This window comes from Anomaloglossus baeobatrachus, chromosome 2, assembly GCF_048569485.1.
Source record: "Anomaloglossus baeobatrachus isolate aAnoBae1 chromosome 2, aAnoBae1.hap1, whole genome shotgun sequence".
NCBI classification, from domain to species: domain Eukaryota; kingdom Metazoa; phylum Chordata; class Amphibia; order Anura; family Aromobatidae; genus Anomaloglossus; species Anomaloglossus baeobatrachus.
In genome coordinates, this window is record NC_134354.1 from 181,557,654 (window position 1) to 181,801,446 (window position 243,793).

Genomic DNA, 243,793 nt, shown 5'->3' on the forward strand with positions numbered 1-243,793 from the left:
AACAATGCCATTGTGACTTTTGGTAAAACAGACACCACAATTCTGCTTGTCAGTAAGATGTGTTGGGATGATAATTGTAGTTATAACCTTGTCATTCATATCTGTTACTTCTAGAAGAGCAGTTCTCATTCTAGGTAATTACAGACTTGTTTCCTGAGCGCACATCCTGCTTCATGTGCCACATCATGCTCCTGTCTCTGTGTTATATGCTCCTGTCTTTTAGCTTTTTGGATATTCTTGCACATTTTTCTCTCACCAATTACTTTTAGTAAACACTAGGATTTTGTTTTTGTTTTCTGGATTTTAATGAATATTTCATTATACGCACATTAAATCAGAGCATTTCATTCTATTCAGGGCCTAATCTGCTAATCTAGTGAATGACCTAACCATATAAACTATGTACTTATTGGAATGGTGAAAGGCAGTATATAAACACTAAGGGGAGTGGGAGATAGTGTACTGGGGGACCAGTTTTGACGTGTATATGCTCGAATTACATCTCTAGGGCTACGTGCACACGTTGAGTATTTGGTGAGGGTTTTTGTACCTCAGTATTTGTAGCCAAAACCAAGAGTAGGCAAAAAAAATCAGAAGTGGTTTCCGTGTTTCTTTTATACTTTTCCTCTGATTGTTCCACTCCTGGTTTTAGCTTACAAATACTGAGGTAAAAACTCAAAAAATACTCCATGTGCATGTGGCCTTACAGTTCCACTACATAATGTCATGCACAGCAATTTAAAATACCCATGACCAGTGGCATAACCTAAAGCTCATGGGCCCCTTGATTATTAAGTCTTTAATTGTATTGGTCTGATCATGTAAGCTATAGGGACTTTTTGGGCCCCTTATTCTTCAGGAGCCTGGGTAAGATTGCAACCCCTGCACTTATTGTAGTTACACCATTGCCGATGACTAAAATCGCAGTGTATACTGTATATTTATTGCCATTGACTAGTAGCTGCAGATAGATTTACAACTTTGAAATTTTCTTGCTATTAAAAATCCTTTCCTTTCACAAGACGGGAGGGGTTACCGGCTGTTGCTGTGGAGTGTCCGCATTATGTGGTGTGATAGGCAAAGGAGCACCACACGCCGAATAGACCTTGTATAGGCGCTGAATGATCAGCCAGAGTCACCAAATCCATGACAGCATTCCATGATATCACAGAAATCATCCCCTGGCACCTCTAGCATGGGCTACCCATACCCCAGGTGTAGCTGTCTGGCAACTGCAGGTCCTTGTACAAAATTTAAAGGACCAGTTGTCAGGTCATTAACATGCTGCTCTCTATCAACCATATTTTCTCAGGCCTTAAAAATGGCCATCACAGCACTATTATGATGCCATTACATGCACTGGCCCTACAGGAAAACCATCAACTTTTGTTCCTGTCAATCCCCCTGATCACACCCGCAGCATTCTTACCCGCTGTATCTATCACACCCTGGCATGAAACATCCTTAAGGGCCCGTTACACGTGTCGATTTATCGTGCGATCGCATGTGCGATCGCACCCGCCCCCATCGTTTGTGCGGCACGGGCAATTTGTTGCCCGTGTCGCACAAAGTCGATCACCCCTGTCACACGTACTTACCTCCCGAACGACCTCGCTGTGGGCGGCGAACATCCTCTTGCTGAAGGGGGAGGGACGTTCGGCGTCACAGCGACGTCACACAGCGGCCGACCAATAGAAGCGGAGGGACGGAGATGAGTGGGACGTATCATCCCGCCCACCTCCTTCCTTCCTCATTGCCGGCGGGATGCAGATAAGCTGTGTTCGTCGTTCCCGGGATGTCACACGGTGCGATGTGTGCTGCAACGGGAACGACGAACAACCTGCATCCAGTAATGTGACCGATATTTTGAAAATGAACGATGTGTCAACGAGCAATGATAAGGTGAGTATTTTTGCTCGTTAACAGTCGCTCGTAGCTGTCACACGCTACGATATGTCAAACGATGCCGGATGTGCGTCACGAAATCCGTGACCCTGACGACATATCGCCTGATATATCGTAGCGTGTAACAGGGCCTTTAGTCTCAAGTGTAGCTGACATTACTATCTCAGGTCCCTGCAGATGCTACCCACACTCTCCATCTGTCACTTAATGCTATTCAGTTCACTTTTTCCTTTCCGCAAAAAAATTCTAATTGCTACATTAACAATTTGGTAATATCTTGACCGACTTTTACGTGTTTTTGCCAACAGAGAAACATTTTTTTTATTAGAAATAAAATGAAAAAAACATTTGGAGACTCAATCTTTTTTTATAAAAAAAATCCTTAGTCCGACATAATCCACAGGGACAGCCATGTCAACTCTGCTTCATCACTTTGTACAGACAGTCTATACACAGCGAGAAGCAGAGAGTATTGTGAGCTCTGCTACATCGCACTGTACAGAGCAGAGCTGACAGTGAGGGTATGACTCCTGCAGTCTCGCACTGGCATCACCCCGCAAGGCTTGACAATCTCCGGACAGGAGCGCCTCAGCTGCATGAAAGTATATACAGCTGACCCACTCCTGTGGGGAGATTGTGCGATGTGATGCGACACTCGCACAGTGGCTGTCAAAGTTCAGCTAAAAGGACCTTTGGTGACATCATAGTCATGTGACCAGTCTGTAAGCCAATGTCTGTACAACTTTCACACCAGACTTGTCACATGGCTATGACGTCATTGAAAGTTCTGTAAGTCAGTGCTGCTTACCGGTGGCACAGCAATGATCGGACACGGAAGCAGGCGCAACCGGGAGACAGAGTCTGCAGGACACGTTGCGGGACCTGTAAGCATAATGATAATGTTTATTATTAACTATATTCTTTATTTTACAGCCCCCCCTCCCCATCCCATAACTGTAAAGCCTAAGATCGGTGATCGGACGCAAGATCGTCTTATCTCGATCCCGATCTCGATCTTTACAAAATGATCGGGCAAGGTTTCCCGATCCCGACCATCGTGGGGATCGCCCATCACTAGACTTGGCATCACTTTTAAGGCCAACTCAGACAGCTATGTGCTTAATGAACTCCAAACACTGCAAACAGGAATAGATCCCATACGTATTGTTCCTCTAACCACGGTAATTGCTTAGCATGAAATAGAGTAGTAATACCTACCACAAACATATATTCTACGTCAGATAATACAGGATAGAGAACTAAATAATGTGAAAAAGTATAAATTAACATTAGTTGACATTTATTCAAATAGACAAAAGGTAAAAACAGAGGTTACAGAACAGAAAGTGCGACAGAGCAAGCAGGAGACAATACAATGTAAGTCCAAAATAAATACCGGTATGTATGGAAATGTATACTATTAAACCACTAAATTGCTAGAAAAGTGCCATACACAAGTTGTAGAAACCATCAGCCCATAGAAAGTAGAACGAAATGGTAATCTAGAAGATACAGCTGAAATCAGATATTTCCATCTACTATCTAAAAAACAAACATTTGCATGTAATCAGAATAAACCTTTTCCGTTTTAGGTCAATTAGGAACCAAAATTATTTATATTTGCCAAATGTCAGAATAATGAGAGAGAGAGAATATATTAAGGCAGCATTTTTATTAGTTTCTGCAAAGTTAAAAGTTTACATACGGTACATTTCATTATTATTTGATACCATTGCCCTTAAACTTTATGACTTGAGTCAAACGTTTTGGATCTCCTTCTCAGGCTTCTCACAATACTTGGTAGGAATTTGGGCCCATTCCTCCTGACAGAATTGGTGTATCTGAGCCATGTTTGAAAGTCACCTTGCTCACACCTGTCTTTTCGGCTTTGCCAATAAATTTTAAATAGGATTGAGCTCAGGGCCTTGTGATGGCCACTCCAAAACATTGACTTTATTATCCTTAAGCCACTTTGTAACCAGTTTCTCAGTTCGCTTCAGGTCATTGTCCATTTGGAAGACCCACTTCTGCCAAAGCTCTAAGTTCCTGGCTGATGTCTTGAGATGTTGCTTCAGTTTTGCCACATAATCTTTTTTCCTTATCATGCCATCTATTTTGTGAAGTGCACCCATCCTTCCTGCAGCAAAACAACCCCATAACATGATGCTGCCACCCCTGTGTTTAACAGTTGGGATGGTGTTCTTAGGCTTCAAGGTTTCCCCCATTTTCCTACAAACGTAACCATGGTCATTTTGGACAAATAGTTAAATTTTAATTTCATCAGACCACAGGACATGTCTCCAAAAATTAAGGTCTTTGTTCCTGTGTGCATTTGCAAATATAAATCTGGCTTTTTCCTGGCAGAGCGGCTTTCAGCCCATGTTGATACGTTGATACAGTACTCGTTTCACTGTGGATAATGACACAATCTTACCAGCTTCCGCCAGCATCATCATAAGGTCTTTTGTTTTTGGGTTGATATGCACATGTCTGACCAAAGCACGTTCACCTCTGGTACACAGAACTCATCTCCTTCCTGAGCGGTATGATGGCTGGACATTCCCATCCTTTTTGTACTTGAATATAATTATTTGTACAGATGAATGAGGCACCTTCAGATAACTGGAAATTGCAAAAGAACCAGACTTGTGCAAGTCCACAATTTACTTCCTGAGATCTTGGCCGATTTGTTTTCACTTTCCTATGATGCTACACAAAGAAGCAGTGTGTTTCAAGTGTGCATTAAAATACACCACAGGTGTGTCTCTAATTAACTAAGATGTTGCCAATAAACCTGTCAGAAGCTTCCAAAAACATGACATCATCATATGTACTGTCACATATTGTTTAAAGGCATAGTGCTCTTTGTGTATGTAAACTTTTGAATTAAAAAAAAAAACCAAGACAGCCAGCTAAACTCAAAATGGCATGTATTATAAGATGTGCACTGCACTAAAAATTCCAAACTGTACTATTATAAATTTAAGATTTGTGGCAAAAAAATTGCAATTTCCTGAGCTACCCCGCCACGTCACGGCAAATCTCTTTGGGGCAGTCCTACTCTAAAATATTTTTATATAAAATGTGCCTTACGGCCTCACATATGAAAAAGTAGAACTGTTTATAGCAGCGCTTAACTGGTGCTTTTCAATCCCGTACCCATGACTGAATCATGGCTGTGGACATGACATGCCCAAGCAAATACTGCATGAAATAAATAGCATGTGGACAGGGTTTGATGGCTGAATGTGAACAGCCACCAATTGCTAAAATTAAGACATGTGGAAAAACAAACCAAATTGAGGTACACGGCAAGGTGGGGGTCAGCCACTGACCAATTTCAAATCTCCACTGTTCGCCATCCTCCTGCCACTGTTCGTTATCCTCCTTTCTTGATTGATGTGATGACGCCTCAGTCATCATCTTTGTTGCAATTTCAAATCTCGTGCCTGTGCAGTTATGTTGGCTCGCGCAGGTGCAATTCGCTCTGCCATATCGCGGGCAGAGCAGAAAACTGCCCTCACGTGCGCCGGTGAGCTAAATGCGCATTCGCGAGATTATGGTCGGGTACGAGGATGACGCTGGTGAGGTCATGCACAGCGCCGACCATAATCTCACACCTGTGCATTTAGCTCTCCGGCGCGCACGAGGGCAGCTATGTTTTCTGCTCTGCCCGCGATATGGCAGAGCGAACTGTGCCTGCGCGAGCCGACATAACTGCACAGGCACAAGATTTGAAAATGCAACAAAGATGATGATGGAGGCATCATCACATCAATCAAGAAAGGAGGATGGCGAACAGTGGCAGGAGGGGGGACAGGAGCAGAAAATAAGCACGCCCATCTGAGCCCCACAGGTAATTAGCATACGGAACGGTCATGTTTTATAAATTTATTTTTGGGGTCTGCAAGGGGAGTGGGGGAGCAAGGTACACCTTCATAGAATGCAGCCCAGGAGCTGCAGGAGGTAAGACTTAGTTTAATAATGAAAAATCTGGTGACAGGTTCCCTTTAAGTGTTATGCATTGTCCTTGATCATGATGCTTGTGACAATCTGACGCTAGAACATACAAAGTGGGATAATACATAAACATAGTGATTAATTATTGTAAATCTCTGAATATTTAAAAATTATGTCGCTAGAAAGAATTTTCTTGTGTCTGGCATGACTCCAACCTAAACATCCTCTGAAAACTATGTCTGTGCACAGACCTGGAGGAAATAACCCCCCTGACGTTCATCAATGCAACCATTAAGAAATATATCCCTGCCGACACGACAAATCGCTTGCATTTCATAACTATGTTCGTCCATAGTAGGTAGAAGGGGCTTCATTCAGCTCATTGGCTTGACTTTGATCAAAGCAAAACTTAAGGAATAGCTCTGGCAAAGGAGTCTTATAGTACATTTGTGTAGGGAATCTGCTGTGTCCAATAAGGGATTGCTGTACTCCCCCCTTTTTCCTGGCTGACTTTCAGTTCTCCAAGGAAAAAAAAACTTGCGGTATCTTGCTTCTTGCCTGAAGCTTAAAAACTGTAGAATTCTTTCCCCTCTGTCTGTGTCTTTCTGCTTCCTTTCCCACTTAATCTGCGTCTTCAGGAGGACTTGTTGTTAAAGCCATGGGGACCTCTTTGTACATACTTTGGCTGTTCACTCTGAATTTGTACCTGGCAAGCGGATATGAAGGTAGGGCTACCGGGAAGTTGTGTACTTTATTGCTTCTTGGGGTGATTTCTAAATACTGGACAGAGTTTGCTATATCTACTGATAGACCTTTTACCTTTGTTAACCTGTAGGGTTTTTTATCTTTTTCACAAACTTGATCATACTGCTGTTCCTGATCCCACCATTCTCGTTAGGTTTGCTTAGTAGTCGTCCTGTTTGTTTTGTGTCTATGTGTAATGGTCAGGCATTCCTTCATTGCTGTGTTAGCGACTAATATGTTGATTTTTGACAGTTAACTCATCTAACCGCAGTCTAAGACGTGTTCTGACTCTTCAGTTTCGGAGCTGGTAGGGGTAAATTATTCTACCAGATACTAATGGCATGCTGGGAGTTGTAGTTGAGTTTTACATGTAAGACATCAACATAGATATTGCAAGTCATGCAATTTTGCTCTTAAACTGCAAAGAGAACAAAAAGTAAACCATAATTGATCCAGAAAAAGACAATATTGTTCTTCTGTTATCGGAGTTTTTCCCAGGACTGCAGGTAAGAGGCAGCTTCCAGTCATGGCACTGCATGGTAATGCTATTTCCAGAGTTGCCTCGAATTACTATACTTTCTACGGATTTATACAAGAAACAATCCAGTTTAATGTCCCCCTTAAACTGTGCCTCATTTGTGTATGTCATATGGTATACAAATGGAACTACACAAGAAACTAAAGCCATATGCTTTATAGCCGACTCCAGGGAAAAAAGCCATAATTGCATTATAGTATCTGTCAATCCTCAGAGTTTATTAGGGAAGATACAATTACATAAAGAAAATAATTGATTCTTCCCATAAAGTGACTTTACAAGGAAAAAAAATCTTACATCTTTTCTGGTATTAATAGTGAAAGTTTAGACACTTTTACAATGTATTACAGTAAGCTCGTCAATGCAGTAATTTCACTATTGAATTTCCAGTAACCATATATTTCAATGGGAGAGATCATTTATCTGGTAGTGAAGAAAGTGCCTCGGATCTGTCAGGTTGAACGTGCATTTTGATCAGCCAAGAGCAAGATATAGAGCAGGAGGAGCGGAGCAGATTGATATATAGGATTGTGGAGCAAGATTCAGCATCACCTGTATTTTATGTATGAATATCCCTGCTTATTCTGGGCTTAGTAGTCCAGTGGGCGGTGGTTGACAGCTATCTCTATCGGAACATTTATGCAGAGGTATCTGTTCATCATCGGTTAAGACCACCCACTAGAGACCTAGGGTGAGCCCAAAATCAGAAGGGATATACATACAGAAAGAATAATGTATACTGAATCTCTTCCCACAATCCTATATTTATATGATTTATTATGTTTGCTTATGTAGCACCAAAATATTCCACATATTTTACACTCACTGTCTTTACTGAGGTTCACAATCTAAACTCGATATCAATATGTATTTAGACTGTGGGAAGAATCTAGAATACCCAAAGGAGAGCAAATATGGGGAAAACATACAACCTCCATGCAGATGTTGTCCCTGCTCAGATTTCCGCAGAATACCAGCAGACAGAATTTTCATGGTGACTGAATATTTTTAAAGAGTCTTTTCCATCACTGAATGCTGTGACATATTACTAGGACATTTCATAATATTCTAATGAGTGTCGTTAATTTACATTATACTCTCTTTGCCATTTACCTCCACTTCAAGCACAATTATTTTTATACACACCCGCTAAATGCAACCAATGTCTTTCTGTAATAATGCTTTGGGTGTCTATGTAAGAACAATGATGGGAAAAGGAAATTAAGCCAGGATTTCAGATTCTGATTAGAAGCAAAAATTATTCCATTACCTTACAGCATACAATCCCTGACAGATGTTCTGTCGCTTACCCATGATATGTAAATAAAAGCTTATAACTTGACTTTAAATTCATCCATTGGTTTTATAAATTACTCTTTTGAAAGCTGAAACACTCCCAAATTTGGTTTAGGTTATGAAAATAAAGTTGCTGCAAAGCTGAAATATTGATCATTTAATGAACACAGAAAGGTCAGATTTTGGCAAGACAAAAGTTCTGTTGACTTGTCATATAATGCACCCAAACCTAGTTTACATCCTTCCTCACCTGTGCTCACTAAATGATCGGTTAATTAGTGGGTGTGTATAAAAAGAAACCCAGGACCCCAGACTTTCACTTGAACTGCAACTTGTCCTCTGACAACATGCCAAAAATCCACCCTGCGACCAAAGCCTTGATTATCAAGAGGCTGAAGACAAGATCCACTGCAGAGGTGGCTGGTAACTTTAATGTGTCTCAGCGTCAACTACAAAGAATTAAAAAAAGATATGAAGAGACTGGAGATGTTTTTGACTAGCCCAGGTCTGGCAGACCTCGCAAGACAACTGCTCAGGAGGAACGTTTGTTGGTTAGAAAAGCCAGCCCCTCTTCCACTGCAGCAGAGCTCCAAAAGGCCTGGTCACCTCAAGTCAATGTGTCAACTAGAACAGTTAATAGGATTCTGTCTCGAAATGGCCTCCGTGGTTGAATCAGTGCCCAGAAACCAGCACTAAACAAAAGGCACTTAAAAGTCTCACAGCCTGCTATACAGATGGATGCTGGAAAAGTGGTAGAAGGTGGATTTCTCTGATGAATCTTCAGTTGAATTACATACACCACAGCCACTGCAAATACTGCAGGGGACATACTGGAGCCCATGTGGATCCAAAATACACCCAGAAAACAGTTAAGTTTGGTGGTGGAAAGTTCATGGGCTGGGGTTACATTCAGTATGGGGGTGTGGAAAACATTTGCAAGGTGGAAGGCAATATCAATAGCCTAAAATATCAAGAGGTATTAGCTACCTCTTACATTCCCAATCATAAAAGGGGTCAAATTCTGCAGCAGGATGGTGCTCCATCTCATACATCCATCTCTACAACAAAGTTCCTCCTGGCAAACAAGATCAAGGTGCTCAAGGACTGGCCAGCCCAGTCACCAGACATGAACATTATTGAGCATGTTTGGGGTAGGATGAAAGAGGAAGCTTGGAAGACAAAGCCAAAGAATCTAGATGAACTCTGGGAGGCATGTAAGACTGCATTCTTTGCTATTCCTGATGACTTCATCAATAAATTGTATGAATCATTGTTGAACCGCATGGATGCAGTCCTTCAAGCTCATGGAAGTCACACAAAATATTAAATATGGCTCTAATAGCACCACAACTTCATTCACCAATGTTATGCAACATATCTTTGTATTAGAAGTTAGTTATTTGTTTGAATTTCACATTACTTTCTGTGGGCAACAAAACTTTTGGCTGGCTAAAATCTGACCTTTCTGTGTTAATTAAATGATCAATATTTCAGCTTTGCAGCAACTTTATTTTCATAACCTAAACCAAATTTGGGAGGGTTTCAGCTTTCAAAAGATTAATTTATAAAACCAATGGATGACTTTAAAGTCAGGGTATAAGCTTTTATTTACATAACATGGATAAGCGACAGAATTTCTGTCAGGGACTGCAAGATGATGGATGAAAATTGTGAAAAAATGTTTATCTGCATATTTTAAAAATATAAATCTTAAAATTTGATGTGCATTTGTATTCAGTCCCCCACGCCCCCGAGTCAATACTTTGTAGGACCCCCTTTTGCTACAACTACTGCTGTGAATCTCTTGGGGTATGTATCTACCAAATTTGCACATATAGAGACTAACATTTTTGCCCATTCGTCTTTGCAAAATGTCTCTAGCTCCGTGAGATTGGATGTAGAGCATCTAGGAACAGCAACTTTCCGTCTTACCACAGATTCTCAATAGGATTTAGGTCTGGATTGTGACTGGACAATTCACACATGAATATACTTTGATCTAAACCATTCCATTGTAGCTCTGGCAGTATGTTAAGGGTCGTCCTTCAGGAAGGTTAACCTTTGCCTCAGTCTCAAGCCTTTTGCAGTGTCCTGATTTTCTTCCAGGATTGCCCTATATTATATATATACAGTGCTGTGCAAATTAATTGGGACAAAGCAAAAAACACATATTTTTGAATATTTAATAATAAAATGTTATAACGCAATGTTACATACCAATTTTAGTACGAAATATGTCCTCCTTTAGCAGATATGATATTTTCAATGTACCATCAGCTGTAAAAGAGCCCCAAAACATCTGTATTTGAGGGTGTTTTACAGTTTGTTGAATATGATCAGCTCGCAATGGTTCATTTTTGCTTCTAACAATACTTGCTCTGTACTTTTGAATGAAAAGATGGGTTTCATTAATGAAAATTACCTTTTTCCACTGGCTAGTTATCCAAGATTTATATTTTTTGCCCATGCAAGTCGTTTTGCCTTCAATGGGGATGTCAGAAGTTTTTTCTTTACTGGCTTTGTTGCCCTCCGACCAACTTCCAGAAGCCTGCGCTGTACAGTTGAATCGCTAATATCAATACCTGCAGAGACCAAGTCTCTTTGGAGGTCTTTTACTTGTTTTTCTTGCATTAATTTTACTATTTCCGATAAGTGTTTTATCAGCTCTTTGTGTTGTTTTCCTTTTTCTTCCATATTTCCCTTTTCGTTTTGGAGAAAACGATCCAGTCTCATTTGTGTGTGAATTATTCTTGAAACGGTAGATTTTCCAATACCAATAGTGGAAGCGATTTCTCTTACAGTCAGACTTGTATGTTCATTAAGAGTAATAATTGTAGACCTCTTCCGTGGAGTAACATGCATTTTTACAGGCACGAATCACACTGGGAGAAAAACTACACTAAACCACTCGTCAAAGAAAAAAGCTCTCAACTGAAGCTGAGGGGGCAGCTAGCTATTATTTTCTGACTAAAACCAGTCAAACCACATTTTGTTACTCAAGGTTGTACACTCACATCTGTTCAAAGCAGTTAAAACTGCTTTGAATCACTGACTAGTAACCAACTTACAATTTTACTTAAAAAATGCTTTGTCCCAATTAATTTGCACAGTACTGTATGGATATATATACAGTTAGGTCCAGAAATATTTGGACAGTGACACAATTTTCGCGAGTTGGGCTCTGCATGCCACCACATTGGATTTGAAATTAAATCTCTACAACAGAATTCAAGTGCAGATTGTAACGTTTAATTTGAAGGTTTGAACAAAAATATCTGATAGAAATTGTAGGAATCGTACACATTTCTTTACAAACACTCCACATTTTAGGAGGTCAAAAGTAATTGGACAAATAAACCAAACCCAAACAAAATATTTTTATTTTCAATATTTTGTTGCGAATCCTTTGGAGGCAATCACTGCCTTAAGTCTGGAACCCATAGACATCACCAAACGCTGGGTTTCCTCCTTAATGCTTTGCCAGGCCTTTACAGCCGCAGCCTTTAGGTCTTGCTTGTTTGTGGGTCTTTCCGTCTTAAGTCTGGATTTGAGCAAGTGAAATGCATGCTCAATTGGGTTAAGATCTGGTGATTGACTTGGCCATTGCAGAATGTTCCACTTTTTTGCTCTCATGAACTCCTGGGTAGCTTTGGCTGTATGCTTGGGGTCATTGTCCATCTGTACTATGAAGCGCCGTCCGATCAACTTTGCGGCATTTGGCTGAATCTGGGCTGAAAGTATATCCCGGTACACTTCAGAATTCATCCGGCTACTCTTGTCTGCTGTTATGTCATCAATAAACACAAGTGACCCAGTGCCATTGAAAGCCATGCATGCCCATGCCATCACGTTGCCTCCACAATGTTTTACAGAGGATGTGGTGTGCCTTGGATCATGTGCCGTTCCCTTTCTTCTCCAAACTTTTTTCTTCCCATCATTCTGGTACAGGTTGATCTTTGTCTCATCTGTCCATAGAATACTTTTCCAGAACTGAGCTGGCTTCATGAGGTGTTTTTCAGCAAATTTAACTCTGGCCTGTCTATTTTTGGAATTGATGAATGGTTTGCATCTAGATGTGAACCCTTTGTATTTACTTTCATGGAGTCTTCTCTTTACTGTTGACTTAGAGACAGATACACCTACTTCACTGAGAGTGTTCTGGACTTCAGTTGATGTTGTGAACGGGTTCTTCTTCACCAAAGAAAGTATGCGGCGATCATCCACCACTGTTGTCATCCGTGGACGCCCAGGCCTTTTTGAGTTCCCAAGCTCACCAGTCAATTCCTTTTTTCTCAGAATGTACCCGACTGTTGATTTTGCTACTCCAAGCATGTCTGCTATCTCTCTGATGGATTTTTTCTTTTTTTTCAGCCTCAGGATGTTCTGCTTCACCTCAATTGAGAGTTCCTTAGACCGCATGTTGTCTGGTCACAGCAACAGCTTCCAAATGCAAAACTACACACCTGTAATCAACCCCAGACCTTTTAACTACTTCATTGATTACAGGTTAACGAGGGAGATGCCTTCAGAGTTAATTGTAGCCCTTAGAGTGCCTTGTCCAATTACTTTTGGTCCCTTGAAAAAGAGGAGGCTATGCATTACAGAGCTATGATTCCTAAACCCTTTCTCCGATTTGGATGTGAAAACTCTCATATTGCAGCTGGGAGTGTGCACTTTCAGCCCATATTATATTATAATTGTATTTCTGAACATGTTTTTGTAAACAGCTAAAATAACAAAACTTGTGTCACTGTCCAAATATTTCTGGACCTAACTGTATATATATATATATATATATATATATATATATATATATATATATATATATCTCAATCTTCCCATCAACTTGAACCAGCTTTCCTGTCACCACAATGTTTAACAGTAGGGATGGTGTTTTCAGAATGATGTGCAGTGTTAGCTTTCTGCCACACATAGCATTTTGCCTTTAGCTCAAAAAGTTCTACTTTAGTCTCATCTGACGAGAACACTTTCTTCCCATGACAGCATTGTCCTCCATATGGCTTTTTGCAAACTGCAAACAAGACTTATGGCTTTCTTTTAAAAATATCTTTCTTGTTGGCACTCTTTTATGAAGGCCAGATTTGTAGAGTATGCGACTAATAGTTGTCCTGTGGACAGATTCTCACACCTGAGCTGTGAATCTATGTAGCTTCTCCTGAGTGACCATGGGCCATTTGGCTGCTTCTCTAATTAGTGCTCTCCTTGCTTGTGATGACAGGTTAAGTGGACAGCCATGTCTTGGTTGGTTTGCAGTTGTGCCATATACCTTATATTTGTGGATGATTCATTCAACAGTGCTCTGTGAGATGTTCAAAGCTTGGGCTATTTTCTATAACCTAACCCTGGTTTACTCTTCTGCATAACTTTATCAGTGACCTGTCTGGTGTATTCCTTGGTTTTCATGATACTTTTTGATGTCTAATGTTATCAAACAAACCTCTGAGGCCTTCACAGAACAAGTATAATTATACTGAAAATAAATTACACAGATGAATTTACAAATTAGGGGACTTTTGGAAGCCATTAGTCACTCACTGTTTTATTTAGGGTATCAGACTATAGGGGGGCTTAATACAAATTCTTGTCACAATTTTCAAATTTACATTTTAATTTTTTTAGAAAACCATGTATCATTTCCTTTACACTTCACAAATACTTGCTACTAGTGTTAGCATATCACACAAAATCCTAATAAAATACATTTAAGTGGGTGTAACGTGAAAAAATTGGAAAAGTTCACAAGGTATAAATGCTTACTTTTTCAAAGCACTGTATGTTACGGGGGGACTGGCAGATTAGGATAAAGGTGGTGAATATCCGAATCGCCAGTCGGGGTCCACCATGCTCCAAGATGGTAAAGGAGCTGCTGGCAACCCATAGGTCAGGCGGATAATACAGAGCTGGGTGGCTCCGAAATAATATGAGCCTGATCCAAGTTAAACTTCACTTGGACCAGGACTATTGTGAACCCTGTTAACGCCACAGGGTCCACACCCCTAAACCAGGAACTGCCCTGTTAGCACCACAGGGGTCCTGGGGTACACTGTCCGTGTGCGTAGGGGGCACACCAGGACAGTTGGTGCAGCAACCCAGTTAACTCCACTGGGCTGCTGCAACAGGACTGGAGTGATAGGAGGGGAAGCACGGCGCCTGACCCTAACGTACCGAGTCACAACTCTTGGCATGACAGGCACCGGACGCCTAACCCTACCTACCGCTTCCAGAACTAGTGGTTGATGCCGCAATGTGTAACTATCATGTTCATAAGAGCAAGTGCATATGTGTATCTGAAGACTGTGCACCATGGTGTGGTCTCCAGGCCCTTTTAACACCTAGGGTCCGCCCCAAACCCGGTGTCAGCCACAATGGCGCCATCAGGGGCCAATAGCGGAGTGCCACATCATCAGTGACCTCCCCAGTGGCCTATCCGGCCACCCCCTTGTCACTAATGACACAATTGCAGCATCGTCCCAAACACCCTATCAGTCATCAATACAAGATTCATTAAGCACATAAATAGCTCAATAATGTCGAGGGTCTCATCAAAATGAGAAGAACCCCTCCATTTTTTCTGGTATGAACCACTCAGAACAATACTTAAAAACAAAATATGGTCTAGAGCAAAAAACAGATAAAAAATCCAAACATATTAATAAAAATATCAAAAATGTTTATTGAGACATAAAATGACATAAAAGAAAAACAATTACATTAATTAGAGGTCAAGGAGGAGTAAAAAGTAAAAAACTCCTGAGGGCGGGAGCAGGATAAACACTAGGTAATTATATGTAAATTACCGGCCACAAGTAAAACAATGGGCATATAACAATTAGCCTATCTGTATAAATAGTTTCCACCCCATCAACAACGTAGGTGGGTACAAGGGTAACAAAGAGGTAGGGTCCAATCAGATAGTGAAGTCCTAACCCCTGTCATGCCCCATGCAGATACTTCCGCCCTTACAAGGGCAGCATCCAAGTAATGCAAGCTATCCTGGATAAAAAAAGGGACCCACCCAACGCGTTTCCCTCTCAGGTTTTAAATAGAGAGTTCATCAGGAGAGATAAATTAAATCAACAGCCTGTAGTGGCAAGTATAAATCACCTCAAGGGTGACTAAAGAAATACAGCCTGCAGTGGCAGGTATGTAAAATTGCACACCACAGTGGTCAGATGTGGTCAGATGTGCTGTGCTGTGGTCAGATGGTCAGCGAGAGGGAAACACGTTGGGAGGGTCCCCTTTTTCTATCCTGGGTAGCTTGCATTACTTGGGTGCTGCCCTTGTAAGGGTGGAAGTATCTGCATGGGGCTCGACAGGGGTTTAGGACTTCACTATCTGATTGGACCCTTCCTCTGTGTTACCCTCGTATCCGCCTGCATCATCTTTTGCTGGCGATTGGTCTACCCGATGTGAAGATTTGTGTGAGATCTATCCTTTTTATATTATATTATATTATTCTCGTGTTTTTCTATACGTTATTCTCGTGATTTCTGCACTGTTTTTTGCACTGCACTTTATATACTGATTTTAAAGTGTTCAATTAAAGGTTATATTTTAGTCCTTGCTTTGGTAGGATTACATATAGTGATATCCATCATGAACAAAGGCATGATACCTTATTCTGAAAAGCCACCTGAAAGGACAGGTTTTCTTTAAGCATTTAGTCTTTTTAAAATGCTATGATTAATAAATAAGATTCATGTATATAGAGGTATGTGATGCCCTGGCAAAACCAGGTAGTCACAAATAGGCCCCCGCATAACACCTTCCCTCACTAGGAAACACACAGCCAACCGGAATCCCTAGTCACCCCCACCTTAGGGAAAGATAGACAAACCAGTGGGCATGACCAGGCGGTTGGGACACGCCCACCCGGGGGTCCAGACAGCCCGGGCCAGGAAAAACAGTAGTTGAGTTTTGGAGTTCAAGTTGGAGAGCAGTGTGGGCTGGAGCTAAGTGTAGCTCCAGCAGCAGAGTTCAAGTTGAACGGTACCAGGGTAGGAGCCCTGGTGCCACTGACTAGGAGGCAGATGGTGGTCTCCGTCAGCAGGAGACAGGAAGATGGCTCAGCAGAACCGAGGTGGATCGGGACAGGGTTGTAGCCCGCCGGTACCGACACGAGGAACCGACCCGGAAACCGTAGCACAAAGGGGGGTACTCGGACCCTGAAGCCAGAACCGGAAATAAGCGGACTGGTTAATTCACCGATTGAGGCCAGGACTAGAGGGTCTGTCCCACCCAAAGTCCCTCAGAGAAGACAACAGCCCACCGATAGGGATAAGAGGTCACCGCCAGGGCCCATAGATCCCACGGGCCAGCGTCTGCGGGCACGGCTCCTTAGGCCACATCCAGGCGGGAGCGGACTACTGAGTTTCACGCTAGGAAGTCCACCTTACACAAAACAGTGCAGAGAAAAGGATAGAGACCACCAGCCAGGTGGGGGACCCGAATGCAACCGGCCGCGACACCGGCCACCATCACCTTGGTTTACCAGAGACTTGTGTGGTTTATTAACTGTGAGTACATCAACACTCCCTGCGGTCGCTATTCCCTACACAGAGACACCGGGTCCTGGGTGGCGTCACGGACTTACTAAGGCCTAGCCCGTACATCTACGTCCCCCCATTTATTCGGCGTGTTCGCGAGACCCCCGGGTCTGGAGACCCTCGAGCCACCACCCCAGAAGGCTCGGACCCGAGCAGCGCCGGCTGCTGGAACGGGGGCGGCACAGGTACAAAGCCATATACAAAGAAATGTTATGCATTTTGTGCTGCCATTTCCTATACATAGCTCCATTTTCAGAAATATGCGAATGAGCTTTCACATATATTTCATGTATAACATTTGTTCTGGAAAAACTCAAAGCGATCTATCATATCATGAGTTCCAGTTTATATGCGCTGTGATCAGAATGGTTTCAATTTTCTTTTGGCACATGGAGCACATTAACACAATATTATTATATGTCATCCTAAATGTAAATTTGGCAGTCCATTTCACTATGGAATTTTACTTTTGGATCACTTATTATTTATTTATACCCTTCCAAAATGTTTTGTGGAATACTGAGAATGTGGACGGGAAAAAATTCACTGTTGCTAACTTGGGGGCATCTAAGGAATAGCTGCACAATTACTGGCAAAATAATCTACAGTATACTGTATAGGACAGTCATCTATTGCAAAGGGGTGAGGGGCAAAGAGGGAATTACCTAACTTTACTAGTGCATCACGTACTTTGTATTATAACAGTAATTTGCTCTATTTGTGTAGTACAGAGAAGATCATCTATAACACTGACTAAAAGTAATCGGTCAGGCTTTTCATCCAGACCAAACGTGGGCAGCATGAGTGGCAGCAAGACTTACAGTTATATTATTGACTGGCACCAGGGAAGATACAGTATAATTTAATGATCTGACCGGGGAGCATAGCTGGAGACCTGATTAGTCCAGCACGGCCACTGGCTGGATCTTATGGACATCTTCATAGATATTAATGGAGAGGGTAGACTGATATTACCATTTAAATTAATTTCCTACATACCCTATATGGATAAGGTATTGGGACCCACTTCTTCAATGAATTCAGATTTTTCATTCAGTCCCATAGCCAGGTGTATAAATTCCGGCCCCAGCCACACAGTCTGCTTTACAAATGTGTGGGAAATGGTGGGTTGTTCTAAAGACCTCACAGAATTCGAGGGTAGTACAGTATGAGGATAACACCATTGTAACAAATCATTTTGTGAAATGTCTTCCCTTTTTAAATCTTTCACCTTCATCTGTGAGTGATATTTTTAAAAAGTTTAAATGTTTAGGAATCGCAGCTTCTCAGTCATGAACTTGCAGGTAGTCACGTAGAGTTAGAGAGCAGCATCACTGGGAGAATAGGCACATAGTGCGTAAAAGACGCCAATGCTCTATTCACTCAATAACTGCGGAGCTCCAAACTTCCATCGGCATTAACATCTGCATAAAAACTGTACGCTGGGAGCTTAATGGCATGGTTCTCTAGCTGTATACAAGCCTTACATCACTAAGCATTGTATCTGGTGGAGAAAAGAACACAACCACTGGACTGTGGAGCCAATAAAATATGTTCTGTGAAGTGATGAATCACTCTTCTGTGGCTGGCAGTATGATGTAAGAGTTTTGGTTTGGCAAAGTTTGGTGGAGGAGGGATTTGGTTTATTTTTTCAAGGGTTGGTCTATGTACCTTACTTTCAGTGAAATTAAATCTTAAAGGTTTACCATACAAAGATATTTTGGACAATTGTATGCTTCTACTTTTGTGTGAACAGTTTGGGGAAGGTCTTTGAATGTGAACTAACATGTCGAGAAAAAGGATCAAAATGTTTTGAACTTTTGACTTTCAGGCACCATATCTCACCATCCAGTACAGCTTTGAATGTAAGGGGTACTTTGCACACTATGACATTGCAAGCCGATGGTAGCGATGCCGAGCGCGATAGTCCCTCCCCCCGTCGCAGCTGCGATATCTTGTGATAGCTGCCGTAGCGAACATTATCGCTGCAGCAGCTTCACATGCACTTACCTGCCCTGCAACGTCGCTCTGGCCGGCGAACCGCCTCCTTCCTAAGGGGGCGGGTCGTGCGGCATCACAGCGACGTCACACAGCAGACGACCAATAGAAGCAGGGGGGCGGAGATAAGCGGGACATAAACATCCCGCCTACCTTCTTCCTTCCTCATTGCAGCCGGGACGCAGGTAAGGCGATGTTCCTCGCTCCTGCGGCTTCACACACAGCGATGTGTGCTGCCGCAGGAATGAGGAACAACATCGTAACATCGGTCCTTTCGAAATTATGGAAATGACCGATGCTACACTGATCATATGATTTCAACGCTTTTGCGCTCATTAATCGTAGTAGAAAGGATGCACATACGCCGGATGTGCGTCACTTTCGATTTAACCCCACCGACATCGCACCTGCGATGTCGTAGTGTGCAAAGTACCCCTAAGACTATGGTATAGACAATGATCTTGGCTATCTCATACATAAATTTGACTTGCAACTATTTAGCATATGATTAGTTATTCAGATTATTGTCCCATCACTGTATTGTTACTGTTTTGCTACTGGTGGTGAATTTTTTTTTTCTTTCAAAAAGTGTTGGCACACTTGAAGTTGCAAAAAGGGACCATTTTTGGAATTGTGTGAAATTACATTGAGAGTTAAAACGGTAATAATGTGTTGAGCTTTTGACTTTCAGGTTCCATATCTCATCATACACTACAACTTTGAGCATGAGACTTAACTTCATTTTATAGATAATCATCTTGGCTATCTCATACATAAAATTGACTTGCAACTATTTAGCATATGATTAGTTACGCAGATTCTTGTCATTTCACTGCATTGTAACTGTTTTGCTTTTAAAATTCTAAATTGACATTTTTATTATTTGCTGGTATTTTGTAACACTGCTTGAATCCTTCTAGGCATGCTCAAAATCTGATCGCAGGCCTCTTCACATTCCCAATGTTGGTGCATACGGGTCGACTCACTGTATATAATATGTATATAGCTTTTTCTCAACTCCCGCACTGTAAGGGAATGTCTAGGGTGTGACAGGATGGCATGGGTAATAGGGGGAGGACAGTCCCAGGCACAGGAGAATATAGGTTAGGGAAATTTCTGTTTCATGCACAAAAGGAAGTTTTGACAAGTAGTGAAAGGACCAATAGAGTCAGATGCAGCGGAGTGGAGTAGTGTGGTGTGGAGGAGTCAGGCAGAGAGAAGAGACAGGGGAGAAAGAGTCAAGGAGACTGAAGTGAAGTGATAGCTCCAGAGTTACAGAAAGTAAAGCCAGAGGGAAAAGAGGAGAGCCTCCCTTTTTAGGCCAGCAGCCTACGGGGTCACTGGCACAGCGGGAATAAAGACTAATAAATAATAATAATAAATGCCCCGTGTCTGTAGCGTGCAGTTTTAACAGTAATATCTAAAAAAACAACCTAATAAATATGGTCTTGGAAAAAAATGAAGGTACCCCTAGAAAAGTTTGAAAATCATTTGACTATAGGAACGCTAAGGTGTGTCCTGTAATGAGCATCACAGTTGTCTACAAATTTAAAGGGTGAAAAGTAGTCACTGTGCTGTTCGGTATCATGGTGTGTACCACATTAAAGATGGACCAAAGAAATCTAAGGGGAGTTGTCTGTAATCCAATCTTTAAATGACAAGTCACTGATGAGATTTCAAACAGAGGAGGCAAGTTATTCACAGACCTGAGGCAGGCAGATGGGCTGGGGAATTACAGAAAGGGAGAAAACCCATTGAACAGATCAGCCCCTGTGCACCAAAATCTAATTCACCAGAGGTATCAATTTAAGCAGTATTAAAGCAAGATAAAAGATTCTTATATTGAAAATTACTTTTGTCAGGTTCAATCTGTTTAATTGACGATTATGTGTTTTTCTTACTTTAACAGAAGGGTACCAACAATTTTGTCTATGTGTGTTCTCCTTCACATGTTCGTATAAAAAAAACATGCGTGCAAAAAACTGAACCGGTGTCATCAGTATTTTCAATCTTATAAAGACTAATAAAAATAAAAAAACTTTAGTTGGAAATATGATGCACACCTGGCCATAAGGTTGATGGTGCTCACTAAAGTAGGGTCAATCGGGCTCAGCTACTATGCGTCTAATGATGAATTCATCCCCAGCTACTGTCCATTGCTCTTCTCCTAGAACAGAACAGGAAAAGGTAAGGGTTTAGAAGTTTTGTGAACACAGCCTTAGGCCCCCTTCACATGCACGTGTCTCTGGTACGTGTTTGGCAGTTTTCTCACGTACCGGAGACACGTAAACACGTAGACCTATGTATTCCTATGGTTTTGGACGCACGTAAGTATTTGCGCACAGAACGTGTGTCCGTTCCGTACTTACATGTGTCCTTATGTTTCTCATGCCGACATGTCCGTTTTCTCTCCGGCATCACGGGTGTCACACGGAACGCAAACGTGTCACACGTAACACACACGGACCACTCGTATGTGTTCCATGTAACACGCACCGGAGAGAAGACATGTGTCTGTGAGAAAAAAAACAAAACATTACTCACCTTCTCCAGCCCTGCTGTTTCTGCCGCTGCTGTCACTTGCTGCCGACCGCCGCTCATTATGCTAATTGAATATTCACTTCACTGCAGCTGGAAGCTGCAGCAGCGGGGAGTCGGCAGGACCGGAGACCAAAGTTCAGCACCACAGACAGCGACGCCAGGGACAGGTGAGTAGAAAGTTCCCGTTCTCTGTGTGTTATCACAGATAACACACGGAGAACACACATAGCCCATAAACATGGGTCAGGCAGGGCAAAACGCACCTTTGACACGTCCGTGAAAAACGTGCATGGTTTTTAACGGATGTGTGAAAGAGGCCTTAGAGATTGGCCATCACTTTCTTACATTTTCCTTATGTGGCTAGGGAAGATTGAAATGGTATAACATGGGGACACGGCCAATGGGCATGACCCAAGGCTTGCAGAGGCGCACTGAGGACATCCCATGGTGTGTCTTTGTTTCTCTTTAATAGAAGTTTGGAGGTATGTCATTGTGGTCATATAATCCACCCTTGGTTGTCTATCATTAAGGCTGGTAACCAATTATTTACTGAACAGTATATTGTTTATCTATTTATTTCAATTAGGCATTCATTTGATAAAACAATGGACATAACTTAATACCACTCCATTACTAGGTATCAACCAATTGCTTGTAGACTGGGTCTTTATCTGTAGACTTGAGTTTTCATCTCTGAAGACCCAAACATCACACCACCCAAATAATAAACTCCAAAAGAATGAGAAACGTACCAACAGAAAACTGCTATGGGATACTTGGCCCTCATTCATGCAGAGGACGGTATTGGTTGGCTTGATGCCATACACATATACAGAGGTGTATGTGCCTCATGTCTGTGGAGGATTCTGTGGTTTGTCTAATATGAACTACTGTAGCTTCCTACAGGAGAGTTAAGGTCCATATTCTTTCCCATGTAACGTTGCCCTTAAACATGTCTCCATACACTGCTAAATGTATTTACTGAAAGCAAAAATCTAGCCTGTGCGTTCTTGAAATAAAGATTTTCAGAACATTCCAGTGAATAATAAGAAGAAACTCTAGGATACAACAGCTTGTGGACTGTAAATGTTGGAGGTTTTCTAGTCTAGTCATCCAAAAATACTCAGAGAATAATAAATGATAGTGATAAATAAGGGGGTCGAGCAATACAGTATATTACTCATGGATACACTGTGTGTCCATCAGCTGAAAACAGACATCTGTATTTGATTACATTTATTAAGCACATTGTAACTATTCATAGACGAACTCTGAATTTTTACTTCTGGGACTATTGGTTAAATAATGGTGCCGTGAACAATTATATATAGTATATTAAAATATGTTGGTTTTGCACAATTTCTACTTATCACTGTAATTACTAAGTATTCATTAATTCCCAAAAAGATCACTGTGGCTTCCATCACAACGCTTAGAATGATTCAATTAAAATCTGGAGCAAATAGCTAAGCACAGTAGTAATAGCTTGCCAAGTTGTTTTATTTGTTTTGGCTGCTGAGAAAACCCCTCGCGGTAATTTTTGGCTTGAGGTTATGTTGGAAGATGTCGTTAAAGTGAAAGAAGGAATTTCCAATTTGTTACTCAGTAGCAGACTATATACACATGCTAAGAACCATTAATTATATCCGTGCATGCTAAGCATCGCAAAGTATAAACACTGAGATAATGATCTAATCACTGCTTATTGCATGACTGCTATAGGAGTATATACCGTAGTATGTGTAAAATATGTACTGTATGTTAATGAGATATTCCATTTTCTTCAAGTAAAAAGGTGTAAAAAGCATTAAACCTAGATTTTCCCAGTACCATTATCATTTTGAAATGGAAACAGCGGGTCAAATTGCTACACAGGGCATCAGTATATAGTAATATAGTATAGAGGGGAACAACAATAAAAAAAAGAGAAGTTGTTGTTCTACAAATTACCTATTTTTGTATACAGTGATACTCGTAACCAGAAAGTAATAGCTGTAAAAAATGAAAATTTACAGTGAATAATGCAAAGCATGGGTAAGCTCATAAGTAGGTTCTCAGATCATGGGTAATAGATAACTAGCAGAAGCGTAATGATCAGTCACAAAGGTCACAATTTTGACCAGGCCTGGGGGGTACAGGGGCACTTTGACCCCAGTGTGTGCTTCAACTGAATGTGCATTTGGGGATGCACATAAAGCTAAAATGCATTGCAGCACAGAGACCTGTCGGGTCCCTGTGCTGCAATACAAGCAGTATATACCAACAAGGGTGCCCAGGATAAGGACATATGTACCAGGATGGAGTCAGTATGGAGACATACATACCAGGATGGGGACATATATACCAGGAAGGGCCAAGAATGGGGACATACTGTATATACCAGGATGGGCCAAAAATGGGAACATATATACAAGGATGGGTACTAGAATGAGAGCATATATACCGGGATGGGGAAATATATACTAGGATATGGACATATATACCAAGAACTAACAGAGTTAAATAGATGGGTAGAGTGCTCATAAAGGGACTAACATGTAATCTCAACCCTATTTTAAAATGTGCAATTTTTATTAATATTCATTAAAATGTATCCACAAACAGACACACAAACATATAAATGAGAATGGATCACGTTATCCTTGTAAATAACCAAGGAGTTTTATATACACACTCACTTTAGGAAAGGGAAGGGAAACTAATATAGCCCTATAAGGGTAGTGTATCCCTACCTAACAACGGAGGGTATGACACCATAAGTTACCGGGCGCCCCCGTTCCACGTCGGCTCTCCCTCTCCCTGACCCTGATATAAGGATGGGATGGAAAGCCCTATAGTGGTGCTTGCACAGTACAATATATATGAGTTCCCAAATGGTAATACTCTTCCCTATATTGTTTTCCTTAGATCAAGAAGGTATCAATTTACTGATCTATAACCAGGAATTCCTATTCATGATACTAGCACTGTACAAGACGTATAGACTTCTATTCCTAATAAATTATCTTTATGCAAGGTAGTGATCCATAAGAGTTATTTACAACCACATATGTTACAGGGTGGCATACCCCACAAGTATATTACAGTCACCTAGAGTCATATCACAAGGGGCTCAGATAATTACTTCCCTGCCAGGCCTGGATTCCTGCTTCTCAGGGAAGTAATTCATCTTTTCTCCCTGTTATACTATATTATATAGAATATGATTGGAGCAACCTTTTCTATTTTGCAGTAATTTGCAGGGGTGTCTGTATCCCATTTTTCTTTCAGCTCCTGGGGTATAATGGGGAAATTATCTGAGCCCCTTGTGATATGGCTCTAGGTGACTGTAATATACTTTTGGGGTATACCACCCTGTAACATATGTGGTTGTAAATAAGTCTTATGGATCACTACCTTGCATAAAGATAATCTATTAGGAATAGAAGTCTATACGTCTTGTACAGTGCTAGTATCATGAATAGGAATTCCTGGTTATAGATCAGTAAATTGATACCTTCTTGATCTAAGAAAAACAATACAGGGAAGAGTATTACCATTTGGGAACTCATATATATTGTACTGTGCAAGCACCACTATAGGGCTTTCCATCCCATCCCTATATCAGGGTCAGGGAGAGGGAGAGCCGACGTGGAACGGGGGCGCCCGGTAACTTATGGTGTCATACCCTCCGTTGTTAGGTAGGGATACACTACCCTTATAGGGCTATATTAGTTTCCCTTCCCTTTCCTAAGGTGAGTGTGTATATAAAACTCCTTGGTTATTTACAAGGATAATGTGATCCATTCTCATTTATATGTTTGTGTGTCTGTTTGTGGGTACATTTTAATGAATATTAATAAAAATTGCACATTTTAAAATAGGGTTGAGATTACATGTTAGTCACATATATAGCAAGGCAGGGACATTTATACAAGGATGGGGACCACAATTAGGATATATACCAGGATTGGCCCAGAAGAGGGACATATAAACCAGGATGGGCCCAGGATGGGGACATATTGTTACAATGGTTTCCCATCATTAGGAGACTTGTGACAGATTTGGTGTCTCACTTTGCCTTGTGAGACTCTCAAATTTTATTTTTAATTAATTTATTTTGGTGCACCAAGGGGTAGTTACAGTTTTCCTTAGTAGCAGCCTCTGACTACTTTTCCCCATGTGCATCTGATTTGTGACCACACCCATCACCTTTATGTAATCACATGTTTCATTACATGGTTATAGAGAATTCACACTCTGATACTTGCCACTGAGGAGGAAGTTTGTTGCTGCTGGAGACCTTGCTTTTTGTGTAGTCCTGCTCATGGAAGCAGTGCTGGCTGCCACCATGAAGTTCCTGTTGTATTCCCTGTTTGTGTACCTTCCCTTGTGTTTTATTATTGCAGCAGTGGGACTATCGCTCTTGCCGGCCATCTCACTAGTCAGGATGAAGATAGGTCTAGCAAGGGACTAAGTTTCCTACTCAGCAACGGGGTGAATGAACCCATATAGGTACATTAGGGAGCTTCGGGTACAGCCTCAGGTGAGTGCAGTAGGTGTCCCATCTCCCTTCTCCTTAGTGTCAACACAATGGGAGTGGGCAGCCCCTCCAAGACCTACTGGGAAAGACATTCACCATGAAAATGACCTACCCGCAGGTTGATATTTGGAACCATATGGGTGAACTCCCTATAACTGAGTGGAGTGGAATCAATAGCCTGAATGGGGATGGATCTAGTTAATGCACTGCGAGTTAGCCTCCAAGACTGGGCAAAGCCAGAATCCACTAAATTAGCATCTGCTCTGCTGTCCACCAGAACAGAGATCCTCTCAGTCTTTCCACCAAAAACCATCTTAGCTGTAATGGTGAACTGAGACGTGTAGATGGAAGAAATATACACTGCCTGGTTGCTTCCCTCCATGCAACTAGGAGCACGTGGCTTATTATCAGACGGCCCCTGCTTAGTGGACAGGCCCCGATGTAATGACTAGTCCTTACAGTAGAAACAAGCCCCAGACATATAAGTTCACCAGCTTGCACCAGTGGGAACTCCTCCCTCGGGAGAACAATGGTGGACAGGGTCCTAGAGGGTCTCTCCTTAAAGCATCTGATCACTCTGATAGCAAGGGCCATAGCGGTCTCCAGCGTCTCCGGAGCGGCATATTGAACCAAGGAGTCCCTAAGCCTACCTGACAGAAATGACTCTTAAATGCAGGGAACCAGAAGAAGTCTCATTAAGAGTTACAGGAATCGTTTGATTGCAGTGATTGCCTCAAAAGGTTGTACAGCAAAATATTAAGTTAAGGATGAGGGTGCCATCATTTCTGTCCATTGGGACCCCAACGTAGAGAAATACTTTGGCGTAGTGTTGGGGCTCTATTGCATTGATCAATTCAATAGCTAGATTTCTGTTTATTCATATGTTCATGGCAGTAATGCAGGTTCCATTTTTCACATTTTCACTCTTACATATAGCTATTGGATTTTTCATATCAGTATTCACACAGCAGTTTCTGCTATTACATGTATTCCCCTTGCATAGTCACTGGTGTGCATACCTTTTCTCCATATAGTGATTTTTTTTAGGTTTTTGCACCCAGTTCAGACTTAGAATGGTGTTCCAAACGTTATTCCTTATTTTTTATCATTTCTGTCCAGACCTATTTCATGAGTTTTATTTTTTTTTAATTCTGTGTAAGCAGAAAAGCAATGTCTGACTTTCATTTGTTCATTTTCATAGATTTTTATTTATTTATTATTACTTTTGTCAGATTCAAGTTATTTCTGTGACCATTGTGGGTTTTTCTTTCATTAAACGAGGAGTACCAACAATTTTGACCACGAGTCATGTTGTTTAGTATTGTAGGGCACCTCATATAACACTTCTAGACAATAATATGGTCCAATATACAGTATAGTCTACATATATTGTATAACAATAAAGCAGTATATATTTTTCTATGAAAATACATTACATGGTAGCTACATCTCATCAATCCCAGAGAACTAAAACAACTGACTGACTCATTATACAACCATTTGCAGTGCACATATTTCTCCATTTCTACTATAGATACTTTTGTGCACTTGGATTTATGGTGGGTTCAGACTAGCGTAAAAAAAATGGAAAGATTTGTATCCAGAAAAATCAGATGGCTTTCATTCGTATTGTCATCCATATGGCCATTTTCTACATCCATGTGACAAAGTGTACTTAAAATAGGATTTTATACAGATGAGCTATATGGGATATGATTAATTTTGCGCACCTATAGACTTGTATAGGCGAGTCTGATCCAAAATATGGAAGAAAACAGTGAATGTTGCTATTTTTTTCACCTGCACACCCTGTCTATGTAAAAAAAGTCTTCTGAACAGCCCTATCCAATAACATTGGTCCGTGTGCTGCCTACCCCATTTAAATTCGGACTCTCGTCGAAATGAGGCCTAGGGCCATGTGCACATGTTGAGTATTTGGTGAGGTTTTTTTTTTTACCTCAGTGTTTGTAAGACAAAACCAGGAGTAAAAGAATCAGAGGAAAAGTGCAATAGAAAGATGGGCACCACTTCTGTATTTATTACCCACTCCTGGTTTTGGCTACAAATACTGAGGTAAAAAATTCACCAAATACTCAACGTGTGCACGTGACCTTAGGCCCTGTGCACACTAGAAAATGGAATTTTCTTAAGAAAATTCCACAGGGTCTGAAAGATTACCGCACCTGCGGGAACAAAACGCAAAAAATCCGCACCGAAATCCGCATGCGGTATGTTGCGTATTGTTGCGGATTCGGTGTGGATTTGGTGCGGAACTGCCGCAGGTTGTTCCCTGCAGGATTTCACAGTTCTCCCCGCTCCTGCTGTCCGTGGTACTAAAGTCTCCGGGCCGTGCATTTGTCCCGCGCGGCTGCCTCCGGCGCTCTGCTGTTTGCGGATCAGCTGTGCACTGCATAACTGCATATGCATGAGCTGGCCTGGAAGCAGGAGAGCAGTGTCCGGAGGCAGCCTCGCAGGAGAAGGTGACTTCAGTCAGCTGATGTGCAGTGACCGCTGGAGTCCTCCACCTGGAGTCCTCCACCTGTCACTGCAAAGCACATCAGTGAAGTCACCGCTGATCCCGGCGGCTGACTTCACTTGCGTCCTGACCCTCACAGTGAGCAGTCATGGTCTATGGCGCTCACTGTGAGTGCCAGGTGTAGCAGAGCTGGAAGCGTCGTGGGACATCTTGTGGATTACGTCGGACCTGGAGGGCTGTTATTAGGGCTTAATAAAGTGGTGAAAGAGGGGGCTTTTTTGTCTTTTATTTCAAATAAAGGATTTTTGGGGTGTTTGTGCTTATTTACTTTCACTTGCAGTTTAGTGATGAGGGGGTGTCATACAGTCAGGGCCAGAAATATTTGGACAGTGACACAAGTTTTGTTATTTTAGCTGTTTACAAAAACATGTTCAGAAATACAATTATATATATAATATGGGCTGAAAGTGCACACTCCCAGCTGCAATATGAGAGTTTTCACATCCAAATCGGAGAAAGGGTTTAGGAATCATAGCTCTGTAATGCATAGCCTCCTCTTTTTCAAGGGACCAAAAGTAATTGGACAAGGGACTCTAAGGGCTGCAATTAACTCTGAAGGCGTCTCCCTCGTTAACCTGTAATCAATGAAGTAGTTAAAAGGTCTGGGGTTGATTACAGGTGTGTGGTTTTGCATTTGGAAGCTGTTGCTGTGACCAGACAACATGCGGTCTAAGGAACTCTCAATTGAGGTGAAGCAGAACATCCTGAGGCTGAAAAAAAAGAAATAATCCATCAGAGAGATAGCAGACATGCTTGGAGTAGCAAAATCAACAGTCGGGTACATTCTGAGAAAAAAGGAATTGACTGGTGAGCTTGGGAACTCAAAAAGGCCTGGGCATCCACGGATGACAACAGTGGTGAATGATCGCCGTATACTTTCTTTGGTGAAGAAGAACCCGTTCACAACATCAACTGAAGTCCAGAACACTCTCAGTGAAGTAGGTGTATCTGTCTCTAAGTCAACAGTAAAGAGAAGACTCCATGAAAGTAAATACAAAGGGTTCACATCTAGATGCAAACCATTCATCAATTCCAAAAATAGACAGGCCAGAGTTAAATTTGCTGAAAAACACCTCATGAAGCCAGCTCAGTTCTGGAAAAGTATTCTATGGACAGATGAGACAAAGATCAACCTGTACCAGAATGATGGGAAGAAAAAAGTTTGGAGAAGAAAGGGAACGGCACATGATCCAAGGCACACCACATCCTCTGTAAAACATTGTGGAGGCAACGTGATGGCATGGGCATGCATGGCTTTCAATGGCACTGGGTCACTTGTGTTTATTGATGACATAACAGCAGACAAGAGTAGCCGGATGAATTCTGATCTGAAGTGTACAGGGATATACTTTCAGCCCAGATTCAGCCAAATGCCGCAAAGTTGATCGGACGGCGCTTCATAGTACAGATGGACAATGACCCCAAGCATACAGCCAAAGCTACCCAGGAGTTTATGAGTGCAAAAAAGTGGAACATTCTGCAATGGCCAAGTCAATCACCAGATCTTAACCCAATTGAGCATGCATTTCACTTGCTCAAATCCAGACTTAAGACGGAAAGACCCACAAACAAGCAAGACCTGAAGGCTGCGGCTGTAAAGGCCTGGCAAAGCATTAAGAAGGAGGAAACCCAGAGTTTGGTGATGTCCATGGGTTCCAGACTTAAGGCAGTGATTGCCACCAAAGGATTCGCAACAAAATATTGAAAATAAAAATATTTTGTTTGGGTTTGGTTTATTTGTCCAATTACTTTTGACCTCCTAAAATGTGGAGTGTTTGTAAAGAAATGTGTACAATTCCTACAATTTCTATCAGATATTTTTGTTCAAACCTTCAAATTAAACGTTACAATCTGCACTTGAATTCTGTTGTAGAGGTTTCATTTCAAATCCAATCTGGTGGCATGCAGAGCCCAACTCGCGAAAATTGTGTCACTGTCCAAATATTTCTGGACCTAACTGTATAGACGCCTGCCATCACTAAACTAGGATTTAGTGGCAGCTATGGGCTGCTGCCATTAACTCCTTCATTACCCTGATTGCCCCCGCATCACGGCAACGGAAGAGCCGGGAAAAGTCCAGGACTGACACATCTAATGGATGCGGCAATTCCGGGCGGCTGCTGGCTGATATTTTTAGGCTGTGAGTCTTTATCCTGGCTGGTTATCAAAATTGGGGGGGAAGCGCACGCCGTTTTTTTAAATTATTTATTTATTTATTTTACAGTACGCTATAGACCTGCCCACCGGCGGCTGTGATTGGTTGCACTGAGACAGCTGTCACTCAGTGTGGGGGTGTATCTGCCTGCAACTAATCATAGGCGCCGATGAGCGGGGAAGGAGTGAATACGAGATTGAATAATGAGCCGGCTCTGGAAGATGAAAGAGCCGCCGCGGGAGCAGTATGATAGCCGCCCGGTCATCGGTGAGTATGAAGCGCTTGCTCCTACCCCTTTGGGCCAGATTCTGTTCCCCATAAACTTTATATGGGGAGCAGCATCTGGCCAGATACCGGGGATCAATCCTCCGCCAACCCAGAGTCAACGGGTGATTGATCTGCCAGCCCTCGAAACCACAGGGACCTACGGAAAAGAAGTGACATGCAATTGTTTTTGCTGCGGGAAACCCGCAGCAAAACATGCAGCTGTCAAAATCCGCGTAGGACAGCATTTTTTCTCCCCATAGGATTTCCTGGTGAATCACTGCAGAGATGTTCTGAACATTTTCTGCAGCGAAACATGCAGCAAATCCGCAGGAAATCTGCGGCAAAAACCGGCAAGTGCGCACAGGGCCTTATGCGGGCGTCACACGAGACGATCCATCGTGCGATATGTCGTTGGGGTCACGGTTTTCGTGACGCACATCCGGCTTCGTTGGTGACGTCGTCCCGTTGGACATCTATGAGCGACTCCGAACGATCGCAAATTGGTTACAAATCGTGTATCGTGTACTCGTCGTTTATTTTTAAAAAATCGTTTATTCTTCCCTGCGCCGGTTGTTCATCGTACCCGGGGTAGCACACATCGCTCCGTATGACACCCCGGGAAAGATGAACTGTAGCTTACCTGTGGCCGCCGGCAATGCAGAAGGAAGAAGGTGGGCGGGATGCTTATGTCCCGCTCATCTCCGCCCCTCCGCTTCTATTGGCCGGTGGCTGTGTGACGTCGCTGTGATGCCGAACGTCCCACCCCCTTCAGGAAGTGGATGTTCGCCGCCCACAGCGACGTCGCTCAGCAGGTAAGTACGTGTGACGGTGGTTTAACGACTTTGTGTGCCACGGGCAGCGATTTGCCCATGATGCACATGTGGCGCCCTGGACTAGCCAGGTCGTCACAGGTAACACACACACACCCCCACCCCCACTAGACAGCAACATTATCCAAACACAAAACCCTTGTTGCCTCCCTCCAGGGTCTGATGTCCACCCCAGGTGGGATGAAGCCGGGTGGTTGGCCCCACCCACCGATGAGTTCACAGGCCTGGAGGTGGGAAAAGTGACAGATTTGTCCTGGAGGTTGAAGTGAGAGGAGTAAAGTGGAGAGTGTCTGGGTTTGTGGCCCAGACACTGACAACAAGGTTGGCAGACGGTGGTGGCCGTCTGCAGGAGTGGTGGATCGACGTGGAACCGTAGGCCGGGGTCGGGCGGTGGCCCGCCGGTACCGACCGGGGAGCGAAGTGAAGCCAGCACACACAGGTATGGCCATCGGACCCCGACTAGGCTTGGAGTCACCATCAACAGTCAAATCCGAGTGTGACAGGAACCCCAGGGGTTTCCTAACAACCAAAGACCCGTTAGAAGGCAACCGTCCGCACCATGAGGGTATACAGCTATCGCCTAAGGCTAGAGACCAAAGGGCCAGCGCCTGCGGCCTCCTCCGGCATCCATACACCGGGGAGCGGACTACCGTTGGGGACCCATCGTAGTCAAACAGTACACAAAGGTGCAGGGAAAGACAGCCGCTATCACCTGTCCGGGAAGAGTCACTGCAGCCGACTGCGGGACCCGTCCATCCAGCCATTTGGTTTACCGAGGACTTTGTGCATCTCTTACTGAGTGAGTACACCCGTGCCATCCGGCACCGCGCCACGCTGTCCCTGCAACCCTGCACCTCACCAACCCTGTCTCCCCGTCACACCACCGGGCCCCGGGACCACCGACCCTTACCCACGGAGGGGGAAAACAACATCCCAGCTGCTCCCTACCATCGCTCCCGGGATCCCCGTCACCAGCAGCGGTGGTTTCCATCTTCACCACAACCCGTGGGTGGTATCACGGACTAAATCCCCCAAAACCAACCACCCTTTTCACTCACGGGCGAGGAGCGCCGCTCGAGTCCCCGGATCCGGACCACCGCTCGAGTCACCGAGCAGCAGCCGCAGCAGCGCCGGACCTGAGCGTTAGCGAGCGTAGCGGCGGCGTCCTCCCCGCCCGCGACAAACTTGGTGTCACGAACAGGATTGAACCCATCTACTTACCAGTAGAAGTGTGCCTTGTGATCTCTGCCGGCAGCGTCCGGCCGAAAATTTTGATGCGCCGCCATCTTGGGCGCGCAAATCTCCCGCTCGAGCGTCTTCCCTGAGCAGGGAAGGCGCAAAAAGCGAAGCCCCGCCCCCAAAGCGGAAGTGCTGAAGAGAACCAAGGGGGGGCGGGTGTGTGTCTGCCTAATGTAGCCGAAGCTACAAAACTAACCAAACTAACAGGGTACGATCGCTCGTGCGATTGCACGATAGATCGTATCGTGTGACGCCCACATTAGACTAGAAGTGTGGCCAAGCTTTGGTCAATCAAGGGAAACATTCAGTGTTTATATCCTTTTTTTAGAAAAGGCTGAGCGGTGTATTTGACACCCACACTGGCCCTCAGCATCGGGGACACCTGCTTCAGAACAATTTCTAATGATATCTAAAATTGTACACCCTTCCCATCTGCAATGTACCCTAGGCACACTTCCACTCCGTCTCATCACCTGTATATAGCATGTGCCGGTATACAGCACTTACAGGCAGTACTCTTCCTTCAGTAGAAGAGCTATGCACAACACATTCAGCGCTTTCAGTATGTAAGTTGGCCCTTTTCCCATACATAACTAAAATATACATTCCTTTTTTCGGAAGCGTCCTGTAAGTACTGAGTAATCTATTGTGCTAATTATGCAGCATGGAACTTTGTAGATGTGAATTATATGTGTAAATCTCAGTAAATGAAATAGCCAGCGGGGAGTTCTTCAGAGAATTAATTCCATTTTATAGGATTGAAGTATAATTAAATATCTGCAACATTTGGTTACTTTGTGCCGTTACTGGCGGTTTTCTATAAGTGTTTAGTAAATTTTAAATGTATTACATATTTAAACTGGCATTCAAACAAATGGCAATTGTCCTATAATGATCTAATAATTAAAACAACCACCTAAATAACATAAATATGTGTAATCTTCAGTATGTCTGTGCATTTTTTCTTCATTTTTTTAGCAGCCAAACTTTGTTCCATAGAAATCCACATTTTTTTTAATGTAAGTTAACATTATAAGATCTATGGGCCAATCACATTTTTCCTGAGAATATGCCTCTTAAATGAAAGGAGGCGTTACCAGTGTGAGACATGTAAAGACTAACACCATGCTCTCATAATCACACACAGCTCTGCTGTGATATCAGTACTAAGGCCTGTTTCACATATCCGGCATTTTGCCGGATTGCCGAATTTGGCACATTCCAGTACAGTGTAATACAGTACAATGGCATCGTGGCAACCTCCGGTCACATGCTGTCATGTGACCGTAGCTTGCCACGATGCTATTATATAGTATTACACTGTACTGGAGTGTGCCGAATCTGGCAATCTGGTGAAATGCCGGATGTGTGAAAGGGGCCTAAGGCTATGTGCGCACTTTGCGTCGAGGTAGTTGCAGTTCAAAAAGCATCCTCTGGCAGAAATGACAATGCTTTTGGCTTCAAAAATGCATGTAAAATGCAAAGAAAGTAGCCTATGCGCACCTTGTGGTTTTCATGAGTTTTTAGTGCTTTTCCGGTGCTTTTAGAAATGCTGCACTTTTGTATTAAATTGAATGGATGGGAAATGCAGCCAAAATGGCAAAAACAATTCCCGTGTTGCTTCTTTAAACGCTGAGTTTTGGCCCAAATTTATGCAAATTAAACGCAGCGTTTTGAACAGCAAAGTGCGCACAAGAAAGCTCAATGTCCCATTGACTTTGCTTGAAAAGCATAACGCAAGTATTTTGGCATGAAAATGCTGCAGTTGAAAAAGCAGGTAAAAAAGCAAAGTGCACACATAGCCTAACTGTACAGCAGAAGTGAACTTTTCACTAGCACTTGTCCTCTCACAGTGCTGTCAGCTCTGATGCAGAGCTGTGCCTGACTATAACTAACACAGTACACCAGTGTTGAATTTTGTGTCATTACAAACATAACAGGTACATTTGAAGTTGTCTCCTCACAGAGCTGTTAGCTCTGCTGTACTGCCAATCCCCATACTGTCTGACTTAGAAGGTGCAGAACCATGAGACGAGTACAGCTGCAGATGTGCTTGTCATGAAACAAACATCACTTCCGCTGTAACTATGTTAGCTCTGCTGTACTGTGTTAGTTCTGATTTTTTTTTCTGATTTTTGCACATAAGAAAAACGTGGATTTCTCTGGTCGCAGATAACAAGGTATCATTATATTCACAACTTTCTATGACCCACATGGCTATTTATTCTGCCTCCAGGCTAAATATATCAGCTTGCAGTAGCCCAGAATTGCTACATCCATTAGATGGTCGTGTACGATTACAGCAATACCACATTTATATATTTTTCTTTATGTCTTGATGCTTTTACACAACAGAAACAATTTTATAGAAAGATTATTTTATTTTTTCATCGTATTCTGAGAACTATAGGTTTTTTATTTTTCTACTGATTGAGCTGTATGGCAGCTTGTTTTTGGTGAGAAAAGATGACCTTTTTAGCTGTACAATTTTATTTACATTTGTCTTTTTGATCGCATCTTGTACCACTTTTATTTCTGAGCTAACATGAAAAAGCATTGTTTGTTTTGTTACGGTGTTCACTTTATGGGTTAAATAGTGTGACAGTTTGATAGATCAGGTGGCTCAGGACGAGGCGATACCCAATATGTGTGCTTTACTAGTTTATTTTGGTGTTTATATAAATATTCTTATTTTTATGATAGAGTTGGAAGGGACCTCCAGGGTCATCCGGTCCAACCCCCAGCTCACAGCAGGAGTCACTATATCATCCCACACAGATATTAGTCCAGTCTCTTTTTGAAGACTTCCTTTGAAGGGGAATTCACTACCTCTTTTGGGAGCCTGTTTCACTCGCTGATCACTCTCACTGTTAAAAAGGTTTGTTTTTTTATAAATTCTAATGTGTCTCCTTCCAATCAGTTTCATTCCATTGCTTTTAGGAGTACTTTGCACACTACGACATCGCAGCTGCGATGTCAGTGGGATCAAATCGAAAGTGACGCACATCCGGCATCGTTGTCGACATCGGAGTATGTGAATCCTTTTTAATTTGATTAACGAGCACAAAAGTGTCGAAATTGTATGATCTGTGTTGTCTCAGGCATTTCCATAATGTCGCTGCAGCGACAGGTACGATGTTGTTCCTCGTTCCTGCGGCAGCACACATCGCTGTGTATGAAGCTGCAAGAGCGAGGAACATCGCCTTACCTGCGTCCCGGCTGCAATGAGGAAGGAAGGAGGTGGGCGGGATGTTTACGTCCCGCTCATCTCCGCCCCTCTGCTTCTATTGGCCGCCTGCTGCGTGACGTTGCTGTGACGCCGCACGACCCACCCCCTTAGGAAGGAGGCGGTTCGCCGGCCAGAGCGACGTCGCAGGGCAGGTGAGTCCATGTGAAGCTGCTGTAGCGATAATGTTCGCTACGGCAGCTATCACAAGATATCGCAGGTGCGACTGGGGCGGGGACTATCGCGCTCGGCATCGCTACCATCGGCTTGCGATGTCGTAGTGTGCAAAGTACCCCTTAGTCTTTCCTTGTGGTAATGACAATAGTGCTTGTTGGTCTACAGTGTGACAACCCTTGAAATATTTCAGCTATTAAGTCTCCACTCAGTTTTATTTTTGCAAGCTAAACAGTTCCAGATCCTGTAACCGTTCCTCATAGGACATGTTTGCAGACCAGTCACCATTCTGGTCGCTCTTCTCTGAACTTTCTCCAGGTTGTTGATGTCTTTTTTAAAATGTGGGGCCCACAACTGGACACAGTATTCCAGATAAGTTATTTGTGTAATATTTTTTGTTCTTTGTATGTGTTTTTTTAATCTTCTAATAATTTTTACAAATTTTTTTTCTTAACTTTTTTACTTAGTCCATCTATCGGACTTTAAGTTTTATTCTGCTGATCATTGCTTTCATGCATTGCAATAGACATGTATTAAAATGCATCAGAACTGTCATCTTACACTGAGAGAACGCCTGTTAGATCCTGCCTATGGCTGGGTCTAACAGGCCACCATACCTGGCATACCAGGAGGTCATTGTTTGACTTCTGGGCATTTCATTTCATCTAGTGCTTCCCATGGCTGTTTGTCCAGTTGGGACCCAGCCACTCTCTGCCCTTATTCAGATAGATGTCTGTTGACACTTGGGGAGGTTTTAATATTAGAGAGTGTAGGTACTGTCCCGATTGGGTACAGCTTGTCGCGGTGGGATGGCTGTACTCTTTTTTCATCAAAAATAGTGTTTAGTATGTATCCTATGTTCATTTATATGCATTATGCTTTTATTTAATTACAGCAGGGTATATGTTCATATTATATTCTTCTTTGTTTTTTTATGTCTTATCACAAGTGTGCATCAGAACTGTCACATTACACTGAGAGAACGCCTGATAGACCCTTCCTATGGCTGGGTCTAACAGGCCACTATACCTGGCATACCATTGTTTGATTTCATCACTAGGGTGCCGATGGGGGGCAGGGAGAGGGCTCCCTCTCACAACCTTTTAAATGCCGTGTTTGATAATTATCGCGGCATCGGGAGAGTTAATCAGCCAGGGGTGGTGCATACACTGGCCCTGACTATTACTGCAGGAGCTCAGAATTCAGTCAAGCCAAGAACCTGAGGTGATCATGATATTTCAGCACCTCCCGCAGATCACATGCTGTGATCGGTCAGTCAGGATGTAATTGGTCATCACATTTCTTTCAGTGCTGGTCAGCTGTCGGAAACTGGAGCTATCATTGCGTGTTTTCACACAGTGACAGTTTAAAGACATGATGGACATAACACATCATGATGTGGAAACTGACATCTGCTCATAACGTGCTATGTCCGTCATAGCGTGTTGAGTGGTTAATCTGAGCGCATCATAATATAGGGCACAAGAGCCTGATTCCAGAGATGTGTCACTTATTATGCTATGTGCTATGGTTTCAATGCAATAATCATTTTCCTAAAAGGAGATTAACTAGATAGGATTACAGCTACTGGCAGTCAGCCTAATCTGTTTAAAGCACCACTCCAATTTTTTTTTATTGCACCTCTGGAGTGGTGCTTTAAATGTAAGTACCCTGACCCAGGGCCGGACTGGGACTAAAATTCAGCCCTGGCATTTGGGGGTACACAGGCCCACGTTTCGCGTGTTGAATGTGTAATATATTTCTGCACTTGTATATGTGAGTACTGTATGACATTATGTGAGCACTGTATGGAACTATGTGACACTGTATGGCACTATGTGAGTACTGTATGGCACTATGTGACACTGTATGGCACTATGTGAGTACTGTATGGCACTAAGTGAGCACTGTATGGCATTATGTCACACTGTATGGCATTATGTGAGTACTGTATGTGTGGCGCCCCTGACCTGGTCAGGCACCACAGAGTACTGCACCCATGCTGGGACAGTGCTTCCAGGTAATTCCAAAACGCCAGAATGAGGTGTGTACACACAAACACATAGCAACCAGGTCTCCCACACCTTGAGAGGGGACCCCTGGGTAGCCTCTGAAGAGGTTAGCTTTCAATTCTCAGCAAGGGGTGTAGTGGAGAGGCTGGAAGCTAGATGCAGTGGCAGACAGGAAAAGGAGGAGGAGCAAGCCAGTCTGGAGCAGTGTACAGAAGTTGCTGAAGGAAGCAGAGGTACAGCCACGCTAGCCAGACCCTGCAGTTGTGGTTGCTGTTAGCAGGGAAGTACAGAGACCAGAAAGTCAGCCTGAAAGACACCTGAAGAGAGGCAGTCGAGTACGGGGATTGCTGGTGACTACGCACGCACAGGGAACAGGTCCCTAGAGCCAGGTATCGATCTACGGATCTGCTAAACCTGCCGGTGAGGGGTCTCGAGGTTCCTCACCAAAGACACAGAGCTCGAGCCTCAGCAGCAACAGGGGGACCTATAAGGAGATAGGGCCAGAAGCCATCTCACCTGGTCCACGCTGCTGGCAAACAGGCCAGAAAGGGAAGGAGAGGCAGTAGCAACTTTCCCTGGATGAATCCCACGATACTGCAAGTCAGGGTTATCCAAAACAAAAGAAGTGCAATGAAGGCGAGTTAATAGCTACCCTCAGAACGGCCTGCAGGAATTCCTGGGTCCACCTGGTATAGTCTCAGCATCGCCTGGGTTTCTCACCAACCATCCAAAAGTGAGTAAACAAGTTGAAAGACAATCTGGACTGTGTTTGAGTTACTCTGCGACCTGTGGTTCCACACACATATACCCGAGCCCCTGGTCTCGGGAGGCCATAACACCAGACTGCAGACACCATCAGCTCCAGACGCTCGTTAAACTGCAGTGGCGGTCCCCCCATCCCCCTGACCGCAAAACCGAGAGTAGCGTCACGACTCCTATGAACGTGAACCTGACATACCTGTTGCCAGAAGGGTCCCTACAGAGAAGTCCCCGCAGTGTCCCGCAGGCGACCGCTGCAGCGCTGTGGTGGGCGACTGATTCGGCATTATGTGAGTACTGTATGGCATTATGTGAGTACTGTATGGCATTATGTGACACTGTATGGCACTATGTGAGTACTATATGGCATTATGTGAGTACTGTATGGCACTAAATGAGCACTGTATGGCATTATGTGACACTGTATGTCACTATGTGAGTACTGTATGGCATTATGTGAGTACTGTATGGCATTATGTGACACTGTATGGCACTATGAGTACTGTATGGCATTATGTGAGAACTGTATGGCACTATGAGTACTGTATGGCATTATGTCAGTACTGTATGGCACTAAGTGAGCACTGTATGGCATTATGTGACAATGTATGGCACTATGTGAGTACTGTATGGCCTTATGTGAGTACTGTATTGCACTAAGTGAGCACTGTATGGCATTATGTGAGTACTGTATGGCATTATGTGAGTACTGTATGGCACTATGTGAGTACCGTATGGCATTATGTGAGTACTGTATGGCATTATGTGAGTACTGTATGGCACTAAGTGAGCACTGTATGGCATTATGTGAGTACTGTATGGCATTATGTGAGTACTGTATGGCACTATGTGAGTACCGTATGTCATTATGTAAGTACTATATGGCATTATGTGAGTACTGTATGGCACTATGTGAGTACCGTATGGCATTATGTGAGTACTATATGGCATTATGTGAGTACTGTATGGCACTATGTGAGTACTGTATGGCATTATGTGAGTACTGTATGGCATTATGTGAGTACTGTATGGCACTATGTGAGGTCTGTATGGCATTATGTGAGTACTGTATGGCACTATGTGAGGTCTGTATGGCATTATGTGAGTACTGTATGGCATTATGTGAGTACTGTATGGCACTATGTGAGGTCTGTATGGCATTATGTGAGTACTGTATGGCATTATGTGAGTACTGTATGGCATTATGTGAGTACTGTATGGCATTATGTGAGTACTGTATGGCACTATGTGAGTACTGTATGGCATTACGTGAGTACTGTATGGCACTACGTGAGTACTGTATGGCACTATGTGACACATTTTTGCAGTGTGTAGCAGACCTTGATGTATTTTCTGCTCTTTGGTTCCCTGATTTGTGGATTGTTCCGCCACATACCTGTGTCCTAATCACTCTTCAAGCGCTGCATTCACCACAGGGGATTGTACCTGTGCTTACAGGTCCAGGACTAATATCACACTAATTAGTCTTCGATTAATGACTCCGCGCTCTTCCCCACACACACACACAATACAATGCACCCCCATTACCCCTCCACACATACACACACACACACATACAAAATACAATGCACCCCCATTACCACTCCCCATACACCCACATACAATACAATGCAACCCCATTACCCACACACACACACACACACACACACACACACTACAATGCATCCCCATTACCCCTCCCCACACACAATACAATGCACCCCCCATTAACCTCACACACACACACACACACACACACAATACAATGCATGCTCCATTACCCCTCCCCCCACACACAATACAATACACCCCCCATCACCCTCTACACACACACACACACACACAATACAATGCACCCCCATTACCCCTCCCCCCACACACAATACAATGCACCCTCCATTACCCCCTCCCCAGACATAATAAAATGCACCCCCCATCACCTCCTACACATACAAAATACACTACCCCATCACTACACACTCCTGCCTCCCCCCTCCTTTGGAATACAGTACTCCCCCTCTGCCTGCCACAAAGCTGTGTTCCTTCACAAATGTTCCCCGTTATGTGTCCTCTGCCCCTCCCCACTCATCCCCATTAATTAAACCTGCCATCTTCGGCTCCTCCATGGAGTGCTTACCGCTTCCTGGTGTATCCTGTGTGGCGCCTGCAGCACTGTGATGACGTCAGCAAGGTGCTGATCTCATCACGTTGCTGCACGTCGGGGGCGGGGCCCAGTCCTGGTGGGTCACCGCCACTGCCGCGCTCCTCAGCAGTGTATGCATGCCAGACACACAGCACACAGCAGGGCCGGCACAGCGCAGCGCTGCCTCCTGGTCCTGCTGCAGTTAGTCTGCCCGGCGTGCACACACTGCTGAGGAGCACAGCGGTGACTGCAGATAGAGCGGCCCACTACAGGCACCGGCCCACTAATGGGACCGGCCCATCTGGCATTTGCCAGAATTGCCCTATGGTCAGTCCGGGCCTGCCCTGACTCCTGTGTTATACTCACCTGCTACTGTCTTCATCTGTTTCCTAGTCACTCCAATCAGTCTCCTGTGATTTGTAACCTGTCAATAACTCCAGTTTTTCATGGCGCGCACCAGAGACCGCAGCTCAATGTAACTCTGTGTGAGCCTCATTCTGACCTCGTTCTGCCTCTCATAGAGTTACACTGAGAGCATATGACATAACTTCTGACTTTTAGCCAGTCAGAAATTCTGGGCATAAGATGGCCCCGATGACCGATGCGGCGCCAAAAAAACGTGAGGTCAAAGGACAAGTGAGTATATGACAGGGGAAAACTTAGATTTAAAGCGAGACTCCAGAACTGGAAAAAAAACACTGGAGTGGTGCTTTAACTCTAAGGCTATGTGCACACGCTGCGTTTTTTTGACGCTGCGTTTTTGTGCGTTTTTGGCCGCGAAAAACGCACAAAAACGCACCTGCGTCGAAAAAACGCGGCAAAAAACGCACGCGTTTTGCCGCGATTTGGTGCGTTTTTTTGCTGCGTTTTGCTGCGTTTTTGCTCCCTGCGTCTTTATGCGTTTTTTATCAGTGAACAAAAAAAAAAAAGGTCTGATGTCATTTCCTTCTTCAATGTGTTCTTCATTCTCCACTAGTGTATGCAGAAGAGCAGACAGCTGCAGAACTACAAGTCTCAGCATCCTTGATCCAATAGTGTATGCAGGAGAGCAGACAGCAGCTGTCGAACTACAAGGCTCAGCATATGCAGAAGAGCAGACAGCTGCAGAACTACAAGTCTCAGCATCCTCGATCCAATAGTGTATGTAGGAGAGCAGACAGCAGCTGTCGAACTACAAGGCTCAGCATCCTCCATCCAATAGTGTATGCAGGAGAGCAGACAGCAGCTGTCGAACTACAAGGCTCAGCATCCTCCTTCCAGGACTGTATGCAGGATTTCTTTGCCCCCCCCCAAAAAAAATATGACATGGGCTTCGCCATATTTTTGTATGCTAGCCGGGTACAGCAGGCAGGTACGGGCTGCCCCCAACCCCCAGCTGCCTATTTGTACCCAGCTGGGAACCAAAAATATAGGGAAGCCCTTTTTTTTTAAATTATTTCATGAATTTCATGAAATAATTTAAAAAAAAAATGACATGGGCTTCGCCCAATTTTTGAGTCCAGCCGGGTACAACTAGGCAGCTGGGGATTGGAATCCACAGTGCAGGGTGCCCATGCTTTCTGGGCACCCCCGCTGTGAATTGCAGTCCCGCAGCCACCCCAGAAAATGGCGCTTTCATAGAAGCGCCATCTTCTGGCGCTGTATCCAACTCTTCCGGCTGCCCTGGTGACGGGTGGCTAGCCGGGTAATAATGGAGTTAGGGTTAGCTGTATATTATCAGCTAGCCCTAAGCCCGAAATTCATGGTGTCACGCCAATATTAGACATGGCCACCATGAATTTCTAGTAAAGATAAAAAAAAAAACACAACACACAGAAAAATATTTTTATTAGAAATAAAACACAACACAATTAGTGACTCCATCTTTATTGAAATAAAGAAGCCCCCCTCCGCAGTAATCCTGTGTCAGGGTCCCGCGCCGTCCAATCTGGATCCAATATCATCTGATCGGTTTGCTGGAAGGCAAAGCGATCAGATGATGTGTCAGGATCAAGTGCCTGAATCACATGACACAGCAGCTGATTGTATAAACGACTTTTATACAATCAGCTGATGCATCAGCGCAAAAAAAAAAAAAAAAATAATAATACTCACTTATGTGCTGAATACCGGCAGCTCCTGCAGCGATGGGGCGGGAGTCTGATCCTGTCCGATCGCTGCAGCAGCTGCCGGTTATCAGGGATGAAGTCTCCTGACGCATCCGCTGATACCGGCCGGGCGCCCGCGTCATCGCGATACTTACGATCACCTGATGTGTCAGGTGACTGCATCAGGTGATCCATCGCCAGGTCCTGCATCCATCGGAGGTTTCCCGGCCGTCTGCACACAGCCGGAGCGGGGGTGGCGATACCGTGAGAGGAGCTGGGAGCGGGCATGGCACCGGGAGTCTGCAGACAGGTGAGTATAACTTTTTTTTTTTTTTCTACTGTTAACTTTTGTTTTCGCAGCCGCTTCCATCTCCTGCCTGTACATGGCGCCGCACGGCAGCTGACATGCACAGGACGGGAGGTGGAAGCGACGGTGACGGTACCGGGAGGACTCACGCTTCTGTCTATACTGACAGAAGGAATCCTCTTCCTGTACACGTCACTTTACTACCCACCTCCTGCGTTTATAGCTGCGTTTTTGGTCTTAGAAACGCACCAAAACGCACCAAAACGCAGCTATTTGCGTTTCTCATTGCGTCTTTCAACATCCCATTGAACTCAATGGATGAAAAGCGCAGTGAAAAACGCGGGAATAATTGACATGCTGCGTTTTTGTGGTCACCACAAAAACGCAGCTGAAAAAAAACGCTGTGTGGGGACAGCAAAAATGAAAACTCATAGACTTTGCTGGGGAAGCAAAGTCATGCAGTTTTGAGGCCAAAAACGCACCCGAAAAACGCGCAAAAACGCCGCGAAAAACGCACCGTGTGCACATAGCCTAAAACCACCACTGATTATCAGTTTGCTCACAATGCAGTGTACACAGATAGCTGCCTGTCAGGGGTCTGGGCCGGGTTATTCAGAGAACAGGAGACTTAGCTCTGCTACTTCTACATCATACAAACAAATAAAATATGAAAACTTCACCAAGCAGCCCAGTAAGTGATATATCCCTGGAATCAGGCTTTCTTGCTCAATATTAAGCTGCTTTCACGTTTGATAATAAAAACCTGCTAACAGATTCCATTTAATGTAAATCTGACACATTGCAAGTTTAAAGATGTTTGCATAAGGTACTTGCCAAAATACCTCCAAGTGGAATAAAAACTAATTAATCCTTGAATGTTATTTAAGGTGAGCAATTTATACTCGAACCCCCTTGGCAAGCTGTTATTTTTCATATTCTGTAACATTTATTTAATTTTCTCATTTGGCTATGTATTAGAGCCAACTGGTTGTTTTGTTAAATAGTGTTACTTCATTTTTTTTCTAAAAAAATATTTTTTCTAAATATAAAGTTGACACACCCAACTCCTGGGCCGGGGGGTACTCATTACCTGACTAGTCCAGTGATGTCACGGCGGCGTGGCCCGGTTCCGTAACCCTGGCAGTGTCTTTCTTCATGATGATTGTGATGATGGGAGTTGTAGCTAAGAGTATACGTTTGTGACGCCACCTGTGGTACTGTTTTAAAGGGAACCTGCCATGAAAAATACACTATTAACTTGCAGGTATGGGGTTAATCTGCAGGTTAATAGCGTTCTGAAGCCACACAGCAACCACACTTGAGAGCCCCAGTACCGGGAGAGAATTATCTTTTATTTTTATTTTTTTATTTATCTTATTTGCCCTGGCAACCTCAGGCTTTCAGTCATAGGGGCGCAACAGTTTCAGTCAGCGCTCTGTGCACAGTGAGCGGCGGCTATAACCGGACTACATCACTCACAGCCGACTCAGCTTTGTATCAGTACAGAGTCGGCTGTCTGTCAGTGAATGATGACTGAAGCTGTGTCCCATGTCTTTGTGCAGCCCCCGTGGAAGCAGCTGCTCTGATCTGGATTCTCAGTGGCTCGAGGGTCTTTACAAGGGATTATAGAGTTCGTGACGCCACCCGTGGTGCGCGGTAACTGGGGTGAATACCGCCGCTGCCGTTGGGGAGTACCCGGGGTGATGACAGAGAGCAGTCAGGTGTTGTGACCCTCCATGGGTAGGGGGAATGCCCCGGGACTAGGTGTGGGGATACGGCCGTGGGCTGCAGGGATCACTCTTGTACTCACTCAGTCCATGATGTGTACCGCCCCGCGGCCTCGGCTGTGGCCACCGAGCTGCTCGGATCCGTGCTCGCGTTCTACAGGTAGTGGCTCGAGCCTCTCACGTCGCTCTGCAAGGGGGTTGGCGTTACACACGGGGGATGCGGGTATTTGGTTTTGGGATGATTGTTCGTGACGCCACCCATGGGTTGTGGTGATGGTGGACACCACCGCTGCGGTGAAGGTACGGGGACTCCCGGGAGCGGTGTAGTGGCGCAGCTAGATGTTGACCCCTCCGTAGGTAGGGGATGTTGGTCCCGGGTCCTGGTCGGGCTGTGGGCAGGGGTGCAGGGCGCATTGTTGCGGTGCAGCGCGGTGTGGTGCCTGATGGCACTGTTGTACTCACGATTAAACCACACAGAGTCACTGGTAAACCAAACGGAGGAATGAACGGGGCCCGCAGCCGGCTGCAGCTTTATAGTCAGGTTGGCAATGTCCGCCTTTCTCCTGCACCTGTGTTTGTAGTGTGACCACTGTGCCTGGCCACTGGTAGTCCGCTCCCCAGTGTGTATGTGTCGTAGGTGCCCCTGTTGCTCGCAGACGCTGGCCCTTGGATCTCTGGCCTCTGGCAGTGGCTACTATCTGGACGGGTTGGGCTGTTGCCTTCAATCGGGACTTTGGTGGGAATGAACCCCTGAGGTCCAGACCGCAATCAGTTAATCTGACTATGGTGGTGGCATATAGCCTAGTCGGGGTCTGAGTACCCTGCCTGGTGCTCCGGTATCCAGTTAGCTCCCCGGTTTGCTTCCGGCGGGCCACTACCCTGTCCCGGTCCCTTACGGTTCCGCTGGTCGTATTCCCGGTCTCCTGCAGGCGGCCACTGCCGTCTGCCTGCCTGACTGTTGCACTCCACTACTCTGTACTGCACTCGACTGTTTGACTGTCTGTCTCTGTCTTCTGCCTCAGGCCAGCGGACTCCTTGGGGGGGCGTGTCTTTACGCCTGACTCCACCCACCTGGTGTGCCTGTCTAACACTGAGAGAGGCAATCAGGTCTTTGTGGTTGACTGATGGTACCTTTTTAGTGTGGGGGTGTATGTGGTGAGTGTTGTGACCTGTGACCCCTGGGGTCCAGGGCGTCACATAAGCAGACACCGACAAGTGGGTAAACCAAATTTCTGGACACCGCTGAGGGGAGCTAGTTCAGGTCTGTCCCCAATGGTGCAGCCTGGTGATCTGTGACCTTCCTCCTGGCACTAAATTTATTTCTCTGGTGGTCCCAGTAGTGTAAAACTTGCCGGGTCCCGCTCCCCACTGTGGCTAAGTGTGGGAGCTTGCTCTCAGGGCTCACGCTTGGGATTTTCTGGACAGTTTTGGGTGGAAAGTCCTATCCCCCTCGTTGCACTAGTGCCCCGATTTTGGAGCGGTTGGGAATGAATCTTGAAGGCTTCGTTCTCCACGGGTAAATTATCGGGTTGCATGCAGCTACTCCCCGACTTAGTGTCCACGTACCCCGTCGTGCCTCGGTCCCGGACCGGTGATGGTGCAAGGCCGCCGGCTGTCCTGCTCGACAGATCCGAGCCCCTTGTCATGATCCCCTATGATGGGGGTCCGACTCCTCTAGTCCCAGACCACCGTCTGCAACCTAGACAGTTTTCTTATGGGAGTAACCGCTCCCGACCTCATCAGAGCTCCTCACAGCTCGAGGGCTACTCTCTCACTACCACTCACTACTTCACTCCTACTACTCACTAACTGACTGACTACACTCCTCACCTCCCCTCCCTGACCCCCCAGGTGGGCGACTCTATTCCACTCAAGCCGTCCACTGGTGTGTCTGGTGGGTGTGGTGCAGGGTGTATCTAGGATTTGATTTGCTGCTGTAGGCAACACCATTTGGTTAGGGACCCATAACGAAGAGGGAGGTGGATACTGGACGGGAGGGCAGATTGTGCAATAGCCTGTGACGACCTGATAGTCCAGGGGCGTCACATCTTCCTATGAATGAAAGCTTGAGGCTGCCGGGAGGAATATATCCTCCCGGAAGCTGGGCTCTCATTGCGGCAACTGCATGGCATCAAAACACTATTAACCTGCAGATTAACCAGAAATCTAAAGGGTAATAGTGTTTTTTGTACATGACAGGTTCCTTTAAATTTTCACCTAGTTGAATCTCATTTTTCCATTGTCAGAAATGCCGAAAGGAATTATTCAGATGATCTAAAGTTACTTACGCTATCCGCACCTCTTTCATGTTTCACATATCCTGTGGGAGAGCCATCTATTAAACATTCAGATAGCCTCCTTTCTATTACGATGTCCATTAAAACTTGCATTCAAATAGAAATAGCATGTGAGCCTATAAATAGGAGCATTTACTTGCTAAGTAGTTCATGTATCCAGACGGACGCTCCCTAGATAGAAGCCAATGTGGATTTATAGAAAAGACGTGTGTATGTTCAATTGCCACTGTTGCTAAAATACATTGGTATTGACATATTAGTTCAAGAGGTCAATTATACTTTAATTTTTTTTTAGTTCTGTATTAAGTATGTTAGGGTAAATATATTACATTGTTTTTATTGGTTTTATCAATATTGATTTTTTATATTCCTTTGTTAAGCTTCGTGTGATGGGATCATCTCATCTACTTAGCGCATTATAATTCATATTCTGGAGCTATGGAATTATAGGGAACGTTCCCTTTGTACTATTGGGCAATTTTTTTGGTATACTGATTGATTTGTTTCTATTGTTTTTATGTAACCTATACATTTTTATGTAGCCTATACATTTAAGTTTGCAATTAAATATTTGTTCGTTTAGCAAAACTAAATAAGTTTTGGTGCAAAAAGGTTGCAATTTTGTGGCTTTCGCATGTACGTGCTATAGGCCCCTAACACATTGCGTTTTTGTCTACGTCCACAGGTCCCGTCGGGGCATCTGTCCGGATCGCCCCTCCCCCACTCTGCAAAGCGTGCTCCGGACGCATGCGCCCAACTGGGCCATTCACTGTTATGGAGCGCACTGCGTTAGCGTGTGCTCTGTTTTGTGCCATTTTGTGCACATATACGTTTCTTCAGACGGACACCCGAACGTAGACCACCTACGTTTGGGTGTCCGTCTGCAGAAACGTATATGTGCACAAAATGGCACAAAACAGAGCACACGCTAACGCAGTGCGCTCCATAACAGTGAATGGCCCAGTCGGGCGCATGCGTCCGGAGCACGCTTTGCAGAGTGGGGGAGGGGCGGTCCGGACGGATGCCCCGACGGGACCTGTGGACGTAGACAAAAACGCAATGTGTAAGGGGCCTTAAAGAAGATGTTCTAGTACCAACTATGAATATGGTTCATCTGGGATTAAAGAAGTTGTCCAGTTACCAAAACTGATTTTTTTTTTTTCTGATAAATCTTGCTAATATGTGCCCCTCAACACATCTATTATGTTTTTTCAGCAAAATTACCTTTCATTGTGCACTAGCAGCACACGGTCATTGCTGGCTCCAGCTCTGATGGGGTTAATCTCTCCTCTGACTTCCTGTGTTCAGTTCCTACAAGTCCCAGAATTCTTTGTGGCTCTAGGGCGGTGTCTGGCTTATCTAACACACCCACTGTGTCTAATACACCCACTCTGCTCCCACCCAAACCCTCCTCCCTGCCTCTTCCCAGTGGATGCACTGAGATCAATTACACAGAGACAGCAGCAGCTCTACACAGCCAGGGGAAGAAAGTGTGTGTGCGCGTATATACAGTGTGTGTATATACCGTGTGTGTGCGTATATACAGTGTGTGTGTGTATATACAGTGTGTGTGTGAGTGTGTATGTGTGTGTGTGTGTATGTCATACTCACCTGTCTGCAGGGTCCAGGTGCCATGCCTGCTTCCAGCCCCTGTCTCGGTACCGCTGCTTCGGCTGTGTGCAGTCTCCCCGGGGCACGTACGAAGCTTGCAGGACCTGGCGGTGGATCACCTGATGCAGTCACCTGACACATCAGCTGATCGTAGTCTCGCCGGCTTTTTCGCGCCCGGCCGGCTATCAGCTGATCCTGCCGTCAGGGGACTTCATCAGCTGATTACCGGCAGCTCCTGCAGTGATGGGCCAGGATCAGACTCCGCTCCAGGAGCTGCCGGTAATCAGCACAGACGTGAGTATTTATTTATTTATTTATTTTTTTTGCAGTGATGCTTCAGCTGATAGTATAATCGGCTTTTATACAATCAGCTGCTGTGTGATGTGATTCACATCCTTTAACCTGACACATCATCTGATCGGTATGCCTTCCAGCAAATCGATCAGATGATATTGGATCCGGATTGGACGGCGCGGGACCCTGACCCAGGATTACTGCGGAGGGGGGTTTATTTCAATAAAGATGGAGTCACTAATTGTGTTGTGTTTTATTTCTAATAAAAATATTTTTCTGTGTGTTGTGTTTTTTTTTTATCATTACTAGAAATTCATGGTGGCCATGTCTAATATTGGCGTGACACCATGAATTTCGGGCTTAGGGCTAGCTGATAATATACAGCTAGCCCTAACTCCATTATTACCCGGCTAGCCACCCGGCATCAGGGCAGCTGGAAGAGTTGGATACAGCACCAGAAGATGGCGCTTCTATGAAAGCGCCATTTTCTGGGGTGGCTGCGGACTGCAATTCGCAGTGGGGGTGCCCAGAAAGCTTGGGCACCCTTCACTGTGGATTCCAATCCCCAGCTGCCTAGTTGTACCCGGCTGGACACCAAAATTAGGCGAAGCTCACGTCATTTTTTTTTTTAAATTATTTCATGAAATTCATGAAATAATTAAAAAAAAAAAGGGCTTCTCTATATTTTTGATTCCCAGCCGGGTACAAATAGGCAGCTGGGGGTTGGGGGCAGCCCGTACCTGCCTGCTGTACCCGGCTAGCATACAAAAATATGGCGAAGCCCATGTCATATTTTTTTCTTTTTGGTTAAAAAACTGCATACAGTCCTGGATGGAGGATGCTGAGCCTTGTAGTTCTGCAGCTTCTGTCTGCTCTCCTGCATACACTAGTGAATGGAGGATGCTGAGCCTTGTAGTCCTGCAGCTGCTGTCTGCTCTCCTGCATACACTAGTGAATGGAGGATGCTGAGCCTTGTAGTCCTGCAGCTGCTGTCTGCTCTCCTGCATACACTAGTGAATGGAGGATGCTGAGCCTTGTAGTCCTGCAGCTGCTGTCTGCTCTCCTGCATACACTAGTGAATGGAGGATGCTGAGCCTTGTAGTTCTGCAGCTGCTGTCTGCTCTCCTGCATACACTAGTGAATGGAGGATGCTGAGCCTTGTAGTTCTGCAGCTGCTGTCTGCCCTCCTCCATTCACTAGTGTATGCAGGAGAGCAGACAGCAGCTGCAGAACTACAAGGCGCAGCATCCTCCATTCACTAGTGTAAGCAGGAGAGAAGACAGCAGCTGCAGAACTACAAGGCTCAGCATACTCCATCCCGGACTGTATGCAGTTTTTTGTCAAAAAAGAAAAAAAAAAAATGACGTGGGCTTCGCCATATTTTTGTATGCTAGCCGGGTACGGCAGACAGGTACGGGCTGCCCCCAACCCCCAGCTGCCTATTTGTACCCGGCTGGGAACCAAAAATATAGAGAAGCCCTTTTTTTTTTTATTTCATGAATTTCATGAAATAATTAAAAAAAAAAATGACGTGAGCTTCGCCTAATTTTTGTGTCCAGCCGGGCACAACTAGGCAGCTTGGGATTGGAATCCACAGTGAAGGGTGCCCAAGCTTTCTGGGCACCCCCACTGCGAATTGCAGTCCGCAGCCACCCCAGAAAATGGCGCTTTCATAGAAGCGCCATCTTCTGGTGCTGTATCCAACTCTTCCAGCTGCCCTGATGCCGGGTGGCTAGCCGGGTAATAATGGAGTTAGGGCTAGCTGTATATTATCAGCTAGCCCTAAGCCCGAAATTCATGGTGTCACGCCAATATTAGACATGGCCACCATGAATTTCTAGTAATGATAAAGATAAAAAAAAAACACACAGAAAAATATTTTTATTAGAAATAAAACACAACACAATTAGTGACTCCATCTTTATTGAAATAAACCCCCCTCCGCAGTAATCCTGGGTTAGGGTCCCGCGCCGTCCAATCCGGATCCAATATCATCTGATCGGTTTGCTGGAAGGCAAAGCGATCAGATGATGTGTCAGGTTAAACTACGTGAATCACATGACACATCAGCTGATTGTATAATCGGCTTTTATACAATCAGCTGATGCATCAGTCGAAAGAAAAAATAAATAAATACATACTCAGTTATGTGCTGATTACCGGCAGCTCCTGCAGCGATCGATTGGACAGGAGTATGATCCTGTCCCATCGCTGCAGGAGCTGCCGGTAATCAGCTGATGAAGTCCCCTGACGGCAGGAGCAGCTGATAGCCGGCCGTACGCAAAAAAGCCGGCAACACCGCGAGAATCGATGAGCTGATCCACCGCCAGGTCCTGCAAGCTTTGTACGTGCCCCGGGGAGACTGCACACAGCCAGAGAGGCGGTACCGAGACAGGGGCTGGGAGCGGACATGGCACCGTGACCCTGCAGACAGGTGAGTATGACATTTTTTTTTCTACTGTTCACTTTGGTTTTCGCCGCTGCCTCCACCTCCCGCCCAGACATAGCGCCGCACGGAGCTGACATGCACAGGACGGGAGGTGGACGCAGCGGTGACGGTACCGGGAGGATTCATCCTTCTGTGTTTACCAACAGAAGGAATCCTCTTCCTGTACACGTCACTGTAGTACCCACCCCTTGCGTTTATAGCTGCGTTTTTAGTCATAGAAACGCAGCTATATGCGTTTTTCATTGCGTTGTTGAACATCTCATTGAACTCAATGGGTGAAAAACGCAGTGAAAAACGCAGAAATAATTGACATGCTGCATTTTTGTGGTCAACACAAAAACGCAGCTACAAAAAAAACGCTGTCTGCGGACAGCACTTCTGAAAACCCATAGACATTGCTGGGGAAGCAATGTCACTGCGTTTTCAGCACAAAAATGTGGTAAAAAACGCCGCAAAAAACGCAGCAAAAACGCCTAGTGCGCACAATGGCATAGACTTTACTCGGGAAGCAAAGTCATGCAGTTTTCTGAGTAAAAACGCACCAGAAAAACGCGGAAAAACGCCACGAAAAACGTACTGTGTGAACTTACCCTTAGTTGGTGACATGCAGCATCGCAGGTGACAGAGCAGAGCAAGTTGGTGACATGCTCTGCTCTGACACATAGTGTGCTGCATGTCACTGTATCCACTCTGGGACTTGTTGTGCAGGTGACCGGATGCTACATGTCACTAACTGTCTCCACTGTGGTACTTGTTCTGCAGGTGAGAGTGTATACAGTTGGTACTATGCAGCAGAAATCACAGAGTGGAGACAGATAGTGACATGTAGCATCCGGTCACCTGCACAACAAGTCCCAGAATGGAGACAGTGACATGCAGCACACTGTGTCAGAGCAGAGCATGTCACTGTCTCCACTGTGGTACTTGTTGTGCAGGTGACAGAGTGGAGCAGATTGGTCCCATGCAGCGTCCGGTCACCTGTGCTGCTGGTGGGAGTATATGATCACACTGCCGACACCGCCCGCTCTCCTGACAGCTGAGCACAGCGGGCGGGTGGACAGTGTGATCACATACTTGCGTGACAGGGGGGATTTCAGTGGAGGAAAACCCCCCTGTACTCCACACTGGAGCCCATACCTCCCACAGCTGAATGCTGGTAAGCACGCGCTCTGCCTTCACCGCTCCACACACTGGCGTCCTCCGGATCCTCCCCTCGATGCTGGGCTGTGACGTCAGGTAGTCACCGCCCACAGCCCAGTCAATCACTGTGAGTGGCGCCGGCATCCTCTGACGTACCCGTCCAGTTTGAGAGCCCGGAAATGCCGGGACGTCAGAGGATGCTGGCGGCCACAGCTCCAGGGGGTCATGTGACCGGCACTGAGCGTGCAGGATTGCGCCGCTCAGTGCCAGAAATGGAAATAGAGGCTATTGAAGAAGATGCATACAATGGTAAGTGAGAATCATTGGGGAAAAAAAAAAAATGGGTGAACCACCCCTTTAAATTTCACTATTTCTGTGAATAGAAATCTGTCAGTAAAATTATATTTTGAAAAAAATATTTGTTATTTTCCCCTCAATGGTCAGACTACCTATGTGACGCACTGGCCTATCAGGTCGTCACAGGGTATTGTGCACTCTGCTCTTCTGCACGGTATCCACCCTCCTTGGTTACGGATCCTGGTCCTTTGGTGTTGCTAATAGCATAGCCAATCAAAATCCTAGGAACACTGCCCACTTTAACCTACCAGACACACCTTTGGGGGGCCTGAAGGGAATTGGGCTGCCCACATGGGGCGTTGGTGAGGGGAAAGTGAGGAAAGTGACAGTTGAGTTGAGACAGTGGAGTTGAGAGGAGGAGAGGTGACTCTCTGAGAGGGAGAGGCCACAGAGGAAAGCTCATGTGTACTAGGTGGCAGACGTTGGTCTGGGCCTGGTAGGAGCTGGAACCCCGGTTGCAGGGGACAGTGTCAAGGGGTACGGACTGCCGAGGAGGGCGGCCGGCTGCCTTGAGCTATCACCGGGCAGGGGCCAAGGCACGACAAGTTACGTGGACCATAGGTTGGAAAGTAGCTTAACGCGTTCCGGTAATTTACCCGACGGGGGTGAAGACTTCAAGTGTCATCCCCAACCCGCTCCAAAATCGGGGTACTAGTGCTCCGAAGGCATAGGACTTTCCCACTACAGTCCAAAAAAATCCTACGCGTGAACCCTGAGAGCAAGCTCACTCCGTTAGCTATACGGGTGAGCGGGACTCGAAGAGTTTTATACCCACTGGGCCAACAGAGACGAAGGTGCCAAGGACAGAGCCACAGGCTAACAGCAACACCAAGGGCACAGATCCAGGCGTGCTCCCTACAGGCTACAGTGGCGCTCAGAATTCTGGTTTACAAGCTGTCGGTGTAGTTATTCCGAGACTGAGTGAGTACATTAAAAACCCCTATTCCTATCTCCAGCGGCACCCAAACACCATCCAATCATCAACGGGTCCCGGGACACAAACCCCCTACCCACGGAGGGGTTAACATCAGGCTGCCGCACCATCGTCACCAGGCTCCCCAACGGCAGTGGTGGTCCCTCACATTACCGCGAACCGTGGGTGGCATCGCAAACTTTCCAAAAAATCCCCTGTACATATCCCCCCTTTTTAATCGAGTGTCCGTGCGGACCCCCCGGATCTGGAGACCCTTCGAGCCACCGTGGATCCGGATCCGAGCAGCGGCCCGGCTGCTGGCACGAGGGCGGTACACCTACATCTCTCTATCATTCACTTCTCTTCACTCATATAATCCAAACCTATCTAACAGAAAACTAAATACACCCGCTATGCCAAACCTTATGGAAGACATGATGTATGGTTTTGGACTAGTAGATGCTGATTCAGTTCTGTGGTATTTTTAGCTTTTAGTCTTGTGGTGTTTAGTAATTATTCTATCATGGATCTGTCTATCCTTGTGAATTATGAGTTTTGACTCATCATGAGTACTGTTACTTTTTTCTTTGTATACTTCTTGCATGTTCCCATAATATGATTCTGTAATCAAGTTTTATATACAAGATTTTTGAAGTGGTTTCACCTTTTAAGTTAGAATGTGAACAACAATATAAATATAGCTTTTTTGACATCTGCGTTTTTGGTTGCTCGGTTCATATCCTCTAAAGGGGGCTTTACACGCTACGATATCGTTAATGTTTTATCGTCGGGGTCACGTTGTTAGTGACGCACATCCGGTGTCATTAACGATATCGCAGCATGCGACACGTACCTGCGACCTTAAGCGGCCTCAAAAATGGTGAAAATCGTTCACCATGGAGAGGTCGTCCCAAACTCAAAAATCGGTAATGGTTGTTTTTCATTGTGGTTCGTCGCTCCTGCGGCAGCACACATCGCTGTGTGTGACACCGCAGGAGCGAGGAACGTCTCCTTACCTGCCGCCGGCCACAATGCGGAAGGAAGAGGTGGGCGGGATGTTTACATCACGCTCAGCTCCGCCCCTGCGCTTTGATTGGCCGGCTGCTTAGTGATGTCGCGGTGACGTCGCTGTGATACCGAACGCCCCTCCCCCTTGAGGGAGGGATTGTTCGGCAGTCACAGCGATGCCGCCAACCAGGTAAGTGCGCGTGACGCTGCCGTAGCGATAATGTTCGCCACCTTTGCAGAATTGGCCGAAAATATTGGGCAAGACAGCACAGCATGTCCATTAAAATGCTGGGCAGCATTACTGAAACTCAATGGACTTCATTAAAGTCAGATGGGGTCTTCTCGTTCTTTGGCTCCACCCCATCAATTTAATTGTTTTATCTCCTATAACAAAACAGAACAATAGAATAAAATAAGGATGAAGTGACAAAATAAGTAAAAAAGTAATTTCCTGTCACAAACCCGCCCAGTCGCTGCACACATGACTGGAATGTAAATGTAAAGGGGACTCTGTTTCTCAGCTTCCTTCTTATACATCAGAGACCAAAATTGTACACAGTAAAATCTACAATGCACATTGTGTCACCTGAATCCGACAATTGGTGTTTCTGAGTGAGATATTATATAAGATCTCATCCAGATCCTTCATCCCTCCCATGGGTCACGTGAGAAGAGGATGGCTAAGTGTAGGATATAATGCTCCTTTACACTGACGAGCAAGTGGGAACCAATATTTTGAGCTTCCGAATTTCAGACTTCATATCTCACCATCCACTACAGCTTTGAGTGTGAGACTACCTTCATTTTATAGACAATCATCTTGGCTATCTGATACACAAAATTTGACTTGCAACTATTTAGCATGTGATTAGTTATGCGGATTCTTGTCATGTCACTGCATTGATACTGTTTTGGTCTGTCTTGTAATCCGGTGGTGTCTTACCAGAGGGGGCAGCAACAGTTGTGGAGAGGGCTGTGCTGGTGCGGAGGCTGAGGCTGCGGCAGAGGCTGAGGCGGAAGCTGAGGCTCTGGCGGAGACTGGGGCTGCGGCGGAGGCTGGGGCTGCGGCGGAGGCTGGGGCTGCGGCGGCTGCTGCGGCGGAGGCTGGGGCTCGAGCTGCGACGGAGGCTGGTGCTGCTGTGGAGCCCCATTACCTTCGGGTCACCTCAGGGTCTCCTGGGACTTCACTTGCTGGTAATCTTCTGGCCACAGGTAGGTCAGGTTAACTTCATTGGGAATCGTGATGCCACTCTCGGTAATTGCAGTCAGGGGGTGACCGCCACTGCAGTTGAGGGAGCGCCTGGGGCTGATAGTAGATGCAGTCAGTTGTTGTGGCCTCCCGAGAGTGAGGCTGGCCCAAGGGCCCAGTGTAAGTGTGTAGTACCACAGGTCGCAGAAGAACTCACACACAGGTAGCAATGTCTTTCAGGGATTTTCCTCACTTTTCTGGTGGTAACGTGAGACCACCCGGGCGATGCTATGATGAACCAGGTGGAACTAGGTATCCCTCCGGCTGATATAGGGGTGACTGCTGACTCGCCTTCCTAGCCCTTCTTGTTTGGGGTGACTCATTACTTGTAGTACTGCGGGAATCACCCAAGGATGTCACAACTGCCGTTCTCCCCTTTCTGGCCCGTTTGCTGACAGCGTGGACCAAGTAATGCTGGCTGCTTGCCTTCTTTTACTTATGGGTCCCCTCATTGCTGTTGATGCTGCGGACTCTGTGTGGTTCGCTGAGGTACATCCAGCACCCTTACCAGCAGGTTTAGCAGGCCGAGTAAATGGGTTCCTGCTCTGGGGACCTGTTTCCCCGTGCGGGCTTGGTCTACCGGTAGTCTCCTTACTCAGCCACCTCTTCACTAGGTGGTTTAAGGCAGCACCACTGGGTAGCCGCTCTCCCCCACCAGCAGCCACTACAGGTGCAGGGTCTGACAGTATCCTGCTCTTCTGCTCTACACCTCAGACGCGGCTGCTCCACTCCTACTCCTCTGACTGCCACTGCACAACTCTCCGTCTCCAGTCCCACTACCCACCACTAGCTGGGATGCGAGGGCCACGCCCCCTCCCTGGGCCTGCCCAGGGGTCCCCTCTAAGCTGTGTGTGTGTCCTGTTACTAAGTGTCTGTGTGTCCACACCTTAGTCAGCCTTTGGGATTACCTGTTTTGTACTCACTCAGCCTGAGTGCAGTACTCAGTGGTGCCTGACCAGGTCAGGGGTGCCACATTCCACCTTAGTTATCATCAGCAGGTCCTCGGGCTGTAAAGACAAGAACATTTTAAAGTGCAAACTTGTAAAACATTTAAAACAGTATAAAACATCATAAAAACTTCAAACCAGGTACCATACATCACCACCCTCCACCCACAAGTCCTTAACCCACCCAAAACCCTCTTATCTTCTTTCTTGAGGTTGCTGGTTAAAGGGTAAGCCCCCTTCACAGTTGAGCTGCATCTTCGGCCACTTCTGGCAGGAATGTAGAGGCAGCGTTCTTGGTCAGGGTCACTTCAGACAGGGTACCCACTTCTTTGTGGTAGAGAGCCAGGCTCCATAAACAGGCATACTCCCTTGTCGTAGGCGAGCCAGGCCCCATAAACAGGTGTGCTCTTGGCTTTTGGATAGCAGGTGCCATCACAGGTGTGCTTCCAGGTGGTGCAGAGCCAGGCCCCATAAACAGGCGTGCTCTGTGTTGGTACCTCTGGGGTAACTACATACACTGCGAGAGTTTGTGGCTATAGCCAGTTCATAGCTTATGGTCCTTTAAAAAAATGCACAAAACCAGGTGCAGAACAGGTGGATTCTCACAATAGTTCTTGTGGGCACATCATCTTGAACTTGAAACGTTGCTTAACTGGTAACTGTAACTTCCTTACTTTGCTTTACTTTTCTTTTCACAGACTTTCTCCTCTCACAACCAGGGCTCTTGCTTGCAGGGCTCTGACAACTGGAAATTTCTGCGTCGTCATCTGTAGCTGTGTCTTTAGCTTGCTGAGCTTGTTGTGGTTCTTTCTGAGCTTGTTGTGGTTCTTCCTGAGCTTGTTGTGGTTCTTCCTGAGCTTGTTGTGGTTCTTCCTCTGATGGTGGTGACCTTGAGGACTGAGTGGGAGTGGCAAGGCTGTAGCTGGAGCTCTTCGGGCGTTGCACCACATCTAGAGCATACTAGCCCCTTTCACCTTTGTGCCTGGTGAACTCCACTATGTCTCCCATAAACAGGTCACGACCAGGGTGTCCTCTGGGCCGGTGGGACCGGACATCCCTTTGGGATACAAAGATGTCCTCCTTGACACCAGCCTACACAATAAAGCCATAACCAGTAATTAGGTTAAATTCTTCAACCATTCCGCGGTGGATAGGACCTCGGGTCTGGAACCCGGTCTGCTGCAGGAACTTCTTTTCTGCTAGATCCCTGGCCTCCACTCTTTCTCTTTCTGGGGAAGGCTGCACAGGGGGGTGTCTTGCCCTCATGCGGTGCTGTCCTCTGCGGGCTGGTCTTCTCATTACCGCCACCTCACTGCCTGCGGGCTCCCAGGTGACACTCATACTGGGCATGAAGATGGTCAGCTCTTCGTCAGCAGAGGGTGTCACAACTTCTTCCCAGCGGGAGTAGGGCAACAGCGTGACCTCCGGACCTCCCTTACTTCCTAAGGGTGCTGCGTCCTCCTCCGGCTGTTCGGGGATTGTCACTTCAGCCTCCAGGCCTCTCCTCCTCCCCCTTAGTGGTGTTGAGCACTCCTCCGGTTGCTCCGGCAGCAGCGCTGGGGATAGGCGTTCATCAGAGGGCCAGGGTGGTGGGCTCTTCTTAGCTGCAGAAGTTGCTGGGACCGCTCCGGGTCCAGGTGACCACCTGGGGACTATGTACCTGTCCACCAGGTCTTTGGGGAAGCATGCACTCAGCTCCTCTTTAAGCCGCAGGAATATTGGGTCTTCTCCCGGCGGGGACGCAGGACCCAGTTCCTCAGTCGGCGGCTGGGGCGCGGTGGCTGCTTCTGCTTTGCAGGCAGGGGTAGATGTAGAAGGCGTGGTTGCGGCCTGGTCTGGTCTGTCCGGACGGGACGTTGCTGCGGCCTGGTCTGGTCTGGCCGGACGGGGCATTGCTGCAGCCTGGTCTGGTCGGGTGCGGCGTTGTTGCGGCTTGGTCTGGTCTGGCCGGACGGGACGTTTCTGCACCAGACATCGCAGCAGGGACTTCAGTCGGGATTGCCTCCAGTATCGCAGTAGGGATCGCATCCCACCACATAGCGGACATCGCAGTGGCCTCCGGTTGCAGCGACGGCGAGGTCAGCGTACCCGAGCAGCGTGGGACTCACCCAATGGCATCAGAAAGGGGGTTTGGGTGGTCACCTCCTGGTGTGGCACTTGTCTCGCTGTCCACTTCTCGTAGACCCGAACCGCCACAGCCAGCTCCCGCAGCTCTGAGCGCCCTCCCATCACCTGCTGGAGGATCCGTGCTTGCAGCCGGTGACAAAACTAGACAAGCTCCCAGTCCCACCAGGCAGCGGAGCCTGGTTCTGGGTTACTGCGTGTGGACGCCATTCTCTCTGCATCGTCGCTGCTCACCAGGTTCTCTCTGCACCCTCTGTTTTTTTTTTCTTACAGCAGACTCATAACTTCCCGCCGTTTCGGGACAGATCCGCCCCCATCACTCGCGAGATCAGAGCGCTCCAGGGGTTCTCTGGGTAGCCACACCTCTTCTTGGGCGGTTACTTCTTCTTGCGCGGGCTGCTGTTGTTTCTTGGCGCCCTTTCTTCAGTGGCAATATGGCGGTGCTTCTAATTTTTCAAGCGGACCGCCAAGGCGCACGGTCACCTGTCCTAACAGGTATAGTCCTGATCCTGTTTGTGACGCCAGATGTGAAACCCCATTACTTTTGGGTCGCCTCAGGGTCTCCTGGGACTTCATGTGCTGGTGATTTTCTGGCCACAGGTAGGTCAGGTTAACTTCAATGGGAATCGTGACGCCACTCTCGGTAATTGCGGTCAGGGGGTGACCGCCACTGCAGTTTAGGGAGCGCCTGGAGTTAATGGTAGATGCAGTCAGTTGTTGTGGCCTCCCAAGAGTGAGGCTGGCCCCAGGGCCCAGTGTAAGTGTGTAGTGCCACAGGTCGCAGAAGAACTCACACACAGGCAGCAATGTTTTTCAGGGTTTTTACTCACTTTTCTGGTGGTAATGTGAGACAACCCGAGCGATGCTATGATGAACCAGGTGGAACTAGGTGTCCCTCCGGCTGATATAGGGGTGACTGCTGACTCGTCTTCCTAGCCCTTCTTGTTTGGGGTGACTCCTTACTTGTAGTACTTCGGGAATCACCCAAGGGAAGTCGCAACTGCCATTCTCCCCTTTCTGGCCCGTTTGCTTACAGCGTGGACCAAGTAATGCTGGCTACTTGCCTTCTTTTTCTTATGGGACCCCTCGTTGCTGTTGATGCTGCGGACTCTGTGTGTGTGGTTCAGTGAGGTACATCCAGCACCCTCACCAGCAGGTTTAGCAGACCGAGTAATGGGTTCCTGCTCTGGGGACCTGTTTCCCCGTGCGGGCTTGGTCTACCGATAGTATCCTTACTCAGCCAGCTCTTCACTAGGTAGTTTTCAGGCAGCACCACTGGGTAGCCGCTCTCCCCCACCAGCAGCCACTACAGGTGCAGGGTCTGACAATGTCCTGCTCTTCTGCTCTACACCTCAGACACGGTTGCTCCACTCCTGCTCCTCTGACTGCCACTGCACAACTCTCTGTCTCCAGTCCCACTACCCACCACTAGCTGGGATGCGAGGGCCACACCCCCTCCCTGGGTCTGCCCAGGGGTCTCCTCTAAGCTGTGTGTGTGTCCTGGTTACTAAGTGTCTTTGTGTCCACACCCTAGTCAGCCTTTGGGATTACCTGTTTTGTACTCACTCAGCCTGAGTGCAGTACTCAGTGGTGCCTGACCAGGTCAGGGGCACCACACTGCCGTGCTGGGGCAGCTGTGCTGAGGCTCGGGCTGCGGCGGCTGCTGCTGCGGACGATGAGGGCTTCAAAAAAGTGGTACCCAGAGTCAGCGCAGATTGAGCTCTAGGCTCAATGGCAAGCTGAGATCTCATCTGCGCAAGTGCCCCCTCTGGGATCCATTTTCCTTAAGTCCGCTGGAGGGAGATCAATGGGCCGGAGGCGGCACCTGCGCAGATGAGACCTTGAGCCGAGAGCTCCAACTGCGCACGCACCAACTCCGGGGGGACATTATTTGAAGTCCTCACCGCCCGACCCACAGCACCAGTAAAGCTGCCGGAGACCCCCCACAGCAGCCCCAACAATAGCCACCGGAGACCACGCACAGACTCTGCACAGCCGCTGCAGCATCCGGAGACCCCACACAGCAGTTGCTGACACTGCACAGCTGCCCCAGCACCAGCCTCCGTAGACCCCGCACCAGCCCAGCCACCGCAGCCTCTGCACAGCTGCCATCTCGGTAAGCTACATTGAGATTATCAGACGCACCCCTCACTTTCCTCCCAAATTTTTGGAAGGAAAAGTGTGTCTTATAATCCGAAAAATACGGTATATAACTTTTATTTTAACTGTACCCGCAAGTTTTTGACTCGGTTGAGGTCTGGGGACTGTGGGGGCCAATCCAGCACCTCTACTTCATTATCATTGAACAATTTCTCTCTGAGTCGTTGTCCTGCTGGAACAGTATGTCGTCCTTTTCATACCTAAAGTACTCAAGTGTAAAAAGTAACTTGTCTTGTAGGATACACACATATAGATTAGCATTTAGACCACCATCAATCCTGGTCAGGTATCTGTGGTGCCCCTGACCTGGTCAGGCACCACTGAGTACTGCACCCATGCTGGGGCAGTACTTCCAGGTAATCCTGAAGGATGGAATAGGGTGTGTACGCACAGACACATAGCAACCAGGTCTCCCACACCTTGAGAGGGGACCCTTGGGCAGACCCAAGAGGGGGCTTGCCTCTACATCTCATCAAGGTGTGTAGGGGAGGGGCTGGGAGCTAAGGTTGCAGCGGCTGTCAGGAAAGTAGGAGGAGAGCCAGTCTGATAGCAGTGAGCGTGGTTGCTAGAAGAGGCAGCAGGCGCGCGGACTCGCTAGTCAGACCCTGCATGTGAAGTAGCCGTAAGCGGGGGAGAACGGTCACCAGCGGGTTAGTGAGAAAGACGCTGAGGGAGTCAGTCGGTCGAGTATGGGGACTCCTGGTGACTAGGCACGCACGGGGAACAGGTCCCTAGAGTAGACGTCAATTTATTGATCTGCTAAACCTGCCGGTGAGGGGAACTACAAGTCCCTCACCAATCATCTAGTTTCCAAGCCTCAGCAGCAACGAGGGAGCCCATAAGGAGGATCGAGCCTGGAGCCATCTTCCTTGGTCCACGCTGACGGCAAATGGGCCAAAAAGGGGAGAAAAGGCAGTAGCGACTTCCCTGGATGAATCCCACGGTACTTCAAGTCAGGGGTTATCCGAAACAAGAAGTGCTAGGAAGGCGAGTTAACGGTTACCCTTAGACCGGCCTAAAGGATACCTGGTTTCTCCTGGCTTAATCTCAGCATCGCCAGGGTTCCTCACAAAAAACATCTGTAAGTGAGTAAACAAGTTGAAAGACCTTCTGGACTGAGACTGAGACTGGGACCTGTTGTTCTACACACCCGAGCCCCTGGGGCCAGCCTCACTCACGGGAGGCCACACCATCCGACTGCAGACTCCATCAGCCCCAGACGCTCGTTAAACCTGCAGTGGCGGTCACCCATAACCCTGACTGCAGACCGTGAGTGGCGTCACGACTCCTATATATATAAAACCGACATACCTGTTGCCAGAAATAACCAAGTGAAGACCCTGTGGCATCCCTGAGGTGGCTGCTACAGGTGGGCGACACATTCCCAACGCCTTTGGCTGTGAAACAACCACATTTCATCAGGCTTCCTCCACCGAACTTGGCAGCTCCTTCAATTTTTCAATCCCTTAGATCCCTTGTTTCTTGCAGACCCATTTGCACCCATCAGAGCCTAGTCTATTGACTTTTGTCTCATGTTTCCAAATCAGTCATTTCCAAACTTCTACTGTCCACTTTCATCCTTTTTTGCAAATTTGAATTAACACTTCTTATGACGATATTGAAGTCGAGACTTCTTCACTTTTTATTTTTCTGGTAACCGTTCCAGACGTGTCTGATGTGCATCGCACGGTTATTACATGGACATCTGTGATTTCACTATTTCAAAGCATACAAGCCACCTCCACTGCTGTGTTTGTCATGCCAGAATTATTAGACCTTGTGATGAGACGATTTGTTGATAATTTACCTGGACGTCTACTTCTTGGCTTTTAAATGGATGGACAGACTTCATCTCATATTCTTCCAACTATCATGGCACTTACATGATGCAGTTTAGCAAATTCTCTTGGCCAAGAGACCACTATCAATTAGCTGAATGATGCTGTTTCTCTTGGATGGTGAAATAAGGAGCCTGAAAGTTCAAAGTTCAAAACATTGTTACCCTTTTGCTCTTCAGTGTATGTCATATTTTCATACAGAAATCTCGTAGTGTAATAATATAAATGTCAAGTTTATATTACCGCCATGTATTTTTACCATCCTAGATATACCAAACATGACTATGATATATCAATAATTCAGGATAATATTGTTCATGTTTACGATATGTGTGGTCTCCATTTTCACTTGTACTGGAGACATGTTCACATACATACTAAGTAAAATCTGTGGAGATCTTCACACCTCCATGTTTTCACATGGACCATATGACCATGTGAACCACGTGTGTGTCCCTGTGACTCATAAGGAGACATTTCCTTTTTTCTGGCAGCACGGATGAAATACATACAGCACATGGATGGCATCCCTATTACATCTGTGTGACAAGTGCCAGAAAAAAAGGATAACACTGAAATTAATTGTTTTTTACGTGTTAAAGATCTTGAAAGATAGACAGACAGAGAGACAGACAGACACAGATGGATAGATAGATAGATAGATAGATAGATAGATACATTAATACATACATAGCCTGTAGAGCATTGTAGAAAAATAAATAAGGAAATGAGAACAATAACGTTTGGTTTCCCCTATTTTTCATAACCAGCACAGGTAAAGCAGACAACTGCAAGCTGCAACCCTCAGCTGTCTGTTGTACCTTAGATAGGTAGATATATACCTACATAGCTTGTACAGCTATTTATTCAAATAAATAAGTAATTAAATAAAAAAAATGGCATGGGGTTTCCAGGGGCTGTAGCTCTCAGCTGACTGCTGTACCTTGGCTGGTTATCAAAAATAGAGGGGATTCAAAGCCATTCTTTTTACAGTATTTAAATAAATAATTTTTAAAAACAGCATGGGCTTCTCCCCATATTTGATTACCAGCTAAGGTAAAGCTGACAGCTAGAGGCTAGTAATATTAGGGTGGAAAGGCCCATTTTTTGGCCCTGCCCAGCCTAAAAATAGCAGCCCGCAGCTGCCCCAGAAATGGCACATTGATTAGATGCAACAATTCTGGCGCTTTGCGTATTTCTTCCCTAGTGCCCTGGTGTGGTGGCAATCAGAGTACTACTTTTATAGTTGATGTCTGCTGTGAATTTTCAGCTGGCATCAAGCCCAGGGGTTAGTAATTAGTAGTGGTTTATCAGACACCCCCATTACTAACCCAGTAGATGTATAGAGAAAAAAAACACAAAAGAAAATTTTAATTTAAAAAACACCTCCATCTCTAGACCTCGTTCACCAATTTATTAAAAGAAAGCCCAAAAAAGCCATGAAGATCCAATGTTATCCAACAAATTTGAAGTATTCACAAAAGCGGACCTGAAAGTCATAAAAAGAAAGAATTAAAGAAATAAAGACAAGATACAGTCCCGCGTTCATTAATTTATTTCCAAAAAACTCCCACGCAGCTCAGACATTGTCCACATGGAGGTACGACGACGTTCTCCTATTCAGTTGCCCAGGGTAAGAACGAAGCCCCGTAGGCTTCGCGAAAGTCGGGAAGTGTGCTGAGCGGTGACATCATAAGGCTATGATAGTTCTTAGCATCCGGATCACAGAGAGGGTAGCACAAGAGTCAGCGGTAATAACTAGCGGTAGCGTTATAAGGTTACCTCAGTACACAGTGGCTGTCTCTCGCGCTACCTTCTATGCGACACCAAATTTATTTGGATAAAAATACGCCAAAAACGCAGGTGTGTCTTTTACCTGTGGATTTTCCACATCTAATGCAAGTCTATGGGGAAAATCCAAGCAGAAAACTGCAAATTCTTGCAAGAGAAATTGACATCCTGTGGCTTGGAAAAATGCACTGCAGGTCAGTTTATGCAGTGTAAAAAAGAAGCACAGTGGACATGAGATTACTATTAATCCCATCCACTGTACTTGCTGCGTTTTGGACTCTGGTACAATAAAGCTGCGTCCAGAATGCAAGTAATACATATTGTGCGAATGTACCCTTATACTTTTCCCCTAATTGTTCCACTCCTGGTTTTGGTTTGCAAATACTGAGGTATAAAGCTCACCAAATACAGTACTCACAATGTGCACAATAAAGTCTTGAATAAAAATTCTGCCCCTGTGCCTCGTTGATGAGACAAAGCATTGTTTTATTTAATTAATTCCAGAACTGAAAATTTTATGATCTCTAGAGGAGCCACAAACGATTTTACGACTGGATATAATTACAGTACAGATGACTTAACTTTGTAGTTAATTTGCTCTGCTTTTGCTAAAACAGAAAAAAGCCTTTTATTCTACTAGTAAAATTATAAAACAACAAAATTGAAAGAAGATACAGCAAAAATGTAAAAAACCTAAGAACAAGAGTGTATTGTTTTTGTCTACAATGTATGTTGGCATAATGAAATATTTGGTGTGCAGTGAGTTATAGGGGAGTCACAGTGAGTGGGGAGAAAGCAGGGGACAGGGGGCTCCTAAACTGGTCCTCAGGCTAGGGGACCGCTAGCTATCCCTGATCTCAGAGTTACCAACAGAAATAGACAAACTGGGGAAACCAAAACTCTATCTTTCGGCACACACACAGAGGTATAAGACAATAAGAGCTTAGGAGGAAAATAAGAGCAGGGAGGAAACAACAAGACAAATGGAAGAACTCTACAACAATTACAAGCACAAAGCAATACAATCAGGAGGAAATGTTTATCCAGAGCTCTGAGCTCTAGGTTTATCGGTCATATACAGTAGCAGTCGTTACTAACCCTAAAGCTTTTCAGCTGGAGCTATCCTCATTACTGAATGTTCATAACGTTTTCCACAGGTCATCACTCAGGAGATATGTCGTGTCTCAAGAGCCTACTTTTTTACAGTCGCCTTCAGTTTGCATTCACGGTAACATCGAAGGTCAGAAGACAATGGAAGTGAACACCAGTGTTGGTGCGTTATTTCTGTAGGTCTTAGCTGGAGAGGTCCAGTCTTGAGGATTCTGAAGCCCCTCGTAGAAAGGGTGGTCCTGTCACAAGGCTCTCCTGTCTTTGATAAACTTGTGACAGGTTTGAGATCTGAGTCTCACATTGCCTTATGAGACTCTGGGTTATAAACGTAGTTGCTTTCTTTTGGTGCAGCAAGGGTTAATGACTAAAGTGGGCTTTACACGCTACAATATATCTTACGATGTGTCGGCGGGGTCACGTCGTAAGTGACGCACATTCGGCATCGTAAGTTTTATTGTAGCGTGTGACAGCTACGTGCGATTGCGATTGAACGTTAAAACGTTCATCGCATGCACATCGTTCAATTGCTAAAAATTGAATGTGAGGTTGTTCAATGTTCCCGAGGTAGCACACATCGCAGTGTGTGACACCCCGGGAACGATGAACAGATCTTACCTGCGTCCCGTGGCTCCCGCCGGCAATGCAGAGGGAAGGAGGTGGGCGGGATGTTTATGTCCCGCTCATCTCCGCCCCTGCGCTTCTATTGGCTGGCTGCCGTCGATGTGACGCTGAACATCCCTCCCACTCCAGGAAGTGGACATTCGCCGCCCACATCGAGGTCGTATGGAAGGGTAAGTACGTGTGACAGCAAATAATCGTTTGTGCAACACGTTCAACAAATTGAACGTGCCGCACATACGATGGGGGCGCTTACGATCGCATACGATATCGTATGCTTAATCGTAACGTGTAAAGCTGGCTTAAGGATGATCGAATACCTCAAATATTCGGCTTCGCGAATATATGCCGAATAGGTCGCCGCTATTCGACTATTCGCGAATATTCGTTACGCAATGTAAGTCTATGTGAAACCCGAATAACAATTATTCGGAACTATTCGGGCTTCCCATAGACTTACATTGCGCATCGAATATTTGCATAGCGGCGACCTATTCGTCGAATATTCGCGAAGCCGAATATTTGAAGTATTCGATCATCCCTATTAATGACCTTTTTCTTGCAGGTAGTTCCTGGTTAGTGTCATTTTAGGTGCAGCTGGTTGTGACCACTCCCTTCCGCTTTAAATATTTGCATGTTCCATTACATGATGCCAGGTATATAAATCATTCTGAGCTGACCACCGTGGAGAGAGGAAGCCTCTGGAAGTTGCAGAGGTCATGCTGCTTCCAGCTCTGGTGCTTGGAGGGAGAGTGGAGGAACAGCTAAGGGCTAGGCACGTGAGGGCGGTGGGGGGATCCGCCTAGGGACATCAGGGAGCTCAGGGAAATGGCCCGTCTCCACTCTGCCTACTGTGTCTTCCTACCTCCTTTCCATCTCCATTGTAACCGCATTGCTGCCTGTTCGCCTGGTATCTCTTTGCCCTAGCATGACATGGGGGCTCACGATCTACGTTCCCAATCAGTATGTCTTGGAGTGGGTAGAAAACCCACAAAAACACAGGAAGAACAAAACCTCATAGCTGTTGTCCTTGGTGGGATTGAAACCCAAGACCACAGCACCGCAAAGCAACAGTGCTAGCTAGTGATAGTGACTGACAGGTGATGTTCTATCTAATGGCGTCATACACTTTTCCTGTCTTTTTTTCCATCTAGCCCAGACCGCCATGATAACTTCTTTCAGCGACGACTCATCTGTAGAGTTTACAACAAAGACACATTTGAATTCTCACATTTCCAGCACCATCCCCATCTATACTCAACCTGCTCAAACTCCTCATTCTGCCATCATCCCAATGCTGAGTTTTCTGCTGCTTTATGTGTCGTTATCACTGCACCTGCTGTGTGGCACAAAAATAGTGCTTTCCATAGTGCACCATAAAATAATGTCCCGCGCCCTCACTTTGCAGTAAATATGTCCCCTGAGACCCCCATGAACAATAATATTATCCCCTGATCTTTCCCATTTACTGCTTCCCTATGCACAGACACCAAATATACAAAGTGTGATGACCCCACTGCTCCCCTATGCAAAGTATAATGGGCACACAGCTCCCCCATATACAATATGATGTCTACACAGCTCCCCTATAACACTATTGTCTTCCACCTTCCCTATGTATAATGACCTCCACAGCAGTCCTCCAAACTATATGATGGCTCCCACAGTAACCCTAAAGTGGGCTTTACACGCTACGACATCGCTAATGCGAAGTCGTTGGGGTCACGGAATTTGTGACGCACATCTGGCCGCATTAGCGATGCCATTGCGTGTGACACCTATGAGCGATTTTGCATCGTTGCAAAAACGTGCAAAATCGCTCATCGGTGACATGGGGTCCATTCTCAAATATTGTTACTGCAGCAGTAACGAAGTTGTTCCTCATTCCTGCGGCAGCACACATCGCTCCGTGTGACACCGCAGGAACGAGGAAGCTCTCCTTACCTGTGTCCCGGCCACAATGCGGAAGGAAGGAGGTGGGCGGGATTTTACGTCCCGCTCATCTCCGCCCCTCCGCTTCTATTGGGCGGCGGTTCAGTGACGCTGCTGTGACGTCGCTGTGACGCTGAGTGAACCGCCCCCTTAGAAAGGAGGCGGTTCGCCAGTCACAGTGACGTCGCTAGGCAGGTAAGTATGTGTGACAGATCTGGGCGATGTTGTGCGACACGGGCAGCGATTTGCCCGTGTCGCACAACCGATGGGGGCGGGAACGCACGCTAGCGGCCTTTACACTATATAATGTTCCCATAGTAGTTCCTACACTGTATAATGGCCTCCACAGTGGTTCAGACACTGTATGACGGCCCCCACAGTAGTCCCTACACTGTATGATGGACCCCACACTGTATGATGGCCTTCACAGTAGTCCATACACTATATGGTGACCCCCACAGTAAGCCCCACACTGTATGATTGCCCCCCTAGTAGCCACTATACTGTATGATGGCCTCTACAGTAGCCCCACACTGTATGATTGCCTCTACAGTAGCCACCATACTGTATGATGGCCTCTACAGTAGCCCCACACTGTATGATTGCCTCCACAGTAGTCCCACAATGAATGATGGCTCCCACAATAGTTACCACACTATATGATGGCCTCCACCTTGTATGATGCCTCTGTTGGGATGGCTAACGGGGGTCAGTGTAGTCATCAGAGGCTCTCTGGCCGCGGCGTGGCCTGTCATTAACTCCTCGCACCCCAGTCTCCACTCCAGTGCAAAACAGCAACAAAAGTCCATTCAGCTGCTAACACAGTAACTCAGAAACCGGTACGGTTTTTTTAGTCACCGGAACTTTATGTGATAGTTGCGCACATACATCTTCATCACGCAATATTCAGGCACAGTCTGTAACCCTGACGGCGTTTCCCATAGCAAAAGTCACAATATTCAATTTACAGGCCGACCGCTTCCCTGGCACTTGAGTCTCTGAGAAGACCTTTAAGCCCCTCATCTCCTCTAAGGACATCACATTACATAGCAGGTTCCACCTCTGCTCTCAGTTTCGGTTCCCACCCTGTCTTTAGATTCACACTAACCGTGGGTCTCTTGATGGAGTTCTTTGGGTGATTCCTCCAGGGAAACGGACGCTACTCAGACCGCACAAACTAAACGCTCTTCTGGGGACGCAGTTAGGGCGGCTTTGCACGTTGCGACATTGCACGTGTGATGTCGATGGGGTCAAATCGAAAGTGACGCACATCCGGCGTCGCAGTCGATATCGCAACGTGCAAATCCTTTTTGATACGATGAACGAGCGCAAAAGCGTCGTTATCGTATCATCGCTGCAGCCTCCGACATTTCCATAATGCCGGTGCAGCGACAGGTGCGATGTTGTTCCTCGTTCCTGCGGCAGCACACATCGCTGTGTGTAAAGCCGCAGGAGCGAGGAACTTTACCTTACCTGCCGCCGGCTGCAATGAGAAGGACGGAGGTGGGCGGGATGTTTACATCCTGCTCATCTCCGCCCCTCCACTTCAATTGGCCGCCTGCCGTGTGACGTCGCTGTGACGCCGCACGACCCGCCCCCTTAGGAAGGAGGCGGGTCGCCGGCCAGAGGGACGTCGCATGGCAGGTATGTGCGTGTGAAACTGCCGTAGCGATAATAATCGCTACGGCAGCTTTCACTAGTTATTGCACGTGCGACGGGGGCGGGACTATTGCTGCAGCATCGGTAACACATTGTTACCGATGTCGCAGCGTGCAAAGCCCGCCTTACACTCAGTCCTTCCTCGCACAGGATCCTGCGTGTTCGGTGTCCAAGTCTGACCCCGAAGGTCTTGCCAAATCTCTTCAAACGTTCTTCTGGTCTATTAGGCCTACTTCAGCAGCTACTCTTCACTTTTCTCCTCACTGGGGACTCTCTTGTCCTCTTCCTATTACTTGCCCTTTTTATCAACTACAATCCTCCCAGCAGTTAACCCTTTTCCTACCCAGAGCATGCCAGGGAAGTGATCACTACAACATTGTTATCTAGTGGCCGCACCAAACATTGTACAATTCTTTATTAAACATATACACAATGCTTTCACCTCTGCAGAGCCTTAAGGCCCCGTTACACACAACGACGTATCTAACGATATATCGCCGGGTTCACGGATTCCGTGACGCATAACCCGGCATCGTTAGTGACGTCGTTGCGTGTGACAGCAAGGAGCGACTGTTAATGATGGAAAATACTCACCTTATTGTCCATCGTTGACACGTCGTTCCTTTTCAACAATCGTTGATTGTTGAGGACGCAGGTTGTTCGTCATTCCCGAGGCAGAACACATCGCTACATGTGACAACTCGGGAATGTCGAACTGCAGCTTACCTACGGCCGCCGGCAATGCGGAAGGAAGGAGGTGGGCGGCATGTTCGGCCCACTCATCTCCGCCCCTCCGCTTCTATTGTTCGGCCGATTAGTGACGCCGCTGTGACACCGCACGAACCGCCCCCTTAGAAAGGAGGCGGTTCGCCGGCAACAGCGACGTTGCTAGGCAGCTAAGTCCGTGTGACACACAACCGACGGGGGCGGGTGTTTTCACCAGTGATATCGCTAGCGATATCGCTGCGTGTAACACCACCTTTAGACTCCCTTACACCCCTACAAGTATTGACTATTAAAATTGAAAAAAAAAACCTTACCTAACTCCAGATCTAGGTGAGTCTGCGGAAGATAGTGGCAAGTTGAGGGTAGACCAACGTGGTGAATCCTGCCATGGCACACATAGGACATGAGAGTCCCATTGCGTGATGTCATCATGTTGCTGCACCCAGGACTTGTACAGTGTGCCACCAAGCCATTCTGCAAGTCACTAGTCTAAAATGACCTGCGGCCTACAGAACGGACAGCGGTAGTGTAAGGAGACCATGTCTCCCTGCTCTACCATACAGGTAAATCTATGCTTTGGGTGGGCCCCTCCGAGTAGCTACGTTAGAGGTGTTGTCAACACCATGCATGCTGAATGTGGACAGATTGATCACTAATACCAACGGATCTACCAGCAATATTGTGCTTTTAAAAAATGGATAGTCAACTTTTATATAGTTGATTGTAGCCTGTTGTAGGCTATTTCCTAATTATAAGATAATGTCCAAACTTTGTTTGAGGACTTATTTCTTATGCTGTCAAAGTTCCTATATTTTCATGTGAAATTTGTATTAAAAAAATTCTATATGTAAATTAAATAGAAATTTACCCTTCTGCAAGCAATTTACATAAGTCTATTTTCAGTATGTACTTTAAGGAATGTCACATAAACCAAATACTGGTGACGCCCTGTACAAGTGTTTTCTCGCTGAAGATGATGGCTCTTAGGACACATCTTCAAATAGCCCGGTTCTATTGTTGTACGTGTCTGAATTACTATCCTCCCAATGTAATCTGTAATCTCTAGCCTCTTGCTTCCTTTTGCATCTGAAACTCTGCAGACGCTGTAATTCTGTGGTTTGTGCAGTCTGGATTTGGAGGCATAAATTAACCTTTTATTTAAAAAAAAAAACAAAAAACTTTTCAATATTCATTTTATGAAATGATAGAGATAGAGAATAGTAAGGTCTAGTTGGATAAAATTCTTATTTAATTTTGAGGATGAATTTTACAGCCATTCTGACATGATAAGTACACCAGCCTCATCAGATCTAAGAGATCTATTTAATCATGTATGCAGTTTCTAATGTGAAATCCCATGATAGATTTAATTTATGCATTTGACATTTTTTTTTCATCATCATATTCCAAAACTATACCATTTTTATTTTTTAATCTACTAGCAATATTAGGGCTTTATCTTTATGGCATGAGTTATGTTTTTAGTTGTGCTATTTTTGGGGTACATAAAGTTATAATACTTTTTTTTTTGGGGGGGTGATGCAAATGATAACAGCAATTCTGCCATTTTTGTGTTCATTTTTTATTTTATTTTTACAGCATTCACCACACTGTATAGATGACATGCTAGATAGATTTATTAGATATTTTATAACTTTTGAAAAATCGGAACATTTTCTGAGAGCTATAACTTATTATTTTTCCATGGGTGAAGCTGTGGAAGGGCTTGATTTTTGCAGGAAATCATTTTTATCAGTACTATTTTCTGATTATACTATTTTTCTTTATCTATTTTTGTGAGATGGGATTAACACACAAAAATAAATTCTACCATTGTTATTTTTTTTTTATGGGGTTTACTATATAACTAGCATAATAAATGTATAGCTTATGTCATTAGTGACACTGCGATACCAGTTGTGTCCCTTTTTCTTACATTTTTATGTCTGGTTGCTTAAATACCACTGTCACTATCGACATTAAAGGGTAAGGGGTTAAAGGTAGCTTTGATCCCAGCTATGGCTATGAGTTACAGCCCTGCTCCTGCCTCTGATCTCTTGGGTGAACTGTGAGCTACCATGAGATCAGCCTGACTAAGGCTGGTTTCACACTACGTCTTTTTAACATCCGTCCATAACGTTTTTTTAGCGGAAGTACGGATCCTTCTTTTACAGCAAATAACGTATGCAAACGCATCTGTTATTTTGCAGGATCCTGCACTGGATGTTTAGGGGCGGGCATTGGAGTCATGTGATCGGGAGTGAGGGGAACTAGACTGGGAGGAGGCTTCTGACAGCTGCAGACGCTGGTAACCAAGGTAAACATCGGCCTTGGATACCCGATATTTATCTTGGTTACGAGTGTCTGCAGCTGCTAGGAGCAGGGCTGCCTGCACGCGTAACCAACGTAAACATCGGGTAACTAAGAGAAGTGGTTACCCGATATTTACCTTGGTTACGAGTGTCCGCAGCTCTCAGGTGGGAGAGAGAGGAAGGGGAGGAAGGGGGAAAGACATATATAGAGAGAGAGAGGGTGAGGGAGGGAGTAGAGAGATAGACAGATCACGCGAGACTGGTTCTGGGCATGCTCAGTACTTTCTGGGCATGCTTAGTACAAAAGCAGGATCCTGTCTATCAGCACGCCAGCGTTCACCTGCGTTTGCGTGCTGTTTAGTCAGGATCCGGTGACTTGCAGTATTTTGACGCAGCTCAAAAACGCTACAAGTAGCGTTTTTGAAACATGTTAAAAAACTGCAAGTCACCGGATCCGCACTATAACGCAGGCAAACGCAGGTGAACGGATGTTAACGCGAGTCCATTGCAAATGCATTGAAATGAAAACGCATTTGCACTGGATCCGTACTTCCGCTAAAATAACGTTTTCAACGGATGTTAAAAAGACGTAGTGTGAAACCAGCCTAAAATGTACATCATGGTGCGGGGACCAACATCTGACCCTGACATTTCTTTCTCATCATAGGTAAGGAACAGGTAAAGAAATGCTATGAATTTGTACTAGGCCTAATTTTGACTACAAATTTCAGCCTGATCATAAATCTAATTATGTAAGCCAAAAACCTTGTAAGACCGGAGTTCCACTTGCGTATGACTCATGCGAGTCTCGCATCACATCACTCGGCGCAGCCGCACACTCTCCTGACAGAAGTGCCTGAGCTGCATAGAAATACATGCAGCCGACCCACTCCTGTCAGGAGAGTGTGTCGCCTTGCCCATTATAACTTACGGGGCTGCCCGCATATCTGTGTTTTTACAAAGACCGCATCTCCATGCAAAACACATGGGGACGTGTCCAGTTTTATGACAAAAGCCATTACAAGTCTATGGGTCCATGAAGAACACGTACAGCACACGAATGATATCCAGGTGCCATCTGTGTGCTGTCAGTGTATGTAGAGTTTCGAGGGGCTGTAGTCATCATGGGCAAGGGATTGACTCCAGATGCCCTGGCATGCTACATGAAATGACTGGTCCTGGCTGACTGTGGGGACTTTTTTCATGTGGTCTGTGAACTCGTGCAGGCCACATATTACATCAGTTGTCCTCTGGCCAGGACCAAAAGATGAGCCGTATTTTTGAGATTCTTAAGTAGAGTTGAGCGCGGTTCGTGGTTCTCCAGTTCTAGGCTCGAGTGATTTTGGGGCCTGTTCTAGATCGAACTAGAACTCGAGCTTTTTGCAAAAGCTCGATAGTTCTAGAAACGTTCGAGAACGGTTCTAGCAGCAAAAAACCAGCTAAATCATAGCTTGGTTTCTGCTGTAATAGTGTAAGTCACTCTGTGAATCACACTATTATCACATTTCAGTGTATAGTGTGCGTGAACAGCGCCTTCAGATCACTGCTGTTTCTATAATGGCGATCGCCATTTATTTTTTTTTTTTTCTTGTCTTCCTTCCCTAAGCGCGCGCGTCTTGTGGGGCGGGCCAGCATGTCAGCCAATCCCAGACACACACACAGCTAAGTGGACTTTGAGCCAGAGAAGCAACGGCATGTGTGATAGGATGTCCATGTCACATGTCCCTGCATTATAAAACCGGACATTTTCTTCCAGGACGCCATTATCTGCCTTCTGCGTCTTTGGTGTCAGACATCACTATCGCAGCTCCGTCCTCCTCCTGAGTCCTATCGCCGATACAGCTGTATGCGCTGCATACACAGCGTTAGACAGCTTAGGGAGAGCACTTTATAGCAGTCCTTTTAAGGGCTCAAACCGGCAGGGTCAGAGTTAAGGTGACAGGTCCTGAAAACAGCAACAGCGTCTGTGTAGCCAAGGTCAGGGATTTCCTCCCTGCATTTCCCTATTAGGAGGGATAGAAAGGCAGGCTTCCATTCCTCTACCCATACCCACAATCCTGCCACTGTACCCTCCTGTCCTCTGCACACTCCAACTCATTATAACTAAGCCATTATACTAGCAAACACTCAGTGTACCTAGTGGCATCCTAAACGTGGCTATTGGACTTTGCTATAGTCCCACTAGTGCAAAGACATTTGCAGAGCGCGTCTGCCTGCATTGCACACTCCAACTCATTCTAACTAAGCCATTATACTAGCAAACACTCAGTGTACCTAGTGGCATGCTATACGTGGCTATTGGACTTTGCTATAGTCCCACTAGTGCAAAGACATTTGCAGAGCGCGTCTGCCTGCGTTGCACACTCCAACTCATTATAACTAAGCCATTACACTAGCAAACACTCAGTGTACCTAGTGGCATCCTATACGTGGCTATTGGACTTTGCTATAGTCCCACTAGTGCAAAGACATTTGCAGAGCGCGTCTGCCTGCATTGCACACTCCAACTCATTATAACTAAGCCATTAGACTAGCAAACACTCAGTGTACCTAGTGGCATCCTATCTGTGGCTATTGGACTTTGCTATAGTCCCACTAGTGCAAAGACATTTGCAGAGCACGTCTGCCTGCATTGCACACTCCAACTCATTATAACTAAGCCATTATACTAGCAAACACTCAGTGTACCTAGTGGCATCCTATACGTGGCTATTGGACTTTGCTATAGTCCCACTAGTGCAAAGACATTTGCAGAGCGCGTCTGCCTGCGTTGCACACTCCAACTCATTATCACTAAGCCATTACACTAGCAAACACTCAGTGTACCTAGTGGCATCCTATACGTGGCTATTGGACTTTGCTATAGTCCCACTAGTGCAAAGACATTTGCAGAGCGCGTCTGCCTGCGTTGCACACTCCAACTCATTATAACTAAGCCATTACACTAGCAAACACTCAGTGTACCTAGTGGCATCCTATACGTGGCTATTGGACTTTGCTATAGTCCCACTAGTGCAAAGACATTTGCAGAGCGCGTCTGCCTGCATTGCACACTCCAACTCATTATAACTAAGCCATTATACTAGCAAACACTCAGTGTACCTAGTGGCATCCTATACGTGGCTATTGGACTTTGCTATAGTCCCACTAGTGCAAAGACATTTGCAGAGCACGTCTACCTGCATTGCACACTCCAACTCATTATAACTAAGCCATTATACTAGCAAACACTCAGTGTACCTAGTGGCATCCTATACGTGGCTATTGGACTTTGCTATAGTCCCACTAGTGCAAAGACATTTGCAGAGCGCGTCTGCCTGCGTTGCACACTCCAACTCATTATCACTAAGCCATTACACTAGCAAACACTCAGTGTACCTAGTGGCATCCTATACGTGGCTATTGGACTTTGCTATAGTCCCACTAGTGCAAAGACATTTGCAGAGCGCGTCTGCCTGCATTGCACACTCCAACTCATTATAACTAAGCCATTATACTAGCAAACACTCAGTGTACCTAGTGGCATCCTATACGTGGCTATTGGACTTTGCTATAGTCCCACTAGTGCAAAGACATTTGCAGAGCACGTCTGCCTGCATTGCACACTCCAACTCATTATAACTAAGCCATTATACTAGCAAACACTCAGTGTACCTAGTGGCATCCTATACGTGGCTATTGGACTTTGCTATAGTCCCACTAGTGCAAAGACATTTGCAGAGCGCGTCTGCCTGCGTTGCACACTCCAACTCATTATCACTAAGCCATTACACTAGCAAACACTCAGTGTACCTAGTGGCATCCTATACGTGGCTATTGGACTTTGCTATAGTCCCACTAGTGCAAAGACATTTGCAGAGCGCGTCTGCCTGCATTGCACACTCCAACTCATTATAACTAAGCCATTAGACTAGCAAACACTCAGTGTACCTAGTGGCATCCTATCTGTGGCTATTGGACTTTGCTATAGTCCCACTAGTGCAAAGACATTTGCAGAGCGTGTCTTAAGGCCTGTAGTTGCATTGTCAGGGATATTTATTCTTTATTATTCTGCTGTTAATAAAGCTAGACCACCACTGCAATCTACACCACCTCTCAATTTTTACTACCACATTTTCAGTCCACAATCTTGTCGCAATCAACATGAGTGGCAAAATGACAGATGCTGGTGGAAAGGGGAAGAGGCGTGGTGTAAAAGGCAAAAAAGGTTTTGTCCGTGGGGAAGGTGGCAAAGCTCCATTATCATCTGCTGAAGATAGACCCTCTACCAGCAAAAGTAAGATGTCTACTACTTACCATGGACAATCCGATGTGCTCCCTTTTTTACGGACACGAACAACAGGAAGAAAGGTAGATGATGGGCAAAAAAGGAAAATGCTTGAATGGATCTCAAGTGGTCCAACAAGTGCCCTCTCAGCCACTTCAAGTACCGCATCCAAAAAACACCAGTCCTCTGAGTTGTCATCCCAATCACACTTGATTTCTCCCAGCTCTGAAGTCTCCATCAGCCCTGCACAGTATGGTGGAACTGAGATGGCTGAGTCTGCAGAGCTGTTCAGTCATACTATAGCCTGGGAATCAGAGGTCTGCTCCCAAGCTACAGTGAGTACAGAACAGGAAATGGTCTGCAGTGATGCCCAGAACCTTTGTGACTCTGATTCAGGCCGTGAGGAACAAGTTTCTGAGCATAATGTTGACCCTTTGTAACAAACTGTAACACCTGTGGTTATAGACAATGAGGAACATTCTGATGAAGATGAGACGCAGATACCCGATTGGGATGACAACTTAAATATTCGGTCAGGGCAAGAAGAGGCTCGGTCAGAGGGGGAGGGGAGTGCAAACACAACAATTGATGATGAAGTTCTAGATCCCACCTACTGTCAACCCCCAGTCAGGCACTCGAGGAGGTCAACAGAGGCGGTGGAGGAGGATGCAACCGACGACGAAGTTACCTTGCGCCTTCCTGGACAGAGTCGGAGCACTGGTAGCACGTCTACAACTGCATCCTCAGCCACCACTCTGCCTCTGAGCATTATTCGGGGTGGATCAACAGGTCGCATGGCCTCTAAGCCTTGCCTAGCTTGGTCCTTTTTTGACATAGAAAAAGATCGCCCAAATTATGTGATATGTAAAATTTGTCATGGTCGTCTTAGTAGATGTCAAAACCTCAGCAGTTTGACAACTTCTTCCATGAATCGTCACATGAATAAATATCATATGGCCCGGTGGGAAGCTCACCGTGCTGCAATGCGGCCTAGCGGAGCAAACCATCCACCGCCTGCCCCTTCCAGTGCATCCGCGCGCTCGTCATCTTCTAGGACTGTTGGGACAGCTGTCACACCTGTTTTTCCACCCACAACTTCCACCACTGTAACCGCAACAGGCAGTTTGCTTGGTAGGTCGTCAGTTGTTTTGGAAGGGGAAACAAGTGAGTGTGTACAGCTCTCTCAGACATCGATAGCACCAACTTTGGATGAAGGCAACATCATGTCTCCGCCTGCACTTTCCTCACAAAGCTGCATTTTTCCAGGGACACCCTACTCAACACCGTCTACACACAGCAGCCAGATCTCTGTCCCTCAGATGTGGTCAAATAAAAGGCCACTTCCTGCGACCCATGACAAAGCGAAGAGGTTGATTCTATCCCTCTGTAAGCTGTTGGCTACCGAAATGCTGCCTTTCCGCCTAGTGGACACACAGGATTTTAGAGACCTTATGTCTGTCGCTGTGCCCCAGTACCAGATGCCTAGTCGCCACTACTTCTCTAAGAAAGGTGTGCCCGCGCTACACCAGCATGTCGCACACAACATCACCGCTTCCTTGAGAAACTCTGTGTGTGAACGGGTGCATTTCACCACCGATACTTGGACCAGTAAGCATGGACAGGGACGTTACATGTCGCTGACTGGGCACTGGGTAACTACGGTGATAGATGGTGAAGGGTCTGCTGCACAAGTCTTGCCGTCCCCACGACTTGTGTGTCAATCCTCTGTCTGTCCAAGTTCCGCCACTGCTTCTGCATCCTCCACCTCATCTGGGTCCTCCACCTCCGCCCCAAGCCTGCCTGGTCAGGCCACCAGCGTTCTCACTGCGCAGAAGGAATCACGCACGCCTCATTACTATGCTGGCAGCAGAGCGCAACGGCATCAGGCGGTCTTTAGCTTGACATGTCTTGGGAATAAGAGTCACACAGCTGAGGAGTTGTGGTCAGCTCTGCGGTCCGAGTTTAATAAATGGTTGTCTCCACTCAACCTGCAGCCTGGTAAGGCCGTGTGCGACAATGCTGCAAACCTGGGTGCGGCCCTTCGCCTGGGCAAGGTGACACACGTACCTTGTATGGCTCACGTGTTGAACCTTGTCGTCCAGCAATTTTTAACACACTATCCCGGCCTAGATGGCCTTCTGAACAGGGCACGAAAACTGTCTGCTCACTTCCGCCGTTCAAGCGCCGCAGCAGAGCGACTTGCATCGTTCCAGAAGTCTTTCGGCCTGCCGGTTCATCGCCTGAAATGCGATGTGGCGACACGCTGGAATTCAACTCTCCACATGTTACAGCGACTGTGGCAGCACCGCAGAGCCCTGGTGCAATACGTCATGACGTATAGCCTGGGCCAACGAGATGCAGAGGTGGGGCAGATCACCCTGATGGAGTGGTCTCAGATCAAGGACCTATGCACCCTTCTGCACAGTTTCGACATGGCAACGAATATGTTTAGCGCTGACAATGCCATTATCAGCATGACGATTCCAGTCATTTACATGCTGGAGCACACGCTAAACACTATTCTGAGTCAGGGGGTGGGACAACATGAAGGTGAGGAACTACAGGAGGATTCATGTGCGCAAGGGACAACAACATCACCAAGGTCCAGACGTTCATCATCACCAACGCAGCAGGCATGGGACCATGGGGGACAGGGATCGACAAGGCCGCATAGTAGCAGGCGAAATGTTGAGCAAGGTGCAGGAGAACATGAAGAAATGGAGGACGAACTGTCCATGGACATGGAAGACTCAGCGGATGAGGGAGACCTTGGTCAAATTTCAGTTGAAAGAGGTTGGGGGGAGATGTCAGAGGAAGAAAGAACGGTTAGCACCTCTATGCCACAAACACAGCGTGGACTTGGTCCGCATGGCTGCGCAAGACACATGAGTGCCTTTTTGTTGCACTACCTCCAACATGACAGTCGTATTGTCAAAATTAGAAGTGATGATGACTACTGGATTGCCACACTATTAGATCCCCGGTACAAGTCCAAATTTTGTGACATAATTCCAGCCATAGAAAGGGACGCACGTATGCAGGACTATCAGCAGAAGCTGTTACTCGATCTTAGCTCGGCTTTTCCACCAAACAACCGTGCAGGTGCAGGGAGGGAATCTCCCAGTTGTAACTTGACAAACATGGGACGGTCTCGTCATCTTCAACAGTCTACCCGTACCAGTAGGACCGTATCTGGTGCTGGTAACAGCAATTTTATGGAATCTTTTCATAATTTTTTTAGACCCTCTTTTGCAAGGCCACCAGAGACAACAAGTCTGACACATAGTCAACGGCTGGAGAGGATGATACAGGAGTATCTCCAAATGAACATCGATGCCATGACTGTGCAATTGGAGCCTTGCTCCTTTTGGGCTTTAAACCTAGAAAAATGGCCAGAGCTCGCAACTTACGCCTTGGAGATTTTGTCGTGTCCAGCTGCCAGCGTTGTCTCTGAACGTGTCTTCAGTGCTGCTGGGTGTGTGCTGACAGATAAGCGCACGCGTCTGTCCAGTGACAATGTGGACAGACTGACGTTCATCAAAATGAACAAGTCATGGATCCAGAAGGAATTTACAACCCCTGTGTCATCCTGGGGAGAGTAAATGCTTGTGGATTTGGAATGTGCTTGATGCAAATCTAGCTGTGAAGTGTACAACTAGGGCACAAGTGCTGCCACTGAATGGGTGGGTGTGTGTGGGGCACAATTTTTGGAAAAAAGGGAGACTCCGCTTGGAGTAACCCTTGCTTACATTGTTTTTAAAAGAAGCCAAGATGAACAGAGCTGGGATTAGGAAAGACTTTGCTACCTACCCCGGTGTCATCCTGGGGACGGTTAATTATGGCGTATTTTTGAATGTGCTTGATGCAAATCTAGCTGTGAAGTGTACAACTAGGGCCCAAGTGCTGCCACTGATTGGGTGGGTGTCTGTGTGGCCCAATTTTTGGAAAAAAGGGAGACTCCGCTTGGAGTAACCCTTGCTTACATTGTTTTTAAAAGAAGCCAAGATGAACAGAGCTGGGATCAGGAAAGACTTTGCTACCTACCCCGGTGTCATCCTGGGGACGGATAAGAATGGCGTATTTTTGAATGTGCTTGATGCAAATCTAGCTGTGAAGTGTACAACTAGGGCACAAGTGCTGCCACTGAAGGGGTGGGTGTGTGTGGGGCCCAATTTTTGGAAAAAAGGGAGACTCCGCTTGGAGTAACCCTTGCTTACATTGTTTTTAAAAGAAGCCAAGATGAACAGAGCTGGGATCAGGAAAGACTTTGCTACCTACCCCGGTGTCATCCTGGGGACGGTTAATTAAGGCGTATTTTTGAATGTGCTTGATGCAAATCTAGCTGTGAAGTGTAGAACTAGGGCACAAGTGCTGCCACTGAACGGGTGGGTGTGTGTGGGGCACAATTTTTGGAAAAAAGGGAGACTCCGCTTGGAGTAACCCTTGCTTACATTGTTTTTAAAAGAAGCCAAGATGAACAGAGCTGGGATCAGGAAAGACTTTGCTACCTACCCCGGTGTCATCCTGGGGACGGTTAATTATGGCGTATTTTTGAATGTGCTTGATGCAAATCTAGCTGTGAAGTGTACAACTAGGGCCCAAGTGCTGCCACTGATTGGGTGGGTGTCTGTGTGGCCCAATTTTTGGAAAAAAGGGAGACTCCGCTTGGAGTAACCCTTGCTTACATTGTTTTTAAAAGAAACCAAGATGAACAGAGCTGGGATCAGGAAAGACTTTGCTACCTACCCCGGTGTCATCCTGGGGACGGATAAGAATGGCGTATTTTTGAATGTGCTTGATGCAAATCTAGCTGTGAAGTGTACAACTGGGGCACAAGTGCTGCCACTGAAGGGGTGGGTGTGTGTGGGGCCCAATTTTTGGAAAAAAGGGAGACTCCGCTTGGAGTAACCCTTGCTTACATTGTTTTTAAAAGAAGCCAAGATGAACAGAGCTGGGATCAGGAAAGACTTTGCTACCTACCCCGGTGTCATCCTGGGGACGGTTAATTAAGGCGTATTTTTGAATGTGCTTGATGCAAATCTAGCTGTGAAGTGTAGAACTAGGGCACAAGTGCTGCCACTGAACGGGTGGGTGTGTGTGGGGCACAATTTTTGGAAAAAAGGGAGACTCCGCTTGGAGTAACCCTTGCTTACATTGTTTTTAAAAGAAGCCAAGATGAACAAGTCATGGGTCAGCAAAGACTTTATCTACCTACCCCGGTGTCATCCTGGGGACGGTTAATTATGGTGTATTTTTGAATGTGCTTGATGCAAATCAAAACATCCTGTTTGCAACTAGGGCCCAAGTGCTGCCACTGATGGGGTGGGTGTCTGTGTGGCCCAATTTTTGGAAAAAATGGAGACTCCGCTTGGAGTAACCCTTGCTTGCTGTGTTTTTAAAAGAAGCCAAGATGAACAGTGCTGGGATCAGGAAAGACTTTGCTACCTACCCCGGTGTCATCCTGGGGACGGATAAGAATGGCGTATTTTTGAATGTGCTTGATGCAAATCTAGCTGTGAAGTGTACAACTGGGGCACAAGTGCTGCCACTGAAGGGGTGGGTGTGTGTGGGGCACAATTTTTGGAAAAAAGGGAGACTCCGCTTGGAGTAACCCTTGCTTACATTGTTTTTAAAAGAAGCCAAGATGAACAGAGCTGGGATCAGGAAAGACTTTGCTACCTACCCCGGTGTCATCCTGGGGACGGTTAATTATGGTGTATTTTTGAATGTGCTTGATGCAAATCAAAACATCCTGTTTGCAACTAGGGCCCAAGTGCTGCCACTGATGGGGTGGGTGTCTGTGTGGCCCAATTTTTGGAAAAAAGGGAGACTCCGCTTGGAGTAACCCTTGCTTACATTGTTTTTAAAAGAAGCCAAGATGAACAGAGCTGGGATCAGGAAAGACTTTGCTACCTACCCCGGTGTCATCCTGGGGACGGTTAATTATGGCGTATTTTTGAATGTGCTTGATGCAAATCTAGCTGTGAAGTGTACAACTAGGGCACAAGTGCTGCCACTGAACGGGTGGGTGTGTGTGGGGCACAATTTTTGGAAAAAAGGGAGACTCCGCTTGGAGCAACCCTTGGTTACATTGTTTTTAAAAGAAGCCAAGATGAACAAGTCATGGGTCAGCAAAGACTTTATCTACCTACCCCGGTGTCATGCTGGGTACGGTTAATTATGACATATTTTTGAATGTGCTTGATGCAAATCTAGCTGTGAAGTGTACAACTGGGGCACAAGTGCTGCCACTGAAGGGGTGGGTGTGTGTGGGGCCCAATTTTTGGAAAAAAGGGAGACTCCGCTTGGAGTAACCCTTGCTTGATGTGTTTTTAAAAGAAGCCAAGATGAACAGAGCTGGGATCAGGAAAGACTTTGCTACCTACCCCGGTGTCATCCTGGGGACGGTTAATTATGGTGTATTTTTGAATGTGCTTGATGCAAATCAAAACATCCTGTTTGCAACTAGGGCCCAAGTGCTGCCACTGATGGGGTGGGTGTGTGTGTGGCCCAATTTTTGGAAAAAAGGGAGACTCCGCTTGGAGTAACCCTTGCTTACATTGTTTTTAAAAGAAGCCAAGATGAACAGAGCTGGGATCAGGAAAGACTTTGCTACCTACCCCGGTGTCATCCTGGGGACGGTTAATTATGGCGTATTTTTGAATGTGCTTGATGCAAATCTAGCTGTGAAGTGTACAACTAGGGCACAAGTGCTGCCACTGAACGGGTGGGTGTGTGTGGGGCCCAATTTTTGGAAAAAAGGGAGACTCCGCTTGGAGTAACCCTTGCTTGATGTGTTTTTAAAAGAAGCCAAGATGAACAGAGCTGGGATCAGGAAAGACTTTGCTACCTACCCCGGTGTCATCCTGGGGACGGTTAATTATGGTGTATTTTTGAATGTGCTTGATGCAAATCAAAACATCCTGTTTGCAACTAGGGCCCAAGTGCTGCCACTGATGGGGTGGGTGTCTGTGTGGCCCAATTTTTGGAAAAAAGGGAGACTCCGCTTGGAGTAACCCTTGCTTAAATTGTTTTTAAAAGAAGCCAAGATGAACAGAGCTGGGATCAGGAAAGACTTTGCTACCTACCCCGGTGTCATCCTGGGGACGGTTAATTATGGCGTATTTTTGAATGTGCTTGATGCAAATCTAGCTGTGAAGTGTACAACTAGGGCACAAGTGCTGCCACTGAACGGGTGGGTGTGTGTGGGGCACAATTTTTGGAAAAAAGGGAGACTCCGCTTGGAGTAACCCTTGGTTACATTGTTTTTAAAAGAAGCCAAGATGAACAAGTCATGGGTCAGCAAAGACTTTATCTATCTACCCCGGTGTCATGCTGGGTACGGTTAATTATGGCATATTTTTGAATGTGCTTGATGCAAATCTAGCTGTGAAGTGTACAACTGGGGCACAAGTGCTGCCACTGAAGGGGTGGGTGTGTGTGGGGCCCAATTTTTGGAAAAAAAGGAGACTCCGCTTGGAGTAACCCTTGCTTACATTGTTTTTAAAAGAAGCCAAGATGAACAGAGCTGGGATCAGGAAAGACTTTGCTACCTACCCCGGTGTCATCCTGGGGACGGATAAGAATCGCGTATTTTTGAATGTGCTTGATGCAAATCTAGCTGTGAAGTGTACAACTGGGGCACAAGTGCTGCCACTGAAGGGGTGGGTGTGTGTGGGGCCCAATTTTTGGAAAAAAGGGAGACTCCGCTTGGAGTAACCCTTGCTTACATTGTTTTTAAAAGAAGCCAAGATGAACAGAGCTGGGATCAGGAAAGACTTTGCTACCTACCCCGGTGTCATCCTGGGGACGGTTAATTATGGTGTATTTTTGAATGTGCTTGATGCAAATCAAAACATCCTGTTTGCAACTAGGGCCCAAGCGCTGCCACTGATGGGGTGGGTGTCTGTGTGGCCCAATTTTTGGAAAAAAGGGAGACTCCGCTTGGAGTAACCCTTGCTTACATTGTTTTTAAAAGAAGCCAAGATGAACAGAGCTGGGATCAGGAAAGACTTTGCTACCTACCCCGGTGTCATCCTGGGGACGGTTAATTATGGCGTATTTTTGAATGTGCTTGATGCAAATCTAGCTGTGAAGTGTACAACTAGGGCACAAGTGCTGCCACTGAACGGGTGGGTGTGTGTGGGGCACAATTTTTGGAAAAAAGGGAGACTCCGCTTGGAGTAACCCTTGCTTACATTGTTTTTAAAAGAAGCCAAGATGAACAGAGCTGGGATTAGGAAAGACTTTGCTACCTACCCCGGTGTCATCCTGGGGACGGTTAATTATGGCGTATTTTTGAATGTGCTTGATGCAAATCTAGCTGTGAAGTGTACAACTAGGGCCCAAGTGCTGCCACTGATTGGGTGGGTGTCTGTGTGGCCCAATTTTTGGAAAAAAGGGAGACTCCGCTTGGAGTAACCCTTGCTTACATTGTTTTTAAAAGAAGCCAAGATGAACAGAGCTGGGATCAGGAAAGACTTTGCTACCTACCCCGGTGTCATCCTGGGGACGGATAAGAATGGCGTATTTTTGAATGTGCTTGATGCAAATCTAGCTGTGAAGTGTACAACTAGGGCACAAGTGCTGCCACTGAAGGGGTGGGTGTGTGTGGGGCCCAATTTTTGGAAAAAAGGGAGACTCCGCTTGGAGTAACCCTTGCTTACATTGTTTTTAAAAGAAGCCAAGATGAACAGAGCTGGGATCAGGAAAGACTTTGCTACCTACCCCGGTGTCATCCTGGGGACGGTTAATTAAGGCGTATTTTTGAATGTGCTTGATGCAAATCTAGCTGTGAAGTGTAGAACTAGGGCACAAGTGCTGCCACTGAACGGGTGGGTGTGTGTGGGGCACAATTTTTGGAAAAAAGGGAGACTCCGCTTGGAGTAACCCTTGCTTACATTGTTTTTAAAAGAAGCCAAGATGAACAGAGCTGGGATCAGGAAAGACTTTGCTACCTACCCCGGTGTCATCCTGGGGACGGTTAATTATGGCGTATTTTTGAATGTGCTTGATGCAAATCTAGCTGTGAAGTGTACAACTAGGGCCCAAGTGCTGCCACTGATTGGGTGGGTGTCTGTGTGGCCCAATTTTTGGAAAAAAGGGAGACTCCGCTTGGAGTAACCCTTGCTTACATTGTTTTTAAAAGAAACCAAGATGAACAGAGCTGGGATCAGGAAAGACTTTGCTACCTACCCCGGTGTCATCCTGGGGACGGATAAGAATGGCGTATTTTTGAATGTGCTTGATGCAAATCTAGCTGTGAAGTGTACAACTGGGGCACAAGTGCTGCCACTGAAGGGGTGGGTGTGTGTGGGGCCCAATTTTTGGAAAAAAGGGAGACTCCGCTTGGAGTAACCCTTGCTTACATTGTTTTTAAAAGAAGCCAAGATGAACAGAGCTGGGATCAGGAAAGACTTTGCTACCTACCCCGGTGTCATCCTGGGGACGGTTAATTAAGGCGTATTTTTGAATGTGCTTGATGCAAATCTAGCTGTGAAGTGTAGAACTAGGGCACAAGTGCTGCCACTGAACGGGTGGGTGTGTGTGGGGCACAATTTTTGGAAAAAAGGGAGACTCCGCTTGGAGTAACCCTTGCTTACATTGTTTTTAAAAGAAGCCAAGATGAACAAGTCATGGGTCAGCAAAGACTTTATCTACCTACCCCGGTGTCATCCTGGGGACGGTTAATTATGGTGTATTTTTGAATGTGCTTGATGCAAATCAAAACATCCTGTTTGCAACTAGGGCCCAAGTGCTGCCACTGATGGGGTGGGTGTCTGTGTGGCCCAATTTTTGGAAAAAATGGAGACTCCGCTTGGAGTAACCCTTGCTTGCTGTGTTTTTAAAAGAAGCCAAGATGAACAGTGCTGGGATCAGGAAAGACTTTGCTACCTACCCCGGTGTCATCCTGGGGACGGATAAGAATGGCGTATTTTTGAATGTGCTTGATGCAAATCTAGCTGTGAAGTGTACAACTGGGGCACAAGTGCTGCCACTGAAGGGGTGGGTGTGTGTGGGGCACAATTTTTGGAAAAAAGGGAGACTCCGCTTGGAGTAACCCTTGCTTACATTGTTTTTAAAAGAAGCCAAGATGAACAGAGCTGGGATCAGGAAAGACTTTGCTACCTACCCCGGTGTCATCCTGGGGACGGTTAATTATGGTGTATTTTTGAATGTGCTTGATGCAAATCAAAACATCCTGTTTGCAACTAGGGCCCAAGTGCTGCCACTGATGGGGTGGGTGTCTGTGTGGCCCAATTTTTGGAAAAAAGGGAGACTCCGCTTGGAGTAACCCTTGCTTACATTGTTTTTAAAAGAAGCCAAGATGAACAGAGCTGGGATCAGGAAAGACTTTGCTACCTACCCCGGTGTCATCCTGGGGACGGTTAATTATGGCGTATTTTTGAATGTGCTTGATGCAAATCTAGCTGTGAAGTGTACAACTAGGGCACAAGTGCTGCCACTGAACGGGTGGGTGTGTGTGGGGCACAATTTTTGGAAAAAAGGGAGACTCCGCTTGGAGCAACCCTTGGTTACATTGTTTTTAAAAGAAGCCAAGATGAACAAGTCATGGGTCAGCAAAGACTTTATCTACCTACCCCGGTGTCATGCTGGGTACGGTTAATTATGACATATTTTTGAATGTGCTTGATGCAAATCTAGCTGTGAAGTGTACAACTGGGGCACAAGTGCTGCCACTGAAGGGGTGGGTGTGTGTGGGGCCCAATTTTTGGAAAAAAGGGAGACTCCGCTTGGAGTAACCCTTGCTTGATGTGTTTTTAAAAGAAGCCAAGATGAACAGAGCTGGGATCAGGAAAGACTTTGCTACCTACCCCGGTGTCATCCTGGGGACGGTTAATTATGGTGTATTTTTGAATGTGCTTGATGCAAATCAAAACATCCTGTTTGCAACTAGGGCCCAAGTGCTGCCACTGATGGGGTGGGTGTGTGTGTGGCCCAATTTTTGGAAAAAAGGGAGACTCCGCTTGGAGTAACCCTTGCTTACATTGTTTTTAAAAGAAGCCAAGATGAACAGAGCTGGGATCAGGAAAGACTTTGCTACCTACCCCGGTGTCATCCTGGGGACGGTTAATTATGGCGTATTTTTGAATGTGCTTGATGCAAATCTAGCTGTGAAGTGTACAACTAGGGCACAAGTGCTGCCACTGAACGGGTGGGTGTGTGTGGGGCCCAATTTTTGGAAAAAAGGGAGACTCCGCTTGGAGTAACCCTTGCTTAAATTGTTTTTAAAAGAAGCCAAGATGAACAGAGCTGGGATCAGGAAAGACTTTGCTACCTACCCCGGTGTCATCCTGGGGACGGTTAATTATGGCGTATTTTTGAATGTGCTTGATGCAAATCTAGCTGTGAAGTGTACAACTAGGGCACAAGTGCTGCCACTGAACGGGTGGGTGTGTGTGGGGCACAATTTTTGGAAAAAAGGGAGACTCCGCTTGGAGTAACCCTTGGTTACATTGTTTTTAAAAGAAGCCAAGATGAACAAGTCATGGGTCAGCAAAGACTTTATCTATCTACCCCGGTGTCATGCTGGGTACGGTTAATTATGGCATATTTTTGAATGTGCTTGATGCAAATCTAGCTGTGAAGTGTACAACTGGGGCACAAGTGCTGCCACTGAAGGGGTGGGTGTGTGTGGGGCCCAATTTTTGGAAAAAAGGGAGACTCCGCTTGGAGTAACCCTTGCTTACATTGTTTTTAAAAGAAGACAAGATGAACAGAGCTGGGATCAGGAAAGACTTTGCTACCTACCCCGGTGTCATCCTGGGGACGGTTAATTATGGTGTATTTTTGAATGTGCTTGATGCAAATCAAAACATCCTGTTTGCAACTAGGGCCCAAGCGCTGCCACTGATGGGGTGGGTGTCTGTGTGGCCCAATTTTTGGAAAAAAGGGAGACTCCGCTTGGAGTAACCCTTGCTTACATTGTTTTTAAAAGAAGCCAAGATGAACAGAGCTGGGATCAGGAAAGACTTTGCTACCTACCCCGGTGTCATCCTGGGGACGGTTAATTATGGCGTATTTTTGAATGTGCTTGATGCAAATCTAGCTGTGAAGTGTACAACTAGGGCACAAGTGCTGCCACTGAACGGGTGGGTGTGTGTGGGGCACAATTTTTGGAAAAAAGGGAGACTCCGCTTGGAGTAACCCTTGCTTGATGTGTTTTTAAAAGAAGCCAAGATGAACAGAGCTGGGATCAGGAAAGACTTTGCTACCTACCCCGGTGTCATCCTGGGGACGGTTAATTATGGTGTATTTTTGAATGTGCTTGATGCAAATCAAAACATCCTGTTTGCAACTAGGGCCCAAGTGCTGCCACTGATGGGGTGGGTGTCTGTGTGGCCCAATTTTTGGAAAAAAGGGAGACTCCGCTTGGAGTAACCCTTGCTTACATTGTTTTTAAAAGAAGCCAAGATGAACAGAGCTGGGATCAGGAAAGACTTTGCTACCTACCCCGGTGTCATCCTGGGGACGGTTAATTATGGCGTATTTTTGAATGTGCTTGATGCAAATCTAGCTGTGAAGTGTACAACTAGGGCACAAGTGCTGCCACTGAACGGGTGGGTGTGTGTGGGGCACAATTTTTGGAAAAAAGGGAGACTCCGCTTGGAGTAACCCTTGGTTACATTGTTTTTAAAAGAAGCCAAGATGAACAAGTCATGGGTCAGCAAAGACTTTATCTATCTACCCCGGTGTCATGCTGGGTACGGTTAATTATGGCATATTTTTGAATGTGCTTGATGCAAATCTAGCTGTGAAGTGTACAACTGGGGCACAAGTGCTGCCACTGAAGGGGTGGGTGTGTGTGGGGCCCAATTTTTGGAAAAAAAGGAGACTCCGCTTGGAGTAACCCTTGCTTACATTGTTTTTAAAAGAAGCCAAGATGAACAGAGCTGGGATCAGGAAAGACTTTGCTACCTACCCCGGTGTCATCCTGGGGACGGATAAGAATCGCGTATTTTTGAATGTGCTTGATGCAAATCTAGCTGTGAAGTGTACAACTGGGGCACAAGTGCTGCCACTGAAGGGGTGGGTGTGTGTGGGGCCCAATTTTTGGAAAAAAGGGAGACTCCGCTTGGAGTAACCCTTGCTTACATTGTTTTTAAAAGAAGCCAAGATGAACAGAGCTGGGATCAGGAAAGACTTTGCTACCTACCCCGGTGTCATCCTGGGGACGGTTAATTATGGTGTATTTTTGAATGTGCTTGATGCAAATCAAAACATCCTGTTTGCAACTAGGGCCCAAGCGCTGCCACTGATGGGGTGGGTGTCTGTGTGGCCCAATTTTTGGAAAAAAGGGAGACTCCGCTTGGAGTAACCCTTGCTTACATTGTTTTTAAAAGAAGCCAAGATGAACAGAGCTGGGATCAGGAAAGACTTTGCTACCTACCCCGGTGTCATCCTGGGGACGGTTAATTATGGTGTATTTTTGAATGTGCTTGATGCAAATCTAGCTGTGAAGTGTACAACTAGGGCACAAGTGCTGCCACTGAACGGGTGGGTGTGTGTGGGGCACAATTTTTGGAAAAAAGGGAGACTCCGCTTGGAGTAACCCTTGCTTACATTGTTTTTAAAAGAAGCCAAGATGAACAAGTCATGGGTCAGCAAAGACTTTATCTACCTACCCCGGTGTCATGCTGGGTACGGTTAATTATGGCATATTTTTGAATGTGCTTGATGCAAATCTAGCTGTGAAGTGTACAACTGGGGCACAAGTGCTGCCACTGAAGGGGTGGGTGTGTGTGGGGCCCAATTTTTGGAAAAAAGGGAGACTCCGCTTGGAGTAACCCTTGCTTGATGTGTTTTTAAAAGAAGCCAAGATGAACAGAGCTGGGATCAGGAAAGACTTTGCTACCTACCCCGGTGTCATCCTGGGGACGGATAAGAATGGCGTATTTTTGAATGTGCTTGATGCAAATCTAGCTGTGAAGTGTACAACTGGGGCACAACTGCTGCCACTGAAGGGGTGGGTGTGTGTGGGGCCCAATTTTTGGAAAAAAGGGAGACTCCGCTTGGAGTCACCTTGCGGTGTTTTACATGACTTTAGAAGGGCGTGCCATGCCTATATCTGTGTGTCCTCCTCTTTTTCCTTGTCCAGCTGTTTTGTTTTCGCATGAGTATATGTCCTTGTCACTTTCCCATGTGTTTGAGTTGTTTGTCACCTTTTGGACACCTTTGAGGGTGTTTTCTAGGTGTTTTTCTGTGTTTGTGATTGCCTGCCATTGTTTCCTATGCAGTTCGAGTTCGGTTCGTCGAACGTTCGACGAGCCGAACTCGAACGGGACCTCCGTTCGGCGAACCGACCTCGAGCCGAACCGGGACCGGTTCGCTCATCTCTATTCTTAAGAGACATTGGGGGGTTCTTCTGGCGGACCCGGACATTAATAAGTTTATCCCCCAGATGCCCAGTATAACCTATAGGACGGGTCTTTCACTTAGGGACCATCTTGTACACAGCTTTTATAGGAAACCAATACCAACAGGGACGTGGTTAGACAGGAAGGTGTGTGGATTTTTTCGCTGTGGGGATTGCTCATATTGTGGGTATATGAAACCATCTAAGTCTATCAAGAGTGCAAGAAACGGAAAGGAGTTCTTCATTAGGGACTTTGCCAACTGCAAAACAACGGGTGTCGTCTATGTGGTAACCTGCACCTGCCCCCTGGACTACGTGGGGAAAACGAGGAGAGAGTTCAGGAGGCGATTGGGGGAACATTTGGGCGACATCCGCAATAAGCGGGATACCTCTCTGGCCAGACACGTGAATGAGAAACATGGGGGAAATCCACACCAGGTGTCTTTCTGTGTCATGGAAGTTGTCAAGCCTAATCCTAGAGGGGGTGATTTTGCTAGGTGTATACTACAGAAAGAAAGCCAATGGACCTTTAGACTGGATTCCCTAACCCCCAAGGGAATTAATGAACAGTTATCCTACACGTGTTTCTAGTAACAACAGAGTGACACTAGAGATGGTCTCAAGATAGAAAGTCTGGCATTAGCTGTCCTGTACTTAGGATAGCAATACATTATTCATCTATTTATCAATTCAGGTGTCCTCCAAGACCCAGAGTGGAATAAAGGGGTATCATTATAATGTGGTATATCTCTAATATGCCCTCAACACAATAAGTCCACCCAGTTTAAAACTCTCCAAACCCCCCCTCCCCTCCTCCTGTTAAGGGATCCGGTTGGAGTATTATACGTTCTTTAGCCTAATAAATATATTTATAATATGAGTAACTATGGTACTTCTAGTCCTGCTTTACACTGCTATATATCGCTATGTGTACGGGGTATTTATGTGGAATCCGGTTAAATAATCAATGTACTGAAATCTACAATCCGGAAGTGTCACAGGCATGCGTTCAACTGTGGAACGCGGAAGTAATGAGGCTACAATACTGTCCGGCCGGCTTGGTATGCGCTTTGGACCCACCTTGTTTAGGGGAGGAGTCGGTGACGCTGCACCTGTGTGCGTTCTGGGGTACGCCCCTCGGAGCACGCGCAGTGGCACGGCCCTACGTGTATGGGGGCGGGACGCGCTTGCGTTCCACTGTGGAACGTGGAAGTGAACGCGGGCATCATTGTGGGACATGCGGAGGAGTAGTGATGGATCACATTGTGACAGCAAATAAGGTAATTGAAAATCACCATGCTGATTGGCTAGAACCTGGGCTTGGAGGACACCTGAGGGGTTATAAGGTAAATTGATCACCTGGTGGCCCCCTTAGCATCATGTGAATCTGGCAGCACTCTGGCTGTCACGGGTATATCGGACCACAACGGATGAATATCGGCCTCCTGATGAACAATGAAATGAGGAAACGCGTTGAGGCAGCATAAGCTAAGTTCCATGTCCCTGCTATAATTGAGTTTCTCATTGAGAAAGGATTGCGGTCTCTTGTATTTTGAGGTTGATTGTGAGCTCCCTACTGGCACAGTATCACTTTATGTTTATGCACTGCACTTTATATATGCGCACTGCACCTTATCTTTTTGGCTAGGGGCTCATAGGGTCATAGCAGGGACAGTCGTCGAGGAGTGGGGGCGCCACTACGTATCTTTAGGGTTCCAACCTCCACGGCTAGGTAGAGCACAGGAGGGAGTGGACATTGTAGGGATTTATTTTCCCTCTCTCCTCTGTGCACTAAATCACTTTATTCACATGAATTGTGGTATTTTAACTTTTAGAAATAATTTAATAATAAATGTTAAGTTTTAGATAGGGTTTTATGGAATTTGCACGTATACCCTTTAACTAGTGAATTTTGTCCAAAAGATGACTCGTACTCACAATGAGACCAACATTTCTTTTCAATCAACACTTTACTTGACAGTTCATTCTTTGCAACAACTTCACACTCTAGATAGCAGGCACATATCTTCCAGAACATTACAGTTTTGAAAAACATGTTCAGACACAGGCTAAGTTCCCACTGAGTTGCTTCAGATCTTACTGGTCCCGTGAGTCCCAGCGCAACTCAATACAGTGTTACAGTACATTTTGTGACGGTCGTCTTCCCTTCCCACAGTGCCACGCCCAGTCTCCTTAAGGGTCCCAACATGACCGGAGTAAAGCTTAGCACTCCTGGACATCTCAAAGGAAACTACTCAGGTCATCGACTATGTTCATAGGCCAATTAAGATTAACTCGGTACCTATATGGTTAAAGCCTGCTTTCCACGTTGCAATTTCGCATACGATATCGTATGCGATTTGCAACGCCCCCATCGTATGTGTGGCACGTTCAATTTGTTGAACGTGCCGCACAAACGATTAACCCGTCACACGTACTTACCCGTCCATACGACCTCAATGTGGGCGGCGAACGTCCACTTCCTGGAGTGGGAGGGACGTTTGGCGTCACAACGACGTCACGCGGCAGCCAGCCAATAGAAGCGGAGGGGCGGAGATGAGCGGGACGTAAACATCCCGCCCACCTCCTTCCTTCTGCATTCTGGGCCGGGAGCCGCAGGACGCTGGTAAGATCTGTTCATCGTTCCCGGGGTGTCACACTTACGACATGACCCCGCCGACACATTGTAAGATACATTGCAGCGTGTAAAGCGGGCTTAAGAGACCTGGCCAATAGAGTTCTGTCCTCCACCTCCTATAGTTAGGAACTACTCCGTTCGAGGATCAGTTTCTCGTTTCAATGCTGTTCACACTCTGTGTCTCTGTCAACATTCAATGTTCACGCTCGCTCAACTTCAGTCTTTTCTCCTCTTCCTTTGTTGCCAGAAACGACCCACTGTATGTGACCTTCACTGCTGACTAAAGCGGGCTTTACACGCTACAATAAATCTAACGATGTGTCGGCGGGGTCACGTCGTAAGTGACGCACATCCGGCATCGTTAGTGTTGTTGTAGCGTGTGAAACCTACGCACGATTGTAATTGTACGAAAACACGTTGATCATATACATGTTGTTCAAATCTAAAAATTGAACGTCCGGTTGTTCAATGTTCCCGAAGCAGCACACATCGCTGTGTGTGACACCCCGGGAACGATGAACACATCTTACCTGCGTCCCGCCTGCAATGCGGAAGGAAGGAGGTGGGCGGGATGTTTACGTCCCGCTCATCTTCGCCCCTCCGTTTCTATTGGCCGGCGGCCGTGACGTTGCTGTGACGCCGAACGTCCCTCCCACTACAGGAAGAGGATGTTCGCCGCCCACAGCGAGGTCGTATGGAAGGTAAGTACGTGTGACGGGATTTTATCGTTTGTGCGACACGGGCAACAAATTGAACGTGCCGCACATACGAAGGGGGCGTGTGCGATCGCATGTGTAATTGTAACGTGTAAAGCAGGCTTAACTATACGTTGATGACTTTTGCTCACTAGGTCTTCACTGACTCCTGAATAAATGGTTACTTTCCCTTTCTCTTGACCCCTCCCATGGTGGCCTTGTCCCAATGTTTAACTGTTGCTTATCCAACAGTCTGACAACTTCCGAAACAAGTGCTTATGTAACCCATTACCACATGCATCACTTACTATACACTATACCTTACATTATACATTACAAAGTTAACACTACATATCACAGGTTACATTGTACATCAGATGGGAACACATTGCAATACATTACCATCTACATAATGCAATATTTACAAAAGATCAAAGACATTGTTCACAATACATGACAATAGTGCGATTAGTGCCTTCAGGATAGGAACACAACAACCATTTATTTAGTTATTGATCAATCTGTGAAAAACACTGTTGACACCCTGACGGTAAAAACGGACACATGTATGACACACTGATCCAAAACACGGACACTGGTACAATTTTTACACTGACCTAGTTTCCTTGCAAAACACATGGAGATATATCCATTTTTTGGGGTAGCATGGATGACAGGGGCCAATAAAAGTCTATGGGACTGTGAAGGACACAAACAGCACTTGGATGAAATCCATGTGTCATCCGTGTACGGTGTGTGTGTAAGATTGCAAAGTGTAGGAGAAGTGTAATTCATTTAATTAATGATCCATCAGTGAAAAACACTAATGACACACTGATGGTAAAAACGGACACATGGATTACACACTCATCCAAAACACTATGTTTAAACATGGACGGATGAAGGAGGCATAAGACACACCCGGGGGCCCATAGCGGGAGCTGTTTGTCACCACTTTTCTCTTTTCCTGGCTGCATAGTGCTCAATGAGCCCTGCCGAGCCAATGCTTCTATATCATCTTGCGATTTCTGGTCATATGCTGGTATAGCACAGGTGCTTTGTTCTAGTAGACTCAGATCAGTAGTGCAAGTGGTGCTTGGCATGGAAGGGGGCTATTTCTCCCTATAACTTGGGCTCTGATGAATGCCCTACTTACAGTGTGAAAAAATGATCAATTAAAGAAAAAAAAAAGTTACCCAGAGATGGTTTATAATCTTTTGAGGGACAAATTATGTAAAAATAGAGGTACTGCACCTCAGCCAGAGGTGTGGTATTCCATCCTCGGTAAGGAAGAGGTCACAACTGGTTCACGCAAAGCACAACACCCTCACTCAGCAACACCTCATCAGACATAGCAAGGGCGTGATTATACCCGAAGCCAGGCTGGGGGGGTGGAGTCTTATGAGTGGGAACATTCAGTCAGTGTGGAATGTGGAGGGAGAAGAAAAGGAGAGGAGCAGTGGAGGAGCAAAGACCCGCGGCCTGGAGCTGGTACTGCTCGGCCCGGGCACAGACAGAAGGGGTCATAGAGACTACGGGAGTTAACCTTCTGTAGCCTTGTTCCACATATAATCAACAGGTGGAAGGACTTGGCTGCAACATGGGGACTGATCCCTAGGCTAGAGGAGAAGAACCTACGTACTCCACTAGCAAGACTAGTGGCTGAGGCGACTTCAAGCACCGAAGCCACATCCGCACACGAAATTGCTGGAAGGTAACCCAAAAGGACCAAGAGATAGAGCTTCACGTCACCCAACAGGGTCCACAGACACTGGCACAGACACTGGCACAGGGTTCAGTGAGTGAGGGTGCAAGGCAGGAGGGCGAAGCAAGCGCAGGAAGATGACCAGGGAACGTACACTTAAGAAAGGTGCACCGAAGCCACATCCGCACACGAAATTGCTGGAAGGTAACCCAAAAGGACCAAGAGATAGAGCTTCACGTCACCCAACAGGGTCCACAGACACTGGCACAGACACTGGCACAGGGTTCAGTGAGTGAGGGTGCAAGGCAGGAGGGCGAAGCAAGCGCAGGAAGATGACCAGGGAAGGTACACTTAAGAAAGGTGCACCGGACTCGACCTCCGAACTACCCGGGATCACAGTGAAACCCCAGCAGCCAGCACTCCAAAGGCGGTCACTGGCATGTTGTGTTACCTTGGAACCTGCTACAGTGAGTAAAAACCTTGAGACTGCATCCGTGTGTCGCTCCGTTATTCTCCTGCGCCTCCAAACCAGCAACCCCCGCCTTCGCATACTACTACTACACAGATCCGCCCTGGGCCCCAGCTCTATCTGTGGAGAGCTGCACCATCTAAGCTGCGTCACCATCTGCCCCAGAGGTCTCCATCCCGCAGTGGCGGCACTCCGAACTTGCCGCATACCACAGGTGGTGTCACAAATAAACTGTCATCATCCCCTTCCTATTCCCTAAACAACACCGCTGGGGTCACGGAACTGGGCCTAGCCACAGCGGCGCCCCAGGAGCAGAACCGCTGCCCGATAACAAGTCACCCCAGGCCCCGGTGCGGGCGTGTCAGAAGTGTAATTAATTTAGTTAATGATCCATCAGTGAAAAACAGTAATGATACACTGATGGTAAAAACAGACACATGGATGACACACTAATCCAAAACACTATGTTTAAACACGGACGGGTAAAGGAGGCATAATACACACCCGGGGGCTCATAGCGGAAGCTGTTTGTCACCACTTTTCTCTTTTCCTGGCTTCATAGTGCTCAATGAGCCCTGCCGAGCCAATGCTTCTATATCATCTTGCGATTTTTGGTCATATGCTGGTATAGCACAGGCATTGTGCCCCAGTAGACTCTGGTGCTCGGCACGGCAGGGGGGCAGTTTTCACCTTTAATTTGGGCTCTGATGAATGCCCTACTTACAGTGTGAAAAAATGATCAATTAAAGAAAAAAAGAAAGTTACCCAGAGATGGTTTACAATCGTTTGAGGGACAAATTATGTAAAAATATAAATATACATAAAATATCTGGAAGAAATAATAAAAAAAAAATATAAAAAATGAAAATCCCCCACAACAAAAAAAAAAAAAAGGAACTCCCTACTTTTTTTTTCTTTTTTAACAACTTCTAAAATTCATTCAACAGGTTATTTTGTGTAAAGCATGAACAGTAAAAAAATGAATAAAAAAACTAAGCAAAAAAAATGTATTTTGCTATATTTATGACACAAAGAATAATTATATGTAATTTCCACAACATTTTTAGATGTACCCAAAACAGCATTAAAAAAAATATTATCATTTGACCCATAGAATACGAAGTCTCATATAGCCATGTAACAGAGGATAGGCAAAAGTGGAGACTCTATTTCTGCCGGGTCATGTGACACTGTTGTTTTATGTGGCTTGTGATGCCCTGATTGACTGATTCGTGGACGTCCACTCTTACAAAATAGTAAGGGGTACTTTGCACGCTGCGACATCGCTAGCCGATGATAGCGATGCCGAGCGCGATAGTACCCGCCCCCGTCGCACATGCGATATCTTGTGATAGCTGCCGTAGCGAACATTATCGCTATGGCAGCTTCACACGCACTTACCTGCCCTCCTTCCTAAGGAGGCGGGTCATGCGGCGTCACAGCAACGTCACACGGCAGGCGGCCAATAGAAGCGGAGGGGTGGAGATGAGCGGGACGTAAACATCTTGCCCACCTCTTTCCTTCCGCATAGGCGGTGGAGACAGGTAAGGGGATGTTCCTCGCTCCTGAGGCTTCACACACAGCGATGTGTGGAGCCACAGGAACAAGGAACAACATCGTATCTCCTATTGGTGCGACATTATGAAAATGTCCGACGCTACACAGATCACCGATTTACGACGCTTTTGCGATCGTTTATCGGTGCATCTAGGCTTTAGACGTTGCGATGTCGTTACTGGCGCCGGATGTGCGTCACTTTCGAATTGCCCCCGACGACATCGTAGTAGTGATGTCGCAACGTGCAAAGTACCCCCTAAAGGGTAAAGCCAACCAGTGACTGCTGATTGGCTGCAGCAGACCCAACGTCATGAGACCGCCTGGGAATAGCGACGGCGGCATTGCTGGAACAGCTTTGTTGCAGGAGGTGAATAACTACTATTTTTACTCCAAATGGGGTCCGGAAGTGATTACGCTGGAGTTTATAGTAATGGAAAATCCCTCTAAATATTGTTTACCTGCAACAACTTGTGTGAACGGTACCAGTGATGCCTGACTATCTCCTAACCACCAGGAAAAGGTTAATCCGCAGTATGCTGTGTAATGTAAAAAGCTTTTAATGCTGCAACAATTGTACTAAATATAATACACTAAACCGTTTTGTTTCTTTTGAGTAAAGTGGAATCGTGTTCTCAGCTATTTCTAATAAATAATTACTATTGTTATTGCTCCTACTGCGAGCTGAGGCGACCTGGAGAGAGCGGCCATACACAATTAGTCACAGATCATTATAATTAGATTGTAAGGCCAGGTTCACACATACAGTGCTCTCTGCTGACACTGCGTCAGAATCCTGATAGGGCAGCATGAATCAGCTGACAGGTCCGCTGTAAATTAGGGCACACTCGCTTGCACATATAGGCCCGAGAACTGAGAAGCTTAAATGACTTTTTGTCTAATTTGTATCATTTTATATTCCAGGGTTTTGAACGGTGATTTGGGTAATAAAGTTAAAAAATGCACAGTATGATTCTGGACTAAAATTTGTTAATCAAAAGGGAGATTTATTTATTATAATTATTAATAATAATAATAATAATAATAATAACAAATCTTTATTTCTATAGCGCCAACATATTCCGCAGCGCTTTACAATTCAGTAGGTTTATATACAAACAAGTGACAGTTATAGAAAATACAATAATTAGAGCAAAAAAGACAACCCTGCTCGTGAGAGCTTACAATCTACAATGAGGTGGGGGGGGCAAGGTACAAGTGCTTATTTACAATGACAATCTAGCCATTACAAGGAAATGGGGGATAGATAAAGGATGCCTTCACCAGTCAGCCAAAGCTTTGAGATGCATTTGGGTGCGGTGGAGTTTGACGTGGAGGTATGTTCTGAGAGGTCGTGGAGGGACTATGAATTTAATTATTTTAGGGAGTGTCTGAAGCTGAGTAAGTTGTGATTCATCCTACCTTCTTGGGGTAGAGCGTTCCAGAGGATTGGTGCAGCTCGGAAGAAGTCTTGGATCCGAAAGTGGGAGGTTCGGATTAGTGTGGATGGTATTTGAAAGTCGTTTGCAGAGCGTAGAGACTGGGTAGGGTGATAGACAGAGATAAGGGTGGAGATGTAGGGGGTCCCACTCTGTGGAGAGATTTGTGGGTGAGCAATTTGAATTGGATCCTGTGATATATGGGCAGCCAGTGCACAGAGCAGAAGCATCCGAGTAACTAACAACCAGATAGGTGACCATGGCTGCTGAATTAAGGATGGACTGTAGAGGATAGAGTCTAGCTAGAAGGAAACTAATTAATTGAGAGTTACAGTAGTCAAGGCAGGAGTGGATCAGGGCCACGGTGAGGGTTTTTGTCGTTTCCATTATGAGAAAGAGGCGGATCTTTCCCAGCGTTTACTTTGAGCTGAGATTTGATCTTTCCTTTAAACCAAAACAATCTTACAGTACAGGGAAGTAAATCTTATAACTGTGACATGTAAGTGGACTAATTGTGTCCGAAAAACAAACCGGTCATTCCGATCAGTGCACGTTTTGTAATTACAAGAGTAGTACTTTATGAAAAAACAGCTAGTCCTTCTGTGCACTGTATACAGAAAATGAAGCTAAAAGTGAGTGAAAACAGATATGGTGTTAGTTTTCAGGTTAATAGCTTATGGATCCTGCCAAGCGTCAGTACACTGATTATTCCTTCCAGCAGCGTTGCGGTGTCAGTCATGGGGGTGGCATTGGCGGCTTCAGTCACAGTTCTGTATATGGAGAGTGTTGTCTATGGCCAACCCCCCTGCAGTGACTGACAGCTTCCTCTAATGCTGAGCAGTTATCAGCCAGTGTGGTGGACGGTTACAGCCACCGCTCTCCATCCACATTGCGATGACTGCACCAACGCCAATGCCACTCCTGTGAGTGACTCCAGAACACTGCCACAAAAATTAAAGTTCTTTTCTACCGGCAGTGGGGTTCAATGTGTGGGCACCAGGCAGGTTTCAAATACTATTAACTTTCAGGTTAACCCCATATTTACAGGTTAATAGCATTTTTACAGTTGACAGGTTCCCTTTAAATATTCTTTAATTACTGGTCCATTGATAAAGCTTTTAAAAAGCCTCTCCAATATAAATTACATTTTAATTAAATCTGTGTATATGTGTTTGTATTAGTGTGAATGTATTAACATCTTCACCTACGGCCGCTATCTCTGGGTTCCGGGACCGTTCTGCTCCACTTCCCAATGCTGCTTTAGCTGCTTTGCTCTTCAGCTGCTCCGAGCCACACTGCACTCTGCATCACCCGGAAGTGTCTTTTACTATGCAAGTCCATGAAGCATCTGAATGAGGCTCCATAGACCTACACATGATAAGAAATTTCCGGGTCATGCACAGAGCAAAGAACTAGTCTTAATTTAGGTGATGTCACTGAGAAAAGGAGTGGAACATAATGGGCTTCTTGGTGCAGTTTTCCATGTTTTCCTGTGTAGATGTATCAGTAGTCAGAATGCTAAACTGTGTATAATCCCATCCACACCCTTGATTGGCAGCTTCCTTTGCACACTGTACATTGTCAGCAAGCTGACAATCAGTGGTGGGGGTGGGGCTACACAGATTAGCCTGACAGCCTGGCACCTGAGACAGACAGTGATAAACTTCACTGAGTGTATTGAAACTAAAGCACACATCCTAATAAGTGACATTATGCTGCTCTCGGATTAAATATAAAAAACCTGCTTACAGACTCCCTTTAACCTATGATTGCATTGAGGTTCTCTAGGTATATCAGATAGGTCACCACTTTTATATCATGTACAATCAAATGTAGAAAAAAGACAATGAAAATATGTTGTTTTCTTCTGTTGCCCATTCCTGCTGTTGAGCATTGGTTATTTTGCTGTAAAAATGAATTGCCAGTCAATAATTTAGAAACATTGATGAATTGAAGGCTAGATCTCGCACCTTTTCTAGGCCTATAACTGTCACTGCAACTATGGGGGGGTCATGCCTTTCTATAATCCGCCTCATGTCACAGATGAATGCCATCGACGAAGGGAATAAGGACACACACAACCGCAACTCTAGCTATAAGAACAATTCTTTTTACTTGGAGGACGTACTGGGTTTTTATATGTTCCCACTTTTGGGAGTAACAAAGAGATAATATACAAAATATAAGCATCTTATTGGTTACATTAGCATTTTACCAATGATTGGTTGTATTTCAATTTTCTACATGATTGGATATTAATTTCTACTAGTATTTGAATAGAGAAAGAGGGGAGCCAGCACGATCTGAAAATGGCATGCATCATATAAAAAGTGCAAATTCACAGATTTATTCCAACTGTACTGTAATATAAATGAGATTTTTAGCAAATAATTGATCAATTCTTTGAGCCACCCCTGCCAACGTCACGGCAAATCTCAATAGGGGGGTCCTACACTATATTCTGTATTTCATGTGCCATGCGGCCTCCTAGATAAAGTTAAAAGCAGAACCATAATGGAGCACACATACCTGTAACCTGTATATATAACCGCTTCTATGTTGCAAAAAAGGCAATTGTGGATAGAGGCCAGCCCAGGTCCCAGCATGTGGAGCAAGCTCTACACAAACCAGGACTATATCAGAACTGACCCTCCCAGTGCCAGACTGCAACCATTGATAAATGCGGACCAGATCCAAGTATGGTGCTTAATTAGCAATGCCTGTGGAAAGGGTGAGGCAACTGAATGTGAACAGCTACCAACAGGAGGAATATATTGCAAACCAAGATCAGGCGTGCATAGCATGGTGGTGACCAGCCACCAGACATTTGTAGCATAACTACAACCAAACAGGCACATGAAATACGTAATATAGGTTAGGACCCCCCTATTGAGATTTGCCGTGACGTTGGCAGGGGTGGCTCAAAGAATTGATCAATTATTTGCTAAAAATCTCATTTTTTTTTTTTATTATAGTACAGTTGGAATAAATCTGTGAATTTTCACTTTTTATATGATGCATGCCAATTTCAGATCATGCTGGTTCCTTTTTCTCTAGTATTTGAATAGGTAGTGCGGTCATACTGCCATGAGAGGGGGGTGTATGTGTGTGCACATCTCTTATCTATATATACGGTATAAATAAAAAATTATGAGCAAAAATGAATGAGCTTTGTTTTGCTTTTCAAGAGAAAATTTAATGAGCTCTGCATTCCTTCTCAATGAAAAATATAATTGTTATCTCGAAGGTCAGTGCATGTTGGAAATGTATCTTCTTAAAAATTTGAACAGAAACTCTTTGTGTGGTCGATACGCCAAAAGGAAAATTATTTGTGTACTTGAAAACACCATGGACGCCGGTGCCATATTCCAAAATTGACATCCTAACAATCTGATTAACATACAGTACAGACCAAAAGTTTGGACACACCTACTCATTCAAAGAGTTTTCTTTATTTTCATGACTCTGAAAATTATAGATTCACATTGAAGGCATCAAAACTATGAATTAACACATATGGAATGAAATACTTAACAAAAATGTGAAACAACTGAAAATATGTCTTATATTCTAGGTTCTTCAAAGTAGCCACCTTTTGCTTTGATTACTGCTTTGCACACTCTTGGCATTCTCTTGATGAGCTGCAAGAGGTAGTCACCGGAAATGGTTCTCACTTCACAGGCGTGCCCTGTCAGGTTTAAAAAGTGGGATTTTTTTGCCTTATAAATGGGGTTGGGACCATCAGTTGTGTTGTGCAGAAGTCTGGTGGATACACAGCTCATAGTCCTAATGAATAGACTGTTAAAATTTGTATTATGGCAAGAAAAAAGCAGCTAAGTAAAGAAAAACGAGTGGCCATCATTACTTTAAGAAATGAAGGTCAGCTGCTGGAAAACCACTTCTAAGGACAGGCAACAAGCAGAAGAGACTTGTTTGGGCTAAAGAACACAAGGAATGGACATTAGACCAGTGGAAATCTGTGCTTTTGTCTGATGAGTCCAAATCTGAGATCTTTGGATCCAACCACTGTGTCTGTAGAAAAGGTGAACGGATGGACTCTACTTACCTGGTTCCAATCGTGAAGCATGGAGGAGGAGGTGTGATGGTGTAGGTGTGCTTTGCTGGTGACACTGTTGGGGATTTATTCAAAATTGAAGGCATACAAAACCAGCATGGCTACCACAGCATCTTGCAGCGGCGTGCTATTCCATCCGGTTTGCGTTTAGTTGGACCATCATTTATTTTTTAACAGGGCAATGACCCCAAACACACCTCCAGGCTGTGTAAGGGCTATTTGACTAAGAAGGAGAGTGATGGGGTGCTATGCCAGATGACCTGGCCTGCACAGTCACCAGACCTGAACCCAATCGAAATGGTTTGGGGTGAGCTGGACCGCAGAGTGAAGGCAAAAGGGCCAACAAGTGCTAAGCATCTCTGGGAACTCCTTCAAGACTGTTGGAAGACCATTTCCGGTGACTACCTCTTGAAACTCATCAAGAGAATGCCAAGAGTGTGCAACGCAGTAATCAAAAAGGTGGCTGCTTTGAAGAACCTAGAATATAAGACATATTTTCAGTTGTTTCACACTTTTTTGTTAAGTATTTCATTCCAAATGTGTTAATTCATAGTTTTGATGTCTTCAATGTGAATCTACAATTTTCAGAGTCATGAAAATAAAGAAAACGCTCTGAATGAGAAGGTGTATCCAAACGTTTGGTCTGTACTGTATCTATATACTTTATATGTAATTTGTTGGTGATTTTGATCTGCACAATGTTTGTGAAAATAAGCATTTCTGAACTAAGCTGAGAACGACCTCATTCCTTTATTATACTTGCACTGACATCAGCGCTAATAAATCCTGGACAAGGATGCTTACACCATTAATATTACTTGCTGACTCCCTAATATCAGTTGTGCTTGGCTTTTCTATTTTCAATGTTTATTTTTTATTTTAGGGTCGGGATATTCACCACTAGAAGATGATGAGGATGCTGCTTATGCTCGCTCTAGATATCGCTATGGAGGTGACTGCTTTGCTTATACTGCTTGCTAAAATAAAACTACTTAATGCTTCACTAAGAAATGCTCACAAAATTGCTTTACATGACGATTACCGTATTTACAACTATTCATCCCCCATCTTTCTTAGGATGTGTTCTTTATGTCATTTTATTTTTCAAATCTTTTTTTGAAGGTTTTTCTTTGGGCTTTAGTAATGAAAATTAGAATGAAAAGTAGAGATTTATCCGTGTGTTAATAAGGGTTATGTTCCAGAAGAGTTATTCATTTTAATGTTTTCCATAATTATTGGCTAAATACACTGAAGAAAATGTACCCTTAAAAAGAAATGAATCAGGCATTTGACTTACTCTGTTCAGTTAAAGGGGTATTCTTAAAGGGAACCTGTCACCGAATGTTCATAATACCTAATGGTCGGTGCGGTGCAGACTGGTCGGATGGGTGTCTCCGTTCTCCGGGTCCCCCACCTCCTGAGCAGAGCAGATCAAAGTGCGCCTGCGCAGGACCTCACTGTTGACTAGTATAGATGAAGTAGAACACGTCATCCACACTAGCTTCAGAAGGAGGAAAAAGATGGCCGAAAGAGGAGGCGCGGGACCTGGAGAACAGAGATGCCCATCCGGCCAGTCTGCTCCGCACCGACTGTTAGGCAAGTATTATAAACATCCTGTGACAGGTTCCCTTTAAGTTAAGGGATAACTTCTCGATCACTGAGGGTCCAACTGCTGAGATCCCAATGATCCCGAGAACTGGGGCTCTTCGTCAATTATGCGCACTGCTTCTCCATTCATTTTTATGGACGTGCCAAAGACCACCAAGCACAAGGCTTGGCTATCTCTTATGGTTGCATTATGAAGGGAGTGGCCATACTGTGGGGCTACCAGTAGTAGGATCCCCACTGATCAGAACGTTATCCCCTATCCATTGAATTAGAAGCAAATTCTAAGCTTGAGTATTTTAAATTCTCAGGGAGTCGGGGGTATACTCGTAACTTGAAGATTGTGTCCCCAACTATCACCAGTCTTTAATAGTACTGATCTTCTCTCATGGCCTGAAGGCCCTTTTGGGATCCTGTAGACTACAGCTCCTGGTTGTGACTGCAACCCCTGCACCTATAGTCTCAACTCTTATTTCATACATTTACATGAAAAGGCTATAGGCACCTCTTCTATATGCAGATGTGATAGAGGTCATATGGGGACTAAGTCCTAGAGCATATTACCTATCCTATTATGCAAATTCCTCTTTACAGCGACTTCAATCCTGACGGAAACATGAACAACCCATGATGCATACTTTACATATTGCTGTTTGCACTGCCTTTAGCTATAATCATGTTTAGATAATTATATGATATTTGGAACTGATCGAGATGGAAGAAAATTGTTAAGTGAACAAGAAAATGGCTTATATACCCTAGCCAAGAAATGAGCACCTTCTCTGCACAGATAACACGCTCTACCTGCTGTGACATTTAGATTTAGTTCGGATTTCTATCCCTTGTTTCTTAATTTTCAGATTATTATTAGAAAGACTGTATCATGACCAATTTGTGCTACAAATGTATCCTCTGCAGACATTAATGTCTAATAGGGGCTTTACCCCGAAATTTGGCATAGAGAGAAAAGCTGCATAGATTTCTATGTCTCTTGCCAGACGTACGGAATAATAAAAGAACTTTAACCTTTTCCTATCCAATAAAATTTCCTGTTCTGCCCATTGAAATCCTATTATAATTGGGAAAAAACGTCAAAACAGAATTTTGCAATATGAATGAATTTTGTAAAATAAATCAACAGGAAATCAATTTATTCACATGTGAATGATAAACAAGGCAGTGCCCGACAAAGGAGCGTAATGGAATTTTTGGAATGTCCCCCCCGGGGGGACTCAGGATAGGAAAAAGTTAAGATTGATGGAATGATTGGTAAATAGAATAATTGATGGATAGACAAGCAAAACAATAATGCATTTTAATCATTGAAGCATGCATAGTTAAATTGTACTGTATTCTTCTCTAAATGTGTACATCCATTCAGCTATCTCTATGAACAAGGGATCTGCAACGAGGCAGATAATCTTATCACTTGGGACTAATATTAATAGTTTATCAACCCTAAGAAATATTGTGGATTAATGGTAACTACGTGCCTATATGTTATTTTTATTCATAATTCATAAACTCCTCATTATAATATAAAAACAAAGACTATTAAGAATAAATGATCCTATAAATACAGTAGTGTGGAAGATGGTAGTGCTATAAGTAGATTGCTCTAGTTCAGTCATGGCGAACCTTTTACAGGCCGAGTGCCCAAACTGTAGCCCTAAACCCATTTTTTTTTCCGAAGTGCCAACCAATCCTATTATGTAAATAATTGATTTGAACCTTACCTTTGCAGTCTTCTCTTCTGTTCAGCAGGGGGCATCACGCTCATGCATGCTTACCACACATTGAAGCTGAGCCCCTGCCCTTTCCAGACACAGCAGTTGGATTGATCTTACTGGAAAAAAATTGCAGCATATTAGACAGAGATTTTAGCCTGGAATGCAATCAGATGTCACCCTGTAATCCACATCTACATTTCAAAGTCTGAACATCTTGAAATCCCATAAAGATGTACGAGTTGCTCCCCTCCCCTTTCATTGTGTAGTTCTGTCCCCCTTCCTGGCCACTTCCTGGTAAACATGTCACCCATCCTGATATGTATTTCCTACATTCTGGTATATTTGTCCACATCATGGCCCTATCCTGGTAAATGTACCCCATCCTGGTAAATGTACCCCATCCTGGTAAATGTATCCCATCCTGGCATGCTCCCCCATGCTGTTAAATGACCCCATCCTGGTAAATGTACCTCATCCAGGCATGTTCCCTTATGGTAAATGTCCCCTTTCCTGGTAAATGTACCCCATCCTGATAAATGTCACCCTTCCTGCTAAATGTTCCTCATCCTGGCATTTTTCCTCATCCTGGAATGTTCATGTACCCCCATCCTGGCATGTTTCCCACCATCCTTTCATGTTTCCCCCCCATTCTGGTAAATGTACCCCTTCCTGGCATGTTTCCCTTCCTGCTAAATGTAGCCCATCCTGGCATGTTTTCCCCCATCGTTGCATGTTTCCCCCATCCTTGCAGTCATGTTTCCCCCATCCTTGCAGTCATGTTTACCCCCATCCTTGCAGTCATGTTTACCCCTATCCTTGCAGCTATGTTTCCCCCATTCTTGCATGTTTCCCCCATCCTTGCAGCCATGTTTCCCCCATTCTTGCATGTTTCCCCATCCTTGCAGCCATGTTTCCCCCATTCTTGCATGTTTCCCCCATCTTTGCATGCTTCTCTCCCTCTTTGCACGTTTCCCCCATCTTTGCACGTTTCTCTCCATCTTTGAAGGTTTCCCCCATCCTTGCAGCCATGTTTGCCCCGTGCTCTGTATGCCCCGTGCTCTGTATGCCCCGTGCTCCGATGTTTGCCCGTGCTCCCATGTTTGCCCCGTGCTCTATATGCCCCGTGCTCTGTTTGTATATGCCCCGTGCTCCCATGTTTACCCCGTGCTGTTTGCCCCGTGCTCTGTTTGCCCCGTGCTCTGTTTGTATATGCCCCGTGCTCTGTTTGTATATGCCCCGTGCTCCCATGTTTGCCCCGTGCTGGCTCTGTCCCCCCTCACCTTGGTACAGCCGCACAGAGCTTAAAAATAAAAATAAAAATAACTCACCTTCTAACCCCCACTCCTCCGCTGCTGCATCCTCAGTCACTTTAGTTCCCGCGTGGCCACAAGACGCCGGCGCCGCCTACTGACGGTCCTCCGTCTCCTAGGCAACAGGCCTGCAGCCCAGGAGAGGAGGCGTGTCAGAGGGAGGAGAAATGTCTCCTCTGCTAAACACCACTTTGAACTGCTGGCGCGATCACACCGGCAGTTCAAAGTGGCGCAGTGTGGCGACAGCGCGCGTGCCAGCAAAAAGGGCGGCTCTGCGTGCCCTGTCTGGCATGCGTGCCATAGGTTCGCCATCACTGCTCTAGTTGGTCTCATCAGTGCTGCCATTTAGAACTGGTCTCAATGAATGAGCTCAACTGAAATTATCATAACAGACATATCGAAAAATGGCTTTTAACTTGAAGTTAGAGGGCATCTGCCAACAGGTTTTTGCTATCTATTCTGAAAGCAGCATAATGTAGGGGCAGAGACTCTAATTCAAGCAATGTGTCACTTACTGGACTACTATCAATAGTTTTGGTAAAATCCCTGTTTTATCAGCAGGAGATTATCACCAAAGGACTAGTAAACTTGCTGCCATGTAGTTCTTTGAACTTTGTATAAATCCACCCACACCACAGATTTGTAGTTTTCTGCCTATGCACAATGTACAGAACATAGAAATCTGCCAATGAGTGGTGTGTTCAACATTATATAGAGCTCAGCATTCAGAAACCTGCTAGATCTGCAACAGAGAAAACAGTGATTTTATAAAAACTGAAGCAACAAGCAAATGACATATCTCAGGAATTAGGGTCTTTCCCCCTATATCTTGCTGCTGTCAGGTGGGATAACAAAAACCTTCTGAAAGATACCCTTTAAATTTCAAATTAATATATATGCTGGGTTTTCTTCAATTTTCTGATTTTACCAAGGTGAGTGGGCACAAAAGCTTTTGTTATTACATTACAATCCACAAACAGTATAAGGCTCCATGCGCACGCTGCTTTTTTTCCTGCTTTTTTGCTGCTTTTTTGGCTGCAGTTTTGTCAGTAGAACTTTCTGACATTTGACTTCCCAGCAAAGTCTATGAGAAGTCAGATTTTCTATGCGCACATTGCAGTTTATTTGTCAGCGTTTTTTTTTGTCAAAAGTTTGTGACAAAAAAAATGCAGCGTGTTCATTCTTCCTGCGTTTTTGTCAACATTTGTTACCCATTGAAATCAATGAGGGCATCAAAAACGCAGGAAAAATGCATGCTATCAAAAGTGGTGCATTTTACCTGCCTTTTACCTGCGTTTTTGGTACCAAAAACGCAGGTGATTTGTCAGGAAGTGAGGTCAGGCAAGTGGTCCCGTCCCGTCCTCCATGTGTTCCCCGAAGTACCACTGTCCCCAGGGGAGATGATGTGGAGGACGGAGACTATCAGCAGCGGCGGCAGCGAGAGTGAAAAATCAATGTTTTCAGCTGCCAATGTCCATCCCCCTCTCGCTGCCGCCGCCGCCGCTGATAGTCCCGTCCTCCACGTGTTCCCCGAAGTACCGCTGTCCCCAGCATGCATGCACAGGGGAGATGATGTGGAGGACGGGACTATCAGCGGCGGCGGCAGCGAGAGGGGGATGGACATTGGCAGCTGAAAACATTGATTTTTCCCTCTCGCTGCCGCCGCCGCTGATAGTCCCGTCCTTCACGTGTTCCCCGAAGTACCGCTGTCCCCAGCATGCATGCACAGGGGAGATGATGTGGAGGACGGGACTATCAGCGGCGGCGGCGGCAGCTAGAGGGAAAAATCAATGTTTTCAGCTGCCAATGTCCATCCCCCTCTCGCTGCCGCCACTGATAGTCCCGTCCTCCACGTGTTCCCCGAAGTACCGCTCTCCCCAGCATGCACGTACAGGGGAGATGATGGACCCCTCTCACTGCCACCGCCGCCGCTGATAGTCCCGTCCTCCACGCTCCTGTCAGCTCCACGCAATAGCGCGATCAGCTGAGCTGTCACTGAGGTTACTCGCGGCCACCGCTGGATTCAGCGGTGGCCGCGGGTAACCTCAGTGACAGCTCAGCTGATCGCGCGGCTCTCTTCAGTTGCTGTGTGGAGCTGACCGGAGCGGCGGTGTCTGCTGCTTCTCCGGTCACCTCCATGCAGCAGAGCTGGAAGCGACACTGGACCATCCTGAATTACGCCGGACATGGAAGGCTTTGTCGGGGTTAATAAATTGTTAATGAGGGAATTTGTTAGTGTTTTTTATTTCTAATAAAGGATTTTTCGGGTGTGTGTGTTTATTTACTGTAACTTACAGATTAATCCTGGAAGGTATCTCGGGGAGGCGCCTGACATGATTAATCTAGGACTTATTGGCAGCTATGGGCTGCCAATAACTCCTTATTACCCCGATTTGCCAATGCACCAGGGCAAATCGGGAAGAGCCGGGTACTGTCCCAGAACAGCCGCATCTAATGGATGCGGCCATTCTGGGCGGCTGCTGGCTGATATTGTTAGGCTGGGGGGCTCCCCATAACGTGGAGTTCCCCATCCTGAGAATACCAGCCTTCAGCCATATGGCTTTATCTGGCTGGCATTAAAATTGGGGGGGACCGCACGCCGGTTTTTTTAATTATTTATTTATTTCTAATTTTTTTTTTTCAATTCAACAAGCTTTATGGGCTTGTTTGAACTGAAAAATACATGAAACAATTGTTGACAAAACTGCAGCCAAAAACGCACCAAAAAAGCAGCAAAAACACACCCAAAAAGCACCTACATTTTTTGTGACATTTCCAGGCTCTCTCTGAAAAGGTGCAGTTTTGGCTGCAGTTTTGGCTGCAGTTTGTGAACACGAAAAAGAAGCAGCGTGCGCATGTAGCCTAATGAGTATCCCACATAAGCCACGGCAGCAGATTGCCTCTAAGAGAAGAATCACAACAAGGCCCTATAACTCGAAAAAGGATCACAACGCAATGCCCGGACTGGCCATTGGCTCTCCCAAACTGAGCATGACAGCTGCATAGAAATGTAGCGCCCCTGAATACATCAGGGTGCTACAGGGAACTGCATCCTTACCCAGAGTGCAGAGCCTACCCCCCCATGCTTCCAGGTACCCAGGAAACCGGTGTCACTCCCATCTGCACCACAAAACCCAATCACCTCACATGAGTCCCTGCCAGACACACCAGGGGGGTTGTACAAGCTGGGAAATGGGACAGCCACTTGGGAACTGGGCAGACTGAAAGGGGGTAGTGAGAGTGAGCTCCAGAGAGGGAGGAGCTGGGGGAGTTAGCTCCTGGGTAGATATGAAAAACTGATTGGGTCGCAAGTAGTGATCCGGGTCCAGAGGAGTCGGAGACCGGTTGCAGGGACGTTGGACAGGGGTGTGACGAATGTAGTCTTGGAGGGACTGTCATCAACAGAAGGGCCCAACAGAACTGACCGGTACCGAGCACGACGGGGTACAGGACCCTAGGTCAGAAGCCGATTCAACGTCCTGACAATTCACCTGAGAGAAGATCTTCAAGGACTTCCCTAAACGCTCAGAGACTAAGGGCATCACCACAATGAGGGGGACAGGGTTTTTCTAGACACAGCAACCCACTGAGGTACCAAGTGCCAGCCCTTAGGAGCACGGCTACACTACACATAGTGAGCAGGGCCCCCAATAGCTTCATGCCACGGGGACCATCAATGGACAACAAATTGTGCATGGAGGTAGGTTCCAAATCACTAAGTGACACCGGTGGGACCGGGCACTTGGACGGGCTCTCGGCAGCGGCAGCTGTACTCAGAGACTTTGGTTTACCTCAGTGTATGTGTCTCCTTCTCCACCTCATCCAACACTACGACTACCCGCCGTGAGTACCCTGGTCCCTGCACCCTGTCCTCCCAAAGCTACCAATCCCCTGAGCCCGGGGCCTTCCGTACCTGCGGAGGGACTGACACCTTGCTGCTTCACACCATCTGCCCGGTCCTCCCTCTAGCAGCGGCAGTACTCCCATTACCACAACTCACAGGTGGCGTCACAAACTTTTCCACTGTAAATAACCCCTTTTATGGATTAGAGTGTCCGCCAAGCCGGGTCTGGACCCCTCGAGCCACGACGATCTCGGATCCGAGCAGCCCGATTAACACCGGGGCGGCACAGCTATATATGCTGTCATACTCGGATCTGAAGAGCCGACAGTCAGCTTGAGTGTAACATGCCAGAAGCTGTAGCCGTGAGTGAGGTACTCATCTCCTATGCCCCACCACACTACATTTGCACTGTGGGTCCTCGCTGGGTGTGTTTAACTTTGTGGTGCTCTGTACTTGAGCAATACACCTCCGCAGACTGCTCAGTGCCATTGGATACGGCAGGCCAGGACTAGATAATTCACAGTGAATTGAGAGAGACCAATGTCCAAAAATATGATTTTTTCTGAAGTTTAACTTTGTAGCAACTATACACAACACATAGTAGGCACAGTTCTTCTTGTACAATTCTCTTGCTTTATACTACTTCTTAGTTACATCTCTCAACAGCTTTTTTTTTTTTTTTAAAACCTCCCATTCACTTGTAACCAACTACATTTCCGTTAACAATTCTGATGAATCTCGTCTTCCCCTGTGAGGCTCCACTAGAAAGGTTACGTTGATACGACTCTTCACCATCTTATACAAAGTCCTTTCTCTGAGGGTTGTGTACCGCCCTGAGAGGGGTCCGGCCGCTTCCTCCGCTTGCTCGGGCCGAGCCGCTCGAGGTCCGGGCTCGGGTTGTCGGTGGTACGAGCGCCTCCGGACCGGGGGCCGCGTCACTCTTGTTAAAGGGGTAGGCGGTGGGAGGATGGTGGTCGTGTAACGGGTCTTGACGCCACCCACGGGTCGTGGTGACGGGAGAAGCACCACCGCTGCGGCTGAAGTGATGGCGGGCTTGTCCGGGATCGGTGTTGCGGCCGCATCCCAGATGCTAGCCCCTCCGTGGGTAGGGGCGGCGTGTCCCGGGGCCCGGTGGAGGATGGGGGCGACTGTAAGGGTTGGTTGTCGGTGTTGTTTCTGGTGCAGGGCGCCGTGCCGTGGTGTAGTGTGTCATGCCCGGATGGCACTGGTGTACTCACGATTAATTCACACTGAGTCACTGGTAAACCAAAGTTCGGGTCTGGTCGGTTCCCGCGGCTGGCTGCTGATGTCCCCCTGCGGGGTTGATGGTGGCCCCTTTTCCCATGCACCTCTAGATGTTTGTGTTTCGGCTCCCCCCTGCCTGAACAGTGGTAGCCCGCCCCCACGGCGTTGAGCTGCCGGAGGAGCCCTCGGTTGCCCGCAGGCGCTGGCCCGTCGGGTGTTTGGCCCTTGGCGGTGACGCTCACCCGGTCTCGGGGCTTTTGCCTTCTTTCGGGACTTTGGTTGTGGATGAATCCGTGAGGTACGGCCAGCAATCAGTCAATTTGCCTATACTCAGTGGCTTCTAAGCTAGGATGGGGTCTGAGTACCCTCCATTTGGTGCTCCGGTACACGTTTGACTCCCCGGTTCGGGACCAGCGGGCCACAACCCAGGCCCGGTCCATACGGTTCCGCCGGTTGCTGTACCGGTACTCCTGCAGACGGCCACCACCATAAGGGGCCCAGGCTCCTACCCAGGTCCCTGACAGCTGCTCCACTACCACTCACTGTCACTGTACAAACTAATCTGCTTGAACTTCCTGCCCCAGGACAGTAGTCTCCTCGGTGGGCGTGTCTTTCCGCCTGACTCCGCCCACCTGGTGTGCTCTACTTGCCCTGGGGGAGGCATCAGGTCTCCCTTTCGGGTGACATGTGTGTGACCTCACAGGGGGTGGGGGTGTGTGTGTGTATGTGGCTGATGTATTTACCTGTGACCCCTGGGGTCCAGGGCGTCACAGTTGCAGACTCTAGGCTGTTGTGCGCGCTCAATCACCCTTATAAAAATTTGTCTGCCAATATGGCGACCATTATTCACTTCAGTGTTCACAATTAGGAAGTATAGTGTCACTCACGGCCCTCTCATAAAACTCATGTTCTTCATCTGTTTCTCTCCCCAAAGGTCTCTGAATTCACCTGGAACTCTCTCTGCACTCTTTTACACGGCCTCCCTGGCCTAGATTCCGGTCTATCAGTCTTTTCTCATTTACCTCAAACTCAGCAGCCTACTAACACTCGGACCTTAGGTCCACTAAACATGAGCTCTGACTACTCCTCTCTTTCTGTGAAGCAACCCTCTAGTCTTACCATTTATCTCCTCAACAGTCTGAGTCAGCTTTATACATTAACACCACTATTGCCGAACTACATACAAGTGTAACTGGTTCTTTTTACTCACTGCAAGCTGGTAACTGGTCACCCGAGGCTGGATGGTCTTAACCGCAGGTCCCCTTAGTCCCAGTGCCGGTTTAGTGACCTGGTGGCTTTTTCCCCTGCACCTGTCTTTTGGTTGGTGGGTTTCCGTGGCGTAGAGCAGCTGGGGGTCCCCTCCTGGTTGTCTTCTTTAGCAGTCCATATGACGGTAGCATGAACCCTGTGGAGTTGGAGTGTCTAATCCTGTCCCCAGTTCTCCCTTTGCTACTCAGTCCCGAACTTCAAGGTCAGTGAGGTCCTTGATGGTCCCCTCACTGTGCAGATTTTATTAGGTCTGCCTGGAGCTTTTGCCTGACCTAGGATTCTGTACCCCATTGATGCGTAGTTTGGGAGCACTCCATTGTACTCCACTGGCAACTAACCGCCTGGGCCCTCAGGTCACTGTTCACTGTCAGTCCGTCTGCATACTTGTACTGTCACTGCTCAACTAACTACTGTCTCTCTGTCAACTGTCTGCCCCTCCCACCTGGTCGTCTAGTGGACTGGATTGGCTCCACCTCTAGGCGGCCATCCATTGGTCCGACCCTAGCCTGTTACCATTCTATGGGGGGATGTTGGGGAAGAACAGGGATTACCTGGAGTGTTTGTGTGTTACCGGCACTGGTCTTCTGGGTCCCTAGGGGGTAAGCCCTGCATCCTTGTGGGGATGCAGTACCTTGTAGCTCCCTGATGGCCTCAGGGGCGCTACACATACAATGCATGATCCTCAAAGCAATGGCTGCCAGCAAACTTATGGGCGAGTTCTCCAGTTTTGCAGAACTCCCAGTAGAGAAGCTAATTACAAATATCAAGTTACTGATTAGTGATTTTAGTAGTCTTGTTTGTTCTTTTTAGTCTTAGTCTTTTGTCTTCTTGCCAAGCACATTGCGTTTCTGTTAATATACCACGTATCCCCTAAAATCCAGATGTGCATCACAACTGATTTACTGTTTTCCTATAAAGATGAGACAATTTGGCAAGCACTCAAATTACTGAGCCTCTTTGATCACTGGCTCATCTCTGCATGATCAAATACAATACCTACAGGAATAATTCAAGTAATAGCATTCACAAACACGAGTTCATAAATTGAAGGCGTTTTCAAACTAAAAAAGTTAATTTTAATCAATAATAAATACCCAAATTAAGTGTGATTTATAAAAAATGCTCCTGTGCTGAGATAATCTTATATATGTGTCGCTACTATCTACTGTGTAATGTCTGTGTCTGTCCGTACAAGGACATGGTCTGATCATATCACAACTAGAGTTGAGCGCGGTTCGTGGTTCGTGGTTCTCCAGTTCGCGGCTCGAGTGATTTTGGGGCATGTTCTAGATCGAACTAGAACTCGAGCTTTTTGCAAAAGCTCGATAGTTCTAGATACGTTCGAGAACGGTTCTAGCAGCAAAAAGCAGGGCTTTTTACAGCTACAGTGTGCAGGAGCCATCGCTGGCAGCCTGCCACAAGCTGGTAACCAAGATAAACATCGGGTATCCAAGCAAAGCGCTTTGGTTAGTAACCCGATGTTTATCTTAGTTACGTGCAGGAAGCCCACACTTTCCCGCTCAGCTCGCTCCGCCCCCTCCTGCCCGCGGCATGTACACATACATACACAAACACACACACACACACACATCCCCCCCCCCCATCCCCCCCCATCCCCCCCCATCCCCCCCCGCCCGCCCGCTCGCTCGCTCGCTCGCTCGCTCGGCTTACCTGCGGTGATGAAGTCCCGCCATCCCGACCTCAGCGCTGTCACTGTCCTCCATGGCCGCCGCTTGTCACATCACCTATCGCTTCCGACCCGAGACTGACTAGCGGTGACGTCACGGACCTCTCGCGATACTTGCTGTGAAGGCGCCGGTCATTGACCTCAGTGACAGGGGCTGTCAGTGTGCTGGAGATCAGCGCAGGTAATGTACCTCGCTGACAGCAGCACTTGTCACCCCCCTGCAGTGACCTGGGCTGACCCATTGATGTTAGCTCAGGTCACTGCACTGCTCTCCCAGCCAATGGGGAACATCCTGCTCTTCATTGACTGGGACAGTGTGGATCGTCATGGCAACCCCTTGGATTACACCAGACCTGGATTTGTTTTTCAATCTAATAAATTGGTTAAAGAGGGAATGTTTTGGGGAGTGTTTTTTCAAATAAAAATGTGTTTGTCGTCTATTTTTTTTTATTACTGACTGGGTTGGTGATGTCGGGTATCTGATAGACGCCTGACCTCACCAACCCCAGGGCTTGATGCCAGGTGACATTACACATCTGGTATTAACCCCAAATATTACCCCGTTTGCCACCGCACCAGGGCGCGGGATGAGCTGGGGCGAAGCACCAGGATTGGCGCATCTAATGGATGCGCCACTTCTGGGGCGGCTGCGGCCTGCTATTTTTAGGCTGGGGAGATTCCAATAACCATGGACCTCCCTAGTCTGAGAATATCAGGCCCCAGCTGTCTGCTTTACCTTGGCTGGTGATCCAATTTTGGGGGACCCCTACGTGTTTTTTTTTTTAATTATTTATTTAATTTAAAATAACAGCGTGGGGTGCCCTCAGTTTTGGATTACCAGCCAAGGTGAGGTTGCCAGCTGTGGTCTGCAGGCTGCAGCCGTCTGCTTTACCCTAGCTGGCTACAAAACTAGGGGGAACCCTATGTCATTTTTTTTTCATTTTTTTGGCTAAATACAAAGCTAAGCACCCCTTAGTGCCACATGAAAGGTACCAAAGGGTGTTCCACTTTTTCTCCATTTTTTTCTCCACTTTCTCTCCACTTTTTCTCCACTTTTTCTCCATTTTTTTCTCCACTTTTTCTCCACTTTTTCTCCACTTTTTCTCCACTTTTTCTCCACTTTTTCTCCTCTTAATCTCCACTTTTTCTCCTCTTATGCTCCACTTTTTCTCCACTTTTTCTCCACTTTTTCTCCACTTTTTTCTCCACTTTTTCTCCTCTTATGCTCCACTTTTTCTCCACTTTTTCTCCACTTTTTCTCCTCTTATGCTCCACTTTTTCTCCACTTTTTCTTCACTTTTTTCTCCACTTTTTCTCCTCTTATGCTCCACTTTTTCTCCACTTTTTCTCCACTTTTTCTCCACTTTTTCTCCACTTTTTCTCCTCTTAATCTCCACTTTTTCTCCTCTTATGCTCCACTTTTTCTCCACTTTTTTCTCCACTTTTTCTCCACTTTTTCTCCTCTTATGCTCCACTTTTTCTCCACTTTTTTCTCCACTTTTTCTCCTCTTAATCTCCACTTTTTCTCCACTTTTTCTCCACTTTTTCTCCACTTTTTTGTCCACTTTTTCTCCACTTTTTCTCCTCTTAATCTCCACTTTTTCTCCTCTTATGCTCCACTTTTTCTCCACTTTTTTCTCCACTTTTTCTCCACTTTTTCTCCTCTTATGCTCCACTTTTTCTCCACTTTTTCTCCACTTTTTCTCCTCTTATGCTCCACTTTTTCTCCACTTTTTTCTCCACTTTTTTCTCCACTTTTTCTCCTCTTAATCTCTACTTTTTCTCCACTTTTTCTCCACTTTTTCTCCACTTTTTCTCCACTTTTTTCTCCACTTTTTCTCCACTTTTTCTCCTCTTATGTTCCACTTATTCTCCACTTTTTCTCCACTTTTTCTCCACTTTTTCTCCACTTTTTCTCCTCTTATGCTCCACTTTTTCTCCACTTTTTCTCCACTTTTTCTCCACTTTTTCTCCACTTTTTCTCCTCTTATGCTCCACTTTTTCTCCACTTTTTCTTCACTTTTTTCTCCACTTTTTCTCCTCTTATGCTCCACTTTTTCTCCACTTTTTCTCCACTTTTTCTCCACTTTTTCTCCTCTTATGCTCCACTTTTCTCCACTTTTTCTCCACTTTTTCTCCACTTTTTCTCCACTTTTTCTCCTCTTATGCTCCACTTTTTCTCCACTTTTTCTTCACTTTTTTCTCCACTTTTTCTCCTCTTATGCTCCACTTTTTCTCCACTTTTTCTCCACTTTTTCTCCACTTTTTCTCCACTTTTTCTCCTCTTATGCTCCACTTTTTCTCCACTTTTTCTTCACTTTTTTCTCCACTTTTTCTCCTCTTATGCTCCACTTTTTCTCCACTTTTTCTCCACTTTTTCTCCACTTTTTCTCCTCTTATGCTCCACTTTTCTCCACTTTTTCTCCACTTTTTCTCCACTTTTTCTCCACTTTTTCTCCTCTTATGCTCCACTTTTTCTCCACTTTTTCTTCACTTTTTTCTCCACTTTTTCTCCTCTTATGCTCCACTTTTTCTCCACTTTTTCTCCACTTTTTCTCCTCTTAATCTCCACTTTTTCTCCTCTTATGCTCCACTTTTTCTCCACTTTTTTCTCCACTTTTTCTCCACTTTTTCTCCTCTTATGCTCCACTTTTTCTCCACTTTTTTCTCCACTTTTTTCTCCACTTTTTCTCTTCTTAATCTCCACTTTTTCTCCACTTTTTCTCCACTTTTTCTCCACTTTTCTTCACTTTTTTCTCCACTTTTTCTCCTCTTATGCTCCACTTTTTCTCCACTTTTTCTCCACTTTTTCTCCACTTTTTCTCCTCTTAATCTCCACTTTTTCTCCTCTTATGCTCCACTTTTTCTCCACTTTTTTCTCCACTTTTTCTCCACTTTTTCTCCTCTTATGCTCCACTTTTTCTCCACTTTTTTCTCCACTTTTTTCTCCACTTTTTCTCCTCTTAATCTCCACTTTTTCTCCACTTTTTCTCCACTTTTTCTCCACTTTTTCTCCACTTTTTTCTCCACTTTTTCTCCACTTTTTCTCCTCTTATGTTCCACTTATTCTCCACTTTTTCTCCACTTTTTCTCTACTTTTTCTATGGTCGGTCTACCCATTAGCTCTGCCATGCATAGTGTAGCTCTACACCTACTGCACATGTTACTTTATGATTGACATCTCTTTCGTAACCAGAGCTGTCTAAGTCTACTCTGACCCCATATTTGTCATTACTATATTGTCCTTGTACTGTATTATGACATTTGTATCATGTGTTTCATTTCTTGCTGTGTTGCAATTTTTTTGCTGCATCCCAATTGTACCTCTACATTGTTCGAGTTTATGTTATTGTTCTCTCACTCTTATGTGATACTGATTATTGTCATTTTTCATGATTACATGCAGATAAGTCCAATCTGACGAAGGCTCAGGCCGAAACGTCATTTGTAACTTGTTTTGGACAAAAACATATATGCTTATGAAAAAAAAATTTTCTTAATACGGACCAATAAAGAGTGATTTTGCATTACTATCCATTGTGACTTACTGACTTAGTCTGGGAGATATAGAGTGCCGAGGTTACTCACTAATTTTATCTATTATTTACCTCTGAGCACCTATATACCAAGTGAGCAGAGCTTCCTCCTACAGTAGTTCTCCTGATTAGGCATGCCCTTACCTCATGAGCAGGGCATTTGCAGCTTTGGTAGACAACCATTACGAACATGGACTCTGCTGCTGTGGACCCCGGGGAGAGTGAGTGCAGATTCATTGCACCCACACTCCTCACATGAAGGGTCCGCACTCCTAGAAAATGGGGGATACGTTCCCTGAGTGTCTCCCCCCCCCATATTCTAGACGGTCCAGAGTCGTCGTGGGGACCCCTTTATTTTTTTTCTTACAAAAAATTGGTGAAAGAGGAAATGTTTTGGGGACTGTTTTTTTCAATAAATTTCTTTTGTCGATTTTTTGTTTTTGTTAGTACTGACAGTTTATGATGTTGGGTATCTAATAGACGCCATGACATCACAAACTGCTGGGCTTGATCTCAGGTGACTTTACAGCTAGTATCAACCCGATTTATTACCCCGTTTGCCACTGCACCAGGGCACGGGATGAGCTGGGGTGAAGCGCCAGGATTGGCGCATCTAGTGGATGCGCCACGTCTGGGGTGCCTGCGGCCTGCTATTTTTTAGGCTTGTGAAGGCCCAATAACTATGGGACCTTCCCACCCTGAGAAATACCAGACCACAGCTGTCCGCTTTAACCTTGGCTGGTGATCCAATTTGGGGGGTCCCCTACTTTTATTGTGTAATTATTAATATTTATAAAATAATTATAAAAAAGAGCCTGAGGGGACCTCCACATTGGATCCCCAACCACGGTAAAGCTGCCAGCTGTGGTTTTTCAGGCTACAGCCGTCTGCTTTACCCTAGCTGGCTATCAAAAATGGGGGGACCCAACGTAATTTTTTTTTTTTAACTATTTTTTAAATAGAAAAAATTAATGGGCTTCCCTGTATTTTGATTGCCAACCAAGGTAACGGCAGGCAGATGGGGGTGGCACCCATAGCTGTCTGCTTTAATCTGCGCTGAGAATCAAAAATACCGCGGAGCGCTACGTCATTTTTTTAAAGATTTATTTTTACAGCACTGTGATGTCCAGCAATCAAAATACAGGGAAGCCCATTTTATTTTTAGTTATTTAAATAAATAATTAAAAAAAATATATGTTAGCTCCCACTGCATTTTTTGTATTGCTAGCTAAGGTAATCCAAGCAGCTACTGGCTGCTAACCCCCACTGCTTGGTGTTACCTTCACTGGCAATGGAAAATCCAGGGAAGCATTTTTTTTTTTTTTTTTGCCAAAAAGCTACAAAAAAAGGACGTGAGCTTCGCCCATATTTTTGTATGCTAGCCAGGTATAGCAGGCAGGTGCTGGAAGAGTTGGATACAGCGCCAGAAGATGGCGCTTCTATGAAAATTGCCATTTTCTGAGGTGGCTGCAGACTGCAATTCGCAGCAGTGGGGCCCAGAAAGCTCAGGCCAACCGGTGGTGCGGATTCCAATCCCCAGCTGCCTAGTTGTACCTGGCTGGACACAAAAATGGGGCAAAGCCTACGTCATTTGTTTTCTAATTATTTCATGAAATTCATGAAATAATAAAAAAAAGGGCTTCCCTTTATTTTTGGTTCCCAGCCGGGTACAAATAGGCAACTGGGGGTTGGGGGCAGCCGTACCTGCCTGCTGTACCTGGCTAGCATACAAAAATATGGCGAAGCCACATAATTTTTTCAGGGGGCAAAAAACTTCTGCATACAGTCCTGGATGGAGTATGCTGAGCCTTATAGTTCTGCAGCTGCTGTCTGTCTGTATGGAGAAGAGCAGACAGCAGCTGCAGAACTACAAGGCTCAGCATACTCCATCCAGGACTGTATGCAGAAGTTTTTTGCCCACCAAAAAAATGACGTGGGCTTCGCCATATTTTTGTATGCTAGCCAGGTACAGCTGGCAGCCACGGGCTGCCTCCAACCCCCAGTTGCCTATTTGTACCCGGCTGGGAACCAAAAATATAGGGAAGCCCGGTTTTTTTTTAATTATTTCACTTATTTCATGAAATAATTAAAAAACAAATGACGTGGGGCTTCGCCCTATTTTGTGTCCAGCCGGGTACAACTAGGCAGCTGGGGATTGGAATCCGCAGCACAGGTTAGCCCGAGGTTTGTGGGCGCCTCTGCTGCGGATTTCAGTCCGCAGCCGTCCCAGAAAATGGCGCTCTCATAGAAGCGCCATCATCTGGCGCTGTATCCAACTCTTCCAACAGCCCTGGAGCCGGGTGGCTTGTTGGGTAATCATGAGTTAATACTGGCTTTGTTTTACCAGCCAGTATTAAGCCAGAGATTCTTAATGTCAGGCACGTTTGACCCGGCCATTAAGAATCTCCAATAAAGGGTTAAAAAAAGACACCACACAGAGAAAAAATACTTTAATAGAAATAAATACACAGACACATTAGAGACTCCATCTTTATTACCCCTGTCAGCCCTCCACGATTCCTGCTCTTCTGTCTTCTTTCTTTCTAGTGTAGTAGTAGTGACGATTGTAGTGAGGAAGGATGAGATTCACCAGCTCATCACTTGGGGCTGGGGAACCTCCATCCTAACTACAATGCTCACTACAATCGGGAAGCAGCGTGCAGCCTTCACTCCGTGAGTGATCACTGCTGGCTGCTAGCGGTAACGCTGACAGACGCGTTACCATAGCAACGGTGCTCTCGGAGCCGCGGTTAGCGGTGACGTCACCGCTAACTGCGTTGCTATGGCAACGGTGATCTCCGTTAATGACCGGCTGTGTCAGCCGGTCCCTAACGGAACGGGGAGTCGACCGTGTGCTAGAGCATGTCGTCGGTACACGGCGATACACATATGTGCACCGTGTACCGGAGAGATGCACTCGCAGGTCCTACATGACGTGTCATAGTCATGTGACACAGTCTGTAGCCAATGAGATAATAGCCACGTGACTGGTCACATGGCTATTTTGACGTCACGATAGGTCCTGCTCTCTGCTGGCAGTGCAGGTCACCGGGAGGATTCAGCGATCATCGGATGGAATAGCGGCAGGAGACAGAGTGCAGAAGGGATCGCGAGGACCGGTAAGTGTTATGGCAATGTTTATTAACTGTTTGTGTACATTTATAATGCATTTTTATATGTTTGTGATTGCCTCCCATTATAGCCTATACGTTCGAGTTCGGTTCGTCGAACGTTCGACGAACCGAACTCGAACGGGAGCTCCGTTCGGCCGAACCGACCTCGAGCCGAACCGCGACCGGTTCGCTCATCTCTAATCACAACTCCTGGGCGGGGGGGGGGGGGGTGAAAGTAAAAAAGTATACAGAGATTACAGCATGAGATTACAAATTAAAACTTTCTTTGAGGTAAAACATTTTTGAAAAACGGTGATTTACCTCACAAAAAGAATCAGCTGTGCTCCCTTGCCATAATGTCTTTATACTCTTTTGCAAGCTCCCTGGCCCTGGAGATGTGGTGTGATCAGACCATGTCCCTGTATGGGCCAGACACGGCCATTACACAGCACATACCAGGGACACATATATAAGATTATCTCAGCACAGAAACATTTTTTTAAATACATCCAATTGTGGAGAATATCATTATTCCAAGATCTATTGATTAAAATCATATTTACATGACCTTTATTAGTAGGAATTAGGAAAACTCTTTTAAGCGTTAAGTTGATTGGCTGTAACATTTACATGTCTTTATACAATTACTAAGATCTGTTATCTTTAGAAGTTACAATGAAAGAAGCCATTACATTTCAGTAGAAAATTATTGCATATATCTAAATCGTACACTTTATTAAGGAATTGCATTCACCATAATTTTCTAAAGGTTGTAAGTATATATTAACAAATAATTTTCCCCAAATTGTGACAGTATATGCATTGTGTTTATACAGGTTAGATTTAGAAGATATAGTGAAGTGAGATACTAATAACTATGATCTCCGACTTCAGTTCAGGCCTTAAAGGGAACCTGTCATGTTGAAAACGGTGTCTGATCCATAAGCAAAATATTGTAGACCAGGAGATAATCAGATTGATATTCATTTTTTGTGGGAAAAGTATCAGTAAATCTTATATTTAACTAGTTGCAGTACCCGGGCGTTGCCCGGGATAGTAACTGTCTCTCTGTCTCTCTCCCAGTCTCTGTCTGTTTCTGTTTGTCTCTCCCAGTCTCTGTCTGTTTCTGTTTGTCTCTCCCAGTCTCTGTTTGTCTCTCCCAGTCTGTCTGTCTCCCCGTCTGTCTCTGTCTGTGTGTCTCTGTCTATCTCTGCGTGTATGTCTCTGTGTGTCTGTCTCTTTCCGTGTCTGTCTGTGTGTCTGTCTCTATCCATGTCTGTCTGTGTCTATCTCTCTGCTGTCTGTGTCTATCTCTCTGTCTGTCTCTGTATCAGTCTCTGTCTGTCTCTATCTCTGTGTCTGTCTCTCTCTCTATGTCTGTGTCTGTCTCCTATCTGTTTCTCTCTATCTCTGTATCTGTCTCTCTATATCTCTATGTCTGTCAATCTCTTTCCCAGCCTGTCTCTTTCCACGTCTGTCTCTTTCCCGTCTGTCTCTTTTCCCATCTGTCTCTTTCCCCGTCTGTGTCTTTCCCCGTCTGTGTCTTTCCCCGTTTCTTTTTCCCAATCTGTCTCTTTCCCCGTCTGTCTTTTTCCCTGTCTGTCTCTTTCCCCGTCTGTCTCTTTCACCGTCACTGTCTCTTTCCCCATCTGTCTCTTTCCTTGTCTTTGTCTCTTTCCCTGTCTGTCTGTGTCTGTCTGCCTCTGTCTGTCTCTTTCACTGTCTGTCTCTTTCTCTGTCTCTTTCCCTGTCTGTCTCTGTCTATTTCCCTGCCTCTTACTCTGTCTGTGCCTATGTCTGTCTGTCTCTCTCTATCCGTCTCCCCACGACATCTTATTACCTCACATATAAGCTTCTTATACTAACAGTTTATTTTGTTCCTATAGCAACCACTCACAGCTCCTATTAATAACCTTTAGCTCGCAGCTCTATTGACTTTAATTGAGGTTTTATGGAGAATAACTGTAAAGCGCGGGGTTAAATTTTCCTGAAAAAAATATAGTCTATAACGTTCCCTGAGTCACATGGAGTGTCTGTACAAAATTTCGTGATTGTAAATGCGACTGTGCGGATTCCTTTAGCGGACATACACACACACATACATACACTCAGCTTTATATATTAGATTTATCAAAATCCCTGTTTTTTGTATGCATTGGAGTCCATTAGGCGGTCTAACTCAGTGATTATGAATTCCCTATATAACTGTGCATGTAAAGATAGTCGTTTATCAGTAGTAGAACCGCCCACTTGACTCATATATGTATAAAAACACCAGGAATTTTAATGCAAAAATACAAGTTACATCTTGTCCAACAAACCTATATATAATTCTGCTGAGCTTCTCCTCTACTCCATGCTGTACACAGATTACACTGTATACAAGGTGACAGGTTCCCTTAGTACATGTAGAGATGGTTTCCTTTCCTTCCATATCTTACATCAATGATGCTCGACAGCCATATACACATAGGGATGGATGACTCCTGCTATTTTGGATACATGGTTACTCAGAGAAGGAAACATAATCTGGGATTAGTATTCGGAATAATATACAAATACTTCTCTGTACTAGGAATATACTTTGGCGTCATTGGTAACACCTCTGTATATATTGTTGCTATTATATGTATGTGACCTTTGTATAATAATTTTGATGTGAACTGATTAGTCTGGAAGAAAAGTGCCGACCAATGCTGAAGAAAGCAGCAGAGAAATAATCTATCAAAGGATAGTCACAATGATAGAGGATATACTGTATATCAGCATTAGGAGGCTTTTTTGCATACTGTATATAATTGATATAAATTGTGTATTTTTTGTCTTTCTGGCAGATTCCCCATGGTGCTCACCTATAAAAGTTAAGAGTGGACATGCCACCTGCACCAGTCCTTCCCGCTCATATTACAAAACTGTGAAAGGGACAAGGTGCAACATCTACTGTCAGAAAGGCTATGAGATAAGTGGAGCCTCTCAGGTTATTTGTCAATCAGATAAACGCTGGTCTGGCAAATCGATATGTAAGCGTAAGTATCAGGGATTAACGTTTTTTTAGTCTCATGCCCAAAAGCAACTTTACGTTATCAGACAACCGCTGTCTAGGGAAACACTTTGTTTAAAGAAAAATATAAAAAAAATGCTTTACTCACTCTCCTCAGGTCCAGCACTGAGTTTCCGCTGCAACTCCCAGAGCCTGGGGTTATCTTCAGCTTTGATATCACTTCTACAGTGCTGCAGCCAATCAGGCTTCAGTGGCTTTGATCAGACCATGTCGTCTACCAAGGCAGAATTGTTGACCTCATCAGTTGGCTGCAGCGGTATCAATATGATGTTAGAATTGCAGGAGCAGCGACAGAGGCTCAGCGCTGGACCAAGAGGGGAAGACAGAGATGCAATTAGCATTAGTTTTCTCATCCTTTGAATTACTGCTCATGTATACATGAACCAATGATTGCCAAGTGTACAAGAGAATTGCAAGACCATTGACTGTGAATTCAGGTTGTGATAACACAGGCTTTGCTCGATGTATCATTCCATGAAGATACAATGATCTTTAAAATTGAGCCACAGAAAAATGAGATGTTTGAATATTTGTAAATAAGATTTTTTGTGCTAATGTGCTTAATTACTTTTAATTAGATTTCAATATTAAGGTCTGCAAAGATCTGCATATCCTTTCACAATCAGTTGATACAGCAGTAGTATGGTAAAGTGTTTGTGTTTGTAATCTGTATAATATCTTATCAGAATGGAAGATTAAAAGTGTGGTTCACCCATATTTTTTATTGTCTAGATCGATATTATATTGAGAAACAATGTTTCTCTCAAATACCTTATGTTGGAAATAGTGCCTGTAAGCGGCACTATTGCAAACTGGTGTTCCCCGCTCCGTGACCCCCAGGCTCCGTGATCTCAAGGATTCGGTGACGTCAAGTCAAGTTCCAGACACGTCACATCCCTGCGGCTGGCCCCAGCCTTCCTGACTCATTGGGCTGTGGGCGGTGTTTCACCGCTTGTCACAGCTCAGCGTGTCTCCTGCTTGCAGCGCTCTGCTGTGAGGGAGGAGGGAGGAGGGAGCTGATGGGCTGTGACAAGTGGTGAAATACCGCCTACAGCACATCACTCACGGACACTGCGGCCGGCCACGGTGTCAGGAACTTGACGTGACGTCACCAGAGCCACAAGGTCACGGAGCCCGGGGGTCATGGAGCGGGAACAGCGGTCTGTAATAGCGCCTCTCACAGGCACTATTGCCAACATAAGGTAATTGAGAGAAACATTGTTTCTCAATATAATATCGATCTAGACATTAAAAAATATGGGTGAACCACCCCTTTAAGTATGAATACAGTACATATTAAACTACATTGTATATAAATACATTTGGTACTCTGTAATAGAGATTTGAGAACTCAAATTTATATTTCTAGACATATATTTATCATATTTATTTATGAGGTGTGTATTGCTTGACAACAGGGTAAGATGGAGTTAATGTTTGGAATTAGCACAGAGTGGGAGGAGCTAGACTGAATGGACAGTGACAGTTTCCTGTCAGGAGTTTAGATAGTGCCAGCGTGCAGTAGTGATGTTACTAAGGTTTGACTAGTGAGCAATGCCGCATGATGTGGGTGTCCCTGATGTGAGAGGAGACCGAAGTGGAAGATAGCATGTTCCAGCGTATTGAGAGAGAGATTTGACTGAAATGTAATGTGAGCATCTGGAGACAAGTCCTGGAATAGGACACCTAGCGAGATGGCCCCAAGTTGACAACTCAGATAGGTGATGGGCCAGGATGGACCAGAGAATGTGAGATACGATACGATATGATACACTTTATTGATCCCTTGGGAAATGATGGTATCACAGCAGCACAATTTAAATAATAACATGAATTACTTAATTGACAAGACAGTAGAGTTGACAGAAGAACATTATAAATTAGAGTAGGTCATACACAGTGGGTAAACTGAAAAGTAGAAGAAATTATGAAATTTGAATATGAATTAGAAATTATAAAGAGATTATGTGCGTGCCCCAGGTAGGAGCTCCTTAAGAGTCAGCAAGCTAGAAGCTAAGTTCAGCTGTGGTGCCCTGGACAAGCCAGGGGCCACAGAGAACAACACCAACACACCCCACACTCCCGGTCAGGCACATCAAAGTCAGACACAAACCCTTGTTGCCTCCCTCCAGGGGCTGATGTTCACACCAGGGGGTGGGACAGGCGGTTGGCCTCGCCCACCGAGGAGTTCACAGTCCTGGAGGCGGGAAAAGTAGACAGTTTAGTTTAGTTGTGGAGTGTGAAGTTGGATGAAGAAAAGTGTGGTAGAGGAGCAACTATCTGACAGCGTCCGGGTGTGTGGCCCGGGCGGTACAGCAAGTTTGGCAGACGGTGGTGACCATCTGCAGGAGTGGCCTATCGGAGTCTACCGTAAGGACCGTGGACGGGCGGTGGCCCGGCGGTACCGGACCGGTACGCCAAGAGAAGCCAGCACCATCTGACAGGGGCTTACGGACCCCGGCAAGGCTAGGAGTCGCCGTGAATTTGCCAAATCCGTCAGCGAAGGGAACCTCCTGGGTTTCCCAGCAGCCAAGTCCCGACAGAAGGCAACAGTCCAGCCGTGAGAGGGAAACACAGTCACCGCCAAGGCTAAAGTTCCCAGGGCCAGAGCCTGCGTGCAAAAGGGGCTCCTTCAGCCCATATCCAAGCTGGGGAGCGGGTTACCGGTGGGAACCCATCGGAACCGTTTACAGTACACAGGTGCAGGGAAAGGCAGTCACCATCAACCTGCTGGGAGAAACAACACCGCAGCCGTCTGTGGGACCCGTCCATCCAGCCGTGTGTTTTACCGAGAACTGTGTCCTCATCATTGGCTGAGTGAGTACCACTGTGCCGTGCGGCACAGCGCTGCCCCCGCAACCCTGCACCTCACCAGGCCTTGTAACCCGCCTGTCATCCATCCCTACCCCATCACCGGGCCCCGGGACAACCAACCCCCTACCCACGGAGGGGAGAACTAACATCAAAGCTGCTCCCTGTCACCGCTCCCGGGATCCCCGTCTAGAGCAGCGGTGGTGTCACCAATATCACCACAACCGTGGGTGGCGTCACGGACAATATCCAATCCCCACAATCAAACACCCTTTTCACTCACGGGCGAGGAGCGCCGATCGAGTCCCCTGGATCCGGCCCACCGCTCGAGCCACCACCGGGCAGTCGCAGCCGATGCAGCAGCAGTAGCCGGACCCGAGCAGTGGGAGAGCGCAGCGTCCCCTCCTCCGCCTGCGACAACTTGGCGTCACGAACAGGATCCTACCGTTCTACCAACTGGTGGAAGTGCGCCTTGTGTGACCGCCGGAGGTGTCCGGCCGAAAAATTTGTGAAGCCACCATCTTGGGCGCGAAGAATTCCCGCTCGAGCGTCTCCTCGAGTAGTGGAGGCGCGAAGGCCAAAACCCCGCCCCTGTAGAGGAGGAGCCGGAAAGAGACTAAGGGGGACTGATGGCGTCTGGCCGCATGTAGCCCGCGGCTTTAAAAGCAGGGACGCCAGGACCCTGCGGCCATCTTGTTCCTGGAAGAGGCCGCCAGAAAGATGTACATATCGTGCCGTAGCACCGTAGCCCCCGCGCCTGGAACCGCGGCGTGGGTGGAGATCCGGACCGCGCAGCTCCAACAACGGCTGTAGGTCAAGATGCAGCTCTCCTTGGAGGAGTGGGAGGCTGACATGGCGGAGGTTATAGTGACCGTGCGGAGACGCGAAGAGGAGGCAGCTTCGGAAGGGACGGTGAGTGACCCACGCCTCGGTACCCCTAGTGGGTCGGTCATCGTGGCTGCGGGACCTGGTCTGAACCCGCTCGCCCTGCTACCTCCCTCGCTACCCGTATCGGTTGCCGTGACCCCGCCACTAGGCCCGCTACCCCCGCAACCGGTAGCGGTACCCTGCATGTTCGCCCAGGCGGATCGACCTGTAACCGGAGCCCATGACCGACCGGAAGTGCTGCCCTGGAAAGTACAGAAGCCCGAGCCGGAGGCATTACAGAGACTTCCCCCGAGCCGGAGCCGACAGACCGCTCCGTGCTGAAGGCCCAGCGGAGGAAGGCCCCTGTGCCCATCCCCCACACCTCGGCTGAGGTTGCGCCGGGTTGCCGCTGCAAAGCAGCACCCCAGGCCAAGTCACCGCGGGACCTTCCACCCAGATCACCAGTGGTGGGCAGTGTCCGTAAGGTCTCGCGGGGCCCGACCCGTGCGCCGGAGCTCGCAGCAGCACCGTACTGGGATAGGGAGCCGACACCGCTGGGCCCAGAGATCGCGGAAAGGGAAAGGAAGAAGGCGGAGTTGGTGGCCCGTACGATCCGGGAGAAAGAGAGCCTCCGCCAAGCGACCTTCCGTGTCCGAGGCCCCCTGTATGAAGGGCAGGTGAGGCGGTTTGATGTCCGCCGGGGCTATGGCTTTATATATGAGCCGGGCCTGGAGGCCGAGGTCTTTATAGCCCGGCGGGATGTTAATGCCCACCTGCCGGAGGAGCACCCAGGCCGCAACCTGATGCCAGGAGACCTGGTGCAATACACCCGGCACTGCGGGGAGAGGAAGTGGTTTGCGTTGGACGCAAAGCTGAGGGGCAGCCAAGAGGCCCGAGTGTGTACCGCACTCCCTCCCCCGACCGACGCCGAAGAATCCGAGTGATGGCAGCGGAGTACCGTTGCAATTGTCCCCCATTGGGACCACCAGAGTACTGTTTAAAGTTTCTTCAAATGATCAACCGAGAAGATTCACCAGATTGTCAGCTTGATTAGAACCGGTCGTTGCCGGCACCGTTGTCCCCGTGGGGACTCTCTACAAGTTTTGCATAAGGGACTCCTTATGGACAAGCCTGAGAACTAGCAGGGCAACCACAAACTTGTGGCATGTAAATAAAAATGTTTTGTGGCTATACCGTTACCGCCTCCAGAGAGGCAGATTGGAGGAAGGGCCCGCAGTGGAGCAGGCTGGGGCCCAGCCACCACCGGAACCGGTGGTGATCCTCTGGGGGTTTCAGGGGCTCCCCATGGACGTGCTTGGGTGGGGAGAGAGCGGAAGCCGTTACCGTTTGCAACGTTAAAGTAAGAGTACCTCCCGATGTGGGAAGATGTTATTATACTTGTAATCCCTGTTTTACCGTTTATTTTTCAGTTTGTGAAAATAAAACCGGTGATGGACGGGCAGCCCGCGGACGGTCTGCATTTTACTAAGGGGGAATGTGGCACCCTGGACAAGCCAGGGGCCACAGAGAACAACACCAACACACCCCACACTCCCGGTCAGGCACATCAAAGTCAGACACAAACCCTTGTTGCCTCCCTCCAGGGGCTGATGTTCACACCAGGGGGTGGGACAGGCGGTTGGCCCCACCCACCGAGGAGTTCACAGTCCTGGAGGCGGGAAAAGTAGACAGTTTAGTTTAGTTGTGGAGTGTGAAGTTGGAGGAAGAAAAGTGTGGTAGAGGAGCAACTATCTGACAGTGTCCGGGTGTGTGGCCCGGGCGGTACAGCAAGGTTGGCAGACGGTGGTGACCGTCTGCAGGAGTGGCCTATCGGAGTCTACCATAAGGACCGTGGACGGGCGGTGGCCCGGCGGTACCGGACCGGTACGCCAAGAGAAGCCAGCACCATCTGGCAGGGGCTTACGGACCCCGGCAAGGCTAGGAGTCGCTGTGAATTTGCCAAATCCGTCAGCGAAGGGAACCTCCTGGGTTTCCCAGCAGCCAAGTCCCGACAGAAGGCAACAGTCCAGCCGTGAGAGGGAAACACAGTCACCGCCAAGGCTAAAGTTCCCAGGGCCAGAGCCTGCGTGCAAAAGGGGCTCCTCCAGCCCATATCCAAGCTGGGGAGCGGGTTACCGGTGGGAACTCATTGGAACCGTTTACAGTACACAGGTGCAGGGAAAGGCAGTCACCATCAACCTGCTGGGAGAAACAACACCGCAGCCGTCTGTGGGACCCGTCCATCCAGCCGTGTGTTTTACCGAGAACTGTGTCCTCATCATTGGCTGAGTGAGTACCACCGTGCCGTGCGGCACAGCGCTGCCCCCGCGACCCTGCACCTCACCAGGCCCTGTAACCCGCCTGTCATCCATCCCTACCCCATCACCGGGCCCCGGGACAACCAACCCCCTACCCACGGAGGGGAGAACTAACATCAAAGCTGCTCCCTGTCACCGCTCCCGGGATCCCCGTCTAGAGCAGCGGTGGTGTCACCAATATCACCACAACCGTGGGTGGCGTCACGGACAATATCCAATCCCCACAATCAAACACCCTTTTTACTCACGGGCGAGGAGCGCCGCTCGAGTCCCCGGGATCCAACCCACCGCTCGAGCCACCACCGAGCAGCCGCAGCCGATGCAGCAGCAATAGCCGGATCCAAGCAGTGGGAGAGCGCAGCGTCCCCTCCTCCGCCCACGACACAGCCATATTGGCAAATCAGTTCCTTTGAGAGGAAGATAGGACTCGGAGCTGCGGGTTGAAGATAAGGCTAACTGTACTGTTGTATTAATCTGGGTTGTGGTGAAGAAAGCGAGTTTGGTGGAGGCAAGACTAAGGCGGGCTTTGCACGCTGCGACATCGGTAACAATGTGTTACCGATGCTGCAGCGATAGTCCCGCCCCCGTCGCACGTGCAATATCTAGTGAAAGCTGCCGTAGCGATTATTATCGCTACGGCAGCTTTACACGCACATACCTGCCGTGCGACGTCCCTCTGGCCGGCAACCCGCCTCCTTCCTAAGGAGGCGGGTCGTGCGGCGTCACAGCGACGTCACACAGCAGGCGGCCAATTGAAGTGGAGGGGCGGAGATGAGCAGGATGTAAACATCCCGCCCACCTCCGTCCTTCTCATTGCAGCCGGCGGCAGGTAAGGTGAGGTTCCTCGCTCCAGCGGCTTCATACACAGCGATGTGTGCTGCCGCAGGAGCGAGGAACAACATCGCACCTGTCGCTGCACCGGCATTATGGAAATGTCGGAGGCTGCAGCGATGATATGATAACGACGCTTTTGCGCTCGTTCATCGTATCAAAAAGGATTTGCACGTTGCGATATCGACTGCGACGCCGGATGTGCGTCACTTTCGATTTGACCCCATCGACATTGCACGTGCAATGTCGCAACGTGCAAAGCCGCCCTAAGTGAACTTGGGGAAGCAAGTAGGCTGTGTATGAAAATGCTCTGTGTGAAAGAGGAACCGTACGAAAAGTTATGGATCCGCTAACTACTGTACATAGTTGTAGTAAAGTGGTTGTTCTTCAAAACACTGTTGGTCTTCCTCACTGAGTCGTACAACATCTGGTCATGGCCAGCCAAAGCTATTGGGATCATGAGGCCTGCAAGGATGTAATGCCTCTGTAGTACAAGTCCACACACCCAGCCAAGACCCTCATCTTCATGTAATATGCCGTGTTGTATGAGATAGATACCTTGCCCACAGCTACCGCTTTACGCCACAATACAATGTATTCCATATACTGCACACAGACATTTTACAGTAGCACTAAATTATGTTTCTGTGAATCCAACAATGAAGATAGGAGAAAGGAGCACAATCTGTCTATCTCTCTACCTGTGTCTTGTTGGTATTTGAGTGCTTCTCACTCCTCCTCACCCCTCCAATAGGCATAGAGTTTTATAAGAGCTGTAACTTGATATTTTTTGCAAATTCGCAGCTTTCTGCAGAATGACAACCACTCAGAAATTATAGGAGAATAAACTATTTGATTTTGGACTTACATCAAACATTATCTGCTTCATGACAACATTAAGGATTATTATAACGAGTCAAAACAAGCTTCAGAGGTCATACAGTAAAGACTAGAAAACAGGAGAATTTACAGTCTGCTAAAGATAGAACCTTTACGGTATAAGCCTGCAATTATATACTCCAACATGCAGTTTTATGCATATAAGTACTCCAAAATGGGTAAAGAAGTAATATAGGCAATCTCACTGCAGCCACACCTTCAACCCGCTGGTTCCTATACAGACCAGTATCCTTAGATGCACAAGACCCTAATGGTTCTTGCACATACTGGAATATCCCTGGCTACACAGCTCGAAACCCATAACTCAGACCTGTGTGCCTGAAAGGCCACTGAGTTGTTTCTTGTACCTACTGAGGAATCAGAGGGAAGGTTACTAACACTACAAATTAAGATAGGGTAAGCGTGTAAAGAGAGACAAAGACCCAAGGTGTTGAAACATAAAGGTAGAGACCATCCGCATTTGGACAGTGACTGACCAGGCTTTGGCTCAGCAGGAAATGAAATTGACCACACAGCACAAGGTCACTGGATCGAGTCCAGACACCCAAATTCTTGATCAGTCCAAAACATCTCTCGCTACAGTCAGTGCCTAGTTCCTCTGATTTTCAGTTTTCTTTTTGATTACACTTCTATTTTGTTTCTGAAGAAGTCCTAACACATTCCTTCTAAAGAGGTTACACTCTTATTTATGCTTCTTGCTCTCTTCTTCTTCTTCTTTATTTGTTAAAACGCCACTCTAGTATTTTTTTTTTAATTTCACCAATGGAGTGGTGCTTTAAATTTCAGTTAGCTGCCCCTAGTCTTAGGGCGGCTTTGCACGTTGCGACATTGCACGTGCGATGTCGATGGGGTCAAATCGAAAGTGACGCACATCCGGCGTCGCAGTCGATATTGCAACGTGCAAATCCTTTTTGATACGATGAACGAGCGCAAAAGCGTTTGTTATCGTATCATCGCTGCAGCCTCCGACATTTCCATAATGCCGGTGCAGCGACAGGTGCGATGTTGTTCCTCGCTCCTGCGGCAGCACACATCGCTGTGTGTAAAGCCGCAGGAGCGAGGAACATCTCCTTACCTGCCGCCGGCTGCAATGAGAAGGACGGAGGTGGGCGGGATGTTTACATCCTGCTCATCTCTGCCCCTCCACTTCAATTGGCCGCCTGCCGTGTGACGTCGCTGAGACGCCGCACGACCCGCCCCCCTTAGGAAGGAGGCGGGTTGCCGGCTAGAGGGACGTCGCACGGCAGGTATGTGCGAGTGAAACTGCAGTAGCGATAATAATCGCTACGGCAGCTTTCACTAGATATTGCACGTGCGACGGGGGCGGGACTATCGCTGCAGCATCGGTAACACATTGTTACCGATGTCGCAGCGTGCAAAGCCCGCCTTATACTAACCCTTTGGCATCAGAATGTTAAACCAAGAATCTAACATTCAGGTATATAAATTTTTGCCTAGTAGCATTAGATCAAAGTATGATTTTTGGATGTGCAGTTCATGTCTTTTTTCCCAACACTTTGGCGTCTTCGGCATCTTCATCTGTTTTTAGCATCGCTCCTGTCCATTTTTGGCAGTTTCTGATCTCACAGCTACTGCAGAGTTTAATGGAGCAAGCAGGATCTCACCCTTAAACACAAGTCTATGTTTTGGCTAACATAGACTTGTATCGAGAGCTTGTGACAGAATGTCTGTCTTCTGACCAGTCAGTTGTTATGATCACAAGATGCCACTTTGGAACTGGACCGATGCTAAAAAAGGATGAAAATGTCAGAGAGCAAATACAGTATGTGCTCCAGCATATTATTATTTTTATTATTATTATTTATTTATAGAGCACCATTAATTCCATGGTGCTGTACATGAGAAGGGGTTACATACAGAATACATACACAAGTTACAGTAGACAGACTAGTACAAAGGGAAGAGGGCCCTACCCTTGCGGGCTTACAATCTATAGGATTTTGGGGAGGAGACAGTAGGTGGGGTGTAGATTGGTTGGACAGCAGCTCCGCACGGTGGTCAGGCGGCGGCTCCGCACGATAGTGAAGCAGTGAGGTCATTGTAGATTATAGGCAATTCTGAACAGATGGGTTTTCAGGTTCCGTTTGAAGCTTGCAAGGGTGGCAGATAGTCTGACGTGTTGAGGCAGTGAGTTCCAGAAGATAGTCTTTTCTTTGCCGAGAATCACATTTGTGATTAATCAGATGGCCACTGTAGGATCTGAGCTAATGTCCATTTTTATTCTCTACTATGTATGTGTATGCATGTTTCTTTCTTGTACACATGCGATGAGAACCCCTAGAAGAATCATTGTATCGGTCTTTCAGGAGAATCATCAGAATTCAGACATTGTGGCAGAATAAACTGTTTTACTTTGGACTTCATTAGCATCATCAGAACATGGAGAATTAGATCTCGCTCACATTACTGATTAAATTGGATTGCATTACACTTGGACCAATTAGTCAATGAGGCAGTGCAGATCTGCAATTTTTTCCTCAGGCTGATTCAGCATTAGCAAAACATCACAGCATGCTGTGATTGGCAATGTATCTCGGCTCACTTGCACCCTATGGGTGCGAGTAAAACATCAGACTGCGGGGGTGTGGCTTGCCGATGGCAGAGTGAGACACACATCTCCTTAGCTCTGTGCCCAGGCCGCCCTTTCAGCCTCTTACAGGTAGTGCAGCTGAGCCCAAACCTCACATGGGCAGACCCAGACGTTCCCTAAAGCAAGCAGCAGATCCGGAGACCGGGACAAGCATTGATAGATCGCTTCCTGGCCTCCAGCACCCCCACTCAAACACGAGCTGCTCAGGCCAAGATAGCGACAGCAGGGAAACAACAACACTCCTCACTGAAGCATGTCTCAAAGGTAGGGGATTCCCCAGTCACTGCTTCTCAGGATTCCAGTGAGAATGAATTAGACTCTGAGGAGGTGAATCTCCGTGACATTTGTAAATACATTAAAATTCATACCTCCCAACCGTCCCGGATACAGCGGGACTCTCACGCTTTTGAGCCTTTGATGCCGAGTCCCGCCCGTGGGCCTGAGTATCCCGTGGCTCCACCCACCCACTGTAGCCCCGCCTCGCTGTTTCTCCCTTCTATTCATTACAGAGTCGAGCGCGCACCTTGAAACTCCTGTGACTGCTGCTGAGGTATGAATCACCCCCTGCAGCAGAGCGGACATCCCCAGCCCCGGAGCGGATCCCCTGCACCAGAGCCGACCCCCCCCTCCCCCAGAGCAGACATCTCCAGCCCCAGAGCGGATCCCCTGCACCAGAGCTGACCCCCCCTCCCCCAGAGCGGACATCCCCAGCCCCGGAGCCTGCGCTTCCCTGCAGCTGTTCTCTCTGACTCCCCGTATGTGGCTTCTCACTGCTACAGATACACGGGGAATCAGGAAGCTGAGGAGAAAGTGCAATCAGCACTTCTCTCTCCTGCAAATAGCACTGACAATAGCAATAACCTTTGCAGAGTTACATCTGCAGACTTCTATTAGCTTACCGATCAGTGGTCTCCTGCCTGTGGAGCTGCTGGGTCCTAGCTGTCCAACAGCTTCAGCTCTGCTTTATCCTGGCTCCCCTACCAGTTAAAGGGAACCTGTCAGCAGAAATTTAGCAAAAAAATAAAAGATTCCCCTCTGCAGCTCCTGGGCTGCATTCTAGAAAAGTTCCTGTTGCTATTGTGCCCCCTTTGAGACCTAAAAAAATACTTTATAAAGCCTTACCTTTTTGTATGCAAATGTTTTTTTATGGTCACGGGGGCGGGCTGTCTGGCGTCCGTTATTCCACCTCCTGCCGCTTTACGCAGTCCCCCATTGCTCATTTTTATACATGAGGACGCCTTCCTCATGTAACTGTCCTCCCGAAGTTTTGCGCATGCCCAGTGGCACTCTCGCGGGACTGAGCACTGTGCAAAGTGTGAACGCTTTTGAGGTGATTGCGCAGGCGCGAGATTATGGGCGGCGCTGTGATTGTCATCAGCAGCGTTATCCAAGTACCCGCCCATAATCTCGTGCCCGCACTTTTCCCTCTTACTCCACTGTTATGCGCAAGCGCTGGCCATATGAACCATGTTACCTATTACCGCTTGCACGAGATTATGGGCAGGTACTTGGATGACTTTGCTGATGACAATCACAGAGCCGCCCATAATCTCGTGCCCACGGTAATAGGTAACATGGTTCATATGGCCAGTGCTTGCGCATAACGGTGGAGGCAGAGTGAGAAGCGCGGGCACGAGATTATGGGCAGGTACTTGGATGACGCTGCTGATGACAATCACTGCGCCACCCATAATCTCGCGCCTGCGCAATCACCTCAAAAGCGTTCACACTTTGAACAGTGCTCAGTCCCGCGGGAGTGGCACTGGGCATGCGCATACTGTCTATGCCCCCAGCCCCTCCTGTGCTGAATATACTGTAGCCCCCAGCCCCTCCTGTGCTGTATATACTGTAGCCCCCAGCCCCTCCTGTGCTGTATATAATGTAGCCCCCAGCCCCTCCTGTGCTGTATATACTGTAGCCCCCAGCCCCTCCTGTGCTCTATATACTGTATATATACATGCAGTATATACTGTATATACTGTATAATGTATATACATACTGTATATACTGTATATATATATATACATACAGTGTATATATATATATATATATATATATATATATATATGCTATGTATGTATCACAAGAGAGGATGGGGGTTTTATATATTAGTATATAAACCCCCATCCTCCCTTGTGATACATACACTGTGCATGTCTAGGTCTGTTAAAGTGATGCCAAGTGATCACATGCGAGGAGGAGCTGGACAGAGACAAGCGGGGTAGGTGAGTGCGGCTGCTGCTGGCTTCCCCATATTATTACCTCCAATGTGTGTATATGTATGATGTATATATCCATGTATGTCAGTGCAGATGACTATGTATAGATTTGTCTGTTTATATGTATATTATGGAATTTGTCTTCAAATATGTACCGTATATGTGCCTATGCCTGTGCCCACAATCAGGACTCACTGTGTCCTGGAGGCAGCGGGTCCTGACCTGCGGGGCTGCACGTCTCCTCCGCAGGAGACCACAGCTGCCTGTGCCCACAATCAGGGCTCGCTATGTCCTGGAGGCAGCGGGTCCTGACCTGCGGGGCTGCACGTCTCCTCCGCAGGAGACCACAGCTGCTTGTGCCCACAATCAGGACTCGCTGTGTCCTGGAGGCAGCGGGTCCTGACCTGCGGGGCTGCACGTCTCCTCCGCAGGAGACCACAGCTGCCTGTGCCCACAATCAGGACTCACTGTGTCCTGGAGGCAGCAGGTCCTGACCTGCGGGGCTGCATGTCTCGTCCGCAGGAGAACACAGCTGCCTGTGCCCACGATCAGGATTCAGTGCACTGCGGTCTCCTGCTGTGTTCTCCCTACAGAGGACGCATGCAACTGCAGCAAACAATTGATATGCTGCAGTCTGGAAAGACGCTCCGCAGGTCAGTGTTTGCTGCAGAAAAAACAAGCACAGTGGGCACGAGATTTCTAGAAACCCTCCACTGTGCTTGTACTTTCCAATGCAGCGTTTTAGACACAGCAAAAACACGCTACATCCAAAATGCTGCAAATACTGATCGTGGGCACGCAGCCTTAAACAATGTGATCAGCAGTGCTGAAAAGGATTGGATGTGGGTGTGACAGATTGCATAATGGGTGTGGTTAGGGGGCGTGGCTTAAATTTGCCTACGCGCGCCGCATACTTTGTCCCTCTTTCTCATCTTTAAATGTTGGGAGGTATGCATAAAATCTCTCCCCACCAAACATGATTTGGAAAAGCTTGTGTGCAGGCTGGAGAAGACCTACAAGCAAGAGATACATGCCCTGCAGAGGGAGTTTACAGAGAGAGTGAAGGGGGTGGAGAGATCACAGGATGCAGCTCTATCAGAGTTAATGCAGCACCGTGAAATAATTAACCATCACTCTGCCAGGCTGGAGGAGCCTGAGGCAGGCCTGGAAGACCAAGAAAACCGCAATAGGCGAAATAATATCCGCATACGTGGACTCCAGGAATCAGTGCCATCATCCAATTTAGATGCCGCAGCACAGCAGATATTCATGCAGATCTTGGGGGACAATCAGGTAACCACTGTTGAATTAGATCGCATTCATAGAGCTTTGGGGCCCAAACCACCCAACAATGCACGGCCCAGAGATGTGATATGTCGGGTGCACTTGTATAAAACCAAGGAACGCATTATGGCAGCAGCCAGATCCAAAGGCCCAATTGCTTTCCAGGATTCTCAGGTTACGCTGCTCCCTGACCTAGCCAGGCGCACCCTCATGCTGAGGAGGGACCCCCTGCTGGATCAACTCCAGGACAAAAATATAATATACAGATGGGGCTACCCCTTTCAACTGGTGGCTACAAAGGAGGGCAAGTCGGCGATATTTCGGTCCCTTGGGGACCTTCCTAAGTTCCTTGGAACATTTGAGTTACCAATGACAGATCTACCTGACTGGCCGAAAAGCCTACACCTGCCGGTGATACCACCCAATTGGCAAGAGGCCTCAGGATCGAGGAACAGACAGAAAAACCCCAAACAGACCCCAATGGAGCAGCAGAGGTCCCCTTCTTGATCTCCTTTGACATTTAAAAGTTTCAGGATCACCATCCACAAGTGGTTAGAAGACAGACCCATTGGGTCTCATTACATCCCTTTCGCTGGTCCTAAAAACAGGGATGACATGATTTCTCCTCCTTCTAACCATTAACAATGTGACATGGAGATTCGTGAGCTGTTTGTAACTTTTTTGGGAAGTCAGAATAACATTAGTCTGTGACTTTGCTCTCTCTTCCTGCACAAAAAAAAACAACCCCAAACCTCTTCCTTCTCCCTTCCTCTCCCTCCCCCCTTCTCCCCCTTACCCCCTTTTCGCCTCCTCCCCCTCTCCCTCCCCCCCTCTCCCACCCTCTTCCCCCCCCCTCCCTCTCCCACCTCTCCCCCCCTCTTCCCCTTCCTCCTCTTTTCTCTCCCCTCTGCCCCCCCTTTCTTCCATTACTTCCCCCTCACTGACCAGTTCACTTTCTCCAATCCCCCACTTCACCCTCCCCTCATACTCGCCTTCGCAGTCCGCTGTACGATCTCTGCTAATGTTTAAGGTTTAAAATTAAGTTACTGTTAAAGTAGATGTTGATGGCTTCATTGCCATAATGGTTCAAGTTGCACTACCCCAATACCCCAATGTTATTATATTATGTATGAATGGCTGGGAGGGTCGGTGAGGGAGCGAGCACTGTTTTCGGCTTCTTCTCCCCCTTCACAGTGCGCAGAACAGACATTACTGCTCTCCTTAGGCACATTCAGGTCGAGACAAGCGCTTTTGTGCAAGCTCTACTATTAATGTTTTTTATCTTACATCTTCTACCTTTGTCTATGCTTTCTCACTTTTTCCCTCTCTTTCTCGTCTGGGCAGTCGTGGCAGTCCCAAATATCAGTTTGTTTGCCCTACTCAGACACAATGAATAGTCTCAAGTTTTGCTCTCTGAACGTAAAGGGGCTTAACATCCCTCACAAAAGAAGTCAAATAAGTTATAATAACCATAAACAGCGTGTCTCCATATTACTACTCCAAGAGACACACTTTAGGCAAGATTCAGTGCCTCGGTGCTTATCTAAATTCTATCCAGTCTGGTATCACAGCACTTGCCCAGACTCCAAGTCCCGCGGGACGTCCATAGCCTTCCACAAGTCTTTCACTCCTGAGGTTTTAGGCTCGCTCATCGACCCATTGGGCAGATACGTCTTTCTAAGAGTTTCTTGGGCCTCCCACAATTTTGTGATGGCTAATGTGTACTTTCCCACCAAGGACCAGCAGGGGTTCGGAGCCAGATGTCGGACATTACTGGAGGACTTCGCAGGTCCCCTTCCTGTGATACTCGGTGGCGACTTCAATTTGCCAATGGATCCGTCCATGGATGTCTCCTCGGGTAAGTCCTCATATCCTCACTCCTCTATACATACTCTATAAAGTTAAAAGACAGCTGCAGGGCCTGAAGCTGGTGGACGCCTGGAGGGTTCTTCACCCAGACACGAGAGACTACACCTACTACTCCATGCCACACCGACTTTACAGGATTGACTATTTCTTCATATCCCAGACGCTCTTAGATTTCCACTTAAACACAAAGATAAGCTCCATCCTTTGGTCCGACCACGCCCCTATATATCTTTCCATACAACTTGGCAAAGCAGAAAGGCCAGGATTCACATGGCGCCTCAATGAGAACGTATTGCAGGATACGTTATGTTTGGCAGACGTGACCCAGACAATCTCAAACTTCACACTGGATCACATGGCTGACCAATCTGCCCCATCCATGAAGTGGGAGGCATTAAAATGTGTCTTGAGAGGAGTCCTCATAAAACATGGCAGTCGGCTTAAAAAAAGGAAAGAATGGAGGAGATCAAAACGCTTTCTTCCCAGATCTCTGACCTAGAATCTGCCCACAAACGCACAAATGCGCAGGACATATTTGGTCAATTATCTACAGCCAGGCAGAAACTACTGTCCATCTTAGACCAGAGAACATGATGCTGGAGGGAAAGACTTAAGGGCAGGTTCTACCAGTATGGGAATAGGAGCGGCAGGTTTCTGTCCAGAGAACTACAGTCATGGCCAAAAGTTTTGAGAATGACACCAAAATTATATTTTCACATGATCTGTTGCCCTCTGGTTTTTAATTGTGTTTGTCTGATGTTTACATCACATACAGAAATATAATTGCAATCATATTATGAGTACCAAAAGGTTATATTGACAATTAGAATGAGTTAATGCAGCAAGTCAATATTTGCAGTGTTGACCCTTCTTCTTCAGGACCTCTGCAATTCTCCCTGGCATGCTCTCAATCAACTTCTGGACCAAATCCTGACTGATAACTGTCCATTCTTGCATAAGCAATGCTTGCATTTCGCCAGAATTTGTTGGTTTTTGTTTGTCCACCCGTCTCTTGATGATTGCCCATAAGTTCTCAATGGGATTAAGATCTGGGGAGTTTCCAGGCCATGGACCCAAAATCTCTATGTTTTGTTCCATGAGCCATTTAGTGATCACCTTTGCTTTATGGCAAGGTGCTCCATCATGCTGGAAAAGGCATTGTTGGGCGCCAAACTGCTCTTGGACAGTTGGGAGAAGTTGCTCTTGGAGGACATTATGGTACCATCCTTTATTCATGGCTGTGTTTTTAGGCAAGACTGTGAGTGAGCCGATTCCCTTGGCTGAGAAGCAACCCCACACATGAATCGTTTCAGGATGTTTAACAGTTGGCATGAGACAAGACTGGTGGTAGCGCTCACCTCTTCTTCTCCTAATAAGCTGTTTTCCAGATGTCCCAAACAATCGAAAAGAGGATTCATCTGAGAAAATGACTTTACCCCAGTCCTCAGCAGTCCACTCCCTGTACCTTTTGCAGAGTATTAGTCGATCCCATGTTTTTTCTGGAGAGAAGTGGCTTCTTTGCTGCCCTCCTTGAAACCAGGCCTTGCTCACGCAGTCTCCGCCTCACAGTGCATGCAGAAGCACTCACACCAGCCTGCTGCCATTGCTGAGCTAGCTCGGCACTGCTGGTAGTCCTCCGATCCCGCAGCTGAAACAGTTTTAAGGTACGGTCCTGGCGTTTGGAGCCTTTTTGGCAAGAATGGAAGCTCTCTCCTTGAAGTTCTTGATGATGCGATAGATTGTTGACTGAGGTGCAATCTTTGTAGCTGCGATACTCTTCCCTGTTAGGCCATTTTTGTGCAGAGCAATGACGGCTGCACGTGTTTCTTTAGAGATAACCATGGTTAACTGAAGAGAAACAATGATACCAAGCACCAGCCTCCTTTTAAAGTGTCCAGTGGTGTCATTCTTACTTAATCATGACTGATTGATCGCCAGCCCTGTCCTCATCAACACCCACACCTGTGTTAATGGAACAATCACTAAAACAATGTTAGCTGCTCCTTTTAAGGCAGGAATGCAATGATGTTGAAATGTGTTTTGGGGGTTGAAGTTCATTTTCTTAGCCAATATTGACTTTGCAAGTAATTGCTGTTAAGCTGATCACTCTTTATGACATTCTGGAGTATATGCAAATTGCCATTAGAAAAACTTAAGCAGTAGACTTTGTAAAAATTAATATTTGTAGCATTCTCAAAACTTTTGGCCATGACTGTACACCCACGCAACTTGGCTACTCACGTACCATTCATAAATGATAAACAGGGGAAAAAATACAGAACATAAAGGGGATATTACAATGCTTTAGGGAATATTATCAAAATTTATACAATATTAAGGGTCATTTTTCTGACCTCCCTAAACAACAATTAGTAGAGAAAATAAAAACGTATATTCGCTCTACCAAATTACCAGAGCTGGACCCAATAATAACCACAGGCCTAGAGGAGGATTTCTCATTAGAGGAGGTAACAGACGTCATTAAAGATTTAAAGATTGGGAAAAGCCCAGGGCCTGATGGGTTTACAGCGGGTTTCTATAAGCGCTTTATTGACCAATTGAGCCCCCAATTTTTGTCCACTTGTAATTACGTATCCAATGGCGGATCCTTCCCGAAACAGGCACTGGCAGCCCACATAATTGTCCTCCCCAAGCCAGGTAAAGACCCCTCACAGTGCGGGAGCTATAGACCAATATCATTGATCAATATAGATATTAAAATGTATGCCAAGCTCATTTCAAATAGACTGCAGCCGCTTCTTCCCTGTCTGATTAGCACTGATCAAGTAGGATTTGTTAGAGGACGAGAATCAAGAGATAACACAATACGTGCAATATCCCTGATTGATAGAGTGCAGAGGACTGGATTACTCACGTGCATCCTGTCGGTGGACGCAGAAAAGGCCTTTGACAGGGTGCACTGGGAGTTCATGTTCCAGGTCCTTGAGGCGGCAGGTCTATAGCAAACAATGCTACATAGGATCTTGGCTTTATATACGAACCTCTCTGCTCAGATTAAGGTTAATGGGGGTATTTCCCATTCCTTTGACATCAAGAACGGAACGCGGCAGGGGTGCCCGTTGTCCCCCCTGCTCTATGTTCTCACAATGGAACACTTGGCTGTGGCAATAAGGTCCAACCAATCAATTTAAGGGGTCCCGTCTCCGCGCAGGGAGGATAAACTAGCTCCCTTCACCGACGACTTGATGCTGTTCATAACAAATCCAGTGACGAGCCTACCGAACATTATGTTGGAACTTCACAGATTTGGCTCTCTGAGCAATTTTAAAATGAACATGCACAAGTCGGAGGCGCTTAATATTTCCCTTACGCACCAGGTGATCGATCAGCTTCGAGCGTCGTTCCCCTTTAGATGGCAAGGGAAATCATTGTCATATCTTGGCATTGACTTGACTGCTGATGTCTCGTCCTTGAACGGAGCTAATATCCTTAAAGTTTTGGGGAAGATAGAGGCGGAGCTCCTGAAATGGAATAAGCTGCCAATATCCTGGTTAGGCAGGATAAATGCCATAAAGATGGATATTCTGCCTCGCCTGTTATATTTTTTCCAGGCAATTCCCATACCCTTGCCAGCTTCCCTTTTTTCACGATTAAAAACGGCCATAACCAGATTCGTCTGGGCACACAGACACCCTCGGCTGGCCTATAGAGTCCTGAACAAACCTAGACTTGCGGGGGGGGGGGGGGGGGGGGGCAGGCCTTCCAGACCTCAAAAAATATCACCTTGCTTCATTGAGAACATGTCTTCTGGATCTCTACCATAACAAAACCTCTAAGCGCTGGGTGGAGGTGGAGATATCTCAGACAGACTGCGCCCCTCTCGTAGCGTTGTGGTCGCCAGCCCCTTCACGCCAGGCTGTTCCTCGTAAAGAGCTTGTCCTCATTTCTCAGGAGTTCGAACGCACTCCTGGGCATTTCCACTATACCTGGACCACTGACACCTTTACATAATAATTCTCTACTCCCGACAGATTTAACAGGCAACATATTTCTTCACATGTCCAGAGGCATCGTGTCCATAATGAGAGATCTAGTGTCCAATGTGGGTATGAGGCCCCTTCATTCTTTCTTTCCTGACAACCGCACTCCCGCAGGAGCTTGGTTTGGTTATGAGCAATTGAAGAGTTTTATTAACTCCCTTTCACCACAAACTAACTTTTATAGGCCCTTGACGCCCTTTGAGTCTCTGTGTCTGGGGAGAGAGCCTCTGGAACACACCATTGCCCTGCTATACAAAATGTTCCAGATTGAGTTGTCTGGACAGGAGGATGATGCCCCTTTCTTCTTGAAATCGGAGGTGGAATTGGGGAGACCCCTCACGCGTGAGGAACGCTCAAAAATATTACTCTTTACCCACAAGTCGTCTCTGGATGTAGCGTCACAGGAAAGGGGCTACAAAATAGTTTCTAGGTGGTATCACTGCCCCTTCAGAATTCATTCCATGTTCCCATCTGTCTCTGAAGAATGCTGGAGATGCTCAAACGATAGAGGCTCATACATCCACATGTGGTGGTCTTGTCCTCTCATACAATATTTTTGGCTAGACGTGTTTGCCCTTCTGAATAAAGTGTCACCCACTAGGTTTGAGCCGACGCCGGAACTGGCTCTTCTATCCTTAAGCAATATCTCGATCGCCAACTTCAAGAGAAGCCTGTTAAGGCATTTTTTGACGCGGGCAAGGAGATTAATCCCAAGGTACTGGAGGCAGACTAAAGTGCCCTCGCGTGCTGAACTGGTGGCCTAGATGAACCAGATCTATAGGATGGAGGAGCTGGTCGGCCAGGCGTCTGAGTCTGACTCGGGGGAGCGAGTGTTCAGGCTGTGGGCGCCGTGGATTATGTATAGAGAGACACCAGACCTTGTACTATGGCTTCAAGCTTCAGTTGGGGGCGTGAGACCTCTGTGATTGTCCATTCCACATAACAAAAGTGCCGGGGGCTGCACACGACCCAGACGAGACATCTTCTTCGTCCTTCTTTTCTTTTCCCTCTCCCCCTACATTTCCTCTTTTCTCATCTTTCTTTCCTCTTGTACATTTTATGTTATGTTTACATTGTTAGAAAGGATTGTCATCTCAGGGACTTTGTGCATCTACGTTGCCTCCCGTTTGTAAACGAGGCTGCATAAATTATTATATGGGGGTCGGATTGTTGGTCACCCAGTGGGCATCATCTCCAAAGCAAAGCTATTACATGGGTGATGATGGTCTGACCTGAAGTGTGTAATGAAAGGAATTATTATGCAAGTAGAAAAGTGTTGTATTACTTATTACCGCCAAGATTTGAGTTATTCTACTGTATATCATATGTTGCCTATCCTATAATTTGTAAACATGTTCTTTATTCGAATAAAATCTGATTTACACAAAAAAAAACATCAGACTGCACTCAGATGTCGTCCGAGTGCAATCCCATATCATATACGAAGAGAGAGGCAATGGAGAAAATTATTCTCTTCATGTTCTACTCACCAGTGATCCGATCCTCTCATGCAAGAGAATTGGAGCACAGTAGAATGACACTTGGCTCACACTCACAGCACAGTTTGACCTAAGTGTCAGCATATCTCATCTGATGTGCTCTTATTGAATGCTATACACATGTGTGACCCCAGCCTTATAGGAAGAAAAAAAAAATAAATAGAGGGAGATTAAAAAATATAGTCTAGATCACAGCAGTATCCGCTGTCTTGCTAAAGATCGTTCCTCCAGCATAACCTTGCTGTTGTGATGATGCAGATGATGGTTCTTAATGGTATGTGAACAGAGCTTTACCTTGTCTTTCAAACTTTGCAAAATCAGCAGTTTAAGGCCTTGTTCACATGTAACTGCTGAATATTCTGCAGTGATTTGACAGCACATGTGCGCTTCAAATCGCTGCAGAAATGCATAATGGATACAGGGTTTTTTTGTAGAAAAAAGCCGATTTCATGTGCTATGGCTGCTGCCCCCACCATAGACAGAGTGGGAGCTGCATCCAAAGCGCACGGAATAATTGACATGCTCATTTTATGAACGTACGGATTTGGGTAAAAATTTTAGCATCCAAATCGCTGCGTTCAAAAAAGCAACATACGCATGTATCATGCACAATCTACATAGATTGTGCTGGGGATGCAGGACGCATGAATTTATGCTGCAGTGCTAAACGCAGCATAAATGCATGTAATTATGCAACGTGCGCATGAGCCCTTATTCATACTGTACCAGTCAGGCATAATAGGTGGGAGTGTAAAACAACCTCAGAAGTGATTCTACCTCTACTAATATTTTCAATTACATTTATTTATGTATAGAGAAAAGATGCCCTACTCTCACGATGCCAATAAATGGAGGATTCAAATGCACAGATGGTGCATACTTCAACTCCAGATGTGAATATTATTGCTCACCTGGATACCAGCTAAAAGGAGACAGAATTGCTACGTGCATGGATAGCAAATCCTGGAGCGGAAGACCAGCAACTTGTGTGGGTAAGATAATTTATGTTACGGGAAAAACAGAAATATGAATTTAGTTTACATTGATTAGTCTTGCCATCTGCCACCGACATCTTTAACAAGGCACTATACAATATGTCATTTGTAAATGTTGATCTTAAAGGGAATCTGTCAGCAGGTTTTTGCTACCTCATCTAAGGGCAACATGATGTAGGCAAAGAAACCCTGAATCCAATGAGTTATCACTTATTTTACTGGGTGTAGCAGTTCTGTCACAATCAGAGTTTTTAGATTTAGCAATGCAGCAGACCTGAAAAAGCTAAACACACCCACACAGGCTTTGTGTTCTGCCTTCTTTCACGTAATGCTGTGAATCTCCGGCATACAGCTAAACCCTCGTTCACATTTCAAATAAACATACTTGAATTCAGTAGCCTTGATTTATTAGCTGTTAACGTGAACTTGATTGCAGTATACGTGGAATATACAGTGAATATGGCAATATCCAAGGTACAGGTGAATATGGTATACGGAATATGGTATATCCAAGATACAGTTGAATACGGGTAAAAACTATAACAAGAAAATGATTACAATCAGTACAGTGTTAATACAGAGTTAACATAGCATAACAGTACATGAGATACAGTTCTTATGAGAATGTAGGTGAAAGGTCACTGACATGGCTTATCAGGAGAACTATACTACATTTCTAATTGGAGGTGTTTGCTATTATTATCAGTATTGTACCTACTACATATTGGGATAGGATTTTGGAGATAGGAATACCCCTTTTGGCCTCATGTACATATTTGGGATGGGATACATGGAATGTATAGTAGGGAAAATAACTATTTTGATACGTTGCTGTTTTTGCAAGTTTTCCCACCTACAAAGAATGGAAAGGTCTGTAATTTTTAGCATAGATACACCTCAGCTGTGACAGAATTAAAAAAATCCAGAAAATCACAGTGAATGATTTTTAAACAATTAATTTATATTTTATTGCATGAAATAGTATTTGATACAATAGAAAAAAACCCCTAATATTTGGTACAGAAACCTTTGCTTGTAATTAGAGGTCAGATGTGTCCTGTAGTTCTTGACCAAGTTTGCACACTGCAGCAGGGATTTTGGCCCACTCCTCCATACAGATCTTCTTTAGATCTTTCAGGTTTCGGGGCTGTCACTGTGCAACATTGAGTTTCAGCTCTCTCCAAAGATTTTCTATTGGGCTCAGGTCTGGAGACTGGCTTGTCCACTCCATGACCTTGAAATGTTTCTTATGGAGCCACTCCTTAGTTGCCCTGGTTATGTGTTTCGGGTCATTGTCATGCTGAAAGACCCAGCCATGATCCATCTTCAATGCTCTTACTGAGAGACAGAGTTTATTGGCAAAAATATTACAATACAAGTCCCCATCCATCCTCCTTTCAATATATTGTCCCCTCTACAGAAGAGCACTCCCAAAGTATGATATTTCCACCCCTAAACTTCATGGTTGGGACTGTGTTCTTGAGGTTGTATTCATCCTTTTTCCTCCAAACACGGCGAGTGGAGTTCATACCAAAAAGCTCTATTTTGGTCTCATCTGACCACATGACCCTATCCCATGCCTCCCCTAAATCGTCCACATGGTCAATGGTGAACTTCAAATGGGCGTGGACATGTGCTGGCGTGAGCAAGGGGACCTTCAGTGCCCTGCAGGATTTGAATCCTTGACAGCGTAGTATGTTACTGTGTTGCCCTGGGCAAGCCAGGGGTCACAGGTCACAACACCACCACACCCCACATCCCAGGTAGGCACACCTAAGCTGAACCAAAAATCCTTGTTGCCTTCCTCCAGAGGCTGATGATTCACACCAGGGGGTGGGCCAGGCGGTTGGCTCCGCCCACCAAGGAGATCACAGCTCTGGAGGCGGGAAGGATCAGGCAGTCTAGTCAGGGAGGAGGAAGTGGAAGGAGTGAGGAGTAGCCCAGGCAGGGCTAGAGTAAACAGCAAAGAAGTGAAAGTGGAGGAAAGAAAAGTGGAAAAGGAGGAAAGTAAGAAGTGGTGACAGAGCAGAGAGTGTGCCAAGCCTGAGAGCCCAGCTTTGTGTAGGGCCAGAACAGCAAGGTCAGCGACGGCGGTGACTGTCCGGAGGGGGACCGTTTGGAAGTTCCTGGAAGGACCCCGTTGGCTGTGTGCCCGGTGGTCTGGAGCAGTGTTCCGAAGGACAGTCAGCACCAGGGCAGGGGCCTCTCGGACCCCGGCAAGGCTAGGAGTCGCCAAATTTGCCGAATCCGTCAGTGAAGGGGACGTAGATCCCCCAGCAACCAAGTCCCGATTGAAGGCAACAGCCCAACCTGGAGCAGAGAGACGCCGCCACCGCCAGGGCACCAGTTTCTCAGGGCCAGCGCCTGCGGGCAAAGTGTAGAGCTCCTCCGGCCCAGCTTGAAGCCGGGGAGCGGGTTACCGGTGGGGACCCATCGCAACCAACCGTACATACAGGTGCAAGGAAGAGGGACATCACCGTCACCTATCGGGAAAGCAAAGCAGCCGTCTGTGGGACCGTCCTACCAGCCGTTTGGTTTACTGTACAAACTGTGTCCACATCTCAGGCTGAGTGAGTACCACAGTGCTGCAAGGCACAGCGCTGTCCCCCGCGTCCCTGCGCCCACCAAGCCCTGCACCTCCCAAGCCATCACCGGGCCCCGGGATCACCAACCCCTACCCACGGAGGGGCAACACAACACCTGGCTGCTCCCCATCACCATCCCCGGGAGCAGCGGTGGTGCTACACATCACCACAACCGTGGGTGGCGTCACGGACATTATCCCAACATCCCAAAACCCCCTTTCACTCACGGGCGAGGAGTGCCGCTCGAGAAAAACCCCCGGGATCCGGCCTACGTCTCGAGCCACCACTGAGCAGCCGGACCCGAGCAGAAGGGGTGAGCGCGGTGTGCTGACACCCTCCTCCCCGCCCGCGACAACTTGGCGTCACGAACAGTATCTTACCGCTCTGCCGTCTGGTAGAGGTGCGCCTTGTTACCGCCGGAGGTATCCGGCAGAAAAATTGCAGAAGCCGCCATCTTTGGCGTGAAAAGTTCCCGCTCGAGCGTCTTCTCGAGCAGTAGAGGCGCGAAGGCCAAAACCCCGCCCCGAGAGAGGAGGGGCCGGAAAGAGCTAAGGGGGACGGAAACAAGATGTCTGCGCCCGACGGAGCCGCTGGAGGAGCGGTGGTCGCAGCCGCAGCGGCACCCGCGGATGGGAATGGGCCTGCCCAGGTCCCGGCCGTACCGGCGGGAGGTGCCGCGGCCCCCGCGCTCGCTCAGGTCATGCCGTTTTCCTTGCCCTATGCGCCCGGAGCTGCCTGGCTACCGCAGTATGACGGGAAACCGGATGCCCTACAGGCCTTCCGGAAAAAGCTTAACCCGTTGCTAGAGCTGTACCCCCTGACTGATAAGCAACGTGCAGCGATAGTGCTAGGCCAGTTAACCGGTGCGGCGGAGCAGGAAGCGGAGACCTGGGCCGAGTGGACCGGCTCTCTGTAGCCACCATCTTTGAGAAGCTACAGACTGCCTTTGAGACCCGGACTGAAGCTGAGCTGAGGATGCAGTTTTACCAGTGCCGGCAATGAGCTGGGGATAGCATTCGGGACTATGCTCTACGTCTGCAAACCGCCCTCCGCACGCTGAAGCGGGTGAACCCTATTAATGAGGCGGATAGCAACAAGATGTTAGTGGAGCAATTTGCGCAGGGGATGAGGTCCCCTGAGGATCGTAAACAACTCCGGCTGTGGGCCCTGGAACACCCTGATGTGGACTTTGCTGTGTTAAAGGAGCGGGCCATTAAAGCACTACAGCCTCCAGCAACCGAAGTTCTGGAACCCGCCCCGTGGCCCGTCGAGACGGCTCCCGTTATGGCGGCCTCAGCCAAATCTACCTCTCCAACACCTGCAGCCCCGAGCAGCACAGTGGAAGAACTGGCAGCCCAGGTCCGTCGCATGGACGGAGACCTTGCCAAAATCCTGGCTGCCCTACAACCTCTGACCAGACCTCAGCCTCCGGCGCAGATACAGCTTGCTGACAGTCCCGAGGACGTTCCCTGGATGCAGCGGAGAAGTGCCGACAACCCGCGGAGCAGACCCCCAATCTGCTACAAGTGCCGTAAGCCGGGTCATTACTATCGACAGTGCCCGTTAAACGAGCAACCCCTGGGGCCCCGGGCCAATCCTCAGGAGTAGAACATCGTGGCCCCCCGGACTGGCGGGACCGATATATCGGGGCCCGCCCTATCATCCCCGTGGCTGTGGACGGCATACCAGTGATGGCTCTCTTGGACACTGGATCACAGGTAACTACCATACCGTACACGTTGTACCAGCGGTACTGGGCCGTAGACGAACTGGCGCCCCCAGACAATAGTATAACATTGATTGCCGCTAATGGACTCCCATTGACCCAGGTGGGGTATAAGCAAGTGGCTATGACAGTGGGGCAAGCCGAACTGCAACACCAGGGTATGATTGTGATCATGAATGAGCCCAGTGATCATAACCCGAAAATAGTGCTGGGAACCAATGTGATGGAGCACTGCATGGCTGATGTGTTAACCCTATTACAACAGCTAGCCGCCACAGCAGCAGGGAGCCGGCAGAGGGCTGTGCAGCGTGAGATCCGAGCCCTGATGTACCGCCAGCATGTAAGCTCAACAGGAGGGGAGATTGGTGGAGTAAGAGTGATGGATGTTGCTCCATTGACTGTGCCCCCTAGGAGTGAGATGATGATCTGGTGTAGGGCAGCAGTAGGGCCTCAGGGGCGTGACTACCCTGCGATGATGGAGCCCATGCCTTCTGAGCACTGGCCCACTGTGATGGCCGCCCGAGGGGTGGTGGATGTGAAGAAAGGGAGAGTGCCTGTGAGAGTGCTGAACTGTGGAGAGGAAGAAGTCAGGCTTCCCCGGTATGCCACCATTGCCAAGCTGCTCACCCTGGACCCTCACACTATCCATGAAGCCAGTCCATCCACACTTCCACCTACCACCAGCACTTCCCCACCCCGGGGGGAGACAGAGGAGTGGCATCAACAGCTACACGTAGGCACTGATGATACCCCTACACATCACAGAGCAGGGGTACACAGGGTGGTGCAGGAGTACGAACAGGTTTTCAGTAAGCACCCCCTAGACTTTGGGCAGATCAAGGGGGTCCAACACCACATTCCCACAGGTGAACATCCCCCTATTAAAGAGAGGTATAGACCTATTCCCCTGCACATTACCAGTGTGCCAAAGATATGTTGAGGAATATGAAGGAGGCAGGGGTTATTCGGGACAGCTGTAGTCCCTGGGCCGCTCCGTTGGTACTGGTTAAGAAGAAGGATGGTACCATGCGGATGTGTGTGGACTACCGGAAGATCAACCAGATAACCCATAAAGATGCCTATCCATTACCTCGTATTGAAGAGTCTTTGGCTGCACTGAGAACTGCAAACTACTTCTCGACCCTTGACCTCACCAGCGGATACTGGCAAGTGGCCGTGGCCCCCGAGGACCGGGAGAAGACCGCCTTCACCACCCCGATGGGGCTCTGCGAATTCAATAGCATGCCGTTTGGGCTGTGCAATGCCCCCGGGACCTTCCAACGGTTGATGGAGTGCTGTCTGGGACATTTAAACTTCGAGACCGTCCTGCTGTATTTGGATGATGTGATTGTTTATTCCCAGACGTATGAAGCCCATCTGGAGCACCTGGCCGAGGTGTTCGCGTCCCTTGCCAAGTTCGGGATGAAGTTGAAGCCCTCAAAATGCCATCTGCTGAAACCCAGGGTGCAGTATCTAGGGCATGTGGTGAGTGCGGATGGTGTCGCCCCTGACCCTGAGAAGATCACTGCCATCCAGAGCTGGCCGAGACCAACTACAGTGAGGGAAGTAAGGCAGTTTCTGGGTCTGGTGGGGTACTATCGGCGCTTTATAAAGGGGTACACGAAGATGGCTGCCCCCATGCAAGATCTCCTCGTGGGACAGACCAAAGGTGGTAGACCCATTGGAGCCCCACTGTCGTGGGAGGACAAGCATGAGGAGTCCTTTTGCCAGTTGAAGGCGGCCTTGACCGGAGAAGAGGTCCTGGCGTACCCTGACTATGGGCGCCCGTTCATCCTCCACACGGACGCCAGTAACGTGGGGCTAGGAGCGGTCCTATCCCAGGTCCAGGATGGAAAGGAGAAGGTGATTGCCTACGCCAGCCGAAAACTCCGGCCGACCGAAAGGAACCCTGAGAACTATAGCTCCTTCAAGCTCGAGCTATTGGCGTTGGTGTGGGCTATCACGGAGCGGTTCCGCCACTACTTGGCGGCGGCAAAATTCACCGCGTTTACGGACAACAATCCGCTGACTCATCTGAACACGGCCAAGTTGGGCGCGCTGGAGCAGCGGTGGGTAGCCCGGCTAGCCAACTATGATTTCACCATAAAGTACCGAGCTGGTCGTGTCAACATAAATGCTGATGCACTCTCCCGGATGCCCCATTTGTCAGAAGAGGGGTGCGAGGATGACGACCTCGAGGAGATCGAGTTGCCTGCGTTTCACCAGCCGCCTACTGAGAGGGTACAAGTATGTCAGCAAAGGGTGGATCTGGACCCGCGGCCCAGTCAAGAGTGGCAGGACGCCCAGGACCAAGCACCGGCTGTCCGCCTTGTCAAGACTCTGGTGGAACAAGGTGCTATGGGAATAGACCCTGCCGCTCCAGCCGAAGCCCAACGCTTGTGGAAAGAACGGAAACGGCTTTACCTACACCAAGGGAGGCTGTACCGTGAGCTGATCAACCCGAAGACCCATGAGAAAATATGCCAGTTAGTCGTTCCTCAAGCTGATGTCGCTACTGTACTGCGGGCATACCATGATGGTGCTGGCCACTTCGGGTGGAAGAAGCTGGAGATGCTGTTGAGGGAGCGGTTCTATTGGAGTGGGATGCGTGAATCGGTGGAAGCCTGGTGCCGAGAGTGCGGTCCTTGTACGCTGAGGAGAAAGGACGAGACTAGCCAGAGGGCACCGTTACATCCCATAGTCACCCATCAGCCGCTGGAGCTGGTCGCCCTAGACCATGTCAAGCTCACCCCTAGCCGAAGTGGGTACACCTACGCATTGACCATGGTAGACCACTACTCAAGATTTATGGTGGTAGTCCCCGTTAAGGACCTGACTGGTTGAACCGCTGCTCGAGCGTTCCAGGCTTATTTTTGCCGACCCCATGGGTACCCCGAGAAGGTGCTGACTGACCAAGGCCCGGCTTTTGAAGCAGAAGTGTTTCACGAATTCTGTCAGTTGTACGGCTGCAAGAAGATCCGGACCACTCCATACCACGCCCAAACCAATGGCATGTGCGAGAAAATGAATCACTTGGTCCTGGGGCTCCTCAAGATGCTGCCGCTGGAAGAACGGAACATGTGGCCGGAAAAGTTGCCCGACTTGGTCGACATGTACAATAATATCCCGTCCAGCTCGACGAAGTGCACCCCAGCGTATCTGATGAGGGCTCGGCCTGGCCGCCTGCCGGTGGATCTGGAGATGGGGTTGGAGGCCCCGGAAGCACTCCCTTCAACGGCAGAGTGGGAAAGTCGGAGGAGGGCACAGTACCAGCAAATCCAGGAGTATGTGGAGAAAAACCTCAGTCGAAGTCGAGAACAGCAAGAGCACCGGTTCAATCAGAAGGCGCCCGCAGGTCCTTTCCAGCCAGGAGATGTGGTGCTGAAACGGAAGAGAAAAGCCCACAAGCTGGATGATCAGTGGGAGCAAGTCCCTTACGTCATACAACCCACAGAATGGGGAGATGGGAAGACCTACCAGATCAGTCGTGACCAAGGGGGCACCCTGGCCACAGTTTCCCGGGACCATCTAAAAAAATGCCCCCCCAGCGTTGAAGGCAGAGGCTGAAGTACCGGTTCCTCCACCCGTGGAGAAGGCAGCAGAGGTAATCCACACTGTAATGGGTGACTTCCCAGCAAACTGGCCTACACAGAACGGCGCGGTGATACTTCCAGTGATACTGTTCCCACAACCCGTGGATGAAGAAGTAGTGGAAGCGGTTAACCGTGAGCCAGAACCAGTGCCAGTGCCCAGGGATGAACCTGTACCCAGCCCCCCTACACCTCCGCCTGCTCCACACTATAGCAGGGAGGAGGAACCGATTGTTCCCCTCTACCCCACTGTCTAGCAACACTGACACCGGGCCCCGAAGGTCCACCCGTCCCAACCTAGGTAGACCCCCACTTAGGTACAGGGAGACCGTTCTATGAGTAAAAGGGGTCCGCAAATGTGAAGGAGTGGTTGTTTGTTTGAAAAAAGTTGAAAATGATAAGTGAAAATGATCCGAAGTTCACCTGATTCACCGTGTGATTTGCAACCGGCCGGAGCCGGCACCGTTGTCCCTGTGGGGACCGTTTAAAATGCATGGGAACTATCCATGGACAAGCCCGTGAACTTGCAGGGCAACCACAGACGTTAGTGGCTTGTAAATATGTTGGTTACCGTTACCGTTTCCGCAGTGCCGCCTCCGGAGAGGCAGGTTGGAGGGAGGGCCCTGAGCAGAGCAGGCCAGGGCCCAGCCGCCAAAGAAACCGGTGGCTACCCTCTGGAGGGAAGGACAGATCCCGCTCGGGTACCGTGTGCTGGACTGTGGGTCAAGGGGTGCTGCCTGGGTTTTAGGGGCAGCATCAGGGCCAGGTTACTTGGGTGGGAGAGAGCGGAAACCGTAGCCGTAAACCGTTGCAACGTTAAAAGAAATGTGCCTCCCGTCTTGGGAAGAATTTATTAAAAATGTTATGCATGTTGTTTAACCCTGTTATCCCCTTTTTACAGAAAAATAAAACCGGTGTAGGACGGCAGCCCGCGGACGGTCTGCATTTTGCTAAGGGGGAATGTGTCGCCCTGGGCAAGCCAGGGGTCACAGGTCACAACACCACCACACCCCACATCCCAGGTAGGCACACCTAAGCTGAACCAAAAATCCTTGTTGCCTTCCTCCAGAGGCTGATGATTCACACCAGGGGGTGGGCCAGGCGGTTGGCTCCGCCCACCAAGGAGATCACAGCTCTGGAGGCGGGAAGGATCAGGCAGTCTAGTCAGGGAGGAGGAAGTGGAAGGAGTGAGGAGTAGCCCAGGCAGGGCTAGAGTAAACAGCAAAGAAGTGAAAGTGGAGGAAAGAAAAGTGGAAAAGGAGGAAAGTAAGAAGTGGTGACAGAGCAGAGAGTGTGCCAAGCCTGAGAGCCCAGCTTTGTGTAGGGCCAGAACAGCAAGGTCAGCGACGGCGGTGACTGTCCGGAGGGGGACCGTTTGGAAGTTCCTGGAAGGACCCCGTTGGCTGTGTGCCCGGTGGTCTGGAGCAGTGTTCCGAAGGACAGTCAGCACCAGGGCAGGGGCCTCTCGGACCCCGGCAAGGCTAGGAGTCGCCAAATTTGCCGAATCCGTCAGTGAAGGGGACGTAGATCCCCCAGCAACCAAGTCCCGATTGAAGGCAACAGCCCAACCTGGAGCAGAGAGACGCCGCCACCGCCAGGGCACCAGTTTCTCAGGGCCAGCGCCTGCGGGCAAAGTGTAGAGCTCCTCCGGCCCAGCTTGAAGCCGGGGAGCGGGGTTACCGGTGGGGACCCATCGCAACCAACCGTACATACAGGTGCAAGGAAGAGGGACATCACCATCACCTACCGGGAAAGCAAAGCAGCCGTCTGTGGGACCGTCCTACCAGCCGTTTGGTTTACCGTACAAACTGTGTCCACGTCTCAGGCTGAGTGAGTACCACAGTGCCGCAAGGCACAGCGCTGTCCCCGCGTCCCTGCGCCCACCAAGCCCTGCACCTCCCAAGCCATCACCGGGCCCCGGGATCACCAACCCCTACCCACGGAGGGGCAACACAACACCTGGCTGCTCCCCATCACCATCCCCGGGATCCCCGCATTAAGCAGCGGTGGTGCTACACATCACCACAACCGTGGGTGGCGTCACGGACATTATCCCAACATCCCAAAACCCCCTTTCACTCACGGGCGAGGAGTGCCGCTCGAGAAAAACCCCCGGGATCCGGCCTACGGCTCGAGCCACCACTGAGCAGCCGGACCCGAGCAGAAGGGGTGAGCGCGGTGTGCTGACACCCTCCTCCCCGCCCGCGACATTACCAACGGTAATCTTTGAGACTGTTCCCAGATCTTTTCAGGTCATTGACCAGGTCCTCCTGTGTAGTTCTGGGCTGATTCCTGACCTTTCTCAGAATGATTCTTAAGATTGACAGTCATATTGTGTTTCTTCCATTTTGCAATATTTACGTCAACAATTGTTGCCTTCCCACCAATCTCACTATGATTGAGAGTGTGAACTTTATACAGGTAATGAGTTCAAACAGGTGCAATTCCTACAGGTAGGCTGGGGCCACACGGGGCACTACTGCGATGCTCGCATGTCACTCGGCTCGCGCTGGCAGCACAGCAGGAGCCGAGTGTCATGCTAGTATCCCTGTGACTGCGGTCCGATCATGCGAATGGACCTCAGCGGCGGAGGGGCGGGACGACTCTCAGGAGGGGCGGGCAGGTGCTGCGGAGGGGAGGGAGGGATTTCTCTCCTCTCTATTGTGATTCTCGCTCTGCACGCACGATACACCGGTGTACCGCGAGTGCAGTGCAGTGCGATTTTTCTCTCACCCCATTCACTTGAATGGATGCGAGAGAAATGAGAAAAAAGTTCCCGCTCGAGCGTCTTCTCGAGCAGTAGAGGCGCGAAGGCCAAAACCCCGCCCCGAGAGAGGAGGGGCCGGAAAGAGCTAAGGGGGACGGAAACAAGATGTCTGCGCCCGACGGAGCCGCTGGAGGAGCGGTGGTCGCAGCCGCAGCGGCACCCGCGGATGGGAATGGGCCTGCCCAGGTCCCGGCCGTACCGGCGGGAGGTGCCCGCGGCCCCCGCGCTCGCTCAGGTCATGCCGTTTTCCTTGCCCTATGCGCCCGGAGCTGCCTGGCTACCGCAGTATGACGGGAAACCGGATGCCCTACAGGCCTTCCGGAAAAAGCTTAACCCGTTGCTAGAGCTGTACCCCCTGACTGATAAGCAACGTGCAGCGATAGTGCTAGGCCAGTTAACCGGTGCGGCGGAGCAGGAAGCGGAGACCTGGGCCGAGTGGACCGGCTCTCTGTAGCCACCATCTTTGAGAAGCTACAGACTGCCTTTGAGACCCGGACTGAAGCTGAGCTGAGGATGCAGTTTTACCAGTGCCGGCAATGAGCTGGGGATAGCATTCGGGACTATGCTCTACGTCTGCAAACCGCCCTCCGCACGCTGAAGCGGGTGAACCCTATTAATGAGGCGGATAGCAACAAGATGTTAGTGGAGCAATTTGCGCAGGGGATGAGGTCCCCTGAGGATCGTAAACAACTCCGGCTGTGGGCCCTGGAACACCCTGATGTGGACTTTGCTGTGTTAAAGGAGCGGGCCATTAAAGCACTACAGCCTCCAGCAACCGAAGTTCTGGAACCCGCCCCGTGGCCCGTCGAGACGGCTCCCGTTATGGCGGCCTCAGCCAAATCTACCTCTCCAACACCTGCAGCCCCGAGCAGCACAGTGGAAGAACTGGCAGCCCAGGTCCGTCGCATGGACGGAGACCTTGCCAAAATCCTGCTGCCCTACAACCTCTGACCAGACCTCAGCCTCCGGCGCAGATACAGCTTGCTGACAGTCCCGAGGACGTTCCCTGGATGCAGCGGAGAAGTGCCGACAACCCGCGGAGCAGACCCCCAATCTGCTACAAGTGCCGTAAGCCGGGTCATTACTATCGACAGTGCCCGTTAAACGAGCAACCCCTGGGGCCCCGGGCCAATCTCAGGAGTAGAACATCGTGGCCCCCCGGACTGGGCGGGACCGATATATCGGGGCCCGCCCTATCATCCCCGTGGCTGTGGACGGCATACCAGTGATGGCTCTCTTGGACACTGGATCACAGGTAACTACCATACCGTACACGTTGTACCAGCGGTACTGGGCCGTAGACGAACTGGCGCCCCCAGACAATAGTATAACATTGATTGCCGCTAATGGACTCCCATTGACCCAGGTGGGGTATAAGCAAGTGGCTATGACAGTGGGGCAAGCCGAACTGCAACACCAGGGTATGATTGTGATCATGAATGAGCCCAGTGATCATAACCCGAAAATAGTGCTGGGAACCAATGTGATGGAGCACTGCATGGCTGATGTGTTAACCCTATTACAACAGCTAGCCGCCACAGCAGCAGGGAGCCGGCAGAGGGCTGTGCAGCGTGAGATCCGAGCCCTGATGTACCGCCAGCATGTAAGCTCAACAGGAGGGGAGATTGGTGGAGTAAGAGTGATGGATGTTGCTCCATTGACTGTGCCCCCTAGGAGTGAGATGATGATCTGGTGTAGGGCAGCAGTAGGGCCTCAGGGGCGTGACTACCCTGCGATGATGGAGCCCATGCCTTCTGAGCACTGGCCCACTGTGATGGCCGCCCGAGGGGTGGTGGATGTGAAGAAAGGGAGAGTGCCTGTGAGAGTGCTGAACTGTGGAGAGGAAGAAGTCAGGCTTCCCCGGTATGCCACCATTGCCAAGCTGCTCACCCTGGACCCTCACACTATCCATGAAGCCAGTCCATCCACACTTCCACCTACCACCAGCACTTCCCCACCCCGGGGGGAGACAGAGGAGTGGCATCAACAGCTACACGTAGGCACTGATGATACCCCTACACATCACAGAGCAGGGGTACACAGGGTGGTGCAGGAGTACGAACAGGTTTTCAGTAAGCACCCCCTAGACTTTGGGCAGATCAAGGGGGTCCAACACCACATTCCCACAGGTGAACATCCCCCTATTAAAGAGAGGTATAGACCTATTCCCCCTGCACATTACCAGTGTGCCAAAGATATGTTGAGGAATATGAAGGAGGCAGGGGTTATTCGGGACAGCTGTAGTCCCTGGGCCGCTCCGTTGGTACTGGTTAAGAAGAAGGATGGTACCATGCGGATGTGTGTGGACTACCGGAAGATCAACCAGATAACCCATAAAGATGCCTATCCATTACCTCGTATTGAAGAGTCTTTGGCTGCACTGAGAACTGCAAACTACTTCTCGACCCTTGACCTCACCAGCGGATACTGGCAAGTGGCCGTGGCCCCCGAGGACCGGGAGAAGACCGCCTTCACCACCCCGATGGGGCTCTGCGAATTCAATAGCATGCCGTTTGGGCTGTGCAATGCCCCCGGGACCTTCCAACGGTTGATGGAGTGCTGTCTGGGACATTTAAACTTCGAGACCGTCCTGCTGTATTTGGATGATGTGATTGTTTATTCCCAGACGTATGAAGCCCATCTGGAGCACCTGGCCGAGGTGTTCGCGTCCCTTGCCAAGTTCGGGATGAAGTTGAAGCCCTCAAAATGCCATCTGCTGAAACCCAGGGTGCAGTATCTAGGGCATGTGGTGAGTGCGGATGGTGTCGCCCCTGACCCTGAGAAGATCACTGCCATCCAGAGCTGGCCGAGACCAACTACAGTGAGGGAAGTAAGGCAGTTTCTGGGTCTGGTGGGGTACTATCGGCGCTTTATAAAGGGGTACACGAAGATGGCTGCCCCCATGCAAGATCTCCTCGTGGGACAGACCAAAGGTGGTAGACCCATTGGAGCCCCACTGTCGTGGGAGGACAAGCATGAGGAGTCCTTTTGCCAGTTGAAGGCGGCCTTGACCGGAGAAGAGGTCCTGGCGTACCCTGACTATGGGCGCCCGTTCATCCTCCACACGGACGCCAGTAACGTGGGGCTAGGAGCGGTCCTATCCCAGGTCCAGGATGGAAAGGAGAAGGTGATTGCCTACGCCAGCCGAAAACTCCGGCCGACCGAAAGGAACCCTGAGAACTATAGCTCCTTCAAGCTCGAGCTATTGGCGTTGGTGTGGGCTATCACGGAGCGGTTCCGCCACTACTTGGCGGCGGCAAAATTCACCGCGTTTACGGACAACAATCCGCTGACTCATCTGAACACGGCCAAGTTGGGCGCGCTGGAGCAGCGGTGGGTAGCCCGGCTAGCCAACTATGATTTCACCATAAAGTACCGAGCTGGTCGTGTCAACATAAATGCTGATGCACTCTCCCGGATGCCCCATTTGTCAGAAGAGGGGTGCGAGGATGACGACCTCGAGGAGATCGAGTTGCCTGCGTTTCACCAGCCGCCTACTGAGAGGGTACAAGTATGTCAGCAAAGGGTGGATCTGGACCCGCGGCCCAGTCAAGAGTGGCAGGACGCCCAGGACCAAGCACCGGCTGTCCGCCTTGTCAAGACTCTGGTGGAACAAGGTGCTATGGGAATAGACCCTGCCGCTCCAGCCGAAGCCCAACGCTTGTGGAAAGAACGGAAACGGCTTTACCTACACCAAGGGAGGCTGTACCGTGAGCTGATCAACCCGAAGACCCATGAGAAAATATGCCAGTTAGTCGTTCCTCAAGCTGATGTCGCTACTGTACTGCGGGCATACCATGATGGTGCTGGCCACTTCGGGTGGAAGAAGCTGGAGATGCTGTTGAGGGAGCGGTTCTATTGGAGTGGGATGCGTGAATCGGTGGAAGCCTGGTGCCGAGAGTGCGGTCCTTGTACGCTGAGGAGAAAGGACGAGACTAGCCAGAGGGCACCGTTACATCCCATAGTCACCCATCAGCCGCTGGAGCTGGTCGCCCTAGACCATGTCAAGCTCACCCCTAGCCGAAGTGGGTACACCTACGCATTGACCATGGTAGACCACTACTCAAGATTTATGGTGGTAGTCCCCGTTAAGGACCTGACTGGTTGAACCTCTGCTCGAGCGTTCCAGGCTTATTTTTGCCGACCCCATGGGTACCCCGAGAAGGTGCTGACTGACCAAGGCCCGGCTTTTGAAGCAGAAGTGTTTCACGAATTCTGTCAGTTGTACGGCTGCAAGAAGATCCGGACCACTCCATACCACGCCCAAACCAATGGCATGTGCGAGAAAATGAATCACTTGGTCCTGGGGCTCCTCAAGATGCTGCCGCTGGAAGAACGGAACATGTGGCCGGAAAAGTTGCCCGACTTGGTCGACATGTACAATAATATCCCGTCCAGCTCGACGAAGTGCACCCCAGCGTATCTGATGAGGGCTCGGCCTGGCCGCCTGCCGGTGGATCTGGAGATGGGGTTGGAGGCCCCGGAAGCACTCCCTTCAACGGCAGAGTGGGAAAGTCGGAGGAGGGCACAGTACCAGCAAATCCAGGAGTATGTGGAGAAAAACCTCAGTCGAAGTCGAGAACAGCAAGAGCACCGGTTCAATCAGAAGGCGCCCGCAGGTCCTTTCCAGCCAGGAGATGTGGTGCTGAAACGGAAGAGAAAAGCCCACAAGCTGGATGATCAGTGGGAGCAAGTCCCTTACGTCATACAACCCACAGAATGGGGAGATGGGAAGACCTACCAGATCAGTCGTGACCAAGGGGGCACCCTGGCCACAGTTTCCCGGGACCATCTAAAAAAATGCCCCCCCAGCGTTGAAGGCAGAGGCTGAAGTACCGGTTCCTCCACCCGTGGAGAAGGCAGCAGAGGTAATCCACACTGTAATGGGTGACTTCCCAGCAAACTGGCCTACACAGAACGGCGCGGTGATACTTCAAGTGATACTGTTCCCACAACCCGTGGATGAAGAAGTAGTGGAAGCGGTTAACCGTGAGCCAGAACCAGTGCCAGTGCCCAGGGATGAACCTGTACCCAGCCCCCCTACACCTCCGCCTGCTCCACACTATAGCAGGGAGGAGGAACCGATTGTTCCCTCTACCCCACTGTCTAGCAACACTGACACCGGGCCCCGAAGGTCCACCCGTCCCAACCTAGGTAGACCCCCACTTAGGTACAGGGAGACCGTTCTATGAGTAAAAGGGGTCCGCAAATGTGAAGGAGTGGTTGTTTGTTTGAAAAAGTTGAAAATGATAAGTGAAAATGATCCGAAGTTCACCTGATTCACCGTGTGATTTGCAACCGGCCGGAGCCGGCACCGTTGTCCCTGTGGGGACCGTTTAAAATGCATGGGAACTATCCATGGACAAGCCCGTGAACTTGCAGGGCAACCACAGACGTTAGTGGCTTGTAAATATGTTGGTTACCGTTACCGTTTCCGCAGTGCCGCCTCCGGAGAGGCAGGTTGGAGGGAGGGCCCTGAGCAGAGCAGGCCAGGGCCCAGCCGCCAAAGAAACCGGTGGCTACCCTCTGGAGGGAAGGACAGATCCCGCTCGGGTACCGTGTGCTGGACTGTGGGTCAAGGGGTGCTGCCTGGGTTTTAGGGGCAGCATCAGGGCCAGGTTACTTGGGTGGGAGAGAGCGGAAACCGTAGCCGTAAACCGTTGCAACGTTAAAAGAAATGTGCCTCCCGTCTTGGGAAGAATTTATTAAAAATGTTATGCATGTTGTTTAACCCTGTTATCCCCTTTTTACAGAAAAATAAAACCGGTGTAGGACGGCAGCCCGCGGACGGTCTGCATTTTGCTAAGGGGGAATGTGTCGCCCTGGGCAAGCCAGGGGTCACAGGTCACAACACCACCACACCCCACATCCCAGGTAGGCACACCTAAGCTGAACCAAAAATCCTTGTTGCCTTCCTCCAGAGGCTGATGATTCACACCAGGGGGTGGGCCAGGCGGTTGGCTCCGCCCACCAAGGAGATCACAGCTCTGGAGGCGGGAAGGATCAGGCAGTCTAGTCAGGGAGGAGGAAGTGGAAGGAGTGAGGAGTAGCCCAGGCAGGGCTAGAGTAAACAGCAAAGAAGTGAAAGTGGAGGAAAGAAAAGTGGAAAAGGAGGAAAGTAAGAAGTGGTGACAGAGCAGAGAGTGTGCCAAGCCTGAGAGCCCAGCTTTGTGTAGGGCCAGAACAGCAAGGTCAGCGACGGCGGTGACTGTCCGGAGGGGGACCGTTTGGAAGTTCCTGGAAGGACCCCGTTGGCTGTGTGCCCGGTGGTCTGGAGCAGTGTTCCGAAGGACAGTCAGCACCAGGGCAGGGGCCTCTCGGACCCCGGCAAGGCTAGGAGTCGCCAAATTTGCCGAATCCGTCAGTGAAGGGGACGTAGATCCCCCAGCAACCAAGTCCCGATTGAAGGCAACAGCCCAACCTGGAGCAGAGAGACGCCGCCACCGCCAGGGCACCAGTTTCTCAGGGCCAGCGCCTGCGGGCAAAGTGTAGAGCTCCTCCGGCCCAGCTTGAAGCCGGGGAGCGGGTTACCGGTGGGGACCCATCGCAACCAACCGTACATACAGGTGCAAGGAAGAGGGACATCACCATCACCTACCGGGAAAGCAAAGCAGCCGTCTGTGGGACCGTCCTACCAGCCGTTTGGTTTACCGTACAAACTGTGTCCACGTCTCAGGCTGAGTGAGTACCACAGTGCCGCAAGGCACAGCGCTGTACCCGCGTCCCTGCGCCCACCAAGCCCTGCACCTCCCAAGCCATCACCGGGCCCCGGGATCACCAACCCCTACCCACGGAGGGGCAACACAACACCTGGCTGCTCCCCATCACCATCCCCGGGATCCCCGCATTAAGCAGCGGTGGTGCTACACATCACCACAACCGTGGGTGGCGTCACGGACATTATCCCAACATCCCAAAACCCCCTTTCACTCACGGGCGAGGAGTGCCGCTCGAGAAAAACCCCCGGGATCCGGCCTACGGCTCGAGCCACCACTGAGCAGCCGGACCCGAGCAGAAGGGGTGAGCGCGGTGTGCTGACACCCTCCTCCCCGCCCGCGACATTACCAACGGTAATCTTTGAGACTGTTCCCAGATCTTTTCAGGTCATTGACCAGGTCCTCCTGTGTAGTTCTGGGCTGATTCCTGACCTTTCTCAGAATGATTCTTAAGATTGACAGTCATATTGTGTTTCTTCCATTTTGCAATATTTACGTCAACAATTGTTGCCTTCCCACCAATCTCACTATGATTGAGAGTGTGAACTTTATACAGGTAATGAGTTCAAACAGGTGCAATTCCTACAGGTAGGCTGGGGCCACACGGGGCACTACTGCGATGCTCGCATGTCACTCGGCTCGCGCTGGCAGCACAGCAGGAGCCGAGTGTCATGCTAGTATCCCTGTGACTGCGGTCCGATCATGCGAATGGACCTCAGCGGCGGAGGGGCGGGACGACTCTCAGGAGGGGCGGGCAGGTGCTGCGGAGGGGAGGGAGGGATTTCTCTCCTCTCTATTGTGATTCTCGCTCTGCACGCACGATACACCGGTGTACCGCGAGTGCAGTGCAGTGCGATTTTTCTCTCACCCCATTCACTTGAATGGATGCGAGAGAAATGAGTCTCGCTTTACAATCGCAGCATGCTGCGATTGTTTTTTCGGTCCAATTAGAGCTGAGAAAATAATCGCTCATGTGTGCTGACACACAGGCTAGAATTGGTCCGAGTGGAATGCGATGTTTTATTGCACTTCACTCGCACCGATTTTCTCGCCGTGTGGCTTAGGCCGTAACGTCTCTGTTCTGCGTCAGGTAGTATAGATCAATTCCTTTCAAGTGACTCAAGATCTGCAATGGCAAACACATCCCATACACAAAAGAATCACTGTTTCTGAATGAAAGAAGCTAGAACCATAATAAATACATGTAACTATTTAAAATTAAATTTACTGTACTTAAGGAAGGTACAAAACAAATAAATAGTCTCAATGGGATTAATCTATGTAGAAGTTACAATTAGAATTAAAAATAAAATATTCAGTAATATATTTTGCTGTATGTGCAGAGATGATTATGGTTTATTTTTCTTCAAGGCCACTGGAAGCTGCAGGAATTCTTCAATTTAACATTGGATTTCTCTTAACAAGTCGACACATAAAGTCAAGTTCTCCCTCAGCCTTCACATAATTTGTAGAGCGTGACCATAGACAACACTTTCTATAATGTACTGTGTTAACCTATCAGTGTAAGATCAGGAGAGCTCTGCGGTACAGAAATTGCAGTGGCAGATTGAGAACATGTTCATGGCTAGGTGTGTGCTGCTGTCATTATTGTAATCCACATCGATATTAAGCTATGTGCAGCACATTTATTTTTACTTTATTTATGGCTATTACATATACATTACCTCTATGCACAGACTGTAATGAGTAACTGTGATTTTTATTTTTTTTTCTCCACAAATGATTAGCCTACATGAAATTTGTAATATTACTTGACAGAGAAATCTGCTTCTTTCTCCTCCTCAACGGATCATTCATTCTCAATATTTAATTCACGAGTGGTGATGAGTGGACTTGTAGATAACTGGGACCGGCGGGTCCGTTATCTGGTTTTTAAACTCTGGATCCGGCCCCCATATAAGTCTATGGGGACCAGAATCCAGCAATTAAAAAGTTGGTAGAAGGGACAGGGGGATAGGAGCAGGCGCACTATACTTACCGAGGCTCCGTCACAGCTGTACACTGCTTCCAGGCCAACCATTCAGTTCTGGGGCCGTGAATTAGCCTTCATTGCATATACACTGCTTTCCCCACCTACTGGCGTCTGTGATTGGTTGCAGTCAGACGCACCCCCATGCTGAGTGACAGCCTGTCTGAAGCTTCCAGTCTCAGGCGCTGTATGCAGGTCTATCATACAGTAAAAATAAATAAATAAAACAATTGGTGTAGGGTCCCCCATATTATGATACCCAGCACAGATAAAGCTGCAGCCCCCAGCCATGTGCTTATCTTGGCTGTGTATCAAAATAGGAGGAACCATCTTTTTTTTAAATTAATTATTTAAATAAATAATTAAAAAAAAGACCTACAGTCTACCCTATTTGATACCCAGCCAAGATAAAGCCAAACAGCTTGAAGCTGATATTCTTGGGCTGGGGAGACCAATGGTTATTGGGCCGCCCCCAGCCTAAAAATAGCAGCATGCAGCCTCCCACAATTGTTGCATCCATTAGATGCGACAATCCCAGCGCTTTACCTGGCTCTTCCATATTGCCCTGGTGCGATGGCAGTCTGGGTAATAAGGGGTTAATAATAGCCCATAGCTGTCACTAAGCCCTACATTAGTAAAGGGGAGGGTTTATGAGACCCCCATTACTAATCTATAAGTCAAAGTAAATAAACACAAACACTGAAAAAATCCTTTATTTGAAATAAAAGTACAAAAACACCCTCTTTCACCCCTTTATTAACCCCCAAACACCCCTGAAGGTCTGATGTAATCCACACGAGGTCCCATGACGATTCCAGCTCTGCTACATTTGAACTGATAGCGTTCTTTCATGGAACATGACTGCCTGCTGTGACCTCCAGGCAGAGAATGAAAGAACCGTAGCAATCAGCGGTGATGTCACCCAGGTTAGTTGCGGTCACAGTTGGAGTCCTCCACCTGTGACTGCAGATAACCTCACCTCAGGTGACGTCATTAAACTCAGTGAACTCACCTGCATCTCCTGGCAGAGAACCACTTTTTTTGCCATTGCCAAGAGATGCAGATTTGGTGCTGAAATTTTTACACCATATTCCTGCACCCATTATGCATCTCCTGGCAAAAAAACAATTGTATCACTACCACATCATAACGAATGCGATTTTGATGGGTTTTTTTGCCAGGAGATGTAGATTGGGTGTAAAGATAGTCCTGGGAGTGGACCCACTGGACCGTGCACCGGACTCCCCTGTGGCACCGCCTCGAGCGAACTCATATACAGGGACTGTCGGTTGGCATACTGGCTGACTGTTTGGGAGCCTTGGCGTAACATGAGAAGTGAAGAGGCGGCAGAAGTGGTGCGACCTGGCTCATCAAAGACCTTGCAGAAGGTCTGCATGAAGACCTGTATATCAGAGACTATTGGATTGTCTCTCTCCCATAACGGGTTTATCCTGGCTAGTGCATCTACCTCCAGGTGGGACATAAGGAAGGCTTCCTTAGATTGATTCGAGGAGAAGAGATGAGGAAGCAACTTGAAGTGCAGAGAACACCAGTTCAAGAACTCCCTGTAGAGCTTCGGGTTCCAATCATAATGAGATGAGCAGCAAGGCGGAGCTTGGAAGCTGAGACAGGGGTAATCACTGTATCTGTAGTACCGGTGGTATCTGTAGCCATAGTTTGCAAGCTGTTCAGACAGGTATGAACAGATGACAGGAAGGACAGCATATGAGTCTGAGTCTTGCATTGGCGTACCAGTTCCTGCTGTACACCTGCAAGTTGGGGAGCGTTTGAGCCGGCGGGGTCCATGGCTTGTTCAACTGTAACGATAGTCCTGGGAGTGGACCCACTGGACCGTGCACCGGATTCCCCTGAAGCGCCACCTCGAGCGAACCCCATATATAGGGCCTGTCGGGCATAACCTTAGAGGGCTTAGATTCACGGAAGCTGGGATCAGCAGGATTCACAGGATAGAGTCTTATAGAGTCTGTGGTAGATACAGGACCAGATCTGGGCCAGGTACAGGTTAAGGGGATCAGGCTGAAGTCCAGAACCCAAGACTGGTGCAGGTTAACGGGAACAGGCTGACGTCCAGAACCCAAGACTGGTGCAGGTTAACGGGATCAGGCTGATGTCCAGAACTGAAGACTGGTGCAGGTTAATGTGATCAGGCTGAAGCCCAGAATCGAAGACTGGTGTGGGTTAACGTGATCAGGCTGGGAAGCGTGCTCAGGAAGGTACTCGGGATCTGCAAGTTGAGAAGAGTTACTCCAAGCACATGGCAAAGAGGGACCTGAACAACTGGTACAAGAGACAAGCTACAGGGACGCGTTGAACAAGCGCCGGCCATGGGGAATGGGAAGTGTTAAATACCCTTAGCTATTTAGTAGTCATATCCCGAACAGCTGTGCTGGCCCTTTAAGTCTAGGTGAGTGCAAGCGCGCACCCTTTAGTGTGCATGTGTGACGCCCGCAACTCGGAAGTCAAATCTGAGACCACAGGAGGAGAGGCAGGACGCTGGAGCGCAGGTGGCTGCAGTGAGTGTGCGGTGCAGCGTCGGGACCGACGAGGAAAAGGTATGGACGAGGTAGCAGGAGAGTGAGCTCGGCAGGGAGCGGAGACCCCAGGGGGTGGAGCGACGGGTGGTAGGTGGCGTAGTCGGACCGGGAGCGTGACAATATGGTGTAAGAATTTCATCACCAAATTTGCATCTCTTGGCCCAAAAATGCAAAAAATCCCTGTTTTTCTGCCAGGATGTGCAAATATGGTGCTGAAATCTGGTGCAGACATTTCAGCACTAAATTTGCTCCTCCTGGCAGAACACTGCATCAAAATGGCATCAAAAACTTCTGTTTGCATTTTTAGGCCAAGAAATGTAGATGTGGTGATGACATTTTTACATCATATTCATGTACCGTATTTACACCTACTGGCAAAAAAATGTATCAAAACCGCATGTGGTAAGATGCGATAGTGATGAAGTTTTTGGCCACGAGGTGTAGATTAAATGCAGAAATATGGTGTAAAAATTTCAGCACCAAATCTACGTCTCTTGGCGAAAAAAACGTGGTTTTCTGCCAGGAGATGCAGGTCACACCTAAGGTGAGGTCACTGTTATTGAGGTCACCTGAGGTCAGCTCAGTCTCTGCCTGAAGTTACAGCTTGCATTCATGTTCCATGATCACGCTCTGTGACTTCAGATATGTAGCAGAGCTGGAATTGTCGTGGGAACCCATATGGATTACGTTGGACCTGCAGGGGTGTTTCTGCGGTTAAAAAAGTGGTGATAGAGGGTGTTTTTTTGTATTTTATTTCAAATAAAGGATTTTTTTGTTGTTTGTGTTTATTTACTTTGATGTACAGATTAGCAATGGGGTCTCATAGACCCTTCACATTACTAATCTAGTGCTTAGTGACAGCTGTGGGCTGTTATTAATCTCTTATTACCCCGATTGCCACCTCACCAGGGCAATAGGGAAGAGCTGGGTAAAGTTCTGAGACTGTTGAATCTAATGGATGCGACAATTCTGGTCGGCTGCAGGCTGCTATTTTTAGGCTGGGGGTAACTCAATAACCATGGGTCTCCCCAGTCTGAGAATACCAGCCCCACCTTTATCTTGGCTGGGTATCAAAATTGGGTGGGACCGCACGCTGTTTTTTTTAAATTACATGTTGCATGTGTTTCCTCCTATTTTGATACACGGCCAAGATAAGAGCATAGCTTGGGGCTGCAGCTTTTAGCAGTATGCTTAATCTGTGCTGGGTACCATAATATGGGGGACCATATGCCAAATATTTTATTTATTTTTACTGTACAATAGACCCGCAGACAGGGCCTGTGATAGGTTGCAGGCAGACGCTGTCACACAGGCTGCTGGGCGTGTCTGACTGCAACTAATCACAAATGCCAGGACAGCCGATGGGCGGGGAAAGCAGTGCATATGCAATGAAAGTAATTAGTGGCCCTGTAAGTTAATGGGCTTCCGCGGGAGCAGTTACAGCCACACTGAAGCCTCAGTAAATATGAAGCACTTGCTTCATTCTTATTTTATTTATTTTTCCTTTTTTATTTCCTGAGTTGCTGGATCCGGATCAACAACCGAAATCTCGGGCCCGGGTCCGGCACTCTGGTAAGTTTGAAACCGCATGGATCCGGACTTTTACAGTTCAGGTCTGCCCATCACTATTCATGGTTAAAATCTGCCTTCCATGAATATAGACTTCCTCATTACTCAAATAAGCAACGACTGTTAGTGCTCATAAAGTTCTATGGAGAACTGTTACCTTCTCCTCCCCTTCCCATAGAATTTTAAAAGCAACAACTGTCATCTCCTAGCTCAGTGATGATATTTACAGTTTGCATATTTTACCCATGAATTGAGACAGAAGGATCAACTCAGGAGAAGAAAGAAGCAAATATATCTGATAAAATATATTAAAAAATTGCTTATTTTCATGTGTATTATTGACATGACCTTTTTGCCAAAGGTCCAATTTATTTAAGCTTTTGTTCTCTAGGGAGCCATAAAGAGGACCAGAAGTTCACCTTTTAATGGGATTGTTCTTGCTTTTCCTCTGAATCTCTTTACGCCTTATTGGCTCTTAAGTAGAGTTGAGCGGATTGCTAATAATCCGGGTCCGGCGGATCAGTGGCGGGTTGACAAGGAAGTTCGAGATACGATCCGGAATCCGGGACAATATATGTCAATGACCTGGATCTACCGCTGAAACCGCACGGATCCGGATTATTCCAGTCCGGGTCCGCTCAACACTACTCTTAAGTGTCTGTTTTCAAACAGATTTTCTGCAGTGCTCCATAAAGTGTCTGCATTTTTCCCAGCTGTATTTTGGACCCTAACTTTTACATTATTTAAAGGGAACCTGACCACCTATGAAAAAGGTGGGGGTAACACAGGTGCAGAATACCGATGAGACAACCACTCACAGCTTACGAAATTATGGAGGTGGTGGTTGCTGGTATTAAACATGCACACTAATGAAGTTTTGCATAGGGCACCAGTCACACAAGTGTGTGCGATGCACAGTGTCTGGCATACAGCCTATTGATGACGCCCATACTATTAGATCAGACGGGCTGCCCAGCATTATATAAGTGCCTCGACACACAGGACAGACATCCCCAGGGACTGGCTGCATCCTGCGGAAAATTGTGCAATAACAAAATATATAAAATTATATTTAATAAATTGAAATATTGGTCCATATTTTGACCAAAATACGTAAGCTCATAACCCGGTGTCAAGGGTTTGATCAGATCTGTCGACATGCAAGGGGAAAGATGTGGGCCCGCTGCGTGAGCCCACATCAAAGGGAGGGAGGCGACCTAAGACGTATATATACGTCTTAGGTTGTTAAGGTGTTAACGTAAAAAAAAATAAATTGCTAAATTTCTTCCACCCATGACAATGTTAATCACAGACAGCACACGGACTGTACACTGATGTCATTCATGTGCAGTCTTCACAAACATACCAGTATAGATCATTTCTGATCAAAAATGGTCATGATTTTTTGCAGACACAAATAAATACATATGAACACTTCTATAGACTATAATGGTCATGTGTTCTATACAAGAAAACCATGGCTAGAACATTTACAATTAAATGTCTGAATGACACATTAGAATATGCTCATATGACCTAATTTCAGTCCTCAAATAGACAGCCCTTGGACCAATGCTATTCAGGGCTACTTGGACTGTAAAAAAAATTTGTAATATGCGACTCTCCCACTGAAGTCTATGGGTGCGCAAAATAAATTGGATGCCATACGGATGATCCATAAAGCATTTAACTTTTATATACACAAGTGCATCTCAATAAATTTGAATATTATCAAAAAGTTTATTTATTTCAGTAATTCACTACAAAATGAGAAATGCACATATTATATAGAATCATTACACACAGTGATATCTTTCAAGTGTTTATTACTGTTAATGTTGATGATTATGGCTTACAACCAATAAAAACCCAAAAGTCGTTATCTCAGAAAATTAGAATATTATATAAGACCAACTGAAAAAATGATTTTAAACTCAGAAATGTTGGCACCTACTGATAAGTCTGTACAGTAAGTGCACTCAATACTTTGTTGGTGCTCCATTTACATGAATTACTGCATCCATGCGGCGTGGCATGGAGGCGATCAGCCTGTGGCACTGCTGAGGTGTCATGGAAGACCAGGATGCTTTGATAGCAGCCTTCAGCTTGTCTGCATTGATGGGTCTGGTGTCTCTCATCTTCCTCTTAACAATATCCCATAGATTCTCTATGGGGTTTAGGTCAGGTGAGTTTGCTGGCCAATCAAGTACAGTGACACTGTGGTTATTAAACCAGGTTTTGGTACTTTTGGCAGTGTGGACAGGTGCCATGTCTTGCTGGAAAATGTAATTTCCATCCCCAAAAAGCCTGTTGGCAGAGGGAAGCATGAAGTGCTCTAAAATTTCCTGGTAGACGACTGCACTGACAGTGTGTCAATGACTGCCTTCTGGACATCTGTCAAGTCAGCAGTCTTCCTCATGATTGTGTAGCCTACTGAACCAGACTAAGGGACCATTTTAAATGCTTAGGAAGCCTTGCAGGTGTTTTGGGGTAATTATTCTAATTTTCTGAGATAATTACTTTTGGGTTTTCATTGGCTGTAAGCCATAATCATCAACATTAACAGAAATAAACACTTGAAATAGGTCACTGTTTATAATGACTCTATAATATACAGTGGAACCTCGCTTAACGAGTAACCCAGTTAACGAGAATTTCGCTTAACAAGCAAAGCTTTCTGTAAATTTGTAACTCGGTTTACGAGAAAGCTTTGCTGTACGAGCAAAATACTCACCGCACACACTTCCGGTTCCGTACATCCACCGCGCTTTTAACCCACTAGTGCAGTCCACACAAGCACGCACAAAACATACACAAAACAAACACGCACACACATACAGTATTATGCTCACCTTACCTTCCATTCCATCGCTGGCCTCATGGTTCTTGTAGTTCGCCGGTATACCTGGACGAGGGAGGAATCCTTGCGGCGAACTACAGGACCCAGGAGGCCGGCGATGAAACGGAAGGTAAGGTGAGCATAATATGTGTACCTTCCGTTCCATCGCCGGCCTCCTGGGTCCTGTAGTTCGCCGCTCTAGGCTGTGTATTGGCAACCATAGCAATGAAGCAGGGACTTCCTCTGTCACCGCTACTCAAAGACAGCGCGCTGACCAATCTGAGGCAAGTGGCTCCTTCCTTTGACGTCAGCGCTCTGCCAGCGGAAGTTCCTCCCTCGTCGTGATGGTAACCCGATACACAGCCCGTACTAGCAAACAGCAAGTCCCAGGAGACCGGCGATGGAACGGAAGGTAAGGTGAGCATAATATGTGCGTGTGCTTCTGTGTGTTTGTGTGAGTTTGTGTGTGTTTTTACATGTTTGTGTGTGTTTGTGCATGTGTGGAATGACACAATAGGGGACCAGGATGGGACATTTAACAAGTTGTGGAACGAATTGTCTGCATTGCAATGATTTCCTATGGGAAATCTTGCTTTGCTTAACGAGTAACTTGGTTAACAAGCACACTCCCAGAACGGACTGTTCTCATTAACCAAGGTTCCACTGTATGTGTTTCCCTTTTTGTATTGAATTACTGAAATAAATTTGTCACGCCGCTGAGGCGAGGAGATGTTTCTGTAAACTCACTGTACCACCGGGTGAACAGTGGCAGCAGATTAGCCGATACAGCAAGAGACTGGAGAGAACTTTGAGGAAACCAGAAGATGGTTTATTTAAAGGGATGGTGAACAAAGCTGATGATGAGAGGGCCCAGAGGGTCACGACGTTGAGCACCGCCGGAGGAGCAACCAGAAGGAATCCCCTATACAGGGATTATGTCGGCACAGCCCCAGAATGTCAGGCAGCCGCTTGCCAAAGGGACGACTCAAATAGTCCGTAACAGTTTGTACTAGAATGTGGAATGCCGGCTCACTCAGAGGAAATCCGAAATGCTTTGCACCATCCTGGTGAAACGGATCTAGCCAGACAAGCAATCCGAGATACTCTGCACAATCCTGGCGGAGCAGATCCTGCCGTAGAAAGAATCCGGAATGCTCTGCACCGACCACTGAGGTTAAACAGCAAAAGTAGAATCCGAGGCATGCAGTGTAGCCAGGAATGACGGGCCGTCAGAAGGAGATACTGTGGAGAGAAAGGTAAATATCTTGCAGAGCAGAGCACAGTCAGTGAGTACAGAGCACAGTAGTAGAGGGCCTGAACCCTAGCAACATTCCAAAGGAATGAGGACATTGCCCAGGCACTACCCATAGAGAAAAGTTGCCTTGTAAACAGTGCAATCCAGCAATTATGATCAGCACAACAAGTAACAGGTATAGTGTTCCTTTAACTTATAGCAGAGTGTGGTGCACGCTGCCTAAGCGCGCTCCCAAAGGATATGCTAACAGAACGCATGTTCCGGGAAGAAAAGGAGGCGGGTGAACGAGCAGCACCGCAGACAGGGTGAGTGACACACCGCGTAGAAGCGGCGGAACCAGCATCTGAAGCCAACCCTGATGCAGGAATGGAGGTGCGGGGGAAACGTCGATCTCCTTGCCCTGGGGAGACCGACCCCATGACTGAGGACATGACAAAATTAACATTTTGATGATATTATAATTTATTGAGATGCACCTGTACTTTGCAATTCTGAAAATTGGAACTGGTTTTGGCCTTGTAAGTTCAATCCAATGCTTATGTGTAAAAGTGAATGCCATAAGGATGTAAGAAACGGCCATATAATTTGCTTCCAAATGAAAAATTAGTTTATTTATGGATGTAAATAGGTCAGTTTTTATTATATGATCGTGTGAACTTAGCCAAACTGTTCAGAGATTCTGTGCTGTGGCATTTGCTATATTCAGTACATGTACCAGCTTGTATTCTACTACAAGAGCGCCAAAACGACTGTGCCTAATGGTCGTCCCCACTGGCAGACACAAACAGAACATTATATGGGTCCTTTGCTCATCAAAAAGTACAATTCCACCAGAGCTGGAGTTAGTAATGGCCCCCTTACTTCTTGGGCCATTGCATCAGTGATGTGTTCGCCCCTGGTCCTATGAGACATTCAATCATGAAACAGCAGCATGATGTAGAAAATGATGCGTAAATTAGTGAGCTCTGTATATATTCATCCTGACTACCACTAGATGGTAGTATATACTTGTGGTTAAATTGAACAGATTTCACAATACGTGGCCATGAAGCTGTGAGGTTAATAAGAAATGTCTCTTCCGAGGTTTTCTGCTGATACCAATCATAGATTTCTTCGGCATGAAGACTATAATGCAATAAAAATGCGGGATACTTACATTAAATTCCTAATCTTTATGCTTGGACTCCCATAGTCCACCCTAACATATATGAGAACAGTAATGCTATTGGGATAAGTACCGGCACACAATGGGATATCATGAAATATAGTCTATTTCCCACTTCCTGAAACCTTCTGAAATAGAAAATAGATATAGGCAGACTCCAAACTTGTGGGGCATTTAATAAAAAACTTCAAACCTTTCTTCTTTCTTCACCTTAGGAAATAAAAGGCATGGTATGTACTTTATTTGAAAACCCAAGTTGTACGCACTTTCCATTGCATAGTTCCCTATGGGAAAGAAAAAACGCAAATAATACAGGAACATGAAATTGCGTGTCACTCAAATATCTAGTCGCACATGTTAAGTTGCCAACTTAGTGAATTTATATTGCTTTAAGGGGATTGACTTTCACAGTAATAGTAATCCAAAAATAGATTCTTGAATGATGCGCGCTCAGGAGCTGAGCCCGCACCATACCTGCTCACTGCTGAATGCCTCTATCAATATCTGACTGCAAAACTTATGGTATGCAATCCCAGGCGCGCTGCTCGACATAATCGGAAGTTGCTGATGGGTTGCTGTGGCAGACGGGGCCTCCTGAAACCCTCCTTGATAATACTTCACTGATTTTCCCTATATACTGCAATAATATCATATTGAAGTAAATAGAAATGTAATCAGATAATCAGAGATTCAAGTTTCTTTAGAAGCTCAGAGCTATGCAATCTCCACACTTCATCGTTGCTTAGGGGGGCAAGCACTCCTCCTCGAGAGACAGTTTTTGTGAGGACCTTTGTCCTGCCAGAAAACATTAATGACCTTTCAGTATTTGTACTGAGTCTACACTGTTATCACTATATCAACATATTTACATAAAAAGGTAACAGTTCATTTGAACAAGCACATGACTCAGAAATGTGAGAGCCATGATTAGAACTGCTCTGTGGAAGCTGCTAATGCTGCCTGCTGGGGGAATGTGATTCTTCCGAGTCCTGTCACAACCTGAGATGGAGGAGGAGGGGGGTTAACAGCGTGCGGTATAAATAAATAAATAAATCTTTATTTTTATATAGCGCTAACATATTCCGCAGCGCTTCACATACATCAGGATATAGAAATTAATGGGCTGGAGATAGGTTGGCCAGATTCTGGGCTGGCACTAGGAGCTGAGCTCCCTGGAAACAAGCTGCATACTATGTAAGATAAAAGTTCTCATTGCAAGAGAATGACTGTATATAGTCCAGCTAGTCCTGTGGTGATAAGCTCCTGAAGATTGGATTTATATAACAAAACACAGCTGGATAAGTGACAGATCACTAGAATCAGGCTCTCTGTCCTTACATAAGGTGCTGCCAGATTAGACAGCAAAGAACCTGCTAAGAGATTCTGGAATTGTTTGTTCTTTCTTGATTTCCTTCACTTGGATTTTTTTTTCTCCAATTTTCCAGTTTTAGTATTTTAATTGTGCAATTCAAAATTATAACTCATCCTGCTAAAAAGCCTCCATTCAAAGGGCCGTATTTGGCATTTATACTTCTTTAGACCCGCAACACACATCCGTTTTTTTTGTACGTGTGCGGTACGTATTTGCACGTACCGGAGACACGTACACACGGAGACCCATGTTATTCAATGGTAGATGGCACACACACGTAAAATCACACGGAACGTGTGTCCGTGTGGTAAGTACGTGTGTGCGCTTTTTGACACGGACAACATGTCCGTTTTTGGCCGGCATCACGCAGGCATGGACCCGCTAAAGTCTATGGGTCCGTGCCTGCACGGACCGCACACGGAGTATGTCCGTGTTCAGCACGTTTTGTTTTTTTTTTGTTAAATTCAGTATACTTACCTTTTTTCATGATGTTCTCAGTCATACTTACATTGGCGCTCGGTCTGTTTCTTCCCCCGGCTCATACTTACCGCTCCCCGATCACCAGCGCTGCGAGGAACAGATGTGCAGAGAATGCGCGGCAACAATTACTTTGAAAAAGCCGACCGCTCATTAATCAATCTCGTATTCCCTGCTTTCCCCGCCCACAGGCGCCTGTGATTGGTTGCAGTCAGACACGCCCCCCCACGCTGAGTGACAGCTGTGTCACTGCACCCAATCACAGCAGCCGGTGGGCGTGTCTATACTGTGCAGTAAAATAAATAAATAAATAATTAAAAAAAAACGGCGTGTGGTCCCCCCAATTTTAATACCAGCCAGATAAAGCCATACGGCTGAAGGCTGGTATTCTCAGGATGGGGAGCCCCACGTTATGGGGAGCCCCCCAGCCTAACAATATCAGTCAGCAGCCGCCCAGAATGGCCGCATCCATTAGATGTGACTGTTCTGGGACTGTACCCGGCTCTTCCCGATTTGCCCTGGTGCGTTGGCAAATCGGGGTAATAAGGAGTTAATGGCAGACCATAGCTGCCACTAAATCCTAGATTAATCATGTCAGGCGTCTCCCCGAGATACATTCCATGATTAATCATGAAGGTGACCGGAGCAGCAGCAGACACCGCCGCTCCTGTCAGCTCCACGCGGCAACTGAGGTGAGTAGCGCTATCAGCTGTATCCAGCGGTGGCCGCGGGTAACCTCAGTGACAGCTCAGCTGATCGCGCGGCTGTCTTCAGTTGCCGCGTGGAGCTGACAGGAGCGGCGGTGTCTGCTGCTGCTCCGGTCACCTTCATGCGACGCTGGACCATCCTGCATTACGCCGGACATGGAGGGCTTTTTGAGGCTGATTAAATTGGTGAACCAGGGAATGTGTGTGTGTTTTTTATTTCTAATAAAGGATTTGTTCGGGTGTGTGTGTTTATTTACTGAAACTTACAGATTAATCATGGAAGGTATCTCGGGGAGACGCCTGACATGATTAATCTAGGATTTAGTGGCAGCTATGGGCTGCCATTAACTCCTTATTACCCCGATTTGCCAACGCACCAGGGCAAATCGGGAAGAGCAGGGTACAGTCCCAGAACAGTCGCATCTAATGGATATGGCCATTCTGGGCGGCTGCTGACTGATATTGTTAGGCTGCGGGGCTCCCCATAACGTGGAGCTCCCCATCCTGAGAATACCAGCCTTCAGCCATATGGCTTTATCTGGCTGGTATTAAAATTGGGGGGGGAACACACGCCGTTTTTTTTTAATTATTTATTTATTTATTTTATTGCACAGTATAGACACGCCCACCGGCTGCTGTGATTGGGTGCAGTGACATGGCTGTCACTCAGCGTGGGGGGCGTGTCTGACTGCAACCAATCACAGGCGCCTGTGGGCGGGGAAAGCAGGGAATACGAGATTGATTAATGAGCGGCCGGCTTTTTCAAAATAGTTAAAGCCGCCGGAGTTTTAATAACAGCTGAGCAGCGCCGCACCGGAGATCGGGGATCGGTGAGTATGAGAGAGGGCTGCTCACTTCAGTCACTCAGGGGATTAGCGGTCACCGGTGAATCCTGCACAGGTGACCGCTAATCAGGACGCGACACAGACAGAGCCGCGGTATGACAATGAAGTCGGGTGAAGTTCACCCGAGTTCATTCTCATCGCGCAACTCTGTCTGCTGTCAGCCGACATCTATAAACGACATTGTGCATCACAAACACGGACATTCCACGTACACATACACGTTCATGCCACACACACACACGGTCATTCCACACGCACAAACGGACAGCATACGCCATCAACACGGATGTCATACGTACCGGAGAAACGCCCCTAAAAACGGAACACGGACCCAAAAAACGGACCGTAAGACACGTACGTTTTTTTTTGCGGAAGTGTGTTTTAGGCCTTAGGCACGTTAAATGGTCACATACCCTACTAGTAAGTCAGAATAAAGTTTCCATACCTTTAAGATTAAAGCGCCCATACACAATTAGACTACAATTAGCTGAACTATCTGATATTGACATAGACAGGGTTTGGCAGCCAGTTTAATGTGTATGGGGCACATGACAGATGATTGCTGGGGGAGGTAAGAATCCAGGATGTTGATTTTGTACTCCAGAAACTTTTGTTCTCTAAAAGATAACCTGCCACCAGAGATGTCTGGTAGAAACTCTCACATATAGAACACAGAAGTTCTCAGAAGAGGTAGCGCTCCTGTGTATGGGAATGATAGGCAAGATAGCTGCCGACTGAAGAATCATCCAAACCATCAGTGGGCTGACAGCTATCTATAGTGTACGGGGGCTTTAGTTAAACATTTGTTCAGCTGACATACAACCTCGATTTCAAAAAAGTTGGGATACTATATAAATTGTAAAGAAAACTAGAGTGCATTGGAAATCGCTTAGGTCGGGGTCAAACAAGCAAATGAAATCGGATGAGTGCAATCCGATAAAAAATCAGATTGTACTAGGCCTTATGTTATTCAATGATGCAGGTCAGAGCTGTGTATTTTTTCTCAGCTGTATTCCGCATGAAAAAATGCAGCATGTGCGATTGCACGCGTATTCAGATGAGACTCACCAATTCGAGTCTATGGGTGGTAGAAAAAAACAACAATTACAGAACACATACTGTATCATAAGTTTAAAGTATGATATATTTCCGTTTCATTTAAGAAAAAAAAGAACTCCTGTCCTTTTCAATACTGTACCTGTTTTCCATAGTGTTCCCCTCTGTATTCTGCGCCCCCTCTTCACACTACCTCTCTCATGCTGCTCCCTCTGCATACTGTGTCCCTTCTTCAGACTTACCCCACAATCTGCGCCGTCACATCACCTCTCGCTCTGTATACTGCCCACTTATACTGTGCCCCCATAACTTCTATTGAATATTATATTTGTAGATTTGGAGCCTCCAAGGATTCAGTGTCCAAGTGTAAAGGAGAAAGTCGCAGAGCCAAATAAACTTACTGCAAGAATCTTCTGGGACACTCCTGAAGGACGGGACACGGCAGATGGAGTCCTAACAGAGTAAGTCGTATAATTAATTATACAACAATAATTATAATTATAGGTCCAGCTCTGCCCCCATCTATTTTGAGGCCTCCTGGCCCGTAGTGAGGTGAGTTACCAGAGTAGGGACCATCCTGAATGGGTACACCTTGTCCCGGTGGGATGGCTTTTATGCTTTTTTATTAAAAACTGTTAACTAAGAATCCTATATTTTTTGCACGTGTTAATATTTACTTACTGCAGAGTTTCAATGCATTGATTTTATTTTAGATTATATTTGTTTGTTGGTGGACATGGTGTTGATATGGACATGCGTAGTGTACTTATATTCACAGGTGTTCTTGTCCATGTTTTTTATTTAGGTTTAAAAATTAGTAAAAATCATACAGTCTGCAATGAAATTAATCAGTTAAATTAGTTCATGTATCTGTCTATAGCATATATTTATCAAAATACCACACATTAATGTCCAAGACATTCAGTAACTTGAAAACAGTGGGAAAAGTACATAAAATCTAAACTCAAACTAACTTTCCGGGTGGTAGAAATACTAAAGAAGAAAACCATGTGTAATAATTTGAAGTTGTAATAATAAACCACAAGAATAGTTACATATGTTCAAAAAAGACATAGGTCCATCAAATCAATCTTTCTCCACCAGTTATACATTTTTCATTGCTAAATTATTTACAACCCACAATGTCATTTACTGTGAGAAAAGCATCCAATATTTAAATGCTGTTACAGAGTCTGCGATTGTTAATGCTTGCTTTAGGGCATTCCACAATCTGACTGCTCTTACTGTAAAAAACCCTTTCTTATTTAGCTGCCAAAATAAAATATGTGCTGTCACGAACCACCGGGGGGGTCACTCAGAAATCCCCCGCGCTGGCTACCAGTACGTCACAATCGGGGGGTAACAAGTGGGGGTCACCCCTCCTTTATACCTCCCGACCGACAGACAGAGCACGTGATGCGCTCTCTAGCGCCCCTCTTATAGTCAGGCCAATTATGGAATTGTCCGACAATAAGCAAGGAGGCCGCTATACTACTTATGCCGATTATTGAAGGGTCCCCGGTGAGAGTAGGGTATATATTCCCCCGACCTCCGCGGGCGGAATATATAAAATCTCCCCGAATCTCACTGGCCTCCCCACAATAATCCTTGGCACAAACTCGCTGCCACCAACCGCTTCACGGTAACTATTAGCCGAACACACAGACGTGGGATTCAAGATCGAGATAACAGAACAGCCCAAGATTAATTATATAATTTAATCAGCCTAAAGCACACTAGAAACTACAATATATACAATAGGAGATCTACAGAATATACATATGTCAGAGTACAGTTACAATCAAAGCATGGGTTACAAACAGGCATACACAGTTCCAGCAGTTACCTTGTGCGTCTGGCCACAGGGGGGCGCCGTGAACCAGGTTTCTAGGATCCTTCCCACAGATGTTTCCTACACGTGACCCCCAGCGAAAGAACACTGGAAAATGGCCGAAGTAGGGTTATCAACCTGGGCAAATCCAGGTCCCCTCCTACCTTAGTGACCTCAGAGGGAGCACTGCTCCACCCCTGGCTGGAGTTATGGACAATATCCACAACATGGAATATGGGCCATAACTTTGCCTGGGAGCGTCGTAGACGGACGCCAACGCTCTCATTGTGACAGTTATGAATTTAGCTACAGAACGAGAGGACTCATGACTTGTCTACTAGTTCCCCATTGGCTGATATCACGCCTGGGGTACTTCCCAATGTCCTACTCCCATAAAAAAGGTGTGCCAGCATCGTCCGCATGCAGAGACACCATTTTTATGGTTGCCATATTTATCGGAAATATGGCTTGCGAGATATGAACCATATTTTCCTGGAGTCGTTCTGTCTGGATACTTCCAAGCTTGCTAATTAGATAGCAGCCCCTACCACAGGGTCACGGCAGGGAGTCATCCTGTGTCCATTGTTCCCACATCATCTAATCTCCATATCACAGGAGATGGCCATGGAGGTGTAAGTGGAACACAGACCAGTTCCTTTGACACCTATCTGCTAAACAAACCGTTTATCCCTGTGGTAAATTTTCTGATTGAAGGAGTTGTGTGAAGGAAAGGGGGGGTGACACCAGGAGAGGGCTTCCTGACATAACTTGAATATCATGATTTATCGTCATATCTCCGGATTTACCTCACACCTCCCCCCTTTTGAGGGCGCTAGGGGGCAGCACACTCCGGTGTTCCCCCGTGCGCCCGTCCGCGACCTCTCCTTGTCGGGACAGCCCGTCTGCGTTACCGTGGTCACGGCCCCTTTTGTGTCGAATGGTGAAGTTGTATTGCTGGAGCGCCAGGCTCCATCGCAACAACCTGCCATTCGTCCCGGAGACAGTGTGTAACCAGCTGAGGGGATTGTGGTCCGTCTCCACGATGAAGTGGCGCCCGTATAGATAGGGTTGCAGACGCTGCAGGGCCCACACTATGGCCAGGCACTCCTTTTCCATCGTGGAATAGGCCACTTCCCTTGGTAACAGCTTCCTGCTCAGGTACAAGACTGGGTGCTCTTGGCTCGCAGAGTCCACCTGGCTGAGCACCGCACCGAGGCCGAAGTCACTGGCGTCGGTCTGTACTACAAACGGCCGCGTGAAGTCGGCTGCCTGTAGCACGGGCGGGCTGGACAGGGCGTCCTTTAGGGCCCGGAAGGCTGTCTCGCAGTCCATTGTCCAATCGACTGCAGAGGGCAGCTTCTTCTTGGTGAGGTCCGTCAAGGGCTTTGCCAGGCTACTATAGCATGGAACAAACCTCCTATAGTACCCAGCGGTCCCCAAGAAGGACATCACCTGCTTCTTGGTCCTGGGGGTGGGCCAGGATGCGATGGCTTCCACTTTCTCAGGCTCGGGCTTCAGTGTTCTCCCGCCTACCCGGTGACCGAGGTACTGGACCTCGCTCATGGCCAGCTGACACTTTCCCGGCTTGATGGTCAAACCTGCCTGGTGGATCCGCCTGAGCACCTGTGCTAGATGCTCTAGGTGATCTTCCCAGGTGGGACTGAAGACGGCAATGTCATCCAGGTACGCGGCCGCGTACCCTTCAAGTCCCTTGAGCAGGGTGTTGACCATCCGCTGGAAAGTGGCAGGGGCATTCCTCATCCCGAATGGCATCACCGTGGACTCGTACAGTCCAAATGGGGTAATAAAGGCAGAGCGTTCCCTGGCCTTGCGAGTCAGGGGGATCTGCCAATATCCCCGGCTCAGATCCATGATGGTCAGGTACTGAGCCCCGGCCAACTGATCGAGCAGGTCATCGATGCGTGGCATTGGGTACGCATCGGCGACCGTGACAGCATTGAGCCCCCTGTAGTCCACGCAGAACCGAGTGGTTCGGTCCTTCTTAGGGACGAGGACTACAGGCGAGGCCCAAGCGCTGTTGGATGCCTGGATCACCCCCAGCTTCAGCATCTCGTCAATCTCCCGGCGCATGTGTTGCTGCACCTCCAGGGAGACCCGATATGCTGAACGCCTGATCGGGGGATGATCCCCAGTGTCCACGTGATGGACAGCCAAGTCAGTCCTTCCGGGCTGGTTGGTAAACAACCCCCGGAAGGGGTGTAGGGTGGCCCACAGCTGGGACCGTTGGTCCTCCAAGAGCTGGTGGCCAACCTCCACATCCTCAATGGATCCGCCTGCCCTAACCTGGGCTAGCATATCCAAGAGGGTTTCCGCTTCTCCTTCCTCGGGCAGGTTGCACACGGGGAGCGCACATGCCTCCCGCTCATGATGTGCCTTCATCATGTTCACATGGAAGGGCTTCCGCCTTCCACGGGCAGGGTCCAGGGTGACCAGGTACGTCACAGGGTTGAGCTGCTGGTACACGAGGTATGGGCCTTCCCAGGCTGCCTGAAGCTTGTCCTGTGGTACGGGGACCAGTACCCACACCTTTTGACCCACTTGGTAGGTCCTCTCACAAGCGTTCTGGTCGTACCAACGCTTCTGATCGGCCTGGGCTTGAGCCATATTGTCGTGTACCAGTTGCGTCACGGCCTGCATTTTGTCCCGGAAGCGCATGACATACTCGATAACCGACACTCCAGGGGTGGCCAAATCCCCTTCCCAAGCCTCTTTCACCAGAGCCAGGGGGCCCCGCACACGTCGCCCGTACAGGAGCTCAAACGGTGAGAATCCCGTTGAGGCCTGTGGAACCTCCCGGTAAGCAAATAACAGGTGTGGGAGATACCGCTCCCAGTCACGCCCGTGGGAGTCGACCAACATCTTAAGCATCTGCTTTAGGGTGCCATTGAACCGCTCGCACAGGCCATTAGTCTGTGGATGGTACGGGCTGGCCACCAGATGTCGCACCTGGACTTGCTTACAGAGGGCCTCCATCAGCTGGGACATGAATTGGGTCCCCCGGTCAGTGAGCATTTCCTGGGGAAAACCCACTCGGGAGAAAATCTCCAGCAAGGCGGTGGCCACCTTGTCAGCCCGAATGGACGACAAGGCCACTGCTTCTGGGTACCGGGTGGCATAGTCCACTACCATTAGTATGAAGCGTTTCCCGGAGCTGCTGGGGATGGCCAGCGGGCCGACCAGATCCACAGCCACCCTCCTGAAAGGCTCATCGATGATGGGCAGAGATACCAGTGGGGCTTTGGGGTGTGGCCCCGCCTTCCCCACTCTCTGACAGGTTTCACACGAACGGCAGTAGGCAGCCACATCGGCCCCCATTTTTGGCCAGTAGAAATGCTGGTTTAACCTGGCCTTGGTCTTAGCGATCCCTAGGTGTCCGGCCATCGGAATCTCATGTGCGATCCGCAACAACTCCGTCCGGAACGGATAGGGTACCACTAACTGTCGGTCCCTGGGCCACGCCTCCGGTGAACCCTGCTGGACCGTGACCCGGTACAGCCGTCCTTGGTCCCAGACCACTCGCTCCGGGTCCGAGTCCGAGGGAGGCTGTGCCGCCTGCTCCTTTAGAGCTTTCAGGCTGTCGTCAGCTTCTAACGCTGCCTGAAACCCCTGACTAGATGTGGCCAGAATCGACGAGACTGTCACATCTTCGGTCAGTACCCCGGGACCTGTGTCCTGGCCTCCACCTGACTCGGCTGCCACTTGGTCAGAAGGGGAAGAGCTATCGGACCTCCGGGAGGCCCCTTGGCTTCCAGCACTCCCACTGCGGGTGACAGCGGCCACAGCTGCTGCGACCGTGGGTCGTGCCTGCTCCTCCTCCATTCCTGACCAAGTCGCCGGTTCAGGCAGACCTACCTGGCTTCCTGACACCCCGGTTGTGGGGGAACCCTGCACCGAGATCTTACCTGGGAGCACTTCCGCTCCGGGACCGGCCCCAATCTCACCTGCCTGTTCCCCCCCTGCAGCAACAGAACCCCGCTGTGAAATCTCTGGGGACCCCACATTTGCTGTGATAGCCCCCACCCCACACACTGGTCCTCCCCCTGCAGCACCCTGCTCTCTGCTTATCCCTGCAGAGGGCAACAGATCCCAGCTCACTGGCTGATCACTTGTAGAGGCATTGTCACCCCTTTCTCTGACCCCCTCCCCTGTCACAGCTGCAGCTGAGTGTGTGTCTATGGTGTCTATGCAAGCAGAAAAATCAGAGTTCACTCCCTCCTCCCTTACATCATTCATAGATAACACATTAACATTGTCCGGAGGCACGTCAGTACTGGCTGAAGGGTCAGCCCTTGGGGGGGGCCCAAACTGGGAGGTTATCTGCCCCAAATCTGTCCCAATATCATGGTATATATGTCTCCCATTCTGGTAAATATGTCCCCATCCTGGTTCCCTTCCTGGTAGATATGTTCCCTATCCTGGAATATATGTCTCCCATCCTGGGCCCCTTTCTGTATATATGTCTCCCATCCTGGTATATATGTCTCCCACCCTGGCATATATGTCTCCCATCCTGGGCCCCTTTCTGGTAAATATGGCCCCATCCTGGTATATATGTGCCCGATCTTAGACCCCATTCTGGTATAGTATTTATGTCCTCCAACCTAGTATATATGTCCTTATACTGGACCCTTTTCTGGTATATATGTTCCTCGTTCGGCTCTAATACATGAAAAAAACATTCTACTCTCCTTCCTTCCCTCCTACGTTGTGTGGCATCCTCCTCTGCAGCCAGCGCAGTAGCCTGCTGCTAATATCGTTGTGCCTGTGATGGCGATGCATGACATCACTGACATGCGCTCCAAGTCATGGGCATGCCAGCTGACAGACTCTGTTTGGCTGACGTCATGTATTGCGGTGCAGGGACCCAACAGGTCTCTGCACAGCAATGCATTTCGGTTGGATGTGTGTCATCAGACACAAATCCAGCTGAAGCAGTAGAAAAAAACACCAGCTCACCCACTTGGAGTTCCATAAGAATCTGACCAGTGCACGGACATCAGCAGGACCCACTGAAGTGTGAATATGAAGAAAGGAATTTCCAGCATCCAGGTTCCAGATTATTTTAAAAAACGAATTTCTTTATTCCAAAATGATTTAAAAGGTCATTCCATATGTATAAAAACAAGTGGCAATTATCAAACAGGTACGTGTTTCGGAGGATCACCTCCTCAGTCTGAGACCGTCTCAGACTAAGGAGGTGATCCTCCGAAACGCGTACCTGTTTGATAATTGCCACTTGTTTTTATACATATGGAATGACCTTTTAAATCATTTTGGAATAAAGAAATTTTTTTTTAAAAATAATCTGGAACCTGGATGCTGGAAATTCCTTTCTTCAAATCCAGCTGAAGTAGGTGCTGGGGTCAGCAGGCCTCTTTCACGTTTGGTCCTAGTCGCGACCTCTGCAACCATAAATGTTATGCTCCTGTGGCCATGTAGGTCTAAAAGTACAAGATATTAAAAGTCCCAAAGACTTGCAGCATCAAGATTTCCCATTTAAAAAGTATTTGCTTTTGACCCTCCAAGTACACTGGAATCGAACCAATGTATGGCAAGTGCATCAGTTTTATTCAATACTCTCTGCCTTTCACTACCTTAAATTACAATTTTAACCTCAAACGTTGCAAGCACCTAACATAACAGAAAGTAAAAATATCAGTAAAAGAGGTTGTGCCACGACACACTTTGCCGTTAAAAGCTGCTAAATAGGTGTAAATGTTCACAGAAAATGTTTAAAGCGAATAACATGAATAAAAAATACCATTGTGTATGTTCTCTGATTCGTCAAAAACGCAGCATTTATAGTACAAGCAAAGTGGATAGGATTAATGCAAATCTCCTGCCCACTGAGCTTCTTTTTTACGCTGCATAAACTGATCTGCGGTGCGTTTTTCCAACCTGCAGGATGTCAATTTGTCTTACGGGAACGCTCAGTTTTCAGTGCGGAATTTCCCGGTCTACTTGCATTAGATGCGGAAAATCCGCAGGTAAAATAACGCATATTCTTTATTATTTAGTGCGTTTACGCAGCATAAACACACCAAAATACACATACAAACAAAACATCATGTATCAATAAAGTTGTTGAATCACAGGCAGCCGAACAAACAGGAAGTTGTCCAAAGCAAAGACTTCAACGTCCCAATACACACAAACACAAGTATACAGACGCAAAAAAATATATATAAACATTTAGCAAGATAGAATAGACAGAGATAGATTTTCTGCAGATATATAATGTCACAACCCCCCGACATATTATACACTTGCACCCTTTAGTGCCTCTCATGTGGCACTAAGCGTGAAACTCCACTTCTTCTTCAGAACAGGCAGCAAATTACTAATAATTCGGTGCTTGTTCTGAAGAAGTGGATTATCACTTCAAAACACGTAAATAAAGCACCTTTGCTATCATACCAGTTTTGGACCTTTGGTTTATCTACAGCAGCTTAGATTTTTCACTATCCATAATAGCCACAGGCTCTGGCATTGCACTTCCCACCCGGCCTCCTGATGAACCAGCATCTTTCGAAGATGTAAACATGTTGATGCCATGCTTTGGGACCTTTAATTTTGATTATTATTGGGCTTGGTTTAGTAATTTTTTGGTATTTGATATATGCTTCAGTATAGGGCTACATGGTACAGCACGGGAGAGTCAATGTAGAGCGGGCACCAAAACTTGCGTTGCCTTTAGGGTGCATGTTAGTAGCAAATTAGGGCTACCTAGTGTTCTAGTGCTTTTCTATCCCTCTATGTATATATATATATACATTGTTTTCCATATAGGAGTGCTGTCAATGGTATACCGCCGTTATGCCTCCTTTTATACCTAATTTTTTGCTTGAAGTTTACACCTTTGTCATCTTTTGAAGTAAACATCCTTTGTGGTGTATACTTTTGCAGTGTATTGCTTTTATTCATTTTTTATACACCTGCACTTTTTTGCACCATCACTTGTGTATACAGTCATATGAAAAAGTTTGGGCACCCGTATTAATGTTAACCTTTTTTCTTTATAACAATTTGGGTTTTTGCAACAGCTATTTCAGTTTCATATATCTAATAACTGATGGACTGAGTAATATTTCTGGATTGAAATGAGGTTTATTGTACTAACAGAAAATGTGCAATCCGCATTTAAACAAAATTTGACCAGTGCAAAAGTATGGGCACCTCAACATAAAAGTGACATTAATATTTTGTAGATCCTCCTTTTGCAAAAATAACAGCCTCTAGTCGCTTCCTGTAACTTTTAATGAGTTCCTGAATCCTGGATGAAGGTATATTTGACCATTCCTGTTGACAAAACAATTCCAGTTCAGTTAAGTTTAATGGTCGCCGAGCATGGACAGCACGCTTCAAATCATCCCACAGATGTTCAATGATATTCAGGTCTGGGGACTGGGATGGCCATTCCAGAACATTGTAATTGTTCCTCTGCATGAATGCCTGAGTAGATTTGGAGCGGTGTTTTGGATCATTGTCTTGCTGAAATATCCATCCCTTGCGGAACTTCAACTTCGTCACTGATTCTTGCACATTATTGTCAAGAATCTGCTGATACTGAGTTGAATCCATGCGACCCTCAACTTTAACAAGATTCCCGGGGCCGGCATTGGCCACACAGCCCCAAAGCATGATGGAACCTCCACCAAATTTTACTGTGGGTAGCAAGTGCTTTTCTTGGAATGCCGTGTTTTTTTTGCCTCCATGCATAACGCCTTTTTGTATGACTAAACAACTCAATCTTTGTTTCATCAGTCCACAGGACCTTCTTCCAAAATGTAACTGGCTTGTCCAAATGTGCTTTTGCATACCTCAGGCGACTCTGTTTGTGGCGTCCTTGCAGAAACGGCTTCTTTCGCATCACTCTCCCATACAGCTTCTCCTTGTGCCACGTGCGCTGTATTGTTGACCGATGCACATTGACACCATCTGCAGCAGATGATGCTGCAGGTCTTTGGAGGTGGTCTGTGGATTGTCCTTAACTGTTCTCACTATTCTTCTTCTCTGCCTTTCTGATATTTTTCTTGGCCTGCCACTTATGGGCTTAACAAAAATTGTACCTGTGTTCTTCCATTTCCTTACTATGTTCCTCACAGTGGAAACTGACAGTTTAAATCTCTGAGACAACTTTTTGTATCCTTCCCCTGAACAACAATGTTGAATAATCTTTGTTTTAAGATCATTTGAGAGTTGTTTTGAGGAGCCCATGATGCCACTCTTCATAGGAGATTCAAATAGGAGAACAACTTGCAAGTCACCACCTTAAATACCTTTTCTCATGATTGGATACACCTGCCTATGAAGTTCAAAGCTCAATGAGGTTACAAAACCAATTTAGTGCTTTAGTAAGTCAATAAAAAGTAGTTAGGAGTGTTCAAATCAAGAAATTGATAAGGGTGCCCATTCTTTTGCACCGGTCAAATTTTGTTTAAATGCGGATTGCACATTTTCTGTTAGTACAATAAACCTCATTTCAATCCAGAAATATTACTCAGGCCATCAGTTATTAGATATATAAAACTGAAATAGCTGTTGCAAAAACCCAAATTGCTATAAAGAAATAAGGTTAACATTAATTAGGGGTGCCCAAACTTTTTCATATGACTGTATATCTTGTCTACCTTGTTTTAATGCATATCCAATAAATTGTTTTTGTCTATATAAAAGGGATTTTCCAGATACTACTGAGAACGTTGGTCATTTTTCCTTCTATCTATCCTATATGTAAGTTTACCTCTGACAGCGACAAAGTCTGTTTGAGTCAGTTTTCCTGCACAGAAGAGTCTTCCTGATCACAAATGAGTAGGAGGTTTTTGTGGGCGTACTAACATGCTAATGGATACGCAGCAACCGCGCCCATCCTTCACTGTTTATGGCGGCTGGCGGAGGATGGATGCGCAGTACACATGATCCGGAGTACCCAAAGTTTCCGATCATGCAAGACCGGAAATGCTGAGGACTCCTGATCATGCCCAGTTAGGCAGGGATTACTAATATGCACCCAGAACTGCTCGTGGTACTGGGTGCATATTGCGCCTGACAGGTTCCCTTTAAGAGATTCAATCATTTCTAGTGCTAGGATAACCGTTTCACCCAGGTCTAGGGTATACTCCTCTGATAAGTAAGTGGGAAGCAAAACTGTGGTGTTGATGTCACCTTCTATTACCTTAGACCAGTCTATTAATTCAGATTTTTTTTTTACTAAAATGTAATTATTTTTTTTTGATGCTCAGATAAAAATATCTGATAAAGTTTGAGTCTGGTAAGAGCCTTTGTCATACTTTGTGATGAGAAATAGAGTTCACTAATGCAGTAATTGTATGAGTATGATGGATGAGTTAATCACATCAAAGTTTTTTCTAGTGTCGTATTAAAAGGACTGCCATCAGGATCTGACTTCCCAGAGGGAGATCATAAAATCCAATACACCGTATTCGACAGAGCTGAGAACAAGGCGTCATGTAAATTCACTGTGAAAGTCCGAGGTATGTTTAATTAGGATTGCACTAGCTCATGATTTTTTTTTAAAGAACTATCAAATATTAAGATATATAAGAATGCCTTTGTGGGCAAATTCATAGGACTTACATATTGTTGTGAGTGTTGCTTTTCTGTTTATACGTACATGTGGTAGAGATATGTCTACAGAATTTGTACAGCTGCCCCCAAAACTTACAATATGTGTACTACCCTATGGTAGAACCATACTTCGGAATTTGATGTATTTGATTGTTCTGGTTATGTGCTGCATTGTGGTTCCATACAAATGGCAGGTTGTGTAGAGTCTTTGAACCCACTTAAGAACCATGTACGAATAAGAGACATTTCACTTCCTGATCTCAATGAAAAATATAAAAATGGTGCCAATGGGTAATCATGTTACTAAATGGTGTGTGCCCAGTGTACCACATATAAGAAAAAGTCATGCATGAAAAGGATTTCCCCGTGTGTGCTCAGTCACCAGTCATTGTTATTATCCAACTACAACCCAATGCCTTATTAATAAGAGTTACCTAATATACAATTTGCTTGTCTCTGTCTTTTTACTAAGTAAGGCGCTGTGCTAAGCTGAATGCTCCTGAGAATGGATACGTTAAGTGTTCAGGAGCTAAAGATAACTATGGTGCAACCTGTGACTATTTTTGCATGGGCGGTTATGAATTGCAAGGAAGCCCAGCTCGTGTGTGCCAGTTCAATTCTGAATGGTCCGGCGCAGATCCCACGTGTTCCTGTAAGTACATAATAATTTACATGATATTAACATTTTTGAATAGCCAATGTAGACGTTAATTAGATTTGGCACTTAGATACCTGAGCAATTTATAACTCATATGAAGATAAAGGATTATACAAAGGGATACTTTTATAAAAAATGGGCATGGGGCCCTGGGTAACTAGTAAAATTAGACTCTTGTTCACCATTTTAGTCAGTTGTTCTTCTAATATCAATAAAAATAAATTTTATATATATATATATATATATACTAGAAGGTGGCCCGATTCTACGCATCGGGTATTCTAGAATTTACGTATTGTGTAGTTCATGTATGATTTTTGTTATATACATATATATATATAGATGTTGTTGTGTGTAGTTACCAAGTGTTTGTGTAGGGCGCTGTACATGTTCTGGGTGTTGTCTGGGTGTGACGGGGGGGGTGAGAGCGGTGCTGTATGTGTGTTGCGTGTGTTGCGTTGTTTGTGGAGCGCTGTGTGTCTGTAGCGTTGTATGTGTTGCGCGGTTTGTGTGTGTGTGGTGTGTTTTGGGGGGAGGTATGTTTTGTGCAATGTGTGTGTTGTGCGGTATGTGCGTATATTTGTGTGTGCCGCGGTGTTTGTGTGTTGGGTGTTGTGTGTGTGCAGCGTTGTCTGTGTGTGTGGGTGTCTGTGTAGGGCAGTTGTTTGTGGTTCCCAGTGTGTGTGTGTGTGGTGTGTTGTGCAGTGCGCGTGCGTGTGTGTGTGTGTGTTGGGGGGAGGTGTGCACTTCCCATCGTGCTTCATCCCCCATGCAGCGCACTCCCCATCATGCTCCATCCCCCATGCAGCGCACTCCCCATCGTGCTCCATCCCCTATGCTGCGCACCCCCATTGTGCTCCATTTCCCATGCTGCGCACTCCCAAACGTGCTCCATCCGCCATGCTGCGCACTCCCAAACGTGCTCCATCCACCATGCTGCGCACTCCCAAACGTGCTCCATCCGCCATGCTGCGCACTCCCAAACGTGCTCCATCCGCCATACTCCGCACTCCCCATTGTGCTCCATCCCCCATGCAGCGCACTCCCCATCGTGCTCCATCCCCTATGCTGCGCACTCCCCATCGTGCTCCATCTCCCATGCTGCGCACTCCCAAACGTGCTCCATCCGCCATGCTGCGCACTCCCAAACATGCTCCATCCGCCATGCTGCGCACTCCCAAACGTGGTCCATCCGCCATGCTGCGCACTCCCAAACGTGCTGCATCCCCCATGCTGCACACTCCCAAACGTGCTCCATCCGCCATGCTGCGCACTCCCAAACGTGCTCCATCCGCCATGCTGCGCACTCCCAAACGTGCTCCATCCGCCATGCTGCGCACTCCCAAATGTGCTCCATCCGCCATGCTGCACACTCCCAAACGTGCTCCATCCGCCATGCTGCGCACTCCCAAACGTGGTCCATCCGCCATGCAGCGCACTCCCAAACGTGGTCCATCCGCCATGCTGCGCACTCCCAAACGTGCTCCATCTGCCATGCTGCGCACTCCCAAACGTGCTCCATTCGCCATGCTGTGCACTCCCAAACGTGCTCCATCCGCCATGCTGCGCACTCCCAAACGTGCTCCATCCCCCATGCTGCGCACTCCCCATCGTGCTCCATCCACCATGCTGCACCAGCATCAGCCTCTCTACCCGCAGCATCAGCCTCTCTGCCCGCAGCATCAGCCTCTCTCCTCCCAGCATCAGCCTCTCTACCCGCAGCATCAGCCTCTCTCCTCCCAGCATCAGCCTCTCTGTCCCCAGCATCAGCCTCTCTGTCCCCAGCATCAGCCTCTCTCCTCCCAGCATCAGCCTCTCTCCTCCCAGCATCAGCCTCTCTCCTTCCAGCCTACCCCAGCCTCAGCCTCCCCCAGCATCAGCCTCTCAACTCCCAGCATCAGCCTCTCTCCTCCCAGCATCAGCCTCTCTCCTCCCAGCATCAGCCTTTTCTGTCCCCAGCATCAGCCTCTCTCCTCCTAGCCTACCCCAGCCTCAGCCTCCCCCAGCATCAGCCTCCCCCAGGATCAGCCTCTCTCCTCCCAGCATCAGCCTCTCTCTTCCCAGCATCAGCCTCTCCTCCCAGCCTACCCCAGCCTCAGCCTCCCCCAGCATCAGCCTCTCTCCTCCCAGCATCAGCCTCTCTCCTCCCAGCCTACCCCAGCCTCAGCCTCCCCCAGCATCAGCCTCTCTCCTCCCAGCATCAGCCTTTTCGGTCCCCAGCATCAGCCTCTCTTCTCCCAGCCTACCCCAGCCTCAGCCTCCCCCAGCATCAGCCTCTCTTCTCTCAGCCTCCCCATCCCAGCCTTCCCCAGGATCAGCCTCTCTCCTCCCAGCCTCCACCAGCACGCCGTGCTCCTCTGCCGACACTCACAGATCCGATCGCATACACTCACACACACACACACACACCCGATCGCATACACTCACACACACCCGATCGCATACACTCACGCACACACACATTGACGATATTGCACATACGCGCTCACACTCACAACATCCGGAGATGCCACATGCTTCTGGCCATGTGATCCTCCGGCAGGTCCTGGAAGCTCACAGCACAGTATCGCCGCCGAGAAGCAAGCGATATCCCAGGATGTTGAGTGTGTGGATGCGATGTGATGTGTGTGTGAGGTGTGTGTGAGAGTGAGTGTGATCTGATGTGTGTGTGTATATATGTGTGTGTGTGTGCTGTTATGTGTGTGCGTGTGTGTATGTTCCGCCGCTGCAGGACCTTGATGCGCTGGTAACTATGCTACCATGGTTACCAGCGTATCTCGTCCCCCGCTCGCACGGGAGCCCACACCAGCATACGCCGGCCAGCCCCAGCAATGCGAGGGTATGTGTCGGCTGGTTTGGCGGCGTACGCTGATGTGGGCTCCCAGGGGTACAGTACTCACTTGGGAGTCGTGGCTCCGTGACCGTGTCGGCTCGGGGAAGGCGTGGGGGGGCGGGGCCAGAGCTAGCGTGCATTGCGTGAGGGGGGCAGGGCGTGGCCGAGTTGCCAATGCCTGCAGGGTGCCGGGGCGAGAGGCCAATCTGTGGGGGGGGCGGAACCTGGGCGAGCGGCCGGCCAATCCGTGTGGGGGCGCAGCCTGGGCGAGCGGCCAATCCGTGCGGGGGGGCGGGGCCATGGCGAGCCCAGCGGCCAATCAGCTTTGTGTCACCGTAAGGACACAATTTTGGAGCAAGACAGACAGACAGACAGACAGAATAAGGCAATTATATATATATATATATATATATACACAGTAGTTGAAATAGGTATTGAACACGTCACCAATTTTCTAAGTAAATATATTTTGAAAGGTTCTATTGACATGAATTTTGCATGTTAACAAATCATCCAATACACAAAGGCAAAGATATCAAACCATGCATGTCCATAAATTGTTATGTGTAATAATGGCAAATGACACAGGAAAAAACTATTGAAGACATGAAGAAACAGAGGTGCAAAAAGGCATGGAAAAAGGAAAGTCATGAAGCCAGCTAAAATCTATCAGTAATTAGAAAGTAATCCTTACACTTAGTGAAAAATAATATCAGCTGGTTCAACTCATATATAAAAGGTGTCTCATTACTAATGTGCCACTCAAGAAACATCTCATGATGGGTAAAACCAGTGAGCTGTCTCAAAATCTTATTATTGCAAATCTTTTTGTTAGAAAAATTTATAAACTATTAAAGGCACCAGTGAGCACTGTTGGGGTCATAATCTGGAAGTGGAAAGAACATAATTTCACCATAAACCAGCTGCGACCAGGTGCTCCCCACAAGATTTCAGACAGATGAGTGAAAAGAATTATCAGAAGAATTGTCCAAGAATCAAGAACCACCTATGGAAAGCTACCAGAAAGTCCTGAAATCAGCTGGTACAATTGTTTCAAAGAAAACAATAAGTAATGCACTTAACCATCATGGCCTGCATGCACGCTCACCACGCAAGACTCTATTGCTGAACATAAATCATGATCAAGCGTGTGAACTGAGCTGAATCCAATAGAAAATTTATGGAAGGAAGTAAAGCTCAGAGTTCATAGAAGACGCCCATGGAACCTTCACGATTTGAAGACTGTTTGTATGGAAGAATAAGTCAAAATCACACCCGAGCAATACATGTGATTAGTTTCTCCATAAACGAGGCAGCTTAAAGCGTGTTAAAGCTGGATGCGATAATTTGGTGTGAGTGCTGCATGCAAGAATTCTGCATGGAGGTTAAGTGGGTACCCCTGGATACAAGTTTGCTGTCTATAAGGGAGGGTTGCACAAGCTTTCTTGGGAAGCTTTGGCTGTCAATATACCAGTAATATGAGCTCTGTATGACACTACAATGGGAAAGGGTGAGCTCACTAAATGTAGCTTGTGACCATCTCTTAAAACTGAATGTGGCTCTCAAGGTAAGAAAGGTTGGGGACCACTGGTCTAGGGAAAATGAAGCTTTATAGTCTACACTCTCTGAAAGTTCAGTCGTTGTGGGTTTTCTAGGAATTGGTGTGCTTAATCATTTGCCCAATGTGTAGTCTAATGCACCCCCTAAAAACACCACATGTTGACTGTAATGTAAAAATGATTCCCACGCTAAGCTATTAATTTTAAATTGGCGAAAGAAGATCTTTAACACTACCAGTAGACGTGATGATACTTTTTTAATTGAAAACTAATCATTAAAAGTACCACTTTGGACATTTATGGCTTATCGTCAAGATATGACATGTCTGACAGATTAAGAACCTACAAATTCTTCTAGAATGGAACCCTCTTATGCAAGTCAGCTGAGGTGCCACATATGAGCATCTCTCTTGCTCTTTACGATAGATGTGGGTCATGACCTTTATCTTGTAAATATGACAGAAATCTACCAGATAGGACGACCTCTTTACGTTCAAGTTTCTTGGCAGATACTATGAAACGAGGGCAACAGTGGCAGTATTGCCATTTAGATATTTCAGCAGTGCTTTTGTAACTCCTTGATTTTTTTTATTTTTTAGCTTGTAAATAATGTAATATGATTAGTCCCAGTTTAATTGTCCTTTTACATTACAAATCATTTTACTCCACCAGTTAAATTCTTAATTTATTTTTATATTAGTCAGAACTTTACATTTCTATTAAGGAGCTTCCATTCCCCTAAATACATTTACATTTAGATACCATGCTTGTTACCTGAGGCCGTGGATGGGATAGCTCCCTCTCCTGACTCTCCCATAGATATGATCGCTCACCCATTCATGTGCTTTCAATGGAGAGATAAAAGTAAGCTTTGGCCAGATGACTTTGATAGCTCCTTGTCTCCTCTGACAACTTTATTCCCCCAACATCATCTATTGCGGGTGAGTCAGGAGGCATCCATTCATTTTAGATGGCCCCAGGGAAGTCAGATTGTTTGGTCAACTTTCATGTAATGTGAATGGTGCCTTTACATTCTTACTGTACAGTTATCTTTAAAGAAAATTGACCTTCATTTTCTATTTAGTTCCCATTGTCATGCCTATAACATGTAGCTGTTCAGTCTGGTATCTCATATTGTCTCCCATAGCATATCATATTTAATGTCTTATGCTATTGTGGCGCCCCTGAGGCTTCAGTAGCCACAGGGCATTACATTTTATTCAAAGTGCGATGCTTGGACTCGAGTGATGAAGGAGTTAATCACTAGTGTTGCTTTCTCACTTACAAAACATCTAGCTTTGAGTCACCACTTGCACAGGAAGCCAGGCAATCTGGGGGATTCCAGGTTACCAGGGCAACAGCCACTAAGAGTCATCCCAAGGGTGGGGGCACTGAGTGAGTAAGAGAGACACAAACCTTTTACACTGGAGTTTAGTCTGGGAGCCGGATAGAGCAGACAGCCTTAAGAGAGGAAGGAGAGCAAGGCTGGACCTTGGGACGGGAGACTGGTGGATGTTGTCCCAGGACCGGGGGCCACAACACCACATGGAGTCTGCAGGAATGGGACTGGAATAGGGCGTGAGGCAACCAGTGGAGATGGTGAGACAGAGGAGACATCGTAGCCGAGGTCGAGCCTAACCGATCCCACAGTGCCAGCGCAGTTGGGGTGCAGAACCCTCAGTTGGGGAAACCTTCATGGACTCTAACAAATCTGCAGGGGTTGGAGATTTCATGTCCCATCGCCCACCACCCACTTACCCGGAGCACAGTAACATATAGGATCCGGGATCGAGTTTACAGCCAGGCCCCACGGCGAGGACCGGCGTCACCTGCACACAGGATGGGAAAATTAACACAGACAGCGGGATCCCCAAGTTGCTTCAAGCCACGGGGATCCACAACCAAGTGCAAGGAGGAAGGTCTCACACATTTCCACAGACACCCGTGATTGCCTCTGATTCACCCAGGACCAGCTTGAGTCCATCCATTGAGTCCCTCCGGGGACCTTTAAGAACTGTGAGTAAACGGAACTTTTAACCGCAGCCCCTGTGTTGTCCTTGTCATTGCCAGCGCTGCCGCCCTGTGCTTTGGGGCCATCAGCCGTACCCATCGCCCTCATCCTCCCTGGGGCTCGCTTCACCTGTGGGAAGCTGTCCGCGCCCCACGGGTGGCGCTGCAAAGCATCCCTCATTCCCATCCAACACCGCTCCTGGAAGAGGAAAAGTGGCAGGAAGGGTTGGCGGCGGTGGAGGCAGAGACCCCAGTCACTGCTGCAACCGGTGACACGCTTCCCAGGAACCCTTCACGCTCCTTCCATCCCCCCTTTACACCTTGCACTGACTTGTTTGTCTTTTACATGTAGCTGACGGGGCCACGGAGCCGGGTCAGGCCAGTCACAGCAACCCCATAAAACCACTGGCCTGGTGATGAGTAACCCCTGAGGCCCCGTGAGGTGCTACACTATTTATACTGCAATTAATAACACTTGACATTTCCCCTTTCTTTATCTTTATATCATGTATAGTGATGAAAATAAGTATTTGATACACTGCCGATTTTACAAGTTTTCCCACCTAAAAACAAAGGCGAGGTCTGTAATTTTTATTGTAGCTACACTTCAACTGTGACAGACAAATAAAACAAAAATCCAGAAATCACATTGTATGTTTTTTAAATACTTAATGTGCATTTGATTGCAAGAAATAAGTATTTGATCGCCTACCAACGAGCAAGAATTCTGGCTCTCACAGACCTGTTATTGTTTTTTCTTTAAGAAGCCCTCCTACTCTGCACTCATTACCTGTATTAATTGCACCTGTTTGAACTTGTTACCTGTATAAAAGACGACTCTCCACACATTAAAATCACACTCCAACCTCTCCACCATGGCCAATACCAAATAGCTGTAAGACACCAGAGACAAAATTGTAGACCTGCACAAGGTTGGGATGGGCTTCAGAACAATAGGAAAGTAGCCTGGTGAGAAGGCAACAACTGTTGGTGCAATTATTAGAAAATGGAAGAAACACTACACAACTGTTAATCTGACTGTGAATCCTTGTAGGGTAAGGATTATTCTGAGAAAAGTCAGAAATCAGCCCAGAACTAAACAGGAGGACCTGGTCAATCACCTAAAGAGAGCTGGGACCACAATCTCAAAGATTATCATTAGTAACACAGTACGCCACAGTTCCCCCTACTCATGCCAGCACATGTCCAGGACAGTTTGAAGTTCGCCAATGACCATCTGGATGATCCAGAGTAGACATGGGATAGATACAATGGGATTTTCTGGATTTTTTAAAAATTTCATCTGTTTACAGTTGAAGTGTATGTCACGTCCCCACCGGAGTCCGCTCCTGCGACTTCTGCTCCGATCGCCAGACGACGCCATGTTTCCACCATGGATAGTGCTGGTAATGGGAGAGGAGTCGGTGCCCGAGGTTCTGCGGAGCACAGGCTCCTCTCAAACACTAGGCTGGGTTTCCCTGGAACCTGCAGTACCACTGGCTGACTGTAGGTGGCATGTGTCTCCCGGCTGAAGTGGCCAACATTCACCTGCAGCCTATGGGAAGACACCACACCCTTCTTATTCCCCCTCCTGTCACATGACCACTGCCAGTGATAGTTCTGTTCTCCTGGCTCATGTGCTGTTTGTATTGTGATTCCTGTGCGCTGACCTTGCTTGTTGTTTGACTACCCTCCTGCCTGTCGTTTTTGTACCTTGCTGCCAGTTCCGGATTTGACCCCTGCTTTGTCTCCTCACTACGCCCTTGCCTGCCGATTCTGTTCCTGTTTTGCATCTCCTGGATTTTGACCCTGCCTGACGACCACGGACTACAGTCTACCACAGGTAGCGATCTCTGCGGCTCTGTGTAATTCCAAATCCCTGTAAAGGGGTTAAAGGGTTGCAGAGTTCTTGGGGTCCTGCTTTGTGAGTGGCTTTTCTCTAGATTCCCCTTACAGCCAGTCTGAGTCTGTGGCTCCTATCAGGCATTACAGTGTACCTACGATAAAAATTACTGACTTCTCCATTCTTTGTAGGTAGAAAAACTTGCAAAATTGGCAGTGTATCAAATACTTATGTCCCCACTGCATATCTAGTATTCATGGTTGCCTTCTTATATCTGTATTGTATAGAATTATTTTTCGCCTGCCAGAATGCCTGCTAAATATTTTATACTCTTTTTGCTCTGTACTAAGGAAGAAGTATATGCCCACTTAGCTTAAATGTAACCTAACTGAAATTATATCTACTGTCCTCCTCTCTGTATTAGGCTATTAATCACACAGAGAGACTGTACGGGAATGGTGACATAAACTGTCTTCTTATTTTATTTTCCTTATTCTTTTTTTCTCTCTTCACAATTCTTTCACTGGCAGCAGAAAAATAAATAAATGAGAAGAATTACCAAGCTAGGAAGAAATTTCTTATTTGACTTAAAACACAATATCCACAAGTTCAGGTTATGGGCGAGATTTAATTTCTTGGCTGAATCTTACCGGTCTAAAGATATCTATGAAAGTTAATGCACTGTCTAAATAGAAATTATTGCTAAATATCCTAAAACCAGTGACAAGGCTCAATAAAGAGTTGGATATTAAAGTAGCTACCTGTAAAAACTGGAACTAGAAAATGAATATGCATAGCTATTTACTAAGGAGCATTGCCAGGATTACAATGCCCTGAAAAAGCATACATGCCCAGTGAATGTTTCCTCATTTTTTTCACATTACACCCACAAACTTAAAAGTATTTTATTGGGATTTTATGTGATATACCAACACAATGTAGCAAATATTTATGAAATGTAAAGGAAATTATACATTGCTTTCCAAATATTTTAAAGATATAAATCTGAAAATTGTGACATGCATTTGTATTCAGCTCCTGCAATTTGATACTACTAAATGAAAATCTGAGTGACCCAATTTGCCAGCAGACATCACATATTTAGTAAATTGAGGCCACCTGTGTGAAATTTTGTCACACCATTACTACAGCTGTTAAGTGAAGGCCTCAGAGTTTTGTTTGAGAACATTAGTGATCAGACAGCATCATGAAAACCAAGGAACACACCAGACAGGTCAGGGATAAATTTGTGGAGATGATTAAAGCAGGATTAAGTTATAAAAAATAGCACAAACTCTGAAGATCTCCCAGCGCTTTGTTCAATTCATCATCCAAAAATAGAAGGATTATGGAATAACTACAAACCTACCAATACATTATTGTCCACCTAAAGTGACATCCCAAGCATGGAGAGCACGAATTAGAGAAGCAACAAAGAAGTCTATGGTCACTCTGGAGGAGCTGTAGAGATCCACAGCTCAGGTGGGAGAATCTGTCCACAGAATCACTATTAGTGGTCCACAAATCTGACCTTTATGGAAGAGTGGCAAGAAGAAGTACATTTTTGAAAGCAAGCTATAAGAAGTCCCATGTGCAAAAAACATGTAAAGGACACAGCAAACATCTCCAAAAAGATGCTCTTGTCAGATGGAGATGAAAGTAGAACTTTTTGGGCTAAATGTAAAATGTTATCTGTAGCAGAAAACTAACTCTCCACATCACCCTGAAAATATCATCCCCCCCACGTCAAACATAGTGGTGGCAGCATCATGCTGTGGGGATGCTTTTCTGCAGTGGAGAAAGGTAAGTAGGTCAGAGTTGAGGGGAAGATGAATGGTGCTAAATACAAGGCAATCCTAGAAGAAAAGCTGTTATAGGCTTGAAAAGACTTGAGACTGTCACGTAGGTTCACTTTCCAGCAAGACGATGATCCTAAACATACTAGCAGAGCTACAATGGAATAGTTTAGATCAGTGTTTTCCAAACTCTAGTCGTCATTACCCCAGCAGGTCTTGTTTTCAGGACTTCCTTGTATTGCACAGTTGACGCATTGATAATTGTTCATCATTCAATGATAAGTAAATCCTGGAAACATGATCGGTTCAGGGCCTTGAGGGCTGGACTTTGGAGAACACTGGTTTAGATTTAAGTATATTCATGTGTGTGAATGGCTAAGTCAAAATCTAAACCTAAATCTCATTAAGAATCTATGGTGACTTGAAAATTGCTGTTCACAGACCCCTCCAACCAATCTCACTGATCTAGAGCTATTTTGAGAATGGGCAAAAATTTCAGAATCTAGATGTGCAAAGTAATTTCCCCATAAGACCAAGTGGTATTGTTACCTATTTTGTACTCACTAGCTGCAAAAGTCTGCTGTCGAGTGTCTAAATAGCAGTACCACATAATGTTTCATACAGTAGGTAAAGATTACTAACTTACTGTAACAAAAAAAAACTCCATTCATATAGTATTCCCGTAGATTTACAGGTCTCTCTCTATGTGCCTATAGGGAGAGACCTGTCAGTCACAAGCATGGGTATGGGAAGAAGCCACCAGGGGCCTGCCTCCTGGACTATTTACATCATCTCCAGCTACTTCAATGTATGTTTTTTCATAAAAACCCCGCTGCATTTCATAGTGAAACATACAGGTTTGCAATAACAGTGCCCATAAAAGTTCTATACTTCTGTGGCTCCCTACGTCTTGCCTTAGGGTGATCTGAATGTGGATGTTAAAATCCTACAATTCCCTCTCCTTGCAGACTTCTGGAGAAATGATATTAGCTTATAAACATAACTTATAAACTACAGTATGTATGGATGAGTCCAGAATCAGAAAAACGTGCCCTCTGTTTTCTACAGAAGCAACAGCACTACCACATGTTAATGGCTTCAATTGTGCTTGACTTACTGAATTATAGATGAGCTGCAGGCACAGCTCACCGACAAGAGGAGCAGTGTTTCTAGAGGAAAACAGCACATATGGACTTTAAAGAAGACCTGTCACCAGGTCAAAAGTGGCCAAGTTTTGCTCTTATTTTATTCCCGCTGATTAATACAACTTACGTTTTTATTTTAAATCCGCCATACAGTACCAGAGACATGGATCTTTCCATTTAGTGCTAATTCTTATGGTCTTTACCATGGCATTGCTCACGTGGTAATAATACAAAGCAGCCTATAGGCACCTCCCCAGAGATTCCTGAGAGCCACACCTCCTTGTAAAAATCATACACATTAGCACTAAAGGCCCAGATCTCTGGAATTGTAGAGTGGATTAACCCCATAGCGACGGCCTAACGTCTCAAGACGTCGGAAAAACAGGGTACTTATTCTGTTCCGACGTCTTGAGACGTCAGGCCGGAAAAAGGTTGTAGCGCCCCCCAGTGACGAAAAATCTCGGGGGTTTCAGCTACCGGGGGTAGCTGAGACCCCCAAGATTATGAATCGGGGTGTTTTTTTTGTTCCCCGATAATGTGATCGCCGGTATACACCGTATACCGGCGACAACATTAAAAAAAAAAAAATGGCAAATACTACTAATTTCTTTCTCATCTGACATGATCAAACATGTCAGATGATAAAGAAATATAAGCCCCTAGTGCCCCCAAAGCCCCCGGTACCGGAGAAAATCACCCCCCACCCCCCACCCCCCCCGGACATCCAAAATGGCGCCGACGCGCGGCGAAAACTCCCGCCGCCGCCGGCTCTGCATTCATTTCCCTCCGATCTGAAATGATCAAACATTTCAGATCGGAGGGAAATGTCCTCCCCCTGATCCCTCCTCCGGTCCACCGGAGCTGTCTGGTCACCGGAGCCCCCTCCGGTTCTCCAGACCTTGCAAGATGGCGCCGGCGCGCTGACAACTGCTGCTGCTGCCGCCGCATTCATTTCCCTCCGATCTGAAATGATCAAACATTTCAGATCGGAGGGAAATGTCCTCCCCCTGATCCCTGCTCCGGTCCACCGGAGCTGTCTGGTCACCGGAGCCCCCTCCGGTTCTCCAGACCTTGCAAGATGGCGCCGGCGCGCTGAAAGCTGCTGCTGCTGCCGCCGCATTCATTTCCCTCCGATCTGAAATGATCAAACATTTCAGATCGGAGGGAAATGTCCTCCCCCTGATCCCTGCTCCGGTCCACCGGAGCTGTCTGGTCACCGGAGCCCCCTCCGGTTCTCCAGACCTTGCAAGATGGCGCTGAAAGCTGCTGCTGCTGCCGCCGCATTCATTTCCCTCCGATCTGAAATGATCAAACATTTCAGATCGGAGGGAAATGTCCTCCCCCTGATCCCTGCTCCGGTCCACCGGAGATCTCTGGTTCCCCGGAGCCCCCTCCGGTTCTCCAGAGCCCTCCCTCCGGTCCACCGGGGTCCGATCCGCTAGATCCCGGTATCTCCCACCCGATCTGGGATCCCCCGTTCCCCCACCGCCCCTGCACAGTACCTCAATAAAGGATCGTTGGGCCCCCCGGTCCCCCGGTCCCCCGCGGCCCCCCTTCCTCCCTTCTCCTGGAAAATGGCGGGCGCATGCGCAGTATGCTTGGCATAATCTGCCTCCTGCACCCGGCAACAAAAAAAAAAAAAATCTGATTGGCTGTTTAGATTTGAATACTGTGATAGATCCTATCACAGTAGTCAAAATGCCAATATTTGATAAATATGGCAGCATTTAGGTCTGCCTTTCTCCTCTCTCCCTTGTAGTTGATCTGGGAGAGAAGAGAGAGAGACTACGTGCTGCCATATAGAGAGAAAAAGTTATAAATTCACAAAGATCATCATATTCCCAATTTTTCTGATCACCCCCCTGTGATCATCCCCTCCTCCATCATTCCGTCATCCCTCGCTGCGTCATTCCCCTAAATATTTTTTTTTATAATCTTTATAAAAAAATTTAGGGTTTATATAAAAAAAAAAAAAAAAATACTAGTGTTAGGTTTTTTTTAATTTTTTGTTAGCCAGGGATAAAAACAAAAACCATGGCCCGCAGGATGTTTACGGCAGAGCAAGCGTACTCACTGCTTGCCTCCGGCAGTTCTGGGTCAGAGACCGAATCGGCCTCAGAAAGAGATTTTTCAGATAGCGGTGACGATTCGGCTTCCTCCACGGGGTCCCACACCCCGCTAGTCGCCGCTGCTGAAGCGTCAGGGGCAGGACCTAGTTCTGCAGTCCCCCATGCTCTCTGGAACCCCGACCCGTCCTTTACCCCACAAATTCCCCCTTTCATAGGAGACCCTGGCATAAAAATAAATGTCACCAATTTTGCCCCACTGGATTTCTTCCAAATTTTTGTTAACCAACAAGTACTTGAGCATATCACCCACCACACCAACTTGTACGCCCGTCAATATATTGCCCAAAAGCCAACATCTGTGCATTCCCGTTCCTGGATCCCCACAAGCGTCCCGGAAATCAAAAAATTTTTAGGCATTACCCTCAACATGGGAATAGTGAAAAAACCCAGTTTACGCTCCTACTGGGCAACCAAATCTGTCCACGCCACCCCTGTATTTGCAGCCATAATGCCCAGAACCCGATATGAGACCCTATTGAGATTCCTCCATTTTAGTGATAATTCCCAAGTCCCCCCAAGAACTGACCCCAATTATGACCGCCTTAATAAATTGAAACCCCTAATATCCCTCCTGAAAGAGTCCTTCCTAACTTCCTACAGCCCAGAGGAGAATGTTTCGGTTGACGAGTCCCTAATGAGCTACAAGGGCCGTCTCTCATTCCGTCAGTTTATCCCCTCCAAAAGAGCCAAGTATGGCATAAAATTATATAAAGTGTGCGAAAGCACCAGCGGGTACACGTGTAACTTTATCATTTATGAGGGTAGGGACCGCCAAATAAGCCCACCCAACTGTCCCCAGACAATTAGCATCCCAGGAAAAATTGTCTGGGAGCTAATGACGCCATTTCTTGGTAAAGGTTACCACGTGTACACCGACAACTACTACACTAGTATCCCCCTATACCAATCCCTCCATGCTGCAAATACAGGGGCCTGTGGGACAATAAGGAAAAACCGTGTTGGTTTGCCGGCACAGTTAGTGTCCAGACGTCTAGACAAGGGGGCGTCATTCGCACTGGCAAGTGACAAACTGCTTGCCGTAAAGTGGAATGACCGCAAGGACGTCTACATGCTCACCACCCTGCATGAGGACACCACTGTGTCGGTCAGAGAGAGGGGAGCCACCAGGGACAAACAGAAACCCTTCTGTGTGACCCAATACAACAGGTTTATGGGTGGCGTGGACCTGTCTGACCAGGTGCTCCAACCATACCTGGTAAAGCGGAAAACGAGGGCCTGGTACAAAAAGGTAGCAATCTACCTGATACAGATTGCTACCTACAACAGTTTTGTACTGTATAAAAAATCACAAGGGCCCCTCACATTTCTGCAATACCAGGAAAAAATTATTGAGTCCCTCATGTTTGACTCAGCGGCACCAGAGGCAGCCTTCGAGTCAGAGACTAACGGAACGGCATTTTATGCGTCTCATGCCTCCTACTCCCACCCAAAACCGTCCTAAAAAAAGGTGCCGGGTCTGCAGCAAACAGGGCAATAGGAGCGAATCAAGATATTACTGTCCCATGTGCCCTTCCCAGCCAGGACTTTGTGTTACCCCCTGCTTCGAGATCTACCACACATCCCACAATTATTAGACATCATACACTATTCCCAAATTGTGTGGTAGGGTTTTTCTTTCACAACATTTATATTTTCTGTGTAGTGAGCCCCTGTGTTACTTGTCAAATAAAATTTACTATTTTCATCAGTAAAACACATTTTACCCCATTTCACAAATAATTCCAGGACTTGATCACTCACATACCGAAGTGTTATGCAGACAAATTCTCGTCATATGCCCACGTCTGCGTACTCCAGAATGTGGACCCCGCAAATGTTCTTGAAACATCTGATCATCTGACAAATAATTCCAAGATTTGATCACTCAAAGTTTTAGCACCAGTCATCTTAGTCTGACTGCTATTACAACTACGTCTTGGTGATACGGGCATGATAATTTTATTGGAGGATCTGAAGCTGTTCTGTAATTTTACACCATGGGCTTTACTGCATGGTTCTTGCCGAACCTCCTGCACTGGACAATACGTTTATAACCCTGTGGGGGACTGGTTGTTTTGTGCATATAGCGGTTCCGACCTTGGCAGGTAGGAGCCTGTTATGATGTACCATGTCGTCTGGCACAATTGTCCCTCATATAGGGATTGATGATGCTAAATAGACATTGTACGACCAGTCTCTGAAAAATTAACGTGTCCTTCTAGCCCTCCTGGTGTTCCTTCATCTCTGGAACAAGCACAAGTCTGCCATATAGTTGGCGGTATTTTCCTCCACATTTTGCCCTTCACTCCAAGATAAAATGTACAAAAAATCCATTTATGTGGGTTTTCAGTTGTTCTGATAACACATAGGCTCTGCAAATCAAATAATCCAAAATGTGAAAAGTGCACCTTCCCTTCCAAGTCCTGCCGTTTGCCCAAACAGACGTTTTTGACTACATGTTGGGTATCGCTGGACTCGTAAGAAAGTGGGTAACAAAATGAGGGGTCCACGTTTTGGTGTTACTGTGGCGCCCCTGACCTGGTCAGGCACCACTGAGTACTGCACCCATGCTGGGGACAGTACAACACAGGTAATCCAGAAGGCTGACTGGGGTGTGGAACACAGGCGCATAGTGATCAGGTCTCACACATGTACCCATGAGAGGACCCCTGGGGATCCCAGGAGGGGGCAAGCCTTCACCTTCACTGGAATAGTGGAGGGGGTAGAGCCTCCATCTCCTCTCAAGGGGTGTGGTGGAGAGTCTGGTTGCTAGGTGGCGTAGGCAAGAACAGGAGAGGAGGGGCAGTGAGTCGGTTAGAGCAGAACTCCATAGGGCTCAGTGAGGAGCAGACCTGTGGGGCTGTTGCTGTCTAACAGCGCCCGCGCAGTGGCTATTGACGGGGGAGAACGGTCAACTAGGAGTGCTGCCTGAAAGCCAGCTTCAGCTAGAGAGTGCACGGAGTGGGAAGTAAGGAGACTGCTAGAGAGCACCAGGCCCAACCGGGCGGCAGATCCCGAAGCGAAGATAGATCCAGCTTTCTTCTGCTAAACCTGCCGGTGTGGGGCTCTCAAAGCCCACACCACATCACCACAAAAGCCGCAGCCACGTAACCGCAGTTAGGGCCCATAGGTCATAGGAGGCAAGAGGCTGGAGTGGCCTGGTCCGGGGAACAAGCACACGGCAAACAACAAGGGGAGAGAGGCTGCAGCATCTTCCCTGGGTGACCCCCATAGGGACTCAAAGTCGGGGTCACCCCAAACCACCAAGGGCTAAGGAAGGCGAGTCAGTAGTCACCCTCATAAAGTCAGCCTGAAGGATACCTGGTTCCCACCTGGTTCATCTCAGCTACGCCCGGGTTACTCACCCTGCCATCTGAAGTGAGTAAAAACCCTGAAAGACATCCTGCCTGTGTGGTCATTCTGCGACTTGTGGTACTACAAACCTACACAGGGCCCTGGGGCTTGCCTCACTCTCAGGAGGCTACTACATCTAACTGCACATACCATCAGCCCCAGGCGACCCTCAACCTGCAGTGGCGGTCCCTACTGGCCGCAATACTGAGAGTGGCGTCACGATCAAAAACCGAAGATTCCCTACCTGTGACCAGCACCAGCTACGTGGAGTCCCTGAAGGTATGCACCGACACAACACCTGTGGGGCTTCACATCTGGCGTCACGAACAGGATAAGGACTAGACCTGTTCAGACAGGTGACCATGTGCCTGGGCGGTCCGCTTGAAAAATTGGAAGCGCCGCCATATTGCCACCATGAAAAGCGCGCTGAAAAACAACAGCAGCCCGCGCTGGAAGAAGTTACCGCCCACGAAGAGGTGTGGCTACCCAGAGATCCCCTGCAGAGTTCTGACCTTGCCAGCTATGAGAGTGGAAGCGTCGAGAAACGGCGGAACAGAAAGGGAGCCACAAGCCTGCTGCTGGGAGAGGAGCTGCTGAAAGAGGCAGAGCAGAAACTGGACAGCTTGTTACAGGAGGCAGCGAAGAGTCCACTGCTGGGAGATCGTGCAGAAGACGGCGCAGAAGAAATGGCGTCTGACCGCAGGAACCCAGAACCAGGCTCCGCTGCCTGGTGGTATCGGGAGCTGGCCCAGTTCTGTGACCGACTGGAGACCCGGGTCATAGAGCAGATCAGAGAAGAACGCACGGAGCTCCTGGAGATGGCTGCGGCGGTACGGACCTACGAGGAGGGAGCCGCGCGACGCCTGCCAGACCGAGCGGCGACGACGCAGACCCCGATGCTGCTACCGGTGGGTGAGTCCAGAGATGCCCCGGCCATCGCAAGTGCCCCGACCCCTGCTGCCACGCCCGCGGTCCCAGAAGAGGCGCCCGGCGCGGCGACGCTGGACCAGGCCGCAGCCACGCTAGAAGCGGCCCGCCAAATCCAGGCTGCTGCAGCCATGCCCCGCCTGTCCCGCAGGGCTCCGACCACCACGGCAGTGCTCATCCGTGCTGCAGGTGTGACGCTGACCCAGGCTGCCACCCTGCTGAACCCGGTCCGCCAAGACCCCAACGCAGCAGCGACGCTCGTCCGCGCCGCAAGTGATATGCTGAACCAGGCCGCAGCCCCGCCGGGTGCGGCCCGCCAAGCTACGGTCACTGCAGCGACGCCCGGCTCAGCCTGCACGGACCCCATCGAGGCTGCGACGCTAATTGAGACCGCGGCTGCAATGCCCAGTCCGGCCCGCCAAGAACCGGCCGCAGTGGTGATGCCCACTGCAACGCAAGCTGCAACCGCGATGCTGAACCAGGCCGCCGCCATACAGGGCGCGGCCCGCCAAGACCAGGCCGCCGCCATACAGGGCGCGGCCCGCCAAGACCAGGCCGCCGCCATACAGGGCGCGGCCCGCCAAGACCAGGCCGCCGCCATACAGGGCGCGGCCCGCCAAGAAAAGACTACCTCATCATTTACCCCGGCCTGTAAGGCCAGAGCAGACACCGCTCCCCGGTCCACAGAGGTCCCTGATAGGCAGCCCACGGTGGGTGAAGACCCTGCATATTGGCAGATGAGGGCTGACATGGAGGCCAAATTTCCACAATGGTTGGTGAGCCAGTACATACCCCCTCCGCATACCCCAAAGAGTCTCCTGATAACTCCTGCAGCAGCTACACCAAAGAGTCCCCCACCTGGGCCGGCTGAAGAGCATCCATCCCCAGCACTGCCACAGCCGGAGTGCCAAAAAGAACTAAGGGGGAGAGAAGGCCAGGAAGCAGAAGGGTTGACTCCGACTCCAGTGCCACCCGCAGCAGATGTGTATTCAGAGCCGGAAATGCTGCCATACTCCCGCTGGGATGAGGAAGACCTGACACCGTCTGCTGACGAAGATCAGCCCCAAGACCTCACCTGGGAGTTTGTGAGCTGCCCTCTACAGAACCCAGCCCGCAAGACACGGCGCCACAGAACACAGTGTGCTCCAGCCCCACAGTCTCCAGAGCAGAAGGAAGTCACCGCCAGAGACCTACAGGAGAAACGGTCCCTGAGAAGGGCCAAAAGCCAGGCTAGAGGACCCCTGTGTTATGGCGTAGTGGAAGACTTTAATCTGAGAAGCGGCTATGGATTTATTGTAGCACCTGGCATCAAAAAGGGAATATTTGTTAACAGGAGAGATGTCAGCGCACACCTGCCTAGAGGACACCCTGGCAGAAATCTGAAAATGGGAGATTCGGTACAGTTTACCATGCACCAAGGTGAAAGGGGATTGTACGCACTTGATGTAGCCTTACGTACCAGCAAACCCTACAGCCATCCCATGCCACAAGAAAGACAAGGAAGACAAGAAAGACAAGGAAGACAAGAAAGACAAGAAAGAAAAGGCAGAGATAAAGAACCAGATGTAGAAACAGACGAAGACCAAGAAAGGAAAGATAAAGAACCTACAGATGAAACAACCACAGACAAAGATCCTACAGATGAAACAACCTCGGACGACGACGGAGAGCAAGAAAGTCACAGGTGCCGGTGCCCTACATGCCCACGCCCTAGTGAAAAAGAGGAGTAAAGTAAAGGAAAGTAAGAAGTTACTGTTTTGACCAGTTTTGACAAGTTTTGTTTGCAACGTTTAAGAAATGCGCCCACAAAAACTATTGTGAGAAATAAACTTTAAGGCTATGAACTTGCTATAGCCACAAACTCTCGCAGTGTAAATAGTTACACCAGTGGCACCACCACCAGGGCCAGCCTGTTTAGGGGCTTGGCTCGTCTGCAACCAGGGGGGCCCGTCCGTAGAAAAGGGCCTTGGCTCACCTGCGACCAGAGAGCACGCCTGTTTATGGGGCCTTGGCTCACCACCACAAAGAGGGTACCTGGCCAGCACCAACTGTGGAGGCCGCCTCTGCATCCTGCCAGAAGAGGCTGACGGCGCGGATCCACCAGGCCAGGTATACCCTGAAACCACCAGCCCATGAAAGCCGCCTCTACATCCTGCCAGAAGTGGCTGAAGCCGCGGCCAACGGGAGAGGAAGATTGGAGGAAAGGTCTAGGGAAACGGATGGCCCAGACCTGGTTACCAACAGGACCGGTGACCTGCCTCCTGAGAGGGTTTTGGGTGGGTTAACGGACTTGTGGGAGGAGGGTGGTGATGTACGATAATTGGTGATCTTAAAATGTTTTACCATGTTTTAATGTTTTATGCATTTTAAAATGTTGTCTTGCAGCCCGAGGACGTGCTGGTGATAACTAAGGGGGAATGTGGCGCCCCTGACCTGGTCAGGCACCACTGAGTACTGCACCCATGCTGGGGACAGTACAACACAGGTAATCCAGAAGGCTGACTGGGGTGTGGAACACAGGCGCATAGTGATCAGGTCTCACACATGTACCCATGAGAGGACCCCTGGGGATCCCAGGAGGGGGCAAGCCTTCACCTTCACTGGAATAGTGGAGGGGGTAGAGCCTCCATCTCCTCTCAAGGGGTGTGGTGGAGAGTCTGGTTGCTAGGTGGCGTAGGCAAGAACAGGAGAGGAGGGGCAGTGAGTCGGTTAGAGCAGAACTCCATAGGGCTCAGTGAGGAGCAGACCTGTGGGGCTGTTGCTGTCTAACAGCGCCCTCGCAGTGGCTATTGACGGGGGAGAACGGTCAACTAGGAGTGCTGCCTGAAAGCCAGCTTCAGCTAGAGAGTGCACGGAGTGGGAAGTAAGGAGACTGCTAGAGAGCACCAGGCCCAACCGGGCGGCAGATCCCGAAGCGAAGATAGATCCAGCTTTCTTCTGCTAAACCTGCCGGTGTGGGGCTCTCAAAGCCCACACCACATCACCACAAAAGCCGCAGCCACGTAACCGCAGTTAGGGCCCATAGGTCATAGGAGGCAAGAGGCTGGAGTGGCCTGGTCCGGGGAACAAGCACACGGCAAACAACAAGGGGAGAGAGGCTGCAGCATCTTCCCTGGGTGACCCCCATAGGGACTCAAAGTCGGGGTCACCCCAAACCACCAAGGGCTAAGGAAGGCGAGTCAGTAGTCACCCTCATAAAGTCAGCCTGAAGGATACCTGGTTCCCACCTGGTTCATCTCAGCTACGCCCGGGTTACTCACCCTGCCATCTGAAGTGAGTAAAAACCCTGAAAGACATCCTGCCTGTGTGGTCATTCTGCGACTTGTGGTACTACAAACCTACACAGGGCCCTGGGGCTTGCCTCACTCTCAGGAGGCTACTACATCTAACTGCACATACCATCAGCCCCAGGCGACCCTCAACCTGCAGTGGCGGTCCCTACTGGCCGCAATACTGAGAGTGGCGTCACGATCAAAAACCGAAGATTCCCTACCTGTGACCAGCACCAGCTACGTGGAGTCCCTGAAGGTATGCACCGACACAACACCTGTGGGGCTTCACATTACATCTTGTAAAAGTGGAAAATTTGGTGCTAAAGCACCACTTTTGTGAAAAAGAAGAACATTTTCAATATGACAACCTATTGTTATAAAATTCTGTGAAGTACCTGTGGGTTCAAAATGCACACTATACCCCTAGATAACATCCTTGAGGGGTATAGATTCCAGAATGGGGTCAGTTGTGGGGGAGCTCTACTGTTTAGCCACTTTAGGGGGTCTCCAAACACAACATGGCGTGCGCTAATGATTCCTGCCAATTTTGCAGTCAAATGGCGCTCCTTTCATTCCGCACCCTGCCGTTTACCCAGACAGTTGATTTCCGCCACATATGATGTATCGGCGAACTCAGGAGAAATTGCACAATACATTTTATGGTGTTTTTTTTCCTTTTACCCTTGTGAAAAAAAAAGCTACATGGTTGAAGTAACAATTTTGTGTTAAAATTAAATTTTTTTATTTTCATGGCTCAACGCTATAAAGTTCTGTGAAGCCCCTGGGGGTTCAGGGTACTCACCAAACATCTAAATAAATTCCTTGAGGGGTCTAGTTTCCAAAATGGGGTCAGTTGTGGGGGGTTTCTGCTGTTTAGGTACCTTAGGGGCCCTACAAATGCAACATGGTGCCCACAATCTATTTCAGCCAAATTTGCTTTCCAAACTTCAAATATTGCTCCTTGTGTTCCCAGCCCTCCCATTTGCCCAAACAGAGGTTTCTGACCACATATGGGGTATCACCGCGCTCATAAGAAAGTGGGTAATAAACGTTGGTGTCCAATTTTTGGAATTACCTCTTGAAAAAGTAAGAAAATTAATGCTAAAGCAACATTTTTGAGAAAAAAATGAAAATTTTCAATATGACAACGTAACGTTATCAAAATCTGTGAAGTACCTGTGGGTCCAAAATGCTCACTATACCCCTAGATAGAAGCCTTGAGGGGTCTAGTTTCCAGAATGGTGTCACTTGTGAGGGGTTTCTGCTGTTTAGGTACCTTAGCGGACATGTAAATGCAACATGGTGCCCGCAATCTATTTCAGCCAAATTTGCTTTCCAAACTTCAAATATTGCTCCTTGTGTTCCCAGCCCTCCCATTTGCCCAAACAGAGGTTTCTGACCACATATGGGGTATCACCGCGCTCATAAGAAAGTGGGTAATAAACGTTGGGGTCCAATTTTTGGAATTACCTCTTGAAAAAGTAAGAAAATTAATGCTAAAGAAACAATTTTTGAGAAAAAAATGAAAATTTTCAATATGACAACGTAACGTTATCAAAATCTGTGAAGTACCTGTGGGTCCAAAATGCTCACTATACCCCTAGATAGAAGCCTTGAGGGGTATAGTTTCCAGAATGGTGTCACTTGTGAGGGGTTTCTGCTGTTTAGGTACCTTAGCGGACATGTAAATGCAACATGGTGCCCGCAATCTATTTCAGCCAAATTTGCTTTCCAAACTTCAAATATTGCTCCTTCTGTTCCGAGCCCTCCCATTTGCCCAAACAGAGGTTTCTGACCACATATGGGGTATCACCGCGCTCATAAGAAAGTGGGTAACAAGTTTTGGGGTCCATTTTGTTGTGTTATTTCTTCTAAAATTGATTACATTTGGGGTAAAGCAACATTTTTAGGTAAAATTTTATTTTTTGCTTTTTTCATTCCACATTGCTTTAGTTCCTGTGAAGCACCTAAAGGGTTAATAAACTTCTTGAATGTGGTTTTGAGTACTTTGAGGGGTGCAGTTTTTAGAATGGTGTCACTTTTGGGTATTTTCTGTCATCTAGGCCTCTCAAAATCACTTCAAATGTGATGTGGTCCCTAAAAAAATGGTTTTGTAAATTTTGATGTAAAAATGAGAAATTGCTGATAAACTTTGAACCCTTCTAACTTCCTAACAAAAAATATTTTTTTTTCCAAAATTGTGCTGATGTAAAGTAGACAAGTGGGAAATGTTATTTATTAACTATTTTGTGTCACAGAACTCTCTGGTTTAACGGAAAAAAAATTCAAAAGTTGAAAATTTCAAAATTTTCAAAAATTTTGCCAAAATTCATATTTTTTCACAAATAAACGCAAAAAATTTTGTCCAAAATTTGGTACTAAAATGAAGTCCAATATGTCACGAAAAAACAATCTCAAAATCAGTGGGATCCGTTGAAGCGTTCCAGAGCTATAACCTGCTAAAGTGACACTGGTCAGAATTGCAAAATTTGGTCTGGTCATTAAGGTGAAAATTAGCTCCGTCACTAAGGGGTTAAAAAAAGAACAACAGTGGGAATAAAATAACAACAAAAACTGGACTTTTTTTCCCTTTTCAGCTGGACAGATGTCCTCCTTAAGGACTTTCCATTAGTTTAATTAAAATAGATCCCAAATCCAGGAGGCAATATCAAAAACGTTCCCAATCCTCGATATTAATATAAATTTCCTTTTCATTCTGGAAGCCATCCATTTGCAACAAAAAAAAAAAGAGAAAAAGATCTTGCTAATGTTTGTGCTTGTAGGGGTGGTATTTATCAAAGGTTCTACCTCACTTTTCCTAGAATAAAAAATTGCCATTTTCTGCTAATTTTATTGTTTTGCGCTTTCCCCAAAACTTAAAAAGTAACTAGATGGGGATTAAAGGGAGTCTATGAGCACAAAATGGAAGACAAAGTGGGTCGGCACTCCACCAGAACTGCAGTGCTCGTGGATAAGTTTATCCAAAATCTAGTAGAAAATTTCGGCATGTACACTACCGTTCAAAGGTTTAGGGTCACTTAGATATTTCCTTATTTTTGAAAGAAAAGCACATTTTTTTCAATGAAGCTAACATTAAATTAAACAGAAATACACTCTATACATTGTTAATGTGGTAAATGACTATTCTAGCTGCAAACATCTGGTTTTTAATGCAATATCTGCATAGTTGTATAGAGACCCATTTCCAACAACCACCACTCCAGTGTTCTAATGGTACATTGTGCTTGCTAACTGTGTTAGAAGGCTAATAGATGTTTAGAAATCCCTTGAAAACACTTGTGCAAGTATGTTAGCACAGCTGAAAACAGTTTTGCTGATTAGAGAAGCTATAAAATTGACCTTCCTATAAGCTAGTTGAGAATCTGGAGCATTACATTTGTTGTTTCGATTAAACTCTCAAAATGAGCAGAAAAAGAGAATTTTCATGTGAAACTCGACAGTCTATTCTTGTTCTTAGAAATGAAGGATATTCCATGCAAGAAATTGCCAAGAAACTGAAGATTTCCTACAACGGTGTGTACTACTCCTTTCAGAGGAGAGCACAAACAGGCTCTAACCAGAGTAGAAAGAGAAGTGGGAGGCCCCGCTGCACAACTGAGCAACAAGACAAGTACATTAGAGTCTCTAGTTTGAGAAATCGACGCCTCACAGGTCCTCAACTGGCAGCTTTATTAAATAGTCCCGCAAAACGCCAGTGTCAATGTCTACAGTGAAGGGCAGAGTGGAAAATAAAAAGCCATATCTGAGACTGGCTAATAAAAGGAAAAGATTAATATGGGCAAAAGAACACAGACATTGGACAGAGGAAGATTTTAAACAAGTGTTATGGACAATCGAATCGAAGATTGAGGTGTTTGGATCACATAGAAGAACATTTGTGAGATGCAGATCAACTGAAAAGATGCTGGAAGAGTACCTGACGCCATCTGTCAAGCATGGTGGAGGTAATGTGATGATCTGTGGTTGCTTTGGTGCTGATAAAGTGGGAGATTTGTACAAGTTAAAAGGGATTTAGAATAAGGAAGGCTATTGCTAAATTTTGCAATGCCATACCCTGTGGACATTGCTTGATTGGAGACAATTTCATCCTACAACAGGACAATGACCCACAGCACACCTCCAAATTATGCATGAACTTTTTAGGTAAGAAGCAGGGAGCAGGTATTCTATTTGTAATGTAGTGGCCTGCCCAGTCACCAGATCTCAACCCTATTGAGCTGTTGTGGGAGCAGTTTGTCCGTATGGTACGCAAAAAGTGCCCATCAAGCCAATCCAACTTGCGGGAGGAGCTTCTGAAAGCATGGGGTGAAATATGGGGTGAAATGTCTCCACATTACCTCAGCTGTAATTGCTGCAAAGGGAGCATTCTTTGTCGAAAGCAAAGTTAGAAGGAGAAAATTATTATTTCAAGTAATAATCATTATTTCTAACCTAGTCAATGTCTAGACTATATTTTCTATTCATTATGCAACTACATTTGATAAATAAAAACTTGTGTAGCGCCCCTGAATACATCAGGGTGCTACAGGGAACTGTATTCTGTCACCCAGGTTGCAGGGCCTACCCCCATTGGTTCCAGGTTCCCAACAACGGTGTCACTAACATCCGCACTACAAATCCCAACCACATCTCACACCAATACCTGTACAGACACAACAGTGGGTTGGTCAAGTTGGAGCATGGCCGCCCACCTAGGGATCAGGCAGGCTGGTGGGAGGGGAGACAAGGAGTCGAGTAGTAGCCCTCAAAGAGTGAAGAGTTGGGGAGTTGTAGCTCCCAGGGAGGCGGCAGGTTGGGTTGCAGACGGTGGTCTGGGACCACAGGAGTCGGGGACTGGTATCAGGAACACTGGACAGGGGTGTAACGGACGCAGTCTAGGAGGACTGTTGGCACTAGAAAGCCCAATTACCTTACCGGTACCGAGCACGACGGGGTACAGAACCCTAGATTAGGGAAGAGTTTCAGGCTCCTTGATAATTAACCTGTGGAGGATAGTCTCTTTATGAACTTTCCCCAGGAACTCAAAGATTGAAGGCATCAGCATAACGTGGGGGATAGGGTTCTCCAAAGCAAACAAGCCAGTAAAATCCCAAAGTGCCAACCATCAAGAGCACAGCTGCCATACACACGGGTAGCGGGGCCCCGAAAGCCTCAAGTCGAGGTCCCACAAAGATCAATCAATTTGTGCAAGGAGGCAGGGCTCCGGACTTACGAAGGGACACTGGTGTGAGCGGAACCTGGACGGGCTCGCCTCACAGAAACTGTTGTGCCTAGAGACTGTGGTTTACCATCTGTGTAAGTGTCTGCTTATTCCACCTAATCCAGCACCAAGACTACTGCAGTGAGTAACTTGACCCCTGCACCCTGCTTTCCCAAGGCCATGCTGCAACCCGTTCACTATACCTCCCCCACTGTCCGGAGCCATCCCTACCTGCGGAGGGACTGACACCTTGCTGCCCCCACACTATCAGCCCCGGTACTCCTATTGGCAGCGGCGGTAGTCCCCTTACTGCAACCCGCAGGTGGCGTCACGAACATTTATCCCCTGTAAATACCCCTTTACATTCGAGTGGCCGCAAGCCCTGGGTCCGGAGACCCTTGAGCCACAGTAACTCCAGATCCAAGCAGTTCGACTGCTACAGGGGCAGCACACTTGTTGCAGAAAATCAAAGTCCAGGTGATAGAGCTGCAATACAGCCTTTGATTTGCTGTGAAGTACATGCCGAGATTAACCATGTCTTATGAGGAACAGTTACAGGATTTAGGATTGTTTATCTTGCAAAAGAGAAGACTGAGAGGAGACCTAATAGCCGTCTACAAATATCTTAAAGGCTGTCAGTTCTATTCTCATTTTCACAAGGAAAGACTAGAAGCAATGGGATGAAACTGATGGGGAGGGGACACAGATTAGATATTAGAAAAAACTTTTTGACCATGAGGGTGATCGAGTGGAACAGGCTGCCACAAGAGGTAGTGAGTTCTCCTTCAATGGAAGTCTTTAAAATGAGGTTGGACGGACATCTGTCTGGGATGATTTAGTGAATCTGCTTTGAGCAGGGGGTTGGACTAGATGACCCAGGAGGTCCATTCCAACTCTAATATTCTATGATTCTATGATTATCTACAACATATCCGCACAGAGTAACTGTTCAAACCAAGTACAGGCGCCCAATGCATCATGGCGGGGCCAATCATTTAAGTATACCTTCCCACGTGCTTGCTTTTCCTCAATATTCTTACCCTCCCCTTTTTTTGATTGACAGCTTTGACTTCATAGAGCCAGAGAAGGGAGGAAATAGATGTTACAAGCAGGTGGGAAGGTGTATTTAAAGGATTAGCTCCACCGTGATGCACTGAGTACCTGTACATGGTTTGAACAGTCATTTTAGGCTAAAAGAGTTCCTTTAAAAGCAAACATCAGAATGACATAGCATCTTGCTCAAACAAAGGACTTAGCTAAAGAGATTTGGATTCAGCAATCAAGGAGGTCCACTTCTATGATGTTAATGAATGCCCAAAACAAATTATATTTTCTTTTATTATACTTTTTATTGTCCTAAAATGAATACAGAAAGCACCGGCCCAAAAGCCCCACAGTAGTGAAGTACTATGATACAGAACTTCCTTCTAGAAGCAAGGTCTTTTATTGTACTTACAAAAGATCCATAAAACACTGCATATAAAACATCATGTAAAGCCTTACTTGAGCTTCTCCACTGTGGCTTCTTCTGGTGTGTGGCTAGCTTTGAACTCCACCTCATATTTATACTAATCATCCATGTCCATCACAAACACACATAGTATCTGTATAAAAAAAATCACTGAGTGACATTTGTTTATTCTTAACAAAAAAAAACAGCAGATAATATAATAAAAATATCAATATAGTCATATAAAATTTGGATCATGCAAAAACAAATCCTATAGACAAAATTTTACCTCCAAGTACAATAGAATCTGTTCAGCTAAGTCCTTAAGGCCCTGTCACACTAAGCAACTTACCAGCGATCCCAACAACGATAGGGATCGCTGGTAAGTTGCTAGGAGGTTGCTGGTGAGATGTCACACTGTGACGCTCCAGCGATTCCACCAGCAACCTGACCTGGCAGGGATCGCTGGAGCGTCGCTACACGAGTTGCTGGTGAGCTCACCAGCAACCAGTGACCAGACCTCAGCGCCGCGTGGAAGATGCTGCGCTTGGTAACTAAGGTAAATATCGGGTAACCAACCCGATATTTACCTTGGTTACCAGCGCACGGAGCTACACGTGCAGAGAGCAGGGAGCAGCGCACACTGAGCGCTGGCTCCCTGCTCTCCTAGTTACAGCACACATCGGGTTAATTACCCGATGTGTACTGCAGCTACATGTGCACAGAGCAGGGAGCAGCGCACAATGCTTAGCGCTGGCTCCCTGCTCTCCTAGCTACAGCACACATTGGGTTAATTAACCCGATGTGTCCTGCAGCTACATGTGCACAGAGCAGGAGCCGGCACTGACAGTGAGAGCGGCGGAGGCTGGTAACAAAGGTAAATATCGGGTAACCAAGGACCGGGCTTCTTGGTTACCCGATGTTTACTGTGGTTACCAGCCTCCGCAGAAGCCGGCTCCCTGCACATTTAGTTGTTGCTGTCTCGCTGTCACACACAGCGATCTGTGCTTCACAGCGGGAGAGCAACAACTAAAAAATGGCCCAGGACATTCAGCAACAACCAACGACCTCACAGCAGGGGCCAGGTTGTTGCTGGATGTCACACAGCAACATCGCTAGCAACGTCACAAAAGTTGTTCGTTAACAGCGATGTTGCTAGCGATGTTGCTTAGTGTGACGGGGCCTTTAGTCTATTCAAAATGCTATATTATTTTTCTGCTTGTTATCTTTGGTGGTATGACAAATTTGATTAGCTTTTTTGACACAACTTGGGATACAATGGTGATTGTCATGTTTCTTTTGGACAGATTTGTTCAGGTTTCTCGGTTTTAGCCAATACAGCTTAAAACTGAACTGAGATATACATTGAAAAGTAAAAGCGTAACAATGTTTGACTTTTATGCTCCATATCTTACCATACGCTGCAGCTTTGAGTGTGAAACTAACTTCATTTTATAGACCATCATCTTGGCTATCTCATACATAAATTTTACTTGCAACTATTTAGCATATGATTAGTTATGCAAAGTTCAAAACATTGTTACCCTTTTGCTCACCAATGTAAGCAAATAACTTCCCCTGACGTGTGAAAATGTCTGCTGTATACTATAGCTGACACCTTGCTGTATCAGTCAGGAATAGTGATGAGCCAGAACTACCATGCTCGGGTGCTCGGTACTCCAAATGAGCAGGTTGGATGGGCGCAGCTCGGGAACCAAGCATAATGGAAGTCAATGGAAAACTCTAGCATTTTTCCGGAATACGTTTTGTCAGATGTCTAATATTTTTTTTATAAACGCAAAACATATCGACTTAAATTTACAATTATCAAAAAATATAATTTGTCATGAAAAAACAATCTCAAAATCAGTATGATATGTTGAAACATTTCAGCATTCTTGATACATTCAAGTTTTGAATAATTTGGTCTGGTCACTAAGGGGTCAAAAACAAATATGTGATGAATGATTACAACTTCAATAATTCAGGAGCACCTTATCGTTCTCACATATGGCACACAGTTTTAAAATCTTAAGTGGTATTGAAAGGGACCTTAAAAACAAAGACTATTGGTTGGATTTCTTATTTCTGTACATCTACAGCTACAGAAGGTCAAGATAAGATCTACTGCTACTCTACTAGCCATCGTTCTCTAATTAAGATTTGACTCATCTGCGAGTTCTGCTTTTATTTTCCTAGCATGCTTTATGTGCCATGTGTGCCTCATTAGAGGAACTGTTTGATGTTTTACCACATTGTCTTCATTGTTGTTATTGGAATATTGGTGCCTTATCCCCGAGAGGCCGATGAGATTGAATATGGAAATGTAGCTAGTGAACCGCCACAGTACAGTATATACACACTCATTTATTTAGAATTAATTTACATCATAATTAGACTGTTCATTAAGATATTTCCATTTCCATTATTATGAATTAAGAAGGGATCACATAACAATTTGAAATATATTAAATTTTTCATCAGAATTCTTTCTAGACTTAAGAATTATATTGTATTTTATTATATTTATTTATATTATAGTGTTTATATTGTTATATAGATGATACAGTATTTTGTTTTATTTTCATGCAGTTATGAATATTAACGTCGCATTCAAAAATGCTGTTGAATTTTTGGATCAATTTTATGAAAAGAGAAGATTGGTTGTAATATCCACCCCTACGGCCGCTGATTTTTATTATAGGTTACAAGTGGGAACACTTCAGGTACAGAGAACAAAATCATATTATTTTGTGCACAGACCATATTAGTGAATTGAAATGGCATGATAATATTGTTCAATGTAACATAGTAATGCATATAATCGGAAATTTCCCCCTTTGATCTAGAGGCTTACAAATACAAATCACAGAAGGCTTATTTATCCTTATAGCCTAGTCCTAAAGTGGATCTGACAAGAGGTCAAAAGTGGCCATTTTTTTCTCTTATTTTATTCCTGTTGTATTCTGACTATTCTAATTTTTGTTTTAAGAAATCCACCAAACATAGCTTAATATATGGGTGTTTTTTATTTACGTTGCCCAATATGATGATTTTTATTGTCTTTATCCAGGCACGATGCTCACAGGGTAATTATGCAGAGCAGCCTGAAGACATGGCCCCAGATAATCTTGTGAAAAACACCCCCTTGAAAAGCCATAAACATGAGTATATTGGGGGCACTAAAACAGAATATTTAGAGAAGCAACGGGAATAAAATAAGAACAAAATGTGGCTACATTTGAGATCGCGACAAGTCCTCCGTCACAATTTCAATAATGGGGGGAAACCTGAAAGCCTTTTCACTCACAGAGATCCTTTGCTCCTATTCCTACCTTAAAGATTCCTTGTGTAGCCCAGGTATATGGATATTTTGTACTGTAGAAATAACAGTACTTGGTGTTGCTGTGTTCTATAGAACCTCTAAATAGGAAACATCACCTGAAAAACAAACCTTAATGGAGTCATCTGGGACTTTAAAATTGATGACTTATCCTTACGATAGGTCATCGATGTCTGATCAGTGGGAATGCGACACCCTGCACCACTGCTGATCAGCTATTCCTGGTGCTGCTGTCGTCTGGAACTGCTTGTTTGCAGAACTGGATAGCACAGCTCAATCAAGTGTATAGTGGCCATGACAGGATACTGCATATCCACCTACAAGTCTAATCAATAGGGGGTGGATGTGTAGTACTTGGCTTAGCCAATATTACATTGATGGAACTGTGGTCTGCAGCTCCTCAATTCAGTACTTTCGGCCGGCTGCAGCACTGGGTATAGCTGATTGGCGGGGGTGCCATGTGTCAAACCCCCACCAATTCAGACATTGATGACCTATCCTAAAAAAAGGTTGTCAATTTCAAAGTCCCAGAACACCCCTTTGACCTTTTCAGGATGCAGCTTTTTTGTGTCTTGAGGGACAATTTTTTTTTTTTTAAAGCATATTGTTCCAAAAGCTATCGAGCCCAATCTATTAGTGTGATTTCACCAGAATTCTGTTTAACAATACAGTAAAAATTCACAAAATATTTGTGCAATGACAAGTTTTTCAAAAATTTTGCAACTTTTGGCAGTTTCATGCTGGTCTTGGCCAGTAGTGTCAGACGTCTGCAGTCACAAAGACTGACTACAGACTTTTATAAGTAGACTGAACCCCATTAAAGGGAAACTGTTAACAGATTACAATCAAAAATTTCAGCAATGATCTCTTGTGTTTTTTACCTGCAATCTTTGTTTTAGCCTCAGAAGATTATCACTTCTGGACAAGGTCAGCTAGAGGTCAACTAGTCAGGCACACCTCCTGCTGTAAATAGCAGATCACTGTCTATAGACATTTTACTTAGAGAGCCTGGTGTGGGCGAAGTTAGTCATCTCTCATTGTCTGAACCACTGCACCCACTAAACTAAGTGTACCATTGTTGGATTCAGGGTCTCTTTGCCTACATCATGCTGCTTTCATATGAAGTAGCAGAAACCTGCTGACAGATTCCCTTTAACTATTAGGTGACCTAAGACTCCACTGCCAGGGTGAAAATTCATTATCTGTATCACATGTATTTAAGTTTCTGAAAAAGCACACAACAATGTCACTGTACTGAAGTAATTTTAGCAGTCACTTCTCAGCATCTGCATAATGTGCACAATGATTTCTTATCATAGGGAGCGTAATATAGTGATGCCACCCTCCAGGGAAAATAAATATAGCATAAGAATGCAAAGACATTTCCTACAGTTATCTCACAGTATAAATGTAATGAGCACAACATCATATTAGAAGGATAATGCACACAGCGATGGCACAGCACAAGGAAAATAAACACATCATCTTAATACGTGATGGTCAAATTGGTATTATGGTATCCAAAGTGTTCTCAGAACTAAAAGCTAGATATAGCTCAATTTTTGTACCTATAGTTAATCCACACGGCAGAAATCTTATGCTAGTGTATTTTACTTTGTTTAGCAACCTGTGTTCTAAGAATAGTGATAAAAGATACTGTCACTACTGTCTCATGTGCTAACATTGACATATTGCTAATGTCAATATATTGACGACCTCTCTGTTCTGTACATTTAGAGAACAAATTTGTTCTTGGCCCTAAATAGTATATCAGCATTATATCCTTCTGTTTACCAACATAACTCCAACTAATACAAATATTTGACAGGTAATTTGTTCATTATTTCATTTATGAATTTATTTGTGTGACTATGGTGGCACAACAATCAGTTCTGGAAAATAGAATTAGATGGCATTATCCAGAAATTGTAGTGGTTATATTAGCAGCAGTGTAACATCAACACCTTTAGACTTTCCGGTATAAATAATTCATATTGCAGACTTTTATCTCTGAATACTAGGAAACACATCAATGTGCTTAAATCGTCTGTAAACTAATCCGGTCTAATGCATAAAAGTAATTATTGCCCATAACAACTAATCAGATTGCTGATTTCCTCTTTGTAAAGCAGGGTTAGGACATCAAGTGATTGCTGTAGGCAACACTGATTATTGTGCGAAGGCCAAATATTGGAGAAATGTTATACCAATTTTATGTGATTATCAATAACAATGAATCAATTTACGCTTCATGTGATGCTGGTGCTAAAATGATCCCATTGCAATTATCGTATTAGTAAGCTATCTTTGTGTGATATTTCTATATATTTAACATTGCTTTTCTTTTTCCTTCTAGCAAGCTCAGTGTGGCTTAGACTTAAGACATGTGACAGTCATTGAATTATTTGGTGTATATCCAACTTACATCGGAAGAATAGGGCGCAGACTACTCCCTCCTGCATTAGGACTACAGCTGAGGTATGCAGAATTTGAGGCGTTGTCTTCATTTTAGGCCCCCTACAAACGCTTTTCATGGTCCATTTTGTACATCTGTGTGACATCCATGTGTCGGTGTGTCATCCGTGTGTCGTCCTTGTGCTGCCCGTGTGTTCATTTTTTATGTCCATGTGACATCCGTGTGACATCCATGTGATCGTTACCAGAAAAAAACGGATGAATTAAGGGTTTTTATTTTGAAAATGTGTCAAATTAGGAATTAGTGTTTAAAGACCGGTGTCCACACGGGGGACCATTTTTCCAGCAAAATCAGCACACATGCAAACACCTGCTCTACCAAACTCCAACACTCCACACAGGGAGTGCACAACAAAATATAATCAAGGATTAAAAAAAAGGGGGCTGAACAAAGTTATTTTTCTTGGTACAAAAAAAGCACACGGATGACACATGGATGACACACGGATGACACACGGATGATAGCCATGTGCCATCCATGATTTTCGCAGACCCATTGATTTCTGTTGACTCTAAACATCATGTTACCAGTCAAAAACGGACTTCTCTCCATGTGGAACACAGGGACGCGAGTCCGTTAGAAAACACGGATGTGTGCGCAGACCCATTGATTTCATATGTCAGTGTCTCCGGTACATATGAAAATGGATGTCAGACGTACCGGAATCACGGACATGTGAAGTGGGCCTTACATAGTGAGTCAAATGCAAATAAGTAACAAAACTCCACCCATGAAGCTCTGGACTGAATCATTCAATGTTTGCAAATGTATTATCAAAATAACAATATGTAAGAACATGCAATTCTGTAAGGTTGCATTCACACCTGGCATATGACTCGCATGAGTATAATATGAGAAAATCTCGCATTTCCGTAGGCCCAATTTAAGATTATGAAAAAATAAATCCAAATTCAGCTCACCCCTTCCGATGTGTTCCTTATATCTCCTGCTGCTCGGACACACAGGTACCGTCACCTGGTGGAATCAAGGAAGAAGGAAAGAAAGTAATCCGGCGCATGGGGAGTATGTAACCACTACTCAGGATAAATTTCCAGCTTGTTTATTTACGTATAGTGGTAAAAATAGAAAGCATGTAAGGCATAGTTCATGCACAGCTTCAATGTGTAGAAAAGAATTTAACAGTTGCAACACATTTCGGCTACATATTGTAGCCTTTGTCAAGTAAAACACTTTACTTGACAAAGGCTACAATATGTAGCCGAAACGCATTGCAACTGCCAATTTTTTTTCTATACTATACGTAAATAAATTATCCTGAGTGGCGGTTACCATACTCCCCATGCGCCGGATTACTTTCTTTCCTTCTTCCAATTTAAGACTATGTTGCAGCTTATATCTGAGTTTTTCCTCAGCCCTAATCAGACTGAGAAAAAAATTGCAGCATATGATTGTCTGCGGGTCTTGGATCACTCATCATACAAGTCTATGGGTGTGAGTGAAACATCTGACTGCATTCGGCTGACAATGGAGAAGATGGAAAGATCACACTCTCCCTCTCCTCTGCAGCTGTGATCCGATCGCAAGATTGGATCACAGTTGCATGGCACTCAGCTCGTGCTTAGTATATCGTATCCGATGCTTTCACATCAGGTGTCATACATTAATGTCACTGCAGCCTTAATGACTAAGGTGGGCTTTACACGCTGCGACATCACTAGCAATTGCTAGTGATGTCGAGCACGATAGCACCCGCCCCCGTCGTACATACGATATCTGTTGCTTGCTGCCATAGTGAACATTATCGCTACGGCAGCTTCACACGCACATATGCTGTGACCGCCGAACAATCCCTCTTTCAAGAGGGAGGTGCGTTCGGCATCACAGCAACATCACCACGACATCACTAAGCGGCCGGCCGATAGAAGCGGAAGGGCGGAGATAAGCGGGACATAAAATCCCACCCACCTTCTCTCTTCCCCATTGCTGGTGGACGCAGGTAAGGAGATGTTTGTCGTTCCTGCGGTTTCACACACAGCGATATGTGGTGCTGCTGGAACGACAAACAACATCGTATCTGCAGCAGTAACAACATTATGGAAATGAATGACGTGACATAGATCAGCGATTTTTTACGCTTGTGTGCTCGTTCATTGTCGCACCTAGGATTTACACATTGCGATGTCGCTACCGGCGCCGAATGTGCATCACTAACGACGTAACCCCGACGATATATCGGTAGCGATGTCGCAACGTGTAAAGCCCGCCTAAAACAGATCAAATGACTATCTGGTGCAAACAGAAGCAGAAGGACCCTGCAGATTATTATGGGATCTGTCTGGGTTCCGTTACGTGTCCTTTTTAGAACAGAACTAACGTTCTGTATGATGCTTGAACCATTAGGGTATGTGCACACGTTAAGTACTTGGTGCAGAAATTACTACACCATTTCTGCATCTCTTGCAGAAAAAATACGTATTTGAGACATTTTTGCCGCGATTTGCCATGAGTTTTAGTGCAGATTTTTCCCATTCATTTATAATGTGTGCAATCTGCAGCAAAAAAGCTGAAAGAATTGACATCTGCAGATTATTTTCTGCACCAAATCTTAAAGGGAACCTGTCATCAGAAATTTAGCTATCCACCTAAAAGTTTCCCCCTCTGCAGCTCCTGGGATGCATTCTAGCAAGGTTCCTGTAGTTTTTCTTGCCCCTTTTAGCCCAAAATAAACACTTTATAAAGTAGTACCTGCTCGTATGTAAATTTTCTCATTTTTCCATGTGGGCGGTCTGTCTGGTGTCTGTGCCTGTCCTCCTACCGATTTACGCCCCCCCCCCAGAACGCAGAATTTCAAACCTCAAGACGCCGCCCCTGGGCGCCTGAGGTCCTGCGCATGCGCTCTGCTACCGTAGCGGGACAGTGCACAGCGTGCACGTGTGACCGCTGGTGACGGTATGCGCAGGCACGATGTTATGGGCGGCGCTGTGAGTGTCCTCAGCAAGTGCCGCCCATAACCTCGTGACCGCACTTTCCTCTCTTCCTCCATCGTTCTGCGCAAGCGCTCGCTGGCGCGGTGACCCGACGTCACCTCCTCCCATCTATTTCCTGCTGCAGGGCAAGATGGGAGGAGGTGACGTCGGGTCACCGCGCCAGTGAGCGCTGGCGCAGAACGATGGAGGAAGAGAGGAAAGTGCGGTCACGAGGTTATGGGCGGCACTTGCTGAGGACACTCACAGCGCCGCCCATAACATCGTGCCTGCGCATACCGTCACCAGCGGTCACACGTGCACGCTGTGCACTGTCCCGCTACGGTAGCAGAGCGCATGCGCAGGACCTCAGGCGCCCAGGGGCGGCGTCTTGAGGTTTGAAATTCTGCGTTCTGGGGGGGGGCGTAAATCGGTAGGAGGACAGGCACAGACACCAGACAGACCGCCCACATGGAAAAATGAGAAAATTTACATACGAGCAGGTACTACTTTATAAAGTGTTTATTTTGGGCTAAAAGGGGCAAGAAAAACTACAGGAACCTTGCTAGAATGCATCCCAGGAGCTGCAGAGGGGGAAACTTTTAGGTGGATAGCTAAATTTCTGATGACAGGTTCCCTTTAAAGCAGACCTGGGCAACGGGCGGCCCGCGGGCCACATCCGGCCCGCCTGCTCTCTGTGACCGGCCCGCCCGTCTTCAGCCGGTGCAGTGGAGCCGGGCTGCAGCATGCCGAGTAGGGAGAGATCCTGTGCAGGTCCGCACAGTCAGTGCAGGAGAAGGAGCAGCACAGCAGAGCAGACGGAATAATTCATCTTCCAGGACCTGCGATGATGTCACGCCCATGTGACTGTGTGGGAGGAGACAGGATTGCCGGGGAGAAAGCAAGACATGCTGAATGCTGAAGGAGATGTGGACACATGATGACTGGTAATAAGAAAAGAGGGGACATGAGGGGGAGGGGGGCTGCAGGGTGAGTGCATATGAGGGAAGATGGAGCTACAGGGTGAGTGGCATATGAGGGCTGCAGACTGACAAAAGGATGTGAAGGGGTGCAGAGTGTTTGAGAGGGGTAAGTTGGGGTACAGGCAGGGTGAGATATGTGGGCAGGGTGTGTGACATATGGGGGTGTAGTGTGTGTGATATGGGGGTGCAGGCTGTATGGGATGTAGTGTGTGTGTGATATGGGGGTGCAGGCTGTATGGGGTGTAGTGTGTGTGATATGGGGGTGCAGGTGTAGTATATTACAGGTGTGCTATATGGAGGTGTATATAGTGGTGTAGTATATGGGGGTATAGTGATGTAGTATATTACAGGTGTGCTATATGGAGGTGTAGTATATTACAGGTGTGCTATATGGAGGTGTAGTATATTACAGGTGTGCTATATGGAGGTGTAGTATATTACATGTGTGCTATATGGAGGTGTATATTACAGGTGTGCTCTATGGAGGTGTAGTATATTACAGGTGTGCTATATGGAGGTGTAGCATATTACAGGTGTGCTATATAGGGGTGTAGTGATGTAGTATATTACAGGTGTGCTATATGGAGGTGTAGTATATTACAGGTGTGCTATATAGGGGTGTAGTGATGTAGTATATTACAGGTGTGCTATATGGAGGTGTAGTATATTACAGGTGTGCTATATAGGGGTGTAGTGATGTAGTATATTACAGGTGTGCTATATGGAGGTGTAGTATATTACAGGTGTGCTATATGGAGGTGTAGTATATTACAGGTGTGCTATATGGAGGTGTAGTATATTACAGGTGTGCTATATGGAGGTGTAGTATATTACAGGTGTGCTATATGGAGGTGTAGTATATTACAGGTGTACTATATGGAGGTGTAGTATATTACATGTGTGCTATATGGAGGTGTATATTACAGGTGTGCTCTATGGAGGTGTAGTATATTACAGGTGTGCTATATGGAGGTGTAGCATATTACAGGTGTGCTATATAGGGGTGTAGTGATGTAGTATATTACAGGTGTGCTATATGGAGGTGTAGTATATTACAGGTGTGCTATATAGGGGTGTAGTGATGTAGTATATTACAGGTGTGCTATATGGAGGTGTAGTATATTACAGGTGTACTATATGGAGGTGTAGTATATTACATGTGTGCTATATGGAGGTGTATATTACAGGTGTGCTCTATGGAGGTGTAGTATATTACAGGTGTGCTATATGGAGGTGTAGCATATTACAGGTGTGCTATATAGGGGTGTAGTGATGTAGTATATTACAGGTGTGCTATATGGAGGTGTAGTATATTACAGGTGTGCTATATAGGGGTGTAGTGATGTAGTATATTACAGGTGTGCTATATGGAGGTGTAGTATATTACAGGTGTGCTATATGGAGGTGTAGTATATTACAGGTGTGCTATATTGAGGTGTAGTATATTACAGGTGTGCTATATTGAGGTGTAGTATATTACAGGTGTGCTATATGGAGGTGTAGTATATTACAGGTGTGCTATATAGGGGTGTAGTGATGTAGTATATTACAGGTGTGCTATATGGAGGTGTAGTATATTACAGGTGTGCTATATTGAGGTGTAGTATATTACAGGTGTACTATATGGAGGTGTAGTATATTACAGGTGTGCTATATAGGGGTGTAGTGATGTAGTATATTACAGGTGTGCTATATGGAGGTGTAGCATATTACAGGTGTGCTATATAGGGGTGTAGTGATGTAGTATATTACAGGTGTGCTATATGGAGGTGTAGTATATTACAGGTGTGCTATATAGGGGTGTAGTGATGTAGTATATTACAGGTGTGCTATATGGAGGTGTAGTATATTACAGGTGTACTATATGGAGGTGTAGTATATTACATGTGTGCTATATGGAGGTGTATATTACAGGTGTGCTCTATGGAGGTGTAGTATATTACAGGTGTGCTATATGGAGGTGTAGCATATTACAGGTGTGCTATATAGGGGTGTAGTGATGTAGTATATTACAGGTGTGCTATATGGAGGTGTAGTATATTACAGGTGTGCTATATAGGGGTGTAGTGATGTAGTATATTACAGGTGTGCTATATGGAGGTGTAGTATATTACAGGTGTGCTATATGGAGGTGTAGTATATTACAGGTGTGCTATATTGAGGTGTAGTATATTACAGGTGTGCTATATTGAGGTGTAGTATATTACAGGTGTGCTATATGGAGGTGTAGTATATTACAGGTGTGCTATATAGGGGTGTAGTGATGTAGTATATTACAGGTGTGCTATATGGAGGTGTAGTATATTACAGGTGTGCTATATTGAGGTGTAGTATATTACAGGTGTACTATATGGAGGTGTAGTATATTACAGGTGTGCTATATTGAGGTGTAGTATATTACAGGTGTATATAGGGGTGTAGTGATGTAGTATATTACAGGTGTATATAGGGGTGTAGTGATGTAGTATATTACAGGTGTATATAGGGGTGTAGTGATGTAGTATATTACAGGTGTGCTATATGGAGGTGTAGTATATTACAGGTGTGCTATATGGAGGTGTATATTACAGGTGTGCTATATGGAGGTGTAGTATATTACAGGTGTGCTATATAGGGGTGTAGTGATGTAGTATATTACAGGTGTGCTATATGGAGGTGTAGTATATTACAGGTGTGCTATATTGAGGTGTAGTATATTACAGGTGTAGTATATGGAGGTGTAATATATTACAGGTGTGCTATATAGGGGTGTAGTGATGTAGTATATTACAGGTGTGCTATATGGAGGTGTAGTATATTACAGGTGTGCTATATTGAGGTGTAGTATATTACAGGTGTAGTATATGGGGTGTAGTGATGTAGTATATTACAGGTGTATATAGGGGTGTAGTGATGTAGTATATTACAGGTGTATATAGGGGTGTAGTGATGTAGTATATTACAGGTGTATATAGGGGTGTAGTGATGTAGTATATTACAGGTGTGCTATATGGAGGTGTAGTATATTACAGGTGTAGTATATGGGGTGTAATGATGTAGTATATCGGAGGTGTATTATAGAGTGGTGTAGTATAATACAGGTGTATATGGGGGTGTAGTATATTACAGGTATATGGAGGGAGTGTAGTATAATACAGGTATAGTATATAGGGGTGTAGTGGTGTAGTTTATTACAGGTGTAGTATATGGAGGGGGTGTAGTGATGTAGTATAATACAGGTGTAGTATATGGGGGGTGTAGTGATGTAGTTTATTACAGGTGTAGTATATGGAGGGGGTGTAGTGATGTAGTATAATACAGGTGTAGTATATGGGGGGTGTAGTGATGTAGTTTATTACAGGTGTAGTATATGGGGGGTGTAGTGGTGTAGTTTATTACAGGTGTAGTATATGGAGGGGGTGTAGTGATGTAGTATAATACAGGTGTAGTATATGGGGGGTGTAGTGATGTAGTTTATTACAGGTGTAGTATATGGGGGGTGTAGTGATGTAGTTTATTACAGGTGTAGTATATGGAGGGGGTGTAGTGATGTAGTATATTGGGTAGAACTGAGGTAATTATATTAGTCCGGCCCTCTAAACCAATCCCAATTTCTCATGCGGCCCCATGGGAAAATTAATTGCCCACCCCTGCTTTAAAGGAAAAAATACTCAATGTGTGCAGTACATTTCAGGATTCTCATTCATGTTGCTGACATTAGGAAACCCTTCAGGTTTTGAAAAAAAAAATGCATAAAAAAGTGAGAAAAACACGTGTGCACACAGCCTCAGAGGACTATGTAATTAATGTGGCCACACAGGAGTGGACACAGACAGAAAAATGTGTACAGTGTGTATTGTAAAGACTGGTGACAGATCCAACATTGTTTAATATTGAACTGGCGGGCTCTATTGTCTATAACTGTACCATAAACACATTTTTGTATATCATTTACACAGAAAGCTGTAGAACATGGCAATACAATATTGTGGCAGCAAGTCTGACCTTTACGCCTAATGGCAAATTCTTTTTGATGGTATTAGACTCTAATTGATTGATGTTCTTACTCATCTATCAATTTGTTATTTCTCTCATTTTATTTACTCTTCTTTTTTATGATTATGTGTTTTTCTGATGTTCCCAAAATATGTTTTAATTATTGAAATAGCTAAGAGTCAAATTATCAAGAGTAACGGCTTGGAAGTAAGCGCTCTGGATGGCTGTGCATAATTAATGATGTTTAAATTATTGAAATGTTAATATTTTAATGAGGCCAAGTAAAAATTTCTGGGCACTTTCTAAAAAATAAAACTGATGTTTTTGTTCCAGTGTAAGCAGAGTGATGAGAGGAGGAGAAGGAAAGACTCAAATAGGGAAAATGCACAGATATGTTAATAGTTGTTTATTCTTTCATCGTGGTCTTAAATAGTGATGGGCGAACCCAGACTGGAAAAGTCAGGAACCGCGCTAGATACCTAGTATCCGTGCACCGACCCCGGGCGTGGAGTTCTCAGGGAACTCTGGGTAACGATCTGGATGTGGCCACCCTGGTAATTAAGCCCTTCACCCCTGGGCGTTTTTCTGTTTTGTTTTTTTTTCCTATCCTTTTTCTGAAAGCCAGAACGTTTTTACTTTTCCATCAATCTTGCCAGAAAAGAGCTTATTTTTTGTGGGACGAGCTGCACTTTTAAATTAAACTATAAGTTTTACCATACAGTGTACTGGAAAACAGCAACAAAATTTCAAGTGTGAAAAGTTGCAAAAAAAAAGTGCAATGGCACAATAGTTTTTGGGATATTTTATTCACCGTGTTCACGGTATGGTAAAACTAATGTGTCAGTGTGATGTCTCAGGTCAGAATGAGTTTGTAGACACCAAGCATGTATAGGATTTCCTTTATCTAAAGGATTAAAAAAAATTCGCAAGTTTTGTCTAAAAAAAAGTGGAGCACTTTTTGCGCCATTTTCCGAAACAATAGGATTCTCATTTTTCAGAATCTATGGCTCAGTGATGGCTTATGTTTTGCGTCTTGAGCTGACATTTTTACCGGTACCATTTTTGTGCAGATGCTACGTTTTGATTGCCTGTTATTGCATTTTGCGCAAAATTAGTGGCTACCAAAAATGTAATTTTGGCGTTTAGAATTTTTTTGCCGCTACGCCATTTAACGATCAGATTAATTGATTTTATATTTTGATAGATCGGGCATTTCTGAACATGGCAATACCAAATATGTAGTACATAAGGATAAGGCTGCACATCAAAGTTAGATAATAGTATAATGCTATAAGCATACGAAAAACATTGAAGCATACAATGAAAAATGCCACTTGCTAACTTGAAAGTGTGAATAATGAAATGCATACCTGCCATGAATATTAGTAAAAAGGAGATATTTAGCAAGTATGTGTATATTTTTTATTTTTTAAACCCTTTAATTTTCAATGGGCCAAATGGGGGGGTGATTTGAACTTTTAGGTTTTTTTATTTTTTTTAATTTTTTAAAACTTTTTTTCTTTTACAGTCATATGAAAAAGTTTAGGCACTCCTATTAATGTTAACCTTTTTTCTTTATAACAAATTGGGTTTTTGCAACAGCTATTTCAGTTTCATATATCTAATAACTGTTGGACTCAGTAATATTTCTGGATTGAAAAGAGGTTTATTGTACTAACAGAAAATGTGCAATCCGCATTTAAACAAAATTTGACCGATGCAAAAGTATGGGCACCTCAACCTAAAAGTGACATTAATATTTTGTAGCTCCTCCTTTTGTAAAAATAACAGCCTCTAGTCGATTCCTGTAACTTTTAATGAGTTCCTGGATCCTGGATGAAGGTATATTTGACCATTCCTGTTTACAAAACATTTCCAGTTCATTTAAGTTTGATGGTCGCCGAGCATGGACAGCACGCTTCAAATCATCCCACAGATGTTCAATGATATTCAGGTCTGGGGACTGGAATGGCCATTCCAGAACATTGTAATTGTTCCTTTGCACGAATGCCTGAGTAGATTTGGAGCGGTGTTTTGGATCATTATCTTGCTGAAATATCCATCCCCTGCGTAACTTCAACTTTGTCACTGATTCTTGCACATTATTGTCAAGAATCTGCTGATACTGAGTTGAATCCATGCGACCTTCAACGTTAACAAGATTCCCAGTGCCGGCATTGGCCACACAGCCCCAATGCATGATGGAACCTCCACCAAATTTTACTGTGGGTAGCAAGTGCTTTTCTTGGAATGCCGTGTTTTTTTGCCTCCATGCATAACGCCTTTTTGTATGACCAAACAACTCAATCTTTGTTTCATCAGTCCGCAGGACCTTCTTCCAAAATCTAACTGGCTTTTCCAAATGTGCTTTTGCATACCTCAGGTGACTCTGTTTGTGGCGTCCTTGCAGAAACGGCTTCTTTCGCATCACTCTCCCATACAGCTTTTCCTTGTGCAACGTGCGCTGTATTGTTGACCGATGCACATTAACCCCATCTGCAGCAAGATGATGCTGCAGGTCTTTAGAGGTGGTCTGTGGATTGTCCTTGACTGTTCTCACCATTCTTCTTCTCTGCCTTTCTGATATTTTTCTTGGCCTACCACTTCTGGGATTAACAAGAACTGTACCTTTGTTCTTCCATTTCCTTACTATGCTCCTCAGAATGGAAACTGACAGTTTAAATCTCTGAGGCAACTTTTTGTATCTTTCCCCTGAACAACTATGTTGAATAATCTTTGTTTTCAGATCATTTGAGAGTTGTTTTGAGGAGCCCATGATGCCACTCTTCATAGGAGATTCAAATAGGAGAACAACTTGCAAGTGGCCACCTTAAATACCTTTTCTCATCATTGGATACACCTGTCTATGAAGTTCAAAGCTCAATGAGGTTACAAAACCAATTTAGTGCTTCAGTAAGTCAGTAAAAAGTAGTTAGGAGTGTTCAAATCAAGAAATTGATAAGGGTACCCATACTTTTGCACCGGTCAAATTTTGTTTAAATGCGGATTGCACATTTTCTGTTAGTACAATAAACCTCATTTCAATCCAGAAATATTACTCAGTCCATCAGTTATTAGATATATGAAAATGAAATAGCTATTGCAAAACCCCAAATTGTTATAAAGAAAAAAGGTTAACATTAATAGGCACAGCTGAGATCTGGAGAAAAGCAGCTTTCCTATTATACAGGGCAGTCTGGAGGAAGTGACCCATGATAGCTACAGGAGTCATAGCATGATCCTGTGCTACCATGACAACCACCGAAAGTCACGTGATCACGTCACGTGACTTCCGATGGGGCTGGGTAAGTTATGCTTATGGCGGCGAGCTGATACATCTCACTGTCAGATTTTGACAGCAAGATGTAAGGGGTTAATAGGCGTGGGTAGAACGCGATTCCACTCGCGCCTATCAGGCACACATGTCAGCTGTTGAAATCAACTGATATGTGCGCGGATCGCCACGGGCTGCCCACGGCAGGCGGCAGGGATTAACCTCACACGATCCATGACGTACCCATTACGTCATGTGTCATGAAGAGGTTAAAGAAAAGAAAGAAAATAGGAATAAAGCTGGAGTGTGATATTTACTGAGTCTCCAGCACAGTCCCTAGCTGCAACACTACTTCCGGGACCACTCATTACCCTCAGACATATTCACTGCTTCCCCCACCCACTGGCAGTACCGGCATCTCTAATTGGTTGCAGTTAGACTGCGCCTCCACTGTGTGTGACAGCATGTCTGACTACTTAGAATCACTCACTGTGCATATCTATAAATATGGTGTAAAAATAAATAAATAAAATTGGCGTAGGGTCCCCTCATGTTGTCATTAGCAAATACATTACTTGTAATAAGTACAATCTCTAAAGGGTACTTTGCACACTACGATATCGCAGGTGCGATGTCGGTGGGGTCAAATTGAAAGTGACGCACATCCGGCGTTGCTGTCGATATCGTAGTGTGTAAATCCTTTATAATACGATTAACGAGCGCAAAAGCGTTGTAATCGTATCATCGGTGTAGTGTCCGACATTTGTATAATTGCACTGCAGCGACGGCACGATGTTGTTCCTCATTCCCCTGCGGCAGCACACATCGCTGTGTGTGAAGTCGCAGGAGCGAGGAACATCAGCTTACCTGCGTCCTGCGGCTCATGCCGGCTATGCGGAAGGACGGAGGTGGGCGGGATGTTTACGACCCGCTCATCTCCGCCCCTCCGCTACTATTGGCCGCCTGGCGTGTGACGTCGCTGTGACCCCGCATGACCCGCCCCCTTAGGAAGGAGGCGGGTCGCCGGCCAGAGCGACGTCGCAGGGCAGGCGAGTGCATGTGAAGCTGCCGTAGCTATAACGTTCGCTACGGCAGCAATCACAAGATATCGCTGCTGCGACGGGGGCGGGGACTATCGCGCTCAGCATCGCAAGCATCGGCTTGCGATGTCGTAGTGTGCAAAGAACCCCTAAGAGTTGTAGAGGTCCTAAAAAAATCATGACCATATCACCTTAAGGGTGCGCTTACATCTGTGTATACAAGAAGTCGGTAGGATTTTCACATCCAGGAGAGTAGGATGGGTGATATCCGTTTAGTATTCCAGTTCATGCGAGTGTGCAATTTTTGTTTTTTCTCGTCTAGTGGGACTGATTTTTTTATATGCAGATGTGAGCATTCCCTGAAAAGATTTTTATTTGGTACTAGCTGTAGTACCCGGGCGTTGCCCAGGATAGTAACTGTCTCTCTCCCAGTCTCTGTCTGTCTGTCTCTGTGTCTGTCTCTGTATCAGTCTCTCTGTCTCTCTCTAACTTTTTGTCTCTGTGTCTGTCTGACTCTTTCCCCATCTGTCTCTTTCCCCGGTCTGTCTCCATCTCTTTCCCCTTCTGTCTCTATCTGTCTCTTTCTCCGTCTGTCTCTATCTGTCTCTTTCCCCGTCTGTCTCTCTCTGTCTGTCTCTTTCCCCGTCTGTTTCTTTCCCTGTCTCTGCCGCTGCTCTCGGTGTCTGTTATTTTCTGCAGCACTGATGTCACATAAATGGCACTGCAGGCAATAACTGAGCTCAGTGACTCGGAGCAGCTTGTGTCATCAATTCGGACAGAGCCACTGATCTCAGTTATTGGCTACAGTGCTATTTATGTGACATCAGCGCTGCAGAGAATAAGGCTGTGCCCACAGGACAATGTACCCGTGGATTTTGCCACGGAAAACCGCAGATTTATTTGGATTTTCTAGATAAATCTGCAGGTTTTAGCAAGTACAGACACTCCCCATGTTATCCTATGGGACATGGGGAGTGTCTGTGTCCATGCTGCCATATGTGCAGCTGCGGAATATGCTGCCAATGTCCCGCAGCCGCACATAACTGCATGTCAATTATTCCTGCAGAAATACTTGCGGAAATTCTGCCTCTCCACTATGGAGATAGAGGCCGCGACTTCCGCAGGTAAGTCGCATGAATGTCCGCAGGTTTACCGCAGATATTTCGCTGGAATCCCGCAGCAATGAATAGCTGTGGATTCCGGGGAGCTGCTGTGGGAAACCTGTGGACATACCTGCGAATATATCTGCAGGTACAATGTCCCGTGGGCTCATAGCCTACCAGACACTAAGAGCAGTGGTGGAGACTCCGTGCTGGACCTAGGGAGGGGAGTAAAGCACAGTTTTGTTTGTTTTTTTAAGCCCAGAATTTTTGTTAGGTTGCATTGTAATGGTTTGTTGAATGCGCACAGTTTTGCTTTATACTTGTATACTTTATTTGTTCTATGTACATACTTATACTTCATGTTGTAGTCATTTTACATTATCTTATTGTACTTTTATATCCTTAGATTGCTCCTAAGAATAACAGAAAGAAAATTTCAGATGGTCGTTCTTGATAAACATGGTGTGGATAAGGAACGATATGTCATCCCTATAAACACTTCGGATCTTTTCACACTCATTGATTCCTTCCCACTTCGAAGAGATGAGATGAAATTTCAGGCTGAAGTAGGACACGCTTGTAACTGACAGACATGTATTGGACAATTGGGAATAATGTGATGGGGAGCTGCTGCTGCATATACCTGCTGTACAGAGAAATTCATCTTTCCGTATGTTGGCTCTTTATATCACTAATGCATGACCTGTGTCAGATTTATTGGATCCATTATTAATTTCACTTTGGGGACTAATCCTGAAATATTTCAGTTTTCACACTTGTCACCTTCTCACTTGCCTCACGATAGACTCACAATTTCTGTTCTGCATTTTTCACGAGTCATATCATTACTACCCTAGGCAGGATTACAATGAATGATAACACTTTCATTATGAAGGTGAAGGTAGATTAATGACAATAGGTGATGGTCACAGCTCACCTCCTCTCTCTTCCTGTACACTGACCTCTGTACAGCGTGTTCCTATTACACTTTGCCATAGAGGTCAGTGAATCTGCATAAGTGTTCACCAATAGTAGGTATGGATCTAGTAATGCCTAACCTGTGATATCAGTAACACAGCAATATCATCGGAATGGGATATATGGGACATTACTTAACATTTTGTGTACAGTTCCTTTTCATTAAAGGGTTTCTCAAGTTCAGGAATAAAAATGGCTAAAATCAAGGTAAACGGTATGTAATATTACAAACACACTTTATTAACCCCTAAGCGATCATTTTTTTTTTAACTTGGAAAACTCCTTTTAATGTATACAAGTCAGGTGACTATTTAAATATTTGTACAATTTGGGATTTTCTTGAGGACACATTTTTATATATGGCAATAATAAAAGCTTTTAATAAAATATTTTTATGCAGAGATGCTATTGTATATTATATTGTGGAAGAGAAATATACATTATTTTCTGTGGATAATAAAATAATGGTTGCATGCTTTGCTTGTTGTTTTTCAGTGGTGGTTTTTTTTTGCATAAAAAAGCACAATTTATTTTACCGCTTACAAAGAAATAAATGGTCATATTAAACTTATTAGTTGCAGGGAAACGTTTTTTGCAAACATGTGGTTATTAAACCAAGGATAGGACACTATTTTGGAAACATGTGGTTATTAAACCAAGGATAGGACACTATAGGGCTCACCAAAATGCCTATTTAGGACCCTTGTTAAAATTGGCAGCTTTAGCTGAATATAGATATTAAAGGAAACTTGTCTCTGGAAATCGCTATTAACCTGCAGATATAGAGTTAATCTGCAGGTTAATAGCTTTGCAATCTTACTGAAACTGCGGCTAACAGGAGAAACTGTACTTAGACCAGACACCGCACACTGCACCAAATTGGTCTGCATCGCTGTCATCCCAGAATTAAACATCTTTTAAAGGTGATGCACAAGAAAGCCTGCAAATAGTTTG

General features: G+C 46.6%; 1 protein-coding gene across 2 annotated transcripts; it reads left to right on the plus strand.

The window, feature by feature from the left end:
• The first annotated feature begins 6,301 nt into the window (after nucleotides 1–6,301).
• SRPX (sushi repeat containing protein X-linked) lies at nucleotides 6,302–243,367 on the plus strand. Of its 2 annotated transcripts, XM_075333515.1 has the most exons (10): nucleotides 6,302–6,590; nucleotides 106,171–106,239; nucleotides 127,461–127,652; nucleotides 149,713–149,889; nucleotides 183,441–183,567; nucleotides 194,331–194,452; nucleotides 195,019–195,198; nucleotides 225,336–225,469; nucleotides 228,443–228,564; nucleotides 242,268–243,367. In XM_075333515.1, the coding sequence occupies exons 1-10, from the start codon at nucleotides 6,524–6,526 to the stop codon at nucleotides 242,446–242,448; spliced, it is 1,371 nt and encodes a 456-aa protein (XP_075189630.1). In that variant the 5' UTR covers nucleotides 6,302–6,523; the 3' UTR covers nucleotides 242,449–243,367. The 2 variants fall into 2 exon arrangements, with proteins under 2 accessions (XP_075189630.1, XP_075189631.1); XM_075333516.1 differs by lacking the exon at nucleotides 106,171–106,239.
• The last annotated feature ends 426 nt before the right edge of the window (nucleotides 243,368–243,793 follow it).

What these genes read in the sequence shown, in the direction of transcription:
- SRPX (XM_075333515.1), top strand. Translation starts at nt 6,524, where the DNA reads ATGGGGACCTCTTTGTACATACTTTGGCTGTTCACTCTGAATTTGTAC. An exon ending in TACAAGTGGGAACACTTCAG is followed by an intron (nt 225,470 to 228,442) that starts GTACAGAGAACA and finishes TTTTCCTTCTAG; the next exon opens with CAAGCTCAGTGTGGCTTAGA. An exon ending in GCATTAGGACTACAGCTGAG is followed by an intron (nt 228,565 to 242,267) that starts GTATGCAGAATT and finishes TTATATCCTTAG; the next exon opens with ATTGCTCCTAAGAATAACAG.